Genomic DNA, 277262 nt, shown 5'->3' on the forward strand with positions numbered 1-277262 from the left:
GGGGGCTACGAAGCGAAATAATTTTGAAAATATAGAACCTATTCCACGACCGTACATTACAGGTGCTCCATAAAAACCAGGCAGGGTACCTCCGACCTGGTTCTGGTAATAGTTTACGAAGCGGTGAGGATCATCCCTCATGTTTATCTGAACCATGTTGCTTTGTTTTGTTGTCCTCCTCCTGACACAGACACAGACACTGAGGTGACCTCTGACTGAACGTTTGTTTGATAGTGACTAATGAGTCTGTGATCAACCCGTTTTTATATATATATATTACCTCTTACTCTCTCTGTGATATTAGAGTGAATGACCATCATTTCATTACGCGTTGTGATATCACGGGTCTGAAGCGTAGTCTCACAACGGTTTTCCCATAAGTAAAATTTACTTTATTGTTTTGATCCGTTTTAATCTCTATGTGGATGTTTTCAATATGCCTCTTTGCTACAGGTAGATAGTTGACCGGGTTAAAAGTATGCGTAATTAAATCGCCAAACTTACCCTCTACTCTAGCTGTTCGCAAGAGCGGGGCATAAGCATCGCCGACTATCTGAGGAGCAACCATATCGCTGTAACAGTAAATCTGGTAGAAACCTGCTTTTAAATCCATCGGGTAAGGGGCACTCCTTTTATCAAATACGATCCATTTGCCAGGCTCCACACCTAGCATGTAGCTCAGTGGTGGATAAAAACGCAGGTGGTACTGGCCACCTGCCTGATACACGAGTCTATTTTCCACCGTGTTCACGACTAAATAAATATCAGAACCTATTTTTCTAAGGTGACCCTCAATCTCGGCTTTGAGCTGATTGAAATCCTTGAAATGTCCCCATCCTATATTGTGGCGGTAGAAATTTTCCAGCCCCGCTTTCCTCCATTAAAAAAAAGCCTGGTCCTTGGGGGCGTTATGTCATGTGTACGGATAAGAAATTTCCGTCAAGGCAACCTGCCACGAACCTTCCAAATCGATATGCTGGGCTAAATCCACGCGGAAACTGGAACTGGTATTATTCTTAAAGACGTTGAGACTAGCGTTGGAGGGCAGGGTGATATAAAACCCCTCATCCTCTACCGTTCGGTTCATGGTGTAATGTAGCGGGCTAGGAGTAGCGATGGCCCCCTTTATACCTCGTGAAGGTCACTGGCTCTGACCCAGCTGTTGAATTTCTCAGGCCAGTTTTTCCAACGGACAAAAACCTGTTTTACACCCCTGATGTTGCGTCGTTTTAATATCTTCTCCACTTGATACATCTTGTCTTTATTCAGTTTAACTTTTTGAATCTCCTCCGCGTAAAATGAACCTTCAATAGCTTCTCCATCAAAATCTTTGAGTTTGTACACAGGGGGAGATCGTGCAAGCTGCTCGGTCACTGTAAACACTTCATCTGTAAAACTTTGTTCATATTTCTTGTCAAACACGCCTCGCAGTTTAGATATTCTTACAAGAATATCTCCTTTTTTAAACTTTATCCTTGAGTCCTGCAGATCGCGTGCAGAGCTGTACAGGTTCTGAAAAACTTTAAAGGTGTTTTCTAGAGTCACCTCTACAGGCTTCATTTTGATGCTCGTGTGATAACTGTGGTTGTAACTTTCCACGAGATCCTGCAGGACGTCGAGGTATCGACGTGTGTTATTAGCAGTAAAATATCTCCACATCCTGGTTTTTAACGTGCGGTTAAACCTCTCAATTACAGATGCCTTTACCTCACTCGGAGTAGCAAAATGCACAACTCTGTGGTTCTCTAATAATGCCTTAAATTTTTTGTCAAAAAATTCTTTCCCCGCATCAGTTTGAAGTTTTTTAGGGGTCTCGCTTTCTCTAAAAACAGATTCAAAAGCCTTTACGACCTCTGCGGCTGTTTTTCTCTTCATAGTGCGAACGTAAGCCTTTTTTGAAAACACCTCAATGACGGTTAATAGATAATTATACCCGTCATTGTACTCAGCCAAGGCCTGCATGTCGCAGAGATCTGCTTGGAATTGTTTTAAGGGGCTGGTGACAAAAACTCTGTTTCTCGGAAAATGTATTCTTGCAGGTTTATGTAGAGTATATGCATCTTGCTCTGATAAGAAGTCTTGCACTTTTTCGCACGCGACTTTCTTACCCGTTTCGTCCTGTACAGCTTTACGCAACCTCTCTACTCCCCCAAAACTACCAGGGTGGATAGGATCGTAGAAAACCTTTTTCATTAACCTCGTTTCAGCCATCTCACCTTATACAAACTCTGGCTTGTAATGACAGAAAACACAAAACGCAAGTATATTTCAACCTTTTATTTTTTCTCTAATGTGTAGTAATACACACACACACACATACAAATGATCACAAAAAGCAGGAATGCTAGTAATATAGGATTTAAGAAAAGTTAAATGTTATAAAAACTTCACACGAATACAATATTAGTCTAAACACATCCGGCTGATGGAAAGAAGGAATGTAACACCCCTCTTTTAACCCTCCCAGAACTTTGTCATGGTTTGAAGCTGCTGCAATTTCTTTACATCTTCTCCAATCAACTGCTCGTACATATCGTGTATAGAAGTGTTGATTTGTTTCACCAGAGTTAGTTCGTACAAGTAAGCTTCTGCCACAGCCCTGACTCTGGCATCATCTTCAGAAATGTTACGCGCAGTTAGAAGATGTTGAATGGAAGCAATGAATCGTTGATTATAAAGTCTCCGCATCAGAGTGTAGTAATGGTCATGAAAAAAGTCGTCCTCGAGGACATCCTTGCACTGATGTTGGCGTAAACTAGGGTGATCGACACTACACCCGTAGCATGATTCAATCATAAATTTTTTGATGGTCTCGTTCAAGAGGTGTATCACTGCAGTTTTCACAACTTTGATGAAACCTGAGGGGACCCATCCATCAAATTCGTCCTCACCCTCTCCTCCGGCATCCTGAGTGTGTGCAGGGGACCCCTGGCCTGGTGGAAGCTGAGAGTCCTCCATTTCGTTAGATTTAGCTTCCTCCGTTGTTACGGCCACGGTGGATCCTATCGAGTAGAGCGTTAAGCAGCGGTCATCAGGCGCCGAATTTGAGAACTCGATCTCGAGAGAAGAGGAGGAGTTGGAGGAGAAGAAAGACTCAGACGAAGTTGCTGGTGAAGGAGGGTGATACGGCTCCAGGTAGTATCTGTCGCTGTCTGGTGATCCAAACTGCGGTGATGTGGATGTTGCAGAAGGGGTCCCTGTATGCATCAATAGCGACGGAGAAGCATTCTCCAGATCGCGGTCAGCGATCTCCTCGCACAATGTCTTCTGGACGCTAGTTCTCATCCTGTTCCTCGTGTTGATCGGTGTATGACCTGTGCTGGAGTGTGTCCTTATAAACCTGAAGGGGGTGTGGTTATTGAGGTTGAGGAGGAGGGTTCTCAGCGGAGGGAGGTCTACACAGCCAGGGTTTTCTTGACTGCTAGAATCTCACCCCAGTTCTGGCAACTGCGGAACAGCGTGGAAACTCGATCCGCTATATCATTCATCTTCTCCACCCAGGCTGCATGAGGTATTGCTAACAGCGTCCTAAACACACCACAGTCAGAGTTATAGCACTCAAGAACAAAAAGATCCCCGTCTTCATTCTCATTAGATTTTCGGTGGCTTGCACGGAAGAACCAACGACCTGTAACGCCTGTTTTCGATTGCCACACGGCAGTGAAAACCATCCTTGTTTTGGCCAGCTCAGCATCATCCAGAGGATTCCTCAGTCTCGGCCGTTTGGCTGCAGACGTTGCCGGGATTTCTTCGGGTTCTTCTTTCACTGTTAACACCTCCTCAGCCGAGCCCTTGCCTCCTTCTCTATGACGCGGTATCGCTAGTTTCAACACTCCCCAGTCGTTGGAAGTTAGCATACCCACAGTGGTCAGAGGTCCCCGCTTCTCACCACCCTCGTCAAGCTGATACAGACAGAGGTCACCTGTTTCATACATGAACACATAGCCCCATCTTCCCCGCAGTCCATAAGGCTCCAGTGACCATTCTTCCCGTAGAGACACGGGCGGCGGTTGCTGCGTTCTGCACAGAAACACCATTCTTTTCTTGGGAGCATTTGGTACCAAGGGCTGATCTTCAATTATCGTTACCGGAGTCTCACAAATGAGAGACCGCAGAGCACACGTCCTCTCCGGGGCCTGCGTAGATTTATCCTCTACACTCACTCTGCTTCTTGTCCTCGGCATCTTGAATCAGCTATCTTTCACCCAAAGTCGTTCTCTACACACTGACTGTCTCAGGGTTTTTATCCTTTACTCGAAACCCCTCCCCTGTCCACCCATTGGCCCTCAAACCTGGGGTCGAACAATACCCCACCCCACACATCTAATTATTTTCCCATCTTTACCTTACAGGGACCGGTCTTTGAAGCTGTTAAAATGCTGACCGCTTCTACAACTTAACCTTTTCTATTAACCCTTTCTCTTATTTAAACATTCAACTAATATATTTCTCACAACCTCCTGACTTTAGCTGTAATCATTCTTAACCCTAGCCATAAACACCCCCTTCCTTAGATGTCAGAGATCTCTTAAACAGATGGCTAATCTATGTCAAACAAAGGTCACACGTCAAAATAGCTTGAGCGATCGATAAGAGGTCAAAAGTCATATCCCCAGATGTCAGCAAACGGATGTCAAACAAAGGTCACCTGTCATATTAATTTGATTGATCGATGAGAGGTCAGAGGTCACCTGTCAAAATGAGTTTGAGCGAAGGTATCCTTTTATTTCTCTGTCAATTACAGAAATTAATCATTTGCTGACAATCTTTCTGCCGTTATAATAATGTCAAATGTATAAAACCATTTCTGAAACAAGCTAAATTTCCAATTCCTCCCACGTCTGACTGCTTCTGAAATTATACAATCTTGAAACAAACATCACATAAGACTGGAGAACAAAAATCAATGCTATTGACCTCAACAACCATCATCTCAATTCTTAACTATTCCAATGCCAATTGATTTTACAACACAATGTTCTTTTATACTTACAAATCCCTCATTCTCTTCACCCATCTTGATCTTCATTGATGTGACTGTTATTGTGCTTTTTGCCAGCATTACTTTGCCAGCACAAAGTGACCTTGTCAGTGACTGAAAGCAAAATGAGGGATTTTTAAGCAAAGAAAAACAATATTGTAAGCCATCGATTAGTTTTAATCTTTGATTATTTTGTTAACTAAAGATGATGTCAGCACTGCAGTTACCAACTTGATTGGAGGATATATGTGTTGAATATTTTACACAGAAAAGTGTGTGAGATATTAACACATCCTTTCTGAGAGTGTACGCAACTCATAAAGGGTTAACATGTCATAGTCCAGCACTGGTTTGTTTGTGGAGTCCTGGGTGCCTGCTCCTTGGCCGGCATACTTGTTCATCAATCTCATCTGCATGTGGTCTCCGCCAGAATGTCATTCTTAATAGAGTGGTATCAGGTTACCCTGCTCTCCTATGTTTATTCAAGCCCACAGTTCCAATGTGTTAGTTTTGCTGTTTCTCAGTGTCATCTGGCCAAAGTGCAGCCTACTCTCTTGGGTAAGCTGTCTGACACACAGGCCTGCCCGCCAATCCTTCTACAATCTCTGCATCCGTTGGAACTTAACCAGTGTTCCCCCATCAAAGCTTCTGTGAAATTAAACCTGTAGGAACTTCCCTCTCCTCTCTCCCAGAACAACCTCCCTTTGCGACTGGACATTTACCCTGCATTTTGTATCGTTGAAATTTTTCCCCCTTCTCTGCATTGATAAACTTTCCGAACTGTGAAACAGTCTGCTTTGGGTGCTGTGAGTCCACTTTACATAGTTGCCTTGATTGGCTGTGAAACAATGTCAACATTTAATGTGAGTTTCTGTTGCTTTTGTTATAACTTGTAAATGGTAATTGGACTGTACTTGTGTGTGTGTGTACAATGTGTATAAAATTTGTTCATTACTGATATGCTGACAGTCTGGTAAAATACCAACTGAGGCAGAAAACCTCTCCTGCAAAGAGCTAGAAAAGGTATTCATTCCCCTCTTAACAGGCTGATTTGCTTTATTTATACACAGTATGTGAGGTTGATAAATTCCTCATTCTGTGGTCTGTGAGAACTACAAAGGGAGTTCCATATTTCTTTTTTCCTGAAAATATGGAACCAGCCCTGAAAGAAGCTTGACCACACCATTGCTTTAAGGTTTAAATCTTTAAATATGGACCCATCATTCAGAGCCTGGCACAGAAATGGTATTGCCAGTGGGAAAGAGCTATGTAATGGTGCTAGTTTTCATTTACAGAAATGTCGAATTAATGAATTCGCTCAAATTGACAGCGGGGAAAAAGTGCCACAGCATGGATAATGGTATCCTTTAGCATTCTATAGCAGTTTGTACCTTCAGCAGAGAAAAAGGCCACCCAGTGAGTACTGGTAAACTGCAGTAGCACCTACCTGCCTTTTTTCCAATTTGCATGCAGGGGGTTGCACAAAGATACAAATTAAAGGAGTGTGGCCACTTTATCTGAGACCACTGAAGAGTTCGGGGAGTTAGGAGCTGAAGCAGCAAGGGTTGAGGCTTGATCTTTGCAGCAGTTGCCGTCAATTAGCTCATTCTTCTTCCAGAGCTCAGATTTCAGACATATTTTTTTGTAATTGTGAATCAGCAAGAATACAATCCACATATTTTTTAAAGATAACCTTGTTTGCTGGTTTGAATATATAAAATATCAAATGAAAAACTGCAAAAGTGTTCAAAGAAATAATTTTAAAAAATACATTGTATATATTGTTGGTGCCCCATGTGGCGGCTATATATTTTTCTGGCTACAGAGTCCTATGTATTACAAAACAGCTAAATTAACATCTGAAATGACAAATAACAGACTTACAACATTGCTGAACTTCTTAAATTATGTATTTATTAAAACATTATATATTCATTCATTGAATTGGTGAAGTTAAAAACAAGTTCACATTGCAAGTTTAGCTTTTGCAATTAAGAGATTTATAAACCTGTGTGACAATATGTAAAACATGGCATTCTTTCAGCTGCTCCAAGTTAGTCTAAACCCCGATGGCAAGGTGGAGTACTGGGCTTGAAAAACAATGTAGACCTGGTGGGAAGAGGCTGTAAATGGAGCAATGTTGGTTTCCTAAACAAACAACACAAAGAGAAAAATCCAGAACATACAATAATGTTATTGCTGTAAATGGTGGATACAATATTTGTACAGAAAATAAAACATGTATAGATTAAATTCAAGTTGTTTTTGATCAAACACAAATTCACACATCAATTAGTTAGACTTGTAAAAAAATATCTAAAGTAGTTGTTACTATATACTTCAAGTACAAAGGGCACTGTACACATACTTGACACACAAGGGTTGTCCCTTTTTCCAAAAATCCATTTTCCAATTCCACCCCATAATCTGAAATACACAGCTTCTCAGGATATTTGGTGCTGTAATTGTCCTCTTAGGAAAGCTTTTCTTGCAAGTGTCCTCGATTTTCACAGCAACATATCAAACATGACATTGGCTTATTTTGCTAAGAGGCTACGGTGGCATTCATGATGCCGAGCTGATATGTCCATATGACTACCGGATCACAAGGCAAACTAATTCCAAGTGTCTAATGTATCTTTCTATACAGCCTATCATTTGAAGCACTTACAGACTATTTGGATTTCAACAGGCTATGCATTAAAATGTTCTATTGAGGAATTTGTGTGGTAATTACTATTGCCTTACAGCAAGAATGTTTCCGGTTAGTAGTTTGGCTGATTTTCTGTCTGGAACACTTTCCTTGTGCACGCAAGGGTTCTCTCTGGGTACTCTGAATTCATCCCGTACCCCCAAAACATGCATACTAGATTAATTGGTGATTCTAAATTGAACATAAGACTGAATGTTAGTCGGCTTGGTTGTCTGGTTTATCTCTGTGTTGCCCCTGTGAGAGAATGGCAACCTGTCCAGGTTTTATCCTGCGCCTTGTCCAGCGGTTAACTTGGATAGGCTTTACCATTTATGACCCTGCATATGATAAAGCAGGTTTGGGAAATTAATGAATTAACAGGTTTCTGACATCCAAAGTTTCACCAGAATTCAACTTTGAGATACATAAGACTGTAATTGATCAGTGCTCCAGGGTCAAACATTTTTAGTATACTCTTAGATCCTTTTTGATACAGTAACCTCATATTATCTCAAAGCACTTCTTGTTATGATTGATAATTCTTAGTTGAATGAATGACTGCTACCTACTTCTTAAGACTGAAGCAACCTAAACCCTAACATTCTCACTGTGCTTTACCATCTTTTTTAACTTGCTTTTGTTTTTGTGTTTGCTTGTTGATGTGTTTTGGTTTTTTTTGCCAAGGAACCTTTCATGGAGGTGAATTGTAAATGCTAAGAATTCAAAGTCAGGAGTGTTTTAATTGTTATGGATGTGTGATGGAGAAACCAGCATTTGAGTGGCTGAAGACATTTGAAGGCCACCATTAGTATTATAGGAGGCCATAGGCCACCAAATAATGTTTTGTTTCTGATTACAGGTAGTAATGGTGAGTAGTGGAAAAAAGTAGAACCCACAGTGATATATGAGAAATTACACCTGCTAGAGGAAGACTATAACTGCTTAACTTAATGTATATGTAACAGACACAATTTTCTTTAGTTACATACCATTCCACAGTAAGGTCCAACAGGTAATGAGGAAGTGTCTGGGCCATCATACAACTTCAAGAAGTTGTTCTGACAATCTCCTGGGTCATCAATGCTGATCTGGGCAAAGGTGACGGTTACCATGTGACCTCTAGGAGCTATGATGTTCCACTCACAGTGAGAAACGTTGGGATAGGTTCCTGGGTAGTTGGGGCTTGAGAATGAACCATGGTCTCCATAAAGGGTACCACCACAACCTTGTACAAAAATGTATAAAACAAGACTTAAGCAAAGCAGGTGTACAATTTTGGAAATAATGTACAGTGTTAACTCCTGCCAAGCAGTATAAGTACAGGCAGTTTATTTCTAAGCTTAAAAAACAAGAACTGGTTCCACATAAATGCTGCTCTGGCCAGTCTATCAGAAGTCTTCAAAGCGGAATCGATAATGGTGTCAGTATATCGATTGCTATCGCTAGTATTACACATGAAAAACATGAATAAGATTAAACTAAAATAAGATTAAATATATAAAAAACATACTATCTTTCTGTAATTGTCATACTGTGTAAAAAAAAATTACACTTTTCTACGATCAGACAGACACTTTCCATGTAAATGTGTACACAGACATCCATTAAACTGAATTGAACTGAAATATATCTAACCAATCCCCAAAAGTAAACTATATAGTTTCAGCATAAATCATTTAGATAAACTGATATAAATAAGAAGAAAGACAGATACATAGACATCTATGAATATACTGATGGAAAGTTGGAAGTCTTGCATAGATAGTAAGACATGGGGGAAATCTCCAGAGATTGCCATGAATGCATAGAAAAGAAATAAGCTGATGATGTCACTTGTAACATTGGCAGGTAACACAGGTGACCTCCACAGACAACATGGAAACTCACAGTCAAAAGTATTGATATTCAGGATGCGGAGACTTTCCTTTTAAAGAAGCTTGAACTGAACACTGTTAACATGCCCTATTGTCTTTAATACACATAACACAGAATCCATGATTTCCAAAAAGATCATTAAATTTTTATTAATCTGAACTCAGAATTGTTTTCTGCTTTGCCTGAGTTAATTTTGAATTAGCTTTGACCCAGAGAAGACAGCAACAATGCTGCACCATGTTCTCATATGACCTATTTTTGGAGCTTTAACCTGCATTTGTGGACAGCAGGGTATACTGTCTTCACTGATAATGATTTATCAAGGTTTTGAACTTCTGAGGCACTTCTCACTGGATGAAAAATGGCTTCTCCTGAATCCGATATTCTGCTGGATTGTTGGCTTGATTGTTGGATACTCTCCCAGGGAGGCTGAGAAGTATGATCCCCCTGTAGTGGGAACACAGCCTCTGATCCCCCTTCATTGCACCAGAGATTTTTATGCAATGTTGCATGTGTGCCAATCACAGTGCCCTACAGTTTCCAGGGTGTTGAGCTCAGGGGCAATCTCATCCAGGGCTGGGGCCCTGCTGCCATGGGAGCCCCCTCCAAACACTATTATGTGTGCATACACTCCATTTCAGTTGTAAGGCTTTACATATCACATCAGATAAAAAAGAAGATAAGAAAGAAAGAATATTACCTAGTCCTAGCCCTTGCCAGATTTTAAAGTTAAGCAAATGAACAGCAACTCAGGGTACACTACGTTATATTATCACTTTTGGAACAAAAACTGACTCAGAATGCACAAAAAGTGTGTAAAAAACTAAGTACACCTCATTATTCAACAGCATGTACAGCCACCTTTAGCAGAGAAAACCTTTCAGTGACAGAAATAATATTAGTAGTATTGACTAAAATCCTGAAATTTACAAAAACTAAAAGTGAAAACTAAATAAACTAAGGAACAAATAAAAAAGGTACCAAAGGAATCCCATCTCCTGACCTTGTCATCGAGATGGATTTTTAGATGAACTGAATAAGTGAAACTCTGATTTCAAACTTCAAATCAAATCGAAAGGCAAGTCAGTTTAATATGCGTTGCCATAAGCACTTATACACCTCATACCATCATTTTAACCATCGTAACCCGTTGCTGTCCCTGGACAGGGTTAACATAAGGGACAGGTTGCTATGCGCCGGCAGCAAGTCTGTGTAGCTCTGAATTTTGTTTGTCGTTTTTTATAATTATATATAATTATATATAATTTTAATTATAATTTTTTTAATTATAATTTTAATTTTAATCTAAACATTTTGAAGGATTTTTAGTTATCTGTTTTTCATGTACATTTCATTTTATTTTCATTTTTTGACAATGAGCACTGCTACCAGTAGAGCAGTGTACACAATAGAAGAACTGTCAGCACTGTCAAGGATAAGACGCGGAATTAAACATCCAATTCCAACTGAGCTAAGAAAGCTGTACCGTGTATGCAGAGCTGGAGCAAAACTAAAGGCAAAGAGGGACAACAGGAGGTGGAGGTAAAAGCATTTTCTGCCCTCTGTGATGATGGGAAACGCTAACTCGCTACCAAATAAGCGTGATGACCTAGAGGCACTTGTGCGGAATCAACAGCTGTATAAGAAGAGCAGTTTGGTCTGTCTGTCTGTCTGAGTCCTGGCTGAAGAACAACACACTAGACTCATGTCGACCCAGCTGGTCAAGGCGGATGGCCACCTTTCCTGAGTCTGGTTGTGCCAGAGGTTTCTTCCTGTTAAAAGGGAGTCGTCCTTTCCACAGTCGCCACAGGCATGCTCAGGACGGGAGATTGGACTGAAGGCAGGTTTCGGTGCAATCTGTTGGTTTCCTTAGCTAGGATATTGTTTTTTGAATTGGCTCTATATGAATGAATTGGATTATTTTTAAATGAATTAATTGGATTTCATTGGATTATGATTACAATGAATTTAATTCCAATTGACTTGAATTGGACTATATTATTTAAGTGCCTTGAGATGACAATTGTTGTAATTTGGCGCTATATAAATAAAACTGAACTGAATTGAATTGAATGTGTGGACATACCCGGCTTCACAGCCATACGAGCGGATCGTGACCTGAGTACAAGCGGAAAGGTGGAGATATTATCCTGTTTATTTATTCAGAGATGGGTTAACCCCCACAATGTGACCGTTAAGGAGAGGGTATGCTGTCCAGACATTGAACTACTGTCAGTTGGTTTCCATACGTTCTATGCACCCAGAGAGTTCCCATATACAGTCGTCATCATTCTTTACATTCCACCGAGGGCGGCACCTACAACGGTGTATGACATCATCCATGACGCCGTTGCCAGGATACAGGCCCAGCATCCTGAGGCATTCATTGCAATCACAGGGGATTCCAACCAAATCTTTCTATCCTCCTGCCTGGTTGGCTTTGTATGTGGACTGTCCAACACGTGGAGAAAGGACATTAGATCTGTTCTATGCTAACGTGAAGGCTTACAGGACAATGTCTCTTCCACCACTGGGTAGATTTGATCACAGCATGGTCTATCTACAGCCCACATACAGACCTTGTGTAAAAAAAAAACTTCCTGTTACTATCAGATCTTTCAGGAAGTGGTCACCAGAGGCTAGTGATACATTGAGAGACTGCTGTACCAGCTGCACCAGTAGTACAGACTGGGCTGTACTGCTGGAGGAGGAAGAAATGGACATTGACATGGACAGGAGCGTCAGCACCATCATAGACTACATTAACTTCTGTGATTCCAGTGAGGACTGTAAGGTGCTATGCGAATAATAAACCATGGATCATCAGTGACATCAAAGGCCTCCTGAACCAGAAAAAGAGGGCGTTCCAGAATGGGGATGGAGAAAGGCAGTGTTGTGTACAACAAGAGCTTAAAAAGACACTATGTCAAGCTAAGGTGGAGTAAAAGAAAAAGGTAGAGAGACAGCTTGAGAACAATAACACCAAGGAGGTGTGGAGGGGCATGAGGACCATCACTGGATAATGACTGAAGAATTCTCAGTCTGTGTAAGGTGATGTGGACAGAGCCAACACAGTTCAATCAATATTACAACAGGTTTGATAGGGTGGCTTTTTCCACCTCTGCTACTGCTCCTTCCACACCCGCCACTTCAGCTACTTCCTCTAAACTGCTTCCACTGCCCAGCTGTACTTCCACCTCAATGGCAACTTGCATCGCCAAGCCTCCTTGTCCGTCTAACTGCACCTCCACCTCTGCAGCAACTTTCACCAACAGGCTTCTTCTGTCCAGCTGTACCTCCACCTCAACGGCAGCTTCCACTGCCAGGCCTCTTAAGCCCAGCTACATCTCCACCTCTGCGGCAGCTTCCACCACCAAGACGACTGAGCCCAGCTACACCTTCACATCTGTGGCTACTCCCACCGCCTGGCCTCCTCTGTCCAGCTGCACCCCCACCTCTGCAGCAACTCACACCACTAGCCCTCCTCTGTCAAGCTGCACCCCCACCCATATCTCTATGATTGATAGCAACATCACTCCTGTCGCCATCTGTCTGCTACAAACTGGGCGGCTCCCTCAGTCCCTAACTATAGAGGAGCTCAGGAGACTTCAGTCAGGGAGGGCTGCAGGCCCAGGTGAAGTCTGTCCAAAGCTTCTGAGGGACATTGCTGGTCAACTAGCAGTCCCTCTTCAGAGGCTCTTCAATATGAGCCTTAAGATTGAAAAAGTCCCGGTGCCGTGGAAAACTTCTTGTCTCATACTGGTGCCCAAATTAGGACAACCGGTGGAGCTGAATGACTACAGACTGGTGGCTTTGACATCTCATATCATGAAGACGCCGCATGCAAAAACAGTCATAATGCTCGGGCCTTGTTCGCTACAGTTGACAGGCTAACAAACCCTCCTGTGTCAGTGGCAACTGAACTTCATTCCACCCTGGCCTGCAATGACTTTGCCAAATTCTTCGCAGACCAAGTCCAAAATATTAGACAAGCAGTTGGTACATCAGCAGCAGGTTCAGCATATATACTGTGTCCACCAAAAATCAGTTTAAACACCATGACACTGTTTCAACCCGTTAACAGTAAAGACCTGGAGGACATCTTACATCAGCTGAATTCCTCCTCTTGCTATTTAGACATCCTGCCAACAGGTTTTTTCAAAGGGGTCTCAAAGATTTTGGAGTCAGACCTGTTACTGGTCGTGAACTTGTCCTTAATGTCAGGTGTGTTTCCAGAGCCACTAAAAACAGCTGTAATTAAACCTCTGCTGAAGAAGGACAATCTTGACAAGACACAAATGAACAACTACAGGCCCATCTCAAATCTCCCGTTTTTAAGTAGGATCATTGAAAATGCGTTTTTTCAACAGCTTAATTACTTTTTAACACAAAACAACTGCTATGATACCTTCCAGTCAGGCTTTAGACAGCACCACAGCACTGAGACTGCTCTGACCAAAGTGTTTAATGACATATGTCTGAATACAGACGGTGGAAAAATGTCAGTCTTAGTTTTACTGTATCTCAGTGCTGCTTTTGATACAGTTGACCACAATATATTACTCAAACGACTGGAGAACTGGACGGGTCTTTCCAGAACTGTACTAAACTGGTTCAAAACATACTTAGAGAACAGGAAGTACTTTGTGTCAATAGGTAACTTTACATCTGAGCAGACAACAATCACATGTGGAGTTCCCCAAGGTTCCATCCCGGGACCTCTTCTGTTTAACATCTACATGCTCCCACTGGCACAGATTATAAAAAAAAAATAAATAAATAAACTACCATAGCTATGCAGATGACACTCAGATACATATTACAATGTCACCAGGAGACAGAGGCCCTGTACAGGCCCTTGGTAAATGCATTGAGGAGATTAATGACTGGATGTGCCACAACTTTTCCCCAGCTAAACAAAAACAAAACTGAGGTAATTGTCTTTGGAGCCAAAGATAAACGATTGCAGGTCACCACAGAGCTTCAATCTATACACATAAAAACTACCAACCAGGCCAGAAATCTGGGTGTAGTGATGGACTCAGACCTAAATTTGGAAAAACACATTAAGGCAATAACAAAGTCAGCCTACTATCACCTTAAGAATATATCAAGGTTAAAAGATCTGATGTCTCAGCAGGACCTGGAAAAACTAGTCCATGCATTTATCTTTAGTAGGCTTGATTACAGATGGCATCAGACCCCTGATGTCATCTGAATCTGTTTTTTTTTTTAAATCAGGTCCCAGAGTCAGAACCAGATATGGAGAAGCTCCATTTAGTTTCTATGCTCCGCATGTCTAGTACAAACTCCCAGAAAGCCTCAGATCAGCCGAAAGACTCAATGTATTTAAGTCCAGTTTGAAGACACATCTATTTTCAGCTGCATTTGAATAACGCTTGAATAAGCTTGAGTTTCAAAACAGAATCATATTTTAACTCCTGATTTTATCTGTCATATATATAATTTTAATAAGATTTTATCCATTGTTCTTATTTCTTTCTTTTGTTTAAATTTTAAATCATGCTTTTTATTTCCTCTGTTTTAATGTCTCTGTAAAGCACTTTGAATCACCTTGTCATTGAATTGTGGTATACAAATAAACTTGCCTTGCCTTGCGCCTTGCATGAGATTGCAGGTTGCTGGGGATCTTGACCCCCTCTAGTTTGCCTACCAGAAACACATAGGAGTGGAAGACACAAATCTGTACATGCTGCATCGGGCATATGCTTATCTGGATGTGCCTGGTTCATATGTGAGAATAATGTTCTTTGACTTCTCCAGTGCCTTCAACACCATACGGCCTCCAATACTGAAAGACAAGGTTCTAGGTATGGGTGAGGCCCCCTCCCTGTCATTGTGGATTATGGACTATTTGACTGCCAGACCACAGTATGTCAGGATGGGGAGATGTGTTTGTGGAACACTAGAATGCAGTACTGGGGCTCCGCAGAGTACCGTTTTGACTCCTTTTCTTTTCACCCTGTACACATCAGACTTCAGGTACAACTCAGAGTCCTGCCACAAACAGAAGTATTCTGAGGATACGGCTGTTGTGGCATGTGTGCGCAGTGGACAGGAGAAGGAGTACAGGGATCTTGTGGGGTCATTCAATGGCTGGACCAAAAATAACTGTTTGCTCATGAACACTACCAAAACCAGAGAGCTGGCGATGGACTTCAGGAGATCTAAAACTCCATGCCAATCAGTCTGCATTGATGGAGAGAAGATACAGACTGTTGAGGCCTGCAAATACCTCGGGGTGGTGCTGGATTATAAACTGGAGTGGTCTGCCAATATAGAAGCAGTGTACAGGAGGGGCCAGAGCCGTCTTTTCTTTCTGAGACGGCTCAGGTCCTTCCATGTCTGCAGTGACATGATGTGCATGTTTTATCACACTGTCATTGAGAGTGCATTGTTCTATGCTTTTGTCTGCTGGGGGAGTTGCACTACAGACAAAAATTGTAGGCCCCCTGACAAACTGGTGAAAAAGGCCAGCTCTGTAGTAGGCAGAAGACTAGACCCTCTCAGTGCTGTGGTAGAGCAATGGATGAGGTGGAAATTATATTCTGTCTTGAAAAATAACATCCTCTCCACAGCATCCTGGCAGGACAGAGGAGCTGCTGCAGTGAGAGGCTCACCTCACAGTGCTGCAGGATTGAGAGGTTCAGGAGGTCCTTTATCCCCACAGCCATAAAGCTTTATAACAGTGACTGCTGACATGTTCTTCTCACATTTATTTATTTAGTCATTTATTGTTATTATGATTATTATTATTGTTGTTGTTCTAATATACAGTCATTGTAATTATCAAAACTTTTTTGATCTACTTGACTAATTTGGATTTCCCCTACTGGGAGATGAATAAAGTATTTTTCTATTTTTATTCTAATCTAAGGCTTCTCCTTTTGTACAGTAATGTCTGACGAGATATTTGGGGGCTGAGCGGCGAACCTGCGAAGACACCCATTGTTACTGTAGCTTTTCCTATTATTGGGGGCTGAGCAGCGAAGCTTTTAAGTGCATTCAGCTGTATAACTTTGGACTTATAGATCCAAATTTCACAAATGAGCTACCATTGGAATCCTTGGATCATGACGAGTCCAACCCTATTTCGTCAATATCTGCCAAATTTGATTTTCTGCCATTTTGAGTATTTGCAAAAACCTTCAAAAAGCATTTCAGGTCACACAGATTGTCCGACTAAACTTGGCGATGATGACGCCAAACAGGAAGTGAGGCCATTTCTCTGTGATGTATTGATGTATCGATTCCAAAGTTGGTGTATGGACTCATGAGGCCTGTCTGAAATTAATTAATTGGATTTCATTGTATTATGATTACAATGAATTGAACTCCAATTGGCTTGAATTGGACTATTTAAATGCCTTGAGATGACATTTGTTGTAATTTGGCGCTATACAAATAAAATTGAATTGAATCATGCAAGTCAAATCCCGTATGCATGTTTATTAATAAAACAATCAAAAGCAGCGACGGCCGGATGTTTTGTTTGTGTTGGACAGACAGATCACCCTACATTAGCCTCTCGGCGGCTAAATGTTTTGCTGGATAGCTGCCACCACAAATACTGTTAAGTCCCTCTGGGCCTTAGACCCATGGCGGATTAATCATATTGGCAATTGTGGAATTGCCCAGGGCAGTGAGGGCATAAGCAAAATATCAGGTTATCTCGCTTATATCTTGAATATGTCACGTATGTCCGCCGGAGTCGTTGGGCTGCAACTGTATAGGTGCAGCCCAACGACTCCATGAGCTGTACAGAATCTCTGCCCATGGCTGCCTGTGACTGTGACCATGAGCTGTGACCTTCTCCTCATTGGTCAGCCCGTATGAGACGGGTCAAAGGTGACGCCAAACAGAAATTAAAAAAGGAGAAGTACCTCAGAAACACAGAAAATTAGTATAAAAAAGTATATACAAAAAATAGGTAATTTCGTTACTCCAGTAAATGTTACCAACTGTTCTGCTAAGGCAGCTTCCGTCAACGAGTACAGCTCGGCTCAGCTTCCAGATCCAATAATACCCAACTGCAGCCACTGCAGCCGCTACAAACCACGTCCCATGCAAACTACGCCCACACAAACCACGCCCCTGTAACCCATGCCTGCGTTGCAAGACGAGACGGCAATGGCCCTTCAGGTAAGACACATTTAATTTTTACATTTTGGGAAGATGTTGACGTTTAATGTAACATTTAAGACATCTTTTGCTTGGCAGAAAGAGCAGTTATGACTGTTTATCAAAGACAGCGGACTCCATTTGTAAAAAAACACACAAAGACATTTCTTCAAACTTAAGACATTTAATGTGTGAATCAACTGTTAAAGTTGTTAAAATTGCTCCCATTATATCTTTGTTTCCCTTTTGTTTTACATTCTAAGTGCCATGGGCCTCTACAGCCACCAGGGGGCGTGGTTTGTAGGGGGCGTGATTTGTAGCAGCTCTGGCTTGGCTCTGGCTGCAGCTATACCTTACTCTCCAGATCGGCTCCGGGTCTTTTGTCTGTTCATTATGTCACACAATATGATTGGCAGTACGCTTGAATGGGAGTACATTGTGATCGTATTTTAGGATGTATTTCCTACAAAATTGTGTTTACCACACATTGACCATCACTGTATGTGTATACAACTGAAAATTAGCTTAAAGAAATGGCATCTATACATCTATCTATCTTGAAAGTCGAACGCAATGTAGTTTGTCCGAGTGGCGTTGCTGTCGATCGCGTATTGTGTGACATAATCAGCAGACAAAGGCCACCGAGCCAATCTGGAAGCCGAACCGATCTGGTACCTACACACATAGACATATATACATAGACGCCGCATCAACTGTGGAAGGGCGTGCCTAAAGTGCCGCCATCTTGGTACAGGGCTAGCAGAGGCAGTGGTGCATGAACTTAGGAAGCAAAGAGATACCCCTTAATCTTAAAGTAGTAAAGTAAATTTTGCACCGATTTTCAAATGTATTGATTTGATAAAAACGTGACATGATACAGGGTGCTTGGATATTTTAAAAATGCTGGTTTTCTTCCAGGGGACTTGCCACATCATTTCTCTGAAACTGAACCTCATTCTAATGTTGTGAGTATTTGCATGTAATATTTTTCAAATACATGAGAGCATCAAGTCTGATCAAGCATCTGGTCATATTAAAACCTGTATCGCATTTACTCTCTGCCACTCAATTTAGACACACTGAAATACACGAGTACACATTAAAACATACTGTAGTGTTATTTCCCTGTCACTTAGACGTAGACAGCTTAGCTCATATCCAGAGTGCAAACAGTAGGACTGAGGGATGAAATTAAGAATGTGGGCAAGCTACATCAGTAAGTGATAAAGATCACTTTATATTTCCATCCCTGCTTCTCCCACTGTTCTAAGGCCAGACTTTCTGAAGTTCTGGCAAGAGTGGAGAGTCTGGAGCGCTAGCATAGCATGCTCCAGGAGTGATGGGCAAAGAAAAATGTGAACGCTCTTCTGGAGGATCTGAGGGAGGAAAACCAGGCTTGAATGCTACTCGGGTAAAATGGAAGTACTAATTTGAATATTTTATATAGGTTCTTTAAATCAAGACCTGAACACACCGGAACGTTTTCTGTGTTATTTTTGTTCTATCTATGTTTGTCTGTCATGTCTGACGTTTGACAAACAAACCTCGTGAAAATAGCTTGACAACTGAGTGATTTATGATCACTTTTATAGTGCAGAAACACCATTCCTCCATAGATGTAATGTACGGTAGGAGCAAGTGGCACTATACCAAGATGGCCGTCTTGTGCGCACCCTCCTCTTGTGAGCGGCAGCAGTCAATGCGGTGTCTATGCATATAGGTCTATGCCTACACCGGCGGTAGCTCATGTCCACAGTTCGGAGAGCGAAAAGCCCCCAGCATTTTCAACGGACGGTATGGATTCTGCTGCGAGTGCGACCGTTGAGGGAAGCGGTGATGGGCCTCGAGTCTCAGCGCCATCTGAGCAGCTTGTCGAGTCTGCAAATTGCCCCTGTACCTCAACACCTACTACTTCTTGAGGATCCTGCACTGTGGGGGCCAGTTACGGAGCAGCTCCGGGAAGAGGCGATCTACCGGGGGCCTGCAGTTTTCCAGAACTGGGTTGCCAAGTATCCAGCATCGGTAAGGGAGTCCGGACTTTTGGAATTTTATTTGAGAGGGAAAGAGCTGCTAAGCTGTGCTCCACTTATCCGACAGATCTGGATGGTTCCTTGTCAGACGAACTTATTCGGCTCAAGCACTTTGTGCAAAATGAGACTTCACCTGTACAGCTGCTGCCTTGAGAGACATGAACTTAAGACAACATTTCCAAATGTTTATGTTGTATTAAGACTGTTTTTAACCTTGCCTTTGTCTGACTGTGAGGATGAGAGGTCGTTTTCTGTTTTGAAACGAGTTAGAACCACAATGTGAAAGACGTGGCTCTCTGCACTTTCTCTCTTGGCCATCGAACATGAACTTGTTAGTGCCCTTGATTTCGAAGATATTGTACACCAGTTTGCACATTCAAAGTCCAGAAAAATGCCAGTGTAAGATGTGTTTGCCAAATGAAATCAAGAATTTGAAATTTAAACACTTCCCCATTATTTAGGATTAAAATTGTGTATTTTGACAGATTATGGAGCATTTCTTTTTTGTCTTGTCTTATTGAGAGAAACTGACAGATTTCCAAATGTTTATCTTCCATTAAAATGTTTAACCCTTGCCTGTTTTGTTCAGTTGTGATGTGATAGGTTGTTTTCTTTTTTAAAACAAGTTAAAATTATACAGATGATACTGAATTTTATTTATTTTCTCCTTGTGGTGGCTCCATGAAAATGCTGTAAATTGCTTATTGTTGTTGAGGCAGATTTCAAAATGTTTGCATTGCACTATAACTTGATTGTCGTTGTCTTGTCTGTGGACTTCCTCTATGATGGCTCTATCAGTTCAATACATTTGTGTTGGGAATAGGTGTTATTTAATAAATATTGGATGCTTTCAAAGTGGTTGCATCCTTCTTTATGTAGTGGGTCAATTTTGCCAGATTATATTGATGCTGATGTGTTTTATTTTCATAACATCATATGTGTGAGTGGCCTTGACAAGAGGACATAGAGGTACATTTGTAGTTTTATGGGCATTTGCACATCTGTACATCAAAATGCACTTGATGACAGTTAGTTATTGAAGTATTGAGTACATTTATATTACTGTAATTTATTCTGTATTTTGCCAGATTATGGTGATCCTGGAGTCGTCCAGTAATTTCAGCTGAGTCCAGTTACAACTGTTCAGCTACATACTCACCCATTTGTTTGATAGTATTTGGAGTATTTGCTAGTATATATATATATAGTAAGTTGCTTTTTAGTCACTGGCCAGCGGTGCTGGCCCACCTGCCTGCTCCACCTGTTGGCGTTCTACTTTGCAATTGTTGGCGCCCCAGGGGTGCGCGTCGCTCTGCTAAGTGCAGATATCCGCTATGTGAATTATGGATATCAGTAACTGAATTACGAGATCAGTGATTAGCAGTAATTCCAGTTTGAGATACCTTTTTAATTGAGGTGAATTAAAGATATCTTGAACTGGAATATCTTAAACTGGAAAATAAACTCCTCAAACCCAGTGACAACATCTCCAATAGCGTGCTGTCACCTCTCATCTCTAAACCCACCTCAACTCCAATGATCTCTGTGAAACATTTCAGCCTCAAAGTCACCAATGACCTCCTTCTCTCCACAGATTCCGGCCACCTCAGCATTCTCCTTCTCCTCAACCTCACTGCAGCCTTTGACATCATCAGTCCCACCATTCTTCTCTCCCACCTAGAATCCTCCCTCAACATCACTGGTACCACTCTCTCCTGGTTACATTCATATCTCACTAACAGACAACAATTCATCAGCATCAATAACTGCACCTCCTCCACTGCTCTCTGTCACAAAGCGTCCCCCAGGGTTCAGTGCTTGGTCCTCTACTCTTCATCCTCTACATGCTCCCCCTCGGTAACATCATCTGCCGCCATGGTCTCCACTTCCACTGCTATGCTGACGATGTCCAGCTCTACATCTCCACCAAATCCATCACCACTGTAACTCACTCCACCTTGACCAACTGCTTCACTGAAATAAAATCATGGATGCACTCAAACTTCCTCAAACTCAACTGTGACAAATCAGACATCATTGGTCCCAAATCAAAACCGCCCACAACTTCAGTCTCACCACTGACAACACAACTTTGTTCCCCTCCACTCACATCCGCAACCTCGGAGTCATCTTTGACAATAACCTCTCCTTTGAACACCATGCCAACCATATCACAAGAATGGCCTTCTTCCACCTGAAAAATGTTGTCCATCTCTGCCCATCACTCCCCTCATCTGCCGCTGAAACTCTCATCCAAGCCTTCATCACATCAAGACTTGATTACTGTAACAGCATTCTTTACGGTTCATCATCCAAAGTTCTCAATAAACTCCAGCACATACAAAACTCTGCTGCTCGCCTGCTCACCCACATCCGCTTCCGTGACCACATCACCCCAGTCCTCCAGAAGCTCAACTGGCTCCCTGTCCCTAAACACATCCATTTCAAAGTTCTCCTCCTTACCCACAAAGCTCTCCATAACCAGGCCCCCTGCTACCTCACCAACCTGCTCCACCTCCACACTCCTTCCCGCAGCCTCGCCTCCTCTGATGCCAACCTCCTGTCTCCACCACTCAGAACCAAGCACCGGACCTGGGGTGACAGAGCCTTCTCCATAGTTGCTCCCACCCTCTGGAACTCTCTTCCCAAACACATCCGTGACTGTACAGCCACATTCAAATCACATCTCAAAACCCATCTTTTTAGATCTGCTTTTAATGTGTGAGTAATGTCCTGTGTCATGTACTTAAGTGTTCTGATTTTAAGATTATTGCCTGTGTTATGTAATTTAAGTATTCTAATATTATGTTTTTAGTCTTATACTTATAAAGTGTCTTTGAGTTTTTTTGAAAAGTGCTACACAAATAAAATGTATGAGCATCATCTGGCTGAAAAAGGCTAACCAAATGAGAAGACCTCTTTTTTTTCTCTCGAGATCCCAAAATATCGCCCTGTTTTTTTTGTACATAAAAGTACATTGATGAAATTAAAGGATGCACATGATGAATGGTATTATCCAGTTAATAAATTATCCAGTTTTCTAAAAATAAAATCCTGGTTGTTGAAGTTGTAGGTTATACTGATAGGAAAATTGCTACAGTTTATTGGTCACACTGCTAGAATAAAAACACTTTTGATTGTTCTTGCAGCCTGGCTTAAAAGTATATTTCTTAAAATAGTTCAATTCCGACCGTCAGGAGAGGATGTCCATGTGGCATCAAAGCCATCTCGTGCGTGGGAAAAGTCACTCTTGAAGCGTAGGTAGAGCAGGCTGGACCGTGGAAAGATGGGGCTTGGTAGAATGCTGCCACAGAACCGACCAATCATTGGTGAGTCTGCTGTACTTCCATTTCGGATCTGAGGAACAACACAGGCTTCTTGAATTTACTAATCCCTTACACTTCCCAAAGAGGCACAAACACAAGGGTTAGGGAGATAACAAACAGATCAGAGCCAACATGGTATATACAAGTTAGCATCCATATATAAGGACTAGGTACCGATGTACAATTTCCACCTCCAACTTCATTTGAATCACTTAGAAAATTAAATAACTTAAATCGTTATCACACAGTCTACTGAAAGTTTGGAAAACAATGTGCTTCCAAAGCAGGTGGATGTTTCCAGTGTGTAGAATATTTTTAGAGACCCTGGGCTCCAAACAGTGATCACATAATTTTTGCAAACATTTTTTGAGGCAATTACATTTTTAAACTATATGCACTATTGTGACTTTGAAATATGTCGCCAATCAAAATGTGTATGTTGTTTTTATTTGTTTAATTGTCTACATCAAATGACAAAAGCATGATAGAATGATGCAAAGGTGTGTATCTGTGCATGTGTCGTGTAAGTGAAAGAGTTCAGAGACTACACTGGGGTCCTCTTCTCACCACAATGCAGGGTACGAGCGGTCTCTTGTGTTCTTCTGTCAGGCTAACATTAACTGTCAGAAAGCTATCTATTAACTGTACTTGAGCTATAGTTGTTTAGATAGAGTTAAAGTGATTCTGACAAGGAGACAACATGGGCGCAGTTTGTTGTCAGAGACACTGATGTGTTAATCAATTAACTTAAATCAACATGTAACAAAATACATTCCCACATAATTTTCTCGATCTTAACAGAATAACTACTAAATGTTTACATTGAATTGACAATTCACAGAAATATCAAACTGCTGTTTTATTTTAGGTGTTTGTGGTAATATCAAGAGATTTATGATTTTATATATTTTTTTTTTAAATAATGCACTTCTTAACACTCTCTTAAAGTTGCACTGCATTCTACAAGGTTTTTAATTAAAAGTGAGAGACCATTTTCACATTTTGTTAAATTGTCTGTTTATTACCAAGGTGCTTTTGGAATTAAAATCAAGACAGAAAAGAAGTGATGTGTTGAAGTCAATATAAGTGATGTAAATAAATTTTGTATGGGTCTTCCCATGTGGCTTGCACAAAACCCTGACTTAAACAAAATACAACAAATCTATAATTACAATCATGCAAAATGTCAGTCAGGCTTAATGGGTTTAAATATGTGGTCATCTTTACCAATGCCCTTGTGGTAGAATGTGAGCAAATACATGCTGAATTGGAGCCTGTTAACAATCTTGTTCAAACCATAAGGTGAGGGTTTTTTTTGCATAATTTACTGTACAATAGAGAGCAAACTGTGCTCAGAAACACATAAAAAGACAGACATTGACCCTTAATTAAGCAGATATAAGTTTCATGTAGGGAATAAAGGATAAATGTTCTCTCCAAACATGTGGTTTTGATAATTCTGCCTCCTTACCTCCAGATAGTCAAATTGACAGTTACTGTGACCCTCCAAATCAAAAACGTTAAAGAAGAAAGAGATGGAGCTGTTTTCTGGCGCCTTTAGGATGATGATGCAATCAATATTGTGGGGGTAAATGTCAGGCCAGCCTGGACTCTTCAGGTAGCCATATTCTTGTTCATAGGTTCGGCTGCAGTCTGGAAATCGACAAACCAATGTCAGGCCAATAATCAGAAATCAAGTGCCCTCACTTTCACCATGATCCCTATTCTTAAACATATTGTGCAGTTTTAAAGGGACTATTGTTTCAAGAAAAGGAGGCAGTCAAATCAATGCAAATGTTTTTTGTGAATTATCCAGACCAAAAGTTTTTTCCTTCTTACTGTCTTTGAAAAAAAATTTCACTTTGGCAGACATATAGCACAAATTTCATATATATAAAAGTCTGGAAAAAAATGTCTGTCCTTGATTTCTTGATATTGTAGTAATTTGACCATTTGCATAGCTTTGCTCATTTCTAATAAATATACCCTACTCTAATGTATTTAATTTTCCATAGATTATCTGAAGTTATCTTTTTAAAACAAAAGGAGAATGTTGGAAAATGTTTTCATTCTATGTCTTAACATGGTACAGATACCTACTGGCAATGTTATAGGTGAAACTGAGGCCATTTCCTGCCATAAACATGTCAGATTTGAAGTGCACAAGGGTTGTTGTGCTGTAACTGTAAAAGTCTGGAGGATGACCATCCGATGCACAGAACTTGTTTGACTGGCCATAGTCTCCCTGGAAACAAAATAATCTTATTTGAAAGAAAACTATGGTACCTTACTGTTCTAACACATCCTGATGTGTAGGTCCAATTTAGTTGGATTGAAAACTGTCAACAAAATACAAAAACACAACTTGACCAAAATTAATCTTTCAAGATAGTCTCAGTCTTACATCCAGGAAAATGTGCAGTGGAGTTTGTTTATGCTATGAAAAAGCACACCAATCATAGAAAATTGTAAAGCCACATTACATACACACACACACACACATATATATAGTATGTATCTATACATACAATATATATGCATATATAGGTGTAAGTGGAGAACAGCATACAGGTTAGCAAAAAGCAGAATAAAAGTGGTGACTCCTATACATAAAATAAATACACACACATATATATATATCTCTATATATATATAGATATATATATATATATATCACCTTCATGCTGTTCTTCACTCACATCTAACTGTTTATACTTATTTCCAGCTGTTAAAGGACATCCCCAGCTGAAAGTCTCCTGCTGTGAAACATGTGTAAACAGCAACTGTGGGAAAAGTCCAGACCAAGTTGTCCACACTTTCACCTGGAAATCTTCAGTGTTCATGTGTAAAAAGAGCTTAAGTCAGTCAAAATAATGAACATAGGAACATTTGCAGTTATATGAGACACACACCTTCAAAAAATAAGCTTGCACGTCCTTTACAATGTTTAGTTTAAGTAAAAGTATACATCAATGAGGCCCAGGATACATGTGACCACACTTAAGATTATAATTAAAAATGTGTTTTGGGTCACACTGAAGAACCACCTACTCACCTGACAAATCTACAAACAAGTAGAAAGGTTTCTACTGTAATTCGTTTCCCTCATCTAGTTTCCAGAAGAAAAAAAAAACATTCTGTGTAAAGCAGAGTCAAAATGGACAGGATGTGTCACTCACATAACCCCCCCTGCTTCTACTCTGTGTACATTTCTGCAGTGACAGCAGAAAAACAGTTCTGAGCTCTGAACCAAGACTTCAGATCGGTCCTCTAGGTCTCAGGAGATTTCTTTTACTCCTTACCCTGAATACTTAACTGTGCATTCTTTGCAAACTAGTGTCTTCAAGTAACATAGCAGACCTTAATGTGGAGCATCAGAGAAAGGAGGGAAAATCTATGTGGAGAACAAAGCACACACCGCTAATGGATGTATTACAGGCAATAATTACTGTTAACAATGAACAGAGCAATTAATAGAGTTTCAGGGTTTTCTTCACATTTCTAAACAGAGACTTGATTACAATGAGAACTGCAGAGTTTAAAAGCCTCAGTTTGTGAGCCGTTCATGAGGTTGCTAACTTCTAACTGATTCTTTCTATTCTATTTAAACTACAACAGTACTAGCTCCAGGTCGAAAAAAAAAGTAAGCAAACTAAAAACCAAGCTTTATCATTGATGTGAAGTCTTTCCATCTTCCTGCCATTTCAGGTTTTAACATCACCAGTAAGAATTGAATGACATTGCCCAAAGCACCGCATTGCATTCATCACCATATATCACCTTCTATAGACCACATCACAATATTCAACAGAATGTGTTGTTTGGTGGCATCTCAGGTAAATCGTTGGTCCTTCAACATGGCCTGGGACACATTTCTGTTTACACTCTCATAACAATGGCCACAAGTGTCCCAGACTACCCTTGAATGTGGTCTAAGCGATAAGGAGGAATGCTGTTTAAAATGTAAATAAAGACAGAATGTAATGCTTTGCAGATCTTATAAAACAATTTTCTGTTTCATTAGAAAATAGACAACAAAATTTGAAGCAAGACATTTCATGACTTCATGAAAAATGTCACCTTAAATTTGTTGGCAGCAACACGAAAAGTAAACGGTACTGAAAAGAAACAGCTGGAGGAACAAACTGCGACGAAAACGGTTAAATGACAATGATACGGCATAAAAAAGAACCTCAAGAAAAGCAGAGGCTCAAAGAGAAAAAGATGGGCAGGGGTTCAGCAATCTGCAAAAACTGTGTTTACAAATTGTCAAGAAATTTCAAAAGAATATACCTTACAGAATTGTGAAGATTTTGAATATATCATCATCTATAGTGTTGTACAAGGGTCGTGGCAAAAAATCTATATTTATAGAATACAAATACAAAAATCAAAACATGGGACAATATTCCTCTGCTAAAAATCCAGCAACTGTTCTCTTCAGTTCCCAGATGTTTATGGACTCTTGTTAAAAGAAGATGGGGGGCATCTGCCCTTTGCTTGTGGGGGCTCTATCCAGGGGCTTCCTCTGCAGTCTTCTCGGTGGATGCATGGTTGTCCCTACGGTGGGCTTCCCGGGTTCTCTACTCCATGGGGGTTGCTGGTGGCTTGGGTCTTGTGGCCCTCTCTGCCTGCTTTTGATTGCTGGGGGGGCTGTGGACCATGGCCCTATACACTTATACACTAAGCACAGTTATCATGTGGGACCTGTGCCATGTGTATCGTGTGTTCATACACACACACTATGCCATCAGAATCGTTTCAAATTGCATGCGCAACTATCAACTGAACGTCACTTGCGCATGCTTTGATGTTCATAATGGTCCCCCACTCACAGTTGATGTGTTGTCCTGTGGTTTGAGGTCATCTATATCCACAGTTGTGTTGTATGTGACTGCTGCTACTTATGCATTTGTTTGTTTTTTCTCTGCTTTTCTGCTCCTTTTCGTTCTAAGGCTGGATTCCCCACAGAGGAATAAATAAATAAGCAGTTTTTGGGCATCAAGCGGAGCTTTACATTCATAAAGCTTCTCTTGGCAAAGCAAATGTGTTTGGCATAAATAGTATTCAGATTACAATTCTGCTGCCATAATGCTAGACAGTACAAGGGGAAAAAAAAGACGGGATGTTACATGGCGGTAAACAATTTTTAGACTTCATGCAACCATCAACTTCAAGATAAGCTAATATATTGCACAAAGTTGTAAAATTTCTCACTATCAGGGTTTGATATTATTTCTATGTTGTCATTCTAATATTGATGCCAGTTGTACTAATATTACTATCACTTGAGTTATTGTGAGAATACTGATTAAGCATTCTCACTATTGTTTTTCTGTCTCGCATTATTTTTCTTCTTTATTCTTAGTTCTCCCATACATTTTTCACCATTTAACTGCTCCTGCATACTTTCCCCAATTTAAACCATTTTAGTCTCAAGACGTTCAGCTCGTTCAGGAGATGTACGCTATATCTTTTGGTATTTCTCACTTTTATACCTTTTAAAATATTTACTTTTATTCAAATTTCCGTCATTCAAATGAATGGGAAATGCTTTCAACTCTTCCTCCTCTTTTCAACCTAACTACTTCTGCATACTTTCAGCTAGAGACACCATTCAAGCTTTAAGCAGGTCACAAGATATTCAGCTATTACCAAATGGTTCAGCGTTTTTAAAATTCAACCAATTTTGAAAATGACAGTTTCAAAAACATGAACATTTTTGCTCCTTCTTAATTTTTGTGAATGAAGAGCCAGCAGCGTGACACTGATCATTTTATCTTTTTCTGATATTCAAACAAATTCCTTTAACTTTCATACAGTTTAACTTACAGAAAATAAGTTATACCTTAAAATGTAAGGAACGTTGTCCTCTTTCAGCCAATGTAACTACTAAAGAGCTCACATTTACAGAATGTCAGCTATGAGCCTTGAAGCGAGAGAAACCTTTAAAATTCTCTCACTAACTTCAATGGAAAGTTTGGTAGAGACAGGTTCAACCAGGTTCAACTGTGTTCAACTTATGCTGTTTAAAATTCCTCCACTCCATTGAAATAAAAACTACATTAACGCGTTCCTCTAACCTTTCTGGTTCTTGTGGTCTTCAAATAATTTTGTTGTTAAGGGTCTTACATTGGGAAGCCTACCACACACCCTGTAGAGAAAGTCTATCTTTAGACTTGTCTAAAGCTTCCTGCTCAATACTTTCCCATCTTGTATCTCCTGAAGTAAAGCCGTAACTCCATTTCAGAGGATACCTAGAGTTAAAAGCAATGTAGTACTTAAACATATTTGGGAGGCCAAGCCCCCCTTTAACCCCGTCTACATATGAATTCTTCCGGCTAACCCCAAGTCTCTTGTCATTCCATACGAATTTTATGAATATCACTTAGCTTTTGTCGAATGGAAGATTTTTTTCATATCTTTGTCATTGAACATTTAAAGTTAAAGCCTCCAATTTGTCCCAATTAATTTTGTAACCCGAGATGGATCCAAATTCTTTCACAGTTTCAAAGATATGTTTAAGAGAAGTTTGAGGATCTGATAATATAAGCAAGTTGTTATCTGCAAAGAGTTTCATTTTCAATTCTGAGACAGGAGCTGCGATACCTTTTGATATTGGGATTTGTTCTTAGTAATGTGGCCAAAGGATATAATCAAAGGTTGTTTGAAACAAAACAAACTCAAGGGGGGGACCTTAAGGTGTTCCACGATCAATTTTAAAAGATTCAGAGACTATATTGTTTGTTATTATTTTGGCTTCAGGTCTTGAATAGATAAGCAAAATATAGTTTATAAAATTAGTTCCAAATCTATTCAGGGTCTTGACTATTCAATACAATTAAATGCTTTTCTGCATCCAACGACACTGCAAATGTTGGATCAGCTGCTGTTTGGGTGTAATGCATTATGTAAAATACTTTTGTCAAATTATCAACATCTGTGTAGATCTTATGAAGCCAATTTGGTCAAAATGGACAAGTTTGGGAAGAATTTTATCGAATGTCCTTGCAAACGTTTTTGCATATATTTTTCTTTTTGAATTCAGAAGCGAAATAGGACGGTAAGCTCCATAATGCTAGGGGTGTCTGTGTGGTTTAGGTGAGACCATGATAAGAGAAAGCTTTGATGTTTTTTTGATAAATGTTTTCTGTTTTTAATAGTTGTTTTTGCTATTTTTGTTTGTTTTTATGTATTTTCCCTCTTAATTTTAAATTTTTTGCTCTGCTATTGTTCTACTGTCAACTAACCTGTCACCATTGTTTTTCTTTAATCCAAAAATTATTTATTATATGATTTGCCAATTACATGTAGAGTTGAAGTCATTGGTGAAGCTTATCTACTCTGCATTTTTCAATCTTTTCGAAACAATTGTTGATTTTGAATGGTTATACATCTCTGAAGCATAAACAATGGGTAATTGTGTACAAGTGGTAATTGTGTTTTTTGTTCTCTGTTCACTTATATATGTAACAGTTTTAACTTTGGATAAAACAACTCAATTTAGCTTAATTTAAAGCATCAACAAAAATAATGACATGATTTATGAAGGGAAAACTTCTCACAATAACCACTATTTTTGTTGACTATTATCCAGTTTCTTTTGATCTAGTCCCTATTTGAACTCACCAAAGGCCAGTCCTTCATCTCCAAGAAATTTGTCAAGCAACTCTGGCTCGGCTGGAGGACAAAAGTCTGGACTGATACTTGAATAGTTTCCTGGGATGGAGCTTCAAGAATCCAGCGACAGTTGGTGTAAGGAGGATAGCCACTCGGGAAGGAGGGTGAAGTCAGGGTCTGTATGGTGGTTGTGGCATTCAGAGTCCCACCGCAAACCACTGAGGGAAGGCAGACACATGGATAAGTTTTAAAGAAGTCACAAAATCAAAAGAATAACACAAAAGGGAAAAACATTTTCTGGAATTTGTATTCAAAATAAATTTAAACAAAAATATGGTCAGGATCTCAGTCTAAGGTACCATCCAGATTCACAATTCTATCATTGTCAAATGAGCAAGAAAACATGCATGCACAAGAAAACATGCATGCACCCCTCACTGCTGGCAAACCACAAAGCACTGGAAAAAATGCCTAAAAATTCATACAGGTGAGAGAGAAACATGGTTTAAATTTCAGCACAGCATTTTTCAACAATTGTAAGTAACCTGGGGTGTCAGGAGGAAACATTTAAATCTGAGGTAAATCCATGTATGTTTCCCATATTGCAGAAACATAAATGGTAGGTTTATATGCCACTAGAATATTTTGGATCATAAGTAGAAACCAGAACAGCTGATTCATGTAAACATATGCACCTGCGTGAGCTGTCAACTAGAACAGCTCCTATCTGTTATGTCTGTCAATTATGTTGCCATGGGGAAGATTCTATGAGAGTCTGGGCTGAGAAATGTACAACTTTGTGTCAATCCTCTCCTTTTTGTGAAAAAAATGTAACTCCAACTGTCACAGTTTTTACACCGTAGGAACTTTTAAAGTCTTGGTGTATGAGATTTGAGAGCAAGCATAGGTCATTGAAAAGGCATGCTCATGTTGTGTGTAATTTCATCAATATCTCTAAGACTCTAATTTACACAAATCAGATTAAAAGTTAGTGATTCAATGATGACAATTACTGTTTCCAGTGCTTTTCCAGTCATGGTTGGCTCTTTGGAGAAAAGTGATATCATTATTGAAAATTGTAATACTTTTGGTTATGATATTGGCACTTGCAGCGCTATTCATCCACATGACAGACAACATAACAACAGATTACGCAGCTCAACCAAGAAGCAGAAATTGACTAAAGGTCATGCACAAACACACAAAATTAAACTGTTTGTGCACAAAAAAGAAAATATAAGAAATGCTTGCGTTAAGTGTTATGGAGTCTATATTAAGACCAATTAAAAGAATATATTTATCATCATCGCAGTTGAAGAGAAGAAAGTAGACTTTCTATGTGATAATGGGGCATATAAGATAAGCCATAGTTCAGAAAGACTTTTCAAAAGAAGTAATATTATCCACTGAGACAATCCTGCTGAAAACAGCATCAGGACACACAACTCCAGAACCACTATCTAATCCTGTAACCAGCCACACAAGCATGAAAGCTAAAGCTAAAATCTTAGTTTCAAAATAGTGTTCAGCGAATATTCTAGGAAGAGATTTGGTATAAAACCTTAACATTGTAGCTGCATCTTATCCAGATGGTTAAAAAGCAGATAAGGCATCATAAAAATGGATGTAAAAGACAAAAACTTAGGCAAAAAATTTGAAAGAATAAAGAAAAGCAATTCGCTATGGTGAAAAAAAAAACTAAATAATTGAACTCTCATAAAGAATTAAATGATTGTGTTTGAGTGAGAAAGACATAAAACATGAAGTGTCAAACCCGAATGAATATGTAATGGTATCTGCAGACCATGTACTTCAAACGCAGCCTAAACTGATTTTATTCAACTATTCAATCTCAAGAAGACTACCCTAGTATTGATGACATTGTATTGGACATGAAATGAGAGCAGTGGTAAATCTTATAAACACGATGAGTGGTACAAACCCTGTCACATCTGAAACCTAGTCTGCATTTGGTTGGCAATAAAAACAACTTCAATTGTTATAGCTAACAATAATAATAATAATAAATTTTAATTTATAAAGCGCTTTTCAAAAACCCAAAAACACTTACAAAGGAACAGGGTAGAGACATAGTACAAACAAAAAAGGATAAGACACCGGTTATGGGTAGGGGAGGTCATAAGCTTGGGAAAAGAGGTACATTTTAAATGGGACTTGAATATGGGGAGTGAGGGTGAGTCGCAGAGAGGTTGGGGGAGAGAGTTCCAGTCGGGGTGCTGTTCGGGAGAAGGCTCTGTTGCTGAAGGATTTGAGTTTGGATGTCGGTACTGTCAAGGAGAGAGTGGAGGAGGATCGGAGGGGACGGGTGGGGTGGTGGGGGATGAGGAGGTCAGGAGGACAGGTAAAGAGGGGTCAGGTGGTGGAGTGTTTTGAAAGTGAGGAGAAGTATCTTAAAGTTGATATGCTGTTTAACGGGGAGCCAGTGGAAAGAGTGGAGAATGGGAGTGATGTGTTTGCGGGACTGGATGTGGGTAAGGAGGTAGGCAGCAGAGTTTTGGACCAGTTGGAGTCTATGGAGGGAATGGAAAGTGATGCTCGTGAGGAGAGAGTTGCAGTAGCTGGGGCGGGAGGAGATGAAGGCGTGGATGAGATGAAGGCGTGGATCAGGGATTAGGCAGTGTCTTATTTTGGCGATGCAGCAGACGTGAAAGTAGGAGGTTTTGACAATGGAGCTGACATGGGGATCAAAGGAGAGGGTGGGGTCCAGGATAACGCAGAGAGTGCGTGCCGGGGGAGGGGGTGATGGCCAAGGTGTCGATGGTGAGTGAGATGAGTCTAGTTTTGTTGAGGGTGGATTTGGTGCTTATGAGGAGGAGCTCTGTTTTGTCACTGTTGAGTTTGAGGAAGTTGTGTGTCAGCCATGTTTTTATTGTAGAGATACAGGTTTTGATGTGGATGAGGGGAGGTTTTTGGGTGGGTTTGGTGCTAATGTAGATCTGGGTGTCATCGGCGTAACAGTGGAAGTCCAGGTTGAGTTTGTGGATGATGTGATCAAGGGGGAAGAGGTAGCAGTTGAAGAGCAGGGTTCTGAGGACTGAGCCTTGAGGGACCCCCTGCTTGACTGGAAAGAGGGTGGATGTGTGGCCAGAGAGGGAGACGAACTGTTGTCAATTGGTAAGGTAGGAGGTGAGCCAGTCGAGTGCAGTGCCCTCAACACCCTGTTGGTGCAGCCTTTGAAGGAGGCTGGAATGGTTCACAGTGTCGAAGGCTGCACTAAGGTCTAGTAGGAACAGGATGTTGAGGGAACCAGAGTCTGCAGAGGTGAGGAGATCGTTGATGACTTTGACAAGAACAGTTTTGGTGTTGTGAAATGGGCGGAATCCAGACTGGAGGGGTTCGTAGAGGTTGTTGGACTGGAGATGGGTGTGGAGTTGGGCGGTGACGATGCATTCAAGGGTTTTGGAGAGGAACAGGAGGTTGGAGATGGGGCGATAGTCAGAGAGGTTGGCTGGGTCCAGGGTGGGCTTTTTGAGGATGGGGTGATGGAGGCGAGTTTATAGACAGTGGGAAAGTGACCAAGGGATAGAGACTGGTTGAAGAGGGTGGTGAGGTGAGGGAGGAGGGTGGTGAGGTGAGGGAGGAGGACAGAGAGACAGGCCTTGGTTAGGGTCATTGGAAGGGGGTCGAAAGAGTAGGTGGTTGTCTTGGATGCGGCGGAGAAAGCAGGGGAGAAAGCAGTGAGAGGAGGGAAGGGCGGGAGGGGTGGGGGAGGAGGAGTTACTGACGGTGGCAGACAGAAAGCTGTTGAGTTGACGGTGGAGAACAGGATACAGGGGTTCCGGGTTGTTGCTTTTGATGAGGGATGAGAAGTGGGCGGATTTGGAAGCATGAAGAGCATCACAGTAGGAGGAAATGTGTTGTTTGAAGGCTTTGTTGTGGATGGTGAGTTGGGTTCGTTTGTAGAGATGTTCAAGTTGACAGCCAGTTTGTTTCATGGTGTGGAGTTCCGGGATGTACCAGGGGGCAGAGTTGGTGAATGAGACAGAGGAAGTTTTCCAGGGGCCTCGGGAGTCCAGGGAGTCAGAAAGGATGGTGTTGAGCATGATGGTATAGTTGTCGGGGGAAGGGGGGGCAGAGTCAGGGGAAAGGCAAAGGATATGATCTGGGAGAGCGGGAGTGGGTTAACTGCCTTGATGTTGCGGTAGGAGATGGTGCATTTTTGGGGATTGAGAGGGGAGGGTAGAGGGGCGGAGAAGAGAACAGATAGTGGGAAGGGGAGAGGATGGGGGTTGGATATGGGTAGGGAGGAGCAGACTATGTACAGGGTGTGACCTTTGGTATGGGTGGGTAAATCGACATGTTGGGTAAGATGAAAACAGTCCAGAAGAGAGAGGAAGTGGGTTGTTGGGCTGGTCGATGTGGATGTTGAAAATACCGGTGAATAGGAGGCCGGAGGAGAGAGAGGATACAATGGCGAGGAGTTCCGAGAGTTCCGAGAGAAAAGGTGGATGCGGTAAATGGGAACAGAGGTAATAGAATTGGGGAAGGAGAAGGTGAGGTATTCAGAGGATGAGATAGATGGGAGGTTGAGATTCAGTTCAGTGATGGGTAGGGACTGTTTATGAAGAACGGCAACACCTCCCCCTCGCCCGGAGAGGCGCGGTTTGGTGATGTAACTTGTAGTTAGAGGGAGTGGCTTGATTGAGAGCATAGAATTCCAGGGGCTTTTGCCATGTTTCACAGAGGAGAAGCAAGTCGATGTTATAGTCCAGTAGCATTTCAGATATAACAGGTGATTTACTGGAGGGGTTGAGGTTGGCAGTATAGGAGGTGGGGGTGACGAGGTGTTGGTAGGGTTGCGAGAAGCAGTCCAGAGTGAGGAGATGGGTGAGCCATCGGGGAAGTGTCGATTGGGAGAGAGACCAGAGTCATGGTGGATGTAGCGGCGATGGCGAAGGATCCCAGCTTTGCTAGATACGGTGGCAGCAGCAGGGAGATGCTAGTTGTTGTTGGGATGGTGAAGGTCAGCAGCAGTGTAGATGAGTGGGCGAGAAGTTGGTGGAGTAGGAGGCTGGAGTAGCAGTTGTGATAGTCGAAAGAGGAGATGAGACGTGACAGCAGCTGAGAGTAGTCCAGGTAGAATATTAGCTGTGGCTAGTAGCTGATTAGCTAAAAGCTGGTAGGCAGTGGGATGTGTGGAAGCAGCAGTGGACCAGGTATTGACGTTGGTGAAGTGAGTGGTGTTGGTTGACCCAGATAGTACCTGCGCGGCCACAGCAAGCTCCACTGCGCCATGTCATGTCATGTCATGCTGGCTAACATAGCTAAAAATCCGTACAAGAGGGAACAGATGAGTGGGAGTGGAGCTGCAGAGATGTGCAATAGACTGGAGAGACACAGAAATAAATACAAATAAAACAGAAAGACGAGCACACTGGGAACGGAAGATAAACGTTGGACACGGTCCGGGACAGAAGCAGTCATCAGACCAGACACCGGAGTTGCTCTAACCCTGAAGACAAATATGTAGGACGATCTACTGGAACAAGTACGTTTGGAAGGAAAAGCTATGACAGTACATAAGAAAAAACAGTATCATCATCATGATTGCAGACACATTATATTCTTAAGGCATTGAAGATATAGATAAGGTCTTTCCCACTAAAACTCCATGTGAATTAACTATCGCAAATGCTCCTGTAAATTAAATCATTATGCATTTTGGGACACCTGGAAAGTTGTATAGTGATAAGGAAGCCATTTTGTGAACCAGGATATTGAAAATGTTTTCCAAATCTTATTGTATTGACTGTTGGAAACACTGTACATATCATCTACCGTCTGGAAGGCCAGTAGAATGAACAAACAGGACCATAAAAAGGTAACTCAGGAAAAACTATGGCTGAAATATGGATTCATTGTTTGCCTTTGGCTGTGTTAAATATGAGAATGACGTCAAGTGTTAGAGGACTGTCGCCTTTTGAAATTATGTATGGAAGATCATTCACATATCCTCCACTGTCTGCATTTGGGAAAAATATTGTAGATGAAGTAAAGAAATCTAGTGGACCATATGAGAAAGATGTTAATTAAACAGGTCTATGTCTGAAACATCAACGGAGTTTGCGGGAGGGCAGGGAGGGCTCCAACAGATACAGTAAGTGAGAAAACCAATTCAACTACTGCAAAAACGAGCATTCATGATGACGGGGTAACAGAGACAGCAGCAGCAGCTAGCTTTCAGCTAACTTCGAGCAGCTCTCAAGCAGCTCCAATCCACTGAACCGCAGGGCAAGGAGATACAGAACAACAAGCTTCTCCCAAGCAATAAATTGATAATTCAACGGTATTTAGATGCAGGTGTCACCATTTTTGGCCGATGGTAAATGTAATTAGTTGTAGAAGCAACAAATGTATACTTTCGATCCCCATGTATGCACTCACAGCAAAATAAAGCGAGGGCTGACTTGACCGCAGTCAGAAAAGCCACAGCTAGCTTTATTGTGGGTGAAGGAATTGCCCAAGCTTAAAAATGTTTTTCAGAGGGTGTTTTTTTAAACGCTGCATGCTAACGGTATTGTGAGCAGGCTTGCCTCGATCAGATGCAGAATTTTGAAAATGTCAGTTTATAAAGGGACACCATTGTAGACGGACTTAAGAAACTAGCGGGAAATTAGTGGACCGAAGAGACACACAGTTATCTAGCTTTTTCATTTGCTGTTGATGAAAGCAGAGCATCACTCTATTTTTATTAAGGCGGACATCTCTGTCACTGTTCAGCTCTTGGATGTAGCTGCCATAGATGAGACAACAACGGGGAGGGACATTTGTGAAGCAGTAGAGAAGTCTGCAAGTAAAAATAACATCCACTGGCAAAAGTTGGTGGGGCTAACTACTGATGGTGAACTTGTAATATGTGGAGAAAAAAAAACGGGCTTTGTTTGACTAATGAAATAGAAAATGCAAAAGAGTAATTGCTACACACCTCTAATCACATATAATTGCAATATCCACCAAGAAGCTCTGTGTGGAAAGGTTCTGAAACTCCATTATATAATGACCACGACCATGAAAATTTCATTAATTTCATCTTTGACTGACAGAGGAATGAGTTTTTTTTTTAAAACTGATCAATTAAAAGCATTTATGTTGTAATAAAACAGTATGTGCTTACATGTTTTTACATCTATGAAAATGCATATACAAAGTTTGTAACGTTAGTGAGTAAGTAATTGCAGAGGATTATTTAACAATATGTTATGAAGAAGTAACATGTTTACAATCTTAAAGTTACAACTGGCCCTTTGACAGCAACCGTAATACTGATGTGGCCCTATGTGAAAAAAAAAATTTGAGTTTGACACCCCTGACATAGGATGAGCACAAACCTGTATATTTTCTCATTTGGCTCCATTTTTCATTGCCATGAGAACAGTACTTGTCTGACTGCATTGTGCCAAGTGTTAAGTTTGGTGGAAGTGGAATTATGGTGTGGGGTTGTTCTTTTCAGGAGCTAGGCTTGGTCCCTTAGTTCCAGTGAAAGGAACTGCAATTTCATGCTCCCAACTTTGTGGAAACAGTTTGGGGATGGCTCCTTCCTGTTCCAACATGACTGCACACCAGTGCGCAAAGCAAGGTCCATAAGGACATGGATGAGCCAGTTTGGTGTGGAAGAACTTAACTGGCCTGCACAGAGTCCTGACCTCAACCCGATATAACACCTTTGGGATGAATTAGAGCAGAGAATGCGAGCCAGGCCTTCTCACCAACATTAGTGTCTAACCTCACAAATGTGCTTCTGGAAGAATGGTCAAAAATTGCCATAAACACACTCCAAAACCTTGTGGAAAGCTTGCCCAGAAGAGCTGAAGCTGTGATAGCTGCAAATGGTGGGCTGACGTCATATCAAACCCTATGGATTAAGAATGGGATGTCACTTAAGTTCATATGCATGTAAAGGCAGATGAGCGAATACTTTTGGCATCATATTGTATAACAACTGTGCATTCCCATCTTTTGCAAGCTCTGTCAGTTCATTTTGAATGTTATTTCTGTACAAAAGGTTGTGTTCTATGCTTCACCCTCACAAAGCACTTCTACCTAAGGTCTAACTTGATCTACATATGTCCCAGTTGGTTGAGCTGTAGTAACATTAACCCAAACAAGTTGAGAAGGACGATATCTAGCATCATTGGACTTAGTCCTGTCAGGGTTTTTGCAGAGTACATCTACTGCACACAAGTCCTTTGGAAGACTGATTAGCTCTTTGTTTGCTTCAACTTCAGCTTCATCTTACATTCTCAGGTTTGTCTGCCCCGTCAGGCATTCAAGGACACTCAGACAATGCCGTGACTATATCGAGGAGTTTATGATGGGGAGTCTAATTGTTTCATTTCGGCCTTGTTGTTACACTGCTTAATCTGCTCAACGTGTCCATGGTTTTAGTTTCTACAATTAAGTACCATCATCAGGACTGCTAAGATGGATGCTACCACCTGAGGCAGTTCCTCTTTCCAAAGATGTCAAAGGTGGCTGAGACCACAAAGTCCGACTTGACATTTTTCTTTTTATTCCTGTGCATGGCACAGTAATCAACAGAGTTTTGAAAAGGAGAAAAATCAACATTATAAAGATGTGAGTGGCTGAAAAAAGAGAATAAAAAAAAAAAAAAGAAATGTGGTTGGAGGGTGAGGCAGCATAATTTGTGAAACCAACAGATACATATTTCAACATAAACATGTTTCCAGGTAGGGTAAAGAAAGAGATGACAATGGTTCTGGTAATTACTTTGGAATGTCACTTCAAATATGGAATATTTCTCAAAAATCTAGCATAAGTTTCGTGCATGTGCATAAGATATTGTTGGTCAAACTGGAGTGTTTTAAAGAAGTATTCACATGCTGAGCATGGAGATTATTTCTCAGACATATGAAATATGTAATAGAGTGGAAAGGTCTCTTCTTTCAAAGAACCAAAGTTACATTGTTATCTCATGATACTGCAGCCTTTAGATTTGGCCCTGTTACTCTGACATATTACTTAAATAAGTATTTAATTGAAAACAGTGCCATCTGAGACTTATTTTGGTAACATGTTTTATTTTTGCTGTTGTAAAATGTAGGGGCATTCTAATTGCTTGTTCACAGTACAAGCAGGACAATTACAAATTTGTGCTGTTTGCTAATGCAACAGATCTACTTGTTACAAGCAAGACTAACTTAGTAGTCGCAATTTAGACATTGTGCAAGCTAATATCAATTGCACTAAAACGCTTGCTGCAGTGACGTCAGTGTTACGTCTGGTTTTCTGTTGGCTATTTTGTTTCACTGCAATTCGCAACCGAGGAGAAAAAAAAAAACTGCTCATGCAAGTAGAAAAAAAATCTACGAGCAGAATAGATTTGCTCACGAACAGTTTTGCTTGTGAACAGAGGTTTTGAGTGTGAGCTTTAAAAGTGAGCAGAGCAAAATATGAGCATGAAAACAAGGAATCCGCTTGATGAAAGATAGGGCTGTACCCCCATAGCAATAAGGTTTGGTTTTAGATCATGAGAGCTAGCATAGAGCATCAAAAGCTTTTGCTGTGACGACAGTACCAAGAAGGGTTTAGTCAGCAATTAAATTTCATATATAACCTGTGTGAAAACTTTTTTAAGATATAGCCAATTACCTAGAATCCATTGACTTTATTTTAGAGTTTAAGAGGAAATCTAGAGACAGAAAGGGTGTTATTCCAGGGAGCAGATGACAATAATATTATTGAAAAGGTCCTAATATATGTAACCTACAGAGTTGAAGGAAGAGGCAAAAGTGTATTCACACCTCCACCACCACTACATTTTGTCAGACACAGTCAATCAAAACAAGAGTAAGTAACCACAAGGTGTCAAATAGGATCTTTGTAAAAAGTCCTTTAAATTAAGAGAGTTTTTTTTTTTTTTAAGTAGAGTTTTTTTTTAATCTTATTACATTCTTTATTCATCTTTTTTGCTTAGTATTCTTTTGGAATTGTTAAGGAGTTCTGCATCTGCCCTACAATCCCAGATACCTACATCACAACAAACAATCAAACCTCTGGAGTTTTCTACCAAAAATTATATGAGGAATAAAATGACAAAACTGCCTTTGTTTTAAAGCTAGTTGTTTGTGTCCCTGGTCTATGATCTTCAAACTCCCTGGGTAAGTGGATAGGAAAATCTTTGGTGTTGTATTTACTTGAGTGTCATTTAGTGTCCTGGCTCAATAGCTAGCCAGTGTGTTACACTTTACTGCTTTCAGATGAAGATGCCAGTTTTCTGTATAGTGCATTGCATTTAAAAAAGAAGAAATTATCTTACATGGTATTGCTCTGTAGGTAGCATTGAAGCCTTGCCTCTGTATTGAGCTATCTGTGACAAAATGAATGGTCAAGAAGTTTCCACTTGACACAAAGTAAGCAGGGATGGAGACCCCACAAAATGCTCCAACCAGAGGGAAGTTCATGTTGTCACCATCATAGACCTGGCAAAGATACACACACATTTAAGACATGAACAGAACATAGTAAAACAATTTGCCAGGCAGTTATTATGAGTTTACAGTACATGAAAATCAAAATAAATTATTTTCATTGTTACACAGTATTGTGAATTACAGAAGTGTGCTAAATGGTAAATCCACAACTGTAGTTTATATATCATACAAATGAAATGACCATTAGTTTATAAACAGTTACAATTACTGAACTATTACTTCAGTGCTTGCTACCTTAAATTTGTTGTTACTTCAAAAAGGGAAGGCCAACAATTGTTCTTATAAGTCCTCAGACAGCAAAGCCATATGGTATATTAATGCAGTATTCGTGAATGTTTGAATTAAATTAAAACATCATTATTATTCAGTAACAGTTCAATGACTTTACTTTGATGTAGTCGTAGCGACAATTAGAGGAGCTCTCAAGCTCAAAGGAGCTGAAGGTCAGATTTATTGCCCTGTTGACGGGCATCTCAATGGTCCATGTACAATCCATCCTGGGCTCATAGCGTCCATCCAAGTTTGGATCTGGTGAACCAAACATGCCCATAGGCATGGAAAGGAAGCCACCACATCCTTGTGCTGGACCTGCGGGCATTTCAGATACAAACAATTGTTTCTACAATTTAAAATCTTAATAATGGCTTATTATAACATAGATTGATACAGACTACTATCCCATCACATTGAACAATAATAATGTCTGGAAGATGGTACTATTGTAGATAGTTGACACATTTTCTGATTGTACAGCTGCGGCTGATGTGCTTTTGCCACTTTTTCTTTTCGGAAACATTTGCTCAATAAGCACACCATAAGGAACATTTAATGCTGGGTAGGGCCTTCCTTTGCACCCAGATCAGCCAGAGTTCTTCTTGGCACAACTTAAACAATGCATTGGAAAATTTATTTTTTGGCTCCAATTCATGGTGACATGATTGTATCATATCATTTAATCTGAATTTACGACTCCATTTTCATGCTGCATCCGCAGAGAATAAGAAAACTCATAATGGCCACCAGGCACCGCTCGCCCAGCATGAGCCGAGTGCGAGACCAAGAGCCTTGCGTGCCTGAGGACTACACCTACACCCAGCAGAGAGGACCTGGCCACCCCCCGTCGGCCAGCACCCACCCCAATGCCCAAGGTGAAGCACCCCAAAACCCAAGACATGCCCATCTCCAAGAGCAGCAGGAAGCTGAGGGAAGGGATGAGGAGGGGGCGAGCATGACAAGGAGCAGCACAGGAAAGCTAGACGACAACAAGCCCTGAACCCAGACCCGACAGTGGACAACAATGAAGACAAACGCCCACACAGACTCGAACACACTTCGAAAGACACACACCCATACAGACACACAGATAAAAAAGACAAAGACATCCAGCCACACACACTTACTGACTCAGAGGCTCCCAGGTGCCATATGGCAGCGAGCCTAATAGCTCAGCCCCTCCCTGCGCCAATTGCGCAGCGCAGTGGACGCATGACAGTGGACACACCCCCGACGACGCAGCAAGCCCAGATCCAGAACTAGATGATCAGTTCTTTTTTTTTTTTTTTTTTTTAAAAAGCATAAGCTTCGATTTTCCTCTCCAGGTGTGCCCACTGTCCTGTCTTCCTATTTTACACTTATTGCCTTCTTGTGTCACAGTTCCTCAATTTATGGGCTATTTGTTAAATGAGCATGACATTCTCTGTCACTTTTCTTTTTAATTGCATGGTTACTTGGCCAACTTACTTTTGAAGCTACATTTTTTCTGCTTATATTACAATTGTACCAATTTACAAACTTTTTAATATTAAAAAAACAGTAATGTAAATAAAGTAAACCCTCTTCCTGTTCTAAAGTTTCTTTAAAGCACATAAAAAAGTCTCTTCTGTCTGGATAAATTGGAATTGTCTGCTTCTAAATTCAGGCAAGTTTGGATCATGGATTAATAGAAATAAACTAATTTAATATAAACAAAACAAAACAAAAACATTTCAAAAAAGTTTTCCATTTCACTTTCTTAATTCAATTTCATTACAATGTTATATACCAGAGTTCAGTTGTGGACTCAACTCAGTGTTAAGGAACAGTGAGCATAGATATATGTCCATGTATATGTTATATGCAACCCCAGATGGTGTAAATTGTTGGAAAACCATAAACTATAATTTCAACAGCTTGGTATGGACACAGGTGGCAACAAAAAATACTATTATGCATTAAATAATTTTTCATTTTCTTAACAAACATCACAAACAAAGTAAAGAAATGCATTGTGTACACATTTTCATGATGATCAAACAAGTGCAGCACAGCTTCAGTGTCGCTACCTTATTCTTGACTGAGATATAACAATATTGACTTACCGAGTGTTTCACTGTACGTAGCTCTCCAGCCAATCCCATTCACTGTGGCATCTGTCCTGAATACAATGAATAGCTGGTTGGTGGTGGAGCGCAGATTAGGTGGGATCACTGTACCACAAAATTTTCCAAGAGGGGGAGCCAAGGTGTCCTGCCCATCGTAAACTGCAACATAGTCATAGCGACACGAAGAAGATGCCTCCAGATGGAAGGTGTTAAACCTGTGAAGAGAAAAAGAAAGTATGAATGACTAAAACAAAATATTTCTTATATATTCAGAACTACTTTTCAGAATACCTTACAGTTATGTTACTGACTCAGAGTTACATTGTTATCAGTCTCAACAAATAACCGGAGTGGGCTGAGTACAATCACCAGGTTGAACGGTGGCCAAAAACTATCCAGTACAACCTTGATCTATCCAAAGTCCAAATGGAACAGCAGGGAACTTCAGTAAAATGCAGATTTTTTTCAAAAGCAAGCATTCATTGCTATGATAAGCATTTTCACTAGTATTCACATACACTGAAGATATTTCTTTGTCCAGTATGCTTTCATTATACTTATCAAGTTCTATGGTTCAATTAATGCAGGCAATGCACTTGAAATCTTACTTTAGATCCATCACTCTGTCTTCTTGGACCTTTAAATGGTAGGTACAATTGATGTTGTGGTGGTAGTTGGTCATGGAGAGTGCTGGACTACTCACTGTCCCTGTGGTGCTGTTGAAGAAACCACCACATGCTGTGGACACACACGCACACACTATAAATACACACTATATAGCAGTACCACAATATGTATATATATATATATATATATATATATATATATATATATATATATATATATATATATATAGTATAGTGAAAAATATGAACACTTCTTAACTATATAGCTCAGTTTCTATTCACTATCAAAGCAACCTTGAGGTAATCTTTTGGAGAAAAAAAAAAAGGGAAGCGGACATGGTTCTATGACTAGTATGAAGCGAGTAAACTATGCTAAGTACTGTTGATAAAGACTGTGCTGCTTGTATCCTATACAAGCTAAAAATATGGCTGAGAAGTTAGAAGTAAGTTGCACCATCTGACTACCTTAGTGAATCTAAATCAAATCCATATGAAGTTTTGAAAAGATAATTGATCTCTTCTAAAATCCAATTTTACAATCCAATTTTCTTTACCAAGCAAACAAAAACAACATAAAACAAACAAATAAACAAACAAAAAAAGACTGACTAAGTAGCGAAATGAATGAAAGCTGACACTAAGGAACATTATAAACAAGGGCTAAAACTACATCAGAAACTAATGCCCAAATTAACTGCCATGCTGTATATCAGTTCAAAACCTGCTCTGTCACAGTATATGTTTTAATATTCTTATTTTTAGGCCAATTGTTACGTTTTCAGGTCCTGTCACGTTAGGTTCACTCATATCACTCGTTTTCAGTTTCACAGCTGCACATCATCACCAATCACCTCCCCACAACATTTAATTTCCAGGTTCAGTCAGTCTTTGCAGAATCCTCACTTACACTTCATGTCACAGTCAAGAAAAGCTAAGTTTGGTTTTGCCTCAGTGTCATAGTTTATTTGTTAATTCATAGCCACAGTTTTCATAGTCTTGTCTGTTCTTTATCCATAGTCTGGTTTTGTTTTACTAACACTTAGTATTTTTTATATCCGACTCAGCCACGTCCTATGTTCTGACCTTTTTGTCTATGTAAATAAACCTTTTGAGTTTTTTTTTTTTAGAAGAACTGCATCTGGATCCTACCTTCTACCATCATTCTTGAACAGTGCACTGTTCATTATTTTAATTCCTGCAGTTCATCCAAACTCAAAGCAGGCTCAATTTATCCCAAAGTATTTTGTTAATTTTACCACATTGCTGGTATTTAGTCCCTGTGTAATCAAATCCAGAGCTGTGTCCGCATTCATGGCACTAAGTCAAACTTATTTACAGTGCATGCTGGACTCCACTAAGGCTGCCCCTTGTCACTGATTCTGTTTGTGATTTTTATGGACAGGATCTCAAGGTGTAGTCGTGGAGAGAAGGGCATCTGGTTTGGAAACCTCAGGATTGCATCTCTGCTCTTTGCGAATACATGGTAAATGGACTGTACTTGTATAGTGCTTTTCTGGTCTAACTGACCACTCAAACAGACTGGAGTGTGTTTGCTACCCAGGCCACACTGGACTCCCACACGGACATTGACTCTTACGCCTCCTCCGTGCTGGACTTCATCAACAACAGCATCAATAGTGTCACCACTCACAAACGGATCACTACATTCCTGAACCAGAAGCCGTGGCTGAACAGAGAAGTCTGCCTACTGCTGAAGGCACGAGACGCCGCTTTCAGATCTGGTGATGCTCAGGCCTACTCTTCATCCAGGGCTGACCTGTAGAGGGGCATCAGAGAGGCCAAGCACAGCCACAAGCTATGGATTGAGGAGCACTTTAAGAACAACTCCGACCCCCGATGCATGTGGCAGGGCATCCAGGTCATAACTGACTACAAACCCACCAACACCACCCCAACATCCAACAACGCCTCCTTCCTGAACGAGCTTAACAGCTTTTATGCCCACTTTGAGAGGGACAACCAGGAGCCAACCACCAAGGCTGTGCTCACGACTGGACACCAACCTCTCACACTCTCCCCCACCGACGTGTCTGCTGCACTGAACAGGACCAATGCACGCAAGGCTGCTGGCCCTGATGGCATCCCAGGACGCGTGCTCAGGACCTGTGCTGAGCAGCTAGCTGAGGTCTTGACTGACATTTTCAACCTGTCGCTGGCCCAAGCAGCTGTCCCCACATGCTTCAAAACCACCTCCATTGTGTCAGTGCCAAAACACTCAAAAGCTGAGATCTTCAACGACTTCCGTCCTGTTGCACTCACCCCCACCATCATGAAGTCCTTCGAGAGGCTGGTCCTGGCTCACCTCAAAACCTGCTTACCACCCACACTTGACCCCTTCCAATTTGCCTACCGCCAGAATAGGATCACGGAGGATGCCATCTCCACAGCACTACACTCTGCCCTTGCTCACCTGGACAGTAACAACACCTATGTGAGAATGCTATTCATAGACTTTAGCTCAGCATTCAACACCATCATCCCCTCCAAACTGATTAGCAAACTCAGTGACCTGGGTATCAATGCCTCCCTCTGCAACTGGGTACTGGACTTTCTAACTAACAGACCCCAGTCTGTTAGGCTGGAGAACCACACCTCCTCTACACTCATCCTGAACACCAGCATCCCACAGGGCTGTGTGCTGAGTCCTCTCCTCTACTCCCTCTTCACCTACGACTGCACGTCTGTACATGGTTCTAATACCATTATGAAGTTTGCGGACGACACAACGGTGGTTGGCCTCATCAGCAACAACGATGAGACGGCATACAGAGAAGAGGTTCAGCATCTGGCAGAGTGGTGCGCCACCAACAACCTGGCTCTCAACACCAAGAAGACCAAAGAGCTCATTGTGGACTTCAGGAAGAAGAGTGGCACACCCACCCCCATCCTTATCGATGGGACGGAGGTTGAGCGTGTCACCAGCTTCAAGTTCCTGGGGGTCCACATCTCCGAGGATCTCTCTTGGTCTCTCAACACCTCAACCCTGGTCAACAAGGCACACCAGCACCTCTTCTTCCTGAGGAGGCTGAAGAAGGCCCATCTTTCTCCTCAGATCCTGGTGAACTTCTACCACTGCACCACCGAGAGCATCCTCACCAACTGTATCTCAGTATGGTATGGCAGCTGCTCTGTTGCAGAATGAAAGTCACTCCAGAGGGTAGTGAAAACCGCCCAACGCATCACAGGTTCGCCACTCCCCTCCATTGAGACTGTCCAGAGCAAGAGGTGCCTGCGGAGGGCGCGCAGTATTGTCAAGGACAGCTCTCATCCCAGCCACACTGTTTGAACTCCTCCCCTCCGGGAGGCGCTACAGGGTGCTCCGTTCCTGGACAAGCAGGTTCAGGAAAAGCTTCCTCCCTGCAGCGTTCACCCTGCTAAACTCTCAACTCTCAACCTGTATTGCATTTATTCACTTTACATACGCACATACTCAGCAGTAAAAGTGGTTAAAGTGCAGTTTTTGCACTTCTGGTTGGATGCTAACTGCATTTCGTTGTCTTAGTACCTGTACTTTGTGCAATGACAATAAAGTTTAATCTAATCTAATGCGCTTTTAACACTACATGCCACATTCACCCATACACACACTCATACAGTACGTCTTAAGTCTATACATAACATAATTTGATTTTCATTTGTTATTATTCATACACCGATAGACAGGAAGCCTATGTGTGTTCTGCACAATGGCAGATAGATCCCGGCAGAGGGCCAGGAGGATAGTGGGGGACGATTGATGGGCGACTGCTCTTCCTCCTGAGCTACAGCCGATGATGTGGTTCTGTTGGCTTCTTCAAGCCAGGAGCTCCAGCTTGCACAGGAGCGGTACGTAGCTGAGTGTGAAGTGGCCGGGATGGGGGTCAGCTTCCAAATCCGAGGCTATGGTTCTCAAGGCCCCAGTGCGGCCTCAGTGGCTCAGTGGTTAGAGTGGGTCGTCCAATAACCGGAAGGTCGATTCCCACTCTCACTGTTCAAAAGATTGGTGAACTGACAGCTGGAGGGGTGGCAGTCCACCTCCTTGTCACGGCCGAGGTGCCCTTGAGCAACGCACCGTACCCCCATGCTCCCCAGGCGCTGTGAATAGCTGCCCACCACTCCAGTGTTTGGTATCTGTCTCTATGAGTGTGTGACCCTGTGTCAACAGGTGGTAACCTGGATGGGTTAAATGGGTTAAAATTTTGTGTGTATGCATGACAATAAATCTGATCTTAATCTCAACAGAAAAAGGTAGAATGTTCTCTCCGGGTTGGGGATGAGTCCTTGCCTCAGGCGGAGGGGTTTAAGTATCTGGGTATCTTGTTCACGAACGATGGCAGGTTGGAGCGAGAGATAGATCGACGGATTGGGGCTTCGTCAGCAGTAAAGAGGGTGCTGCTACAGTCCATGATGAAAAAGCTCTAGATTTACTGGTCCATCTTTGTTACAATTCTCACCTATGGTAACAAGATCTGAATTGTGACCAAAAGAAATCACTGATACCTCTTGGCAGAGGTCTAGACAAAACTAGAGTCTGACATTGTTTTGGAATAGTTACAACAATTAGAATTAATTCTAGTGACCTCCAATTGGCATAACCGGGGATCATTACCGCCAACTTGAATAACAGTTAATGTATCTATGTTTATCCTTAACCAGCAGTTTCAAATAGCATTCTACATACAGACTTGGGCGTGATCCAGGCACCAACGACCCTGCAGTTGTGTGGGGTACTCTCAGAACCATCACCAACTACAAAAGAAAAAGCCCTGTCATCACCCCCATCATCCCGGACTGGCTGACGATCTCAACACCTTTTACACCAGGTTTGAGAGACCACATGCCCCCCCATTGTCTCCACTCCCCTGTCCCCCTCTCACAAAGGCACTGTGAGCTCCCCCCACCACTCCTCACCCCCCCATAACCAGGGCCCTGTTCGTGAACTACAGCTCGGCCTTCAACACCATTAAAGTTCAAAGTACTTTGAATGACCCCGAGTGAATTCTCAATGAATTGTTTCTGATTATTTTTGCGTTCATATACTACAATGTGGAATTGTATTAAATGTCATAAGTAATTCCTGAGTGTAGTGCATTGTAAAGATGATATGGTGCTTTTTCCTGCTAACATTTGTCCACAGGTTAAATTAACTGCATCAGCAGTAGAACCACTACAGGACTCAAAGTCAGGTAACTGACCAGGTGTCTGGAATTCTGGAGGGGGAATTATATCCTGAAATGTCCTAAAAAAGAATTAGTTAGGGAATAAGAGGTGGTAAAGACCTCTTCCTGGAAGTGCTAGTAACCTCTCGTTCCAAGATAGCTTAGCAGTTCCAGACCCAGCCGGACTGATGTTCGGCCAGAAGCAGACGATCGCAGTGTTGGTGACGGGACTGGACTGAATAAACTCCATTGCATTATTATCATTATTGTTTGACTATTCTTGATTTTCATTTGTTATTATTTTTCATTTTATTAATTTTTTCCATTTAATATCTATTTCATATGATTCATTAGTTGCATTTAATCATATTTTCATTTATTTTATTATTTATTATTCATTCTTATTTTCATTTCATTAATTTTTTGTTTGTGTATTCATTTTGTGTTTGCTAATCACACATATGTCCATCGCCATTCATTGGAATCAACTGTTTGGAGTGCGACCTTTGATACTGAGTGAGTGATTAAGCGGTCGGTCGCCAGGGGGAGAATGGGGCCATAGGAGAATTTTCCCGTAAATACAGCAAATGGGTTTTTCGCTCCTATGCACTGCGAACAGTGGAAAATTTTCAATGTTAATGATTCAAAATGATTCAATGTTAATTGTACAAGATGCAGGGTTTTTCCCTTTTTTTCTTCATAGTATAAACAGGAGGGAATGTTAGAAAAATTATATAGTTATACTATGAGAAAAGCTGCAAGAATAAGAGTTTCTGTGTTGTGGGGAGGCCTCCTCCTGTCTTTTGGTTCTCATAATACTATGTAGCAAGCAAAAGTGTTTTGACTGTCTGAACTTGTCTTCCCATAACATTAAATGGCTAGTAATGCCTTTTCCCATAACATTTGAATGTCCCTTTCCCATAACATTATGTGGCCAGCAAACATAAACAATATAAATAGCAAGAGTACCATTTTGTTGGCAGACAACTCTGAGCCAGCTTCCTGACAGGTTGTGCGGACTTGTCTCTTTCTTGCAAGAAATAAATGTTTTGTGTTAATCGTATCCAGCGACAATGAGCCTAATTTTGAGAGAATTTTTCTAACACTCCCAGACCGCCTGCACACCAAACTGCTACAGCTACATCTACCCAGCCCCATCTGTGAGTGGATCACTGACTTCCTCACCAACAGGAAGCAACAAGTGCGGGCTGGCAGCCACCTGTCGGCCCCCCTCATCACCAACACTGGTGCTCCACCAGGTTGTGTCCTCTGCCCCTACCTGTTCTCCCTGTACACCAATGACTGCCTTTCCAGTCACTCATCCATCAAGCTGGTCAAGTTTGCAAATGACACCACGGTCCTGGGCCTCCTCAAGGACGCCGATGAGACAGCGTACAGAGACATGGTGTCACAGCTGTCAGCATGGTGGTCACGCAACAACCTGGAGCTCAACACCAACATGACGGTGGAGATGGTCATGGACATCCGGAGACACCCACCCTCTTACCAGCCACCTTGAACAGACCACCTTCCCCCAGGCCACCACCCTCTTAAATAAGGACATCTCAGCCCCCCAGAACGGCCACTTCCGCAGACACTTAAAGATCACTTAATTATAACATTCATTCCTGCCATCCTGTACATACTCCTGTTCAACTAACTGTATTTCATTCTGAAAATTCCATTAATTCAAATTGTACATATTGTATTTAGCATATTCTTATTGTTATTTCTAATTTATTATTTTATTGCTCTGTGGCGTTGTTACTAGGTCAAATTCCTGTGTATATTGTACATTTGGCGAAATAAAGCAATTTCTGATTCTAATTCTGATAAGCTTTAAGTTATGTATCTTTGCAGCTTGCATTGTGGTTGTTGTGAGCTGTGGACTAACCATGTGATCAAATGCAGGTTAAAATGTGATGTATTAAAAAAAGTCATGTGATTAAAATGCAAGTTAAAATGTCATATTTAATATCATGTGGGTAAAAAATACAGTTAAAAATTTGGTATATTTTAAAAGAGGTTCAAGCTAAAAGTAATTTGAATAAATGTGATTTTTGTATTTACAGGAATTAAAAGGTGCTAAAGTTTGTAAGGTTAAAATAATAATTGAACAGTACTTTGGGTGCTTTAAATATGGGTATTTTCTTGTTTATTTCTAGTAGTTTAAAAATGAATTTTTTTTTTCAGCCGTTATAGGAAAGAAGGAAGGAAGGAAGGAAGCAAGCAGTGTTTCTTAATCCTGGTGTCCTCAAGACACCCTGCCCCAGGGTCAGGTCTTTAAGCTCTGCAGGCTGAGGATGACCCATTCATTTGAATCAGGTGTGCTGGAGCAGGGAAACATGGAAAACGTTGGGTTACTTAACGTAATCCCTGGTTCTTTGATAACAGAGTGAGGTGTTTCACTATGGGAATCACTTCTGGCGAGACCATTACGGAAGCTCCAATGACACAACGTCTGTCTCTGACAGACAGGTCGACGTGTGGGGAAGGACCGTCCCCCCTATATACCACGGTCGACTGCCCGGCCCGGGCCATTCTTATCGGTTTCTTCCCTCATCCATGCAAGGAGGGAATTGTTGGTGAAACACCTCACTCTGTTATCAAAGAACCAGGGATTACGTTAAGTAACCCAACGTTCTTTTTCTAACTTCGTTCGGTGTTTCACTATGGGAGATATAGACCACTCCCGGAATGCATAATCTCCCGAAGTGACCTGGCTCCTGACCCAGACTGGGATGGCATCAACCAGTTTCTGAAGCACCAGACTCCAGCACTGCGTGAGCCAGAGATGGACCTGAGACATCCAACCTATAGAATATCACGAAAGTGTGCGGTGAAGCCCAACTCGCCGCCGCACAAATGTCCTCCACCCTAATTCCTTTAAATAGAGCCCATGACGTAGCCATGCTCCTGGTGGAGTGTGCTTTCAAACCTGCAGGCGGCTGCAGTCCCCTGCACCTGTAAGCTAGCACTATAGCCTCCACAATCCAACGAGACAGCCTCTGTCGGGACAGAGGCTTCCCTTTGTGGGGCGTGGCCCAAGACACAAACAACTGATCGGTTCCCCGGAAGCTGGCTGTCCTGTCAACATAGACGCGTAACGCACGCACAGGGCACAGAGCGTTCAATTTGCTCTCCTCCGCTGACCCAAACGGCGGTGGGTGAAAAGCCTTCAACTCCACCGTGGGGCATCTGTAAGCAGATTCCACCACTTTAGGTATGAACGCCGGGTTAGGCCGTAAACACACCTTAGACAAGCCTGGCGAAAACTGCAAGCAAGGCGACCAGGTTGACAGCGCCTGTAAATCACTCACTCGCTTCGCAGTAGTCAAAGCGAGGAGGAGAGCGGTCTTGAGTGACAAAAACTTCAGACCCACCCCCTCCAAAGGTTCAAATGGGTGTTGTGAGAAAGCGTCTAACACAACAGCCAAGTCCCATAATGGCACCATAGGCCTGGAAACTGGAAGTTTCCGGCGCACTCCGTTCATAAAACGGCACACTAATGGGTGCTGGCCCGCCGGCTTATCCCCCAAGCCCATGTGGCATGCTGAAATGGCGGCCAGATACACCTTGATTGTGGAAAAGGCTTTACCCTTTTCCAGCAAGTCTTGGAGAAAACATAGAATGTCTCTCACTGAGCACTGAAATGAGACAATACGTCTGGCCTCACACCACTCCTCAAACACTCGCCACTTACAACTGTACAATGAGCGAGTGGACGAAGCCCTCGCACACTGAATAGTGTCGATCACGTTCTGAGGCAGTCCCACAGAGCCCAAATTCAACCTCTCACGGGCCAGGCCCAGAGAGCCACCTGCTCCGGATGGGGGTGGTAAATCCCCCCCCTGGCCTGAGACAAGAGGTCCCTGCGCAGCGGCAGGGGCCAAGGTTGGTCCGATAGTAATTGAACTATCTCGGCTATCCAGTGTTTGGACGGCCACCGCGGGGCTATCAAAACCAGTGACAAGCCCTGATCTCTCACTCTGGTCAGTGTGGGGGAGATAAGGCTGAGAGGAGGAAATGCGTACAGTAGGACGTTTGGCCATGGGTGCGACAGCGCGTCCACACCTAAAGGCGCATCCTCCTCTGTTAGTGAGAAATACAGCTGACAATGCGCGTTTTCTCGCGAGGTGAACAGATCTACGACAGCCCGGCCGTATTTCTGCCACAGCTGGCTCACCACCTGGGGATGGAGTTTCCATTCCCCGAAAAGAGGGTTTCCTCTTGACATGAGATCTGCGCCCCTGTTCAGCACTCCTGCTACGTGCGTCGCTCTCAGCGACCCGAGCCGAGCGACGCTCCACATAATTATTTTCCTTGCCACCTTGTGAAGCCGTGGAGAGCGCGTGCCTCCCTGACGGTTCACATATGCCACTACCGTGGAGTTGTCGGATTTCACCAGCACATGCTGCTCCCTCAGATGAGGGAGAAAGTGTCTTAAGGCCAGAAACACTGCCATCAACTCGAGATAGTTTGTATGCGCCTGAGCCAGCTCCGCTGACCAGACGCCATTCACTGCTCTGCCCTTGAATGTCGCTCCCCAACCTGACATGGACGCGTCCGTTGTTATGACAACCCTTGACACCACCGTCCCCAGGCTGACACCCTGTGAGAAAACCGCCGGATTTCTCCACTGGTGGAGAGCTGCCGAGCACTCTGCAGAAACTTTCACCGAGCGAGAGAGGTGACGACGGAGACAGTCTTAACGATGCAATCCACGTCTGCACATCCCTCATCAGCAGGAGGCCCAGCCTCACTACTGAAATGACCGACGCCATCAGACCCAGCAGCCGTAGACAAAGTTTGAACTGCACCGCTGTCCCCGGTTGAAACCGGGCCAGACACTGATTGAACGACTGTTGCCTCTCCTCCGATAGCGTGGCACAATATCTGAGGGAGTCTATTTTGAGACCCAGATAAGAGATGTATTGTGCGGGCAGCACTCGGCTTTTGGTCCAGTTTATACTGAAACCCAGACCACTGATGTGAGACGTCACGGTCTCCACATCCTTGAGCGCCTGCTCCCGTGAATGAGAGCATATCAGATAATCGTCTATGTACGAAAAAATTCTGATACCTCTGCTACTTAACGGAGACAATGCTGCTTCCACACATTTGCTGAAAACCCGTGGAGCCAGCGAGAGACCAAATGGGAGCACTCGGTATTCGTATGCCGTGCCCCGGTGAGCAAACCTGAGAAATTTCCTGTGTGACGGGAAAATCTCGATGTGAAAATATGCATCTGCTAGATCGATTGTGGTAAACCAGTCGCCAGGGTGGATAGATTGGCACAACACTTTTACTGTTAACATTCTGAACGTGTATTTCCTCAGATGACTGTTCAACACACGCAGATCCAGAATGGGTCGCAGTGACCCCCCTTTCTTTGGAATGAGGAAGTAACGGGGGTAAAACCCCTGTTGACTCTCCTCGATCTGGACCACTCTGATCGCTCTTTTGAGTAAAAGAGAATCGATTTCGTTCTGTAACACCTGTGCAGCTTCCCCCTCTGCTACTGACATCAAAACACCGTTGAATTTCGGTGGTTTTGTAGCAAACTGAAGCCTGTATCCCCGGGAGACAGACAGCATGACGCATGCATTCACTGCGCATGCGCGCCATTTCTCCACCTGAACAGCCAGGGGCCCTCTCTCCAGACGGGCGATGCCCTCTGGCGGCCGGGAGGAGGTATGAGCCTTCCTCCCTGGGCTTCCTGATGCCAGATCTTTTTGTGTGTGACAGCCCGCCCTCAGCTCTTGGCCTGGCTGCGGGGTTGCCAGCTTTATTTCTAGAAACATGGGAACCCGAAAATGAGTGTTTGGTGACACCCGGGGGGACAGCTCTTGGCTGTAATGAATAACAGGTGCTTGATGACACTTGTTGAACTGCGCACCGCGGTGCGAACATGACAGTCCCTCTCCCCCGTCTCTCTGAACTAGTGGGGGGGTCGCGTCAGGTAGATCGCTTCTTGAGAAGAGCGGCGTTTTGCCGCCGCCTCGGCGAAAGAATGCTTGCCCCATGGCTTGTTACCTCCCACTCTTGGCTGCTGTTCGCCGCGACCGGCACCCGATCTGGGAGCTGGTCTTGCATCCCCCTGTCTGCCTCTCGCTGCTGCGGTAGCGGCAGCGCAGCCGGTGCGAGGTGGGGGCCGTGGGGTCTGCTTTCAAAGACAGCTCGAATGCCTCACCCTCTTGCTTCCTCTGTGTGCTGGTTTCCCGCATTTTCTCCAGAGCTGGGCCGAAGAGAACCTTGGTGGGGTCGTAGGCGGCGTCCATGACCTCCGCCTTTTGAGTGTCACCTAGTCCAGACAGGGAAAGCCACAGAGCCCTTTCTCCTGCGACTGCCAGGCCCATGACGCGCCCACAGCCCTGCACAGCTCCGCGGGAGGAGCGCAGGAGGAGATCGTTCACCACACAGATTTCGTCCCACAGCGCCGGGTTCGGGACCCCCGAATCCAACTATCGACCCATCTTCTCCAAAATCTCCCCTTGATAAGCCGACAACAGCGTGACGGCGTTCAACGAGCAGACAGATTGCGCAGCATATTTGTACATACGCTGATACACACCTGCCGTTGTACGCTCCGTTTTACCGGGAAGGGAGATGTGAGACGACGCAGAGATGGATCGGCGGCTCGGGTGGAGGTGGTAGGCCAGTGAAGGCTCCACAGCCGGGGGTTCGGCCAGTCCCAGCTCCGCCATGCCATGCACCTCTAGCTTGGAGTAGCCCTGTGTGGTTGCCTTGCATTTGAACGGGCTCGACCAGAACCGACTCATCTCCCATGCAGGCCGGGACCGCCGGGAGCAGCTGCTTGGCCGGAGGGAGTTTTCCCGTCGTACAGGTCCCTTGCCGCCCCCTACGTGTCCTGGGCCGCTGGCCAGGGGATATTAAGCTTCGCCGCTGCTCGTTTGCAAACCTCGTACAGGTTGTTATCAATCGGAGCGGCTGCTTCGGTTGAGCTAGGGGGTCTGGAGTGCGTGGGGAAGGTAGAGTCCTCCTCTCCGTCCTCCATGTCACCCAATTCGAGGATGTCAGAACCGATCTAATCGTCTGCATCGTCGTTTTCCTCCCACCCGAAGACACCTTCGAACAGCGGGGGTATGGGCTCAACCTCCTTCATCATGTCCGCATAGGCCCTCGGGGCTTGCGGCTGATGGGTATCGTGGCTCTTCTGAGCGGTATCTGACGCGGCGAGGGAAGGGTCCCTGCCGTCAGTACCTGTCACAGCCACTCTTAATCTCCTCTCCAGGATTTTCACCGGCATGGTGGAGTAATGTGCACAAACTTGCGGGTCCGCTAGCGCCGCCTGAGCGTGCTTAGCTCCCATGCACACGATACACATAGCGTGTGGGTCTTTGCCCGAAATTGTTGCACCACATGATGTGGGGCAACAGCAGGAAGAGCCCTTCCCTTCATTCTGCCCAGCTCCTGTGACGAGGGATGCGGGGACAGACATGCCGACTGGGGGAGAAATGTGTTACTAGGGGTGAGCCTAGTTTAAAATATATAAAAAAATGTATATTTTAATGTGGTATTTAGTCGGTGTGAGCCGGACTATAACCTGTAGTGAGGAGAATAGTTCGCCGCTACGCGTTAACTATGCTCCTGTGGCTAACAAGCTAATGTTAGCACCTGACCGAGCTCGAGTGAATGAAGCTCGGAGCTAGCACAGGACACCCGGTAGGTGAGCACCTGGTGACCTGTGGGGAAGCTCGCCACAACGCGGTCGCAATCCCACTGTAAGTAACTGTCAGCACAATCCAGAGTCTGTCGGTGCCGCGCTAGGCAACGTTTCCCTTAACGGGACGTCTGATGGCAGTTAAGCTAGCAACCAACCTGACGACCGGATGCACTGAGGGAGCTCTCGTAACTTCTCTGAGGAAGAAAGCGAGAATGGCCCGGGCCGGGCGGTCGACCGTGGTATATAGGGGGGGCGGTCCTTCCCCACACGTCGACCTGTCTGTCAGAGACAGACGTTGTGTCATTGGAGCTTCCGTAATGGTCTCGCCAGAAGCGATTCCCATAGTAAAACACCGAACGAAGTTAGAAAAAGAACATGCAGGACGGGGTGCCTTGAGAAACATGTTCTGAAGCAAGCTGCCTTTTCAAGTGAGGGAAGCTGCAGGTTAAATCTCACAAGAGTGACAAGTACTGGACAATACCTGTTTTTTGTTTTTGAGAATTTGGGCTTAAATGTGATTTAGTGTGCTTGAAATTAAATATTACGACTTTTTAGATTTAGAGCATTCTTCACTTTTTGTTGAAACTGAATTTGTGCACAGATTAAGAAACCAATTGTTTATATTTTCCTTTTAACTTTTGTTTTTCATTCATGTTTTACTGTTGCTCCTACTCTTGAACAGAGCTTCACAGCCCAAAGGAGTAGTAACATGTGAAAGAAAGTACTGATATCATGCAATCTTTGAACCACCTCTGTCCTAAGGGCCCTCATTGGGTTGAACTAATAATTAAGCTCTTTCTTTTACAGAGATTCTAAGATCAACAGCTCAATATTGAGTGTGTCTTCCATATCATACTTTAAAAATCAAGTACATATCTCCTGCTACACATTAATTTTTTTTCAATGAAACTTTGGCATAATTTGTTAAAAGAAAAATAACTTTCGGCCAAGTTTTTTGGTCCTAAACACTGCATGCTGATTGATAGGTTGTTGCTTACTCATGAGACTTTTTCTCTTTTGGAGTCCAATGAAATACGCAGTTGTAGATCATTGACTGATGCTGTCTGGTACAAAGTTACACTTAATTATGACCCTTTATTATGACATTTTGTTGCCTCGGTGTATAGTTTTAAATGTTAGTCCAGTCAGTCTCACAGCACAGTTGCTGCCCTTAACCTTTTGTCTCACTAACAGCAAACGAGTAACTAATCTTGGTAGGTCTGTATTAAGAAAAAAAATCTTAATTCAAATGGATTTTGACAGTGAAATGCAGCCCTCAGACCGACTGGACACTGGCTATAATGGCATCCAGTTGTCTTTGGCAGTTGTGATGGAGTAAGAATATAATTCATTCACTTCCTGTAGTAATGGAACGTTTGATACAGACAAAGAATCATTCTTTTGGAAAGTTCGAAACATCTCTCCACAGCAAAATCTGGTGACCAAATATGTGCGATTTCAAAATATTACACTCAATAAACAGTGAGATGGGGTTTTTTTGTCTTATAAGTTTTTGTTTGTTAATATTATTATTTGTGTGGAAGACTATTTTATTTCAATTAGCCAGTATTTTAGGGAGTGCTTCTGTACACTGAAATATCTTATTCAGAAAAACAATTTGTTCAACAGTGCTAGGACTGATATGGTTTCTTCTCTTGCTTAAAAAAAAAATTATCTCACGAAGCACTGATGTGGCTGGAATGGAGAGATATGTCTTGGCCAGATGGAACAGATGAGGGAATTTACAAGGTTCATGAATTACACAAGGTTCAACACACCACTAAAGAAATTTAGTGGTGTGTTGGGTCCAGTAATCTAAAGGGTCATCTTCTCTCAGCAGATACAGGGCTGAGAGATGGCACTGAACCTCAACAGTAGCATCAACAGTGACACTGTCCTTGGGTGGTTTCACCTACCCTGCTGTCAACAGTTCTCTTTATTATGTTCACTGGCCTGTGGTACTGTAGTAGTTGATGGCACACAAGAGCTTGCTTGTGCTTGAGAAGCTGCTCGAATAACAGCACTCAGATGTCAAAGCATTCCCAGCTTTGGCTGTATTTTCTGAACATCCAAAAGCCATAACTTTGAATTAAGGATCTAAAAGTCCCTTAAGTTCTTCTGAAGATTACTGCTTAACTGAGAGGCCGTTGGGCTTGTTAACCTCTCACCATTTTCATGAACCTTGTGATGAATTAAGTCTAATAGAATTAGTTTTGAAGCAGACAGATGACCTGGGACTCTTTCTACCCTAATCCATTTCAATATATTAGGTCCAAAATCCCAAACCAAGCTTCGTACAAGACACTCGGGTAAAGGAAGCAAGACTTTGCAAATAAACTGCCGTTTAGATGAGCTTTTAAAAGTTTATATGTCGGGTGGCAAATAAGCTGTTTATCGGGCAAAGGACATGAGAAATAATTATTCACATATGAAGTAAATATGTATTTTTATTCTATACAATTTTATTTTTTTTTATTGTTTAATTTTGGTAACAAGACACGATCACTGCATATTCACTTGTGTCACACTGAATTTAAATTCTGAAGCAGGGCAAAAAACTGACGCTTCAAAACAGTTGGTGAGGTAATGGAACGTGATATGGAACAGTCACAAGTCATCCTAGTCTTGATCCAGACCTCGGAACAATACTTAAAATCAAAAGCTACACATAGATTTCGGTATGTACTAAAACACTGTTTTGATTTTGCCATCACTACTGATAAGTTAAGGATACATGTCTTTAGAGATTTTGAATAGTATCAACCAAGAGAGTATTGTCCCAGGTTAACATAATTGATGTTCAAAGGTAGTGTTTCATCAAAACCCACATTACCTTTCTTGAAGGGGATGCAAATCTCCTTATTAAGGAATCTTGTAAGTTTTAATAGGAGTTACAAGATACTCCAAATTCCATAAATGTCTAGTTATGTGTACAGGATTTAAGTCCTTTAACGAAGGTCAAGTTTGTAAAAATTGTAACTGTCTTTGAAATAAAAGACAAAGTGAAATGGTTTCAATTGCAAAATTTTGTTTGAAGTGGGTTGCTTTTTAGTCCAGTAGTGAGCGCTCTTAAATTTGCATTGTCTTAATATCATGGCTCTCAAGTTTTGAGTGAAGGCAAGAGTGAGAATACCCCACCCCGGGGGGTGTATGCCTGTATCTCGCTCACTGCGTGAGACTTGAGAGCCCTGCTTAAAATATTACTGTCCTATTGATGAATAAATATTATCAAACAACTTTAAAAAAATAATAAATAAAAAAAATTATAAACATTTTCCTTTCCTACTTAATCCAACGAAGGGTCACTGGAGCCTGAAATGCATGACTTTGGGCAGTGGGAGGAAGCTAGAGCACCTGGAAAATACCCATGCATGCACAGGTAGAACATGCAAACTCCACACAGAAAGACCCCAGCTGAGATCTGAACCTGAAACCCTCTTGCTGTGAGGCACCTTGTAGCACTCATTGGAGAACAACTAAACTGCAAAATTCTGCACTGTCAGTTGTCCAAAGAAATACTGCCATCTGCTAACCGCCTCAAAGAACACAAAGACTGTTGCAAAGAACTTCAGTGTTTGGTTTGACAGTAACCTGAGCTTGATTATCACACAAAAATTGTATTTCTTTATCGTAGAAGACTAAGCAAATAATTTAAATAGTTAAATAGTATTATCACAAAGAAATTATCAAAATCTCTTGCAGACACCCACTTTTAAGAGAAGGCTTAAAGCTTACAGTTAAGGATGTCTCAGGTCAGAGTTATGCTGCTACAGGCCTCGACTTTTGCAGGACCTCCCATGATGCACCTGTCTTCACCCTGCTCTCTTTAATCTCTATGTACATATGAGAATATCAGTCATTAATTTTGTTGTTACTTTCTTTCAGAAAGCATCCCTGAGTTGGTGTTATGGTGCTTATTGACCACTCTTTCATCTCTGCTCAAATCCTAACCAGTCAAGGAAGATGGCCACCCTTCCTGAGTCTAATTCTGTTGAAAGTTTCTTCCAGTCAAAAGTGAGTTGTTTCTTTTCACCATTGCCGCATGCATGTTCAGGGCAAGGAATTGAATCGAAAAGAGGTTTCAATGCAATCTTTTAATTTCCTTCAGTAGGCACCTTTTTATAAAACATTTTTTGATTTTGGTTTCTTTACATTGAATTGGATTATAATTGACTTGAACTGGGATATTTCTTTGCAGCCCCTTGAGATTAGGTTTTTATTTTACAATTTGCAAACAAAATAGAATAATGGCAGCCACTTATTATGCAGTAAGAAAGAAAAAAAAAAATAAATAAATAAATAAATATATGCCTAAAACCTACTGCCTGGCGCAAGTTTAAGATTTTGCCAGAGAAATATTACATCATCATCTATAGAAGATGAAAGTTGGGTAGGGAAACACAATCTTATAATGTTGTATTAAAAGTCTGGAATTTATAATAAACTAAACTGTTCAAATATAATTTAAAAACAGACCAAGATATGTTGATTTTTGTTGTGTGAACCAACATTTCTCCAGAGAGACACACAAACTACAGCACTCACTGCTGTCCTAATTCAAAAGTGATTTAAACGGAGGGGGTGGGGGGCATGGTCTGATTACAACTGTAAACACATTCTACTCACTGTCTAAGTAAGTTGAAAAAACATGTTTGACACACCCCTTGTTATTAGTCTTTAGAAAGTAGTTACTTTAAACTCAAAATAACATGTACAGGTGAGTGTGAGAAGAAAAGGGGGAGGGTTTAGAGCAGACCAAACCACTGTTATCCAAGGGGGTGGACCACACTTTTTTAAACTTCCAACCCAGTTTTTTTTTTGGCATTGATGCTAAACTTGGTTTCCTCAAATGCATTTTATACATTTATGTAAAATAAATTGTGTTTACGATAATATATCAGAGAGTACAATTCACTATTTTTTCCAGGATGGCATCAGCATCTTTCACCTATGGTGTCATCTTGATGTTAAAGTTATTTGTCTGTTACATCAGGGTCACTTTAGGTGAGTTGCACATACATTGTTTTGTTTCTATGAATCACTCATTTTCTGTGAGTCATTCACTTGAACTTGGCTTTTTTTTTTTTTCCAAACAATGTGTGCTTTAATGCCAGCTGTCTTAAAAATGTCATTGGATATACCAAATGTATTGTCATTTCAGTCTCCTCTGCATGTGGACTATTCAATTAAATTTAATTTATATAGCGCCAAATTACAACAAATGTCATCTCAAGGCACTTCAATAATACAGTCTAATTCAAGTCAATTGGAGTTCAATTCATGGAAATCATAATCCAGTCAAATCCAATCAATTAAATTCTAAATTAGTCCAATACATACAGAGCCAATTCAAAAACAATATCCTAGCTAAGGAAACCAACAGATTGCATCAAAACTTCTCTTCAGACCAATCTCCATCGTGAGCGTGCCTGAGGTGACTGTGGAAAGGAACAACTCCCTTTTAACAGGAAGACACCTTTGACAGAACCAGACTCAGGAAGGGTGGCCATCCGCCATGTGTTTGAGAAATGTCCCTGCAAATGCTGAGCCACACAATGAGGTACAGGCGGTACAACACATTCCTTTCTTTAAAATATCATAACTATGTAAACTGCTAGTGCATTTCATGTTGAAAATAGTGCTGTTTCAACTGCTTTTCTTCATCACAAATTCAAGACTGCTGTTTCTTTGAAAAATGAACAAATAGTTCAAAAGGGCCGTTCAAAGCGAGGTGAGAGCAACAATAGGAAGCTTGCTAAACAAACACAGGTAAGACAGCCAAAGAGGTTTCACTTGTTCCGTTCTTGCATGGTTATGAAGAGACAAAATGACATGATTCTCTCTCACTCACACAAGACCCACACCAAGACAAAGATTCTGGTGTTTTACAAGATATTTGTCAACTGAAACAAATTTTAAAACATTGCATATATAGTACAGGATGACAAGCACTGTATGAGTGTTTGTATGACACTACTGCTGCAGTGGTAGTGATCATGCACAGGGGCCTCACAAAGGCATTTAATACAAATCTGATGCAGAGCACTACATTATTGAAACCAAACAAGGAGGGGTAGTAAATTCAAAAGTGAAGGCACTCATCCTCAATATCAGCTTGTTAAGTGTATTATCAAATTCCTTTATATTTATGATTTTATTCTCTTCATTGGAAGATATTTTGATAGTTAACTCCCATTACTTACGGATGGCTCTGTATTCTGCCATGAAGCCACTGTTGGTGATGGCAGAGTCAGAGTAGAAATGAAGTAGCATGGGGCCAAAGGTGGAAAAGGGCCCTGGTATGCTGGTGCCACATACAGTAGCAATAGTAGTGCCAGTAGTAGCCAGGTTATAGATCTTGAGACCGTCATACATACATGTGGAGTGTGCTGGTCAAGAGAAAGAGACATAAAATAATTCCTTTAGTCACATTACTCATTAGAGTAGTTACCAAAGGAAGACTGACCAATCTTGTAATCAATCCAAGGCTTTTGTTTGTTATTCTTTGTCCATATTGCTAATACTAATGTTTACCTTCTAACTGGAAGACCTGAAAGGTGAGGATGATCACAGTCTGTTCACCAGCATCTATAGTGTAGTTGCAGTTAGAGTGGTCAGGGTAGTCAGCAGGGTAATTTGGGGAGACCACACGTCCACTGGGAGTTGTGAAGTTTGCACCGCAACCTTGTTAACAGAAGAGATTAAACTGTGCATTTTGTTGGGACTGGTGACCTTGAACATTACTCGGTTTAAAAACTCAGAATAACAGCGACAGTCACAGAAAGAAATTATTCGAACCTCAAGTTTTAGTGCAATTTCTATTCAAATTTGAAATATATAAAAATTTATAAAATTCAATACAAAAAAATATCCCTACTCCTTAAATATCCAAAATCACAAGTGAAAGGATTCACAAAGTTCTTAAAAAAAAAAATAAAAAAATTCAGGTAATTGCAATTTTTGTAAGAATTGAGACTCTTTACAGGCTTCCTATCTGTATTATTAATCATTAAGAATCTACCTGGAGTCATCAACCAAGTTTATTGGACAGTGCTGGAGTGGCACACACCTGTGCATATAATATAAAATAATTTACACTGCATGCATTAACAATAATCAAGCCTTGCACTTAAAAAAAAAAAAAAAAAGCTCAGTAGGCAACAGACTATACCTTACAACAAAAAACTGCTGTGAGGCATAGATCAACACTGAGTTTAAAAGAATTATCTCTAAAGCACTTTTTAACAAAGTATTGGGGAAAAAAAAAAAAAAAAACCCACAAGAAAACAATTTTCTAGTCACAAAAAGACTTCTAATGGAAGACATATCCCCTGCATTCCCCAAGAATTCATTGAAAGCTACTGGTTGACACATTACATTCAGTCAGTTTTAGCTCAGTTCAAAATTCTGATTCTTACTGGAACTGAAGGAGAGTGAGAAACCCCTGCCCTGGGCTTCAGTAGCCTGAAATCGACTTGTGATTATGTTGTATGGAGCAATGATCCGTTCCGGGGCAATTGAACTACAGCCTGTTACCAGCAGGCGTTCAGCATCTTGAGCAAGGCCTGCCCACACCTGCAGAAATACACACAAATTTAGATTTTTCTTACACAGAACATTGTTTTAGGTCATTGCACATATTGAAATGAACAGGGCTGCCAAATGATATTAATTTTCTGATATCAAACAGGAAAACATTTTTATAGAAAGAATAGAATAATACTTTATTTATCCGCCAGTGGGGGAAATTCAAATTAGTTGAGTAGCTCAAAGAAAAAATAAAAAAAAAGACCATGATTGCATACTAGACCACAACAACGACTACAAAATTTCAGGACATTTTGATACGGGCATGCCCTACTGCCCATTTCTGCCCTCTTGCTGCTTTGATTTGGGGTGGTAGTGCTTGTGTTGTGTTCCGTTTAAAGTGGTTCTAGTTGTGTTTGGGGTGCTGTTGTTAATGAACCACACTCCCTGCTTCCAGAGCACCCCGGGTCTTTGAACGTTTGAATGATGTCTCTACTATAAATTGTTGCCAAGCAACAAGCTTTCAAAATCAGCGTGTCACTCGATTAGCATTAAAATATCGTCAAGTTAAAGTTAAATTTCTCAGACACTGTAAATCCCAGCATAATGAGATTACAATATGTTGTAGTCCAAATCGTCCTGAATCTTTAAATGTTTGAACGATGTGTACGATAAACTATGGCCGAGCAAAAGGCCTCCGAAATCAGCATGTCAATCATTAGCATTAAAATTACGATAGAATTAACGTTGAAAATTCTCAAAAATTGTAAATGCCACCCTAATGAGACTTAAGGATGCTGTAGTCCAAACTGTCCAGAGTCTTTAAATGTTTGAACGATGTCTGTACGATAAAGTTTGGCTGAGAAAAACCTCTCCAAAATCAGCATGTCAATCATTAGCATTAAAATTATGACCAATTTAAAGTGTTTTTTCCCCCCACGACTGGTGTCCCTGCAAAAATTGGCGTGGTTTGGAGCAAGTTTCGTAAACAATAATAATGCCTTCAGGAACAATAGGGCCTTCACAGTTCACTGCTCGGGCCCCAATAAACAATGACGAAATAAATAAATTTGAGAAGAACATGTCAGCAGTCACTATTTGAAAGCCTTATGGCTGTGGGGACAAAGGACCTCCTGAACCTCAGTCCTCTGACCTGCCTGGATGCTGTGGAGAGGATGTCCATTATTATCCAAAACAGAATACAATTTCCTCCTCATCTGTTGCTCCACCACAGCACAGAGCCTACAACAGAACTGGCCTTTGTTTTACCAGATTGTCCAGGCGCCTACAGTTTTTGTCTGTAGTGCAACTCCCCCAGCAGACAACAGCATAGAACAGTGCACTCTCACTGATAGTGTGATAAAACATACATATCATGTAACTTCAGACATTAAAGGACTTGAGCCATCTCAGGAAGAAGAGATGGCTCTTGCCCCTCCTGTACACTGCCTCTATGTTGGCAGACCACACCGGTTTATTATCCAGCACCACCCCCAGGTATTTTCAGGTCTGAACAGACTCTATCTCCCCTCCATCAATGCAGACTAACTGGTATGGAGTTTTAGATCTCCTGAAGTCCACCACCAGCTCTTTGGTTTTGGTAGTGTTCAGGAGAAAGATGAAGTTATAGACATTATAGAAGTTATAGAAACGAGATTGTGGCTGAATAATCCTGAGGTTAGTAAATCTGCTTGAGGGAGCTGAGGTCCCAGATTCCTGTTAATTTCTGGAGAGCTGACGCCTCTGTGAAGTCCAATAGTGTTGGAAAGGGCACACTGAGTCAGACCCAAACGGGACACTAAAGAGCCACCGAGAACTTTAATAATGAAGTTTCAGAACAACAAGCAGAAAATGCTTGTGATGAAAGCAGCCAAGTCGAAGAAAGACGTCCTTTACAAGAACAAGCACGTCCAATTCTACAACGAACTGGCAACTGAAGTGCACAGAAAATGGAAAAAAAAAATATGCCAGTGTTTATAGCAGCTGTGAAGCCTAGGACTTAGACACTGCACAATACCCCCAGCTAAACTGGTGGTAACTTACAGAGAGCAAACACACACGCCTTCAACATGCCAACGGAGGCCCAGGAGTTTATAAACAAGATCAAAGAAGAAACAGGGGGAATAAATGAAGAGAACAGAGTGACAGTTACTGAGCGCACAACGTAAGTTAAATAACTGCCCATCTCATGGCAGGCGCAAGATCATATACACAGCAAGACAAAACTTTACTAAAGAAACTAGTCAATTATGTCAGTACACTTCTAGTTGGGAAAATGAACATTTTATACCAGGAAGAGCAGATGCTGTATTTAGAAAGTGGGCATTAAAAGGACTAGAAAAAAATTCAAGATCTGTATATGCCCAACTCAGACGACATGTTATCATTCGAACAAATTATGCATAAATATGACATACATAAAAAACATTTCTTTAAACTCCTCCAGCTTAGGAATTACATTAGGACGAGCCAAAACAGTCTTCTAACCAGACCTCCAATTTCTGACTTGGAAAAAAATTGTATCTAAGGACAGCTTAAATAAAGTTGCAATAGCACAGGAGGAGGTAATGGTCCTGCTGCTGGGTTGTTGCCCCCCCTACGCCCCCCTCCACATCTCCTGGTGTACTGGCCTGTCTCCTGGTGTCTCCTCCATGCTCTGGACACTGTGCTGAGAGACACAGCAAACCTTCGTGCCACAGCTTGCATTGATGTGCCATCCTGGATGAGCCGCACTACCTGAGCAACTTCTGTGGGTTGTAGACACCACCTCATGCCACCTCTATGAGTGAGAGCACTGACAAAATGCAAACGCAACCAAAACATCACCTAGAAAGGATGAGAACAGAGAACTGGTCTGTGGTCACCACCTGCAGAACCACTCCTTTATAGGGGTTGTCTTGCTAATTGCCTCTCATTTCCACCTGTTGTCTGTTCCATTTGTGCAACAAGTTGATTCACAATCAGTATTGCTTCCCAACTGGACAGGTTGATTTCACAGAAGTGTGATTGACTTGGAGTTACATTGTGTTGTTTAGGTGTTGCCTTTATTTTTTGAGCAGTATATGTATATATATATTTTGATGTAATTAATATCCTACGGTGACAATGGTTACGCAACCACACTTTAATTTTGGATGCTTTTTAATGAGCAAATGTGACCTGGCTTTTAAAGTTGTAGTTTGTTATTATTATGTGACTTATTTGTCCCTTACTTGCACACTTTATTTGACAAAGTTCCCCCGTTGGATTAGTGAAGATACCTTGATATAGCTGTTCTGGCAGGTCCCAGTATTGTCTGGAATCTCAAAATCACTGCTGAAGCTCATTTCCAAGTGGTTTCCTTCATGGGCAATGATCTGCCAGGAGCACTCTACATTGATTGGGAAGTTCTGGGGATAGTTTGGTGACTTGATTATACCTGTATCAGCATGGATTACTCCTCCACAGCCTGGTAAAAAAGGAATGTACAGAACAAGTAAAAAAATCATCACACAAACTCTAAGAATAAAATATGAGAACACTGATTTTAGCTACTGTGATGGACTGGCGACCTGTCCAGTGTGTATCCAGCCTCTCACCCAAAAACAGCTGGGATATGCTCCAGAATGGAAATCTGAATTGGATAAAGCGGGTATTGAAAATGAATGGATGGATGAATGAATGATACAAGCTGACCAAATGCTGTTCCTTTAGGACAAAAAATGTCTTTGCCAGAAGTTATACATATTTTTTAAACAATATGTATTCTATTTTTGCATGAATTTACACAATATAATATCACCATCAGTCGTGGATTATACCATTTCTTTGTCTCCAGGGAAATCACTTCAAGTTCAAGGATACAGAGGCTCTGTTTTCCCCATTATTTACATGAATATTATCCATCCATTCATTTTCTATGCCCTTGGGCTATTATAGTTTTACAAATTTTATCATTACTTCTTTTTCTTGTACTGTCTTGCAAATCTTTTGCTGATTATCAAGTGAGGATACACTATTGCTTTTATTATCAATTTACTTTGTGTAGTACATAACAAAGTGGAGGAAAAAAATGTCATCATCATTTGATGTAGCTTTTCATATCTGCATTAATAATGATGTTTAATTTCAACTAGTTGACTAAACTCAGCCAGACAGCTGAACAGAATATTGCAGACATTTGTGCTCACATATGCAGCCCCCTCCAGAGCATGTCTACTAAATTTTTAGGACTGCGCTGCATGAATAAAAATGGCTTTGGACAGAAAATACAGTTGCTAAAACTTGATTATTTCAAAAGTCCTGATGTAGTTATTTCAAAAGTCTTTTATGGAAATGTTTTGTTCTTGTTTTATTCAGTCACTTTCAACCCATTCTTTTATTTGCTGGTTTGGGTCTCTCACTTTTAAAAACACAAAGAGGATGGATTTCCTCATTAAACTGTGCAGCAAGATTGCTGGAAGGACTTTTAATGACCCTACCAGTTTACACAAGGCCAGGGCTTTAGCCAAGGCTGGCACTATTGTGGCTGACTGCACCCACCCATGTTGTGGTGGTGCTGGTGTTCTTTTATATTTGCTATTAGTTGCAAAACAAATTACCCTGAGGGGACAATAAAGTAACATTGAAGTTTTTTTTATGTTTATGCATTTGCTAGATGCTTTTTATCCAAAGCGACTTACACTCATATCCCAGGGAGACAGGTAGTGTAAGGGGGTCTTGCCTAAGAACCCTTACTGGAGGTAGTACCTTTCATGCAGGGCGGGAGGTCAGGATTCAAACTCCGGTCACCCACATGAAGGGCAGCAATCTTACTACTACATTATCCAGCTGCTTTTTTTAAATTATTTCTGCTATTTACAACCCACCTGAAGAATCAGCAGACCAGGAGGCTATAAATCCACCTTTGGAGACACTATGGTCAGCTAGGAAAACCACAGCAAGTTTGTTGGACCCTGACTGGATGGTTCCTGGGGAGTTGGTACCACAGTACTGGCCAATAATAGGGGAACCAGGGGAAGCTCCGTTGAAGATGGTAACAGAGTCCCAGCCACATGTGGAGTGGGGCTCCAGGTTGAAGTAGCTGAAGGTCAACTGCAGAGAAAGACATGGGAGTATGAAACCAAGAAAAGTTGTACCTGATAGGTGGGTCACAGAGGTTTTGGATCCTGTTGTTGCACCAGGACAATATTTGAACAAATAGAAATCACTTCCTCAGCAATGACATTAAGCAAAATACTCAACAATCATACCTTTACAATAAACACTGAGTATCATTTGAATGGCTTCATGCCTATGCTCCGACATCTCCTGCAGGTGTTTTACCAATAATATTTAAATGCTCTGAATCTTGAAAGCTTTCGAGGATTCCTCTGTTTTTTCCGTTTTTTTTATCTGTCTGCAGAATACTTTTTCACAGCAGCTCTGTTTTTTAATCAAATCTTTTTCTATTGCAAAGTCTAATATGGCTTTTATGTTCTGGAGATTGATGAATTATTTCCAGGATTTGGTGAGCCTTCTTTCTGGAAGATTTTTATAAAGATAAGTCAACCTCCAGAAGGTTTTTTTTGTGTTGTGAAGCCTTTTTTCATCATCTTAAAAATATCCTGTGACCATCCATCATTGTTCCATTCCGTAGATGTAAATGCAGCCTATCTCAGACTTATTTTATTTATATATGCAATACCATTGATTTTGTCACAGCAAAAGATTTTTTTCCACTAAAGGAAAAAAAAAAGATTTAACACATATTTATGATACATCTCTAACTTGAGTATGTTTTGATAAATAGCTAAAGTAACAAACATTTTAGTGTCAAAGTATTTCCAGACCTTACTGTACATATCCATCCATTCTAACTTGTTGTAACGTTCATAGGGGCAGGAGCCTATTCCTGCTCACATTGGGTGGGAGGTGGGGTACACTATGGACACACCACCAGTCATTTATAGAGCACCATGGACTTACACAGAAAGACAGACAACCATGCTTCATGCCTAGGGAAATTTTGAATCACCAGACAACCAAATATACAAGTATTTTGCACTGTGGGAAAAACCACAGCACCTGGTGAAAACCCATTCAGGCACAGGGAGAGCAAACCCTCAATCTGTGAGCACCCAGTGCTAATAATCACTGTACTGACCTGCATATAGCTAAATAGTACTTAATTTATTTGTCTTATCTGAGCTGTACAAATTGAATACCTGCTCATAAAATATGTAGTCTTCACAATTGTGTAAATTCCTTTGTTTCTTTTATTTATGTCTACACAGCTGGTCGTGTTGCTAGCTCACCTTGATTGTGTGCCCCACAGGAGCTTCCAGCAGCCAAGCACAGCGACTGGGGCTGGGATAGAGGTTGGGGTAATTGGGACTGGAAAACACCCCTCCTTCATCTGCTTGCCAGCCTCCACATTCTGCACAGAGATGATGATATATTGAAGGAAATTTTGGTAGTATTATAACTGCTTGATTAGAAAAAGGTTTCTTTTTATATACTGTATGTAATCATTGGTATATGAAGGTATTAAGTTGTCTTACCAGAGAACAAGTACTTGGCTTTAAAGCCCAAGTCCCCCTGAGAAAAGTCAGTCTGAAAGTGAACCCAGAGGTTTGTAGTAAAGACCACAACTGGGATTCCAGGGGTGGTCTGTCCACAAAACTTGGCCAGTAGCTCCCCATCTGAGTCATCTGAGGGAAGGTGTAGAACATTTCACAACATAAAACAAACTAATAACACATAAATGAAAATATATAGTTACAGTTATAGTTATGTTATAGTTATGCACAACTTTAAGCACACACGCAACTACTGTTGGCCGTTGCGCAATCATAAATTCCACTGTTCAATGCAATATCTAATTCCATTCTATTTATATTACCCACATGCATAATAACCCTCTATTGGGAAATATACCATATGCCAAATATTCTAAATCACCTTCTATTACAAAAGAAAAACACTACAAACAAACTAAACTATAGAGTAAGCCCATTCTTGCCCAGACCATTCCCCTTTTATCGAATGAGGTGCAACAAAGGTTTATGAAATTGTCTGTTTGAATATAATCAACACTGTTATAATATCCTTGTCTTTAAAACATAGAAGAGCATAAATTTGCTCTGATGATATCTGTTTGTGTAGAAGCTTATGCTCTGATCAGCATTCCAAAGTTTATCTAAAAACACAGTCTGTGAATCTGTCATTTCCTTGGATTTACACTGAAGACTTTGTCTGGCTGGCATTCCCAGTAAGCTATATTGAGTCACTCGCTGTGACACTGTTGTGTTGTTGAAACCTTATAACCTTAGTCTGTGAATGTCAGGATTGACATCCCTCACTTCTCTATATAATATATTGTTTCGAAAACAGGACTTAGGTGCGGACAGTTTATTTAAACATGCCAACATGAACAGAATGAGGATAAAACAAAGTTTGTACAATTTCAATGAGCTTGAAAGTCAATATTTAGTACCAATATACATGTTCATTCTTCAAACATGATTTACTATTTCTTAAAAGGAACTCTGAGTACATCTTAAATTTGGATATAAATCTTAATGTGTTCAAATTTTCCTCTAGTACAGAACTATGTTAAAAAATATACGAAATACTTCTAAATCATCACAGTTTATCCCATATTTTGAACTACAGTGCCAATCATTACTTTACGTGCGTGATTAATTCTGGGAGATTACAAAAAACTGGCTGTGTGACAATTAAAAGGAAGCATAGTACCAAACAAATGCCCAGCGTCCATCACAGTTTAGGTTTTAGGTGGTTTTGCTGCTCACGTTAGTAACAAAATCATCTAACACTACTGCTTAGCATATAGCATTAGCTAACTGCGTATGTGACCTCATAACACATCAACTTCAGAATATTGTGCATCGTCTAAGATTGTTTTTGAAGTAACAACAAGTCAAGAACAAGTCAAGAAATAGACCGTAGCAAAGGATCCTTTGCTAAGGTCGTGGGTTGTGGGGAGGGTCTTTGTGTATTGAGCTTGCTTCCCACAGATGCTATAAAATCCCATCATATTGGTATCTGGAAAGTTTAGAGGTCAGGGGAACACCTCAGACTCTTTGACATGTTTTTTTATCCCTTCCTAAGCTGTTTGTGCAAGGCTCTGTGCTGTCCCTCTGCTGGAAGCTGCTCATTAGGGGAGAGGTGTTAGTGTATGGCTGTGGGTGGGGGTCAGCAGAAATGTTCAGGTAAGTGTCAAAGTGAAATCCATGTGAGTGCAGGTTTTCCTGGCAGAATATTGCATTGGATCAAGATGAGAAATGCTGCTCACTTTACCTGTAAGTGGTCATAATGTTATGGTGGATCGGTGTAATGCAGTAGTGTATTTGCCAAACGTTGTTAACATTACATTAAACAGTGTCCAAAGAACTGTAGGTGTGAACACATGCTTTTTCTTCTTATTCTGTCCAGCAGAATAGCTGCTGCTGGAAGCAGGGGTTGGAAGTAATGCATTACAAATACTTTTGGTACTATACTACATAAAATTTTCAGAACTCAACTCTTCCTTACTTTAGATAAAGAAATAAGAAAAAATACTTTATTTTACCAATAACTTTTCACTTTAATCTGCTACATTTTCACAGAAATATCTGTACTTTCTATTTCTTCCATTTTCAAAAAAGGATTATTACTTTAGTTTTTTGTTGGAGGTGTACAGATTACCTGTAATTTTTTAGATTTATGCATCAAAAAGAATAAATGTAAGAGTGGGTCCCCTCCATTACTATGCCGGGCCATTGCCATCGATAATTTGAGTGAATGAGGCCTGCACACGAGGACGAGAGTGTTTCAATTGGACTGCTTGCAGGATGCCCTGCTCAGATCATGCAGTGAATGTGGCATATACACCAACATTTTGTTTTCTTTGTGAAGTAAGTACAAACATAATGTCTGACAACCAACCATTATGTGGTTCACAAAGCACCATTAAATCTAATGTTCTAATTAAATAATTTGGATTATATGATTATATTAGAAGATGCACAAGAGACTATAAAGGGCTGATTAAGTGCAGCTTTAGCAAGAAATTTAGAAGGTTGCCCATGCAGCCGTCACTTGTTGAGATAATTGCTTTAATTAGTTAAAATGACTTGCTTTAACCAAGTCATAAAATCTTGAAATGAAACCATGTTCTTCTATTTTGAGAACTCGACATTAATCACTTTCCTACAAAAATTAGTTATGGGTTAGTTTATTTTGAAAAGCCATAATAAATCAAAGTTTCTGTTTAGCTATCTTAAATATTTAGGAGTTGCTGTTCAATGTATGTGTATGTGCAATGCATACTAAAGCCAGTGTGTTCTGTATAGAGCTTACCTAAGCGGAACTGGAGGTAGTCTGATTCACAAGTCTGATGGTTCTCTAGGTGCAAGTCTTCTATAAGCACCACAATAGAAGAATTGATGTGTTGTGGGTTCTGAATCAGCCACTCACAGTTGAGGTTATTACTGTAATTGGACACTTGGTAGCCTGGGGAAGTGAAGTTCCCACCAGCTGGGTCGTTCAGGACTCCACCACAATCTAAAAAAAAATAAATGTGAGCGGTAAAGACAAACTTAAAATTTCAATACAAGCTTTTTCTGATCAAGACCCTATTTACAACATTGAGGGTAAAGTAAATATTTATAGCACCTTTCAATTAAAACCTTCCACAAGTTCACAAAATTTAACAGCAATATAAACTGTATCCAAGTGAATGACCATATATCTTATTTAGAAGTCTAAATGCATTCTACTCAATGCAGTGTTCTGCAATGCTCTTAAGATAATGGTTTCTGGACCTAAAATAATGCATGCATGGAACCCAGCAGGAGCAAGGAAGCTGAAGTTTTCAGTTTATCTCCTCCCTCTAAATAGAAAATGGCCCATAGTTATATAGCAACTTTTAACCTTATGTAGGCTCTACAAAGCACTAACTTTGTGTGTTTTCTTCCCCACACAAACAACCATACAGTACTTCTTAGAATACTGTATATAATGTTGCATAAAAAGAGTGCAGGAAATCAGAGATAATTAAAAACATTTCAAATAAAGCTGTTGCACTCAATGGGCCTCATTGAAGAACCACTCATACGAACAGATTTGTTCTTAATTGTGCATACGAGTGATTTAAGAGAACTTCACCATTTTTTTGTATTTTGAGTTTTCTTTCAGGTACGAACAGAATTTACGAGTGATCCAGACCTGTCATAGGAGTTGTGTAAAATAGTCTTCTGTTATTGGAATTGGAGTTTTCTTGACTAATGGATTGTATATTAAATTACTTTAAAGACATGCCCTGCCATTCTTCCACCTCTCCCCTCTGAACCCCCACCAGCACTCAAGATCTGTGAAGAGGATGTTTGTCAGCTTTTCCGCAGACAGAAGATCAGGAAAACACCTGGCCCAAACAGTGTGTCACTCTCCTGTGTGAAGGTCTATGCTGACCAGCTGGCCTCCATCTTCACCCAAATATTCAACAGATCCCTGGAGCTATGCAAAGTCCCCTCTTGCTTTAAACTCTCCACAATAATCCCAGTCCCCAAGAAACCCACCATCACAGAACTGAATGACTTTAGGCCCATCACCCTCACTACTTTAATCATGAAGTCCTTCGAGAGACGCAGGTGTTGTCGCAGGTGAAGTACATCACAGATCCCCCCTGCTGGACCCCCTACAGTTTGGGGGCAACTGTAGGGGGTCCGGGCAAACAGGTCAGCGGATGATGCCATCAACATGGGACTGCACTACATCCTGCAACACCTTGACAATGCAGGGACATACGCCAGGATCCTGTTTGTGGACTTCAGTTTGGCGTTCAACACCATCGTTCCAGACATCCTCCACACCAAGCTCACCCAGCTTACTGTGCCGTCCTCCACCTGCCAGAGGATTACAAACTTCCTGACTGACAGGAAGCAGCAGTTGAGGCTGGGGAGCATCACATCCAGCACCAGGACTATCAGCACCGCCGCCCCCAAGGGGTGTGTGCTCTCTCCACTGCCCTTCTCCCTTTACTCCTCAAGAGACCCATCTGTTAAACTCCTGAAGTTTGCAGATGACACAATGGTCTTAGAGACGGGAGGTTGAATGGCTGGTCTGCGGTTGTGGTCAGAACAATCTGGAGCTGAACACGCTTAAAACTGTTCAGATAACAGTGGATTTTAGGAGGAGCGCCCCTCCAGTTTTTTCTCTCAAGTCAAGTCAAATTTCTTTCTATAGTACATTTTATGTACAAAACATTACAGCGGGGAGTGGAAGAAGCATGTAATTTAAAAGGATGTTGTGTAATGTATCATTGCTCCAGTAAGGGTCTGTCCCGGGGCCTCCTCCCAGTTGGACTTGAAAAACATTTAAAGGGAGGTGACCAGGAGCCATCCTAACCAGAAATCCAAACCCCCTCAACTGACTCCTTTCGATGCAAAGGAGCAGTGGCTTTACTCCGAGTTCTCTCCAGATGAGTCATCCATCCATCCATCCATTTTCTATACCGTCAATCAGTGGTCGGGTAGCGGGTGGCCTGGAGCCTATCCCAGCAGTCATCGGGCGAAACCAGATGAGTCAATTATGTGAAATTTAAAGAACATTTGTTTTAAATGTCTAAGTAGAACATGTCAGGTCTGCTATCTTTACAAAAAGATAGAAGAACAAAAAAATATTTTATTTTATTTTAAATGTTCTCCACCTGACATGCCCCAGCTTCTCCAGTAGTTTACTAGCTTCAGTTTAATTGGTTGCTTACAGAGCAGCCAAATAAACTGCATAGTCTCACCCAGCAAGTTGTCAGGATTTGTTCCCACAATGTTTTATGTGGAACATGTGTGCTATTTGACCTTGTGTTTTTAAGACTATAGGTGATCCTCTGCAAATTCAAAGAAATCCCCAGCCTTGATGACTCATTTTACTTATGCTTTTCCACATAAAAAACATCTTGATGACATATTATTGGCATCCCCACAGGTAAGTCAAGTCAAGTCAAGTTTATTTTTGGGCACATTTCATGTACAAAACAATTCAAAGTGTTTTACATAAAAGCATTGCAGAGGGGAGTGGAAGAAGCATTAAAAATACATAGAAGAATATAAAGAGAAACAAATAAAATAATTCAAATGAAATTACAGTTATTAAAAACAAGCAACAGTCAAGATAAGTTCAAAGATAGCGTGCAGATTTCATGCATAGACACATGAGAAAAGAAATGTTTTTAACCTGGATTTAAGAATGTCTACATTTGGTGACAGTTTAATCTCCACTGGTAGTTTGTTCCACTTGCAGCACAACAGCTAAATGTTGCTTCTCTGTGTTTAGTCTGGACACTGTACTGGACCAGCTGACCTGAGTCCTTGGATCTAAGAGCTCTGCTGGGTTTACATTCTCTGAACATATCGCAGATGTATTTTGGGCCTAAACTGGTCTTGGATTTGTAAACCATCAGTAGGCTTTTAAAATCTATTCTGTGACTGACTGGAAGCCAGTGTAAAGATTTTAAAACTGGTGTGATGTGTTCAAATCTCTTAGTCCTGGTTAAAACTCTAGCAGCAGCGTTCTGGATGAGTTGCCGATGTTTAATGCTCTTTTTGGGAAGTCCAGTTAAAAGACCATTACAGTAATTGAGTCTACTGTAGATGAATGCATGGATGAGTTTCTCCTGGTCTTTTTGGGAGAGAAAACCTTTAATTCTGTTGATGTTTTTGAGCTGGTAAAAAGCTGACTTGGTAACAGCTTTGATGCAGCTGCTGAAAGTCAGATCTGAGTCTATCAACACTCCAATGTTACGAACTTGGTCAGTCTCAAGATATTTACCAATGCTGACCCTCTTCTCTTTTCTACCAAATAGAATGATCTCAGTTTTGTCTTCATTTAATTGTAGAAAATTCTCTCTCATCCAGGTGTTTATTTCCTCCAGACACTGACAGCAGTATGTCTGCTAGGCTGCAGTCGTCTGGTGACAGAGACCCATAAAGTTGTGTATTGTCTGCATAACTGTGATAATTGATGTTAAAGTTCTGCAGAGGTCCAAGAATTGACCCCTGGGGGAATCCACAAGTCATGGCCCCTCATTCAGATTCAAGGCCTCAGGCTGTCTCTGAGATGAACAGCTGAAACCGGACTCAAATATCAGTAACATCACCTGTAAAATATCTGTACACACTGTTCATACTGTCATACTGTGCACACTGTCCATTTATATTTATTATTTTATCCATGCACTATGCACCATTGCACCAAAAAAGAATAATTGCCATGACTAAACACTAGATACTTGTGTATATACATATTTACCTATTTAGCTTTTTTACATGTACATAGCTTTTGTCTTATTTATATCTATGCTTGTTTGTTTTTTATCTATTTGTACCAAGAGAGCAAAGTGAAACCGGAGTCAAAGTCCTCATGTGTGTTCACATACCTGTCAAAAAAGTGATTCTGATTCTGATACAGGCCAGTCATTAAGACCATCACAGGTTACAAAAGTAAGTCTGTCTATGCCATGTGAGTCCATGTTGTCAGACAATCATAATGCATTTTATGTTCACTTTGATCTCCATGACAGACCATCAATTCAAGGTCTAACCATTCTTTAGATCAGTGTTTCCCAACCCTGGTCCTCAAGGCATCCGCCCTGCATGTTTCCCTACTCCAGCACACCTGATTCAAATGACTGGGTTGTACTCAGCCTTCTTAAGAGCTTAAAGACCTGACTCATTGCCATAGTGACAAACCAAGCCACAGACTTGGACATACTTAATTGTTGCTAAAGCTAAAGGATGTGGTGTTCAACAGAGCCAACGCCACACTTCACTGTGACGTCTCCACTGAACAACCGCGCCCTATGGTGCCTGTTGGATGGCAACGCCGGGTCTTTGACACTATCCACGGCCTTTTCCATCCAGGTGTGAAGGCCTCTACCAAACTGTTAGGGGCCAAGTTGGTTTGGCCGGGCCTTAAGAAGGATGTTAGGGCCTGGGCAGGTTCTTGTGTGGCATGTCAGCGCACCAAGGTGCAACGTCATACCAAGGCCCCTTTGGCTCCTGAGAAGCATTTTGACCATGTGAATGTGAACCTGGTGGGTCACCTGCCTCCCTCCTGTGAGTTCACTACCCTCCTCACCATGGTGGACAGGACCACCAGGTGGCCAGAAGCAATTCCCCTGTCCTCAACTGTATCAGCAGAGGTGGCCAGGGCATTCATCGCGTCCTGGATAGCCTGGGTTCGATACAGCATCAGACGTTACCTCTAACAGGGGCCCACAGTTCACGTCGGAGCTCTGGACTGCAGTTCCGAGCACTTGGGGATGAAGCTCTACCGCACTACGGCATACAGCCTGCAGGGCAACGGACAGTGTGAGAGAGAAGGCCTCCCTACAGGCCAGCCTGACAGGCAGTGTCTGGGTTGACCGCCTTCCATGGGTCATGCATCTGCCGAGCTGGTATATGGCCAGCCACTGCAGGTCCTGGGGGAGATTCTCCCAGTTTCAACAGCTCCCTGGTCAGCTGACTCTCATAGGACTGTGGCCCAAGGCATCACTGACGCTTTTGCCCCTGTGCCGACATCTCACCACTGCCTCCCCGAGTCGTACGTCCCAAAGGACCTCACATCTGCCAAGTATGTCTTCATCCGCCACGACAGTCATTGGACTGCAGCCCCCTCTTAGAGTGGGGGTCTATGAACTTTGTGGTGGATATGGGGGGTAAACTAGAGTGGGTCGCAATAGACCATCTTAAGTGTGCTCATTTGAACATGGAATAGCCCCCCTTTCAAGATTCCCGACCCTCCCCTTTTCCTTAACCCCCCTCTTACTCAGCGCATCCTTTGCAGTTTTCATTACATGCCCATCTACTAAAAGAAAAGAATTATGAAAATTAAATGAAAAATATCAAATAAAAAAAACAACTGATTTTCGTTTCCTAAATCATATCGGGAGTCGCTTGTGGCCAGATCAAAAATAGAAAAAAAGGAAAAGACCTCTCAGATTAGATTTTTTCATCTGAAACAAATGACCTGGAAATGATCAGAATTCAGTGAACACTGTCTTGACTATGCGTCCAAGCTGTGTTGACCTGATCATCAATACATACACAACAGATATTTAATTACTTTGTTTATTATGTGTATTAAAAGAAATAAAAATATATGTTATGCATCTTCCCATGCGAACTACCATGCAGATCACTCATCAAGTGGAGTTTTCGTGTAGATATAAAGGTTCAAACAATGACCAACAATGGACAACAATCTAACTGAAATCTGGAATTGAATGGAGGCAGCCTGTGCTGACCAGAGAGGTGCATGCCACAAAGCAAGATCAATGGTTAGAGATGTTGAGCCTATAAAGTTCACCTAGTTCACCAAGATGTCTCTTTTAAACTGGTTCACCCAATTTGATCATTAACAGGCTACAATAAAACCTTTTGATTCGTGTATTTGCTATCACAGTAGCACAAACTATAAGGTTAATTGTCACGTTGTCATGGGACTATAACCTGTGATGATGATGAGAATCTTTTTATATTTTGCCACACAGAGACAAACCAGACAAACAACCATGCATACTCGCACTCATTCCAAGGGTCAATTTAGTGACACCAATTAACGTGCATGTTTTTGGATGGTGGGAGGAAGCCGGAGTAACCAGAGAACCCGCAGAAGATGTAAACTCCACAGGCAACAGTGCACACTACCACACCACCGTGTAGCTCCTGTTTGATCAATGAAACAAATATAACGTTGATTTGGTCAGAAACTAAAGTTGTCTCCATAGCTCCTTCATCATGATACAGTATCAGAGCTAAATTCTGTTTTAGATTTCCAACCAAGATGCAGGCCTATAGTGTTTAAAAGTGTTTATCCTTCAACCACTGGCTGTCTAGGTGCTGTCAAGCAAACAGCGCAGGCTACTGTGAGAGACGGTATCCATTCCACTGCTGAGAATGAACCCTAGACACACGTATTAATTTATGCGCATCCTCATCTATTTCTTCATGCATATCCTCTGCAACAGCCAAAGCTCAGAATAATCATGCATATACTTGTCTGCACACTGTATGCAGCTTTGTCTAGACATCTGTTCAGAATAATTATGCATACTTATAAAAACTCACTTATGCAACCTAGAATAGACATTCTTATAAACATTTTTGAAAATGCTGAGTGCCATCCTTGAGGATGACCTTGGAGGATCAGATATTGAAAAGATAAAAAGTGGAGCCCCAAGATATCAAGCTGGTCAGCCACAGGGCTGTCTCAACAGCATGTCTGGTCTGTATTTCTGATGATGGCTAAATAAAAGTACCCAGCTTGCACAATGGTATCTCCGGAAGATAATTTTTGCCTTCTTTTTGTCTCATGATACCTGCTTAACCCAACTCGTGCTGGGGGGGCTGGAGCCTATCCCAGCAGTCAATGGGAGAGAGACAGAGTATACCCTGGACAGGTCACCAGTCCATCACAGGGCAACACAGAAACAAACAAGACAAACAACCATCCACGCTCACACTCCCTCCAAGGGTCAATTTAGAGTCACCAATTAACCTGACATGCATGTTTTTGGGCAGTCGGAAGAAGCTGGAGTACCCGAAGAGAACCAACACATACTTGGGGAGAACATGAAAACTCCACACAGAAACAACCTAGCCGGGATATGAACCTGGAACCTTCTTACTGTGAGGCGACAGTTTCTCAGTTTTTATAAGTGGAAATCACAAAACCCTCTTCTCTTTCCTGTTGTGTATTGTCCACCTGGCCCTTATTCAGAGTTTCTATATGAATTCTCAGATTTTTTTAAATCTCAGTAAGTGCTGACTACAGATAAAATAGTTGTAGTGGGTGACTGACTTTTTATTCACACAGACCTACTCACTCTCTTAATCATACCTTTGATCTTGTGCTGACATGTAACACTGAGAGTGATCAATCAACGGTATTTCCTCTGAACCCAGTCTTGTCTGATAATTTTTTGAAAATCTTTGTGTTTACATTACTTAACTAGACAGCATCTGAGAAAAATGTCTTTATAGTAGGTATCTATCAGAGATTCTTGTAACCAAATGTAAAGAATCAATTCAATTATTAGGTTCTTCAGAGCCATGTGCAAATACAACATAGGGCAGCTACCTAAATTTTAAATTTGGATTTTAATTAATTTGATTTGATTGTATTATGGTTTTATTATAATAAATTGGAATGTTATTGGCTTAAATTGGACTGCATCTTTGAAGAGCCTTGAGATGGTAAGCCTCTGGTGGAGAAGGTGAGTGTTGTTGTCAAGGATAATAGTATTCTTGACAACAAATGCAGTTTACACAGCATCCTCCTCTCAGACACCACCAACAACGAGTCAATCTGGACCCCCAGGATAGAGCCAGCCTTCCTGATGATCTTGTTGATCTTGTTGGTGTCTGCTGCCCTCAGCCTGCTGCTCCAGCACACCAAACCAAAGAAGAGGGCACTGGCTACTACCGAGTGGTAGAACATCCTCAGCATGATGTTACATATGTCGAAAGACCGGAGCCTCCTCAGGAAATAGAGTCGGCTCTGACCCTTCCTGTACATAGCCTCTGAATTCTTGGCCCAGTTCAGATTGTTGTCCAGGTGTACTCCAAGGTATTTGTAATCCTGGACCACTTCCACAGTCTCACCATTGATGGAAATGGGTGTGGAGGCAGATTTCCTCCTGCGGAAATCCACCACCAGCTCCTTTATCTTGGTGGAATTAAGATGCAGATGGTTAGTCTCACACCACCCAACGAAGGAATCCACAACATCCCTGTACTCCTCCTCCTTCCCCTCACTGACACAGCCAACAATTGCTGAGTCGTCCGAAGACTTCTGCTGGTGGCTGGACTCAGAGTGGAACTGGAAGTCAGAGATGTACAGGGTGAACAAAAAAGGGGAGAGAATAATTCCCTGTGGGGCCCCTGTTCTGCTGACCACAGTGTCAGACACACAGTCCTGCCGTCTGACATACTGTGGACATACCCGTCAGATAGTCTGTAATCCAGGAAACCAGGGAAGGGTCCACCTACATCGCTGTCAGTTTACATGAAAAAAAAAAACATGATTCTCACAGTGCTTCTCGGTTTGTCCAGGTGGTACAGGCACGGTGGAGCAGGAAGATGATGGCGTCCTCCACTCCAAGTCTCGGCTGGTAGGCAAACTGAAGAGGATCCAGTGATGAGCTGACCTGGGACCGAAGAAGTGACAGGACAAGCCTCTTCAGGGACTTCATCAGGTGGGATGACAGCTCCTTCTTTGGTACCGGAACCAGTCAGAATGTCTTCCTCCTGTAGCTGTCTTTTCCCTGTTGGATCCTGTCCTTAAGCTCCCTATGAACTTGCCTCAACTGCTCCCTGTCCCCTACTCTGAAGGCCCTCTTCTTCTCATTCAGCAGGACCTTGATGTCTCTGGTGACCCACGATTTGTTATTAGGGAAACAGTGTTCAGTCACTGTGGGAACAACACTGTCCACACAGAAGTTGATGTACCCTGGTGTGCAGTCCATGAGATCATCAAGGTCCGCACCACGCGAATAACAGAGCAACTCCCAGTCTGTCAGTTCAAAGCAGCCCTGCAAAGCCACATCAGTGGATGAGGTTGTAGTCTGATCTTCTAAGTGGAGAAGGACAGTGGAGCTGTAAGCCTCCTTAACATTGGCATACAGGAGGGCCAGTGTCTTATTTTCCCTGGTGGGACAGTCCACAAACTGCTTGAAGGTGTGCAGTGTTGCAACCAGTTAAATGTTTGAAGTCCCCAGACTCACCTACGTGCCTACCTGCCTGCTAGCTCCACTGCGGACTCAGGACCTCTGCACCACAGCTAGCTATACCCTCCCTCTGTTTGGACACTTACCTGGATTCAGTAAGAGATAACCAATCATTATATGGATTTAGTCTCACGCTGGAACGCTCATTAATCATCTACCTCTACTCTCAGAGTCTCATGGCAGCCGTGGCTCAGTGGTGAGAGTGGGTCGACCAATAACCTGAAGGTTGGCGGTTCAATCTCACCGCACAAAAGAATTTGAAGATTATTCAACCATTGATATCAAATTATGATGTTGGAATGTATATAAAAAATAATAGTTGTAACTCATAAGTCATTCTGAACATTTTGTCATTGTGTGTGGCTATTGATGTAGGCAGGAATGACCTCATGTAGAGTTCTTTGTTGTAATAGACCTGTAGAAGGCTCTGAATGCCCTGCTCTGAATATACATACACATGTATATATATAATTACTATATTGTGTAGAGGGTGTGAAGCATTGACTGGGGATGGATACTGACTGGTCCAACTTTCCAAAATTTTCCTAATCATTGGGATCACTTCCTTTATCAGACCCGATGAGCTCTCAAATCTCAAACAGTGAGTGTGAAACTCACTCCAACTCCACATATGTATTTTTTTCTTATGCGATAAAAATCAAATTCAAGAAAGAAGAGAGGATTCTATTCAATGTAAAATATGGCCCTGTTCCACCTATATTCAAATGATCTAACTCTATGAGGAGCAACTATTCTTTCAGCAGATGAATTACTCACTAAGAGAACACAAACTGTCATAGTTCAATGCAATTGCAAGCTATGTACTGTAGCTGCCTGACAGAACGTTTTGTTCCTTCTGGTTTCAGGTGCCATATGTGAAATAGGATCTCTGTACTCTGATCAACTAATGGGTGATAAGCTCAGTCCCTGTACTATTATTATGCATTCCACATTCCACTGAGAAAAAGGCAGAAAGAGGCATCAGGAGCAATGACAAAAGCAACGGAGGAGATATTGCAGTGCTCGTTAACAACATATTATGTAATGCTAGAAATGTCAATGTGAAGGTGACAGCTGTTAGCTGGGAGTTTATGTCCATATTATCTACAGAGAGAGTTCACTGTTGAGAGTGTTCACAGTTGACACTGTCTGTGACATTATTAGTCATTACCAGGCTAACATACCCAAATGCATTCATGGCAATTTCAGGTGATTTCAACGATTCCCCTACTATAATTCTAGCCTTTTAGCAGTTGGTCAACTGCTCCACCTTGACAGACCCAACTCCTTTTTCTCTTATATGTGCTGTCCTATCCTGAACCATGATAAAACAACAATAAATTCAAATGCAGTTACAATAAAGAGTGAAGTAATATGTCACATTTTAGTGATGAATTGGTTATAATTTTTTAAAAATTATTATCTTTATTTCTTATTTAATAATTTATTCAAGAAAGTCGACTTGATAAATATCCTCAGCAAAATAAAATTTCTTTAATATTTTTTAAGTGAAGCGTTAACCATGTACATGCTTATACCCTCGCTGTCCTGTTTCTTTAGCAAAAAAACTAGCTCAGTTAGCGTTGGTGAACTTCACATGACAAAAATGACCAAAATGTCTGCTTATTCGCAATTAGATGCTAGTGTGTTCTGGTCCTGATATACTACTCCCATTGGAGCCAGGCTTAGTAAAACTGGGAACAACTTTTGCTAGATAAAACATCTCACCTGCAGGTTCATCAGAGAAGTAAGAGGCCATAAAGCCACCACTGGATACAGAAGCATCGGTGTGGAACACAATAGCCATAGTGTTTCCAGAGGAACGCACCTGAGTGCCTGCTGGTACAGTACCACAGAATTGCTGTAAGCGAGGGGCATCGGCTGCCAATCCATTCAGTACCTGGAACACAAAATTTTGTTAGTCATATATTTTCTCTTATCTTCCTGTTTGAACCAAGCAAATGTCTATTAAAGGATGATGTATCAATTTGATAAAAATTCCAAATATTTCATCATTATTAATATAATCACCAAGCATTTCACTAAGAATTAGGAATATCATCCTTTTTATTTCCAAGCATATACTTTCGGAGCTTTTTGCATTTAGTTTAGATGGCTGTGGTGTAGTGGAGACAGAACAGGGGGAGTGACATGTAGTTAATGGCCTTGCTGCTGTGGTGACCCAGTCTCTGCACAAGGGGTTCAGGCTTCCAGATGAGATAGAGAGGTCTACAAGTCTCCCTGTTGTATATGAACCACAAATGTAGGTTTCTATGTTGCAGCTAAAATATGTACAGAAGCAATTAGGTGATGTGTTTGATAAAATACAACATAACTGATGAGAATGGATTTTTTGTTACCATTTTTGAGCACCTCCCTTGCACTGCTTGGTGAGCAGCTGCTACGCAAGATTTAATTACAGCACATAATTCATATGTTCATCCATAGTTAACATATTTCCAATCAGAGCTCTACAGTATGAACTGACAGAATGAATAGCAGTGGACTTCTAAACTGAAAATGCAGATGTTTTAGTCTTTCTGGTAGCAATGGAACTCATCACCCATGCCATCATAAAACATATGTCCAGATATTCCTCCATCCGGCCCAAAATAACCACCAAAAAGTAAACTTTTCCAGGCGTCAGGGCTCATGCTACTCATGCTACTCTTGCTGTATTTGTGTTTTCTAATCACACCCCTACCCTCAGCCCAAACTGCACAAACAAATTTCAGCCTGCCTGCTTCCTCTCAGTCATCAAAATCTCTTCAGCCTGCAGCACCACTTTTTAAATAGAATCTGAATAGCCCTCCCTATTCACATGGCACATCTCATTTCTTCTCCATCTACATTTCTTCCTCATCTACAATGCACTATTATAGGTCTATTATGGCAACACCACTGGCTCTTTTTACTCAATCAATATAGTGCCTTGCTGCCTTTGAAGTCCACATGAAATCAAATTCTATATTGTGTATAAGTGTTTTTACAGTATATAGAATGTCACATGGAAATCGTTGAGGTCACATGTCAACAAGAACAAAGCCCATGAGCATAAATGTACTAAAACAAATAGATCAGGAAAAAAGCAAGTTGGAGGTCACCCCTCCAACCCATGCTTAAATCAACAGTTCTTCTGCCAAGGAAGGAAACTTTTGGGATTCTGAATTTTCACTGTATGATCTGCAGATGACAATCCTTCAAAACAATTATAGAACTAACGAGTAGGCTTAGATGATTAGCAACAACTCACAGGATAAGAAAGAACTTAAAGCTTCTCTTGAATTTGCTCATGGAAAAATTAAGGAAACTAATACAGAAAATGGCTTGGTAAAAAAGAAATGTGAGGCATAACAAGTAAAAAGCTTCACGGACAGAGTTGCAAATGCAGAAGGGTACAAACAACTGGTAACTGGGCTTTACTGCTCAAACGAATAGAGTGATGAAGATGTGAAACAGAAAGTTTCAACCTGGGATGAGAAGAACATTTATTTGGTTCACTGGCTAGGAAGATGAGCTGGCAACAAGACCCAAGGAATAATCACTTTTTGCCAACAGAGCAGTTTGAGATGAAATCTAGTGATAGGCAAATAGCAATAAGCAACATATGAGAAAATCAGCTATATTTAATTTGATGAAAGATTAAATCTCCACAGTCACCTCATGCATGCTCAGGACGGGAGATTGGACCACAGAGAAGTTTCGGGGCAATCTGTTGGTTGCCTTTCCTAGGAAATTGTTTTTGAATTGGCTCTGTATGTATGAATTGGATTATTTTTTAATTTAATTAATTGGATTTGATTGGATTATGATTATAATGAGTTGAACTCCAATTGGTTTGAATTGGACTGTATTATTGAAGTACCTTGAGATGACATTTGTTGTAATTTGGCGCAATATAAAATTGTCAAAAGAAAATAATTCTTTTTTTTTCCTGAGACAGACATAGACTTTATATTTTTTGCAAGAGAGACATTCCTGTCCAGACAAAAGAACTATGGTCATCTTGAGAATTTAACGGGCCAGGAGGTATGACTTTTCTAAAGTATCAGTGTTAAGTGTTCGTTCATGTCTAAGCCCAGACAGATGGAGAACGTCTGTTGCTATTTCTGGCAGCAGGCCAAAACATATAAGGGATTTTTTTTTTTGTAGGAAAGTGTCACAGTTTATGTTTTAATAGTCTTGTTTTCAGTTTCTTATGTTTTCTTTCTCATCATGTTTTCAGGTTCCAGGTCATGCTTTCCCCCTGTCACGTTAGGTTCACTCATGTCTCCTGTTTCTGTTCACAGCTGCACATCATCACTGATCACTTCCCCACAATATTTAGTTTCTAGGTTCACTTGCACTCATTGCAGAATCCTCACCTACCCTTCATCCCACAGTCACGAAAGGCAAATCTGGTTTTGCCTCATAGTCTTGTTTTTCATAGCCTTGTTTGGTTTATTGGTTTTCTGTAGTTTTCTAATATTTTTGAGATCCGGCTCTGCCGCGCCTTTTGTTTGTGCTCCTCGTCCTGTCTGGAATAAACCTTTTGATTTTTGAAAGTTCTGCATCTGGGTCCTACCTTTATCCATGGATCCTGACAGAAAGTTAACATCAATATGCTCAGATCAGCAACATTACATTACAGGGATACATGAGGGATACATGTTCCAGATTCATCTCTCACCACTCAGAAATGTAAGGTAAATAAAATTCTTTTGAGGTTTGAAAAGTAATTAAGACGAAATGCAACTTAACAATTTCCTTTGATCAACTACATCTTGTTTAAACCTGTGTACTCAAATGATCATGATAAAACTCTAAAGATAAAGATAAAAAAAGTATTAGGAGATTGTAACTCACATCAAGGTAGTCAAACATACAGGCACTACCAGAACTTTCCAGCCGTAGGTCATTGATGGTGAGTGTAACCTTGCGGCCTGGTGTCACCACCACCTCCCAGCGACACACTCGACTGTGAGGATATAAATTGGGGTAATTGGGTGAGGAGATAGTTCCTGAGGGAGCATTAAGTTGACCTCCACAAGCTGCAGTAGAAAAAGAAAACAAAGAGACACTTAAAATTACAATTTAACATAGGAATCTTAAGAATAAACTAATTTTTATTAAATTTATTCACATAATGTAAATTCACAGTCTAATTTATTCCAAATTATTATATTTATTATATCAAAAATATATACAATCGAGTTTATAATAATCCACTTCAATACAAAACATTTTATTTTAATCCAATTCAATGAAATTCATTCAAATTACATCCAATTAATTCAATTCCACCAAGCAGCATGACATGTTGTTACTGGGTGACATCACATCTTGTACAGAGGAGGCTATCTTTATGTCCTTCGAGCAAAGTCTTAGACTAACCCAGGCCTAAATCTGTCAAGGTGGCAAGTGCGGCCCCTCATCTGCAACACAAGCTTGAGGGCGACCAAGAATGTAGAGAGGCATCATTCCAATCATGTTTTGATTGAGGTTAATGTGAACGTGAACATATGGACTATTTTTATTTAATTTTTATTCAAGAAATGATTGTCATTAAAATTAGAGCCTCAAAATACCTCAAAGCCTAATAATTTGATAAAAGGGCAAAGCCAAAACATTTACCATCTTTACCACCAGATCTATTCAGGGCAGGACTCTAGTAAAACATGTGAACTTTGGTGCAGATTGGATGTTGTATATGTCAGGTATAACTACTTGCTGTGGAAATGTCTTGTAAAAATGCACGTTTATCAAACAAGCATCACGAAAGACTTGTGCATTTTATAACAAACTTTTAGGCAGTAACTCAAAATCTAAAATAACATTATTTCCTTTATTCAGTGGGTAAGGACATGACCTGGTAGGATTTTGGCATGTAGATGTATTCAGGGTGGGACTATTGTTAAAGTGGTAAATTTAATGCCAGTGGGAAACACATGATTTATAAGTGTCACGTTTTGAGTTTTGTTTTGTTATGTTTTCAGGTTCTATGTTCATCCTTGTCATGTTTTTTCAAGTCACCTGTTTCTGTTCCACAGCTGCACATCATCACTAATCACCTCCCCACAGTATTTAGTTTCCAGGTTCACTCATGTCCATTGCAGATTCCTCACCATGACCAAGCCATGTTTTATTTCACAGTCTTGCCAGGTCAGGTTTTTGCCTCTTGTTTAGTCTTGTTATTTATCCATAGTCTTGTTTTGCTGTTTCACAGTTCAAGCTTTTTTGATATCCAGCTCAGCTGTGTCTTTTGTTCTTGCCTTGTGCTTTTTTGTTGGAATAAACCTTGTTTTTTGAAGTTCTGCATCTTGGTCCTCCCTTCCTGCAACGTATCCTGAAAATAAATTTTGTTGTCATACTGGAATTCAGCATGCTGTCACAGCTGCATTTCTAGTCACAAGTTTTAAAATATGGCATTATCCTTTAGTCACATGTTCTCTGAGTTGGTAAGGTGGGCAAGGAGTTTTAAGTGCAAGAGTATGATTAAAAAAAACGTCCTACTGCAAACTGATTATCATCTAACACATCAACTTTGGCATAGATTGGATCCATTATGTGTTAGTGATATAGCAACTTCCTATTTCATGACAAGATATCAAAATTTGGGGGCCTAGCATGGACAGATTTTTTTTCTGGCACTTATCCAGGGTTTAGGGGGCAACAGTCTGTAGCACTTTCATGCTTTGAAAATGAAAGGTTGATCTTGAGCTTTTTTTACTGAAAATAAAAAGAAGTGCAGCAAAAATTATTTCACGTTGAAATTAAATTTCATTATTTGTTCAAATATTTTTTATCTAAAATTTACACTTTTATATATTCTTAGTTTCAGATTATATTTCAAAATTCAGACATTTTGTTTACAAAACCTTTTCAGCTTCAGATTTTTCATATAACTTTTTTTTTTTTTTAGTGTTGAACTTTTGGCACTGTCCCCCATGGGGGATGAGGGTTCAGATGACAGAGGTGTGTAATCATGAGTGACAGCTAGCTGAAGGGTCTCCCTCTATCTCATTTCCTGAAGGCAACCAGTGATCTGACCAGTGATGACATGTTTAGCCGTATGTCCTTATTCAATCGCTGGTTGTCTAGATGGTGTCCAGCAAACAACGTGGGCTACATAGATAATTGGCAATCTTTCTGGAGAAAACCTGGTCTGATGAAGAGAGACGGCATCCATCCCACTTTGGAAGGAGCGGCTCTCATTTCTAGAAATATGGACGTATTTATTATTCATCCAAAAACATGACAACCCAGGGTTGAGACCAGGATGCAGAGTTGTAGTCTTACACACTTCTCTGCGGCTTCCCACCTGATGCTGCCCCCCCCCTCAATCAAAAAACACAAAAGGAGCAAATCCTCTTGTGCAAATAAAAATTAAAACAAAAACTTTAACTGAACAAAAAAATCTAACTATTAAATGTGGTTTGCTGAATATTAGATCTCTCCTTTGGAAGTCTCTGTTAGTGAATGATTTGATTTGTGATTATCATATTGATATATTTTGTCTTACAGAAACCTGGCTGCAGCAGGACGATCATGTTAGCATTAATGAATCAACTCCCTCTGACTATTTAAATGTTCACGTTCCTCGAACCACAGGCAGAGGAGGAGGAGTGGCAGCTATCTTCAGATCAGGGTTACTAATCAGTCCTAGACCCAAGATTAGTTTTAGCTCTTTTGAATTTCTGATTCTCAGTTTTTCCCACCCAAAGTGGAAATCACAAAAACCTCTTGTGTTTGTGTATCGTCCACCTGGCCCTTATTCTGAGTTTCTGTCTGAATTCTCAGAGATTTTATCCCAGTTTGTGGTGAGTACAGATAAAGTCATTGTAGTGGGTGACTTTAATATTCATGTAGATGTTGAAAATGACAGCCTGAATATTAACTTTAATTCTATATTAGACTCTATTGTATTTTGTCAAAGATTTTATTTAGAGGCTTTATTGTCTATGCCCCATTCACTCCCGTTATATGGATATATGCGGATCTCGAATTATCTAAATAGCGTCCGAAGGATGCCGACTTTCACCAGAATGTTATCGAGAGAGGCAAAAAGTAAAGCGGTATCCACATGATGATAACAATTCTAATATTTAATTGGGTCATCATCACTTTTCCAATATGCATTTATCGAAGCAAAATCTAATCAGTGACTGAAGTATGATGATGACGCTGTGAACTGTTAATGAAACACATTTTGCCACTTCTTTATGGTGGATCATTGCATACACGTATGTATGGGAAGATTCAATAGACAGACATCGTCTTTAAGTTAGTTGGATGGTGATTTTACCAGATGATGCTACAGTTATAAAATCAGGATATAAATAGTGCTGAACAGCAATCTTGAAATGAATGCGAAAAAACCCTCAACACTGGTGGAATCACTTATAAACAATATACTAATTCATCAGAGAATAAGGAGTCTACACATGTATGACAGAAGAACAATAAAGACATCCTCTGTGAGACTGGTGAAATTATTCACTCATACTAGACCAAAAAACAATGTGCAATCACAGAATAGGCAGTCCTTATCAATGTTTAGAGTATGATCATACCTTCAATGCTGGCTTCAAACAGCAGTCTGAATCCAGCTGCATTTCTGCTTGTGTCACTCACAAATTTGACATAAGCAAAACTGTCAGAAGTGTCCATGGCAGGTGGAAGATTACTGCCACAGTGTCGGCCCAATAAACGCCCTATACAGAAAATAAAATTAGTCTTAATTGTCTTATTGCCTCACCAACAAACATAGATAATGTGTGTGTTGTGTGCATAACTTCAAAACAACTGATCTTTCTGTTTTTCTCACCAGAGGCATTGTACTCTCTAATCTCCACATAGTCAGCAGAGCATCCTGGAGTGGTTTGCAGGCTCAAATTCTCATAGGTAAGGGTTAGGTAGTGTCCGGTAGGCCCCTCCAAGTACCACTCACAGTTGGCGCCATCAGGGTAGCTAGATCCAGGGAAGCCAGGACTGTGGATTGTTCCTGTCTGGCCGATGTAGGTTCCTCCACACGTTGCTGTGAGGAGTTGGGAGATATAAAATGAGAGCAACCATAATTTTGTTGCTTAATTCTCTTTGCAAAAAAAATAGGAAACAGTTCCTATTTTCTTTCAAGTAATATCACAAAAAAGAAATGCTGCTGTTCACGCCTGCTGTTGCTAAGATATGAGTTTCACGATAAAGCCAGATAAGTATGGGCATTTTATTGACATTCTTTATCCATCCATCAATTATCTTTTATCTGAGGTAGAGTCATGACCTCACAAACCCCTCTGCCCTGTGACACTTTCCAGCTCCTCCTGGAGGAGCCTGAGGCATTCCCAGGCCAGATTTGGCATAGATAATCTAAACCTGTTTCACCGGTGATCCTTTTTATCCTTGACCAAACATCTCTCCCTTTGTTCTGCTGGAGTTTGCCTTCTAAAAATGGCTGCATGTCAGGAGTTTTAATACTTGAACACTTGACCAGTGTCAGTTAGAGTCAGTTAGAGGGGTAAGTAGTGGAAATTATGCACTGTTGACTGGAATAGATGGATTGCATATAGTAGTGTGCTACATGTTTTACTTGCAGATGACCAACTCCTAGAAGATAGGTCTTGGGAGGTAGGTCATCTGTGGAGTTCCAAACAGTAGTATCTGGTATATATATTTGGAGAAACATATCCCACCATCCATGCAATGTTTATCTAAGTGCCAAACTACATTCTGAACATGTTACAACAGCATGACTCCACAGTAAGAGGAGTAAAAGTGTTACACCGCTTTGTCTTCAGTTTGGATCTGTTAATTGTACAGAGTGTTGTCAAAAGAAGACCCGATGCAACACAGTGGTGAATTGGCCTCTTGAGCTGTGCTTTTTTTCTATTTCTTTAAACATTTAAGTAGAACATTTAAAATGACCAGAAAATTGTCCCAAACAACAGCAACAGTTGTCAGATCAGATGTCCTTTGTATTTATACTATTCTCAATTAAATAAATTATTTAGATGAATGGTTAATGTGTTTTTCTACCTTTTATAAAGCATTCCAACTTTTCTGGAAATAGGGTTCCTTGGTTTTTGTTTGTACCCCTGTGTCTATATTCAAATTCTAAGATTCTTCACATTGTGAAGGTTGTGTGATAACAGTTATTTGCTTACCTATGGAGTACTTTGCCTTGAATCCTATATGCGTAACACTGTTGTCAGTGCGAAACCTAAGAAGTATGGCAGAACCTGTTGAATGTTGGGTAGATGGTCTGGTGCTGCCACAGAGCCGGGACATTAAGTCAGAGTTTGATGTTGAGCCATCACGGATCTCCAAGAAATCATAGACACAGCTGAGGAAAAAACATTAAGATGTGAATGGTAATGCTCTCCAAATATTAAATAACCTTCTGAAGGATTCACGAGGCACTCATCTGTTTGTTTGTCTTTGTATATTTTCCAAATTCAGAGGTTTGGGTTCGCCTGGTAAGTCTGGACTATGGCCTATAACCTCACTAACACCCCAATCAAGTTGGGAAGTTGTGTAATTTTAAGGAACATAGAATAAACCTATATCAAATCATTGGTACAAAGAAATTTCAGTACATCTTTCAATGACTTAATTAGATAAAATTCTTAGAAAAAATTTTTAAAAATTACAATATATTCAGAATATGTTACTATATGTCATTTCAAACTACTGTATTCTTGGAAGAATGTAAATATATCCAAAGTACAAGCTGAAAAGAAAGTAACAGGTGCACCTGGCTGTGGGCTCAATGTAGAATGTATCCTCAAAGTCAATTTGAGCAGCTTCTCCATTGGGCACAGTTATTACCCAGATGCAGTCAATATTCTGGGGGTAGTTCTGAGGATAGTTAGGTGATGTGATGTAGCCTGGTGGATCATAATCACTGAGCTCAATGAAGCCTCCACATGCTGTAGAAACAGAGGAAATAATCGTTCATAGTTTTTGTTTAATTTAACTTGTGAGAGCATACAAATAAATTCCTTTGGCAGATAAAATTAAAGTATTTCAGAACCTTTGTGTCTTTTTTTCCTCAGTTTTTTTTATTTTTTTTAAAAAAAAATCTGTCTTCACAAGACGTCTTTAAGAAAATTAATGGTTGTCAAAGTTGTCATTCTGCATTATCACTACTAACACACACAAAAAAAATCACTTTAATAATCAGTAAAAAAAACTAGAATTACCTTAATTCTAGAATGCATAAATAATCTACATTCTATTTTATCTAAGAAAATTAACAGGGATATATTCCCTACAGACATTATCATATTCTGGGCCTGTTTTATTTGAATTAATTGCTCTCCGTTTAAGTAGTATAAAAAAAAATCCAAATATGAAATAAATATACAATTAATTAACAATTAATTGCAATCAACAACACAGCCACGTGTGTGACAAAAAAGTAATGTACAGTGTTCTAACATAAAAAGAGTTTTATTATTATTCATCATCTTACGGGCTGCTTAAATGACCATTTTACATATATATGTATGGATATATATGGAAAACATATCTATAGATATATCTATAGATATGTTTTCCTTTATGTTCTGATAATATAAAACCTCGTTTGTCAAAGAAAAGGCATATTTTCTTCTTCACATGATTTACATGATTTTATACACACACATATACACACATATATAATATATATATACTATATATTTTTTAATATCCCCCACTGGGGGATGAATAAAGTATTTTTCTATTCTATTCTTCTATATACATATATATACATGTACATATGGTTAAAGAAAATGGTTACTGTACCCTGACTGTGGGCTTCAAAAGTCAGTTTAAAGCCACTGGCCTCATTACTTGCATCAGATACAAAGTTAATAAAAACATGGCTGTCAGAGGTCTGCAGGAGGGATGGGCGGCTGGAACCACAGATACGTTCTCCAAGTAGAGGAGCTGAACCATCTGGACCATTTCTGAGCTGTGGAAATAGTAGTGCGTAAATAAGAGACAAGAGTATTTACCTATTCATCTATGACAACAGTTCAACCTGGAAAAAATACAACGAAAACAAGCAACAATGGGGCCTAAAATATTCCCAGAAGCAGAATGCATTTCTAAGTAGCCTTATTTAACCTCCTAAAGTTGTTTTTCCATTGGTTTAACATTGTTAGGGTCTGTGGATTTGTTTTTCATGCCTTAGTTTTACTATATTTTGTTTCTATTCAGTTTTCTTTTCTGTTATTCAGTCATTTGTTTTTGTTAGAATTTTCTGCAGTTTGTTTTTTCTCTAGTCTTGAGTTGTCTTTTTGTTCATAGTTCCTTCTTGGTTGCTCTCTGTCTTGTTCACAATCGTTTTAGCTTGAGTTGTTGATTTGTCATCAGATTCCATTGGCTTGTATAATTCTAGGCTTCAGTTGTTTGTGTTTTAGTTACACTCGTGTTTTGTCTTTATCAGTTTGTCTGGTCTTAGTTCAGTTTTGTCTCTGTTTTTTCATGTTGTGAAGCTGTGTGCATAACACCAGTAGCATCACACCAAATTAAAATCTCAAGTGGATGCTAACTTGTAAAACGTTCTGCCTTCTATAGCACGAAGGGTATTAAACTTTAATGCATAATATACAGAGTTTCTAGACTCCTGTTTACCTCCAGGTAGTCTCCTGAGCTACATCCAGTTCCATAGCCCTGAATGTGGAAGGGGTTTTCGAAAGTAATAGACACTCTAAAGCCTGGTGTAACCATCACATGCCAGCAACAGTCTAGACCAGGCATGTAGTTCTGGGGATAGTGGGGACTGCTCAGTATGCCTCGGTCTACATGCAGGAGGCCACCACAACCTGAAACAACAAACAAATTAGTATGATTATTTTCTGTTAACATCATCATGTTGTAAAGAAGAAAGCATCAAATGTGAGACATTTCAAGGATAAAGTGAAAAATGTTTCATTCAGTGGTGAAAATCAAAGGCATATTACACAATAAAAAATAGAAAATGTCCTCATTAAACAAGTCACATCTTTAAGTTAGAATAGCAGGAGGATTTGCTTTGTTGGGATTTCCTTTATTGTAAAAATTATGAATCCCTGAAGTTTGCTTTAGCAACAACTCATTTTATAAGCATGATAACCTGCTGGCATTGGCTTGTTAGTTAGCTTGGCAGGCTTATTTATACTGATACACATACGGTTACTTTGTTATTTAGACTGTGTAGCTGAAAATACTAATCTATTGGAAGGAAGAGAAATTTCTATGCAACATTGATTTGGGATCTAATTAAATTGCAACTTAAATCTTTGAGCTTTGAGTTATGGCTGTTGGAAATGATGGGAATTGTAAGTGAAATTATCAAGCGATTGGTCTATATTGGTCCAGACCAGTGGTTCTGCTTAGTTCCATGTTTGTTCTCATGTGGTAGATTTTTTTTAGATTGTGGATGAGGGAACATCAGGGCTAGCTCACGCTTATAGGTGGAGAAATATCTGGTGTAGGAGAGCAAAACCTTGAATCTGCTCCACATATTGTACCTTGACTCTCGATCCACATATTGCATGAATAACATGTTGTTGAGGTCAGAATTAACCCTGTCTAGATAATGATGAAGATGTAGTAGCATCCTCAGACAGCAGGCGCCAAATAGAGATTGGGTTTGGGCCACATACACACTGACTGATATAGAAAGGTATAAAGGGTTGTCATGAAACTGAGGTCATTGGGAATTTCCGTGTATGTTGAAATGTAGATGTCTCTGTGACAGTCTGTTCAATAAATTCCCCATAAGAGGTTGACCACGACGTGTCCGACCACTCATTTTCTCCACAACACTGGTAAAAGAATAAATTAGAGATTATGTGGCAGGAGATTAGCATACTGTAAGAAATGCCAGAAAAGGTACAAGACTGATACTGGAGAATATAATTCTAAATATAGTGACACCGATACTGATACTGACTGTCAACATGTCATGTCAAGTAAAGGCCATGAATATGCACGAGACAGAAGGACAATCTTTCAAAGTTTTATTTAAACTTAAAGGAAATGGTGGAGACTTTGGCCAAGTTAAATGTCTGAAACTGCCAAAGACTATTAAAAAAAATGCGCTGCATTCTAGTACTTTTTTTGAAAAATCTTTTAAACAGCATGCCAAAGCTCTGAAACTGAAGGATTTACTGAGAAAGTAGAGAGTTTTGCTTTTACAGATAGTACGGGCATTAAAGGGATTATCTGCTGCATGAACTTCTGAGATGCAAAATTTCTGAAAGGGGACAAACATCTCAAGTGTCTTGGGATTAAAAACTCCATAATTTTTTTAAAAAGTACATCGGTGCTAATTACATTTAAATAAGAGGAACTAGAATAATGGATATTTCTGCATTCTTTGGTGTATTCACTGACAGTTAATGCGAAAGGTAAAATTAATAGTGGTTCAGCTGCCGCATATATGATCACTTGGCTGCAACATGTTTGGCCAAGTGATGCTGTCCCATGACGGGAAAGAAGATCATGAAATGCTCCAATTATGATTGGGATCCAATTGCTTTTTCTTTTTTTCCCGCCTGCCCCAATTATGTAAATGAACAAGGAGGTCGAAAACTCAGACAAGAAAGAAAAATCTTTTGTGCAGCTGTGAATTGGTTGGAAGGAACAAGATACTCCACTTCTGAAAAAACACACGACTATGGGTATACATATATGTATACCCAATATATATAAATATATGGTGATGAGGCTACAACCAATGATGGCTCGGCTACTACTAGCAATTAGGTCTCCTGAATTTTCAAGGTAAAGGCAATGAAGAGGATTTACTCGGTTTACTTTGTTGTTGTGTATCGTCCACCTGGCCCTTATTCTGAGTTTCTGTCTGAATTCTCAGAATTTTTATCCCAGTTAGTGCTGAAAAAACACACGACTATGGGTATACATATATGTATACCCAATATATATAAATATATGGTGATGAGGCTACAACCAATGATGGCTCGGCTACTACTAGCAATTAGGTCTCCTGAATTTTCAAGGTAAAGGCAATGAAGAGGATTTACTCGGTTTACTTTGTTGTTGTGTATCGTCCACCTGGCCCTTATTCTGAGTTTCTGTCTGAATTCTCAGAATTTTTATCCCAGTTAGTGCTGAATACAGATAAAGTCATTGTAGTGGGTGACTTTAATATTCATGTAGATGTTGAAAATGACAGCCTAAATATTAACTTTAATTCTATATTAGACTCTCAAAGTGTTCACAGACCTACTCACTGCCTTAATCATACTCTTGACCTTGTGCTGACTTATGGCATTGAGAGTGAACAGTTAAGTGTTCCCTCATAACCCTGTCTTGTCTGACCATTTTTTAATAACTTTTGAATTTACATTACTTGACTACACGGTTTCTGAGAAGAATTCTACATATAGAAGGTGTCTGTCAGAGAATGCTGTAACCAGATTTAAAGAGTTGATTTCATCATCCTTTTCTTCACTGCCATGTGCTGATATGACAGAAGACGGCTACCTAATTTTTACTCCAGTAGAACTTGACTCTCTTGTTGACAGCACTATAGCTTCAATGCGTACAACACTGGACAATGTTGCCCCTCTGAAAAGGAAGGTAATCAGTCAGAAGAGGTTGGCTCCTTGGTATAATTCACAGCTTTGTGCGTTAAAGCAGACTGCAAGAAAGCTGGAGAGACAGGGGCGTTCCTCTAATTTAGAAGAGTCTCAATTAGTCTGGAAAGATAGTTTAATAACGTATAAGAAAGCACTTTGTAAAGCTAGAACTGCTTATTCTTCATTATTGATAGAAGAGAATAAGAATAATCCCAGGTTTCTTTTCAGCACTGTTGCCAGGCTGACAAAGAGTCCGAGCTCTGTTGAGCCATGTATTCCTTTAACTCTCAGCAGTGATGATTTCATGAGATTCTTCATCAATAAAATTGTTTCTATCAGAGATTAATGGAATCCTTCCCACTATTATCACTGATGTATCATCAAGTAGAGCAGCTTTAGGAGTATCTTTCGAATCTGATTTGTATCTAGACAGCTTTTGCCCAGTTGATCTTTCTGAGCTAACAACAGCAATTGTCTCTTCTAAACCATCAACTTGTATGTTAGACCCAATCCCACAGACTGTTCAAGGAGGTTTTCCCCTTAATTGACACTTCCATATTGGATTTGATCAATCGGTCTTTGTTGATAGGATATGTACCTCAGACTTTTAAGGTTGCTGTAATTAAACCTTTACTTAAAAAACCTACTCTTGATTCAGAAGTGTTGGCTAATTATCGACCTATATCCAATCTCCCTTTTTTGTCCAAAGTTCTTGAAAGAATAGTTGCAGTTCAACTTTGGGATCATTTACATAGAAATAATCTGTTTGAAGAGTTTCAGTCAGGATTCAGAGTGCATCATAGCACAGAAACAGCACTGGTGAACGTTACCAATGATCTCCTGTTAGCTTCTGATAGCGGACTTGTTTCTGTGCTTGTCCTGTTGGATCTCAGTGCTGCATTTGATACGATCGATCACAGCATTCTGTTACAGATACTTGAACATGTTATTGGGATTAAAGGAACTGCATTAGGCTGGTTTAAGTCATATGTATCTTATAGATTCCAGTTTGTTCTTGTAAATGAAGAATCTTCCTCACACGTTGGAGTAAGTCATGGAGTTCCTCAGGGTTCTGTGCTTGGACCGATTCTTTTTACTTTATACATGCTTCCATTAGGTAACATTATTAGACAGCATGGCATAAATTTCCATTGCTATGCTGATGATACTCAGCTGTACTTATCTATGAAACCAGATGAAACCAATAGGTTGGTCAGACTACAAGCCTGTCTTAAAGACATAACGACCTGGATGACTCAGAACTGTCTGCTTTTAAATTCAGACAAAACTGAATTTGTTCTCTTTGGACCTGAGCGCTTCAGGGAGAAATTGTCTAGTTATATAGTTACTCTAGATGGTATTTCCTTGGCTTCTAGTTCTACAGTGAGGAACCTTGGAGTTATTTTTGACCAGAATTTATCATTTGACGCACATATAAAACTGGTTTCTAGGACTGCCTTCTTTCACCTTAGTAATATTGCTAAAATCAGGAACATCCTGTCTCAAGGTGATGCAGAGAAACTAGTTCATGCATTTGTTACTTCAAGATTGGACTACTGTAATTCCTTATTATTGGGCTGTCCCACATATTCTCTGAAAAGCCTCCAGCTGATCCAAAATGCTGCAGCCAGAGTTCTGATGAGAAAGATCTCATTGTAAGATATTTTCCTAACAGAGCACTTTGCTCCCAAACTGCAGGTTTACTTGTTGTTCCCAGATTTTCTAAAAGTAGAATGGGAGGTAGAGCCTTCAGTTATCAGGCCCCTCTCTTGTGGAATAAGCTGCCAGTAAATGTCCGGGAAGCAGACACCCTTTCCACTTTTAAGATTAGGCTTAAAACTTTCCTTTTTGATAACGCTTATAGTTAGGGATGGCTCAGGTAATCCTGAAACATCCAATAGTTAAGCTGCTATAGGCTTAGACTGCTGGGGGACCTCATCTGTCACACCTTTCCTACATTTGCTCTCTTTTTCCCCCTGTTTAATTTCTCAATTGATTTTATGTACATGTGACATTATTGTGGTTATTAACTTGTTTTTTCCTGTTCCAACAGGTATCCTTTGAATGGCGTTATGGTTTTTTTTTTTCCCCCTCTTTTCCCTCTTTTCTGTCTTCTCAAACCCCAGCTGGTCGAGGCGGATGGCCACCCTTCCTGAGTCTGGTTCTGCCAGAGGTTTCTTCCTGTTAAAAGGGAGTCGTTCCTTTCCACAGTCGCCACAGGCACGCTCAGGACGGGAGATTGGACTGAAGACAAGTTTCGGTGCAATCTGTTGGTTTCCTTAGCTAGGATATTAATTTTTGAATTGGCTCTATATCAATTAATTGGATTATGATTACAATGAATTGAATTCCAATTGGCTTGAATTGGACTATATTACTTAAGTGCCTTGAGATGACAATTGTTGTAATCTGGCGCTATATAAATAAAATTGAATTGAAAAATTTAATTGAACTCGGTGGCAAAATACCAGATAAAGCGTGTGATTCTGTCTATACAGCTGAAACTACTGGGGAAGCTCTTACATTAACCCCTAAATCTGGAGCAATAATTTATTAAACAAATGGAAGCCAAAGCCAGGATAATGCAGGTGAGCATGAAATGTCCTGGATGATTATTAATCTTTAACTAAAGTTTATTCAACTTAGCTAATGTTCAGCAAAGTTGAAGTTAAGACGTTTAACAGCTAATGATCAGGAAATTAAATGATTTATGTATGATAGGAGTGGAGCTGAATCAAATTACATATCCATTGTTTGTAGTGGTAAAAATATGTCGTTTTTATTAATATTCTATTTTCATACAAATAATTATTCTTCTAATTGTCCTCATTTGGGCCTCATTTCTTTTTAGGTGCATTATTCATTTCACTGTGTTGAGCTGTCAGGAATCATAGAAAACATTTTTAATTGAAGATTCAATCCTCGTGACACAGCATTAGGGGTTTATTGAATGAAGTACAAAAACTGCCTTTTTGTTTTCTTTTTTCAGAGTCAACCAGTAAAACTCAAATACTTTCAACAATTTAACATAGGATCATTTTTGCTTAGTATGTATTGTCATGGCTGTACAGGCAACAAGTTAAAGGTTTTTACCATGCGTTTCAACAGTCATTACCACTTAAGATTCTCACAATCTCTGGGGAAGAAGAAAGAGACCAGGTTAAATTATTGAGGATAATACAGGGCTGATGTGTGCTTTACATTACGCTGGTCCTTATGAAAATGCACCCTAATGTAATATGTAAATGTGGTCAAATGGAGACAGTTCCTTAGGACAGCATTTCTTCCATATGAAGGAGGATATTATTTAAAGACCTGATAGAGCTTTGACAAACTGTTTTTATGTTTGTTAATACTCTGAGACCAAAAACCCTGGGGAAAACAAACAAACAAAAAAAAAACTCATATCAGCTGATTACATGTAAAAGATAGAACTTCCTATTTCAAGTATGAGTTTTACCTGTCAGAAAAAAACAAAAACACTCAAAGCCCTCCCAAACCTGTAGGTACAGGCAACCCTCTCATTGACCAGTGAAAACCCACTCCCCGCCTCTCGCTCAGGGCAACTCCATAGTGGAGAACTCCTGCAGTACATTGGTGAGTGCGACAATATTGAGCAGTATCTCTCAACTTCTCGCTTGAGCTTGGGCTCCTTCCCCACCAGCGAAGTTCCATGTCCCTATAGTGCTTTTCAGCAACCAGGGATCAAACATCCAAGGTCTCTGCTTTGGTCAACCAATCCACTTCGCACTGGAACTTTGTATTAACTCCTGCAGGTGGTGGGTCCACAGGAAACACAGTGTTTTAACATGTTCATAATTGTTCTTGGAAAAGGACAAAAGGACAAATTTTGTAACTGTGTCATCTGATCTCTGGCCAAATGTATTGAGAGGATTCAGTACAAAAGATCCTGTCTTCAGAGGGGGCCCATGTGGGCTCACCTTCATCAGTCCTGGTCCCAGTCTTCTCGGGGGTTCCGCTCTGCCTCACAAGAGGCCCCTGAGAGGCTCCAGTTCCACCCGACGTCTGGCCATCCTCCAGAGAGCTACCTCGGTCTCTGTCGCTGGATGTCCAGAGAGATCTCTGCTCCTCTGTCGCTGAATGTCCAATTGTCTACCAGACTGATGGCAAGAGAGAACCCTGATCCTTTGTCTCTGTCGCCTGTCATGCCCGCCCAGCTCCCAGAGGGTTCCATATCTTGTCGGTTCCTTCGGCATCTTGCTCGGCCCCCAGAGAGGCCTCTCTGCTGGGCCATTGAGACTTTTTGTGACATTTGGACTGGTCTTGTTTGCTCTTGACCAGTTCCTGGACCTGTCATAGCCCCATTTTCATTCAATCCGTGGTCAGCTTAGCTTGTTTTGGAGGGGGATAATGTCATGATTAGTGGGGTTTTTTTGCTTTGATTTTCTTGTCCTTGAGTTTCTAGTCATGTCATGATTTACTAATTTCTTAGTTGTGTTTTCTTAGTTGGTAGTCTCTATTCCTGCATTTTTCCTTTTTAATGATTAGATTTTGTCATTACCCATAGTTTTCCTCAGTTGTGTTAGTCCGTTGCCCTGGCTCCTTTCAACACTTAACTATTCATTCATCAGAATACCTCTGTAATGTAGCTCCTAGGTTTTGTTCAGTCTTTGTCAGATCCTTGCAGTAACTGCCCTTGCTTCGTCCATGTTCTTTGGCTTATTCGATGCCCAGGTTCCTTTCTCATTTTGTTTTACTGATTCGTTTTTTGTACCGCAAGTTTAATTTTTGGTGTGCTGGCTCAGCCGCCCTTTTTGTTCATTATTTAAATACTGTATATACTTTAGTCATTCATCCATTGCGTCCAGACAGCTGCTTTCCACCTTTGGATCTTTAAAACCATTCACTCCGGGCATTGTGACAATTACATCCATAGTGACACAAAGATAGATCTTGTTGAAATAAATAATGAATTCAGAAAGTATTATGAAAATTTATTTGATACCCAGGTTAGCTTAAACAGGAGGAACTAAGGACAGCAATCAACAGCATGAGATCTGGAAAAAGACAATAGAACCTTTTTGTGAGAGCTGTATGTTCACGTGTAGGAACATGAGATTACACTAGATGCAGATGACGTCATCTTGTTTGTTTATGTTTATGCATTTAGCAGACGCTTTTATCCAAAGCGACTTACAAATGAAGATTATTATTATTACTAAGAACAAACTATAAAAAAGCTAACAATAAACTACATAGAAGGAAACCACTAGTCAGACTCTGTCAGAGGTGACAGAGTAGAGATAGGGTGCAGGCATAGAGGGAAGTACAGAAAGATAAAGTGCAGAGATAGAGGGGGTAGGGAAGTACATGGTAAGTGCTAGGATAGGAGATGCTCACTGAAGAGTTGGGTTTTCTCTTGAAAACCCAACTCTTCTTGAAGATAGACAGGGACACCCCTGTTCTGGTAGCACTCGGTAGGTCATTTCACCATCGTGGAACGACACATGAAAAGAATTTGGATTGTCTTAGGCGTGGTGTAGGCACTGCGAGACGACAATCCCGCTACGACCGGAGGGACCGAGTTGTGACATAAGCCATTGCAAGAGCATTCAAATAGATGGGAGCCGTTCTATTAAGAACTTTGTAGGCTAACATCAGTGACTTGAATTTGATTTGGTTTGTGTCACAGTTGAGCAAATCTATCCTTAGTTTCTTAGGGCTTATAAAGGGGTTTGGAGGAATATTAGTATATGTAGACAATAACACGTAATATAAAGTAATATTTTTATTGTTTTTACTTGATTGTCTTTTTCAATGAAAAAAAAGGTAAGACCCACCAAAATGGTACAAAAATTGGTATAACATATTTTTGGCAGCACAACATAAATCTAAGTTTTATTTTGCAGCAAGGTATATTTTATGATGGAAATGCTTATGCTTGCCTTTGTCCTTATATCTGTATTGAGATATAGAGGTATGATTACAGGTATGATTCAAAGTGAGATTTTTTTTTTTCAAATGACCTGTCCCAATACAGTTCCAGATGGGTAAATCGGAGTTTCAGTTCAGGATGAGCAGATACTGTATTAGGAATGTGGGCATTAACAGGCTTAGAAAAAAATTTAAGATTTTTATTCAGTGACGCATGATGTAATTTGAAGAAATTAGGTGCAAATATCATATGAATAAAAAGTATTCTTTTAAAAATCTTCAAATCAGTAATTTTATTATAGTATCCCAAAACAATACTTCAACAAAGCCCTCAAAATCAATCAGAGGAAATGGTGACTAAGGACAGTTTCAGCAAAGATGCTATCTCAAAATTCTAAAACCTATTAACATTTAAAAAAGGGGCACTTCATTGTAGATTGTGCTACTTCTAACCAAGATTGCATCGGGTGGAATAAGCATAATTTACTTACTTTAGTCTAAAAGCAATTAATAAATAAAATATGGTACTTGTTTCCTGTTTCAGCGTGCAACATTTATTCATGTGGAATGATTTTCAAATAAAGTCATAGCTTACTGTGTTCAACAGAAGTAGCTGTAGTACATTAATGGTATGTAGCACTACACTGTCCTTTTTTTCAGTTAAAGCTTTCCCTATGTCTATGTCAATTTGTTTAAATTTTACCCTTGGTTTCATTATATTGTTTTGATGCCTTTAGTATCTTGTGTAAGAACACTTCTTTATTAAGATACTTTTGTAAAGTGTTAAATTACTACTCATCATTATATAAATAACCACACCACTCACAATCCTTCAGGTATGTGTTAAGTTCCATCTGAATCGTACGTGTTTCTATTAACTGATTTGAAGCAAAAAAATTAGGCTGAATAGTGTGACCAGGGGGTGGGAGTATAGCGTATGTTGCTTGTGGTTAATTCAGTAAAGGAATTAGTTGGAATAAGCTGTCTGTAAGTAATATATTTTTCAGTTAGTAGATTTTCCAAGGTTTAGAAGTGAGTAACATTAAGAAAGAGGTGTTCTAAGTTCAGACTTTGGCATAATATCAGTACATGGGATATTGCTAAGAATTTCCTTTAAACTAATAAAGAGAAAATTGAGTTAAAGCAATTTTTAAAATGTTAACTTGACAGGGCTTCTTAAAATATTTAAATACAGCATTTAAACGTATTCTGTATCTTCAACATTGTGATCAAGGGAACTAAGCTAACGTGGCGTAAGGTGGAGGTTTTTATTTACTATTCTTACTATTACTATTATTACTATTACTCTTTTTTCCATACCCCACTTTTTTATTTGGCCACGAATGAAGACATGTTTATCATTAAAGAAAGATTAATGAATAAATCGACAGCATTCCACTTTCATGTAAGGCTTTCTGTTTTTTTTAAGTAAAATGATGGGAATAATGAGGATATGATACTTATGTATATGCATTAGATGAAAAAACCTTTGGAGTAGGAGGCGTTGAAGCCTTGGCCATTCACAATGCTGTCCGAAGAGAAGTGTATGAACATAGAGTCTCCTGATGAGTGGAAAGGACCTTGAGAATCTCGACCACACACTTTTGCCAGCACAGGGGATAGACTGCTCGCACCTGAAAACGCAGATTCACAAAAAATAGTGTGTTACAAGGGCAGACCCACTGTTAAAACTCTAGTGATTCCACCTAATGTGCATTGTTTAAAAATGCTGATATGTAAACAGAATAAATCTTTTTTATCAATATTTTGTAGGGAAAAATATGTACTTTTTGTTTTCTTACCTTTATTGCAGCATTTAACAAAGCAGATTTATATTCACTTCATTTAACAAAATTAGGTCAATGCAATATCAGCAGCACCCGTAACATTAAAGAAAAGTCACTGCATGGCACAATTATGATTATTTAATGAAGTATAAAGTTTAACGAAATAATAAAGTTTTCACAGGATGTACTGAATTTCATACGTTACGCTCAAGTGTTACTTTTCATGACTGTGTTATCCTGTCATGGCTTACCATCTCTGATAACAATGCTATCATAGTAGCAGGGTGGGTAGCCCTCCATGTCAAGAGACAAGAAGTTAAACTCTACTATAGAGTCAGGGGAACGTATCAGCCAGGTGCACTCTTGGTTAGGAGGATAGTTTTCCGGCCATCCAGGGGAATAAAGGAAACCAGGAGTTTCCCCTGTTATAATCAATCCACCACATGCACCTGAGACACAAACACACAATTAGAAAGATTTCATAGGGCAAATGTTCTGTTGTCTTTAGTGCCAAGAGGCAAAACAATACGGGAACACAATCATCTTTAGTGGACAAAGAAGTATGTATTCTCTGTAACAATTTCTCCGTAATAATTAATACAGAAACAAGTTGATTTGCACCTTTAATGAAAAGTGAAATTCTAACCCAATTCAAAATAGGAGCAATGCTGTGTACAATATAAACAACAACAGAATGCTATTAGTTCCAAATCTCATGAACCGGTATCTTTTTTATTTTTCCAAAAAACATATCAAAGGCTTAAACTAAGACAGTTGCTGTTTTGATGAAAAATGGTAGCTCAGCTTGCATCTGATGGCAGCCACAGATCTGATGGCAGCCAAAATGTTGGCATAGGGGAAAAAAGGGCTGGAAAAGTAAGTGGTTAGAGTCTCTCTGAAGTAACGATGGGAGGAGGTTCAGCATTCCACTAAAAACTGTGCCTATACTAAAAACAAAAAAGAACTGTAGCATTATTCAATTTCATGTATTTACATCAATTAGATAGAATTCAAACAATCATAGTTGTAACTTCCATCTATCTAGATCTTAGAATTAGGATAAAACTGTTGTTTGTTAAAACAATTAAATTGAATATATCAAATAAATGTAAATATCTAATGGTGTGAAACAAGCCACATTAAATTGTTCAAATCTGTGAGGATAGATGTCGCAGTTAAGTATCTTAAGACGTGCTGTATGAGTGTGTGTGAGTGGGATGAATGCGGCATGTAGTGAAGTGCTTTGAGTGGTCAGTTAGACTAGAAAAGCGCTATACAAGTACAAGTCCATTTACCATTTACCATGTCTTACACATTGTGGCATTTATGAAAGAACTCTCAAAGGGACTGACTGTTGTGTCTGACCTGGTGCGATAGTGGGCGGTGATCCAGAGTCCTGCACAGCAGTCCATTCCACAAGGAAGCCTCGTCCTCCCATTACTGAATCTGACTGAAACTGCAAGGTGACAGTGCTTCCAGAACTTCTTAGGGGAGGAGGGAGGGCAAGACCACAGAATGTACCAATAGGATAATAATGAACATCTGGGCCATCAAATATCTGGAGAGAAAAGGATTAAGAACAATTACTTGTGCTTTCATCATACCAGTTGGACATTATTATGACATAACTATTTTTGTCTATATATATCTGCTGATCACAAATGACTGTCACCATGACTTCTTTTTTTAAACATCCCATTGATGAACATAATAGTATGGCACTCCTAAAAGTTATTTAAAAATTGGGACAATTTTCCTTTTTACAACAAAATAAGTAAAATTATTGATCCACCACTGCAAAAAGAGGACTGTAACTTTTGATTTATTAGGCAGATTTCCACTGCTATAGACTGCTTTGTGAACAACACGAATTACATTAACGCCATGACTGAGTGTATAACAGACTACGTTAATTTCTGTCTGGAGAATATCATTCCCACCAGGACAGTGAGGTGCTTTCACAAAGACAAGCCTTGTGTCACCAAAAAAAGCTGTTGAACATGAAGAAAAGAGCTTTCAGAGTATAAGACAACTGAAACAACTGAACGATAAGACGCACAAAAAGAGACTGGAAAATTAAATGGAATGAAAATTAATTAAATGAAAAAATACTTTAATTATCCCAAAAGGAAACTATATAGATACAGTCTTTATTTTAAAGCAATCATTACAAGCTTTCTTCATAAACACGTATTGCTGTTGGCAGGAAGGACTTCTTGTATCTTTCTTTTTTGCACCAGAGCTGAAGAAACCTCAAACTGATTACACTCTGTTGTTTCAACATTGATGTTATCAAGAGGATGGGCAGTGTCTTTCTATGTGTTCATTATGTATGCGGCATTCTTTTAACAATCAGGTCCAGGGGCTCAAAGCACAGAGCCAGACTTCTTTATGAGTCTGTTCAGTTTCTTTGAGTCACTGCCTCTGATACTGCTACCCCAGCAGATGGCTGCAAAGCAGATAGCACTCTACACAACAGAATTGTGGAAGTTATGCAACATTTTGGTGCAGACATTGAAGGACCTTGGCTTTTTTTGATAAGTGCTGTCTGTTCTATCCCTTCTTGAAGACAGCCTCAATAACAGCCCCTGTGGTGCTCCTGTGCTGCTGACTACCTCCTCAGACACACAACCCTTCGTGCTATCGTGCCAGCATGAATACAAGAAAGTGCTTGAGAGACTGCTGTTGTCTCACCTACAGTAAGTAAATGTAGTGGGTCACTTTTCAGGACTCACTATAGTTTTCCTATCATTGTTGGGTTGGGACTGAAGATATCTACTTACTTTTATTAGCACTGTGAGGCTCATGCTGATTTCTACATAAAGTGTAAAACAATTTAGCCAACTCAATTGACTCAGAAATTGTAGGTTGTGTCAGAAATATATGTATGTAATGTATCATTGAACTTAATAAAAACTAAGTGCCTAGATAGATAAATAGATAGATAGTGTGCAACTGTACTTGGTCTTCATTGCATTTTTAATTTAAAAATCCTACAGAAACTGTTTGCAATGTAAGCTAGCTCGTCCATTTCTGCTACCTTCTTCTTTCACAGCCCTGCCTTTGTAATGTGTGCAGAATGTAGTTTTGCATTGTCTTGTTGAAAAAGTCAGACATCCACTGAAAAAACGTTGATGGTAGCATATGTTTCTCTGCATGCAATCTCAGCATAATGAAACTGGACAATATCATTACCAAGGGCACTGACACAACCAAATACCAGAGCAGATCCTGGCTTTTGGACTAAAAATCTAGATGGTGCTTTTTGTATTTGGACTGGACCACAACATACACCTTTACACTGTCTGAAGGTCCACCTTAGAAACCTCAGTACATGTGGAATTCGGTGGCAGGAAAGATTTACAGAGGTTAACTTTTGGCGATATGGTACCTGGGGTTAATATCATAATAAAAGTGGTAGTGACATTCGTGAATGTAGTTCCATATTGTATCACCTGAAAAGGTTTCCCACAAATACCTGTCCATGTGATTATGTCAGCTATTGATGAATGACAACTTTTGATGCAGTGCTATCTCAACAATCGTAGGTGTCCAGCTCGGTCTTACTCTCTTGCTCTTGGTGCGCTGAAATTATTCCAGATTTCTTTAATTGTTTAATAATATTATAAACTGCAAAAAGAGAAAAATCCCTTCCTATCTTTCTTTGAAAAACTGTTTTTAAAGACTGCAAGGATTTTCTCATGTTTGTTGAAAAATTTGGAGGTTTACAACCTGAAGACTTTTGTGGGTACTGCTTTTGTACCAAAGCATGATTATAGTAATTTGTTTACACTATCCTTTGGAAATAATTTCGTCACAATTTTTTTTGTTTTAACCTAATTGTTAAGCCTAAATTGCTTCTAAGTTGATGAGACAAACTCATATTGTCTAAAATCTAAAAAAAATACAAATAAATAAAAGTAAATGTAAAAATGTGTTATTTACCGGTTTATTAATTTACTTAATTAGTATTTTCCGTAGCATTCCAACTTTTTCTGAAAAGGGTTGTACATGAAGCACACACTTAGTGGACATCTAGTTCAATAATACAAAGTATACAAAAATATATGTTTTAAAATAAAGGAAAATTCTGTTTTTTCATCATGATTAGTGCTGGATCTGGATTAATTTTAAAGCATCCAGTAGATAGGAATGATCTGCTAACATCTATTGAAATTGATTTCATAGCATATGTAGTCTTACCTTCAGATAGTCATAAGAGCAATCATGCAGCTCCTCTATGTCCATGACCAAGAAGTAAATTTGAATGTAGCTGTCTCCTGCCACATTTATGGTCCAACGGTAGTGGGCATTATTGGGGTATGTCCTGGGATACAATGGGGATGCGATCTCACCAGACTCTCCAATCAGATCAACACCATACACTGAAGAACAGTAAGGTAAGTTTGGTTATTCATTCATCCTGAAAATTTGACTCGACTGAATTTTTTACTCAAATTTGATAGGACCTAACTAAATAAGTGATACAAAAAAAAGTCTAATCAGAAGGAAAGTATTACTGTATTACGTGCAGGTACAGGATGATGAAACATACCACCAAAGTAACACATTCAACCCAGACAATGGGTGTACTTAATTTAAGAGTTTTACATTTACTATTTAAAGCTACACTTAAAGCCCAGTAACATTGGCCATTGCCATTTGAGATTAAAACAAAGAAACACTCTCTATACTGGTATTAAAAATGTAAGCATTGTCATTTCAATGTCATGATATTGGTATTAGTAATACTCCAGTACAAATTAAATTTGGTGTTAGGAAAGATTTACAGAGGTTGATTTTTGGAGATATGACACCTGGGGTTAATCTCTATTAAAATACATGGTCAGCTCAGCAACTTTACATTGTCAGTACATTATTATAAAATTAATAATGTACAATCACCTCATTTGAGTTTGATATATCTATGGATATTGTTCACTGTATCTTTTTCACCAACAATTTTGCTGCACCATAACATTACGTACAGCAACTTTACATTGTCAACCTTCAGTTATGTAAAAAAGGCATTCCTGACATGGTGGTGATCATATGACTCACTTATATGAGTCACTTAGCCTCCATTAGATTCTGATAATATTCAATCTGTTGAAAAAAACATAAACTGCCAAAATAAAAACATTTTATGAAATCAATATAAAGAAAATTAGTGTACTGCTGACATATACATAAACACTTACAGTGTGAGAATGTGGCTCTAAATCCTGCTCCACTGACTGATGCATCTGAAACAAACTTAACCCACAGAATGTGTCCAGTCAAAGAAGTGTAGTTGGAGGGGAGCGAGTTTCCACAGAACAGACCAACTAGAGGTCCTGTGGAGTTGCCTTCTCTGATTTGCAGATAGTCGTTTTGACAGCCTGAGTCTCCTTGAAGGTTAAAAATACTGAACAAAACACAGAAAGACTATTAATGGTATTCAGCAAAAATATCACTGTAGTTATTATCCATGAGTTAATAAAGATAGATTAAACAACATTGTAACATTTCATTCTAAAATGTTCAAACAAGGGATATGAAGCAAGAATCTTGCTGATTATGTCACAATAGAAAACATGAAGACAAATGGTAAGATGACATCAACTAGTTTCTATGCCTAACCTAAACTAAGTTATTTCTGAATTATATCAGCATAATCTGTTTCTTCTAAAAGGAAACTTATTCTATGAAATGTTATCATTTATTATTATTAACTTTTTATGTTAATTTTACACTTTTTTAAGTTATGCCACTGCCTATTTAACTGCAAATACTAAATTAAGCAAAGGAAACCTTTGAAATTTCACAATCTCTGAAATATAAATCATTAATCAAAAATGTATTTCAAAGAAAGGTTCATAAAAGAGAATTATTAAGGAGCTTAAGGAGTATTCCCAGAGGACAGCTTTACAATTGGGCCAGTGTTCTGATAGAAAAAAAAAGGCTACTTTCATTATTCAACTTTATCTATTTGATATGTACATTTCTTTTTCTACAGTTTGACTGTGACATATCAGATAGATGCTACTTCCTGAAACATTTTTTCCATTTCTGGAGATGTGGCTATTGTGGTTAAGACCAGACAGTGCAAATTCTCATTCACAGGTTATTTTATTACATCTCTTGATGTAAGTTTAAAAAGAATTTTGTAAAAATTAACATATAGGGATGAAGAGGGGAGCTGAAAAGCTCAGATATTAAAAATAAGAGGTGTTGGACAGTGATGCAGCCAAAAACTATATTTTTAAAACTCCTATTTTTCAGAAGGATGAATGAGCACATAGCTGGCAACTCAGTGTACGGGAAAAAGATGAAGAATGTTCTGATAATTAGGATGGAAAAATGTTAGACAAAAAAATTTAACTGCAAATTTCATTGAACGAATAGAAGCTCATTTAACTAATTCAATTGTCAATTACTGAGCATATGAAAATGGGGGTTTTACTGATTCCAGAGGTGTTAATACAAAATCCTACCACCAATGCATTTTTAATTAGCCTCAAATCAAAGGTGAGAGTTTGCACTTTAGGTCATGTCATTATATAACAGTACCTTGAATACCTTTTTGTGTATAGCTAAAAACACAAAATTGTGTCTCTGTCCAATAATTTTTAGACTTCATAAATGTTGACGGGCTTGTTGCTCTGGCGGGCTTGTTGCTCTGGGACCTCCAAAGTGTCCGCAGATTGTTGTTTTTTTTTTTCAGGGTGTTGGGGCGTGCGTGCTTTTCCCCTGTTGGGGGGGGCCTGGGGGGTCCTGGGTGATGGTGGGTCTCAGGCCCGGGCTGCTGCGACTGGTGTGACCGGGTGGTTTGTTTGTTTGTTTTTTGTAGAGGTCCTCCGGGGTGGGGTGGGGTTGAGTGGGGTGGGGCGGGATGGGTACCTTCTGGGGGTACAGTAGCTCCCGGAATATGGTCGCTGCAGGCCCCGAGCCTGGTGGACATCAGGCCCTCCTGCCCTGTGTTGGCTCCCAGGTAGCGGGGATGCCTATTGCAGCCAGTCCCTGGCTGCCCTCTCCGGGGGAGAGTAGCTCCCCCGGTCTATATCCCCATACCCCTCTCCCTTCTGGCTCCTGTACACAGCACAAACTCACACATGAAGGGTTTTGGGGGCGTGTGTGTTTGGTGGGGTGTAGTGGATGGGGCCACGTAGGTGGTCCCCTTTGGTTGCACTCTGCAGTTCCCCGCCCCTGTTTTAATTACACCTTAGACATTACTACTTATCAAACACACTCACACACATTAGGTCTTGGGGGGTGGTTACACTGAGTGGCATCTGGTGGGCGGGGCTCTTTGGGTATGTAGGCTGCCCAGAGGGCCGCGCTCCCAGTTCTACAAGTTTGGCTGCCCCTCAAATTTAATCGCTCACTATTAGAATATATTGAAGAGCCAGAAGGGTGAGGGGAGGGGTCTTCTTCCCACACCCCTGCTTCCTGGTTGCTGCTCGGGGCGGGAGGGGCCAAGAGGATTAATTGATTGTTCTGCTGGTTCGGGGTCTGTGGTGGCTGGGGGGCTGCTGGCCCCCTGGTGTGCCCGCTGCACTACACCCCAGCGGAGTCGAGCGAGGGAGGGAGGACGTGTGGATGTGTGGGACGTGAAAGTGTGTGTGGTAATGATTGGGCCTGGATCTGGGACTTGCTGTCGCCTGGCCTTCCTGTGCTTCTCCTGATGGGGGGGCGGCGTTGCCTCTCCCCGCTGCTCGCGACTTCACCCACCTGTGGGCACGTCTTGACTCCCAGGGCACTTGGCCAGGGGCGCTGGGGCAGGCGCTGACCCACTGTGTGGCTGTCTGGGGGCGCTTGGCCCTCCTGGGTATTGGGTGGGGTCTCTGCCGGGGGTTTGGGGGCGCTCGGGCTCCTGGGCCTGGGTCCAGTGCACGGCCCATGTCTGGGCAGCTGGGGCCTGGCGGGGTCGGTGGGCTGTTGCCCCTGGCTCCCGGGGGGCCTCTGCCCTATGCTTATGGGGGCTCTGTCTGGGGGCTTCCTCTGCAGTCTTCTGGGTGGATGCGTGGTTGCCCCTGCGGTGGGCTTCCTGGGTTCTGTGCTCTGTGGGGGCTGCTGGTGGCCTGGGTCTTGTGGCCCTCTCTGCCTGCTTCTGATTGCTTGGGGGGGCTGTGGATTGTGGCCCTGTACGCTTATACACTCATAACTAAGCACGGTTATCATGTAGGTCCTGTGCCATGGGTGTTGCATGTTCTCACACACACACACACGCATTCATTAGTCCAGTAGCATGGTCGCTAAGCAGTTGATGTATTATCATGACGTCTCAGGTCATCTATATCCACAGCTGTGTTGTATGCGATTGCCGCTTCTTGTGCTTGTTTTTGTTTGTTTGTGTGTTTGTTTTTTCTCTGCTTGTCTGCTTTCAGGTGCTCCTGGTGGCGCTAAGGCTGGATTCCCCTCAGAGGCCATGGATTGTTGTCTGTTTTGTTTTTTACAGGTGTAGCAACTGGTTGTCTGGTTTTTGTTTCTATTTTTGTTCTTTTTCCTCTTCTTTCCTCTTCTTCTTTCCTTGTCCTTGTCATATATTGTAAACAGAAATAAATAAATGGGCATCAAGGGGAGCTTTACATTTATAAAACTTCCCTTGGCAAAGCAAATCTGTTTGGCATCAAAGGTATTCAGACTACAATTCTGCTGCCATAATGCTGAACAGGACAAGGGAAAAAAAAAAAAAATATTGACTGTAAACCTTTTGCTACCATCTGACATTTCACAGTCTAACCATATATGTGTCCGTAGAGTTTTCTTTATAACCAGAAGTACAGAACTTATAATGACACGCAAACAACTTGCTAAAGACTGACAAAGAATATATCACCATAACACGGTAGCTTATACTAGAAAGAACTTTGAGATTAAAATATCTAATCATTGGTATTTTCTGACGGATAACTCTCCACACTCAAATACACTAACATAAATGAGAGCTCGATACGGTTTCCTGGTGAGCTCCTGATGGTCCACACACATTCCATATTTGGTGGATAAGGATCTGGATAGTTGGGACTGTTAAATGCCCCATTCTGCATCACCAAATCTCCTCCACAACCTGAATAAAAGAGATGAGAAAGAGAAAGTCTTCTCAAGATCCTGTCAATACAAAACTATTCTTGACGTCATAATGACTTTCAATTTCAATTGCTGTGTGCAGCCAGGACTGTGAGCAGTGTGACACAATATACTGGAGGTGGAGGCTGTGTAGGTAGCTCTAAACCCTTTTCTGGAGACGGAATTGTCAGAGATGAAGTTGACCACGATAGAGTTGCTGAAGGATGTCACTGGATGAGGTATGTCAGAGCCACAGTAGCGTCCTGCCAAAAATTCAAATTAGAATTACATGTAGAAAGTAACTTATCATTGCTTTAAATACAGTGCCCTGTAAACACATTCACCCTCTTTTTTCTGATTTTGCTGCATTACAACCTGTAATTTAAAAGGATGTTGTATAATGTATAATGCCTCCAGCAAGTTATGGGTCTGTCCCGGGGCCTCCTTCCAGTTGGACTTGAAAAACCTTAGAAGGGAGGTATGCAGGAGCCATCCTAACCAGAAACCCAAACCCCCTCAACTGACTCCTTCGATGCGAGGGAGCAGTGGCTCCAGATGAGTCAATTGTGTGAAATTTAAAGAACTTTTTTTTTTATGTCTAAGTAGAATATGTCAGGTCTGCTATCTTTACAAAAAGAGCAAAACAAACAAAATTTTTTATTTATTTTAAATGTTCTCCACCTGGCATGACCTAGCTTAACCTGAAGCTTGCTAGCTTCAGTTTAATTGATTGCTTACAGAGCAGCCAAATAAACTGCATAGCCTCACCCAGCAAGTTGTCAGGATTTGTTCCCACAATGCTTTATGTGGAACATGTGTGCTATCTGACCTTGTGTTTTTGAGACTATAGGTGATCCTCTGCAAATTCAAAGCAGAAATCCCCAGCCTTGATGACTCATTTTACTTATGCTTTGCCACATAAAAAACATCTTGATGACATATTATTGGTATCCCCACAGGTAAGTCAAGTCAAGTCAAGTTAATTTTTTAGCACATTTTATGTACAAAACAATTTAAAGTGCTTTACATAAAATTAAAGCATTGCAGCAGGGAGTGGAAGAAGCATTAAATATGCATAAAAGAGTATAAAGAGAAAACAATTCAAATAATTCAAATTAAATTGCAATTATTAAAAACAAGCAACAATCAAGATAAGTTAAAGGATACTGTGCAGACTTCATGTATAGAACATGAGAAAAGAAATGTTTTTAACCTGGATTTTAAAATGTCTACATTTGGTGACAGTTTAATCTCCACTTTCAGTTTGTTCCACTTGTTTTCAGCATAACAGCTATATGCTGCTTCTTGATGTTTAGTCTGGACACTGGACTGGACCAGCTGACCTGAGTCCTTGGATCTAAGAGCTCTGCTGGGTTTATATTCTCTGAACATATCACAGATCTGTTTTGGGTCTAAACCGTTCTGGGATTTGTAAACCATCAGTAGGCCTTTTAAAATCTATTCTGTGACTGACTGGAGGCCAGTGCAAATATTTTAAAACTAGTGTGATGTGTTCAGATCTCTTAGTCCTGGTTAAAACTCTTGTAGTAGTGTTCTAGATGAGCTACAGATGTTTAATGCTCTTTTTGGGAAGTCCAATTAAAAGACCATTGCAGTTATCGAGTCTACTGGAGATGAATGCGTGGATGAGTTTCTCCTGGTCTTTTTGGGAGAGAAAACTTTTAATTCTGTTGATGTTTCTGAGTTGGTAAAAAGATGCCTTGGTGACAGCTTTGATGTGGCTGCTGAAAGTCAGATCTGAATATATCAATCAATGTTACGAACTTGGTCAGTCTCAAGATATTTACCAATGCTGACCCTCTTCTCTTTTCTACCAAACAGAATGATCTGTTTTGTCTTCATTTAATTGTAGAAAATTCTCTCTCATCCAGGTGTTTATTTCCTCCAGACACTGACACAGTACATCTGCTGGGCTGCAGTCATCTAGTGACAGAGACCCATAAAGTTGTGTATCATCTGCATAACTGTGATAATTGCTGTTAAAGTTCTGCAATATCTGACCCAAAGGGAGCGTATACGAGTTAAACAGAAGAGGTCCAAGAATTGACCCCTGGGGGACTCAACAAGTCATGGCCACTTGCTCAGATTCACAGCTGCCAATTATAACAAAATAACTCCGGCCTTCTAAGTAGGACCTGTACCAGTTAAGGACCGCTCCAGAAAGTCCAACCCAGTTTTCCAGCCTGTGCAACAGGATTCTGTGATCTGCAGTATCAAACACAGCACTGAGATCCAACAGAACCAGGACTTAAACATAACCAGAATCAGTATTCAACCTGATGTCGTTTAACACTTTGACCAGAGCTGTTTCAGTGCTGTGATGATGTTGGAAGCTTGATTGAAAGTTATCAAGACTTCCACTTTCATTCAGAAAGTCACTGAGCTGGTTAAATACAACTTTTTCAATAATCTTGCATATAAAAAACAGTTTAGGGACAGGTCTGTAGTTGTTCATCATAGAGGCATCCAGAGTTCTCTTCTTTAGGAGTGGCTTAATGGCAGCTGTCTTTAGTGACTTGGGAAAAATGCCTGATGCCCGTGAGCTGGTAACTATTTGTAGGAGATCACTTTCTACTGAGGTAAAAACAGTTTTTAAAAAGTTGGATGGTATTATGTCCAGAATGCAAGTTGTTGATTCCAGATGCCGAACTGTTTCCTCCAGGATTTTTAAATCAACAATATTAAATTGTGACGTAACGTCCGTTATTTCTAGGTGTGAGACACAGATTAGTTTTCTTGTTTGTCTGTACGGCGTGAATGTTTTGTCTAATTGTTTTGATTTTTTTTTGTTAAAAAAGTTGGCAAAATCGTTGCATTTTTCAGTGGAGAGGAGTTCTGGGTTTGACTTTTTAGGAGCAAAAACAGAATTGGAGAATTGTTGGCATTCTTATAACTACGCAGGCTTTGTTTGTACAGCTCATAGTGAATCTGAAGCTTTGTTTTCCTCCACTTACGTTCAGCTTTCCTGCATTCTCTTTTCAGATTTTTGACCGTAGTGGTGTTTCTCCATGGTGGTTTCTGTTTGTTCAAGGTGCTCTTGATTCTTATTGGTGCAGCAGTTTCCATAACATTCAAAATTCTCAAGTTGAAATTATCCAGCAGTCCGTCAACACTGTGCACTCATTGTTGGTAACATAGCTATGGCCTCCCTAAACTGAGCACTTGTTTTCTCATTAATGTACCTCTTCTTAACTGAGAAGCTGGTTGTTTGAACATTCTGAGTGATCAATAAATCAAATAAAATGCATAAATGGTCAGACAAGGCCAAATCAATAAGCACAACAGAAGAAATATCAACACCTTTAGAAATAACAAGGTCCAGAGTGTGACCTTGAAGGTGGGTTGGTTCTGTTACATGTTGCCACAAACCAAACATGTCCAGCACAGAAGAAAATTCTTTGGCATTACATCCGTCATATTATCTATGTGTATGTTAAAATCCCCGGTCAAGATAAAATGGTTAAAATCAGTCAAGATAACAGACAATAATTCAGAAAATTCATCAATAAAACTTGGACAGTATCCTGGAGACCTGTAAATGATTAAGACCAGAATTTTAGGAACACCCTTTAAAATAAAACTAAGATACTCAAAAGAAGTGAAATCACCAAATGAGATCTCTTTACACTGGAATGTATCTTTAAATAAGGCAGCTTCTCCCCCATCTTTCCTCCCATTTCGGCATTTATCCATAAAACAAAAATTTGGGGGTGCTGTTTCATTAAGAACAGTAGCACTTGTGCTTTCTGTTAACCATGTTTCTGTCAGAAAAAGAAAATCTAAATTGTGTGAAATTATGAAGTCATTAACTAACAGTGACTTATTGGACAGAGATCTAATATTAAGTAAAGCGAGCTTTGTGCAGTTTACACTGGTCTCTGTTGTAGCCTGAGTTGTACATGGTACCGCTAAAAGATTAGATAGATTGACTATTTTCGATTCCTTCTTTCACAAACTAATTCAGGAATCCTACTGGGTCCCAGCTTGTTCTCAGAACAGTTGTCAGTAGTAAGACTACTATAGCAGGGACCCTGAATACATCATAGCAAGTTATCTTTGTTTTGAACTCTGCTGCTGCTCCCTGAACATCCTGCACATCCCCTTGTGCCCTGCTCTGCCAGGACACAGGACTGATGATGTAAGTGGAGGAGGAGGGAGGAGGGTGCCCTGAGATCCAGTGATCCTCATGCCATCTGGATGTGTACACAGAATGGTCAGCAAGATATATATCAGTTCCCTGACTGATGTAGCAGAAATGCCATTCTGACATGTTGTATTATAGAGTCCCCAATCAGAGTGGTATCTATTCTATTTTGTGTGGAGGTGTTGATTGCTTCCGAAGTCCTTTCTGGTTCGCGTTTGGCTGAGTTTTGGGGCCATTGTTTTATTCTTGTTTTTATTCATTTTTGTATTACATTCATCATCACACATTCTATTTGGAGTCAGGAGATCATATGGTAAATGGTAAATGGACTTGTACTTGTATAGCGCTTTTCTAGTCTAACTGACCACGCAAAGCGCTTCACTACATGCCGCATTCACCCCACTCACACACATTCATACAGCACGTCTTAAGATACTTAACTACGTGCTTTTTCTAATCATTCATACCCATTCATACACTGATACACTGGGAGGCAACGTGGGGTTCAGTGTCTTGCCCAAGGACTCTTCGACATGTAGCCCGGGGAAGCCAGAGTTGAACCACCGACCTTCCGATTGGTGGGCGACTGCTCTTCCTCCTGAACCTCAACACCCATGTATTATGCAATGGTACTTCAGGTGGTGGAGTGAGTGCTGGAGGTTTAGTTTTCATGCTGAGTTTACGTCTGCGACGGACAACATGATACCAGGTCCTGGCGGGGGTTGATTATTTTGGTTTGGCACTAACACTGTTCCAGTAAGAGATATCAGCCGGACTGGCCGGTTTGGGAGCTTCACCAGATATTCCAGTGTCATTTGGACACATCCAGGGAAGTGTGTCAGCCAGGTCTGCAGTGTGAGGCTCCACATCAGCTGTTATCCCACTGTTATATCTGCACAGGTGCTATAATAAAGTCAAGAAATTCCTCACTCGCACAAATGTCTCGCAGCGTTTCAATCCTCTTCTCGAACTGTGTTATCCTCACAGAAAGTTGCTCACACTCTGTGCAGCTCACTGATACTGCAGGGTTAAGAGACATTGTTCTGTCCGATTCTCTTTGCAAACAGGAGGGCTAATACCGTTTACAAATATACACTTAAAAGAAAAGGAATTAAAGAACAAAATTATATTTAAGACAAGTGGAAAGAAGTAGAATGATTTAAAAGAGAATAAAGCAGTAAGCAGCAGGAGACAGCAGAGACACATCTGCACTCTTCAGAAGCAGAAGCAGGAAGGTAAGACAGCATCCTACTGTACTTCATCATAGTGCCAGGTCCCAGGATCTGGGAAAATTTGGGATGATAGATGGTGAAAGGAGCTTCTTTCATTTTGTGTCATTCTACAAGAAAAGTGAATGTGGGATGGGGATTCACCATTCAGACTGTCGGTGTATTTAAGCATACTGCTAAAGCAAAGGTCAAGTGGTTTAGGATGAGTATTTTAATTTCCCAAAAATCATTCTGATTGAGAATCTATAGCATTGCCCTAAAGAGAGCTGCACACTAGTGGAAACCATCAAACTTGAATGAGCAGATGGAGTAGTGACATCTAGAGGAAAGGTAAAAAATCCCATTAGCGAGATGTGCAGAGCTTTTAAAGACATACCCCAGGAGTATGTCAAGTACTGACCTGAATGGCACAGAATGCAATGCTTATGCATTCACGTGTTTTCTGTATTTGTCTTAGCTCTTGTTTGTTTCATGGTTAGAAACCTTTTTCCTTCACCCAATTTTAATACCAGCTTGTAATGCAACCAACTTGGGAAAGTGTCAGATGGGTTTAATAACTTTGCAAGGCATTTTAAATTTTACATTAAATCAGAAAATGGATACAAACCAGTTTGCTTTCTCTCTTACACACTGTTATGTATTCCTTAATCCCTTACCCTGACCATCACACCCGAATACCCAAGCCTAACCTTGACCTTAAGCCAACGGGAGCGGAGGACAAGAGGAGAGGAGATGGGGAAAAAACACAGCCACAGACTATACTCCATAGGGAGTGCAATGTGGGGCTGGGAAAAAAACCTCAGCACATCAAGAACAGTAACATAGGTCACCATTCAACATAAAAGCTCAAAACATAAACAAACATTTGCTCGTTTCACACATAAAAAACACAAGACATACGAAGGCGTGGGATGGGGGTAAGCCCAGAGAGTTGCTATGTCTGGCTCTCAACCAATGTTTCATTTCACAAGATGTCATCGTGATACCATAGCAGGTTGCCATGGAGAAGTCCTTGATTGGATCCCAGTCGGAGTCAACAATCACCAGGTGTCCAAGAAGAAGGGAGGGGGAGAAGTAGTTCAGAGCGTCTCACAGCAGTGATTTCAGGAGAGTTGTTTCAGCAGCGGCCTTGGCCAAGGCCGTTGCCAGGAGAGCAGGAATGCAGATTAGATTATGATTGTTGGTTAGGGCGAGTAGTCATTTTCAATGGACACGACTCACTCTGTTTGTCCATTCTGGTCACAAAAACGATCCATACGACTTTGCAAAGCCATCAGCTTCACCAAGATGTTTTCCATACTGCTGTTAATGACCACAGTCTGAGAGCCAATAGCTCTGCCCACCGATTCAAACATGCCGGACAGCTTGGTGCCTGTGACTGCTGTCTCCGACTTCCGAATTTTGCGATACATCAGGGCAATGCCTAATCCAATCAGCAGAAAGCCCGTTGTCATGGTCCCGAATATGTATAGATCCTCAACGTCTTCAACGGAAAGAATCGACAGGCACACGACTCTCCACTTCTCCCAGGAGTCCCGACGGAACGTTTGCCGCTGGGTACACGAGGGATTCCCCTGGACCCGAGCTTCTTGTAGCAAAGATTCTGTCAATTGCATTTAGAGACCAACCGATCAATTCCATGATTTAGTTTGAAAGCAATGCAGAGAGAGGCAACGAAGTTGAGACAGGACTGTACAAGACAAGAGAAGCAGGAGAGATATGGGAGAAGGAAGAATCAGGAGAGAGTAGAAATGCGACCACCTTCGTTGAGAGCCGGAAGAAGATCAACAATGAGTATTTACACACTTTATAAATTAGCTGGGAATTTGTGTGAGGCTGCTGGAGTGTCCTTTTCTGGGCTTGTGTCAATTTTTTTTTTTTTTTTTCGGTGGGGAAATGTAGTTGCAGTGAAACAAACTGTGAGCTTGCACAGATTAATGAATATTAGTTGCAAAATTTTATTTAATTGGGAAAATCTGTACTGTTTATACATTATCAAACGGTCCTTAAATGTCCGGAGTATAACACCTATGAATATAGCTACAGCTATACCAACCTCCCTTCTCCCAGTGCCAACTAGCCTACAGCAGAAAGAAAGGTTGGGGAACACTAGTATAAACTACAGCCTTTTTTCATACTGGTAAAAAAAAACACTAACAGCTGCAAACGTCTGGCTTTTGAGTGCTGTAAAAAAGTATTCAATCTAATTCAGTGCTGCATCAAATGACTCTGAAGTTGTAGTTTTTTGGCTTCAGCACTGATAGACATTGATGTGGAAACAACAATGAGTTGCACGATCATTTTTTTTTTCCAATTTGATGGCTTCTTACAAAAAGCTGAATTCACAGAGATACATGTACCATTCGTAACGTCTGGACCAATGACAGAGCAGAGCTTGATCAATTTTCCCTTCCTGCAGGATGACTGACAGCTCACTCTCAGTTCTGCTGTATGGGACAGCCCAGTAGAAATAATAAATTATCCTAATTATCTTAGAAAGTTTTTCTTTTCATAAGTTGTAGTTCAACGTGGATACAAGTACAACGTGGAGAAGACAAAAGAGATTGTTGTGGACTTCAGGAGAGTGCACACATAACACACCCCTCTGACCATCAATGGTGCTGCTGTTGAAAGGGTGAGCAGCACCAAGTTCCTGGGTGTGTCTCAGAGGATCTCTCCTGGACCCCCAACACCTCATCACTGGCCAAGAGGGCTCACCAATGCCTCCACTTCCTCTGCAAACAAAGAAGAGCTGGAGCCCAGCACCCCATCATGTGCCCTTTCTACAGGGGGACGATCGAGGGCGTCCTATCAAGCTGCATCACAGTGTGGTATGGTGCCTGCACCACACCCTGCCACAGGTCCCTCCGTATTGCAGGAGATTCCACCCACCCATCACACACCCATCACACAGCCTCTTCAGCCTGCTGCCGTCTCTGAGGAGACTGCGGAGTCTCTGGCCCAGGACCAGCCGACTGAGGGACAGCTTCTATCATCAGGTTGTCAAGGCACTCAACTCCCTCTCTGCTCTGCCCACTACACTGACTTGTATTTATTGTGGACAGCCTGATCCAAACCCTAACCTCTAATGTTGCAAATAATAACTCATCATGGCCGCGCCTGTATTTCCGGCTGCTTGTCATCTTCCACGCGTCGTCTGTCCTGTGGATTTTGTCTCTGTTTTTGTTACTACTTTGTTTGGATAGTGTACAGTCAATTATCATCTACGATTTGAAATGAAAGCCTCAGCGGTATGTTCCCGTCATCCGGAATCTTGGGCGTTTTGCCCCAATCTTCGTTTCCAGCTCCCGACTGGAACTTTGAATCCTCGCGGGTACTCCCTCCGCGGCTCACGGAGGAAGCGAACCAGGAGACGAGGGAGACTCGCTGGAGTCGCGGCAAGGCGGGGAAGGCTTAATCGTCTTTGGAACCGCTGTTCCTCTGCATTTCCTGCTTATTCGGAGGGCCCGATGTCTCCATTTCCTTGGCTGTCTGCGGCTCCCGATGTGAGGCTGTGATGTCTCAGGCCCGTCTTCCATGGATCAGCACATCAGCTGACCGCCTTCGCTCCTGCAAAACGCTCTGCAAGGCTGTTCGCAGTTGACAGTTGCAACTTACGAACGCTTGGACGGGAACTCCCCGCCACCTCAGTGGGTCCTAGGCCCGTTAAAATGGCATTATTGAACGCATGCTCTGTCGCCAACAAATCGGTCAGCGTTCGTAAATTATCTAATTACAACCAGAATTCTGGATTTCATGTTCATCACAGAGACGTGGCAAAAGAATGAGGAGTATGTTTTTATGAATGAACTGTGTCCACCTGGATGCTCTTTCACCTGCGCTCCCAGGACTATTGGCCGTGGAGGGGGGCTCGCTGTGTTTCACAAGGTGTGTTGTGGATCTTTTATTTCCTTTGAACTGTTGATAACGAAAATTGGACAATCAAATCCATTTTATTGTGTTTTAATGGCCAGTTTTTGTCAGAATTCAGTGACTTTTTAGCCTCCATCATTAAATTTGCTCCACCTCAGTGCAGCATTTGACACTGTGGATCATGGCATCCTTACTGACAGGCTTAGGGACCATGTTGGTAGCTCAGGCAGGGCCCTTGATTGGTTTGTCTCGTAGCTCTCTGGCAGAAATTTCTTAGTAGCTGTTGGCCCGTTTATCTCTTCGTCTGCTCCCCTATCATGTGGAGTGCCCCAGGGCACGGTTGTAGGTCCTATTTTATTTATTTTGTACATGTTGCCTCTTGGTGAAATCATAAGTCAGTTCCAGGGCATCTCTTATCACATGTACGCTGATGACATTAAGCTACAGTTTTCTTTTAACCCCAACAGAATCAATGGTCTGAATGTGTTGCATGATTGTTTGTCAGCTATTAAGCTCTGTCTGTCCAATAATTTCCTTCAATTAAATACCAGAAAAAATTAGGTTCTCATTATTGGGCCAGACAGTTGTATTTCTGCTGCGAAGGACTACGTTGGGTCTATATGCACCAATGTATGTTCCTCCCTGAGAAATTTGGGCATCATCTTTGACCAGGATATGAGCTTTGACAAACAAATTTATTCTTTGTCTCGCATTTGTTTCTTCCAACTCAGAAACATTGCCAAACTGAGAACCATGGTGTCACAGGCCGAGTTAGAATTGATAATTCATGCGTTTGTGTCATCTCGGCTGGATTACTGCAACTCCATATTCACATATTTTAGCAAGGCAACTATTAACCGTTTGCAGTTAGTGCAGAACGCTGCTGCCAGGCTGCTGACTAAATCTAGGCAGAGTTGCCATATAACACCTGTCCTGGCCTCACTGCACTGGCTTCCGGTTAGTTTTAGGATTAATTTTAAAGTTTAACTCCCTCAGGACCTAAGAGACTTAGCTACCGTTGACATTGTTAAAAAACATCTTAAAACATACCAGTTAAGGCTGGCTTCTAAGGAGTCGTACTGTTATTTTGACTGTTTCTGTCTGTTGATTTTGTCTTTGTATTTTTATCTTATTTGTGTGTGTACCTGTTTCATGATTTTAACTTTATACCTTGACGGTGCTATGTGAAGCACTTTGTGAGTTTTATTCCTCTCTGAAAAGTGCTATATAAATACATTTTACTATATTATAACAGAAAAAGACCCAAGGAGATATGAAAAACAAGAACACACACATTATGACAAATTTAACATCAATACCTGAAGACGTTTTTTACCTCCAGTTCTTTACTATAACAAACGGTAAACCAAGTCTTGAAAAAACAAGTGTAAAGATTTTGAACAGTCCAAACTGTTCTCATTTGTGGTTCCACTAAGGTGGAATGAGTAAACAAATGCTTTCAGAACCAGAGCATGTCTCCTTACCTTTAAGTCTCCCCAAGACCCACCTCTTCCATGAACACGTCCTCTCATCTCAGATTTATAGATGCCTAACATACACATACTTTTACAATTCTGCCATTCATTACCTGCTCAACTCTTTATCTGTCATTTGAATAGATTGATATTGATTATGCAGTTAATGTATAAACCAGGGTTTCTTACTGCATTGAAGGTTGGATGTTGTTTCTCACTTGTGTGGTTTTCGATAGAAGAATATTTGAACTGACTAAATGTAAAAGTAATGTCAAGATTTATGAGAAGAAGATCTAATTTTGTTTTCTACCCCATGTAAGAATTTTATGACACACTCATTTACCTGCCACCATAGATAACATGGACAAACATAAGGACAAATATATGTACCTACCTATAGAGGGTGCCTGGTAGTTGTCTCCATCACGGATCTCTACAGCATCGTGTGAGCAGTTGGAGTTGTTCATTTCTAACTCAAAGTCAGTGAATGACAAGGTCACATGGTTGACTAGACAGAAAAACACCAGTCAATCATTGTTGCCCAGCTTTTTGTGTGAAACAACATACATGAAACAATAAGATTAAGAGCTAAGACCAAGGCAGCTTACATGGTTCCTGTGCTTTGATAATCCAACTGCAGTTCTGATTCGGTGGGTATTGTGCTGGGTACCGTGGAGATGCAATGGCCCCACCATTATTGTCTGTTATAATAGCTGAGCCGCAAGCTGTTGAAAACAAAACAAGGTCAGAAAACCCATGAAAAACTTTTTGACTAGGTTATCGTTATTTGAATGTGTAGATCCAAACTAATCTCATCTACATGTCACCAAGGGGGCCCAGGAGGGCCCACCTTGGCTCCGTGACCTCGAGCTAGCTATCTTGCCAACTGCTCCAGTTCCTGTCCCTGTCTTGAGGTCTAAGCTCCTGTTCCTGTATCGGGGTCTGGACACACTAAGCTAGCAAAATTGTGAGCTTCTCTGAACTATATTCTTATTATAGATTCAATTTAGCTAAAGAAATGTATTTTCTAGATATTTGTCTGTCTCACTCTATGTGTGATTTTGGTAAATAAAAGTTGAAATATAATTCCCTTTGTTCTTCAGCCTTCCATAAAGCTTGTATAAATGTGTAATTATAAGTGATAAGTCTTTTGTTACTTACAGAAAAAAAGCTAGAATTCATTCAATCTGCATCAAGACACGGAACCATTCTGTTCTGGTATACCATATTTGAGTGCAAAAACAGGACAATCTCTTTTGTCCTGATATTAAACTAGTGCTGACTGACATAAAGAGGTTAAAGAAGACCTACCTTCTGAAAACCTAGCACTGAAGCCACGGTGGCTACGACTGGTGTCAGACCTAAAGCGAACAAAGATGGTGTTCTGAGTGGAGGTGATTGAGGGAGCACTGTTGCCACAAACATGAGCAAGTAGAGGAGAAGATGTGCTTGGGCCATCATGGATCTACAAATGGACAGACATAGTTTAAGGTAATTTCAAAGATATATGCAGCAGGTTTAATCACAAGCACTACAAAACAGGAGTTCTAATACTTATTGTCTTCCTCACTAAATTTATCTTTTTGACTTAGTAAGTGCAGGTAATATGGAGCATGATACTACCCCAACTGGAAGTTTTCCTCATTTTTCTATGTTTTCAACTCAACTTAAAATAGACTGAAGGTTTTTCTCATCAAGTGGCAAAAGGGTTGAATAATGATATAAAATAAGCCTGATACTGTGTCTCATTTAGAGTATTAAAATTCATCACACTGATTCTTCAGTGAAGAATCCTATAAATTATTCACATTTAATGAAGAATTCTGAGTGATAAAACTAGCAACTTTAGGCTTGTACCCTTTGCAGGATGAGAGAGGGAAGGGCATGTGGTAATGCAGGCACACTCAAAATATGGGGGTAGTCAATTCCACCAGATAGAAGTTGCAATGAACTTGACCTGGAGTTTCTAGAGCAGGGATCTCCAACTCCGGTCCTTGAGGGCTGCTGCCCTGCAGGTTTTAGATGTTTCCATGCTTCACGACACCTGATTCAGATCGATGCCTCATTAGCTGGTTTGTGCAGAATTTAACAATCTTTTGAAGAGATCCATTTAATCTGCATCAGGGGTGTTGAAGCAGGGACACATCTAAAACCTGTCAATACTGGCAATAATTGGGGAGTTAATGTACAGCCTGTAATGACACTTATTCAGTAGAGTCAGTGACTTTATTCATACATTTAAGATGACAATGCTGTTTGGCATTTGAACATGTTAATTCAAGGAGGTTTTCCCCTTAATTGACACTTCCATATTGGATTTGATCAATCGGTCTTTGTTGATAGGATATGTACCTCAGACTTTTAAGGTTGCTGTAATTAAACCTTTACTTAAAAAACCTACTCTTGATTCAGAAGTGTTGGCTAATTATCGACCTATATCCAATCTCCCTTGTTTGTCCAAAGTTCTTGAAAAAATAGTTGCAGTTCAACTTTGTGATCATTTACATAGAAATAATCTGTTTGAAGAGTTTCAGTCAGGATTCAGAGTGCATCATAGCACAGAAACGGCACTGGTGAAAGTTACCAATGATCTCCTGTTAGCTTCTGATAGCGGACTTGTTTCTGTGCTTGTCCTGTTGGATCTCAGTGCTGCATTTGATACGATCGATCACAGCATTCTGTTACAGAGACTTGAACATGTTATTGGGATTAAAGGAACTGCATTAGGCTGGTTTAAGTCATATTTATCTGATAGATTCCAGTTTGTTCTTGTAAATGAGGAATCTTCCTCACACGTTGGAGTAAGTCATGGAGTTCCTCAGGGTTCTGTGCTTGGACCGATTCTTTTTACTTTATACATGCTTCCATTAGGTAACATTATCAGACAGCATGGCATAAATTTCCATTGTTATGCTGATGATACTCAGCTGTACTTATCTATGAAACCAGATGAAACCTACAGGTTGGTCAGGCTACAAGCCTGTCTTAAAGACATAAAGACCTGGATGACTCAGAACTGTCTGCTTTTAAATTCAGACAAAACTGAAGTTGTTCTCTTTGGACCTGAGCGCTTCAGGGAGAAATTGTCTAGTTATATAGTTACTCTAGATGGTATTTCCTTGGCTTCTAGTTCTACAGTGAGGAACCTTGGAGTTATTTTTGACCAGAATTTATCATTTGACGCACATATAAAACTGGTTTCTAGGACTGCCTTCTTTCACCTTCGTAATATTGCCAAAATCAGGAACATCCTGTCTCAAGGTGATGCAGAGAAACTAGTTCATGCATTTGTTACTTCAAGATTGGACTACTGTAATTCCTTATTATTGGGCTGTCCCACATATTCTCTGAAAAGCCTCCAGCTGATCCAAAATGCTGCAGCCAGAGTTCTGATGAGAACTAACAGGAGAGATCATGTTTCTCCAGTTTTAGCTTCTCTTCATTGGCTCCCTGTTAAATTCAGAATAGAATTTAAGATTCTTCTCCTCACATATAAAGCTCTTACTGACCGAACTCCATCATATCTTAAAGATCTCATTGTACAATATTTTCCTAACAGAGCACTTCGCTCCCAAACTGCAGGTTTACTTGTTGTTCCCAGAGTTTCTAAAAGTAGAATGGGAGGTAGAGCCTTCAGTTATCAGGCCCCTCTCTTGTGGAATAAGCTGCCAGTAAATGTCCGGGAAGCAGACACCCTTTCCACTTTTAAGATTAGGCTTAAAACTTTTCTTTTCGATAAAGCTTATAGTTAGGGATGGCTCAGGTAATCCTGAAACATCCCATAGTTAAGCTGCTATAGGCTTAGACTGCTGGGGGACCTCATCTGTCACACCTTTCCTCACTTTGCTCTCTTTTTCCCCCTGTTTAATTTCAAAATTGATTTTATGTACATGTGACATTATTGTGGTTATTAACCTATGTTTCCCTGTTCCAACAGATATCCTTTGAATGGCGTTATGGTGTTTTTCCCCCCTCTTTTCCCTCTTTTCTGTCTTCTCAAACCCCAGCTGGTCGAGGCGGATGGCCACCCTTCCTGAGTCTGGTTCTGCCAGAGGTTTCTTCCTGTTAAAAGGGAGTCGTTCCTTTCCACAGTTGCCACAGGCACGCTCAGGACGGGAGATTGGACTGAAGACACATTTCGGTGCAATCTGTTGGTTTCCTTAGCTAGGATATTAATTTTTTTAATTAGCTCTATATGAATTAATTGGATTATGATTACAATGAATTGAATTCCAATTGGCTTGAATTGGACTATATTACTTAAGTGCCTTGAGATGACAATTGTTGTAATCTGGCGCTATATAAATAAAATTGAATTGAATTGAATTGAACAACCCTGTTGTGTTTGTATGAAGTATATAATTTAGGTGGGTGTCCATGCAGTTTGTGCCATTGGATCTGTCTTAGGGATGTGATGTATGTACCAGCTGATACATTGCTTAAATTGTGTGTTGCTTACTTGGCGCTGTACTGGCTGTACCACATTCTGAACTGTGCAGAGTGTCATAAATGTCTTGATGGTTCTATATGCTTATGTAATTAATGCTTATCAATTTAAATAAGTGAGTTAGAAAACTTAACAAAATGTGGTAGACTTGAAAGAGTCTAACTTTCCATCTGCACTGATCATACAGTAATGTAACTGTTACTACTTTAGTTAAATTTTCGTCTCTCACAGCCACATAATCCCAGGAGCAGTTGCTATGATATTCAATGTCCAGGTCAGTGAAGTTCCAAAAGACACGGTGGTGGGGATCCACACTGATGACCCAAGAGCAATCCACATTGTTCGGATAACTGTTGGGATACATAGGAGAATGGATCTCCCCTGATGGAGCTGTGACAGGACCTCCACAGCCTGAAGGAAAAGACAGTTTATTTAAGGCAAATCATAACTGCTCATCAAAAACATTTCAGTTCATGGTCGATGGACTAATGACAGTAGTGGGAACAATTTCTGATATTTTAAAACAAAGAAGTAAGTTTGTGTACCTTTTCCAAAATGTATTCAATGATTACTTGTGAAATGTCCATATTAGAGTCACTATATTATTCAAGTAACTATAAACAAAGTAACACTAAATAAATAAATAACACATACGTTCTCAATCAACACACAGGACAATCATTCCAAATATTTCTCACTCCCGACTTAAGTAAGTGCTTCTCAACACTACTCAGGGACTACTGCCCTGCATGTTTAAAGCTGCGTTTATGCTCGCCTCATTGGTTCTGCTCAAGCGAATTGTCGAAGGACCAACACAGCGCCATGACAGATTAAACTGGCGCTTAAGAAGCATTAACTCCCTGCAGTTTTCTTTCGTAGGCGTCTCTACTGAAACAATGGTAATGCGACACCACAGATATTGCTTTAGAGAAATTTGGGCAAGAAATAAAATATGCATGAACACATTTAACTACACATTTTCAACTTCTGTGTCGCATTCAAGTAGTTTTTTATGTTTTCGTAACACTTTAGCCGTACTGTTTTGGTTTTGATGAGTCACACAAACATTCTCTTGCCTGCAGCTCCTTCAAACACACCCCTTGTGCACCATATGCCATGTAAATACAATTTAAGAGGCCAGCTTTTGTGACGTTAATTTTGGCATGTGACGCCACGTGTACACAAGAAGAGCAACATAGATTTAGCGTTAAGATGTTTCCCTGCACCCCGCCTCTCGCCCGATGACTGCTGGGACAGGCTCCAGCCCTCCCGACAGATTAAGTGGATATTAAAAATGGATGGATGGATGTTTCCCTGCATCAATTAATTTTATTCAAATAAAATTGCTCTCGTCAACTTCTTGTCCTGAAGATCTGCACAAACCTATTAATAATAATAATCAATAATTTGAGGGAGGTGTGTTAAAGCATGAAAATAGTGAATAACTGCCTCAGTATCAGTTTTCAATGTACAGGGTACACCTTTGGTGTCATTTTTCAGAAGAAGAAAATGTTCAAACCTTTTCATCCCTTAAACATCATGAAATCATGGATCACTCGCAAATTAATGGGATGAGCTTGGGGGTCCTCCTGACGAGGACGCAGCAGGAATATCAGCAGGGTGATATTATCTTTTTCGCCAAGAAATAACTGTGGGAACAACTCTAATACTGCTCTACTCAACTTTAAGACTTTATGGGCAGACAAAGACTGTAGACAGACAGGTAACAGTGAGGGAGGAGGAATTACAGTGCTTGTTAACAACAGATCATATAATCCTGGACATGTCACTGAGAAAGGAGCATGTCTGCACCAAAGATGTTGAACTGATGGCTATGAATTCTGTGTTATCTGTAGATGCTGCGTGTACTAATCAATTGCATATTTTTAAAAGCAATTTAAACTGCAGCAGTATAATTTCCTTTTGGAGATTAATAAAACAATATTGAATTTGATTGAAAAGCTCTACAATAATGTATGAGTGTGTTTGAGTGTATGAATGCAGCTTATAATATAAAAGCAAAGTACTTCATACTTACCATAGCTGCTGCTATAAAAAGAACACATAGGTGTTGGGCAACTATAGAGCGAAAGAAGCGATTCTCCATTTTTATCACTTTTATCAGAACAGAGGCTGCAGCTCTTCTCTGCCAGATTGTCGTCACTGTTATGGTGAACATAGGCCACTTACCTAGTAAAACTGAGTTTTTTTGAGAACCTGTCCTGTGCCTGTTTGGCCTTTTTTCAGAGTTCCTGTTCTACTGAGCTACTGCCATCCTGTTCTGGACCTCTCGCTTGGATTTCTACTGGATTGCTACTGACAAACATTGCTGGGAATTTGACATCTCTGCTTAGTCACTGTAAATAAAAGTCACTTTAAACTTCTGAAAAGTCTGAGTCTGCCCGCTTGGTTCACCTGTTCTTGTCCTAAATCATGACAGATCTCTGTCTCGTTTAAATTTGACTCATCACATAATTGCCTACCCAAAGTCATGCATGCCAAAGTGTGTATCCATCCATTTTCTATACCTACATAATCCAATCTATTGTCACGGGGGGCTGGAGAGAATTCATGCACACACGGTGAAAACATGCAAACTTCACTCAGAAAGGCCCCAGCAGGGATTCAAACCTGGAAACCTCTTGCTATGAGGCGACGTTGCTAACAACCACGACACCGTACAGCACTATGCCAAATTATATTTAGTAAAAACAAAGTTTTAATTTGTGTTTTTAGTTTAGTTTCATCATGTGACTATAAATTCAATTCAATTCAGTTCAGTTTTATTTATATCGCGCCAAATTACAACAATTGTCATCTCAATGCACTTAAATAATATAGTCCAATTCAAGCCAATTGGAATTCAATTCATTGTAATCATAATCCAATGAAATCAAATTAATTCATTTAAAAATAATCTATATTTTATGAGCAGAACTCTGGTAATTCTCAAACCTTCTGTTTAATATGCATACCAACAAAAACATGATTATTTATAGCAAAGTACCTTCAGAGAGGACTTCATACTTTTTCCGAAACATTTACAGACTGTCAAAAGTATGGAGGATAGAAACGGCTATAATCCTGAATGAATACACAAATACATGAATGACTAGACAAATACGCAAATGAATGTTTTAAGATTGAAGCAAAAACATTCTTTGCAATGATTAATGTATCCATGTGATAAGTTGATTTTTCTACTTTAATTTATAAATGTATTAATTTACCTTTGTGTTAATACTCGAAGTATTACTTTGCAACGTAACTTTGTATTTCCTTTATGGATTTAATTACTTAGTATTAATTAATTTATATATTTATACTTCATCCCTGAATTTATTTGTCCATTGCTTCTTTCATCGAATTTTTCCAAATCAGTTTTATGCCCTGGATGGCTTCCTGATAGGTTGTGCGGACTTGTCTCCTTCTTGCAAGAAATAAATGTTTTGTGTTAATTGTATCCAGCGACTTTGAGCTTAATTTTGAGAGAATGTTTCTGAAACACACCTACACTCACTTCTAGGGGCAATTTAAAATCACTAATTAACCTAACATGCATGTTTTTGGATGGTAGGAGGAAGCTGGAGTATGTAGAGAGACTCCATGCATGCACAGGGAGAACATGCAAAGTCCACACAGAAAGGCCCCAGTTGAGATTATTACCAGGAACACTCTTGCTGTGAGACAGTGGTGCTAATCACCACTCCACCATGCAGACCTCTATAAGAGAATGCTGTAAGAAAATTTATGGAAGTAATATCGTTACTGTTCTCATCAGTGTCACTTGTTAATAAAACAGGTGCCAATGTTGCTCCTCTGAAAAATAATTTGATCAGAGGAAAATGGCTCCGTGGTAAAATGCACGGCTGCATGCTTTAAAGCAGACTTCAAGAAAGCTGTGAAGAAAATGGTGTTCAACTAATTTAGAAAAATCTCCCTTAGTCTGGAAAATGTTCAATAACATATTAAGAAGCCATTCACAAAGCTAGATCAGCTTATTATCCATCATTGATAGAGGAGAGCACAAACAACCCAATATTTCTTTACAGCACTGTTGCCATGCTGACAAGAGTCCTCGCTCTGTTCTGACATCTATTCCCTTAACTCTCAACAGTGGTGACTTCATGAACTTCTTTACAATAAAACTGCTGCATTATTGTGGAGAAATTTATTTCTCCACAATAATGCAGTCCTAAATCCAGAATTGCTTTTTGAATTATTCTCCTACACAAATGACCAAGCTCTATCCTATCTTAAAGATCGCATTGTTCGATATCTTTCCAACAGAGCACTTTGTTCTCAGACTGCAGGTTTACTTGTTGTTCCAAAAGTTTCTAAAAGTAGAATGGGAGGCAGAGCCTTCAGTTATCAGAGCCCTCCCTTGTTGAACCAGCTGCTAAAATGGGTTTGTGAAACATAAATTAGACTGTATGTTGAAAGTACACTGGTTGGTCTTTCAAAGTATCCTGGCTTGGTCACACTTCTGCAGCACACCACCTCGCCATAGGGGTCCCCCAAGGTTCATTACTGGGACCTCTTCTCTTTGCCATATATACCAACTCATTAGGACAGATCATCCGATCACATGGCTTCTCATACCAATGTTATGCTGATGATACCCAGCTCTATCTGTCATTCCCACCTGACGACCACACGGTCTCAGCACGAATCTCAGACTGTCTCTCTGACATATCAACATGGATGAAAGCCCATCATCTCCAACTTAAGCTCCCAAAAACTGAACTGCTGGTCTTCCCAGCCAAACCAACCATACACCAAAGCATCTGCATCCAAACTGAATCCCTATCTCTTGCTCCATAAAAGGTTGCTAGAAACTTGGGTGTCATGATTGATGACCAACTAACCTTCAAAGAACACGTTACCTCGGTTGCTCGTTCATGCCGCTTTGCATTACTAAACATAAGAAAGATCAGACCATACCTAACCCAACATGCAACCCAACTCCTGGTGCAGGCCATGGTCATCTCCCGCCTTGACTACTGCAATGCTCTCCTAACTGGTCTCCCAGCCTGTGCTGTGAAACCTCTGCAGATGATCCAGAACGCGGCGAAAAGAACACACGTCACCCCTCTGTTCATTGAACTCCACTGGCTACCCTTAGCCGCCCGCATCAAATTCAAGTCACTGATGTTAGCCTACAAAGTGCTTAATGGAACGGCTCCCATCTACTTGAATGCTCTTGCAAAGGCTTATGTCACAACTCGGCCCCTCCGTTCGTCCCAGGATTGTCGTCTAGCAGTGCCTACACCACGCCTAAGACAATCCAAACTCTTTTCATGTGTCGTCCCACGATGGTGGAATGACCTACTGAGCGCTACCAGAACAGGGGCGTCCCTGTCTATCTTCAAGAAGCTCTTGAAAACCCAGCTCTTCAGAGAGCATCTCCTATCCTAGCACTTACCTTGTACTTCCCTACCCCCCTCTATCTCTGCACTTTATCTTTCTGCACTTCCTTCTATGCCTGCACTCTATCTCTACTCTGTCACCTCTGAGAGAGTCGGACTAGTGGGTTCCTTCTATGTAGTTTATTGTTAACTTTTTGTATAACTTGTTATATCTTGATTTGTAAGTCGCTTTGGATAAAAGCGTCTGCTAAATACATAAACATAAACATTTGCTGCATCATGGCACTGCATATAGAGGCACACCGTTTTGTTGCTTTTATCACTTTTCCATTTAAGACTTAGACACGGTTTCCTTTTTTCTGCCCTATAAATCAACAAAACTAAGCCAAAAACAGGGCAACACAATGCTTTTTCACTCTCCAATGCTGCTCTCCAGCCATGCATTAACATTCATAATAATATGGCTCTATAAACAAAACAAATTCATTAACGCAAGGAATCTAGATTGTTTTAGACCTCCATCGAGTTTTTCCCATTTATGACACTCTTACATGATCATTTATATTTTTATACACAGTGCTTGCTGACTCCTCGTTGCCAGCTGAACCCTTTGTGTTCCAGCATGTCACTTTTTTGTAATCTTTCTATAAACAATAGAATAGAATACAATGAGAAATAAATAAATACAGTCTTAACCACAACATTTTTCTTTCCTTTTTCCCTGAACAATTATCATGGATGAAAAGTTTTTAGCACGCTACTTTTTTCGTCCTTTTGTCAAAAATCACAGTCTGAGAAGTTTTTGCGGTACTTCCCGGCAGGCAGCAAACAAACAGATTGCTTGTTTATTCAGCAGACTGTGACAATTTGTGTTTTCCTATGAATAACTGATGCCTAAAGTGTAGTTCTTCTTCTCTGTAGAGTTAGAGCAAAAAGCTTTCTTGCATGATAGGAATGCAAAAACTGAGCTACTTACAAACCATTTATTATTGTATGGTATTCAATAGTATTGATTGCACATAGGTAAACTGTACAGGCATTTACTTACATAACAAATATAATATTCTATAAAGAAACAGAAAGTTGACATACTAGGATGCATTGCACACACTCAGTATTGCCTACTCACCTCCCTGAACTTCAGACCAGCTTGCATTGAATCCTCGACCACTGACATAGGAATCAGACTTGAAGCGCACTGTGAGGAGGTTGCCCGTGCTGGAGACACGCATTGGGTTGGATGTGGTGCTGCAGAGCTTGGCCAACTGAGGGGCTGATAGGTCAGGGCCTCCATACACCTGAAAAGTCACCAAAAGTAAAAGTCAACAGGCCAACTGAACATTTACTGAGATAATGATATGTTCAATAGACCATAGATTTTAGCTATTGTGAAATTTAAGAAACTACTATTATGAACTCAGTTTATTTTACATTTCTAAAATGTTGCTATATGCACAAATGCCTTTCAGTTAATCTCACCAAATAAATCAGATGGCATAATTACAACAGGGTTGGTATTTAACAGCATGACATATGTTTTTCCCTATCCAGATATTCAACGTCTTAATATTAACCAGCTACTTTTCTTTTTAAAACTTAGCTAAGTATGTTGGTTCATTTGTTAAACAAAAAAAGTTGTATATTTCAACAAGAAAAGAGGGAAAACCAGCAGCAACAGAGAAGGTTCCTGCTAGAGTCGAACACAAGTCTGTCAGCTGAAAGCAATTGTCTTCATCCATCTTGTGTGTGACCTCACAATTCTTTGTACATGTGTTCAAATTAAAAAAAAATTTCAAATAAATCTAAAATAATGTAAGATAATATGGAAGTGTAGTAACAATCTGTTTACACCACCTACAGCATAGCAAAGTTGAAGTAAAATTTAGCATCACTGTTAGGATTTTTAATCTAACTATGGTCTTTACAAAAGAATTAAAAATTGATTGTTTTGGGCCAAGCGGTGTTTATATCTTACTTCCAGCACGTCATAGTTGCAGTCTTGATGGAATTCCACATCAAACTCATGGATAGTGAGGGTAATACTGCTGCCATCTGTTGTAGTGATGTACCAGATACACTCTCTGTTTTCAGGATACCTGTTTGGATAACCTGGGCTGCTGAAGGAGCCATTGGGACCAGACAGGTCCCCACCACAACCTGCAGGGGATACATACCAACTCTTAATGTTGATGAAGGCTTTTGCAAGCCTTTCGGCATCCGAAAGGCGAGGTGAAACATCTTCAAGCTCCAAAAAGAAGTCAAATTGCCCTGATTCAAGCTCTTTTGATTACCAACTCTTAATTTCAAATCAACTCACAAATATATGTGGAAATCTTGGCATATCTAGAATGTAGATAAAACAGAGTGCAATCATTTATGAATTTCATAAACCTTAATTTATCAGGTACCAGCTGCCGATATGTGTTGAGGAAGCAGATAACCCCTCTCTTCTCTTTTCGATAAAGCTTATAGGGATGGCTCATGTGACCCTGGAACATCCTTAAGTTAAGCTTGTATATGTCACGGTCTATTCTCTGTACCATGTCTTGTATCGTCACTTCCTATTTTATTTTGAAATTAACCTTGTCCTCTCGTTTCAGGTAACTTGCTCTTCCTCCCGTGTCATGCGTCTCATTGTCTTCCGTGATTCCCAAGTGTTTCCACCTGTTCCCCTTGGTCCCTCGTGTGTTCAAATAGTCGGCGTTTCCCTTGTCTCGTCGCTAGTATGTTGTCTCAGCGTGAGCGTCATTACCAGCCACCTTGGCTTGTCACCACAGATTCTACGAGCCTGCAGCGAGCGACTGTCCTGCAGTGCAATCTTGTTTTGTAAGTTATTCCACAGCCATAGCCTTAGATATTTATAACGGTAAGTTTCATAGCTTTGTTTTTCCTCCATTTTCACGGAGTGATTTTTCGTTGTTTCTTGTCATAGTCGCCTCCGTTAAAGGAGAGCCTTTAAGTTAAAGTTTTATAGAGCCTCTGTTTTGAAAGAGTGCGCCTTTGTTTTATTCGCCTCACTTTGAAAGCGTGACTTTGCTTTGTTAAGTGTATATAACAACATAGCGTTTCTGTTTTCCTCCCGTTTTGGGGAGAGTTTCTTTGTTAATTTTCATAGCCGCGCTCCTCCTTCACCTTAATTACAGAGGAGAGCGCTCAGGCGTTTATAGCCTGTTTCGTTCGCACTGCCGGGAGAGCGCCCTGCAGTGCCGCTATCTTGTCTTGTGTTTATTAAATAAAACCCTCTTGAAACCACGACCCAGCATCTGCATCCTGAATCCCTCTCTGGTACGTGACAGTATAGGTCTAGACTGCTGGGAAAAATCCTGTGATGCAGTGAGTACATTTCCTTATTCTTGACTCTTCGCGTAAATATGACAATACTTTTGTTATTAACTTGCGTTTTTCTTTCTCAGCAGGTATCACAGGCCAAGTGTTATTGTGCTTGATTATCCCTCTTTCCTGTAATCTTAACCACCAACAGGTTGAGGCAGATGGCTGTGTGGTTCAGTTGGAGTTTTCCTTGTGCATGCTCAAGATTTGAGCTAAATCAAAGAGACAAGTTAATGCACCAGTTGTCAGTTTCCGTAACGAAACAACTTTAAAAAAAAAATAAAAATGGAAATATCTGATTTGAACTCATTTGGATAAGTATTCATTTATATATATATATTTCAATGAATTTGAGTATATTTAATTATAAGTGCCTATTTTAGTGCCTTTAGATGAAATTTGTAATTTAGTGCCATACAAGTAAAACCGAATTAACATTTAATAGAAATAAACCAATATTTTATTCACTGTATAACACATGAAACATAAATACTGAAAGAGACATTTCACTATTTCCAAAATATTAGCCCATCTTGAATTTGATGGCAGCAACTAATCTCAGAAAGGTTTAGAGAAGTAACAGCTGGAAGAATGTGTGGAAACTACTTAGGTTAATTGGCAACAAATCAGTAACGTGATTAGGCACAAAACACGCCTTTTTAGATGCAGAGTCTCTTATAACAGAAGATGGACAAGGGTTCAGCAATGTGCAAAAAAATTGTATCTAAAAATTGTGGAACAATTTCAGAACAATTTTCCTCAAATTTAAGTAACAGTCTCTACTTTGAATAATCCATCGTCTACAGCACATTCTTCCTCTTCTTTTGGCCTCTCCCGTTATCAGGGGTCGCCACAGCGAGTCGATCCCGCATCATTGACTTGGCACATGTTTTACACCGGATGCCCTTCCTGACGCAACCCTCACCATTTATCCGGGCTTCATCTACAGCACAATATATCTTCAAAATAGTCAGCGTATAAGGAGATATCTCTGTCCACAAGGGAAATCACTGCAGAAACCCTTTTCATCCTTGTCTGTGAACACAGCCCGCAGTGCTATCCACAAATGCAGGTTAAAGGTCCACCATATTAAGGAAAAACCATGTCAAAATGATCCATAAACACCACTGTCTTTTAGGAGCCAAAGCTCAGTTACAGCGCGATTAAAGCTAGCCTCAGGTTCATAAAATACAACAAAGAAGTACTGTTGGGAAGCCATAATCCTAAATCTTTGCTCTCCTAAGGGTTCAGCAACTGGGTTTCTAAGTGTGTTACGAAAAGAAAAGGGGATGCTACACATGGCCCTGTTCAAAACATTTTGAGACATATCGCTGCCATCAATCATCTTTGGTAGAAAAGTAAAATTTCAACATTTGATATATCAATTTGAGTTCTATTGTAAATTAACCACCAAGCAAGACTCTGGATCTCTCCAAATAGGTCAATAATAAAATATAGGGAAAGTACAGATTGCAGTTGGGTTATGAACATTAAATCCATAATGAGGAAATGGTAAGAATATGGCAAACCAAATCCCTGCAAGAAAGGGCAGATACATGCTCCAGTCAAGTAAGACATTGATCAGAGGATGCCAAAGGTAATCCTGAAGGAGATGCAAAGCCCTACAACAGAGAGTGGAGCATGTCCGTTTGTCTTCCCAAACGGAACAGTTTTGTCTTTGGGAATGTTCAAAAATCCCAGTACCTAGACATGCCAAACTTATACAGACATACCCTAAGAGACCTGCAGATGTAATTATTATAAAAGGAGGCTCTTGCTGTCCTTGTGGCAATTAATACTTATGCATGCTGAAGTCTTTTTTTTTCATTTTTTATTTCTTGTTCTTATCACAATTAAAAATATTTTGCACCTTCAAAGTGACAAGCATGTTGTGTTGATTAAATCATGCAAACCTTGTAGAAAAACATTTTGATCCCAGGTTGGCAGTGCATGCCAAAGGAGGCAAATACTTTTGCAATGCACAGTTATTAGAAAATATTTGCATTGCTCTCTCTCCCACCTCCAGTAAAGCCTACAAGCCTGCTTAGGCCCTCAACAACAGGGGATTTATCTTCAAAATTCTGATTACTGAGCCATCATAATTTTACTAACACCTTTCACTTTTTGAGCAATAAAATCTCTCTCCTACCGTTCTGGTACCAGATCATCTGAAATCCAGACATAGATATAGAAGAGTCTGTTCTGAACATCATGGTGAGAGCTGAGGTTGTGGTGCTGTTGGCTGGGGGTGGGGTATATCCACAAAATGTACCAATCAGAGGAGATTGCTCGTTCGGTCCATTATAGAGCTAGAAGAGTAACATTTTGAGAAAGTTTTATGAGTAAATGGATTAACAAAAGGGTTAGGAATACACAACAATAAATTGCTTTAGTTCTATACATTTGAAGAGTTTTGTCTTTTAATTTTACTTTAAGATATATTAATTTCATACTTAGCATTATGCATGTTTCTATTGTCTTCAAAATAAGCAAAGTATAACAGTGTATCTATCTCCAGTAAACAAAAACTGTCAGTCATTTTCCTAACTGACTCATTTTGATTTTAATACAGCCATTTTTTTCAGTTCACTTGTTCATAAGATCCCTCACAAACTAAACACAATACATTCTGTAGAACCCAAATATTCATAAAAGGCCCCATCTTCTTTATGAGCGTAAAAAAAAATCAAATTCCACTTTTAGCTGAGCAACTAACCTATGCAAAATCAGAAGAGCATCCTCTGAGCCCACCCCATTCATATTATTTTTCCTAGTTCTCCAACCTGCTAACTTGGTCTCTCCTGAAAGGAAGTTTATCAGTGTATGTACAGGTTTTGTCTTCATAGAATGCTGTGGACCATAGATAAACAGAGTAAAAGAGAACTCTCCTCCAAATCCTTAAAATAACGACTTTCAAGGATAATAACGAACAAACAACAAAGATGTCAACTAGATGTGAGCACTGAATAAAGAGATGATGCCCAGTTTCTTTCTCTGAACAAAAATTACAACAATTCTCCATGCCAGGATTGCGGTGTACAGGATACCTGTTTGGAGCTATGGCCCCATGTATGATCCTCCACTGGAGGTCGTCTATCCATTTATCAATAGGGCTTTGTACAGAGATCACCAACAGCCAGGATGCCAAAAACCCCACTTTGACAGCATGACCCCTGCCAGTGAGCGGAAACTTTCCACTGACGTGATATAGAGCCTTCTTCCCCAAACTTTAAAAACTTCCTAGCTCTGGAGCTCTTTAAACACAAATGGTTGTCTTTATCATCCAGCCAATGTCTTATAGCCAGAGAAGTGGTCAGGAAAAGAAAAACATATTCAAGCTCATCTTCCCATTGGTCAAATAGAGTACAGTTTGCAGCAAACACCCTCAGTGTTTCTGGCAAGGAATTAAAAACCTCCTCCACCAGCCTGATATGCAGTCTGTGAGATCTTATATTAAGCAATTCAGCAAGCCGTGAGACAGATATCTTCATCCTGTTACCCAACTTCACACAACCAACCCTCATTCTAGATTGCAAGCTGGCAGATGAAAGGATCCGAAAGGCAATCAGGCTGTTTCGAAAAACTGAGGCTCATCAAACAACCACATCCCAGGTGTCAAAACGTCATTCCATTGGAAAACCAAAATGCACCATGCATGTAAAACTGACTGATAAAAAGTTGTCAAACCATTTAACTCCAAAGAGTGTTGCCCAAGCAAGAACAGATGTTTATCAAATCCAATATGTCCAGCTCTCCTCAAGAGAGCATTATCCCAGCAGAGTCCAGTCATGGCAGGCCAAAATCATAGAGCAGTCTTTGAACTGTCTGTTGTCTAAAAGCTGTTATGTGGAATGAAAGGTCTATTAGACCCTGTCCTCTTTTCTTTTCCCACAGTCCAGTCAGTAGAGCTCTACATTTATTCCAACTCACTTTAGTTAAGGATACATTTTGATACAGGTCCAAACCTTTACTCCTGTATTAAACATCCCTCTGATTTTTGATGCTTCTGATACTTTGAATGCCAATTAAAATCTGCTCCATTCAAACTATTCAAACTGGGATCCCTGCCAGAAGCCATCTGATTCACAGCAGCAGTTAACTACTCCAAGGAAATGGTAGCATTCATAACATCCCGATCAGCAGTCCAGTAGCTTGTCCATTCTCCATTACATTCCTCCTTTCTGAAGAGGTCCCCATAAAAATCCCCAGCATGTTGTCTCATTGCACTAGGTTGGTTGTCACAGTGTAATCAGGGAAGCGGAAACATATTATCTGTTCTGATGAGAACTAACAGGAGAGATCATGTTTCTCCAGTTTTTTAGCTTCTCTTCATTGGCTCCCTGTTAAATTCAGAATAGAATTTAAGATTCTCCTCACATATAAAGCTCTTACTGACCGAGCTCCATCATATCTTAAAGATCTCATTGTAAGATATTTTCCTAACAGAGCACTTCGCTCCCAAACTGCAGGTTTACTTGTTGTTCCCAGAGTTTCTAAAAGGAGAATGGGAGGTAGAGCCCCTCTCTTGTGGAATAAGCTGCCAGTAAATGTCCGGGAAGCAGACACCCTTTCCACTTTTAAGATTAGGCTTAAAACTTTCATTTTTGATAAAGCTTATAGTTAGGGATGGCTCAGGTAATCCTGAAACATCTCATAGTTAAGCTGCTATAGGCTTAGACTGCTGGGGGACCTCATCTGTCACACCTTTCCTCACTTTGCTCTCTTTTTCCCCCTGTTTAATTTCTCAATTGATTTTATGTACATGTGACATTATTGTGGTTATTAACTTGTGTTTCCCTGTTCCAACGGGTATCCTTTGAATGGCGTTATGGTGTTTTCCCCCCCTCTTTTCCCTCTTTCTGTACTCTCAAACCCCAGCTGGTCGAGGCGGATGGCCACCCTTCCTGAGTCTGGTTCTGCCAGAGGTTTCTTCCTGTTAAAAGGGAGTCGTTCCTTTCCACAGTCGCCTCAGGCATGCTCAGGACATGAGATTGGACTGAAGACAAGTTTTGGTGCAATCTGTTGGTTTCCTTAGCTAGGATATTATTTTTTGAATTGGCTCTAAATGAATTAATTGGATTATGATTACAGTGAATTGAATTCCAATTGGCTTGAATTGGACTATATTATTTAAGTGCCTTGAGATGACAATTGTTGTAATCTGGCGCTATATAAATAAAATTGAATTGAATTGCTTCGTCTGTGAGACGTTAAAAAAAAAAAGAGGTAGAGCGTCCATGTCCCTTAAGCCAGTGGTTCTCAACCTTTTGGAGTCGCGACCCCCAATTTAACAAGCATTGCTGTCCGCGACCCCCAACCCCCCCCACCCCCCACACACACACACACACACACACACACACATGCACACTACAGCTACACTAAACAATGCCCGATCAATACGCCTTATACGTCGCATTTACATAATCAGACAAGCACTTATGATATGAACTCACTTTAGTTTCTTTATCATTTTATTTTTAAACACATTGGGATTTTTGGAAAAACATGACGTAGCATCAAGAGGCTAACTTTCCGAGTAACAGACCGACAGTGTTCGCAACATCCCATCATTTTGCGGTTAAAATCTACCTAAACAAATAACGACAACTTTTTCTTTTTAATGAAATAAAACTATAACCGCGCGTGCTAAACTTTAACAAATCACACTAGAAAAACAGCCCATGCTTAATTTTAAACACCTATGTTTCTGAGAGCTTAAACATGAAAAATAAGAACGTGTTGGTCAAAGCAGAAATGTTTTTCTGCAACTATTTAATGTGATGGCTGGGCCTGCTTGTTTGAACAGAGCAGCTGCATTCTTGGCTTTATGTTGGACACAGCCACGCGAAGATCACTCTCAACTCTGAGGAGTCATGATCTGTATTTGTTTTTCATGTGTGTCAGCGCAGAAAATGTCTTTTCGCACAGATATGTGGATGCAAATGGACACAGGACATCGGTTGCAGCTTTTGACAGTGCTGCGTACTCCGTTGCTACTGACAACCAGAACTCTTCCAGTGTGTATGCAGAGAAAGCAGTCTGTAATGTGTGATCAGAGGAGAGATCTAGCAGGGCGTCCTGCAGCTCTGATGACAGGTGATGCGCGGTGGAGGTGGTGAAAGGCTGGCGTATCCAGTCGTACTTTTCCGGCGTGTCATCATTCGGAAAGTACTTATTGAAACTTTCAAGAAGGTTCCTGAGGTGAGAGGCAATAATTCCTTTCAAAGTTTGAATGGTTATGTCGTAACTCTCCATAAAGTCATCAAGCTCAGGGAACATTTCAACACTTCCCCCTTCCACTCGCACAGCCCACCGCTCCAGCTTTCTCTTAAATGCTGTGACCTTATCAGAGAGAATAAGGACATTTGTGTTTGGGCCTTGTAGGGACAAGTTTAAGCTGTTTAGTTTGTCAAAAATGCAGGCTAAATATGCGAGGCTCGCGACCCAGCAAGGGGAGAATTACAGTCTGATAAAAATATGCGGACCTCCTCACGCAGTTCAAAGAGCCTCGTTAAAACTTTGCCATGAGAAAGCCACCTGACCTCTGTGTGAAAGAGAAGTGCTTCGTGTTCTGATCCCATTTCATGACAGAGTGTGGAAAAGAGTCTGCTTTGCAGTGGCCGTGATTTAATAAAATTAACCATCTTAACTGATGTTTGGAGAACGTCACGAAGCTCAGGCTCGAGACACTTGCCAGCAAGTGCTTCCCTGTGGATCATGCAGTGCAGAAATTTCACACGGGGGGCTACCTCCAACACGCAGGCCCTTAAACCTTTTCTTGCCCCCTGCATAGCTCCAGCTCCATCAGTGCACACAGATACACAGCTCTCCCATCTCAGCCCCTCTTTTTGTATGTTACCGTTGAGCTTGTTAAAAATGTTCCGTCCAGTGCACGTTCAACATTGATGAGCAAAACAACATATCCTCGTGCATTTTTCCTTCGTAGCTGTACCTCACGAAGGCCAGCAGCCACATATTTCAAAAAGTCGGGCTGATATTTACGGAGCCTCGAACCTTTATCAGCCGCCGGTGTCGGCCCGGTCAGTGCCCTTCTTTTCTCTGGTGGTGGTTCTGGTGGCTGATCTTGAGACCCCTGCTGCTGCTGACTGTCTGGAACACTTTTTCTTTTAAGCCATCGCTCCATTTTTCCAGCTAGCAAAGTTGCTGCAGATGTGGCTAAAACAACAATGCGCCTGTTTTTAAAAAAAAAGTATATCTAATTTTCTTGTATAAAAAAAGCGATTTGTTAACAACAGCCGCAATCTCTAAGTTTATGATAGCCACTGTTCCACTTTGTAAGTAACTTGGACCAGCTCCATAATACTTTGAAATTGGAAACATCACTGCAACACATATATTTGTACACCACCCTGTCAGACGAAATAATACAGTCATTAAATTTTGAGTTTTGGACAAGTGATTTTAAAATGCGATGACAACCTTCTGTAAAATAGCACCTGCCTGAAGGACCAGGATATATTTGCCTAGATCAGACTGCATGCTACATTCAGTAGTCAGTATGTCATCAAATCCATGAACACTCCAGAAATGGCCTTATCAATTTCAGGGTCAATTTCTGTTTTTAGGCTTAATACATATATCTCACTAAAATTCCTGTTCTCACTAACCCTAGGAACATTGGGCCTCATGCAAGAACAAGAATTTTGTATCTTTATTATAAATATCTCTTACTTTTTTTGTAAGAAGGTCTCAAACGAACACGTCAGATTCAACAAATGCTTTTAACTTCGGAAAAAGTGTGTAAACGACCTACGTAAATGATGAATGCCACCCGTGAATATTTAAGATAGTAAATTTGCATAGTCTACGCCAAAAATAATACCATATAAGGCCACGCTTCCTCTCTCCTGTGCCAGGAAGTGTTGAGTGTTGCGTCATGAGAATGGCATCTGAGATTGGAGTTCTTCTTTCAGAGATCCAAAAAGGAAAATCTTTCATATTTAGCAGTGTCAGAACAAGAATTACAGGACCTGCTAAAGCGAAGAAAGCAATTTCGAGAGCTGTTAATTCCGTGTCACCTGTAGTTCGTAATGTCACTGAAATAAAGAAGAAATGGTTTGATATGAAAATGGCTTAAAGACAAACAAAAACAAAAAAAACATCTCGCCATGGGAAGGCACTCGATGACTGCAACTAAAGCTGTGCAATCAGTTGTTGCTTCATCATGATGACACTTTGATGGGGCGGTTCATGGAGGTCTTCTGGCACAACACCTTCTGGTCTGCCAGGGCTGGTTCAAGTAGTGGGAGACCCTCGTTCATGGCAATATTGTGCAAAACGCAGCATGCCTTCTATAGAGCATTCTTGACTGAGGAACAAATCTGTTCGTACGAACGGTTCTTGCGTGAAGCCGATTGATTCTACAGTAGTTAAACTGTTTCATTGTTATTGGCTTCTTTGTTAGATTTTCTGATTTTTACTACTAGTAGTGACTGTCCATACTTAGCCAAAACAGAGTTTTAAAATGAATGCTGAAAAAGTAAGTAAAAAGTAAGTAAAAAAATTAGCCGTCAGGCAGTTTAAGTAAACTAGAAAAAAAATTGTCTCACTGTAAAGCAGTTGTTTATTGTGAGAATGCTTTAAGGCATTCTCACTATTGTTTTCCTGTTTCCCTTTATTATTATTATTCCGCTGTTTTTTGGAGCTTAACTACTCCTGCAATCATTCACCGATTTCAACAATTTTGGTATCAAAACGTTCAGCTTGTTCAGGAGATTTCTGCTTTAACTTTTGGTGTTGATATCTTTTACACTTTTTAAACTATTCAACTTCTATTCAACTTTTTTCCTCATTCAAATGAATGGAAATTTCTTTCAACTCTTCAAAAACTTCCTCCTCTTTCCAACCTAACTAGTTGAGCATACGTTCAGCTAGAGACACCATTCAAACTTTAAAATGTTCACAAGACATTCAGCCATTACCAAATGATTCAGCTTTTTCAAATATTAAGCCAATTTTGAAATATGACAGTTCAAATAACATGAAAATCTTTGCTCCTTCTTGATCTTTATGCATGAAAATAGGGCTCATAACTCAGCCATACAGTATCACAGAGACATCATTCAAAGTTTATATGTGACAGGAAAGACTCAACTTTTACTGTGGTAAAGGGCTTGTCGATAGCTTATACAGCTTTGACACAACGACAATTTACGTTTTAGGTGTCCAGAGGAGGTCGTCTCATGTTGCTCACAGTCTAACCCCCACTCTAAAAATCTTTAAAAAAAAGTTTCTCGAACAAATGCCTCTCACGTCCAAAATGTCTGCCTGATCTAGACAGATTATACATCAAAACTTTGGTATTGTAGTCCTCCTTCACACAAAGTCACTCTCATTGAGCTTGGCCTCACAGATTTCTCACAAATCACCTCTAAGCGCAGAGAGGCGCACTCCAGCTCCCATACTTTTCCATTATAAACAGGCCGAGCAATGAAATCAGTGTGAAAGACTCATTTTAAAACTGCCATAAAAAACAAACCTTACACAAGATCAGAATAAAAACCTCTGGCTTCCCCCATCCCTTCTGGCGCTCACCGTGCAAGAATTATTGGGATACGACTTCTACTTTTCGAACAGCGACCGTTTGTTCCAGACTTGTGCTTCATTATTAAACCCCCAGATTTTAAGGGGACAAAGTGAGGTGCAGATTTGTCAGTGGGCACGTGCAGCTGTTGCCCATAGCAACTAATGAGGAGGCCAGACTCAACATGGCTGCCCTATTGTAAAAGCTTTACGCCAGCCTGTGTTATATGTGCTCCTAATGAAATGTAACATGATGTTATCTGTCTCTCAGCCATCACAGCACAATATTCACACTAAATATTCACATTTGCATTTTTTGTCATCTTTCTGATTTTTTTCCCTTTTAGCTTTGCATTGTTCTTCTATTTGCTCTACTTCTCTGCCTTCATCTAGCTCCAGGCCCTTTCAAAAATACATTCCAGGCCTTTTGAAACAGCAGCAAATGACTTTCTACTAATATTTCACATTTTTAGCAATATTTCACATAACTAACTGCACATTTTTCCACAAAAAATTTCAATCCTTTAAATCTTTCTGTTGTTTTTAACCTTTCCACTTTTTCAACTAAGACTTCTGCATTTTGTTCCAAAAGGTTTAAATGATTCCACTATTTTATTTTCACCTTCACTGCTTCAACCAGGATTTCAGCAACTTCTTGTTTAGTTATGGGTGCCAATGCCAAAGGCAAGGCCCATATATTACTATTGTTCATACTTATTATTATGGGTGCAAGGCAAGGTATTGGTATTCAGACTGGATTTGCAATATTCAATGCTTGACTGGCAATTAGCAGATCTCTCCAACTAGCATCTTAGCATCTTCCAACTGCCAGTCCTTTTTGCATTTTTCTTCTCTTTGCTGTACTTCTCTGCCTTCAACTTGCTCCAGGTCCTTTCAAACATACATTTAAGGCCTTTTGAAACTTCAGCAAATCATTTTCTGCTAAATATTCACATTTTCCTGCATTGTTTGTCATCTTTCTGATCTTTTTCCCATTTAGTTTAGCATTTTTCTTCTCTTTCCTGTACTTTTATGCCTTCATCTAGCTTCAGGTGGCTTAAACATTCACATTTTTCTGCATTATGAACAGAATTCATCTCACATCTCCTTCTTTAAACCTTCATGTTTTTCTGCTAGGTCTTGTAACTTTTTTATAAGACATTTAATCAATTCTGCCTTTTTTTTCCAGTAAGTTCAAGTCATTCCAATGTTCAAATGTTCAATCTTCAAATACTTTCAACCCAGATTTCAGCAACTGGTTTTCTGCTAAATTTTCACTATTTTCAACTTTTTGAGCATGGTCAGCTGTCCCCATTCAGCTAATAAGCATTCTCACTACTGTTTCGCAGGAACAGCTTTTTCTAGTTTTGTTTATTTTCCTGCACCTAAGCAGTTTCATTTTGTGATTAAAACTGATGGAATATCTGTTGTATAACCTAGACAAACTGTAACTGAAAGACAGTAATCACTGACAAAAAAAAGTATGAAAATCCTATGAATCTATAAAATCTATCTATAAAATAACTTGAAAGAAAATATTAAATGACAACTGTAAGTGAAAATCTGAACAAAATGTATTCATACATAAAAAATAATGAGTCTTTGCCTGATTCTTTCTTAAGAAGATATTGTTGATTTGTGTGCATCTTTGTACCTTGATGTAGTCATGGTAACATCTGCCGGATGTGCCCTCCAACTGGAAGTTAATAAAAGTGTAGTTGATGGTGTTTCCACTGCTGGCCTGAATAGTCCAGCTGCAGAGGGAGTTGGCTGGGTAGTTGTTTGGAAAGTTCAGTGACTCAATCACTCCTCTGTGTCGACCTAAGATGAGTACGCTTTGACACTCTGAAAACAGACATCATCAAAAACTAAGACATCGTACAAGACAATGCAAAACTTGTTTAATTCTCATGAAAAAATTGTTTAAACTGAATACTGACAATATGAGATTTACAGTGACCATGGTTTGGTATGTATTTTTATTTGTTTATTGGCAATATAGTAATATCCCGAGTGTATTAAATGTAGCTTGTTAAACTCTGTCTACATAGAATGTAGAAGGTATAGTGAGCAGTATATTCCTTAGAAGAACATGAAATTAGTCACAATAAAAATGTCATTGTATTTCTCATGTTGACAGCAAGTGGGAGTGAGGATTGTAAACAAATTAAAAATTAAAGAAAAGGTTTTTAGGAAAAAAAATTGTTATGCATTATCCCTCCCTGTCAGAGGTTGGTCCTGTCGTGTTGCTTTGCTCCAAGATTCAATGGGACATGAGTGATGCGATGCTGAGGCTGCCTCTGAAGAGTTGTTTGTATAAGTGGTTTATATAAAATGGAACATCTTATATAAGAGAGAAGTATGGGTAGCAGCAGGGGTGAGCCCATTAATTTTGAAATAGTTTTCTCCTGTTTATGGTCAGGGAGTTAAGTAAGATTCCTGTATTTTATTTTGAGTTTTTTCTTTGATCTGGGGGAAGACTCATTCATCACCTTGGAAGAAGTCGTTGAGGTTATTAAAAAGCTTTCCGGCAAAATTCTGCGGTTGGACGAGATTCGCCCTGCATGCTAAAGGGTTGGACATGCTGGGTCTGTCTTGGGTGACACGCCTTTTCAGTGTCACATGGAGCTCTGGATCAATGCTTGTGGAGTGGCAGACCAGGGTGGTGGTTCCCATTTTTAAGAAAAGGGACAAGAGAATGTGTTACTACTACAGGGGGCTCACACTACTTAGCCTCCCCGGGAAAGTTTACTCCAGGGTGTTGGAGAGGAGGCTTCGACCGATTGTCGAACCTTGGATTTATGAGGAGCAGTGTCATGTAACAGTGGACCAGATTTTTTTAGGGTTTGTATCAATATTCAAGTGGTAAACTGCCAACTCTAGTTTGGTTTTTCCATGATTTGTGAAGACAAACTATACTCTACTGTGAACCCAGTGTTAGCAATGATTAGCTAATGTTGGTAACGCGCCAATATACCTGTTCAGTCCTCTTAATGCCTTTTAGGCACATAATTATAGGAGTGTGGTCTTTGTATTATGAATAACTACAGACAGTCAAGTGAAAAATAAAAGTAAACTGCTTCAGCATTTTGGGTGAATCTTTGTATTAAAAATCATTTGGTGTTATATGTCTTGTGGTCTTGATCTAAGGTTGTATTTAAAACTTAAGACTAGATGATCTTGCTTAATACTGTTCTGATATGTAAAACCTTAGAACTGAAAAATGGTGTACTTTTGTGACAGTAGAGTCAAATGACTAAACTCCATGGAGAATGTTTACACCCCCAAATACTTTTCATCTGCAGAGAATAAAGTTATTTACATTACTCTTTTACATATTCTATGTGTAATCTTAAAGAATAGTTTTAATTATTCTTTCTTTACAATAGGTATAAGACATTTCTTAAAGCTAATCTTCCATTTTGTTAAAAGAGGAAAATTCTGTCTTTACATTCCTATACATCATCATTCCTCTCTTCTTAACTTTTTTTTGCGAAAGTTTTTTGATATCTGTGAGGACTACTTTTACCTGGATTTTGTTTATACTTCAATACATTTTTTGGCAATTCTACCTCTTCATGCACAACTGCTCAAATGGAGTTAAATTATCTGTATATTCAAAAAGCTTCTTAATTTATTGACTTCTGCAAAGTAGAAATACAAAAATATTGGATTATGTTACATTTTCAGATATTGTGCAAAATCTTGCCAGCATGTGTGTGTTTTCATACTCGAGCTATATGATGCAAGAAATCCTCCAGTGTTGATACTGCTGTCTGTGCGGAGTTTGATGTATAGCTGATTACTGGAAGAGTTGATAGTAATGGGGAGCTGACTGCCACACAATTTGGCCAGCTCTGGAGCACTGCTGCTGTTTCCATCATACACCTGAAACCAGACACAGCCACACTCAAGTCAGGAAAATAACATATATTGCAAAACAGCATTCTTTACTGCATTTTAAATTATGAAACAAAAACTATTCAGATGGTTTTAATATAAATTTAGGAAAGTAATATTGCTGATCACAGTGCACTGGTTAGCTAGTAGTGTATATTTTCTTTCAGTATTAGATTACAGTGATCCCATTTATAGACATGCCTTTACTCTCAAGCCCTTTGATTCTGTTAATTATTCTACTCTCGGGGATATTACTGGGGCTACCTTTAACACCCATTACTGAATCTCTTATAATAAAAGTGGGATGGTCGTCTCTGTCTGTGAGACCCAATAGATACTCACTTGTGATTATCTATAAAGCTCTTTAGCAGCATTGACAGATTGGGTCCTTAGGTCATATCCAACAAATGTCCTAACTGGTTCAAATTCCTTCAGTCTCTTCTGAGTTTGGAAATGCTTTCAGCTTTAATGATCCGTATATGTGGAATTCATTACATAGCACATTGAAAATCAATTCCTTGACAACCCTCAGTCAATATAAATGATTGATGGTAAATTATTATTAAAATAATAATAAAAAATAAAAAAATTCAGTTAGCACCACAAGTGTTGAGAGTAGAAATGATTAATCAGGAGCTGTTTATACTATAATTTTTCACAACAGCCAATGGTTTTGTTTGTCTCTTTTTCCTTAAAGTGTTTTTTTCTGGACTGTAAAAATCACTGTGTTTATTACATGTTCTAACAAACTGAAAGGATTGGGTATCCTGAAGTTAAATATTGAGTCTATAAACCAGTCATTTAAATCGACTGCATGTACTGCATGAATAGTACTCACAGCAAGGTAATCATAAGAGCAGGTGGAGCTGGACTCCAGGTGGAAATCTGAGAAAGAGAGCTGGAGTTGGCTGCCCTGACTGGTCTTAATGTTCCAGTAGCATTCAGCATTAGCATGGTATGGTAGGGGGTAGTTAGGAGAGGAAAATGCTCCAGATGCAGTTGTCAATGTCCCACCACAACCTTGGGGAAAAAGAAAAAAAATAAAGTAGATGAAATCAAACTGATATTTATGTGAAAAAACAGTTTAAGAAGAAAAAAGGCAAAGTAACTGTCATGCTTAAAACTTAAAAAAAAAAAAATAGAATAGTTTCTTATATTGAAACATAGAAATGAAAAGTCTTATCCATATACAATACTTACTATATAAATGCTCACACAAAAATAGCTGCACTGCAAAAAATGTATGTATAATATATATGCATTTTTTTTAATCAATTTTCAAGAATAGATTTGAAAAAAGTATTGTCTCTATGCAGGTCTATAAATACAAAATAAATGTGTTTTTTACTTAAGTAATATTTTACTGGTTGAAGTTACTGTTTGACTATGTTAACTAGTGTGCACAGTTAACATGCAGCTTACAAGCCCCTAGTAGACAATGTTTTTGGTATTGAAAAATAAAACCCATAAGTCAAACTTAAGTACCATATGAGAAATGCCAGCCATCTTGTAAATTGTCAGACTTTGATATTATATTGTTACTGTCATTGATGTATATAATATAAGAGAAACATGCAAGAACATTCTCTCAGTGCATGCTGCTTTCTTCATCAAAAATAACATGGTCAAATCCAGTTGAGTAATTTTAGACTTGTAAATTAATTTACCAATTTACTTTTATATGACTATTTTGGATTACACATGTTTTATTATACTGTAGTGACATGTCATAGTACAGATCATTTTATGAGCTGTATCAAGATGATATATCATGTTTCTGACATTTCTCTCAGAAACATGACAATCATAAACAGACACCAGTGACAAATGTAATATACTGCACTATACAGCCCCTCTATTGTGCAATATACAATTTACAATATCTCAAAATGAGGCTTTTATTTATATGAAAAGTATGTCTTCGAGTCACAATGTTTTACTGTTTTTTTCAGTTTTTTTAATTATTATTATTGCAATCTTGTTGTGTCATGTACAATGACAATAAAAGTGTCACAGTCTGCCTCTGTAACAGGCTTTTGTCATGTCACAGTTTATGTTTAATCATGTTTTCAGATTATGTTCAAGTCATGTTTTTCCCCTGTCACGTTCAGTTCACTGAAGTCACCTGGTTAATTGTTCACAGCTGCACCTCATGTCACTGATCACTCCCCTCACAGTATTTAGCTTCCTGGTTTACTTTCAGCCACCGCAGAATCCTCAATATCCCTCCATGCTTCGTTGCACAAGAGATAAGTGTGGTTTTCCTGCCTCATAGCCTTGTTTATATAATCATAGCCACAGTCTGTTACCATAGCCTTTGTATTTCATAGTTCTGATTTTTGTTCTCATCATTAAGTATTTTTGATCCGACTCTGCCGAGCTTTGTTTTTTGCCCTGTTCATGTTTTGTGTCTTGGAATAAACCTTTTTTTGGAACTAAGAGAGCTGCATCTGGGTCCTACCTTCCCATCGATCCTGACAGAAGGATTCAGCCAGAAATGGACCCAGCAGTTCTGGCGCAGCTACAGCGCCGACTCGCCGCCCTGCAAGAATGCTTTGCCGAGGGCGGCGACATGTTCCAGCGGTGGTCGCTGTCGGGCCAGGTCCTGGAGGTGTTCCGCTGGGGACGCGGTTCGGGGACAGCCGCACTCCAGGCTGTCTGGGAGGGAGTGAGAGCCATCCACCATGAGGCGTTGGTGGAAGTGTTCAGCGCAGATTCGGACGAGGAGTCGTACGCTCTCTGCGAGCTCCTCATCTCCCCATTTGCCTCTCTCGCTCTGTCTCCCGACATCGCCGCTCCGGCCCAGCCCGCTGAGATCGCCGCTCCGGCCCAGCCCATGCCTGATCCGGCCGTCCTGCGGGGTTCTTCCACGTCTACGCGGGCCGTCCTGCCGGGTTCTTCCACGTCTACGCGGGCCGTCCTGCCGGGTTCTTCCACGTCTACGCGGGCCGTCCTGCCGGGTTCTTCCACGCCTACGCGGGCCGTCCTGCCGGGTTCTTCCACGCCTACGCGGGCCGTCCTGCCGGGTTCTTCCACGCCTACGCGGGCCGTCCTGCCGGGTTCTTCCACGCCTACGCGGGCCGTCCTGCCGGGTTCTTCCACGCCTACGCGGGCCGTCCTGCCGGGTTCTTCCACGCCTACGCGGGCCGTCCTGCCGGGTTCTTCCACGCCTACGCGGGCCGTCCTGCCGGGTTCTTCCACGCCTACGCGGGCCGTCCTGCCGGGTTCTTCCACGCCTACGCGGGCCGTCCTGCCGGGTTCTTCCACGCCTACGCGGGCCGTCCTGCCGGGTTCTTCCACGCCTACGCGGGCCGTCCTGCCGGGTTCTTCCACGCCTACGCGGGCCGTCCTGCCGGGTTCTTCTACGCCTCTGCCGGCCGTCCTGCCGGGTTTCTCTACGTCTCTGCCGGCCGTCTTGCCGGGATCTTCCACGACCAAGCCTGTAGCCAAGACCAAGCCTGTAGCCACGACCACGACCTCTGCCGCACTTTGTTTTTTGCCGTTGCTCCCTGTTCATGTTTTGTCTTGGAATAAACCTTTTTTTGGAACTAAGAGAGCTGCATCTGGGTCCTACCTTTCCTCGATCCTGACAAAAAGGAAACTGAATTGAACTGATTTTCCTCAGAAAAAGAAACTCCCAAATGGCTGACATTTTGTTCACTTCCAGAAAATAAAATAAAAACTTTTGCACAGCATGCCAGAGTGCATACCCCCTGCCTTGTATGGAATTAAGCTGCCATGTATTGGATGTTTGCTGAAACGTGCAAATCTGCATCCACGGCAAAATCAATGCACCTTAAAAAAAACATCCCTGACTGCCATCACTGTTATCCTATTTGCCGATAGGTCGATTATAGTCAACAAGCTGAATATCAGCAAATATTGATGTTAGCTATTTATCTGTATCATATCTGTGCATCCTTTTATATTTCATATTTTACATGAGAGAAATTACCCTGTCATTGCCTGAAACACAAAATTTCCTATCTAATAAGTAGGATGAGAACCATTGTAATGCTATACCCAATATATCAACCAAGTGCCTCAGTCTATATAAGTGGATGTTGTGTCAAAAGCATCACAAAGGTGTAAAAAAAACAAAAAAAAAAACAGGACAGAGCACATACTATCATCATCAGCCATTAAAAGGTCACTAGTTACCTTTAGCACGGTGATTTCAGTGATGTGATATTTATGGAAATCAGACTGAACGTTCTAAAAATATTGTTTTTAACTTTTTTTTTTTTTAATAAAAGGTTTATTCTCAAAATGGGTTGCACACAATTGATTTTAAAATTGTCCAGAACACACCAAGTGGACTGGAACTAATAAAAATAGACAACAAAGAAGGCCCAATGGATGCGATAAATTTGAATTAGAACTTGAAGAGACTTTCATACAGGAGATCATTGGAGAAAACTCAATTTATTTTAGATATTCATGAACATGAGAATTTACTGCATTTGTGAGAGTGGAGGCGTTGATTGACTATGTTGCACATTCTGCATTGCTTTTAACTGGGTGACTTGAAGTGACCGAGTTTACCAGCTGGTACAAGACAGGTACAGAAATTTTGTAATCTTAACCAAAGTGTAGTAGTAGCTTTCTCAAGTGAAAACAATCTGCAAGCTCATTTATACAACTGTATTCGACAAGAGTGGCCTACAATAGTTAAAAAGTGTACAGAATTCTGATACACTGATCACTAACAATATGTAATTAGGTGAAATTAGGTTGCAGAATGATGCGATCTAATTTGCAAGTAAAAACTGTACTCATATGGTTAGACAACTCCACAGTGGGAACCCTCAACCCTAGGGTAAAACAAGGTCCAAAATACAAGGTGATGAGTTTACATGAGTTTACATGAGTACATACTGTTCAAAGTTAAAGGAAGTAGTGATGTCTGAAAAATTTGTAGTATAAATATTGAATTAGTCATCAATATGAATATCAGAATCACTACGAAAAAAACAATCCTACTATATTTAAAAAAAAGTGAAGATGAAAACCAGGGGAGTTCTGATGAAAAGCTGCTAACTCCTTTTTTAGGGGTGAGGCCCATTGAGTTTAAAATAAAGAACTTCATCAGCATTCATTATATGGCAACTGATTCATTTTTGCTAATAAGTACACCACTAGCACCACCTGTTCCTGGATTTACTAAGATAATCATAATGTGGAGGACACAGTTCAACAAGCTGACAGTAAGACTTAAGTAAGACAAAAGACTTCAACCAAGACAAGACTTAAAAATGTATGTATGTAAATATCTGCATTTATCTATCTTATCATTTTTATTAATATTATCCATTAGGATGGTTAAATTTAAACGGTGATAAAGAATAAAACATTGGGCCTCATGCAACAATCACTCGTACGAACAAATCCGTTCTTAATCGTGCGTACGAGTGATTTAAGAGAACTTGTGCATTCACCAATTTTTTTTGTATTTTACGTTTTCATTCGGGTATGAACAGAATTTACGAGTGATCCAGACCTGTTGTAGGAGTCACGTAAAATAGTTTGCTGTTATTCGAATCAAGTTTGCTTGACTAATGGATTGCATATTTAATTACTTTGAAGATATCAGACATAAATGTATACATTGTAACCCATAATTATACTGACATTATTCTGTTTGACTTAAATTATGCACTAATTGGTTAATTAAAAAGGTTAATTTGATTCTGTATATAACAAAGTCAATGGGAAGTGTAACCAATGGCTGACTTGCTACTTTTGGATGCCTTAGTGAGTCAGGCTCTTGGAAGAGAGCATGTGTTCCGGGACCGTGTAGATATGCTTGCGGAGGCAGACGAATGACTAACATCGCAATTTAGATTACCAAGGACTGTGCTGCTGCAAATATGCAGCTTGCTAGAGCCACAATTCCAGAGAGAAACACGCAGATTAAACCCAATTCCACCACACGTCCAGGTCCTCACCCTTGGATTTTTGGCCACCAGAACCTTTCAGAGGGAGATTGGAGACAGATTGGGTGTGTCCCAGTCCTTTGTGAGTTGTCAAAGCTTTCATCAGTTTATCACCCAGGTACATCAAATTCCCAAACACCGCTGTCAAACAAGTACAAATTAAGAGGGACTTTCATTTCATGGCTGGACTGCCAAACATAATTGGAGCAATAGACTGCACATATATACGCATCATAGCACATGCCGTTGTAGAGCGCACTGTTGGTGTGCTGAAAACCAGGTGGATGTGTCTCGATACAGTGGGGGGCAAAGTGCTCTATAGCTCAGAGAAGGCATTGCAAATTATTCTGGCATGCTGTGTTTTGCACAATATTGCCATGAATGGCCGTCCTGCCGGGTTCCTCCACGTCTACGCCGGCCGTCCTCCCGGGTTCCTCCACGTCTACGCCGGCCGTCCTGCCGGGTTTCTCCACGCCTCTGCCGGCCGTCCTGCCAGGTTTCTCCACGTCTCTGCCGGCCGTCCTGCCGGGTTCCTCCACGCCTCTGCCGGGTTCCTCCACGCCTCTGCCGGCCGTCCTGCCGGGTTTCTCCACGTCTCTGCCGGCCGTCCTGCCGGGTTTCTCCACGTCTCTGCCGGCCGTCCTGCCGGGTTTCTCCACGTCTCTGCCGGCCATCTTGCCGGCCTCTCCCCCGACCAAGCCTGTAGCCACGACCACGCCCAAGCCTGTAGCCACGACCAAGACCAAGCCTGTAGCCAAGACCAAGCCTGTAGCCACGACCAAGACCAAGCCTGTAGCCACGACCACGACCTCTGCCGCGCTTTGTTTTTTGCCGTTGCTCCCTGTTCATGTTTTGTGTCTTGGAATGAGGGTCTCCCACTACCAGAACCAGCCGGGAGACAACATGCCATAAGACCCCCCTCAAGGACCACCCCATCAAAGTGCCATCATGATAAGGCAACAACTGATTGCACAGCTTTAGTTACAGCCATCGAGCGCCTGGCTATGGCGAGACGTTTTTTTTAAGCCATTTTCATATCAAACCATTTCTTCTTTATTTTGGTGACATTAACAGCACTCGCAATTGCTTCCCATTTCTTCACTTTAGCAGTCCCGTATTTCCACTGCTGACACTGCTAAAAATGACAAATTTTCCTTTTTGGATCTCTGAAATCAGAACTTCAATCTCAGAGCCCGTAAAGTTGTTCTTTTTGCACCTTGATGCCATTCTCATGACTTAACACTTCCTGGCACAGGAGAGAGGAAGCATAGCTTATATGGTATTATTTTGGGCGTGGAGTATGCAAATTTACTATCCTGCACGTACGTGCATGGGTGGCATTCATCTTATTTGCGCAGTTTTCTGAAGTTAAGAGCGTTTGTTGAATCTGATGTGGCGTGTTTGAACTTCATACGAAAAAAGTGAGAGAAATTTTGAATAATACGAAAATGTTCTTACATGAGATCCATTGTTTTAATACAAAGCCTACTTTATTTGAGTTTTGAGTGCATTTGAGCTCTGGCATTAGCTTTTGAAGATTTAAATACAACAACTCCCAAAAATTTAATTGACCCAATATTTCATTCTGTATGCAATTTTAATTCCTCTTCGCTATACGGGATGCAAAGAATCTGATATTCATAAAACCTGAGCATTGCTTTGGAAAAGAATTTTGTTTTTGAAAAAAAAAAACATGTGATATGGGGACCAGAGTCACAGCATATCACATGATGCTGGGTTTCAGAATATATAATACCAAGTTGTAATGTTTTATATGTCAATGAAGTTGTAATATTTTTAAATATACTCGATAAAGAAACCTGTAGTGTGTCTATGGTAGATAGAATCTAAATTCTTTGCAATTTCAGCTGCTGTTTGTCAAATAACTGAAGTAACATTCTGTGTTCTGTATTTTCTCAGCTTAACCTGGATAGAATAGGGACAACTGATATCACAAAAATATCAAACACTCACCAGTCTGTGTTCCATCCCAATGGGCAATGAATCCACGACGTGTAATTGAAGCATCAGAGTGGAATCTAATCCATACACGGTTGCTATGGGACACCAGAACTGGGGGTCTCTGATCAGCACAGAATTTACCAATCAAGGGGGATGTCTCATAGCCACCATCCCTGCAGAAGTCAATAGTATTTTAAAATGTCAGTGGTCATATCTATGTAGCAACACAATGCTATCTCAATGTCTATGGAGGAACCTAGTTCATAAATCTGAAGTAATGACTTGGTGTCTTTGTCTACATAAGCATATTTATGTACCCATTTATGATATTACCCATTGCATATGGCAAGATTATCATAATACTGAGATAGGAAGACTACATATTTCTTGTTTGTTAATTATCTTGCAAGTCTTATTTTATTTTCCGTCAATGTTGAGTTTTAGCCAATAGCAATACAGTGTTGGGAAGAAAATATACAGCTCAAAGAAATCAAATACCTTTTTTCTCTTGGCAGACTTCAAATTCAGATTGTAAAAGAGTTTCAAAGATCAATTTTCCCAAAAAGAGACAAATTCAACTGCTTGAATTCTTTTCTTACCTTATTTCCACAAAGTCAAAGTTGCAAGAAGGAGGTGAGCCCTCTAACTCAAAATGTGTGAAGTTCAGCCTAATCTGCATGTTCAGCTGAACTGTGATTTTAAAGATGCAGTCTCTCTTGTTTGGGTAGAAGTCAGGATAGTTGGGTGAGCTGAAGAAGCCTGTTGGGGAGGTGAATGACTCGCCACAGTCTGATAAAAAAGCAAGGTTTGAAATTACATTGTGTTATGTTAATTATTGTATTAATTATTATCATTGTGTATTAATTACCTGAATTTTAAGTGCTGTATTTAGTTTTTTTATTTAAATAAAAAAACTAATCTTCTTTGGATTTGCTAAAAACCTTTTGCTTTCATACAATTTTATGTGTTAGTTCCACCAAAAACACTTACATTAGTGTTTAAAGGACATCCTAAGTGTTAAATCCAAGCACTCAACCCAAAGCCAAATTTCTGATATACTAATTATTCCTTGGGATGGAGTTTAAGGGAAATTCATCAAGCTTGAACATCTATCCAATGATGATCAACTTTTTTTTCGAATGATCAGAAATTGGAGTCAGTCTTCAATTTTGAAAAGTTCCAGATTGCGCTATGGTGGCTGCCATGCCTATATTAGCCCAGTCACGCCAAAAATCTTAGAAGACATACATTTGTCCACTTATCTGATACATTTTAGTGTCCCAATCCATGGCTGTAAATTGCAAGATAGTAATGTATCCCCAGGCTGTTGTTTTCTGTCTGGAACTCTCAAGGCGAGACATGACATGAGTCAAGAAAAATGTGTACCCCTTATCCATGTAGATTTTTGTAACTCTCTAACCATTATTTTGCAACATGTAGACCTAACCATGCATATTAATTCTGACCCTAACCACATACTATGCTTGAAAAAAAGAAAAATTAAGAATTGTAAGTGGTAGGGAACTAGAAAGTACACATTCAGTAAGTTTGGTGGGAAAAAAAGTCATACCGGTTAAGGATAAAAATAAAAAAGGGTTCTTTAGTTAGTTCATACTCGCATATTATATTGTGTCACAATGTTAGTCTATTCAATAAATGATAGCATTTATATATGTTTTGCTAAGATGATCCAGCATTATTTTGTGGGCCTTCACATTGGAAACCAATGTTCCGACGCAGGGGTCACATTTTAATGAATGAGTATAATACATTCATTTGAGGCAACCCTAATGTCATTTAGATGCTATTGCTGACAAGAAATTAGCATTTCATGCAGTTCTTAAAACCTCTTCTGTCAAAAATGGCTAAATATTTTTTTAGCAAGACACAATGTTTGCGTGTTATCTAAACACTCCTCCACAGATAAGAGATTAGTGGTCTGTAACTAAATCCCTTTTCAGGGGATATTTTCCCATTGTTAAAATTTGTAGTGAAAGCTGATCTGATTTATATATCTTGTTCAAAGCTAATTTATAAGCCAATCATATTCACCAAAAACTGAAGACTCTAGGACAATCTATTGTGTACCTGTGGTGGCATTGATGGATATATAGTTGGCAGAGAATCCTTCTTTGGTTAAACTTGAGTCAGACACAAACAGCAGGGTCAGTTGACTGTCAGAACTTGTAATGGATGGAGGCACTGAACGCCCACAGTACCTTCATATAAAAAGAAAAAGAACACATTTATAATATATTTTGAATGTATTTATCTTCACTTTTTGAACACTTTGTTTTATTCATCTATTTTCTATACATCTTATTCTATCCAGCTGAATCATATTGTCTTATGTATGTACAGATTGAACAGGTTTTCAGTCAATCACAAAGCTAACACATTCATACACACTAAAGCATGTCTTCAGACTGTGGCAGGACAGTAGAGCATAGAAACAGAGATAAAATCTACGCAGGTACAACTGTATCACACCATGTAATTGAATATTAATCTAGAAAAATATGTATTTTTTAAGTTACACAGTAATACAAGATGATAAAATGAAAACACATTAAGAGTATTTTGTTGCAGTCATCAAAATTTCTGATGGAGCTGATGGCAGGGCAAGAAAAGCTGAGGAAAATATGGCAAAAACTAAAGACTAAACCAGGAACTTAACATAACAGAACTACCAGATGTGGCACTGTTGTTCTTTTAAGATTGTAACCATTGTTTACACTACATCCTCCTCCTGGATATTACCTCTGCTCTCTCTCTCCATTCTATATCTCTTATCAGTATAAAAAGAGAGACTCAGTTAGGCTCTATGGTATTAGAACCAGTTCCAACCATTTTTGCTACTTCTGTGTAGCAAAGATACCTGTTAAATGCTTTTTACCCCATTATATCAACACCCGTATCTAATTATTTGCAGTGCTTTCATGTCTCTGACATTTATCAATTTGTTAATATTCATGACATATTACAATGAGTAATGCAACAACAGTTGAAGCGCTTTTTGGATACCTTTGACATATTAAACTACTATGAAAATAAGATGAAATTAACTGAAAATACTCCATATACTCTATATTGTACTAACTTTTTTTTTGCATTTAATGGACAGGACGGTAGAGAAAGACAGGAAAGGATAGACACACAGAAAAGGCCACTTAGAACGAGATTTGAACCAGCGCTCACTGTAATTGGAATTGCTAACTTGGTGTGTGCACAAACCAATTAACCACTGAGCACCCCAGCTATAGGTATCTTGAAAAGATTTAACAAAATTGTCCACACCAAATAAAAATGCAGTAAGCCAGCAAAGCAAAAGGCCTATATGCATGATTGTTTGAAGAGGTTGTGATTCAGGGGGTATAACAATTTGATGAAAAAATAAACAATGAACCAGCTCATTATTAGCCATCATAGACTTTTCAAAGAGTTGCAGTCTCATCATATTGGTATATATCTTTTTTTCTCTCTACCAATCTGAGAGAACTATAGACTCAGGATATAAATCTCAGGAGTGACTTGTTCAAAAATACTAAAACCAACTCATCTAACACAACAAAATCCTTACCTTACTTATGTTAAGTGTGTATTATTTTAAGTTTTACACTGCCACCCAATGGGTGAACAAGCAAGTTCAGTGTTCCTATTTAAGTGTATTTGTGTTTCAGTAGGTTTGTGATGTACCTGCCAATCTTGTTTCCGGTCTGCACTGTACCATTGTCATAGACTTCCACATAATCAAAATTACAGTTAACATGGTACTCCAGGTTAAAAGAGTCAAACGAAAGGCGAATCAAGTTGCCTGGAACAACACTGATGTACCAGGTGCAATTGGCACCATGGGGATAACTGGTGGGGTGTCCAGGGCTTGTAATGATGCCTGAAGGACTTGTCATGGTGTCACCACAGCCTGGTACAGAGGAAAAGAACAACAGACTGTAGATATCAGCACTCTTTCAAAACATATGAGAGAAACTTCAAAGATTCAAATTCAAATTAGCATTTGAATATATTTCAGGAAATTAGTCGTGTTAAGAGCAACATGTAGAGTCTCTGAGCAGAAGGAAATGGCATGATATAGCATTGATGAATACATGAATGACAGACACGATAGCTTTCCACAAAGAGAATTTTCTTTGAGGATTTATACATGGTTTCTCTCCGGGTACTCCAGCTTACTCCCACCGTCCAAAAAAATGCATATTAGGTTAATTGGTGTCTAAAACTGTCCTTAGGAGTGAGTGTGAGCATGTGTGTGGTTGTTTGTCTCGTTTGTTTCTGTGTGGCCCTGTGATGGACTGGCGACCTGTCCAGGGTGAACCCTCTCGCCCAATGACAGCTGGGATAGGCTCCAGCCCCTACGTGACCCGACCGACGGATTAAGCGGGTATAGAAAATGGATGGATTTATACATGGTGTTTTGTATGTTTCAGCAAATACAATATAAATAATGTACACTATACATTACTGTTGAATAATTTCATTATTACATTTATAAACTGCTGTTTCGGAATCATACATGACATTATTTAGAGACCATGGCATGTATGAGGAAGTGTAGCATTAAACACAAATTTCAGGACTCGAAACTTTCAAGCAGAACCACGACAGGAAACTCATTTGTAAGACAAAAAGAACGAGTAAAATGCTAAAGTTTTAACTCTTATTTCTTCTTCAAAAACAGATGAAAGAGGATGGTAACTACCCTTCACCACACATTGCTGAATATAGAATCCAAGACATATATGTACCCATATTAGTCACGTGTCAATCTGCTCAAACAGATTCAACAACAATCTTAATCTACAATTTGTTGTTAGTAGTCTCATATGTCCCGTGTAACTCATGATAAATTCAACTGGAAACACACATTTCCAGGGCACTACTTACAATCAGTCTTGACCACAATCACTTGCAAATATTCATGTTTCTATTCTTTATTCTGCTATAACATCTAAAGATGTTCTTACTGTACGAGAAATAAAGAAAGATATTTTCACCTTTGACAAAATAATTTGGGATATGTGTGAAAGAGAATAACAGCTAAAATTAAATTCAGAGAAACAAACTTTTGATAACAAAGCAATTTAAAAAAAATACAGGATTTATTACACTTCCTTCTAAGTAAATTCACCTATGCAGACAGAGATTGTATATTGTCAAACCAAGAATTACAGTTAATATGACAATCTCATAGATGAATAAATATGGATACTTCTCTCACCTTCCAAGGCAGAGCCATAGACTGCTTCAAACCCATGGTTGCTGACAGAAGAGTCTGTCCTGAATTTGATGTACATAGATCTCTGCGTAGACTGAAGCCTGGAGGGAGTTTGATCACCACAAAATGTCCCCAGCAGAGGAGAGCTAGACGTGGACCCATCCCTGACCTAGAAGAGGGAATAAACATTCACCAGCCATACTGATCAGCGATTTCTGTCTCTTTCAATACATTGCATCAAGTATAATTTATACTACATACATAAATTAATCTATCTTTTTGATCATATAATGCAAAAGTACTAATTATAACACTAAATGGACTGGTCAGGGTAACCACTTCACCACTGAGCACCCTAGCCTCATGCAAGGAAAAAAGAAAAGACAGTTAATGCTAAATATGAATAAACTTGGACAGAGCTCTCAAGATGTAGGTTCACTAATGCAATTGAAAATACTTCTGTTATGATTTGTGTCACTGTCAAGTATATGTAAACAAACATATAACTAAATAAAACAATACACTGTTTACTAAACATGTGTCTGTTTACACAAAATACATAAACAGGTGTCCTGTACTATGAAACAAGATTAATGGTTTATCATGGCAAGGTTCAACTCTGGATTTTCAGTATCTCAAAGCTAGTTTACTTTGAAACAAGGTGTATCACCATGGCAATTTATACTTGAAACCTAATCTGCCTTGGAGAAGGTTGGATAAAAAATAAGCATGTCTATATTCATATCCATATTCAGCTTATAACATTTTTTCAAAGTAATTGAAATTACTACGAATCTAGAAACCTTTTAGTTTAGCATCTTAGAACGTGGATGACAGAGAATGAACAGACATTCACAGTAAGACCACTGATTGGTTTGTATTGATTTTATGTTTGTTCTTTCTTTGGTTCAAAGAGCATTCAAAACAGCCAGTGTTGCATCTGACAGAATATCACTTAAACTTTCCTGCATGCTGAAATGATATACAACTCCAATGCAATCATGTATTGAAATACACAATCTTAAATGGTTCGATCTACTGGTTTTTAAATTATGTGACATTGTGACACTGAAACTGATCAGCTAATTATTCTCCGTATTTCAGACAGTCAGCAATGTTTGCTCTTTTTGTCAGCTTTTGTTCCTGCTTTGCCTGTGGAAGGTGTATTGCTTTTCAGCCTGCTTGAAATAAGGATTTTGATTGGTCTTCTGTTGCCAACTCCAACTATTTTACACAAGCTTGAACACATCCAGAGCTGTAAAGCCTGGGTTGACGTACTGAGTTGATAACAAGCGTTTTATTACCACTAAGCAACTCCTCCATTGTAACAGATTGTTAAGCCAGATCACATAAAACTGATTTGGATGTGCTGAACCCGTTTCATAGCACAGGCCCCCAGTTAAATGGTAAATGGACTTGTACTTGTATAGCGCTTTTCTAGTCTAACTGATCACTCAGTTCTCTCCTTTTTTGTTTTAAATATGCTTGCATTCTTCATGACCAAGATAGTTGTATTTAAAGGATAATTCCAGGTTATTTTAGCCTTAAACAATATGAATCCATATGTCTATTATAGCCATCTGAGGTACAAGTCATTTGGCCTCCATCGTTGGATTTAGCTCTTATGGTCTCAGAATCACTCAGGGTATTTTCTAATGCATTCTTGTTCTTGAGTTTAATCTTTGAAAAATATGTGATGTGGCAAGCCTTGCTCTAATCTTCTGTTTGTATCAACAGAACAGCAAAGAACTGCTTTTATTTAATTTTGATTAATCATTACTGGCAACTGAGAGATGAGGAGAAGCACTCTGAAAATGTAAGTAAATCACAATCAAATTCTATAAATAATTAGATATAAGCTCATCATCTTTGGAACAGCGCCTATTAACAAAAGTGATATATGGAATTTAGAGTATGCTGTCATATTCAAATAGATTTGAAAAAAATAGATCAGTCAGATGGAAAATGGAGTGGAATTTGTCCCACTTTGAATTTTATTTAATTATAATAACATTTTTATTTTCGGGTAACAATAACTGCAGCTTTCTTAGGGAAAGACTGCTCGAAACTGTCTCATTTAAACCGTTGACGCATTATTCTGGTGTTCTCCTTATTTCTGAATAGTGTGACATCATCAACCAAAATTCAAAGAGCTTTCCAATGCCTGTAGAAAAAAGAGACTGTTGATGCATATGAGTTTGTGGTAACATTTAAAGACATCTGAGAACTATTTTGAAGAAAATTCATCTAGAAATGTTCAAGATTTTATCAACTGTCAAATTGTTCAGAAATTACTACCAATTTTGAAGCATGGTGATGGAAATTGTGATTTAAGGTAGCTTTGATATCTCAGGAGCTGATTGGTTGACTGGTAATTTACTGAACTCTAGATTACATCAAAAGAGTGCTTGAGAACAACGTCAGGCATCTGTTTGAATTTGAAGTTGACCTTCAAGCAGACCTTTCAGCAGGATAATTATCCTTAGCATACTAGCAAATCCACCAAGGAATGTCTAGAAAAAAGATATTTATTTCATATTTATTGTAGTATTAGTAGTTTGAGTGAGTGAACTGATTTAACATGAATTTACCTCAACAAAGTCAAAACGACAGGAGCCTCCCTCGATGTCAAAAGACAAGAAGTTAAGCGTAACCACATATCCCTCTTGCTGGTTAATGACCCACTCACAGACCTTGTTGTGGGGATAGGCATTTGGGTGGTAGGGAGAGTGTAACTGTCCAGTCCCAGATAAAGTACCTCCACAAGCTAGGAAGACAGATATACAATGGTTGGTCATGGCTTATGAAAAATAAAGAGGTTAGACTGAACTAAATCAAATCTTTCATTATATCTGTTATAAATGAATCAGTCGTAATGTAATAGTTGACATAATTGAGATCAAATATATAAAATGAATGAACAAAAGAATAAATAAATGACATTTTTTGTCAACATTTCAGTTTTAATTTTCACTCCACTCACACTAATCTTTCTATCTTAATTTCTTATCAGGCCAGCATGTCTTCTCACTCGCTAAACAATGCTCTTTACAAACTAGTTAATCCAGCTCTAACACCTCTAACTGATAACTAATGAAGATTTCTTACTCAAAAAATTTTTTTATGAACAAAGTTATACATTTTTATTATGAAAAATATCTGATCTGCCATTTCATAATCAAGTGAATTAACTATGACTGGACAACTTTAACTGGGCTTCCCTTTTCTGTTCAGCAAATAATATGCAAGCTACTCTGTAACCTGCCATCAATTAATTATGAAACAATAAATAATTTGACATAAACACTAAAACATGAGAGCAAAAACCATATTGGATATAGTTGATGAAGATTCTCAGTCATCCAGGTCATGGTAATCATAACAGTCTGAATAAGGGCATCTGGATGACATCTTGGATCTTGAAGACCATCTCTCATCTCGAAAGGTTTTTTCAATTCTTGATAGACTAGATGGTGGGGAGTATGAGCTTATATGCAGAGGGCCACATAAAAATTTAAGATTTGATCATTTTTCCTGACCTAAGCCCCTTAGCTTGTTACAGTAGTAACAGAATAAGAAATATTTGTCACGCTTGTCAATACATTTTTCAAGACATAAAAGGGAAATTTAATGAACTCCAAATTCCTGCAGTCAAAGTACACATCTGGCTTTGTTATTAAAAGGTACTGTAATTTACTCTAGCTCTTAATAGATATTTCTGGGAGAAATATGAAACAATTGTTGTTTTACAATTCAGTTTTCAATTATGTCTATATGGAAACAATATATATACATAAAATACGGACATAGACATGGTATCATATGTAAATGCCTGAAGTCTCACCAACACTGTAGACAGCCCTGAAACCAGCTTGGCTGACTGAACTGTCAGACCTGAAGCGAATCCACAGAAAGTTGGAAGATGAGAGTATAGGAGCCGGTAGGGAGCTTCCACAGTACTTCCCTATCAGTTGATCATCTTCTACACTTCCATCGCGGATCTGAAAGAAAAGTGGGTCAAACAAAAGGAGAGCTGGGAATATAAATTAACAAAGGCTCAGTTCAAGTCATGGTTCCTCAGACAACAGGAACAACTGAACTCCCGATCAGATTTGGGCCCTGGTGGTGCCTCTGGCTCTTCTCCACCTATTTGAATGATTAGACACTGATGGTTTTTTTCACAGATGATTTTTAAAGATGAATGTGCATTGGGTTCTCCAATTGTGGCCAATCTCTAAATGGAAGCGGTGAAAAGCAGGGCACTTAATTTGTACAAGGGAACAAAACAGATATTTTAGACATGTGAATTAGACCAAATTCAAAAGCCATGAACCAGAGGCCTTAACTGGGCATATAACCTCGTGGACAGCAACATGAAGTTCACGAAGGATGTAAAAAAAAAAAAAAAAAGAAGGGAAAAAAAGAAAGAAAGAATCTGCCACCCTCGGGCCAGTGGTTGCACAACTGAAATGTAGAGAGATTTTTGGCTGAAGCTTCAAGCCCTGAGTTATAAGAAAGTAATGGCTTGGAGATAACTCTAACTCACAGTGGTCGGTAAGTGGAACAGCATCAGGCTACACCTGTCACACTATCCATCAGCTGTTAGAAGCTGTCAGACTTGTTGGATCAGCTGGGCATTACTTTTGCAAAGATTTATAGAATGGTAAATGTGCTTTTTTTTCAGACTTTTCAGTAAATTTTGCCGCCTTGTAATTGGTATTTTTCAATAAGGACTGATGGAATTATCAGTCACAGCTGATGAGCTGCACTATACATTGAGCAGCCACCAGGTAAAACATTTAGAAAATAGTGGCAAAGTGAATAACTGGGATTCAAAATGTGAACCTTGATCACTTTGAATTTCTTTTAGGAATACAAAAATGGATATAAAGCTAGTCCCAGCTGCATATACACTATATTTCCAAAAGTATTCGCTCATCTGTCTTAACACGCATATGAACTTAAGTAACATACCATTCTTAATCCATAGGGTTTAATATGATGTCGGCACACCCTTTGCAACTATAACAGCTTCGACTCTTCTGGGCAAGCTTTCCACAAGGTTTAGGAGTGTGTTCATGGGAATTTTTGACCATTCTTCCAGAAGCGCATTTGTGAGGTCAGACACTGATGTTGGACAGAGGGCCTTGCTCGCAGTCTCTACTCTAATTCATCCCAAAGGTGTTCTATCGGGTTGAGGTCAGAACTCCACACTAAACTGGCTCATCCATATCTTTATGGACCTTGCTTTGTGCACTGGTGCGCAGTCATGTTGGACAGGAAGAGGCCATCCCCAAACTGTTTCCACAAAGTTGGGAGCATGAAATTGTCCAAAATCTCTTGGTATGCTGAAGCATTCAGAGTTCCTTTCACTGGAACTAAGGGGCCAAGGCCAGCTTGTGAAAAACAACCTCACACCATAATCCCCCCTCCACCAAACTTTACACTTGGCACAATGCAGTCAGACAAGTACTGTTCTCCTAGCAACTCGTGCATCAGATTGCCAGATGGTGAAGTGTGATTCGTCACTCCAGAGAACGCGTCTCCACTGCTCTAGAGTCCAGTGGCGGCATGCTTTACACCACTGCAGCTAACGCCTTGCATTGCACTTGGTGACGTATGGCTTGGATGCAGCTGCTCAGGCATGGCAATCCAATCCATGAACTTCTCTACGCACCGTTCTTGAGGTAACCTGAAGGCCACATGAAAGTTGGGGGGTCTGTAGTAATTAGAGTTGTCACAATATCAAAATTTTGGTTGTCACAATATCAACTTTTTGGTATCGTTACTGGTACCAACATGTATTTCGATACTTTTCCAAATAAAAAGAGAACACAGAAATGTCATTATTGACTTTATTTTAATGCAAAACCATACTATGCATCAGTAAATAAAATAATGTACCCCAAAGACAGGCTTTTCTAATGCACAGACAATACAAATTTAAAATAAAGAAAATATAACATAAAATTATATAAATAGGCTATTTAAACCAGACAAAATGGAAGCGAATTGCAATGCAGCTTTAATTTTTTTCCAGAGCTACTTTTGTGGAGAGTGAAGGGTGCAGCAAATATTTAGATCTCTCTGAGCTAACAACAACAGCAATAGTCTCTTCTAAATCATCAACTTGTATTTTATACCCAATCCTAACTAGACTGTTCAAGGAGGTTTTCCCCTTAATTGACACTTTCATATTGGATTTGAACAAATCTGTCTTTGTTGACAGGATATGTACCTCAGACTTTTAAGGTTGCTGTAAGTAAACCTTTACTTAAAAAACTACTCTTGATCCAGAAGTGTTGGCTAATTATCAGCCTATATCCATCTCCATTTTTTTGTCTAAAGTTCTTGAAAAAATAGTTGCAGCTCAACTTTGTGATCATGTACGTATAAATAATCTGTTTGAAGAGTTTCAGTCAGGATTCAGAGAGCATCATAGCACATAAACAGCACTGGTGAAAGTTACAAGTTGCATTTGATACAGTTGATCACAGCATTCTGTTACAGAGACTTGAACATGTTATTGGGATTAAAGCAACTGCATTAGGTTTAAGTCATATTTATCTGATAGATTTCAGTTTGTTCTTGTAAATGAACACACCAGAGTAAGTCATGGAGTTCCTCAGGGGTCTGTGCTTGGACCAATTATTTTTACTTTATAAATTCTTAATCCATCAGGTAACATTATTAGACATCATGGCATACATTTCCATTGCTATGCTGATGATACTCAGCTGTACTTATTTATGGAACCAGATGAAACCAATAGGTTGGTCAGACTACAAGTATGTCTTAAAGACATAAAGACCTGAATGACCCAAATTGTCTAGAGTTATATAGTTACTCTAGATCAGGGGTCCCCAACCTTTTTTGCACCACGGACCGGTTTTATGTAGCCATTATTTTCACGGACCGGCATGAAAAAAACAAACTGAAAATACAACTGAAAAATACAACTCGCCATATCGCTGAATCAGTGGGAGCCCTGGGCTTGTTTCTCTGCAACGAGCTGGTCCCATCTAGGGGTGATGGGAGACAATGACACTCGAAGTGTGTTCCTTATGTCCAGTCTGTTCCGTAACTTTGTCTTGGTTGCAGAAAAGCCCGCTTCACAAAGATAGGATGTTGGAAATGGTAGCAAGGTTTTCAGTGCTTTTGTGGCGATGTCAGGATATTCTGCCTTGATTTTCATCCAGAACATCGGCAGAGTGGTTGTCTCAAATGTACGTTTAAAGCCACCGTCATTTGCGATCTCCAGCAGCTGATCTTCTTGTTGCACGGACATGCTGGATTCGCCCGGTTTGTTTACAAATGGATCGCGGATCCATTCCCTCGCCGTTCGTGGGTCTTTTGTGGTCGGGAAGTAGCGCTCAAACTCTTGTAAAAGCAGAGACAGGTGGTCGCGCACCAGCTGGGAGAATGCTGGCTCAGGCGCAGTGTCCTCCAAAATCCCCGCTAATGATTGAAACATGTCAAATATCCCTCTCTCCACTCCCCGTCCCCATAATTCCAGTTTGGCTTTGAATGCAGCTACTTTATCTGCCAACTTGAACACAGTTGTCATTTTCCCCTGAAGTGACAGATTAAGTTCGTTGAGCAGGTTGAATATGTCGCACAGGTAAGCGAGTTTTGCGACCCAGTCCGCATCACTGAAATGAGCTACCAGTGGCGACTTTTTTTCTGAGAGAAATCTCTGCAGCGGCTCTCGTAACTCAAACACTCTGGCGAGTGATTTTCCTCTGGATAGCCATTTTATTTCTGTGTGTAAGAGAAGGCGCCTGTGCTCTGCATCCATTTCCTCACAAAGCTGCGCGAACAGACGGGAGTTGAGTGCGTGTGCTTTGATGTGGTTAATAACTTTAACAACATCATTAAATACACCATGAAGTTCAGGTGACATTTTGCGGCTAGCCAGCATTTCCCTGAGAATGACACAGTGCGTAAACTCACATTCAGGTGCAACCTCCTTAATCCGAGTGGTTAATGCAGACATCCGTCCAGTCATGGCAGCAGCTCCATCCGTGCACACGCCGACGCAAAAGGACCAGTTCAGTTTTCCCGATATGTAGTCATTCAGAGACTTGAATAGTTCTGCCGCTGTGGTGTTGGTTGGCAATAACAGTGCACAAAACATATCCTCATGCACATCCTCCTCATAAAGATATCGCACATAAACGAGTAATATTGCCTTGTTGTCAATATCAGTAGACTCATCAACCTGGATTGCATACCACGGTGACTTTTTAATCCTCTCCAACAGCTGCGTCTCAATGTCCTCTGTGATGTCCTCGATTCGCCTGGTGACGGTGGTAGCAGAAAGAGGCACCTGTGCCACCTTTTTAACAGCAGCCTCTCCTAAAAGTTCACGGCAAATATCCATGGCGGCGGGCAGGATCAGCTCTTCACCAATAGTAAAAGGTTTTTTAGCCTTAGCAATGCGGTACGCCACTAAGTATGATGCTCTCAGTGCACTTGCATTTACTGAAATGGTGGCCCTCAGTAATTGCTTCTGTCTTTCTTGCTCACGTTTTTTTCTTTAAAAAAAATCAAAAGGCTTGTTTTTTAATCCAGGGTGCTTGGTCTCCATGTGCCGAAGCAGTTTTGAAGGCTTCATCGCCTCGTTTGCTAGCTTGTCGCCACATATCACGCAAAGCGGGCTTGGCGAGTGAGAATCACCTGTGGCGATAAATCCAAATTTTAAGTAGGACTCCTGGTATTGTCTGTTAAATGAAGCTTTCTTTTTCTTCTTGGAGGTCGAAGGCTCCTCTTCTGTCTCCTCAGTTGGCCTTTTCTCCAAATATGTTTGTTTTTTACTCATTTTCGCTGGTTTGCGGGCTTAGTTTTGGAATGACGCATCACGTGACCGAGACATCTTTACGTGTCAAGAGACACATGCGGATGTTAAGCGGCACAAGAGAATCCGGTCGTTTTTTAAAATAAAATATCTTTCAGTCTCTAATAAGCAATATAACAGAAATTATATAAATTATTAATTTTTTCTGTGCGGCCCGGTAACAAATGACTTACGGCCCGGTACCGGTCCGTGGCCCGGTGGTTGGGGACCACTGCTCTAGATGGTATTTTCTTGGCTTCTAGTTCTACAGTGAGGGACCTTGGAGTTATTCTTTCACCTTTGTAATATTGCCAAAATCAGGAACATCCTGTCTCAGGGTGATGCAGAGAAACTAGTCCATGCATTTGTTACTTCAAGATTGGACTACTGTAATTCTTTATCATTCCCTGAAAAGCCTCCAGCTGACCCAAAATGCTGCAGCCAGAGTTCTAATGAGAACTAACAGGAGAGATGTTTATGTTTATGCATTTAGCAGATGCTAAATGCCTAATCATGTTTCTCCAGTTTTAGCTTCTCTTCATTGGCTCCCAGTTAAATTTAGAATAGAATAGAACATTCTTCTCCTCACATATAAAGCCCTTAATGACCAAGCTCTATCATATCTTAAAGATCTCATTTTAAGATATTTTCCGAACAGAACACTTTGCTCCCAAACTGCAGGTTTACTTGTGCTTCCTAGAGTTTCTAAAAGTAGAATGGGAGGTAGAGCCTTCAGTTATCAGGCCCCTTTTTATGTGGAATAAGCTGCCAGTAAATGTCCGGTTGTGTACAGTTTGTGTGAGTGCGTGTGTATTTCCCTCAACTTAATGTGTGAGTAGGAGTAATGTAAAAGGACATTTTGTTAAATTATGTATTATGAATGTGGATTGATGTTATGACGTAGTTTGTAAACTGTAAGTTTTATGAACTGTTTAAGCTGTTATAGTTTAGTTGTATGCAGGGAAATATCTTAGCATATCATGTTTTGCTTTTGTGTTTAATAAGTTGAGTGACGCCCACAGCTGTCTGAATGAGCTGCTTTAACAGATTTGTGCATATACCATATAGTGCCTTCATTATCCTGGATTTAAAATGGAAAATAAAGACAATGCAAAATAAAAAAATGCTGACGGATGATATCATTGAAGGATGTTTTCCATAGGTATGTATTTATACTGGAAAATATTTCATAGCAAGTGAAAAGAAGGACAAAGGGGCCCAAAGGGATTTAATATGGCAATTTGTTGTACGTTTGCATCGCAGGGGCGTAAATATGTTTTACTGTTTAATGATTTCTGTGCATTCTTTTTGTTCTCTTAGGTTTTTCCATTCGGGAGGGTGGGGGGTGTTGATTATAACATATAAGACTCAGCTGTAAATCGATTGGGTGATTAGCTTAAGTGATTGCCATAAATTTAAATTGACTGTGGTGGGTTATTGCTTGTCCTCCTCAGCAAGTGGTTTTTAATTGATTGGTTGATTGATTTACTAGTTTAGTAAAAAAAAACATGTTAGCCACATTGCTCAAAACCTGGGAAAAAAGTAATGGCTTATAGTCTGGAATTTATGGTACTATGAATATGTAATTAAAATGTGCAAAATATAAGAATATTGTATAAATATGATTAATAATATTAATATGGTTATATTAGCACAGGTGATATGTGATGAGTTAATGCTTGCAATCTCATGCCAGCATCATGGCTGCAGGGGACCCTTTACAGAATTCCTACTCGAGAGTTTATATTTCAGTTCAGACTATATTCATTTTAGATGTGAGAAAGTGATTCAAAAGCCAACTGATCCAAACATATTCTTATAGAATAAATAGGAAAAATTAGTCTGATGCAGAATATGGGAGGATGTGAATGGGTTGAATGAGATGTTATGTGAAAATGGTTTTGTACACGTTAAATTGAAAATTACATTAGAAATGATCTGGCTTGTTTAATATAGTGCACTTATGTTTAAAAAAAAAAAAACATAGGGCAGTACTGTTCTGAGTACAGTAAAGCACGGTGCTTTGAACTACACAACTATAGGCCTAATCAATGTCAAAGCAAAAACTGCCAAGGAAAACTTTTTGAAGCCCATTTCACAAGGCTAGCCTCAAAGATTTAGCAATTTGTACACAAAATCAATTGTTACATCACGTCATATTGTAAGCAACTGTCATGCAGTGGATAGGAGAGGAGCCAGATGCAGACAAAGGAGAGATGAGTGCAGCGGACAGATGTTCTGTGTTTTTTACTCCAAAAGCACAGAGAGACTGGAAACCTCTAAAAAGTTTATATACACATAGAGGGATGGAATGGGAAAACAGGCGAGGCACTCAGCATCTGAGGACTTGGTGTGAACAAGATGGGAAGTGAACTCAATAGAAATCACACAAGGGAAAACAAAAAAAAATTAAACGGGAAGTGAACAAGCTGAGGGGGCAAGAAGTAAACTGATGACCAAAATGAAAACCAAAACATGAGAAAATACAAAACACAAAATACATTAATCGTGACAGTAACTCTGATTGCACTCTGTTGGTACAACATGAAGTGTCCACGATTCTGCCAGAGAAGAGACTTAATTATGATCTTCAACAGTTTGTGGATGGCTCAGTATCACAAAACAGAATGAAGTAGAATTAAGAAGTAATTATAGTAATAATAACTAGGTGGATTATGCTTTTATTAAAATGATCTGCAGTTTCTCTCACTGGTGACAGGGTAGTACAGTTGCTAATTGTTTCTGAAAGTAGTCATTTTGCACTGCGTACCATCTGAAATAAGTCCCACTTAAAATTATTTGTCTTCCACTAACAAAGTTATTATTATTTATTATTTTTATTGTATACGTCTGTTGCTCACTGGCTTTTATTTTGAAAAAGTCCATCGTGAGCGAGCCTAGTATGTTGCTTACTGCTGCAGCGCTCACAGGAAACAGTCAGAAAAGAAAAGAATGGTGGATGAAGCAGGCTAAACAAACATGGAGAAGGTTACGGAACTTTTACATGGCCATTTTCATTTCAAAGTTCTTCCAGATGGCACAGTCGACAGAGCCAAAGTTATTTGTAAGCACTGCAACGTTAAATTGTCAACAGAGTACTTCGATCATATGACTGTAATTAAAGTGCGTTATATGCTACTTTTGAATTCATTATTGAATTTTGCATATAACAATGTTATACGTGATCACAGGAAATCATGCGATTAAATAATTTAATATTTGCCCATCCCTAACACATATATATATATATATAAAACGATTCTAAAATTGCGCCACTCTAGAAGCAGGCCTGCTGCTGGTATCAACACCTTGTATAGGGGCTGAACTCTTTCATACTCAGGAGTTGCCCAGGGGGAGAGGTGTAAGATGGGCATTGGGATACTAACAAGCCCCCAGCTGTTGGAGTTTTCTCCTATGAGTGAGATGTTCACTGTGCTGTGGATGCAAGTTGCAGAAGAGAAGGTTCTGGCTGTGGTTTGTACATATGCATGAAACAGTAGCTCAGATTCCCCGGCCTTCAAGGAGTCTCTGGTTGGTGTCCTGGAGGGGCTGACACCTGGAGAATCCATTGTTCTTCATTGGCACTTCAGTGTCCATGCGGGCAATGTCAGAGTAGCCTGGAGCTGTGTGAGTGGGAGCAATAGCCTCCTTGTTCTGAATCTGAGCAGTGTTTTGTTTATGGACAGTGTTTTGCTTGTCATGGATTGTACATTACAAACATCCTGTTTGACCTGTTAGGTGGTTCATAAGTGTACCTGGTATCAGGCCACATTAGACCAGAGGTTAATGGTCGACATTGTAGTATCATCAGACATGCAACCATATATCTTGGCTTTTGGGGTGAAGAGAGGTGCAGAGCTGTCAACTGATCACCATCTGACAGTGAATTGAATTGGTGGATTGGCGGAGAAGACTACCAGACAGTCCAAACTGGTAGTGAGGGTGAACTGGGAACAGGGAGGCCACCGTCGACGAGATCTACAAACTACCTCACAACGAGGTTAGGGACATGAAATCTGAAAAGTCCAATTCTTTCATTGTGGATGCGGTTTCCAGAAACTGTGGCCCGAAGATTGTCGATGCCTTTGGTGGAGATGACTGGAGGACCCAGTGGTTCTGGTTCTGGCAAACCATTCGACAACTCTGCATAAATGAAAGCAGGGCCCATCCTTAGCCTTAGTGGAGAACTACTGACCCAAACTTAGAATATTGTTGAGCAGTGAAAGGAACACTTTGGGGATCTCCTTAATCGGGCAGCATGTCCTCCATTGAGGGGGTAGAGTCTGAGTACTTGGGGGAGGACTTGCCTATCACCTTGGCAGAGGTGGGCGAGATAGTTACAAAACTTCCTGGCTGTAAAGTGCCTGGGATAGATGAGATATGCTCCATGATGCTTCTATGTCGCATGGAGGTCAGTATTCAGCTTCCTCGAGAAGGTTTACTTCTGAGAGTTGGAGAGTCGGTTCTGATTGAATGTGGAACCTCAGATAAAGGAGAAGTATGGTTTGTGCTCAGGTCATGTAACAGTGGACCAGATCTTCTGCAGCTCCTCTCCATCAAAAGGAGTCAGTTGAGGTAGTTCAGGCATCTGATTAGGATGCCTCGTGGTCACCTCCCTTTGAATGTTTCTTGAGCACGTCCAACTGGGTCGAAATCCCAGGGCACAGTCAGAATATGTTAGAGGGATTATATATCCCATGTGATCTGGGAACAACTTCGGGATCTGCCAGGAGGAGCTGGAGAGAGTTGCTGCAGAGAGTCTGTTTTTTCCTAATGCCTCTGCAACTCAACCTGGTGAATGGATGGATGGCCGATATTTCAGAGGAATTCTGTCAAACAACGACCTCTCCCTGTACCACAGTTGTAAGACTAAGTTGAGATAAGCTTGTTTAGTTGCCAGTATGAGGGTAAGAGTCTTTTGCATGCCGTATATAGTGAAATAGATAATATTTTATCAAATTTGAGCAAATAGACTAAAATAATAGAAGACAAAGGGGTAGGCTAGTGCTGCATTGGATAAAGTAAATTTTTTGTGTGTTCTTATGATATTGATGTTACAGAAATAAAGGAAAAAAGAAAATTCTAAAAAAAAAGCTGCATTTATGGTGAAACAACAGTAACGCTTTTCTGCCGAAGAAAATATTATGTGGAACAGGCCCTCAATTAGCTACCTGTGTTCAATTTCAAACTCACTTAGAAATAAGGTTGCAAATGTCATGCCAAAGTCTTATAAGTTTCCAAGCTTTCAAATGGTTCTCTGCTATCTTGTAAAACATAGAACTGTATACACAATGCAAATTGTGTTGCATATGTATTGATTTTACATGTACTTTAGTGCTTCAAAACTTTAAATCAGAATTAGCAAACTATATTACAGACTAATGTTACGTCTTTTTGTGAGTGTGTTGTTCATCTACTATATCCTAGTATCAAAATACATCATAGTATTAAATTTATTTTTAAAAACTTCACTCCCTCTCCCACCCCACCCATCAAGTGCTGCTACTTAGGATTGTCCTACATCTTGTTTCAAATATGAGATCACTGGTCTGAGAGACAGGGGTCTGAGATTAGTATGTGGTGGTATTGAACATTATTAAGTCCAGACAGAATTTTGCTATTCAGCAGAAATAAATTGATTATAGAATACGCACTATGGGTTTGTGTCGTTTTTTTAGTCATGTTTTAGGTTTCTGTCTAATCTTTAGTTTTGCCATGTTTTCCTCACTTTCATCAGTCTCTCTCTGGTCTGGTCATCAGTTCCACTCCGTTCACCTGTGTTCATTGTAATCAGCTGCACTCACTCATTATTTAGTCTCCCAGACTTCCAGAGGGGCTAGGTCTTGAGAGAGATTGGAGGTCGTTGGGGAATTGATGGACAAGTTCCCGGAGAGGCCTGTCCGGGCTGCCTGAATTCGTGGAGTTTTGGGAGAAAATGGTGCACCATGCAGCCATGGTGGAAATTTTTGGTCTGGAGCCTGCACAGGTAGCCGCCATGTACGTCTCTCCATTTGCCTCTCCAGCCTTCGTGTACCCTGCCACTCCAGCATCACAATCTCCAGCACCACAGTCTCCAGCGCTACAGCCTCCAGCCACTCCAGTCCCTGTTCCAGAGGGGGCTCCGCCGGGGTTGCCTCTTTCTGGTTCTGCTCCAGAGGGGACCCAGGGCGGCTCGCCTCCTCTTCACCAGACATCTGGCCATTGTTGTTGGACGTCAGACCGTTCGTCAGACCGTTCGTCAGACCGTTAGTCTCCTGGTTTGTTCTTGTTCATGGTCAGATTCTCACAGTCACTCATGCCAGGTCAAAATAATTCATGCTGAATCAGGTTATGTCCTTGTTACCATCATATTTCATGTCAGCTTTTGTCAGATTTTTGTTTTGAACAAAAGTAGCTCCAAATGCAGCAGAAATTAAAGTCCATGAAAAAATTTACATTAAAATTGAAAACTAGAGCGAGATGTTTGAGATTTTGTTGATTCAGAAGAAGAAAAAAAACTGAAAATACTAACATTTTATAGCCAAATAAAATCAAAAGTCATTGATAACACTGGTGCAAATAAGGAGATAACATTTTGTTTTTAAGTTACAAACAAGTCTTACCTCCACAAAGTCAAAAGCACAGCCACTGTGACTTTCCAGATTCATGTGAGTGAAATTGAGGGCCACCTTCTCACCGGATGGCAACCTGATCAAATAGATACACTGGCGATTGTGGGCATAGTTATTGGGCCAATTTGGGGAAATTATGATGCCCTCACTGTCAGTGAATGTACCACCACAACCTGGGTCACCTAAGACAAAAAACACAACATAGTTTTGTTGAACTTTGAAGAGTCGCACAAATCACCACAAGCAAGGTTATTATTTTGCAGTTGCTATTTTTTGTCATTAGCATTAGGAGAAAGTGAATAAAGAAAGAATGGGTTCTAAAATTAAAGACTATATTTTGCGCTGTTAATGTAAATTTTTTTTTTTGCTTGTTTTTATGAAGACTTAAACTTTCTGGATATGTCTGACCTTACAAGTGACAAAATAGAAGATTCTTTTAGTTTCAAATTGAACTAGACTGAAAAATACAGCTGCTACTTGGAACGTGAATGGGGGCAATCAATGCCTATCAATTATCTTCAAGACTCTGTTCTGCATCACTTGACACTGACAGAATTAGATCCAGATTTCAATCACTAAAAAAGTAAGTTAGCCTGACATAATAAAAACTACTTATCTAGATACAAACCATTTGGAAAATTGTTGATGCTTATAAAATGTACTTGGCAAGTAATTGGATGAAGCAGCTATCTTTCCAATTCAAACAGTAGTTGGTCTCAACCAGTAAGATGCAAGCAGATTGAGCAGCCACCTCTGTAGGACACAGTCACACTTGGAGCTTGTTTTCTCATTTTCAGTCTACTTGTGAATGGGTGAATGTGGCATGTAGTGTCAGAAACGCATTGAGTGGTCAGTTAGACTAGAAAAGTGCTATACAAGTACAGTCCATTTGTTCGTGTCTGGGCTGTCTTCTATATCACATCCTTCCAACGGTTGGCTTGGTTTGGTTCAACCAGGTCATCTCCGGTACAGTGTGGGGCTTGGCTTTATCTCATGATGTGTTCCATGGTTTGGAGTTCTCCACATGTACATGAGTCAGACGTTGTTTGCTTCTACTTCTTCATAGACACCTTGCACTGCTCTTCTCTGACGCGTGGGAGAGTCAGGATTTTACAGGTAGCCCAAGGTTGATCGTGGCCGGGAGCGAGGCATTCGTTGGGGGTGATGCCTCTCTCGCTCCATTGAGGGGTCTGGCTGCTAAGGCTGCTTCATTGCCTCTGCCATTCAGTGGTCCTGGCAGCAGGTGAGGTGGTCTTCAAGGCTTTGGTGGTGTCCAGGAAGCTTTTCCTGGAACAAAGCTGATTCTGGGTGTCAGAGTGCCAATGAAGTAGTTGCCAGATGGCTTCAGTCTGCTTTTTGTGCTCAGCTTGTGTAATGACTGCTCTGCGAATGTCAGGGGGGACGATATCAGAGAGGGCAAATAGACATTGAGCAGGGGTTTCTCAATGTCTATTTGTCTCAGCACAAATCTCAGACTGTCTCTCTGACAACTAAACCTCTCTAAAACTGTACTGGTTGTCTTCCCAGTCAAATCAACCATACACCACAGTATTTGCATCCAAACTGAATCTCTATCTCTTTCTCCGTCAAAAGAACCTAGAAAATTAGCCGGCCGCATCAAAGTCACTGATGGTAGCCTACAAAGTGCTTAATAGAATGGCTCCTATCTACTTAACTGCTCTTGCAAAGGCTTGCGTCACAAATCAGTCACTCAGGTCATCAACAGATTGTTGTCTAACAGTGCCTACACCATGCACAAGAAAATCCTGACTCTTTTCATGTGTCGTTCCACAAAAGTCTCAGCATAAACACAGCCTAACATAAACGTAGGTGGCATCCTATTCTTAATCCATAGGGCTTAATATAAGGTTGGCCCACTCTTTGCAGCTATCACAGCTTCAACTCTTCTGGGCAAGCTTTCCACAAGGTTTAAGAGTGTGTTTATGGGAGTTTTTGACCATTCTTCCAGGAGCGCATTTGTGACATCAGACACTGATGTTGGACAGAAGGCCTGGCTCGCAGTCTCTGCTCTAATTCATCCCAAAGGTGTTCTATCGAGTTGAGGTCAGGACTGTGCAGGCCAGTCATGTTCTTCCACACCAAACTTGCTCATCCATATCTTTATGGACCTTGCTTTGTGCACTGGTGCATAGTCATGTTGGAACAGGAAGGGGCCATCCCCAAACTGTTTCCACAAAGTTGGTAGCATGAAATTGTCCAAAATCTTCCTTTTCCTGAAAGTTCCTTTCACTGGAACTAAGGGGCCAAGTCCAGCTCCTGAAAAACAACCTCACACCATTATCCCCCCTCCACCAAACTTTACACTTGGCACAATGCAGTCAGACAGATGGACTTGTCCATCAGATTGCTAGATAGAGAAGCGTGATTCGTCACTCCAGAGAACGCATCTTTACTGCTCTAGAGTGGCTTTGCATTGCACTTGGTGATGTATTGCTTGGATGCAGCTGCTCGGCCATGTAAACCCATTCCATGAAGTATCTCTATGCACTGCTCATGAGCTAATCTGAAGCCCACATGAAGTTTGGAGGTCTGTAGCGAATGACTGCATAAAGTTAGTGACCTCCACTGACCCTGCTGTCATTTTACATGGCCTACCACTTCGTAGATGAGTTGCTGTCATTCCCAATCACTTCTTGTCAATTTCTTTAGCCAGTAGGTCTGTATCATGTCAGGGCCTGGTGCAGTCCAGCCCTTCATACTTGAGACTCTGTCTTGGATGTCTGCCGCTGTGATGGTTGCTGGTTCCTGTTCTGAGACTTTGCTGTGGTTAGCTCTCAGATTCACTGACCATGGAGTTTTGATGTTCTGTGGTGTTTCTCTCTCCCATATGCTCTTCCAGTATTGTTCAGTCTCAGCCCTGGCTGGGTCTATTCTCATCTTATTACCCTGCCACTAATTGTATACTTTGGATGGTTCAGACGAGAACATCCTATTTACTCTCCCGGCTTTAACTTCTCTAGTGTACCGTTTCAGGTGGGTAGCCAGAGCTGTGAGTCATTGTTTGTCCGTCTCCAGTGCCGCAGGTATGGAGTTTGTTATATTTCTTAGGTAGTTTGCTCTTCATTGCACCTTTATAAAGCTCTGATACCTGGCTATCCTCCCTCTGTGCTGCCTTGATCTTGGCCTCCAACCTTTGTCTCCATGAGGCGTTCTGCCCCCTACTCCTCCTAGTGTTGTTTTAACTTGTTGCCAAGCATCTCTAAGATCACTACAACTGTTGTGTACATCAGCTTGTTGGTCTCTGTGATGGTCCCAGTATGTAAAGTATGTAGTGCTGCATTCACATCTTGTAGGAGACTTTTAGAAGGTACTTTGTCTCTTAGCCTTGGCAAAGGGCCATTTCGGGTGAAAGTATCCAGGTTATTCGTCATCTTCCATATCAGATCAGCTGCCCTTGTGTTAAGGCTATTAGTGCTTTCTAATGGGGCTTATATATCCCCTATGACCTGTCATCCTGGTTCCCCCTTGCTGTAGCATCTTTGTTATACAAGTTGTTTTCTAGATAGTTTAGATGTTGGGTTTCAAAGTATCCATTGGTCCCACATCCTCTGCATATATCACCTCTCACTGGGATTGATGGAATAGTAGCATTATAGGGGCGGGTGATGTGATGTGATTTATTTCAATTCAGTTATTTTCTATACTATATTTTCTATACACATTTCTATACAAGGATAAAGTAAACAATTTAATTCCAGTCCAGTTGGATACAGTCAATCTCAATCTAATTAACTGTAAACCAATAACTATCTAATGTTGTCCAATATATTATAATAAGGTAACCAACAGATTCACAGTTGCTTATCACTCTGTGAATACTCATAAAGAGGTGAAAATGGGGTGTATCTTTGAGACTATGTCTTTTAGACAAAAGACAGAGACAAAAAGATAGATTCTAAATTAACTGTGTTGTGTAGACACAACAATGGTTAATCCCTTGAGTTAGGCGCCTTTTAATGCTTGGATGATTCATAGGTCAGTTTTGGGTGGCTCAACAAACAAGACAGGCATTCCACTGAAAATGGTCAAGAACAGGGACTGAACTAAAACTGAGTGAACAAGCAGCCAAATAAAATATTTAAAACCTGTAGAAATCCTGAAGGAGTATTGCTAAAGACTACTTCAAATTATTCTAAGAAAGTCTGAGAAGTGGCATATGACCTTTGTACACAACTGTATACTGTATTTTATAATTGACTTATAGAGGGTGTGCACGTGACGACACGGTATCCTGAAGTCGTAAGTCGCGGATATGCCTACTGAGTGGCAGAGCCGGCAAATTTTTAAATATTCAATTATATTCTATAATGAACATGGGGAAGAGCTGCTGTGCAATCGACTGTACAAACAGTTTTTCAAATGGGTTAGAGCTTCTACAGGCTACCTAAAGCAATAGAAAAGAGACGCCGATGGATCGCTGTGATCCGCAGAGACAGCTGGAATCCAGGCACCGAAACCTAGATTTGCTGTTCACATTTCGTGTCAGGTAACGTTAAATTATGCTGTATTTTCGGGCAAAATCAAAAATCATTAAATTACATAATGTATTGCCAACGTTACTTTGATAAAGCTCTTAATGTTAGCATCTTTCATTTAGCTATATTCATAACGCTAGCTAACTTAAGGTAAATGAAGAAATAGTAACCAAAAGTCATACTTTGGTAAAAATAAAGATATTACTTTGGTAACAGTGAAAGTCGCCTAAATAAATAGTCCTTGGGTAAAAGTCTCAAAGTATCTGATGTTGGCTGTACTTTTCTTCTTTTATTTGTTCTACCTCAGTATCTTATTGTATTGTATTTTTTTTGTATCCAAATACCAGGCTTCTATGACAACCTAATTTCCCTTTGGGGATTGATCAATCAATCCGTCCATCCATCCATCCTGTCTAGTTTTCTTTGACCACATTCATGTCAACTTGACCTAAAACCTTTCTACTCTACGTTCTGGGACGTGTCACATCTATAGGCTTTAGGCTTTGCAGTGTGTATTTCTGGGACTGGATAGTGTGGATAGTGGTATGATTGCCACCATTCATGTGGGAGATCTGGGTTCAAATCCCTTGAAATGAAAGTTACTGAAAGGTCTCCAGTAGGGGTCCTTAGGCAACCCCCTTACCCTATCTGCCTTCCTGTAAGTCGCTTTGGATAAAAGCGTCTGCTAAATGCATATACATAACATTTCTCTAGCCTTGAAATCAGGTACGTATAAATGTCCGGATACCCGATTTCTGGCCACATGTCAGTGTCTGTGGACCAGACTGTTTCGGGAAGCTGGTCTGGATCACTGTTGAGTCCAACTGACCTCAATTTGTTTTGATAATACATTTTTATTCAGTTTCTCTGTGTCCACCGCTATCCTTCGCCATGTAGTGGGCGGTTTGTTTTGCCACTCAGTCCGAATAAAGAGGGTGTGTCGCAGGGTGGAAGTGACGTAAACGCATACCCTCTGTACTGCAACATGCTGTATGTACTGACTAACTTGGTATAATCAGTTACTTACTTGGTGATGTTGTGTATGTAATGTGGAAGCCTCTGTCAGAGACACTGAAGTCAGAGTGGAAGTGGACCCATGCAGTTGGACCAGTTGTCTGCAATGGTGGTGGTGATGCAGTACTGCAGTACTTCCCAAGAACTGGGTCTTCAGGTCGAAGGCCATCCCTGATCTACAATATTTGGGCACAAAATATAACTGAACAGAAAATAAAGGGCTGGGTCATATTGTACCATTGCATAACCCAAACAAAATTGTAAACAACAACAAACATACACAAAGGGTGTCAGTGCCCAATAATTTAGAGAAGATAAATGGACTGCATATATATGTATAACTTTGAGGCTTTTTTTTCTCTCACACAGATTACATCAATTTCAAACATGAAGCACTATGCACACTAACTCACTCTGTGATAAACACATAAGTCGCAATGTGGGGAACACTGTTTTGGTCAAGGACATTTCTCCAAGCAAAATAAAAATTCCAGAGATCAAACCGAACTCACCCACTCAACCACCTGAACACCACAGTCACCCAGGTGAGGATTTAATTTTAGTGAAAAAAAAATGTCAAGCAAGAATTGTGCTAACTGCCATGGACAGCAAAAGTAGCAGTTCCCACCTCCAGGAAGTCATAGTTGCAATCAGAATGACTCTCTAGACTTAGGGTCCCAAATGCAAAGGTAATGAGAAGGCCAGGTTCCACTGTCACGATCCAGTAGCAGTCCCGTTCAGGAGGGTAGTTTCCAGGATAACCAGGTGAGTTTATATTGCCATAGGGACTAGTAAGTTCACCTCCACACACTGAAATAAGAAAGAGAGCTCATGAAAAAAAAACAAATCATTGTACTTTTTCAAAATTTGCAATAACTCAGAGAGTTTGTTCTATTAGACAACCACTTTGCAGTAAATACATGTATATGTGCAGCAAAGAAGATTTTGTGCTTTCCCAAAACATAGTGATAAAAACTGATTGTGATTTACAGACGTTACAGAGATTTTTCATGTTGGGAGTCCAGTGTTATTAATAATTATATTAAGAAATATACACAGGTCGCATGGTGGTGTGGTGGTTAGCACCGTCACAGCAAGAGGGTTAGAGGTTTGAGTCCCGGCTCGGGCCTTTCTGTATGGAGTTTGCACGTTCTCCCCATGTATGTGTGTGTTCTCTCTGGGTATTCCTCCCACCATTCAAAAACATGCATGCTAGGTTAATTGGTGTTTCTAAATTGACCCTAGGACGGGGTGTGAGCGTGCATGGCTGTATGTCTTGTTTGTCTTTGTGTGGCCCTGTGGTGGATTGGCGACCTGTCCAGGGTGTACCCTGCCTCTTGTCCAATGACAGCTGGGATAGGCTCCAGTCACCTCCAACACTAAAATTGGATTAAGCGGGTACAGAAAATGGATGGATTGATGGATGGAGAAATATACATAAGGCCTGAAAATACAGTGGGGCAGAGCTGCTAAGGCTTTATATGGGAATATATGTGGAATAAACTATTCATTAGCACATTATTTTTGCGTTAACTAATGAATTCATTATCGCTGACAATTATTTGTCTCCCATTAAAGCCGTTTTTATTATTTATTATTTTTTATCATAAAAGTCTGTTGCTCACTGGCTTTTATTTAAAAAGTCCATCGTGAGCAAGCCTAGCATGATGCTTACTGCTGCAGTGCTCACAGGAAACAGTCAGAAAAGAAAAGAATGGCAGATGAAGCGGGCTAAACAAACATGGAGAAGGTTATGGAACTTTTGCATGGTCATTTTCATTTCAAATTTCTTCCAGACGGCGCAGTCGACAGAGCCAAAGTTATTTGTAAGTAATGTATGTTGAATTGTCTTATCACCGGAGTATTTTAGTTCCTTCAGTGTACAGTTCAAATAAAAGTGCGTTACATGCTACTTTTGAATTCATTATTGGATTTTGTGTGTAACAATGCAATTAATCGTGATTAATCACAGGAAATATATATATATATATTTACACACACACACACACATATATATATATATATATATATATATGTGTGTGTGTGTGTGTGTGTGTGTAAATATACCCTTGTATGTGTAAATGTATATATACACTACTATATATAACTGGATGATGAATGTCAATCAACTCCAGGCACATTTAAGGGAGGTGAGAAGCATCCAAGTGTCACGTCAGACCATTCGAAACCATTTACATCGGCATGATCCGCGTGCTAGATGACCTGCAAGTGTACCTAACCACACCACCAAGCACAAGTGTCATCGTCTTGCATGGGCCAGGGAGCAATTACGCAGGGCGAGTGACCAGTGGGACTCAGTGTTGTCCTCTGATGAAAGTCGATTCACGTTGAGCAGAAATGATGGCTGTCAGTGATGTTGGAGACATCAAGGAGAGTGCTTTGCATCAGACGCTGGTGTCACCAGACGAGCCTTTGATGGTGGTGGTGTTACAGTGTGGGCAGGTGTGTCTAGTCAGTACTGAACTGCCTTACACTTTGTGAATGGTACGGTAACAAGCTCTTACTACATGAATAATGTCATTACTCCAGTCATTGCGCTCCTGCAACAACACACGCCTAATTTCATCTTCATGAATGACAAAGCTCCTGCTCATCGGGATCACATCATTAGGAAATGGCTGCTGGAGACTGAGATACCAAATGGAGTGGCCTGCACTTTCTCCAGACTTGAGTCCCATAGAAAACCCATGGGGTCAGCTGAGTCGCCGTGTATAGACTCAGCCTCAATGACCTGAGGGCCACCCTTCAAAAAGAGTGGGATGCCATGCCTCAGCAGACAATAAGTCATCTTGTGAACAGCATTAGACGTCGTTGTCAAGGTGTAATTGATGTTCAGGGCACATGACAAGTTATTGAGACGTTGACATGTTTTGTTGTCGTATACCCACCACTGTTGTTGGTTTTGTTTCAATAAATTGTTTGTGATGAGGAAATCAGCAGTGCATGCTTCTACTTAAATGCCCTACTTTCATGAAATAATGACTGTAACGTGAACTTTTTACATTTTCCATAAATTTCACTCGAAAACCAAATATCCCAAACTTTTTGTCCATCCATTTTCTATACCTGCTTCATCCAAATGTAGGGTCACGGGGGAGCTGGAGCCTATCCCAGCTGTCATTGGTCGAGAGGCAGGGTACACCCTGGACAGGTTCTAACTTTTTGTTGTGTGTATATATATATTAGATTAGACTTTTACATCAAGCAGAGTAGCCACCTTCTCTTTGTGTACAGTCAACCGCAATGTATCCACTTAAATGTTGGAACACTTTTCTTTTTTAAATTTTTTTTTAAACCACTGTGCATTTCTTTTATCTGGCTGCATTAACTATCAGGGTGACACTCCATCTTTTTCCATTTGTTACCAATTCAAAGAATAAACAACCAAGCAAAAAGGGAAAAAAAGAGCTACCTCTGTGATCAGCACTTTGTTCTGACGCTCTGTGAAGTTCCTCTTTTTCTTTGCTGCAGGTTTTGTATTTGAAAACAGGTGACAGGAGAGGGATGTTATAGTACTCTGTAGTATTTCTTACATGAGGCCCCATGTTATTATTTTCTTTGTTAGTGTACTTCAGTACGGGTTAATGTTTATTTAGGTGTGCATTTTTTCATTGTGAAACAGTTTATAAACTTTCTTCCAAGCCACATTGCCAATTTATAAATCACGGATGTATAAATTCAAACACCTAGGCATGCTGACTGTTTCTACAAACATTTGTGAAAGAATGGGTCGCTCTCAGGAGCTCAGTGAATTCCAGCGTGGTACCGTGATAGGATGCCACCTGTGCAACAAGTCCAGTTGTGAAATTTCCTCGCTACTAAATATTCCACAGTCAACTGCCAGTGATATTATAACAAAGTGGAAGTGACTGGGAACGACAGCAACTGTTGAGCACGAAGTGCTAGGCGCATAGTGCGCAGAGGTCGGCAACTTTCTGCAGAATCAATTGCTACAGACCTCCAAACTTCATGTGGCCTTCAGATTAGTTCAAGAACAGTACATAGAGAACTTCATGGAATGGGTTTACATGGCCGAGCAGCTGCATCTGAGCCACATATCACCAAGTGCAATGCAAACCATTAGGTGAAGTGGTGTAAAGCATGCCACCACTGGACTCTAGAGTAGTAGAGACGTGTTCTCTGGAGTGACGAATCACGCTTTTCCATCTCGCAATCTGGTGGAGGAGTCTGGGTTTGGTGGTTGCCAGAAGAACGGTACTTGTCTGACTGCATTGTGCCAAGTGTAAAGTTTGGTGGAGGGGGGATTATGGTGTGGGGTTGTTTTTCAGGAGCTGAGTTTGGCCCCTTAGTTCCAGTGAAAGGAACTCTGAATGCTTCAGCATACCAATAGATTTTGGACAATTTCATGCTCCCAACTTTGTGGAAACAGTTTGGGGATGATCCCTTCCTGTTCCAACATGACTGTGCCCCAGTGCACAAAGCAAGATCCATAAAGACATGGATGAGCCAGTTTGATGTGGAAAAACTTGACTGGCCTTCACAGTCCTGACCTGAACTCGATAGAACACCTTTGGGGTGAATTAGAGCAAAGACTGCGAGCCAGGCCTTCTGTCCAACATCAGTGTCTGACCTCACAAATGCGCTTCTGGAAGAATGGTCAAAAACTCCCATAAACACACTCTTAAACCTTGTGGAAAGCTTTCCCAGAAGAGTTGAAGCTGTGATAGTTGCAAAGGGTGGGCCGATGTCATATTAAACCCTATGGATAGAATAGGGTGTCACTTAAGTTCATATATGTGTTGTCACGGTTTATTTTCCGTTCCATGTCTTGTCTTGTCATTTCCTGTTTTATTTTGAAAAATCACTAATCACTAATCTTGTCCTCTCATTTCAGGTAACTTGCCCTTCCTCCCGTGTCATGCGTGTCATTGTCTTCCCTGATTCCAAAGTGTTTTCACCTGTTCCCCTTGGTCCCTCATGTGTTCAAATAGTCTGCGTTTCCCTTGTCTTATGCCAGTATGTTGTCTCATTTTGATCTTCATTACCAGCCACTTACCTTGTCTTGTCTCGAACCCACAGATTCCACGAGCCTGCAGCGAGTAACTCTCCTGCAGTGCTGACTTGTTTTGTAATTTATTCTTGTTCCATAGCCTTAGTTTATTTATTGTACCAGTAAGTTTCATAGCTTTGTTTTTCCTCCATTTTCTAGGAGTAATTTTTTGTTGTTACATGTCATAGTCGCCTCTGTTAAAGGAAAGCTTTAAGTTAAAGTTAAATTTTCATAGAGCCTCTGTTTTTGTAAAGAGTGTTCCTTTGTTTAATTCCGACTCATTTCGAGAGCGAGTCTTTGCTTTGTTAAGTCTTCATAGCATTTCTGTTTTCCTCCCAGTTTGAAGAGATTTTATGTTTGATAACTTTCATAGCCACGCTCCTTCTCCACCTTCGCTACGGAGGAGAGCGCTTAGGATTTTTATAGCCAGTTTCTTTTGTGCTGCCGGGAGAGCGCCCTGCAGTGCCGTGATCTGCTGTGTTTGTTTATTTCAATAAAACCCTCTTGAAACCACACGACCCTGCATCTGCGTCCTGAATCCCCCGGTAACTGACATGTGTAAAGGCAGAAGAGTGAAAACCTTTGGAAATCAAGTGTATGTGAAGCTGGACCTAGCTTTATCTCCATTTTTGTATTCCTAAAATACATTTTAAATCATATTTGTTTAACAACTTTGGCTGAGACTCGAAATTTTCTGTCTGAACAAAATCAAAGTAGATAAACTCCCCCTACCTGGGTCCTGAGACTGCCAAGCAACTGTGAAGCCACCAGCACTGACAGAATGGTCAGAGCGAAACCAAAAATACAGAGAATTGTGTGAGCTGAAAAGTTCTTGTGGGTTATTTTGGCCACAGTATTTTCCAATCATGTAAGCAGAGGCACTGTCCCCATCATGGATCTGAAGAAAGTCAAAGTTGCAGTTGGCACTGCTTTCCAGATGAAAAAAAGGAAAGGTGATGCGCACAATCTAAAGAGAAGAGCACACAGAAAATTATGGACCAAAATGCTATATTTGGAATATAATCGCATTGATAAATGCGTATGGTGCCAATTTATCTCTTTAAGGTCTTTAGGTGTCATATTATATTCACTACCACCACATGAATCAAAATGGCAGCTTATATGTAAGGTTGTTTCAGTAAGCATCCTGTCCATACCCTTTTACGCTTGATATCTTACTTTGAAATTATCTCATACATTCAAATATCAAAATATGCAGCTCATTCAGAAGATGGGTGCTATGACTTTTGGTGTTTGATATGAAATGGTTCAACAGGAATCTCACCCCAGTTCATATCTCAAATTAACCTTAATATTTTATGCTGTTATAGCATATGATTGCAACTAACTGTACATTTTCCATACTATCCTGGTCGAGCACACCTGATTCAAATGATTTGTTATTCAACAATCTGCTTAAGGGCTTTTTCAATCAAGCGTGTTGCAGCAAGGAAACTTGGAATATATGCAGGACTTTGTGCCCTAAGGACCAGGCTTTAAAAAAAAAAAAACAGTTACAAAGTGTTTCCATTACTAAGCTCTTTGTAGCTTTGTAAAGTAGTAAAAGTATGCAACAAAACTTTACGCTAAAAAATTAGAGGTGTTGTTTAACCTTGATAAATTGTCCAATCATATTACTACTTTGTACATGCATGTTTAGTGACCTTTTGTATAGTTAATGAGCTCCATGCCTGGCACAATAGTTCTTGATGACAAAATGGCCACTACAAAAATGTTTAGCACTTTGAACTATAAAGATACCTTGTTTGAAGCTGTAAAACACATTTAAATTTTTAAAACCAGAAACAAATTAACAAAAAATAATATTTAATACCTTTAAAGTTTTCCCAAAATGAATCTTTTATTTATTCAGTGTTGTACAGTTTGAATTTAAATCGTATACATATTATATAGTAGTATTAGAGGTGCTAAGCCCATTTCGGAACCCTATAATTTAGGCATACCTAAACGGGACATAAAAGATCAAACGTTTACCGAGTAAAAGGGTTTTGTGATGTTTTTATTGTTGTGACACAATTGCTGTTTAAGTTTCATGAAAATTTAGGATTTTTCCCCAGAATGGTCTTACTCTAGTGCGGTCATGTCATCTGCTCTAACTTCTCAACCTCCAGATTAATGTGAAAAAACTCAAACAAACTTCTCTCATGCCAACAATGTCTCTTGTGCCTCAACAAATTATACATCAAAACATAGGCATTTTTGTCTTCTTTCATCCAATGTTAACATCACTGGGTTGGGACTTGTGTATCTCTCTAACTGCCTAGCTGCCATAGATGTCCATTAAAAACAAAGTCTGATTATTTCTTAAAATCTGAAATTGAGTTTTTTTTAAACTCACCCCCATTTCCACTTTTTTTTTTACTCAGTTGAAAAATAAACTTTCTTTCAGCTTAAAATCATTCAGCTTTTGTCTATCCATGATTTTCATCAATACTTCAGTTTCTTCAGCAGCTTTAGAGCACCCCATTTCAACACAAACATGGATCACACACATAGAATTATGGTACACTCATTCACACAGCCACATACATATATTTAATCATGTTGTGACTTTAGACATAAGAGACCAAGCACAGTAAGACAACCATTTTCGTTAAATATCAGACATTGTGTTAACTTATTGTAGCTATTTCTTTTTACAGCTTGTTTCAGCGTAGGCCCTCTCTTGGATGTTTGTGGATCACTGCTAGTATTTCCTTCTCTTTCTTCATGGTACTCTGCCATGCTTTACCTGTAGTAATGGGATTGTGTGTTTTTAGGTCCAGCTTGGACGAGCTCAAGCTCTTTCTCTCTCCCTGGAACCAACAAGCTTCACCTGATTGAATCTCTAAGTCTGGACTGGGGCCCCACAATAGCAAACGTTGCTGCTACTGTGGCCTACACTTGATAACCTGTGCTAAAATCATAGCAGAAACTTAAAAACAGAAGCTTACTTTTATATTGATGTATTTTGTGGCAGGCTTGTGAAGCCTGCTATTGTGACTGACTCATAAGTGGATATAATTTGTGGGAAGCTGGGGGTTCTCTGAGCCATTTAAGGTGTGCATGTATGAATGGGAGATTTTTAATAATTGAATAACTTGTTTTAGGTATAATAAATACTCCTAAAAGCTTGAACAAGGGCAACTGGACTTTTTTTGGATCTTGAAGACATTTCACCATCTGAAAGTCTTCTTCAGTTCTAAACTAGAAAGTGGGGAGTATCAGCTTATAAGCAGGATCGTTACAGTCACATGTGCCACTGAGCCCCCTGACCAATGTGCAGTCATTATTATCTCTGAATTGTGTACCTGCCTGAAAGGGCGGGTTTCGGTCACAGGATCCAAGGTGTGAATGATTGTGAAGCTGCCTGGGGAGGAGACAATGCTGTATTGTAGGTGCTGGGAAGGTGATACCTGAGACCACCTCCTCTGTTCAAAGATGTTTTTTTGAGTCATCTCTCAAACCATCTGCCTTCTCTATCCAGAATGTGAATATTACTGTTCTCAAAAGTCTTTTTGGTGGGAGGTGAAATGTCTTCAAGATTCAAAAAGAAGTCCAGTTTTATTTGAGATTTTGGAAAACCCTCTTGATTGTGTTACTCAATTGTATTTTTATGGGTTCTGTTGATGCTGATGGCCTACAGCGGCGGTGACTTCTCCGTAGCATCTACAGTGTCGACGTGATGCCATCATTGAGCATTCAAAGTTCTGCGTGGCGGGAAGGTGTTGCTCTGCAATTCACCATGCCGCTAAGAGGGTGTGACTGTGTGTTTGTGTGGTTTCAGGGGTTAGAACTGAATCCTTGCTTTTTCTTCCGGTCACAGTTAACAACAGTAAACAATGGCAACCGAGGTGGAGCAGCTGAATTTGCAGTTGGAGCTTATTAATATTGAAGAACAAATGCTTATATTGCAAGTGCTGAAGTGCAGGCAACAGAGAATACGTTTGCGGAGGTGGTCTGTACGACCACTAAACCGGTCAAGGCTGGGAATGGGTGAATTTGCAACACTGGTTCACCCACTGAGGGACCTGGATGAACAAATGTACTTTCGATCCTTTCGAATGTCAACGTGCCGATTTGATGAGCTTCTTCACCGTATACAGGAAAAAGCAACTGCCGGAAATTACGTTCTGAGCGGACCAATCACAGCCCTTGTGGTCCACGTCAACTCGACGTGTAGCTGGGATTTTTTGGAGGTGCACGTTGACGCAGTAGCTACGCTGTCGAAATGACGGAGAAGTATAAACTATGCTTTACTGGTGGGGTTTTCTCCTTCTTTTGTACAGTTTTTAGCCCTGCACTTCTGGTCGTGGGTCTTCACCATTTTGTGTGCATGGGACATGTATGAGGTGAGATGAAGTGACATGACTGGGATGCCCCTACTCTTCCTGAATTGCTAGCCTCATTGCCAGTAAGCCTATCCGCACAAAATACCTTGTTCCTAACTTGTCATTGTCGCCTTACTACTTTTTTTTGCTCTTTTTTGTAAATTAATATATTTGCAGTGGAAAATGGAATCCCGTCTCTTGGTGCTTAAGGGAGCGAATCTGAGTGTCTTAACTGTGAATGAGACTAACCTAAATGAACATTCCCTTGGGTGCAATTCCCAGGGTTGCGTTGTCAGACTTCTTCCTATTTTGCTGGGTCAAACTCTTTGTCCCTGAGCATAACCATACTTAATACCACAAATAATGTAACACAAAACCTGTTACTGTTGGCATGATTCAACTTTGAACAGCAGAGACGTGTGATCCTTTTTTTTCTGGATTTCCTTGAACCATACTTTTTGTAGTTCTGTTTTTAATTTGATTTTTTTCTAAGGTAAAACAGCAGTTTAATTCTTCAGTGGTAAGTTTGGTTGTAATTATGGAGGAAGAGTTAAGAGAACTCCAGGAGTTAGTAGTGCAGCTGAAAACTAATAATGAGAGGCTGTGCCAGGTTCATGTAGCCCCCCGTCCTGACCCTAATGTTGCACTTTGTGCTTCGTCTGCACAGTCCCCTCAGTTAATTCTGCTCAAATGCCTGAGATGGGTGAGATACATGAACTGTTGAGATGCCAGCAAGAGCAGCTTATTCGAAGCATTGCTCTTCTGCAGAGCTCTAACCAGTGCAGTCGGTCTGTGTACTTTCTGGTCCTGTGATATGCAGACGCTGTCAGCAACCTGGTCACATCCCTAGGGAAAGTGATGAGTATGTGTGTCTCCTCATTTCCGTCCATCTTTACATATTCAACCTTTCTTTGAAAAAGATTTTGTGCTGCATCTTTAACCAAATCTTGGAAAGTTTTGTCTTCAAGTAGGTTTGTATTTAATGTCCAGTATCCTCTTATCCTGTCGTTTTTTGTTTTTTTTATTTATTCTCAACTAAAAGTATTAATCTTTGGACCTGATGAAGGGGGGCAGCATTGGGACTTTCGGCTATATATTCCAGACAACTTGAAGATGTTAACCACAAATAACATAATAAAAAGGCTATTCATTAACTATTAACAATTCCTCCCTTAAGAAAACAAATTGGGAATTTTGTATATTTCTTTGTTTAGTTTCTGTCATTAAGGTCATCATTAAAGTCTCCACCTACAATCATATGTGTGTCTCCATATATATCTTGTAAATACCAATATATGGAACATATTTGTAAAAACCTTTTTTACCAGGGCTTTACTGTTATAAACATACAATTGAAACTGAATACAAATACAACACAAATTGAGTGAGTTGTCTTGTTTAACAACAATAATAATCCAGTTGCCATCTTCAAAGTACAATGTTCTGAAATATCTCCCATGAATTTGTTGGAAAGTACTGCAACACAAGCAGAGTGATGAGCTTGTGCCTTTTCCATTCCTTATTCAGCAACTTTGTCGGCATCATGGCTGTGCCATATAATTTTTTTCCCCCAATTTGGTCACATGGTTGTTATTTCCTTGTTTGGTTGAACAGCTTTAAGTTCAAGTATCAATGGTAATGTTTTGCATTTTCAAGCTTTTACTCAGAAACGCATCAAACCATGTTTGTATTTTCTCATTTGTAGTTTTCATCCGTACGTCAATCCCTTTAACACTTCTTTCATTGCCTCAATATTTGCTGTGTTGGGGCATTTCTTTTTGCTCTAAGGATGTGAATTGCTGTGTTAGCTTTGATTGAATTAGTGTTTAATTGAACATTGAGCATTGAACACAATTTCATCTTGTTTTGATTGAGCAAAGTTTTGGGAGGGCTCAGACTTGAAACAGGAGACTCAGGTAGAGGTGAACATAAATAAGTCATATTTTCATTCTCAACATCCATTAGGAGATTGCCTTTGCTGTCATTTTCTGGTTTAAGCATGTTTGTTTCTCTCAAAAAGGTTAGTATGTATCAGATTAGTTTGCTTAACATCAAAATTGTAGATGCTGTATATTCTTTAAAAAAAACAAACTTTGTTGTTCTTGAAACAGATGGTTTACCTTGGCCATCATCTTTCCAACCCCTGGTAGGCATGTTAAATCTAAAGTAAACTGCATTAAAGCTCACTTATTTCCATGATTTTCAGAAATGTGTTTTTTTGTAAGACCATTGGCAATAACTGCTCAGTTTATTGATGATGCTGAATAGCAAGTCATGATTTTTCATAAGAGACTATTTAAACATCAAAGCTTATTTGCATGTTTATAATAGTGATATGGCTATAGTCTCTCGAATGGTTGATGCTGATGTAGAATGGGATTATCTCATATCCACTTTTCTGATCATTAGTGATAAGCACACTCCTTTTAGAAGTTTTAAGATTAACACTAAAGACCATCCTTGGTTTGCTGAAATTATTCATACATGTTAAATGAAAGCCTGAATCATTCTGCTTTATTGTGGAAGCAAGTTTAATCCTCATCAGGTTTTTGTCTATTTTTAGTCTAAGCCTCTCTTCAAGTGTCATCCCTAGTAGTTGGAAATCAGCTCAGGATTTTTCAGCTGTGTTGACTTGTCAAGGCTTAGCTTTATACACAGTGAAATGGCATAGATATTACTTTTTGACTCTTTAGGATGGCCCACTCTAAAGCAGAAAAAAATGCATGTTTATTAATTCTTGCCTTCTATTATATCACAGCTTTTATTCACATCAACACTTAAATAATCCTTTGGTGCACTCAGAGCAAGGCAAAACTACTTTGGCTTTCTCAATTTCTCATTCATGTCATGAGTTTCAAAACACTTATTACATTGCAAAAAAGGGTTTCAAGAACTGCCTTGTAAGAAACGTGTGATTCAGTTTTTTGACTGGAAGTGAAATGTGTCGGATTTTTTTACTGCTCGTGTCATGTTAGTGTCACTCAATGAGACCTTCCTAGTAAAATGAAAACACAAAATCAAATGTAGTATTTTATCCATTAAGAGTGCTTCTACAGAAATGTGTTTTGTGAACTGAAAAGTTGAAACATAGTGATTGCATAGCACTGAGACTAGAGAAAGATCACTCCTTCACCACAAGTAGAGAGATAATAACTGCTACTGACCTTATTTGCATCAGTGGTGATCACCCACACACAGCTGACCTGGTGATCATATTGATCGTGACCTGGGGTGTTTGGATAACTGAAAGAACCCGCAGGGCCTGTCAGATAGCCTCCACACTCTGCAACACAGATCCAGACATAGTCAATAGATTTTCACACAAATAATATGTAATACTGGAAAACAAAAATGAAAGTGTCTACCAGTATTAAGTGTGTCCTCTCATAAGTTTATGACCAAAAAAAACCCTTCAAAGTTTATACATCTTAATTAAGCATGTGTCATCAAATCCCGAACATCACTGGTTAAAAGAATAAATGCCAATGTATTTCTGTCACTCTCATGTAACAGAAATGTCCATTACTGTGATCAGTATGTAGTAAAAACAGAACCTTGGGTGTGAAAACATTAGAGGCTATATTTTTGACATGTTAGCACACTGTATCCTCATGTTGTTTGGCAATGGCTTGCTCAATCTATAGAATATTATGCCTAACTTTCTGTAGCTTAGTTTTTGGAAACATTAGTCTTGTCTTCATGTATTTCTGTCCGTAGGAGTGTCATCTGTTTTATGTGCCATTGAAATACTGCAGAGTTCAGTATGTGTGTTTGTTAAGGGCTAATGCAATGCCATGCCCTAAAGCGGTATTAACTGATGTAAAACTGTAAAAATTATTGTGAACATCACAAACTTTCAAAACATGGATATTAAGGTCCTTGGGAATTGCTTTGTATTCTTTGGACTTTTGAATTTGAATTAATTGAGTGCTAATAATGATGTTGATGTCATTATTTTTATTTCACTTTATGAATGACAGTGTTGTCTACATGTTTTATAGTGAGTCTTTCTCTTTATTTGTTTTTATACTTTGACCTATTGTCACAGGGGTAACAATTATTCTAAAATGGACACTATGAAATAGATTGAAATTAAGATGTTACATCTTACTTTTTTATAGATTTATAAGATTCCTATCTCTTTTTCCTCCAAGATTATATAGATTCTACTCCTTGGTTCTATGTCCTTGCAGTTTTTCACCACCTCTCCCCAATATCTTCTTGTATTGTTAGTACCTTGCTGTGGGGTCTGACAAAGTAAGCCAGTCCACTGGGACGTGCAGGTGCATGCAAATCCATTAATGCCATCAGTGCAGGTTCCTCCATTTTGACAAGGGTTGCTTGTGCATTCATTGATATTCTGGTCACAGTTAGGTCCTTGCCAGCCAGAGTTGCAGTTGCAGATGTAGCCAGGAGCTGAGGTAGTGCTCTGTGATAGCAACACACAAGCATTCAGACCTGATTCTTATGATTAAGCTGAAACCTATTACCAGAACTTACTATGAGTTCTAAAACCTATGCTGTTATGGTACCCATGTTAAAATAACATTTTGCTATGCTAACATCTGAAGTCAGAGTAAATCCATTCAGAGATTTGTATGTACAATTGTTATATGTATTAGATTATTATTTCATTAATACATAGTTTCTTAAAACATATTAAAAGAGGAAGAACTATGTTGTATTGAATTTTACTGTTAAAGAAATGTTGTTAATAACTCGATTCATAGTTGCTGTAAGCCTACCTGTTTCCTCTGCACCAATACAAAATTATTTTTGGCCTCCTGAATGTCAAATATTTAAAACTCACTGAAGTCTTTTGTCATAAATGGTTTTATTATGAAGAAAGGATCTGGATGTTTTCATGGTCACTCGGACGAGGTTGTCTCCAGTTGACACTGTTGTCCCTATTGAAATGAGTCCTCCTAATTTTTTCATTTGTCTGAATCTCCTGGAAAAGTAGCTGGTCTAGCTGTCGTCCATGAGCTTGATATTAGATCCCATCCTACTACATTTTGGTAGCTTTACTTGTTGTCTGAATTTCTTAATTACAGTCTGTCTACCTTACTATGCATTTATCAATTGTTATACTTAAATATAACAGGGCACTTAGACTATTTGGTTTAGCCCCCAAACTCTCTTAAGCATCTGAATATACCTGTCAACAACAATAAAGCTGATGGAGGAGTGAGACGAGTTTTTGATAGCTCTGACAACTGTCTTTATCTAGGTTGACCAGATGTCCATTTTTTTTTTTGAGAGCTGAAAATTCCTTCCAGCTGGGATTTCAACATTGTCTGGGATTTTGCTTTATCTCTGCCTAAAATATGTTTACATTTGATTCGTGTTGTATTTCACTCACCATACTCGCTGATTGGAAGTGAGCAGTGGAGGGGCTGTAATGATCTTCATCTGGTGACACTAAATTTAGCCTTATGAGAAATATAAGAGCATTGATCAGTCTTTTACCTGTTCTCTCCCTCACTTCACACTTTTCTGATCCAAATGTTTCTCTCTCTCTGTTTCTTTCCCTGCATTGGCATTATCTTGAGAGGTTCACTGATGTTAACAGGGATAGTTTCCCACTGGCCTTTGTGTCTTTACAGTCATGAAAATAATCAGTAACGCTGTCTAATTGCACTATTGCCCGACGCATCACAGACTTAGCCCAGGATTTTGAATGTCAGCGTATTGACAGAGTGAAGAAAGGGAAATACAGTTAGATAAATCCACATCTTGTCAGATAAAGTTTTGAAGAAAAACTTCATAAGGATATGTTGTTTTACTTCCTGCTGGAGGAAAAGCGCACAAATGAGCACATTTTCAAAAATAACTTCACAGTAAACTGAAAGAAGAAGGGCTGTGTTGGGAGGAGTATATTGGCGTATGTACAGATGAAGTGGGAGAGTTGTTAAGGGAAAAAAGCCTGAAAGCGAGTCTTGAAGGTGGTGCCTCATGTAAATTTTCCACATTGTATTATACACAGACAAGTTCTTGCAAGCAAAACACTTGATCCAGACCCAAAAAGTGTTCTTGAGACTACAATAAAAATAGTCAACTACTATGTGTTCTGCCATTTGAGCTGCGGAACGAGGTACATTATTTCTGATGGAACATGCAGCTCAACATCCCAGCTCGATGACGACCTCACTGATCCTGACTGTTTAACAAGGTTAGCGTATTTGAAAAACTTAATGGGCTGAATTTGTCTTTGCAAGGTGAAAACGCAGGCATTACGTCTTTGAATGATAAAATCTACCCATTCAGGAGGAACTTGGTACGCTTTCATGGAGGAAAATTAAATCGGCATTCACACAGTGAAAATGTCCATCACTACCCACCTAAAATCCCTCCATGAAAACTTTCATTTGAAGTATTTCCCCAAGGAAGCAGCTCCACAAAAATATATCAGGGTACGTTTACGTCCAACTTGGAGGACGCATTGGTCGAACTTTCAGGCAACAGAACTTTAAGGACGGCGTTTAATTACGTGATCCTGCCTGTGTTCTGGATTTCAGTTGAAAGGGAAAACCCACAGCTCCAAGGGTGTCATGGACATAGTGTTGCAGTTTGGGTATACATGCATTTGTGACCTCCTTACCCTGTCTGCCTACCTGTAAGTTGCTTTGAATAAAGGCATCTTCCAAATGCATAAACATAAACTTACTACAACTCACGTATGAATATTGAGTTGACTGATGTGTTTTGCTACATGTCAGCATTAGTAGTTGTTAAGCTTAAGTCGTTGTTGCCATGCCTATGGATGAATGCGCCTAATAGTACATGTATGTAGTATAGTAAATGTATGCCTGAGCTTGATGTTTCATATGCTACCTCTGGGGGTCGCAAGTTTCTTGCACTGTTAATTTTGGGGTCTTGGGCTGAAAGGTTTGGAACCCCCTGCTATAGAGAATTACTATCATTGGTTGATCGCCTTCTCTCTTCAAACATGCAATTGGTTAGCACTGTGATGAGCACCTGTTTCTCTATTTACAACACCATCGCAACAGCATCTGCAGCTAGAAAATGCTGACATGTAAATTTAAGGAAAATTTATGGACAAATTAGAAAAAAAATACCCATGTTTTCATCTTGGTCATGATGCATGGGAAGCTCAGGGCATGACATGCAAAGCAATGGCCAGCTTATTCATTTTCTTATTTCAGTCTTTATTTCAGACATTTTGTTTTTTCAATATATCTTTCTATTGTTATTGCTTTATAAAGGGACAATCATTGAATAGAGAGAATTGACAGTTGGCCAAAAGTTATCTTCTTAGAGTACACTAAAGCACCACACTTAAAGTGGACTGAATGCCACAGCAAGCTTTTCTTTTTTTTTTTTGTTTTATGTTGCGGAAAATAGCCAATACAGATTCAATGGATAAGTTCAGTGTAAAGTAGGCCTATTTGGCTATATGTTCTTAAAGGCCAATGAAGCTCATTATCTTACTGTAGAACCCTTGACTGTGGACACATTTGTATGCATTGCAATGGTCATGGTGCCACATGCATACTCTATATCTACCCAGTACACCACCTACCCACCGACAGAGATGAACAATGTCAGAAAATGGAAAATTTAGATTTAAAAAAATGAAAATACATAATAATTTGCCAAAATACAGGCTAAATCCATTGCTAGAGACTAGTTCACCCAGATTAGATGGTTTTGTACCAAACAGAAACTCCACCTTCAATCTCAGACGCAGGCTAATTAATCTCATAGACTATTCTAAGATCAACAACTTGGAAACCACAATCATCTCTCTAGATGCAGACAGAGCATTTGATAGAGTTAACTGGAAATTCTTATTTGCAGCTTTAAAGAAATTCAAGTTTGGGTCATCCTTCATCAACTGGATAAGAATACTATATAGTTCTCCAAATGCATGTGTCAGGACAAATGATCAAACTTCTCCAAACTTCAGTCTGCAGCGGGGCACCAGACGAGGTTGCCCATTTTCCCCCACTTTTTGCCATTTTATTGAACCTCTAGCAGCTGCCATCAGACAAAAATAAAGATATTAAAGGCACTCAGTTAAAAAATGTTGAGCATAAAATTAGCCTTAATGCTGACAATGTATTACTTTTCCTCCAGAATTCACAGATCTCTATAAATAAATTCCCATAAATACAGCACTTTCTGACTTACTCTATTAACTGGTCTAAGACCACAGTTCTGCCCATTAACTGTAGTTTACAGAATATGGCCACTACCACATTACAGTCTCTCTTGGGCCTCTGATGCATCCACAGGGTGGTGGGGTGGGGTGGAGTGTGATGTGGGGGTGCTCTCCCCCTGTTGGGACTCCTTGGGTGGTCCTGGGGGGGATGGGTCTCAGACTCAGGCTGCTATGTTGCGAAAGTTGTGATTACATGTTTATGGTATGTCTTTAGTTTTTTTTGCAGGATTTGTAAGAGGGGCTCCCCAGGAAGGTGCTTTCATTGGTGTGCAGTGGCGCCCCAGATTTTGTCGCTGCAGGCTCTGGACCTAATGCACATTGAGCTCCCCTGCCCTATGGGGGCCATCCTATGGGATGGGAGTGCCAATTATTGTCACTGGCTTCTGTTTTCTGGTGATCATCTTTCACAAGATTTTGGGGGAATGCGTGTTCAGTTAGGATGTGGTGGATGGGGCCATCTAGGTGGTTCTCTTTGCTGTGCTCTGCAGCCACCTGCCCGTTAGTCTTAATTACACCTTAGACATTACAACATATCACACACTGACACAACACTCCCACACAAACAAACAACTTTACCGCAACGGCAAGAGAATTAAAATCTTTCCTAATTACACTCCGCTAAGCAAAGAGCATTATTCAACCGCTCCAGGACGCTACGGCGAGAAGTCCAACGTCAGGTATGGCCTACTTTACCCTGCAAGATTCCTGATTATACACTACAATGCAGACTTCCTTCACAGACCCTAAAAAAGCCAAGGAATTTGCCAAACGACTGTTTGCTTCAGGATCGTCAACACTGGAACAGGACAGTTAAATCATGGAACTCAGGAATAGTTTTTGTATTGTCATTGGCAAGCTTGCCTTGGTGGCTATCACTAGCAAAACAGGACATGCCAAGATTTGCCAAAACATACACACATAGCCTGTGTCTTATTACATGACGGTAAGAATATAAAGTCTACTAAAACATATAATCTGAGGGTTTCTACAGCCTTTATATCCTTTGTAAAACCTTTCAAAACCTTAAAAGGCCTTCCCAAAAAGTACATTTCAGACTTCCTGACTTGGTATGTTCCCTCCCAACTACTGAGTAACCACCACTAACTGGTACACCCTGGACAGGTCACCAGGCCATCACAGGGCCAACACAGAGACAAACGAGACAAAAAATCATGAATGTTCACAGTCACTCCTCGGATTAATTTAGAATCACCTATTAACCTAATGTACATGTTTCTGAATAGTGGGAGGAAGCCACAGAGAGAACCCATACATACGCAGGGAGAACACACACTTATTATTATTGTTATCATTATTATTATTCAACTAAACAATCTGGCAATGAACTAGCTAAATATTCTGCTGCCGTCACAGTAATACATAATCCCTGAATTTGGGCTGCTTACTGAAACTGCTGAGAATGCTTGAGAAGAAGAACAATTTGATATATTGTGTAAAAAGAAAAGTTGAAACAGGGAACTGCAAATGTTGGAGAAGCTGTACACTTGCTTGGATAATCAGTGGATTAAAACTGACACCTTTTACTGCAGTTGTTACAGACTATATGTGCATTTACTTGTTGGAATAGCAAAAATGATGTCTTCACAGATATACTTCAACCACAGTTTATCAAAGCTTGAGCAAACTGCCACTAGTGTGCTCACCCTGACAGCATCTCAGCAACATCATTTGTAGGAGATTCCCACGCCATGAAAGTTTAAGTTACAAAGTTAAAGAATGTTGGTAACATAGTTCACGGCTGGAGGATGACACAATTTTTTTTCATCTGCAATTTGTCTTTGTGATTGCACAACTAAGCGGTTTGGAACACTTTTGACTTTAAAACTAAATGTTTTATATTGGCAATAATTTTAGCAATTCACATTTGATTTAGTCACGAATAACATATGTTTCTGCGGTGTCACAAACTCATAATACAAATCTCTTTCTAATTTACTCTGACTTTAATCTTTGTGCTTGGGGTTTTTTCAAAATGTTTCAAAAAGTGCCAAACTTTCTTCTTTATAGTGAACTTTCATAAAATTGTTAATCCAAACTTCTGGTAATAAGACTAATGATAATAATTTAGATAAATTAGAATTGGATAATAATATAAATGTCACCCAGTGCCACATTGCTGTTTATGAGTGTCTTTTTGATAATATTTCAGGAGTAATGTTGGTTAAAGTAGCCTCACTTATGGTAAGGAACAATGTGGCATGTAAATTAGAATTAGAATTTTTGAACTGGAATTTTGAACTGGAAAGGGTTCTACGGTTCTATTGAACGACATCTTGCCAGAAAACATGATGCCTAGAAATTATATTCAATGTAAGGAGGATTTGGGGATTAAAAGTAATCTAACCAATATTCAAAGGAGTCACTGTCTTTCTGGCACTACACAGTTTAAGACTGTGAGGTTTATCTAAATATTCCCATGACCAGTGGGAGCAGGCATAAGTACATAAATCAGAGAAGACTCCACACACATGGTCACACACTTACCACACACTGTCCATTGACACAGGGATTGTTTGTCTGACAGATGTGGCTTGTCTGGGTGCAACCAGTTGGACCATAACCATTGCCTGTGTACCCAGGTGGACAGGTACATACAGGGAAGCTTGAACCTGGTGGTTTGATTTGAGCAAAAAAGAAACACTTCATCATGTTCACTTTTATACATATCATTCTTAAACTGCAACAATGCAGAAAAGGTTAGTAATTAATGTCTTAAATAATATATTTTTTTTTTAAAACCAAGTACGGCAAATAAAATTAATCAGACATTTCTCATTAGTACCTCATGTGCAATTGGCTAGAATCATCACTGCTTAAGTGGTACAGTTAGAAGTAAAGTCATGCATGTTCATTTTACCTGGGCTGGAGGAGCAAGTAGCTAATGCGTAACAGCCTCCATTGTTTGAGGAGCAGATATTAGTTTGTGTGCATATTTTTCCATCCCCCTCATAACCTGCACAAAGACAAGAACTGTTTGTGCATGTGCATATGAATGTATATATATACATACAGTAGACAGTCAAGCACAAAATTATTCTTACCCCTGGCAAATTTTGACTCAGTTACTTTTATTCAACCAGCAAGTTTTTTCTTGACTGGAAATGACACAGAAGATAATAAGACAATGTACAAGAGGCATCATTGTGGAAAATAATTTTCTCAGCTTTTATTTACATTTGAACAAAAAGTGGCATGTCCAAAATTATTTATACCCTTTGCAAACAGTCCACAACATTCCAAATTGTCTGAGCTGTTCTAAAGCATCCTAATTAGCCGGATTAATTGGGAACAGCTGTTTTATTCAACTCAACAGGTGAAAAAGGTTGCAGTTGGTTTGTGGACAGTCACGGCTAAGACAAAGGAGCTCACTGAGGACCTGCGGTTGTGCATTGTGGCTGCTCACAAGTCAGGAAAGGGCTTCAAGGCTATATCTAAATGTTTTCAAGTTCCAGTGGCTACAGTGCAAAGCATTACAGGAAAATACAAGACATTCTGCACTGTGGAAACTCTCAGAGGACATGGTTGGAAGCCAAAGGTGATACCTGTGCTGGCCAGGACGATAATGAGAGAGATGAAAAAGAATCCAAGGATTACCACCAAGGCCATCCTGGTGAATCTGGACTCTGCTGGTGACAACGTCTCAAGGCAGACAGTCCAACGGACACTGATCACTGCTGGGTTCCACGGATGCAGACCAAGGAGGATGCCACTTCTCCAGATAAGGCATATAAAAGCCCACTTGGCCTTTGCAAATGCCCATCTGGACAAAGAAGACTTCTGGTTTTATTGTCAGATGAAGCAAAAATGGAATTGTTTGGCCACAATGATGTGCCCTTCATTTGGCATGAAAAAAAGAGAAGCCTTCAACCCTAACAACACGCAAATGTTAAAGATACATACAGCTCCACTGCCCTGCCACCATTGGGCACGTCAGACCACAACCTAGTCCTGCTCTCTCCATTTTTCAAGCCTGTGGTTCAGTAACATCCAGCCACAGTGAGGAAATGGTCTCCTGAGGCCACAGAAACACTGAGTGGAGCGCTGGGGGCCATAGACTGGGATGCTCTGTATGAGCCACATGGTGAGGACATTGATGGTCTGACTGAAGGCCCTTTTCAACGAGAAGAAGAGGGCCTTTAGATCAGGGGACCGAACAGAACACACATGAGTACAAAGGGAGCTTAAGCACAGCAACAGGGAGAGCAAGAACAACTACAGGAGACAACTGGAGCACAAACTGGAGAACAAGAACATCATTGACGTATGGAGTGGGATGAGAAAGTACACCAGCTTCCAGAGGAGAGGTGGGGGTGCAGCTGTGGGGAATGAACGACGTGAACCCCAGAACCCTGAGGAACTCCATGACTTACTCTGGTGTGTGAAGAAGATTCTTCATTTACAAGAACAAACTGTAATCTATCAAATAAATATGACTTAAACCAGCCTTTTTACATTTCCTTTAATCCCAGTAACATGTTCAAGTCTTTGTAACAGAATGCTGTGATCGATCGTATCAAATGCAGCACTGAGATCCAACAGGATAAGCACAGATACAAGTCCACTATCAGAGGCTAAGAGGAGATCAGTGGTAACTTTCACCAATGCTGTTTATGTGCTATGATGCACTCTGAATCCTGACTGAAACTCTTCAAACAGATTCATTCTATGTAAATGATCACAAAGTTGAACTGCAACTATTTTTTCAAGAACTTTGGACATAAAAAAGGGAGATTGGATATAGGTCGATGATTAGCCAACACTTCTGAATCGAGTAGGTTTTTTAAGTAAAGGTTTAATTACAGCAACCTTAAAAGTCTGAGGTACATATCCTGTCAACAAAGACAGATTGATCAAATCCAATATGAAAGTGTCAATTAAGGGGAAAACCTCCTTGAACAGTCTGGTTGGGATTGGGTCTAAAATACAAGTGGATGGTTTAGAAGAGATGATTGCTGTTGTTAGCTCAGAGAGATCAACTGGGCAGAAGCTGTCTAAATATAAATCAGGTTCTAAAGATACTTCTAAAGCTGCTGCACTTGATGATACATCAGTGATAATAGTGGGAAGGATTCCATTAATCTTCTATCTAATTGAAACAATTTTATTGATAAAGAATCTCATGAAATCATCACTGCTGAGAGTTAAAGAGCTCAGACTCTTTGTCAGCCTGGCAACAGTGCTGAAAAGAAACCTGGGATTATTCTTATTCTCTTCTCAATGATGAATAATAAGCAGTTCTAGCTCTACGAAGGGTTTTCTTATACGTTATTAAACTATCTTTCCAGACTAATTGAGACTCTTCTAAATCAGAGTAACACCACTAATGTACATAAAAGCTGAGAAATATCATTTTCCACAATGATGCCTCACACATGTGTGCGTGTATGTATAGTATAAAGATGTATAGTCTAGAAATGTATAGTCTAGTATTGTAATAGAAATGGAAATGTATGGAACTTCAGTTGCATTTGTAACTTTTCAATCATACCTGGGGGACAGGGACCACAGTGAAAAGAACCCATAGTATTCAGGCATTGCACCACTGGAGTGGTGGAGCAGCCGCCATTATTTGTTAAGCATTCATCCACATCCCGACAGCTGTAGCCACTGCCTTGCCAACCTGAAACATAGTTGGAAAAATAAGATGAAATCTTTTCAATCTTTCGTAACTTATACTGTTGACTTCCTGTATATAAGATAATGCAGAACTCTTTATATTTAGATTATGTGATCACTTGCTAAAACTACAAAAAACAGGATCAGGCTTGATAGAGAATTGATTCCGAGTCTAGGTGTTCTTGTTTCCTTTGTTTTCTCATGGTTGATTGTGAGTTAAACCAGTTTCACAATCAAGAAGTATCGGATGGGTAGATAAAGGATGGGATGGATAAACTTTTAGCTATTTGAGTTAAGAAATTAAAAATTGTATCTTGGGATAAAATATCTATATATATTATCTAATTCTATTGATAATATTACTCCATCAGATGAATTGCACATGCTTACATTGAAAAACTTTATATGTGCTGCTGTAAACTTAGCAGTACTTTAAGATGATTAATGCCAAACTTTAACATGCTAATATTTCTTAAATAGTTTGTAATATCTCACATCCCATAATACAAAGGAAAACTGTTCCCAGTGAATATTAAATGAAAAATCCAGGATTTTTCAATCTCACTCCTTGTAAATGTGTTAAAATAATTGACAGGCACAAAATTCTTTGTTGTTGAACCAGTTTTAACCGGTAACCTATAATGGCAATAAATTGTCATTTTCCATCACATTGTGTTGCATGACTTGACTCATCTCAACAAGTTTAATTTATCTATCAATTTGATTTTTTTTTTTTTTTTATCATCTGCAATTATAATCAGCTAATTATGCCTTTGAAGGCAAATTGTCTGCATTGGAAAACAAAACAGAGAGCAAAGGAAACATGTGGATTTAAACCATGCAGGGTTGAGTCATGCTATGTCAAACTATACCAAGCAATGAAAAAAAGCCAAGGACACTTTTTGCAGAGCTTCCACAGAGAAGTTTTAATAATACGTGCTGAAGTGCTCAACTCTGCTAAAATTGAATGTGTAAACACAACACTTTGCAGACTACCATGTTTGTAATGAAGATTTTGAATAAGAGTACCAGTGCTGCAGATGGAATAGAGGTTATTGAAATTGTTCCATCCTATTGCACAAACAAAAAAGTCTATATATGTAGTCATCCATTCTTTGGATGTGAGATGCTTTGAGACACATACTAACGATATCTGAGCCTTACAGGCACAAAAACAAGCACTTTTATCATGTGGGGGAATGGCAGCTCTGTGTTACTACATAGCAGAATATGCAGTGTTAGTGATGAGTTAGTTGCTTAATTTTTTGTCAAACTCTTTTCACTCTCTTGATACAAGTATATTATAAAATAATTGTTTTAAGAAAAATTTTGCTTGCTCCAAATCTATTTTTTTCATTTCTTCATTTGACCAAGACTGCACCGGGTAAATCGGTCTCAATATTCAAAAGAATTAGTTAACTGGCTTAGCCAACTATGAGTTATGTTATTGAGTTACCGGAAGGACAGAGTCCACAGTAGAAAGAACCCTGAGTGTTGTAGCAGGAAACAAGAGGGTTGGTCGAACAGGGCTTGGTGGGTAGGTTGCACTCATCAACATCAGCCACACACGCTGGGTTCCCAGCTGGAGCCTCCCAGCCTATCTCGCAAATGCACTGGTAATTGGGCTGTTTATTGGAACAATATAGTGTGAAACACAGTAAAATATATTATATTTTCAAAAAGAAAACTAGTCTAGAATTTAATACCAGAAACACTGAAAAAGGTTGGGAGGTCTAGCATTTTCCATCTGAAATAATGAAAGACCTTCTGGAAAAATACTTGAACTTGATGATAGTGTTAGTCTCTCCAAAATTCCAATCAGTGCTTCTATATCTGTGGTAACTTTACACATATGCAAGTCACCTGTGCCGAGGGCATTGATGTTCGCCATACTATTGTAGATGCTGAATTTCGCTCCTTTCACTGACAATAGCTGAAATGTGGATTCCTCTGACCACAGAAACCCATTGAGGTAATCTTTTGTCCACAATGGTGTTCCTGTGCAGAGTTGATATTTGGTTTCCTCGTTATGAATTACAGTTTGAAGTTATACTGCTGGGTACAGTGGAAGACTGTGCCCAGCAGCATACTGCATTCTTTATGCTCTTTCTGTGTTCTCCTAAGCAGTAATGGCTTGTCCATTTTGTTTGCTAATGATCTGACATTCCACATCAGTATCGAAAGAAGACCCGGCCTGTTCTTTCTCCACCTGTTTATCTGTATTGATCTCGCCTAACAGCCACAGCGTTTCCTCTTCAAATTTTGGGTGATTTGCCATCTTTAGCTGACATTTGAAAAGCTCAATTAGCTGATCCCATTTGTAAATACTTGTGCATTGGCTGGGCAACTCATGATAACAGATGCTGAAAACTGTCAGAAATATGATGGGAATCCAGTCAAGCAGCACAACTTCCAAACCAGTGCAGAAATATTTTTCAAAAATGACTTTCTTTGAAGAAATAATGGCTTAGCAAAAATCACAAAAATACAAAGATATGTACACAAAATTATCAGAGGCACAGAAACTTGCTGACAACTTTGGTATGACCCATTCTAGAATCATCATAGATATTAAAAGTTTTTTCTTCTAAACTGATAAATGACAATCTTATGAAGTTTAGCACAACTGATGAGTCACAACTCACCTTTGCTTTAAAAGATGCTCCTTTACATCCAATCCTGACACCCTCACCTGTCACCAATTAATGTCTTGTTTATAGAATCTTACAGAGAAGAATCTTCTCTTTTGCTTCCCTCCCAACATTTTTGAGCATTTTGCTTACAACAAATTCTGTATTTCTTTACATTTTCTGAATACAGTGGAAAATACAGTTAAAAATTACAGATTTTGTTGCATTTTAGAAACCTTCCAAACCTTCTGAAAATTATAATAAAATGTTTTCAGGTCCAAATAGACAACAACCAAAACTAAACCTGAAACTCACAGCTGGACACATAAAGACTTATCTTCAGTAACAAGAAGAACAAAGAATTACTGTACTAATTGGAAAAAAATATATTGACAGACGTCCTCACCTCAATGCCAAAAACATGCAGATAACTAGATGCAAACTTTTTTTGAGATTATCAATTAATTTTCTAAAGTTAAGGTGGTGTCTCAAAAGGTAATAGATTGGTATTAGCATATGGCAATAGTATAATAGAAAACATTTGATTATTGAATAATATTAATAATAATAATAGATGACTAGTTACCTGTCCAGGTATAATCCGATCTGCGTCAATACATAAGCCATGTACACACAGGTCATGTCCTGCATTCCTACAATCATCATAACGTACGGTGCAGAGATTCCCGGACCATTCTGGGGAACAGTTACAACTGTACACAACAAGAAACAGAATTTGAAATATATGGTTGGTTGTAGGACTTTCTGGCATCAGCTGCCAGTAAGGACTTCCGTTAACTTCAGAATGAGTATAATGAATGTATGCAGCAGGGGCCAGCTGTAGCTCAGGAGGAAGAGCCTGCCAATCAGGAGGTCGGTGGTTCAATTCCAGGCCACACGTTGTAGTGGCAAGACACTGAACCCCACATTGCCTACTGATGCGTCAGTGTATTAATGTGTGTAAATGATTAGAAACAAAAAGCACTGTGTAGCATGCTGTATGAGTGCGAATGGGTGAATGTTATTGTGAAAAGTACTCTATAACAGAGAGACATTTTTTGGGTGCATAAATGTACTTTTATTAACCTTAAGGTAGAGGTAAAGGCTTAACTCTTGTTAGCTTATTTGAAACATAGACAGATTAGGGCATTGTCAGCAATAAGGATATTGCTCCAGTGTATTGTGTTGAAGGGGAACTTAGCTGAAAGGCAAAGCTTTTGATTTACTGGTCAATCTATGTTCCAACGCTCACATGTTGTCGTGAGATTTGGGTAGTGACTGAAAGAAGGAGATCACAGATACAAGTAGCTGAAATGAGTTTCCTTGGGAGGGTGGCTGGGCTTGGCCTTAGAGATAGCTTGAAGCTTGAAGAAGAGCTCTTGCTCCTCTGCATTGAAATGAGCCAGCTTGGGCATTAGGATAACTTAATTAGAATGCCTCCTGATCAGCTTCCTTTGGAGTTTTTTCAGCCAAATCAACCTGGGAGGGGGCCGAGGGGCAGACCCAGAACTTGCTGGGGATGATGTATATTCCTTCTAGCCAGAGAATTCTTCACAGTCCAGCTACCATTTGAGATTAGAATGAAAATAAACGCAATCTAGTACAATTAAGATAGTAAAAAAAAAAAGAATGTCCTTTGGATATGCAAAAATGCAAATATTAATTAAATGATTGATATGAAATATCCATCCATCCATCCGTCACAGGGGCAGCAGCTTGAGCAGAGAAACCCAGACGTCCCTGTCCCCGGCCACTTCCTCCAGCTCTTCCGGGGGGACCCCGAGGCGTTCCCAGGCCAGCTGAGAGACATAGTCTCTCCAGCGTGTCCTGGGTCTTCCCCGGGGTCTCCTCCCAGTGGGACGTGCCCGGAACACCTCCCCAGGGAGGCGTCCAGGGGGCATTCTAACCAGATGCCCGAGCCACCTCATCTGACTCCTCTCAATGCGGAGGAGCAGCGGTTCTACTCCGAGCCCCTCCCGGATGACTGAGCTTCTCACCCTATCTCTAAGGGAGAGCCCAGACACCCTGCGGAGGAAACCCATTTCGGCCGCTTGTATTCGCGATCTCGTTCTTTCGGTCACTACCCATAACTCGTGACCATAGGTGAGGATGGGAACGTAGATTGACCAGTAAATAGAGAGCTTCGCCTTCTGGCTCAGCTCCTTCTTCACAACGACGGGTCGGTGCAGAGCCCGCAACACTGCAGACGCTGCACCGATCCGCCCGTCAATCTCACGCTCCATTCATCCCTCACTCGTGAACAAGACCCCGAGATACTTGAATTCCTCCACTTGGGGAAGGATCTCATTCCCGACCCGGAGAGAGCATTCCACACTTTTCAGGCTGAGAACCATAGTCTCGGATTTGGAGGTGCTTATTCTCATCCCAGCCGCTTCACACTCGGCTGCGAATCGCTCCAGTGAGAGCTGAAGGTCACGGCCTGACGACGCTAACAGAACCACATCATCCGCAAAAAGCAGAGACCCGATTCTGAGGTCGCCAAATCGGACACCCTCAACGCCCTGGCTCCGCCTAGAAATTCTGTCCATAAAAGTTAGGAACAGAATCGGTGACAAAGGGCAGCCCTGACGGAGTCCAACTCTCACCGGAAACGTATCCGACTTACTGCCGGCAATGCGGACCAAACTCTGGCACCGGTCATACAGAGACCGAACGGCCCCTATCAAGGGGTCCGGCACTCCATATTCCCGGAGCACCCCCCGCAGGACTCCACGAGGGACATGGTCGAACGCTTTCTCCAAGTCCACAAAACACATGTAGACTGGTTGGGCAAACTCCCATGCACCCTCCAGGATCCTGCCGAGGGTATAGAGCTGGTCCACTGTTCCACGGCCAGGACGAAAACCACACTGCACCTCCTGAATCCGAGGCTCGGCTATCCAATGGATCCTCCCCTCCAGTACCCCCGAATAGACCTTACCAGGGAGGCTGAGGAGTGTGATACCCCTATAGTTGGAACACACCCTCCGGTCCCCCTTTTTAAAGAGGGGGACCACCACCCCGATCTGCCAGTCCAGAGGCACTGTCCCCGATGTCCACGCGATGCTGCAGAGGCGTGTCAGCCAAGACAGCCCTACAACATCCAGAGCCTTGAGAAACTCAGGACGGACCTCATCCACCCCCGGGGCCTTGCCACCGAGGAGCTTTTTGATCACCTCGGCAACCTCAGCCCCAGAAATGGGAGGCCCCGTCTCCGAGCTCTCCGACTCTGCCTCTTCCGAGCACGTGTTGGTAGGATTGAGGAGTTCCTCGAAGTATTCCCCCCACCGACTCACAACATCCCTAGTTGAGGTCAGCAAAGCCCCGTCCCCACTGTACACAGTGTTGACTGTGAGCCACTCCCCCCCCCTGAGACACCGGATGGTGGACCAGAATCTCTTCGAGGCCATCCGGAAATCGCTCTCCATGGTCTCACCGAACTCCTCCCAGGCCCGAGTTTTTGCCTCAGCCACCGCCGAAGCCGCAGCCCGTCTGGCCTGCCGGTACCTATCAGCTGCTTCCAGGGTCTCACTGGCCAAAAAGCCCCGATAGGACTCCTTCTTCAGCTTGACGGCTTCCCTCACCACTGGTGTCCACCAGCAGGTTCGAGGGTTGCCGCCACGACAGGCACGACCACCTTACGGCCACAACTCCGATCAGCCGCCTCGGCAATGGAGTCACGGAACATGGCCCATTGATATGAAATAAGGGATGTTAAATAGTATAGTTTGATAATCCCATTTTGTCTCCATCTATCTATATCTACATAAGCTTTACCTGGTACGTTTTCCTTTTTCAGTGTAATTCATCATCTAATCCTTGTTATCATTGGACATTCAGATTATGGACTGATCAAACACATTTTCATACTAATTCTGGATATCTAGATTCTAACAGCTAGAGCATGTTATCACAACCCATTCGTTCAGAAAGACCAATTTACGGACATCAGCTGCCATCCATGATTTGATCTCCATGAACATAATTTCTTACTGTAATTTAGTGAATAATTAATGTTCTGGACCAACAGACATTTCTATACTTCCAGCGTTGTTTTAATTGGTTTTGGTCCCAGCCCAAATTTTCACTTGTTTTTAATGCATTTCTTCAGTTTTTAAAAGTATAAAAGTAAATACCATTTAACCTTAATTGTTAAGGCTTCTGAGCTAAATGGCTAAATGCTGCATAGCCACTATGAACAAGTCTTAGGAAAGATAAGGTAAGTTGCATTTTTTGTTAGGACCACAGAGACATGTTTTAGAGACAATTATCAGAGACAGAAAAAAAAGAGCAATGATACCTATTAAAGAAGGCCATGGTATTATCCTCAAAAATTACGGCATGCAATTTTAGGTCAAGTAGAATTAACTACCTTTTAATGTCAGATGATTCACATGATCTAATTTTCACATTTCAGGGAGATATTTTTCTTTTTTGTAATTTTGTACTCATTCTAGCAACAGTAGAAAGTGTGCAAAGTATCTTGTTGCAAAGTCAGGAGATTGGACTGAAGAGAAGTTCCGATGCAATCTGTTGGTTTCCTTAGCTAGGATATTGTTTTTAATTGACTCTATATGAATGACTTGGATTATGTTTAAATTAATTACTTGGATTTCATTGGATTATGATTACAATAAATTGAACTCCAATTGGCTTGAATGGGACTGTATTAGTTAAGTTCCATGAGATGACAATTGTTGTAATTTGGCGCTATATATATAAAACTGAGTTGTTTCTGTTGAGCTTGATAAAAGTTGACACAATATAATGCTCTAATATTGTGGGTACTGTGGAGTAACAGTAATAATATTGTCATCACAAAGATATATGAAAAAAGTACATACAGGCTTAGCTTTTGATATTGATATTTGATAGTTCAAAAGAGTAAGCCGTTAGCAAGAACAGGGAGGTTTAAGACTTACGTGAACGATCCAAGACTGTTTACACAGGTTGCGCCATTCTGACAGCCTTGCAAGGTTCCCGAATACAACTGACATTCATTTACATCTGTTGCACAGTTGGGGCCCTAACACATGTAGCAAGAAAAGAAGATGGCAGAAGCAAAGAAAAAAATATTAAAATGTAATATCAATTGAAATTGATGTTGAAATTATATTTGGTCTTGTATTTCTTTTTTAATAGACACAAAAACTTGTCATTTTTAATATATTTTGATTAGCAGACAAAAGCACAAAGGAAATTATTTCCATTTGTTCTTATAGATCAACTTCCTTGTATTTGGAAAACATAAACAAATCTAGATTTTGACCCAATCTGTCTGAAAACGCTAAGCAGTTGGTAGATTTTGTTTGTTTGTTTTTTTTGCCATTCTCAATTTTGACACCCTAACCTTTTACCAGATTAATCTCCTGTCTGTACAAATCTTATATATATATATATATATATATATATATATATATATATATATATATATATATATATATATATATATGCATTACATTCAATCAAATTACCTGTCTTTTCCTCTCTACCAACTTTTTCGAGTTGCTAGCATCAAGTGCTAGGTTTGTTAGTATTTTTAAAAGAAAGTGGTCAGTGAAGACGTGGAAACCCATTCATACTTATGTCTGCTGAACGTAGATTCAAATTAATTTAGATATTTCAGATTTTACTTTTTTCCCATTGCAGAAATCCTTCAGACTTTATTTATGTAGCACATTTTAAAACATATTTCACTAATGGCTTCACAAAAGTAGAGAAAATATTACAAAATCAAGACAAACATCTTAATTAGCACGGAGGCAATGTAATATAATGACATAAAATATCATAGGGCAGTAGACATGGGCATGGGTATACCTAAATGGTGCATCTGGTCTTGATTTGAAATCCTTTTCTAAGCAGTTAGCATTCATTGTTATGGTCTCTATGTTGTGCTTAATTCTAAATTAGTATTTATTTAGATTATAGAAAAGCTGTATGTTTCTGGTCACCTGACACACCACATGTTTATTAGATAAAACTATCTTGGAAATTTCTGTTGCTTCTCTGTTGAAAAGCAAATTTCAATCAATCAGATCAACAAACCATGATTGGTGGAACAAGTTAATTCATGGAAACTTGACAAAACTAGTTGGGAGAGCAACTAAAAGCCAAAAATGCAGAAAAGGGATGTTATTTGCTTTTCTTTCTAAGAACAAATACATGACAACTGTGATGTACCTCATGCTATAGCAGCATCATTGCTAAACTATTTTGGGGCCAACATTGTTGACACACCTAAAAACCTGCCCATTTTTCAAAGATGTGGATTGGTCCAAACCCCTGTGCAGTAGCCAGAAAGCCAGGTAAGATGGATTCTCTTATAATCATGAGCTAGCAAATCTCACAAGAATCAAATATCCTCGCAAGGTAATGTTTGTAGCAGTGGGGAACTCACAGCCCAGTTGCTGGGACACACACAATGATAAGAATTCAATAAGTTCAGGCATGTTCCTCCATTCTGGCAGGGATTACTGTTGCAAGACACCTTCTGGACTGTCTGGAGGAGAAAAGAGATGAGAACCATGACTTGGATGGTACAGTCCTCAGTGTAGACCATAACAACAAACATCTTTAATTTCTTACCAATTCAAGTGCATCCACTTGGCTCTCCAGTGTTGACACCTGAAAAGTATTTAAGAATAGACAGAAAAATATGATTATGGCAATGACTATGTAAACTGGATATATAATAAGTTATTTTGGAGAGATAATTTAAATTCTTAAGAGCTTTATAAATATGAAAAATGATTCATTTTAATTCAAATATTTACCATAGAATTATAAGAGGTAGTTTAGTGAGGTGAATTAAACAATAAATAAAATGAAATAAATTATTTGACAACATGTTTGTGCTGCTAATACTATTTTGACATTATACACCTTCCTAACTGAACTGATTACGGAAATAAATTATAAATTGTAAAGGGGTAATGTACATAATTTTAGGCACCAGTACAAGAGGAAATAACAATTTACCATAAGAGGAAATACTTTCCCACTTTGTGCCAGTTAGTTTCTGTTCATGGTATTGAGCCAGAATTGCTATGCACGCAAACGTTCCAGCGTTTCCACCACTGAATAAACAAGATTTTTCACATAAAAAGACTGCCACAAAGAAAGGGATGTGATATGAGTCCAAACTGGCCTGTTTTATAAGACAGAGAGATTCATGTGTTTTTCAAATGACTGTACTTTCGGTTTCACTTTCAATTTTGGCTGCGTTTGTAGTTTGAGTTGGTATTACACGAACGCCACACAGTCTTTTTCTAAAATCGTACATTACTCCTTTAACACTGAGCTTTACTAGTTAAATCTAAGATTTTTATCCAACTAGAACTAATTTTGTCCTACCTTGGTATCAAGCTGATTTAGCTTATTAGTGATATCAGGTGGAACTCCTCCTCCATGAGCCTTAATGTCATCAAGATCTTCTTTGTTGGCTTTGATCTGAAATCAGACAATTTATCATTAAAAGCTTACCAAAATGACTGGTATTGAAGGAATTGTGTGGTCTTATGCCTGAGACACCATAGAAAATGAGCCCCACATGAACATGGGCATAGGCCTTTCCCACATCAACAAAGCATATATTACTAATATTGAGCAATCACTGTTTTCCTCGAGAGTTTCCCCTTGAGAGCTTGTCCACTAATCTACAGCAAAGTTGTATGGTAATTTGGCTGTAGTTATATGGCCCTTTTCTAGTCTAGCTGACCACTCAAAGTGCATTTCCACTACAAGTCACATTTATCTATTCACACACACTCTTAGAGCGCTTCTATACGGTGTTACAGGCTACACATTTCTTTTTTTTCTCTATCACACAAATTCACATACCGATACATTGGAAACAATGCATAGTTTAACATCTTGCAACAAGGACACTTTGACATTTAGCACAGGAAAGTCAGAAATCAAACTATCAGTTTTCTTTTTGCTTTTCTTTTAATCCTGAGCTACAGCCGCCCTACAATTATTCCTCTAGAATGTCAGGCTTAAATAACAAGAGGACTCCACAGTATCCTGGCACAGACCTCCTCGGAAGGGCTTTGAAATGTGATCCCCCTGAAGTCATAACACAATAGTGTGGATCTTTTAGAAAGGGGACCACCATCCCAGTCTCCCAGTCGAGAGGCACTGTCTGTGACCTCAGTGTAATGTTGCAAAGGACATCAGCAAAACATCCCAGCAAAGTCATACAGCTTATTTCAAACAAATCAAATGGCATTCAAGGGTTTTATAAATGAATGAAAAATAGATGTGTATTTTTGAGACGAAAAATATTAAACTGAATTACTAAAGACATGTTTTTAAAAAGTTACTTCACAAATAAATTAATAAAATTATAAGACGCTGCATTGAAGTCAGTTTACATTTAAAGATATCTGTATTTTCAGTTATTACCACATCCTATTGAAGGCTGTTCCAAGAGCTTAAAATTAAAGACAAAAAGCAACTTTGACAAATGTTTTAAGTTGTTTAATGCTTTATAAAACAGTTAAAAGAAGTTGAGGACTTGAGTGGCCTTCCAGGCTACTGAAATGTTAGCATTTCAGAGAAGTATTTTAGTGCAAGGCAACTAATAAAATGATCTAATTCAATTTAAAATTGATACAAACACTTATGGGAAACTAGTTACTAGTTTAGCATGTGCCTTTATATAGCTCTTAATAAGCACTCAAGCAGCAGAACTTTGTAATGAACTGGTCAACCACTTTGTGGCATGGTGTGGGAGCGATTACTTCATCTTGAACAAAATAAACCAAGGAGATGAGTGTGAATTTAAGAAGGACCCAGGAGTAAACGAAACTCTGTCTCCATCTTAGGTGGAGGTGGTTGAGGAGTACAGATACCTGAGAGTCTATGTGGACAGCAGACTGGACTGGAAATAAAACACTGAGGCTGTCGTAGAGAAGGGACATAACAGACTCTATTTCTTTAGGAAGCTTAGGTCCTGCAGTAGCTTCACCAAGATGTTGTACATCTGTAGTCTGTAGTGGAGAATGCAATCTGCTTTGCAGCTATTTGTTGGGGCAGCAGCAGTAAAGCCAGAGACTTAAGGAAACCTAACGAACTGATGTTGAAGGCTGACTTTTCCTGGAGACTGCTCTGAAGCCCCTGGACCTGATTGTAAAAAGAAGAATGCTTCACATACGAATGAACAATCAGAGCAACAATGACCACTGTCCACATGGCATCCCGTTGAAACAACAAAGTGTGATAAGTATGAGACTTCTTCAACTAGGATGCAACATAGAGAGAAACAGGAGGTCATTTCTGCCATCAGCAATAACAATTTGAAAAAATAATTACTGTAACAAAAAAATTCCCTTTGCAATAAGTAGGTTTGTTTTGTTGTCATTATTCATTTAATTTTTATTTCAACAGCTGTAACATCAATAAAACTAAAGTATTTTTCTAAATGTTTGCCTGAATTATATAGCTATTATTTTCCAAAAACCTCTGATATTGGGGGAAAGAGGGAGATTTTTTTCAAATTACAGTCTTTTTTATGTGGAGTTTGCACCCCCCCCCCCCCCCCCCCCCCCTCCCAAAAAAAAAAACAACTGCTATGGTGAGGCTTAATTTCACCTTAAAGACTATAGAAGTGGGAGGAAGGAACTAGATGGCCAGTAATCTGTACAATATGACTTTCTTGAAGAAAATGTAACCATTTAAAGATATATTTGAGGTTTTATTGACAAAACAATCACTTTTGGAAAGCAAAAACTGATGTTGACACATAATTCCCCCTTTAAATGTTATGGAATATGGTAGAAGGGAACCAGTTGGCCTGTTATCTATGCAATATGACTCTCTTGAATGAAATCAGGACATTTTATGGTATAGTCATCATTTTATTGTCAATAAGTGTACAGTAATCACCTTTTGGCAGGTAAAAACATCAGTAAGGGCCTTCATTGAGCCTTTGAAGGGCATTGTAGAGGATAGAAAGAGAAATGTATGAGAATGTATACCTATAATTTGTACAGCTGAACTTATTTGAATCAAATTGAGCATTTTTACAGAAGAATTTGCATTTTAATTTGCAGGCTGCAATCAGTTTTTGGGCCATAAACTGCTGTAGGCCTAATTGTTTATCATTATATTATGAACTGTTGGTTCATAATATGCCAAAAATAACTTTTCTGAATAAAATCAAACCATTTTAAGTGTAAACCAGTGTTGAAGTAGAAAGTTAGTTACAGTGATCATGTTTTGGCAAGTAGAAAACTATTTTATAGATTATGCTGCATCTTTGGCTTGATTCTTAGTAATCAACGGTTTTGAGCAGAAGTTCCATAATTCACAGTAATGAACATGAATGGAAATGAGAGTTTGTCAAATAAATCTCCCACACAGAGATCATATCAACTGCACTTTATATTCCAAACACAAACGAGAATAAGGCAAAACACATGCAGTCAGTAAAGTAGCAACTGCTTGAATACCGTTTCAGATTAGATTTACAGCAATTGCACTTGTAATAAATCCGAAAAAGCGCAAATGTTTCACAACAACATACAACAACATTTCTCTGTTAACACGGACATAAAGTCACGTGTATTGGGGTCTTACGTCGATTTGATGCAGAGAGGAACAAATGCAGACCAGAGACACCGAAAGAAAAAGAGCGAAACGGTTTAAAAGGGCTGTTTCTGACAGACGATCACTTTTTGGTACAACAATGGCGCCATCTGCTGTTGTGAACAGAGAAACTCGTGCTGAGGGCAGTCATTGGTAGTCATTACAGTACTGACCACTTGAATACTGGATGTTTGAAGAGAGAAGGCGATGGAGCAATGACGGTAAATCTCTATAGTCAGAGACTGTGCAAGGAGTTGGGATAAAAAACCCTTCACTCACCCTTCACTTACTCACTTCCACTCGATCTATGCTGTAGGGCTATGAGGAGAGCTAGTGCATAATAATAATAATAATAACAACAACAACAACAACAATAATAATAATAAGCGAGTATGCGGAGTGAAACAACGCAAATCTTACGCGAACATATTTGAGGCTGAGATAGAGCAAAATCATGGACGATTTTGAAATTATGGCTTGAAGCAATTTTTAGCTCTCAAAAATCGGACTTGTCTGGGTAAAAGAGGACATGTCTGGGTAAAAGAGGACGTCTGGTCACCCTATTAATTGTAGTAATATGAAATAACTGTACGATGTTGGCTAAGAAAGGGTTGCCAAGGTGTGCAGTATCTCTCAAATTATTTTAATCTCACATCTAATAAGAAACTTACATTATTAGAAATACAAACACAAGCCAGTTCAATGATGTCTTCTCTCTATTTCTATGATACATTTTTTGCCTTGTAAATTCTGGTTTGTTTTCTGGCCAAATTGTATTTTTCTCACTGGTTTGCTAAAGGACATGCAAAGACACTGTAAGTGTGCAAAGTCATTTTCATATAAAGTAACTGACTGTAAAGACACAACAGCCAGTGGGAAACTATCCCCGTTAACATCAGTGAACCTCTCAAGATAATGCCAATGCAGGGAAAGAAAGAGAGGGAGAGACATTTGGATCAGAAAAGTGTGAAGTGAGGGAGAGAACAGGGAAAAGACTGATCAATGCTCTTATATTTCTCATAAGGCTAAATTTAGTGTCACCAGATGAATACCATTATTAACAGCAGATTTGTGTTTTAACACCTCAGTTTAGGGCATCTCTGCCCATTCATGTTGTGATGTTTCACCTCTAATCCGAAAGGCTTCTACAGTTCTGAAGAACGTCTTCAAGATCTAAGAAGAAGTCCATTTGCCCTTATTCGAGCTCTTCTTATTTTATGTCTACAGCACAGCAGATCAGCAGGGCGACTCAGAAGTGTCAGGGTAGAGTGAAATGCAGCAGGTAAGTGAAATTTGACATAAAACTCTTCATATAATATAACTGGCTTAGGCAATGTCATCAGATGTCAAAACTAATTTAGGCTTCTTTGGTCCATTCAGCCATTTCTTTTTAAAATATTTCCTCCTTGAATCTTTTGCTTTGTTCTTTTTATTTCCTTGATGAAAGACTAGATGGAGATATATAAAATATTAATGCCCTGGGTATTCTTTTTTTTTTTTTTTTTGAGAATGAGTCAAATTATTTCATCATAAAAAATTAATTTAAGGGTTCTGAAAGACAACCTCTCATTTTTCTCCAAAACTCTGAGTGATTGATTTTCTGTGCACAGTGGGGGGCCACGCTATCTATGGGATGGACTTTTCATCATAAGTGAGATAGTTAGAATGATGTTCAAAGATATTTATAGCACTATTGTTAATATTGGAGCAAAGTTTAAATGACAGTCCTGTTGACACAGGTAGTGTCTCTGACACTACAAGGCAATCAGGGAATTGGGAATGTTTTTCTCCTGACAGAAATGGCTACGGTTACTATGAAATATTTTGCTGCGTTTTTATTCAAGTAATGCTAAGTGATTTTTTTATAATGCTTTATCATATACATCTGTACATTTAGCACCATTTTTGATAAAATTTTATTTTTATACATTTTATAGAAAGGTTGTATATGTGACTACCTGAATGGTTTTAGTTTACATACTGAATCCACCAGCTCTAGTATATGTAGCACTTGATCTTTGGTCTTGCTATGTCAGCTTTCAAACTTGTTAATCATTTACTGACTCATGTGAGTAGCAGCAGGCTTTTGGTTGTAAAAAGCTGTTAAGATGTTGTAATGACAGACCATATAATATGGATATAGTTAGATACATTTTCTGGCCTGTTTGGATAATATAGGATAATAAAGGATAAGATCACTTGTATCACAGCAGCTAGCACCTGTAATATTTTGTTCTATTTAGTCAAGAAATTGCTTAGGAACTGAAGGATGACGTGATTATCTTCTGTGTTTGTGTTAAGAAAGATGCGAGAATTATATTTCATATGCGTAACATAGATTTTTGGGATTTGTATCACACTGATGCCATTCTTTCAAAGCTATCATTATGCTGACTGTCACTACTCCTTTTAGATTTTGTTTTCTTGTTGTGAGGTTTCTCATGAGATATAAAATGTTTGGAATCAAACTTTGTTTAAACCATGAAGTTAGCAATGGCAAATATAGTAATGTTATAATGTACCGGCAGTGATTTTTTTTTTTTGTCTCATAACTTCAATTGATTTCTTCTTTTTCTCAATATTTTATTTACTCATTGTCACTGCAATATCCATTATATGAGACTATTGACAGTTCTTGTTTTTATGAACAACAGTTATTGTATTATATCACATCATATCAGATTTGAAGTGATGATAAAATCTAAGCTTACCTGACCCAAAAGCTGGGTGAGATCTTCATTTCCCACTTTAATTCGGCCTGATGCTGAGGACTGGAAGCGGATGTCTTTATTGTCACCAGTTGTGAAGACAAGATGACCATTGTCTGACAGCATTCGAGGCCTACAAAGTTAAAAAGCGACAAGAGAAAAGTTCAAACTAAGCAGATTTTGTTTTTGATTCAGTTCCAAAAAACATTTATTTCATGCTTTCGCACATTCTTCTAAAACTGATCAAGGCTTGTGACAGACCTTTTCCACTATCAAACAATACACAAGCGAATGAGCACTATGCAGCACATACTTTTTATCACACAAGTTCTCCTTCTTTGTTCACTAGAAAACCAAACTCACTGTGTCAGTGGTGCATTGTCCTTTGGCTCTCCCTGCAGTCCCACCAGAAAGATGAGTAAAAAGAAAAGCCATGAGAGCCACTGCATCCCAGCCATAGAGGACAGATGTCTTGGTTGTACACTCTGAATAACTTTACTGGGTTTCACATCCTCCCATGCTCTAATATTCACTTCTAAGACTTTGACCTGACATAAAGAACATCTCAATTTACCAAAGCAGGTTAACTGTGGTTTATTCATTATGGTCCACTATGGTTTAATTTCAGTTTGCAATTGTTGAGTCAGAATGCCCCTCACATGATTCTGGAAGATGAGTAACCTGTCTCATGTGATTTCGTATACATATGCTGGCAGTAGATTAACACCACAGACAAATATAAACTTGATGTTCCATAAATGTAGATTCTGTAAAAACAAAAAAAACTTAATTTTTGTTAAATTAAAGAGTGATATATTATTACTGTTATAATACTGCACAGTAACTACACAGTAACTTAGATTTGTAAAACATGCTTAGTTTTTTTTCTTTATACAGAAATTCACACTGTTATCCTTATCAACTTTGTCATGCTAAACTATACAACACTGTTGCCTCTCTATTTCCACATTCTTAAACAGCTAGAATTTAAGAGTCTTGTGGAATCCCCACTTTTATCTTCCCTGCTCCACTTAAAGTCAGTCCCATAATGACCATATAATCTCTCAATGCTTGGACAATAATAGCACTAATTCAACTCTCAACCCCATCAGAGTGCTTTCATATTTATTTGCATCAAATTGTCGATACAAGTACTGTCCATTTACCATTCACTTTAAAATATTGTTCACTGTGATTATGGAAGCCAGTTTCTGCTCGTGAAAGAAATTAAATATCCAATGGTAAGTCATAATTATGAGATCAGAAATCAATGTTATGAGATACAAAAGTCTAAATTATTAGATAAAAAGATTTAATTTATGAGATAAAAATTTTTCAAATTATGTAATTAGAAAATCCAAATTATGTGATGAAAAATCGAAATTATGAAATACAACTGCATGCGTGGAAGTATTGTTGCTCTAAGAATTCAATTAATCTGCAGACTGGATCATCTGTGGTAACAAGTTATTAGATGAAGATGATGGCATGATTTAAAAATATTTTAATCAATATGTCTTCATAGATGATTATATCTTTTAACTGTGAATAAATCGTCATTTGAGCATTGTCAAAGCATAGCAAAAATTGGGAGACTGGCAGTCACTCGTAAACAAAGCACCTGACACATACAAGCCAGGGAGTTGAGTTGAGTGAGCACAGTTGCATTAGAGTGCGTGTCCTTGGTGGAAGGCACAATGGATAATAACGTGCTGAATAAATCATGGATGATTTAGAAGAACTCAGAAAGTGGAGACTAATTCAAGTAGAAACCAGCGCTTGTAGCACACATTCATGTTGCACACCCATGTAGCAATATTCATCTGCTAGTTTTTGTATGTTTTTTAATTCAGCTGCACAGTGTTCACCTCAGGACAAACATGTCGACATACCATTTATACCTCTTATACAGAACATACCAACAAATCCTATTGTTCTGTACAGTCACTGCTTTCTGATAGCTGCAACTGCACCAACTAACCCCCTCCACAACAACTGAACAGAAACACATCCAGTCACATGGAGACAGGAGGTTTAACTGAGTACCAAACTAAAAACAGTTTTGCAAAAACCCAACTGTAATGATTTTGTTAAAGTCAAACTATTAGGTCACCTCTTCTCAACAAAGGTGAATGAATTATGTGACTATTTAAGGTCAAGGTGTCATGTGTAGGAGGGGACAAGGAAGGAGGACCCAGGTGCAGACATAGCTTGAGAGCCAGGAGGCAAAATGAAAATAAACTATTTATTTTCAACAAAAGGCATGGCAAACCTTGTCCAAAAAGAACAATAAAACCAATAAAACCGAAAAAGCAGACAAAACAATGAAAGCCAGGAATAACACTGAACTGGAAAAATTACAGGAACGACAACTCGGGAGGACAACCTGAAGAAAACAGAGAATCTGACAAAGAGTGAATGAAACCAGTAGTTTGAATAAAGAGGAGGGTGATTGGTGAGTGAAGACAGTTGAGGGAAATAACACAGATGAAGGGAATGGAGCTGATGACCAGACTGAAGAGAGACTGAGGAAACAAGCGAGGAAACAAGTAAAGAAGTGAACAGAACAGAGACAAGACAGAAAAAAAAACTAAAAAGAAACAGAATAGAAATATACAACATGGAAAAACAAAATAAAAAAATACCAAAAAGACACATCATGACACAAGGCTCGTATCTGATGAAGACATACAGAGAATAGAATTGGACAAGTTATTTACAGTACGCAGCGAATATTATTTTTTTTGGACAAATTACATGAACAAATAAAAAAGTTGAAGAATTCTGTCAATAATTTATGGGTTCAGTTTAGGCATCCACCCAAAGTGGAAATCACAAAAACCTCTTGTATTTGTTGTTGTGTATCGTCCACCCGGCCCTTATTCTGAGTTTCTGTCTGAATTCTCAGAGGTTTTGTCCCAGTAAGTGCTGAGTACAGACAAAATCATTGTAGTGGGTGACTTTAATATTCATGTAGATGTTGAAAATGACAGCCTAATTATTAACTTTAATTCTGTATTAGATTCAATTGGATTTTCTCAAAGTGTTCACAGACCTACTCACTGTCTTAATCATACTCTTGACCTTGTGCTGACTTATGGCATTGAGTGTTCCCTCATAACATTATCTGACCATTTTTTGATAAGCTTTGAGTTTACATTACTTGATTATACAGCTTGTGAGTAGAATTTTACATGAAGGTGTTTATCAGCGAATGCTGTAACCAGATTAAAAGAGTTTATAGCCACGTGCAGATATGACAGAGGACAGCTACCTACACTTTACTCCAGTAATACTTGACTCTCTTGTTGACAGCACTATAGCTTCAATGCGTACAACACTGGACAATGTTGCCCCTCTGAAAAGGAAGGTAATCAGTCAGAAGAGGTTGGCTCCTTGGTATAATTCACAGCTGCATGCTTTAAAGCAGACACCAAGAAAGCTGGAGAGACAATGGCATTCCTCTAAGTCAGAGGAATCTCAATTAGTCCAGAAATATAGTCTGATAACATATAAGAAAGCCCTTCATGAAGCTAGAACTGCTTAATATTCATCATTGATAGAGGAGAAAAAGAATAATCCCAGGTTTCTTTTCAAAGCTGTAGCCAGACTGACGAAGAGTCCGCGCTCTGTTGGGCCATGTATTCCTTTAACTCTGAGCAGTGATAATTTCATGAGTTTCTTTAAGAAGAAATTGTTTCTATTAGAGAGAATATTAATGGAATCATTTCCACTTATCACTGCTGTATCATCAACTATAGCTGCTTTAGAAGTATCGTTCGAACCTGATTTGTATTTAGATCGTTTTGTCACGGCCTCAGGAGACAGGACACAGATGCAGGGTCAGTTCAAGAATGTTTATTAAATATAAACAATAAGGCAGGTTGAGGATCTCCTGACAGAGCAAAAGAAGAGGCTGTGAAACTCCTAAAGCACTCTCCACAATAACTATGGCTGGGGAGATTGCCGCTATGAAAAATAATTCTCTCCATGCCAGGAGGGAAACAGAACAGACTATGATAAATAAATCCTCACGCTCTCATATTGAGGCGGATTTAAATGAAAGATGCTCTCTTAAAACAGAGGCACTATGGAACTTAAAAATTAATGTAAAGCTCGCCTTTAATGGCAGCGCAAAAGATCTTTAAGAACACAACGCAAATTGCTCCACTAACGGAGGTTTCTATGAAACATTTGCAACCAAAATCTCTCCAAACGGGAGGAACAAAACAGGCTATGAAAACTTACCGTGAGAATAAACTAAAGCTATGGTTAGAGAATAAATTACAAACTGCTCCACAGGAGGATCACTCACTGCAGGCTTGAGGATCTATTGCTGTAGATTCAAAGGGCTGGTGATGAAGCTTATGGAAGGAGACAACACACTGGCACAAGACAACGGAGGTGCAGACTATTTGAGCACAAGAGGAGCCAAGGGGAACAGGTGGAAACACTTTGGAATCAGGGAAGACAATCAGACACTTGACACAGGAGGAAAGGCAAGGTACCTGAAACAAGAGCAAGTTAGTGATTTCAAAATAAAACAGGAAATGACGAGACAAGACATGAATCAAAACATAAATCGTGACATGTTTCTGTCTAGTTGATCTCTCTGAGCTAACAACAGCAATAGTGTCTTCTAAACCATCAACTTGTATTTTTGATCCAATCTCAAACAGACAAAGGAAGAATTGAGAAGCAGGCTAGCAATACTCAGAAGGGCTGAATATCTTAGGAAAAAGAAAAAAGAAAGAATTGGTAAGGACTGCGTTTTACAGGGACCCATTCAAGTTTTTTAAAGGGTTGTTTAACCAGGAAAAGGGAGGGAAGCTTAAAGTCAGAGGTGGAATAGTATCTAAGAAATACATATTCAGATCTTGAGCAGTATAGAGTAGTACGCCTTCCACCTGACATGCCACCGTTAGGAGAGATTGCTCATGAGATAGATGTTAGATCCCCTCGGTGGAAGGAGGTTGAGGAGGTAGTCAGGCGTACAAAGGCTTCGTCGGTCCAGAGCCAAATGGAGTCCCTTATCGGGTTTATAAAACTGCACCTGATATCCTAAAGTTTTTGTGGAGGCAATTAAGAATAGGAGAAACAGTTTATTTCTAGAGCAGGGCGTAGGGCAGGAGGCGTTCCTATTCCAAAGTAGAGAGTCCTCGGACTTAATAGATCATGGCTTAATAGATACTACTGTGCAGAAGGCAAAATACCAGGTTTCGCAGGATGTTTAGAGCACACTAGTAGCTGATTTGGCATCAGATTCAAAAAGCCAAGAGTGTGAAAAAAGACTTGCATGTTATATTTCTGGATCTAGCAAATGCATTTGGTTCAGTGCCACATAGCCTTATTTGGAAAGTGTTTCATTATTTTAGAGTGTCTGTTGTAGTAACTTAGTCAGAGCATATTTCCGGGATATTAGACTGTGCCTAAGTACAGCAGGTTTCCCAACAGATTGGCAGAGGCTAGAAATAGGCATTATGGCAGGGTGTAATGGACCGTTTATGCTTCTCCGTCATCTCGACTACACGACGTCGACATGGACCCCTATGCCGTAGCCTGACGTGCACCAACAAAAAATTCTAACTACATGTCGCCGTAGGGGCTGTGATTGCTCCGCTCAGAACATAATTTCTGGCAGTTGCCTTCTCCAGTCTTAATGGCTGTATACGGCAAAGAAGCTTGTTGACATTCGAAATTATCAAAAGTGCATTTGTTCATCCAGGATGTAAATTCACACAAGTGGATTTATAACCTGGTTACAACCCATTTTCAGCCTCGGCCGGTCGTATAGACCACCCCCGCAAACGTCTTCTCTGTCGCCTGCGCTTCAACATTTGCAGTTTAAGTACTTGTTCTTCAATATTGATAAGCTCCAACTGCAGGTTGCCATTGTTTACTGTTGTTAACTGTGACCGGAAGAAAAAGCAAGGATTCAGTTATAACCCCTGAAACCACAGAAACATACAGCCACACCTCCCTACCGGCATGGTGAATTGCAGAGCAACGTATTCCCTCAACGCAGAACTTTGAATGCTCAATAACGACGTCACGTGCAACTCCCCCAGCAGACAACAGCATAGAACAGTGCACTCTCAATGACAGTGTGCTAAAACATGCACATCATGTCACTGCAGACATTGAAAGACCTGAGCTGTCTCAGGAAGCTGTAGCTTGGTTCAGGATGGTTGGCGATGGAAGCTGCTGTCGAGGTGGAGTTAGAGCTGAACAGAAGAATCCTGCTGGTGTGAGTTGCTGCCGAAGTCGAGGGGGAGGCTAGGTGATGCGAGTTGCCATTGAGGTGGAAGTACAGCTGGGCAGTGGAAGAGGTATAGAGGAAGCAGCTGAAGTGGTGTGGGTGGAGGGAGCAGAAGCAGAGGTGGAAAAAGTCACACCATCAAACCTATTGTAATACTGGTTGAAAGTGTCTGTCCACATCACATTCCACAGACTGAGAGTTCTTCAGTCTGTATCCAGTGATGGTCCTCATACCCCTCCACACCTCCTTGGTGTTATTGTTCTCCAGCTGTCTCTCTACCTTTGTCTTGTACTTCACCTTAGTGTAGTGTCTCTTAGTGTAGCTCCTGTTGCACACTCCTCCGCCTTTCTCTATCCCCATTCTGGAACACCCTCTTTTTCTGGTTCAGGAGGTCTTTGATGAAGCCAAGCACAGCCACAAGCTAAGGACTGAGGAGCACTTTAAGAACAACTCCGACCCCCGATGCATGTGGCAGGGCATCCAGGCCATAACTGACTACAAATCCACCAACATCCAACGACGCCTCCTTCCTGAACGAGCTTAACAGCTTTTATGCTCACTTTGAGAGGGACAACCAGGAGCCAACCACCAAGGCTGTGCTCACGACAGGACACCAACCTCTCACACAGGACCAATGCAGGACCAATGCACATAAGGCTGCTGGCCCTGATGGCATCCCTGGACGCGTGCTCAGGACCTGTGTTGAGCAGCTAGCTGAGTTCTTGACTGACATTTTCAACCTGTTGCTGGCCCAAGCAGCTCTCCCCACATGCTTCCAAACCACCTCCATTGTGCCAGTGCCAAAACATTCCAAAGCTGAGAGCCTGAACGACTTCCACCCTGTTGCACTCATCGCCACCATCATGAAGTGCTTTGAGAGGCTGGTCCTGGCTCACCTCAAAACCTGCCTACCACCCACACTGGACCCCTTCCAATTTGCCTGCCGCCAGAATAGGAGCACGGAGGATGCCATCTCCACTGCAATACACTCTGCCCTTGCTCACCTGGACAATAACAAATGAGAATGCTGTTCATAGACTTTAGCTCAGCATTCAACACCATCATCCCGTCCAAACTTGCTTGTGACACCTGCCTTCTCCAGCGTTTCCCCAGGACACAAACTCAGCACCTTTTCTAACCTCCCTTTGTGCATTATAAAGTCTCTGAATCCGAATCTGCAATTGAGTCCTCTGTGTTTTGGCTGTCACCCCGTGACATTACGATCTGGCCAAACATGGACCCAGCGGATTCTGTTCACTCAGCTTTATCTAACCAGGGAGTGCTCTTGGGAGAGCATGATAAGGCACTTCGATCTTTACAGGACCAACAGCAGCATTGTAACCAACGCCTGGACCTAGTTTTTGGAATGTTGGTGGAAGTGTCTGATCGCCTGTCTACTCTCTCCACAGCGTCCCCTGCTTACAGAGAACAACCTGTGTCATCTCACGTCCTGGTGCCCCCCACACCTCCAACCGAGCCTCAGTTTCGGAACCTTGCCTTTCCCACTCCTGACTCCTACGCTGGTGACGTAGGGGGGTGTGAGGTTTTCCTCCTCCAGTGTACTCTTGCTATGACCCAGTCTCCTCGCTCCTTTCCCTCAGATTCAGCTAAGATCAGTTTTGTGGTTGACCTGCTGAAAGGCTTGGGCTTTGGCTTTCTTTAAGACCAGTAACCTTGACACTTATCCTTTCACCAACTTCATCACGAGACTTCGTATCATGTGTAATCACCCGCTGTGCCACGACAACGCCTCGAAGCGGCTGTTGAACTTGCGGCAGGGAACTCAATCGGTTGCGGATTTATTTTCTTATTGAGTTTCGCATCCTTGCCACTGAGACCGGTTGGGATTCTGTAAATGCATAAACATAAGATGAAACCCTTAACTTTGATTGTCTCAGGGAATCATTGCGAGAGCTTGGGTTTCTTTTTGTTCCCGGTAGCTAATCACCTTGTTGTTTTAGGTTTTCCTTGGCTCGCGATCCACAACCCACACATCCACTGGGTCAGCCAACGAATCGAGAGTTGGAGCTTACATTGCTTATCCTCGTGTGTTTGTTCCACGCCTACCACCACCAACCGGCTCAACAAACCGCCAGAGTTCCCCATCAACCTATCTAAAGTACCTGTTGACTATCACGATCTAGGCTCCGTGTTTAGCAAAGACAAGGCTCTTTCCCTTCCTCCATACCCACCCTATGACTGTGCCATCGATTTGCGCCCTGATGGTCTGTTGCCTTCCAGCCGCCTGTTCAACCTGTCTCAACCTGTCTCAACCTGAGAGGATGGCAATGGAGGCCAACATCCAGGAGTCGTTAGCCGTTGGTATCATACGCCCCTCTTCGTCACCAGTCGGAGCTGGATTCTTTTTTGTTGCTAAAAAGGATAAGATGCTCTGTCCCTGTATAGATTACCGTGGCCTAAATTAAATCACTGTTAAAAACAAATACCCCTTACCACTCATCTCATCTGCTTTTGAGCCCATACAGGGATCCACCATATTCTCTAAACTGGACCTCGGCAACACGTACCATCTGGTGCGCATACGTCAAGGAGATGAGTGGAAAACAGCTTTCAACACCCCGTTGGGACACTTTGAATACTTGGTGATGCCCTTCGGTCTAACCCATGCCCCAGCAGTGTTCCAAGCGTTAGTAAATGACGTTCTGAGGGACTTCCTCCATAAGTTTGTTTTTGTTTACTTGGATGACATCCTTTTTTTCTCCCGTTCCCTGGAGGACCATAAGCGCCACATTAGAGCTCTTCTCCAGAGACTGCTCGAAAATCGCCTCTATGTAAAGGCTGACAAATGTGAGTTTCATACCCCCTCCGTGTCATTCTTGGGCTATGTTTTTGAAGGTGGGCAGGTGAGAACAGATCCTCACAAGATCAAAGCAGTCGCAGAGTGGCCCGTCCCCTCTTCTTAGAAAGAGCTTCAGCGTTTCCTAGGCTTTGCTAACTTCTACTGTCGGTTCATCCGCAAGGTCATGTCAGTCAGGTTGCTACTCCTCTCACCCGCTTAACCTCCACAAAACTGCCATTTCTGTGGTCTCCCGAGGCCGATACAGCTTTTGCCACTCTCAAGAGCCGCTTCACCTCTGCCCCCATCCTCATCCAGCCAGATCCCGAGCGACAGTTTGTTGTTAAAGTGGACGCATCCGACTCTGAAGTTGGGGTGGTCTTATCCCAGAGATTGGAAACTGAAGGCAAGATGCACCCATGCGCCTACTTTTCACGAAAACTGTCGCCAGCTGAGCGCAACTACGATGTGGGTAACAGAGAACTCCTCACGGTCAAATTGGCTCTTGAGGAATGGAGGCACTGGCTGGAGGGGGCCAAACATCCCTTTGTAGTCTGGACCGACCATAAAAATCTGATCTACCTGAGAGATGCCAAGAGGTTGAACTCCAGGCATGCACGCTGGGCACTGTTCTTCGGACGTTTCAACTTCTCCATCACTTACCGACCAGGCACATCAGAGTAAAACCTGATGCCCTCTCTCGTCTATACTCCTCCAGCTCTCCGAACACCCCCGACAATATCCTGCCGAGTACCTGCGTCTTAGGTGTGACCTGGACCATAGAGGACCAGATCCAACAGGGACTTAACAGCGACCCCGACCCCGGTACCGGGCCCCCTGATCGCTGATACGTTCCCTCTTCGGCATGGTCGGCAACCATCCACTGGGCTCTTACGGCCAAATTCACCTGCTACCCAGGCGTCCAGCGTACCCTGACCTTCCTTAAAAGATACTTCTGGTGGCCGTCCATGGACAGCGACGTTCGAGAGTATGTCTCAGCCTGCTCCATTTGTGCTTGGAGTAAGAGTAACAATCGTCCCCCTACCGGTTTACTCCAGCCATTAGCTACTCCCATGAGACCCTTGTCTCACCTCGCCCTAGATTTCGTGACAGGACTCCCACCATCCCAGGGTCACACAGTAGTCCTTTCCGTCATCGACCACTTCTCCAAAGCAGCCCATTTCGTCCCATTAAAGAAACTCCCTCCTGCATTGGAGACTGCGGACCTCCTGGTGAAGAACATCTTCAGACACCTCGGTATTCCCACTGAAGTGGTCTCTGACCGCGGCCCGCAGTTAATTTCCCGTGTCTGGAAGACGTTCTGCTCTTCCCTTGGGGCCAAAGTCTCCTTAAGCTCTGGTTATCACCCTCAGACTAATGGGCAGACTGAACGCTTTAACCAGGAGCTGGAAGCAGCCATCGGGTGCATCACCACCGAGAATCCCTCTACGTGGAGCCAGCAGTTACCTTGGGTGGAGTACGCTCATAATTGCCTTACCTCATCTGCCATCGGTCTCTCTCCTTTCAAGTGCTCGCTTGGCTACCAGCCCCCCTTGTTCCCCGAGTTGGAAAGGGATTTGGATGTCCCTTCAGTCCAGCACCACCTACATACAACATACAGTAAACCTGGGTCACCGTCCGCGAAGCCCTTCTGCGGACGGCCAACTTAAACCGCCGCCAAGCAGATCGCCATAGATCACCAGCACCCCAATACACCCCTGGTCAAAAGGTTTGGCTCAACACGAAAGATGTGCCATTAAAGGCTTCCACCAGGAAACTCTCACCCCACTTCATCGGTCCATTTGAGACCAAGGCTATCATTTAACTCAAAGAGCAGCAAAGTCAAAACAGCAAAAGGCCAATCCAAAATCTCTGTAATCGAAATTTACAAATAGATCTAAATCCTCTGATTTAACTCGAAGAGCTACAAAGGCAAAAAGCCAAACCAAAATCTTTCTTATTGAGGAAATGAGAAAATAACAAATCACTAACAGAAAAATCATCAGCACTAAAAAAACTGATATTACTCGAAGAGCTGTGAAGGCACACACACTGTGCAGGCCCTGTGCCAAAACGGCCCTCAATCAAATTTGACCAAACAGATGTGCTTCTTAACCCCAAAACCAAACCTCAATAATCAGTCTTGAAAGTTTGCTGGCCACAATTTCACATATAAGAAGAAACATATTCGAACTACAAAACATATGGCACTGTGTACGGTAATTTAGTACAAATTGTAGTTTTTATATCGTGCTTCCAGGTGTGGTGGAAATTTAGTAACGCTAGTAGTCAGTTATTTTCTTCTGAGGAGATAATTCTGAGGCTTTAATAATAATATCTTGCAAGAGAGAACAACTCAGTACAGTACTCAGTGCTCTGACCACTGAGGCAAAAACACATAGTTATATTGCCCGCTCATCACGTCATCTGTCTTTAGGTATAGTTGATTGTTCTTCTAACTTTCCTCCCCAACCATCAGTTGAGGTTACCCAGACACAGTCGTAAATACCAGCCTAACCCTGTCCCGCCTAAAGTGCAGCTATCTCATTATAACAAGCCCACCATTGTAAAGAGGAATTTAAGAAATCAGGGCAGGGTGGTACCTTGTAGCTCGGTCATTTGCAGGTCATACACAGTAACACTCAATACAATGCATATAAGAATTAATTTTCCATTACACAGGTTAGGGTCAGGGTTGTGAAATTAGGGTTTGAGAAACGTATATCTGCACATTCTTCAACTAAAAAAGCATAACCCTAACATGTCCGTTTAAGTCGTGAGAAAAGCTATGTTATGAAAATGTAAAAATATGCTAATTTAGACATGATTCCTGACACTCGCTGACGGAAAGGGGCGTGTTCAATAGCTGAAACAAATGGATCAAGTCATTTTTCACTGCAGGGAACTGCGCATACGCATTGGTCAATCGTGTTACTGGATATTCATAGGGCGGCTGTAGCTCAGGCTGTAGCTCAGGAGGAAGAGCGGAAGAGCAGTCGCCCACCAATCGGAAGGTCAGTGGTTCGACTCTGGCTTCCCCGGCTACTTGGGCAAGACACTGAACCCCACGCCTCCTGATGTATCCATCAGGCTATGAAAGATGTGGTTATGTGTATCTTAAGACGTGCTGTGTGGGTGAATGTGGCATGTAGTTAGAAGTGCTTTGAGTGGTCAGTTTGACTAGAAAAGTGCTATACAAGTACAAGTCCATTTACCATAATGCATGAAAATCTGTACATAACTTTTCATACGTTTCCATACAAATCCTTTCACGAGAATACGTTGAAAATAATATAAGAACAAACACTCTGGCGAAGACCAAACGATAATCATTATGGAGCCGTTTGGTACCGAGTTTGTGGACCCACCCACTGACAAAAAAATTACATGCCTCCAGTCTTTTATGTGCTTTCATCTGCTGTTTTGTGTAGTACGGTGTCTGAAGGACCAGATAGTTTGTGATGTCAACAGCCTCGATTGTCAGCAAATCTTTAGGTTCTGTCGAAAAGTCACTCATCTTCACGAGATACGTGTCACATCCAACATATTTGTTGATTAATTGTTTGTATCTTTGTCTCGAAACTGGCTCTAAATCCGCACAATATGGACTATCTGCAATGGTTTCCTCTATAGACGTATTCTCCATTTTTACTTCTTGCCTCCTAATTCCAGTTTGAAATATCTACAACGTCATTTTGGCTAGTCATAATTCCAGTTACAGATATCTACAGCGTCATTTAGCATAGGCGAAACTTAATTTAAGATATCTGAAAAGGGACATTAAAGCTATCTTGAACTGGAATTATGACTAGTTAGAATCAAATTGTAGATATCTCAAACTGGAATTACTACTAGTCGTAATTCAGTTACAGATATCTGTAATTCACATAGTGGATATCCGCAACTGAATTGTAGATATCTGTAATGACAAACCCCATACACATGACTGGCAAAAGTGACGACATTTGTCCTAGCAAGAACGTAGTTGCGGATATCTGAAATGACAATTGTGGATAGGAAGAATGTAGCTGCGGATATCTGAAATGTTCTTTTCGACGAGCCAAAACTGAATTCCAGATATCTGCAACACATATCCAGTCTGGCTATTAAATTTTAAAATGTCTTGCCATATGTGTCACACGTCAGAAGCGTGAGAGTTCAAGTACTAACGGCTGTGGCCTGGACTGGGCGGGACTGGACCTCCAGCCCCACCTGGCAACAGTCCATACCCTCCCATATCTAGAAACTTGGTTGAAACAGCGCAAAAAATTACAGTCGGATCCTTGTTGTTTCGTTTTCAGTGACATATTGTTTATTTACTTACTTACTTTTTTCATTATACTTTCTTCATTATACGTAGACGGCTCATAGACTGATGCTGCCTATTGGAGCTGAAGTATCAGTGCATCAGCAATCTTGGATGTATGTATGTATGTATGTATAGTAATGACTTTATTAAATTGTGCTAGTGTGCAGGTTAAATAATACCTACACAAAAATCTGTGTAAGAGAGCCAATATCCCTGGTCATTAATTAGATGGGTTATAGACCAGATATTTTTATCCATCCAATGTTCCAAGAAGAGAGACTTGCCATTGCATGTGACATGTCTGTTGTTCCATATTGGGGTTTGATGAGAAGTGAAATTCATCACTTAATGTGAAATTCATCACACATGTTGGAACATGAGTTTCTAACATAATAAAACCTGTTTATGGAATGAGGACAGTATGGTCGGCAATTTCCCAACCTGAAAATCACATTTAATGACAAATTCAGTACCACCCATTTTTTTTAAAATACCTCTGGGGAGACAGTACCAAATACAGTATTGTTTAGCAGGATAGATTTTAACCACCTTAATTTTAGTGCAGCATTTAAACACTCAAAATCAATAGCTTTCAAGCCATCCCCCTTCATAGTCAGACTATTTCTGACTTTCTAATGTATAGTACCCGATTCCTCCAAATAAAATTGAAGTTCAACTGGTTGATAGCTTTAATGAATGAAATATGCAGGATAAATACATTTAGCTAAGGATTCCATTTTAGTTAAGAATGTTCTTCCACTGTCAAGTCCCTTTGTAATCACATATTGAGCTTGGATTTACATTCAGTAATAATTAATATTTCACGGGTTCTTTCATCTTTGGTTAGGACTCCAAGATATTTAGATGCGTGAGAGTTGGCAACTGCAACACACACGAACACACACAACTAAATTAGAGTTACGGTTCCACAACAACGCTAACGTTCTGTAGGTTAATGTTACCACACAAGATAAAAGTTCACAGTTAACCTATCAAAATACCCCAAAGTTATACAACAAAAATATTTTCATTTATTGCATTTATTGTAGCAACGTCATTTAACTCAAAGACATGACTTTCCAACTTATGATCAAAAATCATCTCAAATAATTCAACATGTCCATTTATCTTTAAACGCTCGTGCAGTACATGTTTATGTAGAGGGAACAACATGAATCCCGACATTCCCTGAATACACCACAATGACGACGTGACATGGGCGGGGCTGTACGTCCAGTTCAGGCCGCACCCGTCGTAGACATATATATGGAAAACTTAAGAAAAACAAAGTGTCGTTATTGTACAGTAAATATTGAGTATGAGAGCTTTTCCGGTGCAAACAAACAAAAAAAGACTACTTTTAGGCTTAATTTCTCCAAATGAATATATTGGTGGTCAGAAAAGTGCAGAGGTGTGACAGACATGGCCTCTGTGGCACATTTTTTGTGAAATTAGATAACAGGTTTTACCGATTGATGGGTTTCGGTCACTTGTTCAACAGCAGATATTGATTTTAGCAAAGAAGCTTAGAAAAACTTACATTAGCAGACACACAAAGCTCTATCCCTTTGGTATGAAGGGCCTTTCTTTGAGGGGTTTGTATGTTCTACCTATGTGTGTCCTCAGGATAGGTTAGGTTAAGTCATTACTCTAAATTGCCCCTAGATGTGAGTGAAGCTGATTGAAGTAACTGTTTTTGAAAATGTTGCTGGATATTTTTCATTTCCAAACTTTCCAAGAGAGGAATGTCCATCATGAGAGGAATAAATAGTATAAAACACTATCATCACGTATTTTTTGTCGTTGGGGGAAGCGTTTCAGAGTGAGAAAGTCAGGCTGATGATTTTAAGACACAAAGCACATTAACTGACAAAATGATTAAAAGTTAGCTTTTAATGTAGCTACTGGGAATCCAGTATGTTATATTTTGCATTAGAAATGTGGTTTACATGAATGAAAACTTTCAGGAAGTTTTATGTTTCACGTCCAGCAGACCGAGCTTCCAGCTTTTTATATCAGTAATAAAAAACGAATAAACACAATGTGTTCGAATACACAATGTTTGGGTTACTGACTGTGTTATCTGTCAGGTTTAACTATCGTTCGAGTTAACGTGACTCAAGTTTCAAAAGACTATGGTTCTCTCAGCGCAAAAAAAACAAGAACACGAAACTGTGTCAAAAACAACAACACGTTTTAAATTTTTATCGAGAGCCGTAGTTTCAAAGATAAAATAAAAACCTGGACACGATTAATGATTACGTGTGGTCGTTTTACCGACCGTTTTACCGACCGAAATGATGTACAGACTGTAGAATCCGCCTCTGCGGCTGTTAAACGCGCTCCCGACTCTAGGGAAACAGATTATTTCAGGGGAACTGAATTCGCTGAAGACGTCTTTACCATACAGCTGGGGTGGGTTTAAAGAGATTATCAGGAATATGAGCAGACTTTCGGAGTTAAGAGAGAAATCACAGGAAGACTTTTACAGCTATAAAACAAAAACTACACACACACACAGCGAAATGACACCCAAGAACGTATTGGGACTTTTATTCAAGTTTCTGCGTTCCAATTTTCTACATCTCCTATGATGTTCTCCGGTCTACCAAAGAGTTAATGACAACATGAAATTGACTGACCATATGAAACTACTGACAACCACGAATGAAAAAAGTGAATAAAGAGTAAAAAATGCGAACTGCTATAAAAAGGCTACAATATGACACATCAATAACAGTAAATAATATCAATGTTTATTTAGCATTGTGTCTCCATTTCATAGCCCGTTGGTGATTGAGGAGCTGACTCGAGTCTTGGGTGACTGCTTTCATAGGTAAGTAAACTGGAAAAAATCGCTCATCTGCACATAGGTGAAGTTATGTTTTAATGTCAGGTATCAATGCTTGGCTCTTGTATAGTTTTCGTTTCCCCTTTCTTTTGTTTTCTGATGTAAAAAGGTGGAACTTTTTTATTTTAGTTTTTTTACTGTAATTAGATATGTTTGTTTATGTGGTACATAATATAGTTATACTGCAATCTTCAAATGAGTTTGGAGGAAAAAAAAGATCATCCAGTCGTGTCGCCACATGTTGTACTGTTTGGTACCTCTTGCTTCCTGTAGAAGTATGAATGAGCATGCGCACATCCCCTTTGCTTTTTACGACAATGGCGTCTTTCTATAATGTTTTCAGTTTACGTGTGAGGGGAATGACCAACCTTGTAAAATTCCTACGGAAATTCAACGCATTTGCTTACAGAAGTACTGGAACAGACGCGGCTGTCGCCCAGGCAGAGACAGTTGGAAGAGACACTCGCGGTTAGTTTTAAATGAGTGTTTAAACAAGTTGGCCAAGAGGCTATCCCTGATTTCTGCTCCTTTTTTGTCGTTTCCGTCACTGCAAACACCGTTTAGAATATATAGCTCTAAGAATAGCTTAAGGGTACTTTAGGGTTCACATAACCTTCGTCACTGTTTGTCAATCAAGAATACTAGTTTAATAAATTTAAATCTTGAAGTGAACCGGGGCATAAACGGCATGCAAATTGTTCAATGACATCCAGCATATGTTCAAAAAGACGAGGTTAAAATAAATTTAGGTTTTCAACTTGGTGTCAAGTCTTTCTTATTTCCATGGCCAAAAATAGAGTTGTTGCCTCCACTTTTTGGTCTGAACTGAATTATGGAGATATTCTATGTATACATGCATTTTCACAATTCAAATATGCATTGCATATAGTTTACTGTCGAACACTGTGTTTGAATGTTTCAAAGTTATTCAAAGTTTCATGCTATTTTTTTGTAATCATCAATTGAATTACTTATTCATCCCCAAGTTATATTGTTGGTGTGTCCATAAAAGGCTGATCTTTGTTTTCTTCCCCTCATATCTATGAATTAACATTCTTGAAAATTGTAGGAAATGACTGTCTTCACTCCTAAAAACAACTAAACACTGAGAAGAGATTTGAAAAAGAAAAAGAATCTTGTGATATGGTAGATCTGTTAGTTTGTTCGTCATTTATACACAGAAAAAAAAATAGTAAGGAGAAAATATCTTTGAGGTAAAGATCCATCCCCAGTCTGGAGGGAGCAGTCCACCATTTTTCTGGTTGAGAACCATGGCCTCCTTTGTGTTTGTCGTGGCTTGAAGAGATCAACAGAACTGCATGATCTGCAAAACTCAGAGATGCAACTCTGAGGGTCCCAAACCAGACAATCTTCTCTTCCTGACTACAACTCGAGATCCTATCCATAAACACTACAAACCAGATCTGTGATAAGGGGCGGTACCTGTAGAGTCAAACACACACCATAAACAAGCTCCCCTTTGTGCAAAGAATGTGGACACAGCTCTTGCTCTGGTTATACAGATACTTCATAGCACGCATGAGTGACTCTGGTACAGTGCAGCATCCCCTACAGAATCATTCTGAGTCTTCCTTCCAATATTCTAGAGTTTTACCAGGGAGACTGACCTCCCTGATAGTTGTAGCACAATTTCCGGTCCACCTTGTAAAAAAATAAAAAACCTTGTTAAATATCCATAAATGGAGCAAAATACTTTTGCCAGCATGGAAGGCATCAGTTTATTTTCTGTTGTTACCAGCTTCTTATGTTTACCAGCTTTTGCTGGTAATTCCAGGTGAAAGCCAAGGGCCGAAACAATGACTCAAGCACAGAGAGCTTTGACCAATTTGAATCCAACTGAACATACACCTACCAACGTAATTTGACTCCCAGCCATGTTATGTGGCTGTGTTAGTTTGACTTTGAGAAATTCAAATAAGTACAATTTCAGTCAAACACATGTTAATGTGTATCTTAAGAATGCAGGTTTAGGTGGACAAAAACAATAATTCGATTATTTTTCTAACATCATGTAAACATACTGAATGACACCAGACATGAATCAAAGCTGCCTGTGAAGTAGACAAAGGCTCAAGTAATTCTTTGGAATGGCAATCCTAAATTTTTGTGGCTAGTCATTGAGTCTTTGCCGAGAGGCGAACAAATGTAACTGAACTCTTCCACTTCAAGAACAGTTGTCTGATATCCCACCAGGCTTCTCTAGAAGCTCGGTAATGGGTACCAACACGTCTGGTGTAATATTCAGTAGCATCTTACAATTTACTTCCTATGATGAACAAATATTAGGTGTGCTGTATTTAGATTTGTCTGACTGTGTAAATTTGACCATGTTTGTATGTGTGTAACCTGTTGAATTTTCATGCTGCATCTTTTTCACTGGCTGTACAGTAAAACAGGACAGTAAGAGCCTTTTAATCTGAATGAGACTTTACCTGATTAAGTGAAGCTTGAAAATATCTTCTTCAAAGAAAATGATGTAATTGTTGGAATTCTGTTGCCCTGTCACCAGATGGAAAGGATGGACGTAAGTCTTTGCCCACTCTTCTGGTGGAAAGACAAGAACAGGCAGAGAAATCTGTTCTCATCAGCTGCCAATCAAAAGCCAACGAGAAAAAGTTCCTGAAGTATTTATCAAGGCATGGGGACATCAAGAAGTACTTCTTTTATGAAACTTATGTAAGTGATAAATCATCCTTCTTTGATAAGTGATCATTTTTTATTACATATTTTAAAGTGCATGTAATACCAAGCTTCACAATTCTGCTAGGATTTAGTGAAGCTGATGATTAAGTTCTGTGTGTTATTCTCTAGGGCATGTATGCTGTAGTGGAGTTTGCCAGCCAAGACAGCGTTGCCTCTTTACTTGACACAGCTGCGGTCCCTAGTGTTAGCCATGAATCCATGGTGCCTTTTAAATCAAGATTGTTGTCACTCAGAAACCCCAGTTTGGTGGACTTATCAAATCAACAGTCAGGACTTCAATGCCAGCCTCAAACCACCATTCCCATCAATGAACTCATCCAGAGGTTGTCCAAAGATGAAAGTGTAAGTATTTCAGTCACAATGTCAGAAATTCTAAATCCTTCAGTTTAGATGGGATTGAAAGAATATGTTCACTTGGCTTGTATCCTCATTTCCTGCCAGGTTGACAGGCAGATAACCTCGCTGACAGAATTCTACCAGCTTACAGAAGAAAACATCAGGCTCCGTTTCCTTGTCTGCTCCCTGCTCAAGGACATTGCTGCTGCCTATTTCCCTGAGTGCACCATTAAACCATTTGGCTCATCAGTGAACGGCTTTGGAAAGCTGGGCTGTGACCTGGACATGTTTCTGGATCTGGACAGCATCAGTGGATGGAATGTAAAAATGGTAGTAATGATGGATTTGTAGTTTACTTTGTCTTTGGACTATAGTAGAGACTGCATTAACCCCCCGGACACTTTGACTTGTATGTTTTTAATATATTGTTATTACCTGTTCTTGCGGACACAGTTGTTAGACATGGTTCTAGCATCTTAGTGACAATGTGTTCTGCTTTTCTGTAGTTTCAGTCTTGACTATCTTTTGTTTTTGTCTTACTGGTTGAATACAAAAAGAAAATTAGCGACCCAAGGCAACATGGTCCATAAATGCTGTTGTAAAATTTTGGAGATACAAAATTCTATACATTTTTTGCATTAATTAAAAATTACAATGTGATTCAGGATTTTTAAACATCTCTGAACTGTGTGTGTGCAGCCTAAATCAGGTCTGTTCTTAGAGTACCAGATGAAGCGGGCCAACTCAGAGCGGGCTGTGACCCAAAGCATCCTGTCTGTCATTGGGGAGTGTATGGATCATTTTGGGCCTGGATGTGTCGGAGTACAGAAGATTCTCAATGCTCGCTGCCCTCTGGTCCGTTTTTCTCATCAGCCCTCTGGTTTTCAGTGTGACCTCACAGCTAACAACAGGTACTTTCCCCATTCACTTAGACATGTTAAATGGTTCTTTGACCTGGCCCTAGTTTTGCAGTGTTTCGTGATAAATAGCTCAGTTTACAGTCAGATGTTATGTCAATTTTGACTTGGTCATAATGCTCTTGCCCCAGAAGCCGCTTGTTCTGAATACTGTTTTAGCCACATTTGGGTTGCAAAAGACACAAACCGAAACTGGACTGTCAGGAAGTTTAGTTGCAGTGAAACTGAACAGGAAAGTTGGGCCTTTTTTCTTTCACTCCAATCTTAAAGATGTCATGGTATCATCTGGTGTGTGTCACAAACACATACATATCTGTTAACAAATTAAAAACTAATGTGCAATTTCTAAGGAGATGGAGTAGAACCACTTGTTGGAATTGAGAGGGACTTTTCTCACATCGTGTTATAAGATCTTTGAAGCACAGCACTTCCTTCCTGAGAAACCAACTGAAAGCTACTGTCTTGTAGTAGTTGTAGTTTCACTGTAACTTAGAGTTCAGAGTTATTTCATCTTTTGATTGCTAAGAATTCTTTATTCTGCCCCCTTTTTTAAAACATTTTCCATTAACTAAGGTCCATTTAAATCTCAATCTTTAAATTCAACATTTAAGATGAACAGTTGGATTTTAATAATTGTGTTCATTTAAGAATATATTCACAAAAAAATAACTCCACATATCATGTAGTGTAAAATATTTGAAATGCAGAAATTATTTATTACTTACATTTCTGTTTAAGCCTGTCATGAATGAACTCTGTAAAATAAGTTAAGGGATTAAGAATTGTTCACCTATTTAAATTACACACAACAGCTGAAATACATTGAACTGTTTCAGAAATTTAGCTTCAGTTAAAAGTGTTGCATTACACATCATTTTAAATAATTTGAAGTATTTGCAGTAGCTAGCTTCTTGCAACTACGTGGAAGAAATAATATGTTTCTCAGATTTTAAAACCATTTATGTTCATATTAAGCTTCTTGTTATTTTTACTTACATTTCAGTCAAGATATGAAAAATCTACTTGGTCTTGGACTTGGTTCCAGAAAGTCTGCATGTTGTTTAAAATGTGTTGTAAGTAGTACAAGTCATCAGCGACAATTGTTTCATCATGCATTCTGCACAGGGTGGCGATGAAGAGTACAGAGCTGCTCTATATGTATGGAGAGCTGGATCCACGGGTGCGCAGCCTGGTATTCACAGTGCGCTGCTGGGCCCGGACTCATGGCGTCACCAGCAGCATACCCGGGGCCTGGATCACCAACTTTTCCCTCACTGTCATGGTGCTGTTCTTCCTGCAGAAAAGAAGCCCTCCTATAATCCCTACACTGGACCACCTCCAAGACCTTGCAGGTATCAGGCAAAACTCATAGATCACAATCTAGTCCTGTTAGTTTGAGGGATTTAGATAACCTTTTTGGGTCATTGTCACTTTTTAGCAATTGATTGGGGGTGGGGTTATCTTGGGTTTGGTTCTTCCTGTACAGCTCCAGTTAGACTTGACACAATGCTCTAAATTTGATAATAGCAAAAAAGAATCATCACAATGAGATGAAAGAGCCAACAAGTTGTTCTGTAATTAAGGAGGGTGGAAGTATAGTAGAAAATACCTGCTCCTCGGATAATGTCAGTGTATGTGTAAAGATGTTAATATTTTCTTGAGCAAAATTAAAATTCATACAACAGGGTTTAAGGCTAATTGAGTAGGAACAAGAGTTTCAAAGCCCTACATATATGTGTTTGAATTAGATAAAGAAATGCAGCAGATAAAACTTTATACTTCACATAGAGGATGATTGGGACTGCTATTTGACTAAGCAAGTAGCAGATTAATCCTACAGGGAACAAATATTTTGATTTACTATTGATTTCAATTTTCACTGATGCATTGTCCATCTAAATCTATGGAATGCTAGACAATAATGAAAAATTTACTGACATTCAAAGTTTATTCTTGAATAAAAGAAAGAAAACCAGGAAATTCACAATATTTTGTTGGAGTAAAATGTAGGTAGCCGTCCTCTGTCATATCTGCACATGCCAGTGAAGAAAAGGATGATGCAATTAACTCTTTAAATCTGGTTACAGCATTCTCTGATAGACACCTTCTAGGAGGCAGAGGAGTAATTAAACATCTGACACACGGAACAGGAGAATGCAGAAGATGAAGGGAGAGAGCTGGTAGCCATGTTAAGCTAAAGAACCAGACACACTGCTATAAAACTACTGAAATTCAGTGATATTTGATAATCCAAGACAATTATATATTCAGATATGTTTGCAAATACCATCCCTGTTAACTTATTGCACAGTAAGGATAGACAGACAGACAGACAGACAGAGAGAGAGAGAGAGAGAGAGAGAGAGAGAGAGAGAGAGACTCTGGTTGGATGTTCAACTACAACTTTTCAACTCCTGACTCTATCCCATCTATCTGGTCCTGCTCACACACCGTAACTTCCTCATTTCATCATCACAACAAACGACACGTGCACCTATCAAATCTCCGACCCCTTCCTCAACCATCACAACCTACCATGCAGCAATGTCACCTGAAACTGACATTGCTCAACACCCGCTCACTCAACAATAAAAGTCTAATTCTGAATTAATTAATAACTGACAATAACCTGGATTTCCTCTGTATTACTGAAACCTGGCACAAACCTCTGGACTACTTTTCTCTCAACCAGACCACACCCACCAGATTCACTTATATGGACAAACCCCGACCTGTGGGACGGGGAGGAGGTGTTGCAGCATTTTACAGAAAGGACATTAAAACAGCCACCATCTCCATCCCTGCTGCTCGCTCCTTCGAACATCTCACTTTCAAACTCTCTGGTCCCACCCCTCTGGTCGCTGCCATCATCTACCCAAACCAAACCCTACCTTTCTCTCTGACTTTTCTGACTTCCTCACCCAGTTATCTACCATTTCACCTTCCGTTCTTCTGGGAGATTTCAATATCGACATTGACACTGACTGCAAATCTGCCACTGAATTCCTGGAACTGCTACATTGCTTCATACAACTTCATACAACATCTCAACTTTCCCACCCGCAGCCGTGGTCACATACTGGATCTGGTCTGCTCCACTGGTCTCACCATACATCACCTTTCCAGCTTCACCCTCAACATCTCCGACCACCTGGCAATCATCATGGACATTGACATCCCCATTCCTACTGCTAAGGATAAACGGGCAATATCTTTCAGAAACCTCAAATCTATCTCCCCTTCAGCCGTTTCTGCCTCTCTTGCAAGTAAATGATCTGCCTCCCCACTTAGTTAACTGACAACCCCTCTGATCTCACCAAATTCTACAACGAAACACTCTCCTCTCAGCTGGCCCCCCTTTAAAACTAAAACCACTATGCCCCCTGGTACTACACAAAATGAAATCACGAAAACGACAGCTTGAAAGACTTCACAAGAAAACCAGTTTAACTGTTCATCTACAAGCCTATACAGATTATCTTCGGCAGTACAAGGTTGCCCTCAATGCTGTCCGGTCCACCTTCTACTCTAACCTCATACACTCTGGCTCCACCAACCCCAAGGCTCTGTTTTCAACAGTAAATAAACTCCTCAAGCCCAGCAACAATACCTCCAACTCATTCACCACTGACAAATGCAACTCCCTTTTCTCATTCTTCCAAACAAAAATTGACACCATCTACAACAACTTATCCTCCTCCCCTGCCCCCACAGCCTGCACTCCCACTGTTTCTCTGTCCCAAGGCATTCTCCAGGGTTTGGTACTTGGTTCTTTCCTCTTCATACTTTATCTGCTCCCCCTTGGCAACATTATTCGCCACCATGGTCTCCATTTCCACTGTTATGCTGATGACGTCCAGCTTTACATCTCCACCAACTCCATCACCCCCGCCACTCACTCCTCTCTCTACAACTGTCTCGTTGACATCAAGTCCTGGATGCAGACCAACTTCCTCAAACTTAACCGTGACAAATCCAACCTGATCATTATCGGCCCCAAATCCCTCACCAAAACCACAGTTTCCGCCTCACCATAGACAACTCCACCCAGTTTCCATCCCCCCACAGTTGCAACCTTGGAGTCATCTTTGACAGTAACCTCTCCTTTGACCATCACATAGGCCAAATCACCAGAACTGCCTTCTTTCATCTCAAGAACATTGACCGACTCTGCCCATCACTCTCCTTCTCTGCTGCTGAAACCCTCATTCATGCCTTCATCACTTCCAGAATTGACTACTGCAGCAGCATCCTCTATGGAACACCATTCAAAACTTTAAATAAACTACAGTACATACATAACTCAGCTGCACGTCTGCTTACCCACACCCATGATTACATCACTCCTGTCCTCCAGAACCTGCACTGACACCCAGTTCCACAGCGTATTCAGTTCAAAATCCTCCTCCTCACACACAAAGCCCTCCATAACTAAGCTCCATCCTACCTCACTGATTTACTTTATTGCCACAATTCATCCCGCAGCCTTCGTTCATCCGATGCTAACCTCCTTACTCCACCATTCAGAACCAAGCACCGAACCTGGGGCAACAGAGCCTTCTCTGCAGCTGCCCCCTCCCTCTGGAACCCTCTCCTCAAACACATCGGTGACTGTACTGACTTGTCCACATTCAAATCTCTGACAAAAACACACCATTTTAGTGTATTATTTTATATTGTTTTTCTTATTTTATGTTGTTTTTATATTATGAAAAGCGCTTTTTAATAAAATTTATTATTATTATTATTATTATTATTATTATTATCCTTTGGAACTGAGGAAATGTCAATGCCATGGGGGACTCACCTCTCCTGCCATTTTTCTTAAATGTTGTGGATTATTGATGTACAATGCTAGTTGCATTTATTTAGGCTCTGAAGAAGCCTTATGTCATACCATACGTTCTTATTACCATGTCTGTGTGCGTTATGAATGTGAAACCTACTCTGCTGTTCTAATGGGACCACCAGCACACAACTGTGCCTATAGCCTCTTTTAGATATGCTGTTTCAAGCCAGGAGTATTGCTCCTTCGTAGCGCTTTGTGTCATGTGGGAAAGTACAATGGTTGAACAGGGGGGGTCAAAGTTGATCTGCTGATACACCTTGAGCCAGTAAGGGACATATAGAAACAGAGGCAAAACAATCCTGGCTTGTGTGCTTCAACGCGTCAAGCTCGTATCACGGAACACGCTACTCTCACCATCAATGCTGTTGGCACTCATCTGATTCTGTCATGCCAGTTTGACGTGTGTGACGACACAGCGATGTTGGGGCTGATCTGTCTCTGTTTTGTATGTGCGAATTACGAGGAGAAAAAGTGGCAGATAAATGAAGATGTCTTTTATGCACCAATTAGGCACAACGCATGTCTCAAAAAGGCTTATGAGAGATCACTTCACCATCTCCCACATGTCCCACTCAAACACCAGCCTCAGTGTAGTGAGTCTAGTCATAGGGGCATCACTGGAGACATAAACCAGCTGAGGAAAGGCATGATCCATGCAGCTGCTATCTTTTTTGTTTACCACTATCATACAAACACATGCATGCTCTCTCCTTCCCCCTGCTCCCTCTCCATGAATGCAGTGACAACCATCCATGACTTGTTTATGGTCATCATTTCTGTGTGAAGGCAGTAAATTAAAAAAAATATTCCCATTCTTGTTACCACAAGGTCCCACAGACAAGTGCATCATTGAGGGGAACAACTGCACGTTTGTTAGTGATTTCAGCAAGGTCCAAATACCGAGCAACAAAGAGACACTAGGTAAGCACAAGAACATAGAATCAGGGCATTGATGGAAACCAAGGGTTGTATTAGAGGGCCATTATGCTGACGTAATGTCTCTTGCTTTGTTTCAGAACAACTTCTGTGTGAGTTCTTTGAGTTCTACGCCACTTTTCCATTCAGCAGGATGTCCATAAATATCAGAAAGGTACATATGATTATCTATAATGTCTCTAGAATGCCCTGTGGTCTCAGCTATCTTTTTGAACATTAAACTAAGTGCAAACTGAAATGGAAGCTTTTATTTTAACCTCCCTTTTTAATGTTGGCAGTTTTACATTTGTGTTGTTTAAGATACACCTCTGTCACTTTTATGCAACTTTTTACAAAATTTTTTAGTGACCTGAGCTTTTAACATTATGATATAACTTTTTGCAAATCAGTTAAATATTCAGGAAACTGTCAATAGGCAAATTAAAACAGTTGATATCCATGTAATACCATTTTCTCCCATCATCCTTACTTATTTGTTCTTATTCAGGAATGAATAGGTCTCCATGAAATATTTGATAAACAGCACTGAATAAAACCTGACTGAACATCTTGTCACTGAGCATTCTGTGGTGTAGGACAGAGAATGCTCAAAGCAGAGATTCCAGTAACGAGACTGGTTATACAAAGTTTAAACAAATGCATATTTGTTCTGTCTAGACTTACAATTATCCTTTTATCTAGTTTTGCCAGTGTGCCTTCAATCTACATTTGAAATAATGTTGTACCTCAAAGTTTCATTTAGTAATACTACTATTCAGGACTAATTATTTCCACCTACTGCACTTGTAAATAATTGTTACAACTCACACCCTCTTCCATAGTTAGGTTAAAGCAAACAAAGCACTATGGGAGGTTCCTCACTTCTCTCTCACCCACATTGTTTTCACTTACATATGCTGCTACTCAAAGCTACTCACAAACATGTACTCATGCCATCATCGTCCCCCATCCTCCTCTCCAGGGCAAAGAACAGAACAAGCCAGAGGTGGCTCCGCTGCACATCCAGAACCCATTTGAAACCTCTCTAAATATTAGCAAGAACGTCAATACCACCCAACTAGATCACTTCATTGCTTTGTGTCAGGAGAGCTCCTGGCTGTTCAACCACCGTGAAACCGTCACACTCAGAGGTGTTGGTGGGGACAACACTGCCACACCTTGGGGACTTGCCACCCTACTCCTGCCATCACAAGTCGCAGGGATCAAACGTCACAAGAAAAGAAGACGGGAGCCAGCCAGTGAGAGGATCAAAGGTTTGCTAGAATCTTTGAAGAATAAAAATCAGGGGAAGAAGAGCTAAGGATTAATGAAAATCTCAGTGACTGTCATATTCTTTGGTGTCTAATGTCTCACTCAAATGAGCAGAGGCAGCATCTCCAGAACTTGGACTGTAGTTCTTAACATGGCCACTTAGTGGCGTTATGGAGTTCTATATTTTTGGGAACGGAATATAGGAGTGTTAAGACTGTACGTTACTGTAGACTTCCCTACTCTGTTGTGATTAAAGATGATATTGGGCAATGGGTCATATTGCAGCTTCCTTAGTAAAGACTTTATTACTATTTTATTACTTTATTATTTTAGTGTGCATGCGTGCGTGCGTGCGTGTGTCTCTATCGATATATATATAGATATATAGATAGATATATCTCCCAGCTGGGGTCTTCCTGTATGGAGTTTGCATGTTCTCCCTGTGTATGTGTGGGTTCTTTCCAGGTACTCTGGCTTCCTCCAACCGCCCAAAAATATGCATGTCAAGTTAATTGGTGACTGTAAATTTACCCTAGGAATGAGTTTGAGGATGTGGTGTGTGAATGGTTGTTTGTGTCATTTGTTTTTATGTGGCCTTGGGATGGACTGGCAACCTGTCAAGGGTGTACCCTGCCTCTCGCCCCCTTGATGGCTAGGATATGCTCCAACCCCTCTGCAACCCAGAGTTGGATTAAGCGGGTATTGAAAATGGATGGATGGAATAAAACAACTTAATTTACTTGTTTAACATTCTGACCTTGAAAAAATTTATCTCAAAACCATTCTGAAAAGTTGTGATTTTTTGCTTTTTTTTTTTAGATTAGTTATAAAGAAAAAGTAAGGATGTACTTAATAATGACAAAAAAATATATATATAATTGTGAACCCAAAAAGTCAGTTAGTACTTTGTTGTACCCCCTCAAGCTTTTGTGAAAGCTTAAATTCTTAGAGGCATGGATCTCCATAATGAAAAACAACTTTCTTGTAGATACTTTTAATAGAACATTCTTTTCAATTCCAACCTTTAATTTTCAACCAGATTGAGATCTAAACTTTTTTTGTTTTGTTTTTTTTTTGCTGACCATTTCTTGTCTTACCTCAGAAAAGTTTGAATGCCATTTCAGAAAAATCTTCTGGATTGATGGAAATGAGAAAGTCTGAAAGTCTGGGGTCCAGATAGGACAGATTAGAAGAGAAATATAAGAAGGGGGTTTTGTGGTCTGGCACAGTGTGGTTTGTGACTGTGTCAGAAGAGCAGGAAGTGATGGTGGGTTTCCTGAAAATGCAGATATAGATATTAAGTGGTCAAGAGTAGTGATAATAGGAAAAGAGAAAAGATTATAATGCAGCGATGCCATCGGGTAAGAGGGTTTACCCGGGTAAACTGGAAGACGAGGAGGGGAGAGGTGATGTACACAAGAAAATAATGTTGAAAGAGTTCAAGATGATGTTTAAATTTGAAGCTGGACATGAAATGGTGACAACCCTGATTGCTTTTACATGGTTTCTGGTATGAGGAAATGAGTGTAGAAGAAGTATTGAGAATCTTGGGTATTGGGTATGATTTAAAAAAGATGGTAAGGAGTATGGTTATGCAATAACTGAAGATCATGGAAATATGTTGGCAGATAATGAACATACTGCAGAATTATTAGCCAAGATCTTTGTGAAATTTCATAGTAAAGAAAATTTGAGCACCACAGACAAAATAAGAAGAGAAGTAACATGAGAGGTAAATTCAGAGGTATCACATGGTGAGGAGGAATATTAGAGTCTAATTAATTTGTCTTAAATTATGGAACTGAATAGTGCCTTGTAGAAATGTGGTAAGACAACTCCAGGGAAAAATTAAATATGCTTTTGTATGTTAAAGAAGCTTAATAAGGTATATAAGAAGAGATTTTAATCTATATATTCGTCACCTTGTCATGGTTGAGGAGTTTGGGTATCCCCACAATCCCGAGAACTGTGTTGTCAAAGGTGTTATCCCCTTCTACGGTCTCCCATGACAAATTGTTCTCATGGGAGGCGTCACATTAAGAGCAATTCGGACCTCGATGAAGCAGCACCAGTTGACTAAAGACACCTCCCTGGAAAAGGGAAAGTGGAGCATCCCTTGAGCACCAGACCAGGGAGGGGAGCCAAAAGTTGAGAGATTGGTGGCTTAGCCTTGGCTCCTGGTGCTTGACCGGGCACAGCCCGAAGAAATCACAGGATGCCACTTTCACTTGGACTTGCCACATGTGGGGAAGAAATTTGAGGTCAGGTGCCATGTGAGCTGGGTGGTGGACGAAAGGGGTCCTAAGGCCTGCTGGTTTAAAAAGAACCTAAGCTGCTGTGTGAGGTAGAGCAGGGGAAACTTATGTTAGCTCGGCTCACCTCCATGCACAGCAGTGTATTCACAAGCTCCCAGCTGAATGCCCAAGAGTTGAAGTTCTCTCCAGCGAGTGAGTGGGTTGCATTGTTGCAGCTAAAAGTTGGAGGGGTGAAGGTTCTGACTGTGTTTTGTGCATGTGCACCAACAGCGGTTCAGATTTGTCTGCCTTCTTGGAGTCCTTGGGTGGTGTTCTGGAGTGAATGCCACCTGGGGAATCTATTATTGTCCTTCAATATCCATATAGGCAATAATGGAGCGACCTGGAGGGGTGTGATTGGGAGGAATGGCTTGAACTGAATTTGAGAGGTGATTTGTTTTTGGACCTCAGTAGACCTCATGGATTGTTCATTACAAATACCAGCATGACGTGGTCCAAAAGTGTACTTGGTACCAGACCAAATTAGGCCAAAAGTCGATGTTCGGCCTCGTATTTGTATCATCAGATCGATAGCCATATGTCTTGGACACTCAGTTGAAGAGAGGGGTAAAGCTGCCAACTGCATTGGATCCACTGGCAGGGAAGACAGCCAGATAGACCTGGTAAGCCCAAACAAGTTGTGTGGCTAAATCAGAATCAGAATCAAGTTTATTGCCAAGCAGGTTTGCACTTGCAAGGAATTTGACTTGGTGTAGTTGGTACAGACAATATAGATATATATACAGAATCTAGATATATATACAAATAGAGACTGTGAGTTAATATAACGCAGAAGGTCTGAAGATGTTACGTTAATGTAACTTGCAGGTCTGGAAGGGGAGAGGGAGAGAGTCGGTGTAATTGGGGGCCCAGGGCCTTGTTGATAAGGCTAGCAGCGGATGGGAAGAAACTGTTCTTGTGGTGTGAGGTTCTGCTCCTGATGGACCGCAGCCTCCTGCCAGAAGGGAGTGTCTTAAAGAGTTTGAGACTGGGGTGTGAGGGATCAGCCACAATCTTCCCTGTGCGCCTCCTGGAACCAATCACCTTCTCTGCAGACCGAATGATACCCTGCAATCTGCCCTTGTCCTTGGTGGTGACAGCAGCGTACCAGATGGTGGTGGAAGAGGTGAGGATGGACTCAATGATGGAGGAGTAGAAGTGCACCATCATTGTCCTCGGTAGGTTGAACTTCTTCAGCTGCCATGGGAAGTGCATCCTCTGCTGGGCTTTCTTGATGAGGGAGCTGATGTTCAGCTCCTGAGTTCCTGGGAGATGATTATATCTGAAATACAGTTTAAAAAATTTTTAACTAGTCCTAGGTCACCAGGAGACACAGCGATGTAAAACTGTGTATCATCAGCATAGCTGTGAAAATCAACGCCATATCTCCTGATGACATCCCCAAGTGGCAACATGTACAGAAAAAAAAGCAATGGGCCTAAAATTTATCCTTGGGGAACCCAAGATAGGAGTAAAACCATTTAAGAACAGTACCAGAGACACCCACCAAAATTCTTAGTCTGTTTAATAAAATGTGGCGATCTACTGTATCAAAAACTGCACCAAGATTCAGCAGCACCAGGACTGAAAGCTTCTGTGAGTCCATGTTACACCTGAGATCATTAACAATCTTTAAATGGGCTGTCTCTGTACTGTGGTTTGTCCTAAAACCAGACTGATGTTTCTCAAAAATATTGTGTTTATTTTGACAGAAACAACTTTTTCTGTAATCTAACTTAAAAACGGTAAGTTGGATACAGGTCGGTAGTTATCAAGGATCTTGAGATCTAAATTGTTCTTCTTCAGAAGGGGCCTCACCACCGCAGTTTTACAGATAGATGGGAAAACACCTGTCTGAAGAGAGCAATTTAGAATAATTAAAAGCTCACACTCAAACCATAAAATGTCTGTAAAAGTGATGTGGTAATGTGATCTAAAAGGCAGGTTGTTGGGTTTAGTTGGGAGAAGACTCGACCAAGCATCTTTGCATCAACCAGGACAAAACACCCCAGTGTTTCCTCGGGTAAAAATAATGCCTCCGAAATGTTAAAAAAATCTCTAAGTGAATGGTTAATTTTGTTTTCCTCCATTTTCTTTCTGCTCTCCTCCTTCTTTTTATTTGTTTGATTCTCTCATTTCTCCACAGTGGTATACTTTTAACTTTTAATGATTTTGTTTTAAGTGGAGCTGCAGCATCAATGGCTGACTTCAGTGTGTTGTTAAAATAATCAACAATAAAATCACACGGTGCAGGTAAAAACTGCACTGGGGTATGATGTTAAATGTCAATAAAACATTCAAGGAAAGCCTTTTGCGTCATGAGTACAGGGTGTTGATGCATTGTACATATTTTGGTCTTTTCAGATGCATTTTTATCAAGAAATCTGATCACTGCATCACCTGTTCCTCTTATCATCCAATTCCACAGAATCAATTAAGCCACAAAGAGATTCCAAAGCACTTCCCCATGCGGTTCTACAAGTTCTTCACTTCAGTCATTTACGCTTCCAGTTTTTACGCTGGTTTTCATAGTTATGTGACAAGTGTCCTAATGGTCTAATACTCAAGACTATAAGCAATACTTTGTGTATGATCTTGTGAGAGTGAGCAGAGTGCACAAGACTGCACTTTCCATATGCTGAAGCCCTTGAGATTATCTCTGTGTGTGTCTGCCTGACGAGTTTTGTGGCATTTCTGCAGAGGTGGGTGTTTTGGACTAAAAGAGTGCCTGAGAACTGCATTCAGATGTTCCCAGGTAAAAAGCAGCACCACATATCTCCATATCTGTTTACTCCTTCTATAATGAAAAAAGTGTCCTAAAGTATTGGAAAGCAACTCATTAATACACATTATTGTCTTCACAGTGTATAGGAATGTTAAGGACTTACTGTACCCACCAAGAGATAGCCTTTTCAATCGTGGGACACAGGTTTGCCTAATTACGGACAGAGCTTCTGGCAATGTTGAGCCTCAGAGCATCAGTGACCTTACTGGTTAGAATATTCTTTCTCTCACTGTCGGATGAAGCAGCTGTAAACCTTTCAGCGATAGCTAGGCCAAGAACTCTGTGCTGTTACAACATGTCAAATTGGTACACCCATTTACTGTTAAATACCTGCCATTATTTCAAGGATGGGTATTTATGAAAACTGCTATTCTACAGCCTTCCATCAATCTCACCTGGGTTAATCTATAGTCTTTAGCACAGCTGTGTTAAAACCTGCATGTCTGCTTCAGCAGGTGTGTATTTTATCTCTTGATTTTGTAGTCTTGGCATATGAACCCATGTACCGATGTTGCTCTGGACTTACACCATTTACTGTCTGGACCACTAATCTTCATTTCTGTTTTGTCCTGACCACTTTGCTACCTTTGTCATCACAGTGTCTCTTGTAACCACTTATTTTTCTGTTATTCAGACACCAACTTAAATAAATTCAAAATGTTAATTCAGGCCATGTTTGAAGAATATGAAAAAAAAAACTTTTGTAATGGTAGTGGTTTGTTTCTAAACCCTCTGAGCATAAACTTTTAAGAAAGCGTAAAATAATGTTCAGTGGGTTTTTTTTTTCTTAAGCTGAATGATATTTTTCAGGAAGTTTCTTTTTATTTATTATTTGAAGTTGAATTGAGCTTAACTTTTTTATTTTTCATTTTGGCTGATTGTGATATTTACAGTAAAGTTGTATTTAGAGTAAATATGATAGAAGAAAGAGAAACAGAGAAAAAAGGGTAGAAAAAATCTTATCCATAGAGGGGAGTGGAATACACAAGTTTTACACAACTTGTCACGTAGTGAATATTTATGACATTTGGTAAGTGGTCATTTCTTTGGCTGGATGGAGTGTGTTTTTTATCAGTGTTAAACATTGCCAACAATGTCCCATTGATTAAGGGTTAAGGGTGTTTAAGGTGTGTGGATGCAGAAGGGGTCCACTTTCTTTCAGCAGCGACAGTGGGAGCCCTGTGGCCAACACATCGGTCACTGAAGACAAACAGTATGATTTCTAGATTTAGCGCACAAACTCCTCCACAAAACTGGACACAGGGAGCTCCAGAATACCTTTTACTTTTTATACTATCAAAGCACCGCCTGAGACTCCACTACATTTTGGCAAATATATTAAGCATTATCTTGAGTTTCTCAACCTCTGAAATTTAGACCTCATACAGTCATCAGCAGAATTATTCAATGCCCACTACATAAGAATTTCTAAGAAATAGGGGTCAGATCATTTTGCTGGTGACTGTAGATGGTCAGATGCCACTAAAGCCGGGGTAAAAGATCAATTAAAGACACAAGTGCTCCAACCAGTCAGGAAGCAAAAACTCTTCATACTCTTGATAGCATTGATGGTGTCCCGCCTAAGTTGATCCCCTTGATTCGTGTCACTGAGGGTGGTATCAATATACATAACTCTTGTCTGGCCTCTCTGTCATCATTGGGTTCCTCATCAATGTAAAAATGCTGCTCAGACAGCTTCCGCTTGATTACTGAAATGCCTCTGGACATGCTTGGCTTTGTTTTCTGCTGGGTTCACTCTGTTATCCAGCAGTTTTTAGCCATCTAGTAATTACCATTGTTGTAGTTGTAGAGCGTGTGGTCAGATTATGTCTGTATGCGCTGATTAGAGAGAGGCGAAGATTAGATTTAAGTTGTTTTCCTGCTACCATCCACCATTTCAATATGTCAGAGAGACTGTCTTAGATTTGTGGTGAGACCATGTGGTGGTCAGTTGGGAATGACAGATAGACCTGGGTATCGTCAGCATAGCATTGGTGTGAGAAGCCATGTGATTGGATGATCTGGCCCAGTGAGGTGGTGTATATGGCAAAGAGAAGAGGTCCCATTACTGAACCTTGAGGGACCCCTGTGTCGAGGTGGTGTGCTGCAGAACTGTGACCAAGCCAGGATATTTTGAATGACCGTCCAGTGAGGTATGATTCAAACCAGGAGTGTGCTCTCCCTGTAATGCCCATGCTCGAGAGTATGGACAAAAGGATGCCGTGGTTGACTGTGTCAGATGCAGGTGATAAGTCGAGCAGGATAAGTACTGAGGACTTACACACGTGGACAAAATTGTTGGTACCCCTCAGTTAAAGAAGGAAAAACCCACAATTCTCACTGAAAGCACTTGAAACCTACAAAAGTAACAATAAATAAAAATTAATTGAAAATTAAATAATCAAAATCACCCATTACTTTTGAAATGTTGATTAACATAATTATTATATAACTAATGAAATAGGGCTGGACAAAAATGATGGTACCTCTATAAAAGATTGAAAACTATTTGACCAGAGTGACATGATTAACTCAGGTGTGTCCTTTAATTGACATCACAGGTGTTTCCAAACTCATAATCAGTCAGTCTGCCTATTTAAAGGGAGACAAGTAGTCACTCTGCTGTTTGGTGAAAAGGTGTGTACCACGGACATGGACAACAGAAAGCGGAGGAGAGAATTGTCCCAGGACATCCGAAAAAAATTATAGACAAACATCTTAAAGGTGCAGGCTATAAGACCATCTCTAAACAGCTTGAAGTTCCTGTGACAACAGTGGCTCATATTATTCAGAAGTTCAAGACCCACGGGACAGTAGCCAACCTCCCTGGACGTGGCCGCAAGAGGAAAATTGATGACAGATTGAAGAGACAGATCGTTCGAATTGTATCCAAAGAGCCCAGGACAACCTCCAAAAAAATTAAAGGTGAACTCCAAGGCCAAGGTACATCAGTGTCAGATCGCACCATTCGTAGTTGTTTGAGCCAAAGTGGACTTCATGGGAGACGACCAAGGAGGACACCACTGCTGAAAAAAAATCATAAAAAAGCGAGACTGGAATTTACAAAAATCCATGTTGACAAGCCACAAAGCTTCTGGGAGAATGTCCTTTGGACAGATGAGACCAAACTGGAGCTTTTTGGTAAGGCACATCAACTCTATGTTCATAGACTCAAAAACCAAGCATACGAAGAAAAGAACACTGTCCCTACGGGGAAACATGGAGGAGGCTCAGCAATGTTTTGGGGCTGCTTTGCTGCATCTGGCACAGGGTGTCTTGAATGTGTGCACGGTAAAATGAAATCTGACGACTATCAAGGCATTCTGGAGAGAAATGTGCTGCCTAGTGTCAGAAAGCTTGGTCTCAGTCGCAGGTCATGGGTCTTCCAACAGGACAACGATCCAAAACACACAGCCAAAAACACCCAAGAATGGCTGAGAGAAAAGCGTTGGACTATTCTAAAGTGGCCTTCCATGAGCCCAGATCTGAATCCCATTGAACATCTGTGGAAGGAGCTGAAACATGCCATTTGGAGAAGACACCCATCAAACCTGATACAACTGGAGTAGTTTGCTCATGAGGAGTGGGCCAAAATACTTGTTGACAGCTGCAGAACGCTCATTGACAAATACAGAAATTGTTTAATTGCAGTGATTGCCTCAAAAGGTTGTGCAACAAAATATTAAGTTATAGGTACCATCATTTTTGTCCAGCCCTATTTCATTAGTTGTTTTTTTTAAATAATTATGTTAATCAACAATTCAAAAGTAATGGCTGATTTTGATTATTTAATTTTCAATAAATTTTCATTTATTGATACTTTTGTAAGTTTCAAGTGATTTCAGTGAGAATTGTGGGTTTTTCCTTCTTTAACTGAGGGGTACCAACAATTTTGTCCACGTATGTATCTGTCGCTCTGGCTTACTGGTGTACTGCATTAGATTGTACATCAGATGCCAAGGTTTTAATGACAGGAAATCTACTTAAACTTGTTCAGGGTCTGACTCTGATAAGAAGCGTCTGACGAACAACACCTGAAAGGGTCAGGATTCGTGTAGGATATGTAATTTCTCATTCTCTGGCCCTTCAAACAGCCTGGTATCAGGAGAGATGTTTCAGAAGAATTTAAAGAAGGGCCACTGTGCTTAAACCATTAGATAATTTCACCAAAGCCTGTATGATACATTTCAGTAAAACCTCAGGAAATTGACAAATTTTTACAAAAGGGCATAAGACGTCACCTTTAATACCAACACTAAAATTCCCGACTGATTTTTTTTAATTTTTTAAATCTACTTTTTTTTTTGGAGCCCTGGTCTGTCCCGCAGAAACCCCAAAAGATCTTCCAGCAACTTAAGCCTCTCCAAGGGTTCAGTAGGCTCAGTCACAGTCTTCATAATCCTGTGAGCCACCTGAACCACTGGGTCCATATTGGACTTGTCCGCAGAGGCTGAAGCCAGCACTGAAGCTGAGACGGGAAAAGCAGATACCAAAAACTGTGACTGGAGAAGCCAGATGCTGGAACTAGAACAGTAGCTGGAGGTATACCTGGCTCAGGTGTAGCAGAAGAGGTGCAACAAGGCCACCTGGAGCCTCACCCCCTTTTAGAAGGTCTCCTGGAAAGCTGTGCCGACTGTTGAGCTGGTCCCTCTCGCTATTAGCCGCCAGTCATCGAAGATACAGAAAAGTTTCTGTTTTAACTTTTGGCTTAGGAGTTGCCTGAAGGCTATGAACTGGATAGATCCTTCTGACATAATGTGGCAAGTAGCGAACCCCAAAAGCAGACTACGTACATTAGCCAGGCAGAAAAATAACTTAAATGATTTTTATTTTACCTTTCAAAAAGAAATCCAAACTGAAACCTGAACAGGTGAAGAAACAAATCCAATAACAATCTCGGAGAAAGACACTGGAGACACAAAACACTCATGTTGATCTGGCAAGGAAGACATGAAAACCAGAAGAATATACAATTTGCTGAGGGAGTAATTACAAAAGGAATGGCAGGTGAGTCACTGAGCAAATGAAACCAGGTGTGAACAGGAAGAATTTAACAGAGACCAGCATAACCAAAAATAAAACCAAAGAAACAAAGGAAATACAAAGGAAATAACCAAAACACTAAGACCCAAAGATCATAACAGCACTGAGTGCAAGGCATTCTTTGTTATGATATGTTAATGTTGCAGGAATGTGAGTACAACTCTTCAACAACAGGATTTAATTTCTTTGCAGGTGAAGCAAGTTATCTTAAGCAGAGCCCAAAATGGGAATTTGGCCATGCTTATTTATTTCTGAAAAGATTTTCTTTAATGCCTTGATTGTGCACTAACTTTTGTGTAAGGAAATAAGGAGGAAGACAAGGCAAGAGAGGATATAGAAAAGAAGTGGTAGTGGACAGCTTCTTTCTGCAACTGAAGCGTTTACTTAGACATCTTCACCTTCTTCTTTATCATCTACTTCTTTTTCCACATTAAAGCTCGGGCATTAAATGCCACATATACTCTTAATTTGGAATGAGGCACCTATAGAGTAAAGTTATTTTAAAGTTATACAATTTTACCCTCTTGCCTCTGAAGTAAACCCAAAAGCGGTTGGGCAAAAGGAGAAGTAGGATTTATAATCAGAGTGGAAAACAGGGGTGACTTCTGTCTGAATAAAATTGAAAGTGATTTGCTTCTTTTTGATCAAGCCTTTCTTTACAGGGAAGAGTCGGGATAGGAAGCCAATGATAAGAATATGAGCAGTCGCAGGGGGGTACCATCAGGTCAGAGGCGGGGTCTGGACAGGTCTCTAGTCCATCGCAGTGTCCCCTAACATCATAGGCTTCATTTCAGCTGATTCAGGAATTTTAACAGAATTTCATCATGCAGCAGAGTAATGACCACTTTTATATAAAAATGTAAAGGACTACATTTTCTGCTCACCCTTTTGTGGGGGATCTGAAAGCAATAAGAGACCTGATCCAAAGCTGTGTGATGGATCTTCCAGTTACGATCTATGGCTCTGCATTTGACTGCCTGTTTCTGTTATAACTTTCTTCGGTGTATGCTCGTTTTTTCCAAATGCTGAGGGAAAGCTGGGTTATTAAAAGAACACAGATGAAAAGCTTTGAAGTTTTCGGCTTCCTTTGAAGTTTTCAGAAATTTTGTAGAGCTGTGGGGAAACAGTTGGGTCCCCTCTACTTAAAGTAGTAATTATGCTAACGCTTCAATATTTTGCATACAAGGAGAGCACATACAAGCCTCTTCTCAGTGTTGTAATAAAGAAAAATATGTCCTACATCTATCCAAAGTGACTTCAGAGTAGCTTCCTATCACACAAAATCTAAAAAAAAGAGCATTTTTTAAGCACTCGTTGATACTGACTAAATGTCCAGCCTTTTCTTCTTTCTCTTTGTCATTACACTAAGCCTGCCAAAATTTGCTCTATGTATGTCAAACTACGCTCAGGCTCTACTCCACTTTCTTTTTGACCAGGTCATGGTCTTAAAAAAAACTCTAGATACATACTAGATAGCAGGAAGGGAAGACATAATCACTCTAAGCCCATCACACCTGTTTCTGTTCCATGAAACCCACCCCTGGTGTCTAGCCAACTTCTCTTCTCTGCCATTTGCTGCACATGAAAACACAAGAATGTGCTGGAGTAAAAAAAAAATAAGTAAAGAAGACAAGGTGGAAGACAAAGAAACCTTTCTTTCTGGCTATTGAGGATATCCACAGTCAGATTAAAAATACTCATAGTAATTTCAATAACGGGTCAATTTTGTCACATACGATTATTAAGAAAAAGTGCAAGAAAGAATGTGTAGGATAAACTAGACTGTAAAAAAGAAAGATTAAGACAAGCTAAAGGATTACAGAGAGAAGAAGTGAGCAGTGGTGCAGAGGGTTGCTTGACATTGCTATTGGCTCATTGAGAATCTGTCCTCTCCCTGAATTTAAACATATGGAGGTACAGTATCTCTGCCTCACAAAAGTCAAAATCAAGAACCACATCAGACATCATTGATGAAGGAGAGAGTAGATTCTGTTTGTAGCCTGGTTAGCCAGTGTGATCCCTGCTCTTTTTCTATCCTTTTGATTAATGACAAACTGAATGGTGAATTCTGGTAGCCTTTGTTGAAAAAAGCACACCACAGTCATCCATCTGTCACTAACTTGATCATTTGCTCAGTTTTTCCGTACAATATCCAAAGTCATTAAAAAACCTGTTTTACTAAATAAGGAGATAAAGTAGTCAGTTATATAAAAATGTCAGCGCTCCAGTCCTCAGCTCAGCCTCCAGTGCAGCGGACCTCCGAGCTTCAGCCATCGGTCCAGCGGTTCTCCAAGGTTCAACCCTCCGGTGCCCTGGCCTTCAGACCTCCTGTCTCCAGTGCCCTAGCATCCAGAGCTCCTGTCTCAAGAGAAGCAGTCACCCGTGCCTCAGTCTTCAGAGTTCCAGCCTTCCAGCCCAGACCCGACTAATTCAGCCTGTAGCATGGTAGAACAGCAGAAAAAGACAGATGGCCTCAAAGAAGAGCCGATGGACAATGTTTATGTCAGTGCGTGAGGCGGTCTTAAACTGTGCTTCAGAGCATGTCACTCATCTAAGACAGTCAGCTAGGAGGCTAGCTAAAGATGCTAGCTTTGGCTCGAGGAGTGCAGAGGAGCGTGCCAGCTGGAGAACACCCACTGCGAGCGCTGTGGAGCTGGATGTAAACAAAGATGGCGGCGCCCGCTGTAACCAAGCTCAAGTGAAGACGCCAAAAATATGCCAGTAAGGCGGACTGGGAAGCCTTCCACGGCCAATTTGAAAACTTAGCACGGGCTGCAGGCTCGTCAGAGGACATAAAAGCACTTCAACTGGCCTTGTGCCTTACAGATGAAACTTTGACATGCTTGCTGCTGCTTTGCCCGGCCGAAAGAGAGGACTAGAGAGGAGCTTTAGTGGGTGCTCTGCAGCACTATTTTGGAGAGTGCAACCAGCCTGGTGTTCTGTGCTCAGAGCTGTCAAACAGGCAGAGGCAAGCCGGGGAGCCGCTCCGCGTGTTGGCTAATGACATTGAAAGCCTGGCAAGGAGAGCGTATGCCCACTGAAGTGCAGAATGAACTGGCCAGGGACAAGTTCATCTGGGCCATAATTCCTAGGGAGCTGCACATACAGACGCAACTAGCATACATAATCTGCAAGAGGCACTGGAGTTGGCCATGCAGAAAGAGATCATGGGAGAGACCGCCAGGAACAACGTCGGGGGCAACCCTGTTGTGAGAATTGTAGTGCAGGAGGCCCCAGACCAAGTGAAGCTGGCTTGGGCAGAGGAGCTTATTGAATTAATCCATGCAACATCACTGCAACTCTTGTGGGACTAGGACAGAGTTCTCAGAGTACAGCACCCCTGTATATTTGAACAGGAATTCCTGTGGGCCGCCCACTGTCTTTTAGACCTGGGGAGGAACACACTGACATTCCCGGGAGGGTCCACAGTTCAAATGGTAACCCCCACCCAGGCCCCATGCCAACACACCAACCTCACGAGCAGCAGAGGCACATCATGGGCCAAACCCCCAGCTCCAAGCTTTTCCCCCTGCACCCCTGTCCCCCACGTCCCATATGCCAGTTGATGTGCAGCCTCCCGCACCTGGCCAGCAACTCACTGCAGATGAGGGGGACAGACTGGCAGCAGTATGAGAGGTATGGAGTTGTGGTAGATATTGTTGGACTTTAAGGACATTTTTGCTCTTACTGAAGAAGAAGTGGGCCTGACACACCTGGTGCAGCCCGAAATTGAAACCAGCCATGATGTAGTGAGCTTGCTAGTTGTCTGCCTACTTAAAATGTAATCACATCTTAGCTTGTGATGGGTGACCAGCACATTTAGTTTTAGACATATTCCTACAAACATGACACTGCTGTAAGAAGAAGAAGTAAGAAGTAAATATGGAACACATGTTCATAATCATGGCCCAACAATAATCGAAATGTTAACAAAGATTTCCTGCTCCTGATTCTTGCTGTGAATAAGGAAATGTAAGTTCTGTGTTTTTTACACTGTGGTGCAATTGTCTGGGCTCAGGTCAACTCCGGTGGTTTTGCCAGATCCATTCAGAGAAAGCAGTGACCACTACATACTTTGGCGTTCCTAAAATAATTCTAACTATATGTCTGCAGATGGATTCTGATGGGAAACGGACCATTTTTGCTCAGAAGGCGACATAAGCTTCTTCAAAAGAACAGTCTTTTCTGTCTCCTCTTGTAGACAACCTCAGTATTTCAAATCTAATCTGTTGTTCACACAAATTCTTGGTATCTGTAGAACCGCACCACCTCCACCTCTTCTTCCCGGATGGAAATGTTTGGCTTAATTACGGTCCTCCTAAAATCCACAATCATCTCTTTTGTTTGTGTTGAAGATGAGGAGATTGTTTCCACTGTGCCACAAAGTCACTGACCAGTTCCCTGTACTTAGATTATTGTCCATCACTCATCCACCCCACAACTGCAGAGTCATGAGTCATGGAGATGAGAGAAAGAACTTGTAAGTCTCAAGTGTACAGCATGAAGAGAAATGGTGAGAGCACAGTCTCTTATCGTGCTTCTGTGCTACTGACCAGATTTTCAAACACACAACCTTTCAGGATCACAAATATAATTTGTGAGGTAGTCAATATTTGTGGAGTTGTGGAGATATCTATCAGTATTTTCTGCTGCTTCTCACAATACATTGCAGGGTGAACTGTTATAAAATCACTGGAGATATCAAAGAATGCGATCTTTATCTTTGAGCTTGCTTTTTTCTGTTTACAGCAGGCTTGCTGAAACAGGTAGATGATGGCATCTTTTGCACCAGCCTAAGGATAATAAGCAAACTATAGCATATCCTAAAAGTCATTCTTTAGTCTCTTATATTCCCACTCAGACACCCAACATGTCAGTCTCACAAACTGTGGTCTATTTGTGACATATTCAATAATCAAGGCAGTGGATGCATCCACCTGTATTTTCTGCAGCTTCTACAGTACAGACTGAAAAAAAAACTGTTATGCATCCTAAAAGTCATTCTGTTGTCTGTTGAGGTGAGCCAATAGCACTCTTGTGAACTTTCATTATGTCTATAGTTAGGACAAATCACTAAGGCAGATGGATAAGATTTTTTAAGTACTAGAATTTCAATTCAATTCAGTTTTATTTATATAGCGCCAAATTACAAAAAATGTCATCTCAAGGCACTTAAATAATATAGTCCAATTCAAGCCAATTGGAGTTCAATTCATTGTAATCATAATCCAATGAAATCCAATTAATTCATATAGAGTCAAATTCAAAAACAATATCCTAGCTAAGGAAACCAACAGACTGCACCTTTAGTCCAATCTCCCGTCCTGAGTGTGTCTGAGGCGACTGTGGAAAGGAACGACTCCCTTTTAACAGGAAGAAACCTCTGGCAGAATCAGACTCAGGAAGGGTGACCATCCGCCGTTTCAACATGGACTCGGTCCCACACATCCCTCTCGCAAAACACACATCAGATAATTGGGAAGATTTGGGCCAATTTGTGGAGTCATGTAAGCGTGCAGCCGATTGGCAAGAAACATCTGATCGATCTGTCCTTTTTTCACCTACACTGCAGTGCTACTCAAGAAGGTTGACATCTGTTGTGCACGCAGAAAGAACAATCCAGCTGATACCCAGAAGTACTTCCAAAACTTTTTCTTGCTTGTCCGAAGATCAATCCACACATATCGCAGCCCTACAAGAAATTCCAAAGACACTTTGGGCTGTCGGTAAATATGATGTAGGCCTCATCAAAGATTGTGAACCTGTTATCATAACTCCAAAATCTGACTTTAGACCTTGCAAGGCTCAATATCCACTTAAACAAGAAGCCATCGATGGCATCACACCAGTCTTTGAGTCTCTTAAGACAACAGGAGTAATTGTTCCATGTAACGATTCGCCGGTACGCACACCTTTGTTTCCTGTCAAGAAGATCCGAGATAAAGGCCAACCAACAGAATGGCGTTTCGTTCAGGATCTGCAAGCAGTTAATGCAGCAGTCCAACCCAGAGCCCCACATGTTCCAAACCCTTACACCATCTTGTCTCAGGTTCCAAACAATGCAAAATTCTTTTCAGTGGTGGACCTTTCAAACGCCTTCTTCAGTGTTCCAATCCACCCAGACAGCCAGTTCTGGTTTGCATTCAACTTCAATGGGCGAGGCTACACATTCACACGTCTGTGCCAAGGATACTGCGAAAGTCCCATCATTTACAATGAAGCTCTCAGACAAAGTCTAGAATCTCTTGTTCTCTCCCCAGGCACGGCCTTGCTACAGTATGTGGATGACCTCATGATCTGCAGTCCGACTAAAGAGCAGTGTGAAGCCAACACAGTCACACTCTTGAAACATCTGGCACAAACTGGTCACAAAGCCAGCTTGACAAAACTCCAATTTGTCCAGGAAAGGGTTGTCTTCTTAGGTCATGTCATCACTTCTGAAGGTAAAACTCTTTCACCAAAAAGAGTGGATGCAATTCAGAACCTTCCAAAACCCATCACATAGAAGCAGATGATGTCATTTCTTGGTATGTGCTCTTACTGTCGACAATTCATTTCTAACTATGCCATTCTTGAAGCTCCACTTGCCTCCCTCATTCATGGCAAAGGCCTGCAAGCAAAACATGAGATCAAATGGACTCCTGAAGCAGAACAATCTTTCACAGAACTAAAACTTGCTTTACAAAGCACTCCAACTTTGGGCCTGCCTGACCCTACCAGACCGTTCACTCAAACAGTAGATGAAAAAGATGGATGTATGACTTCTGTTTTGTTGCAGGATCATGGAAATAAGCTGCGGCCTGTAGCTTATTTTTCTTCAAAACTGGACCCCGTGGCTGCAGGTCTCCCAAGATGTATCAGATCCGTGGCGGCTGCTGAAAAGGCAGTTATGGCCTCCAGAGACATTGTGGGCTATTCTGAAGTAACTCTCCTGGTCCCACATGCTGTGTCCATGATTCTACTTGAACAAAAAACTTCCCATCTCTCCACAGCACGCTAGCTACGATACAACACAGTACTTTTAGAAATGTCTAACATTACTGTCAAACGCTGTAATGTGTTGAACCCTGCCACTCTGCTCCCCACACCAGACGATGGAGAACAGCATAACTGTGTTGCCATCCTCCAACAGGCTTGCACACCAAGGCCTGATCTACAAGAAACACCATTAACAAATCCTGATTTGGTTCTCTTTGTAGATGGATCAGCTTCACGGGACCCACAAACTGGTCACAACAGAGTTGGGTTTGCTGTTGTCACTAACCATGAAACTCTTCTCTCCAGCTCACTCCCCCCTCACTATTCGGCACAGGCGGCAGAACTGATAGCTTTGACAGAGGCATGCAGACTAGCTAACAACAAAGCAGTAACCATCTACACTGATTCCAGATATGCGTTTGGTGTTGTGCATGATTTCGGCACTCTGTGGAAACACAGAAAATTCCTAAAATCTAACGGAAAACCCATTCTACATCATGACAAAGTTGCAGCTCTTCTTGATGCCATCTTGCTCCCAAAGTCTATTGCTGTTTGTAAATGCCTTGCTCACACTAACCACACAAATCCTGTTTCTCAAGGAAATGCACGGGCCGATGCTGCTGCAAAAAGAGCCACCCTCCAATCCACATTAACTGATACTCTGTTGGTATCAATTCCTGACTCTATTCCCACATCTCTTACAGCTGTACAGTCTTTTGCCACTCCACAGGAAAAAGCGCTGTGGAGCCGCTGCGGTGCCATACAGAAGGAAGGACCTGATAATAAACCTTGCCTGCCTAAACATTTTTTCCCTCATTTCGCAAAATTGACACATGGATTGGACCATGTGTCAAAAGGGGGGATGATGGATGCCATAACCCAACACTGGTTCACCAAAGGATTTTCAGTTCATGCGCAGAAGTTCTGTCAATCGTGTATGGTTTGTGCAACGCATAACGCAGGTAAAACCAAAACAATCACACACGCCGCTCACCCATCACCAGACAGACCATTCGAACACTTAATGATGGATTTCATAGAACTGTCACCAGCAGAAGGAAAGAAGTACTGCCTAGTAATAGTTGACATGTGGTCAAAATGGATTGAAGTATTTCCAGCAAAACACCAGAGTAGCCAAGTGGTAGCAAAGGCTCTGCTAACAGAGATTATTCCCAGGTGGGGAATACCAACTAAACTGAGCAGCGATAATGGCTCTCACTTTGTCAATTCTGCCATAACCCAAATCAGTGAATTTCTTGCTATTGACCTCAGACAACATTGTGCATATCACCCCGCCAGTGGAGGTGCTGTTGAACGAGAAAATGGCACTCTAAAATCAAAATTGGCCAAGTGTTGTGAGGAAACAGGACTGCCATGGACAAAAGCCTTGCCTATTGTTCTAATGCATATGAGAATGCGAAAACGATCTAGAGTAAACATGAGTCCCTTTGAAATTCTTTTTGGCAGACCTCCATCTCTGGGAGTAGAACCTGTAACCACGCCACTCCCCTCCACTGGTCTATGTGAGGACAATATGTTACAATATTGCAAAAACTTATCCTCTTCTCTCTCTCAGATCTCGCAGCAGGTGAAATCAGCCCTCCCACCACCAGCTTCCACATCACTCCATGACTTCCAGCCTGGCGACTGGGTGGTGATAAAGGACCTAAGAAGGAAGCACTGGCATTCCAAACGGTGGCGAGGTCCATTCCAGGTGCTTCTGACGACACATACGGCTGTGAAGATAGCCTAGAGGGCAACGTGGGTTCACGCCAACCACTGCAGGAAGATCCCCGAGCCAACGGAGGAGCCCAGCCGCCAACCTGAACGACACGAGGACGAGCAGAGGCCGAGGAGGACGGACGACACGAGGACGAGCAGAGGCCGAGGAGGACGGACGGTGCAAGGACACACAGACGCCAAAGAGGACGGTGCAAGGACGCACCGACGCCGAGGAGGACAACACGAGGAATCAACTCTGTCAATTCAACAAACACCAACTAGTCGTGTTCCACCCAACCCCACCATGCATCACCTGATTCTGATGCTGTCATGTTTGGCACAGCTGATGGAGGCTTACACCTACGAACCGGCCAGGACTGTCACTTTGACTGAAGGACAAAGTGCAACATTCACCTGCCTCGTTTACCCTGAAATTTGGCGATCGGGACGGGTTCAGGCATATTATGCCAAGTATGACAAATACCTATGCAGAGACCCCTGTGGCCCACACGATTGGCATTTGATCCTTGCCGGCACAGACAAAGCCCTTGCTCCGAACAGAGATCCCCACTTCACAATAACAAAAATCCCAAATTCAAACGGAGCTCAAATTACCATCTCTGATGTCAGGCCCACTGATGCAGGCACGTATTGGTGTGGAATTGAATATCCAAGCTCTGATATGTACAGACAACTCACAGTCCTAGTCAGTGGACCACCAGACCCAACTGAAGCAACACCTAACATGCTGTCAGGTGTTAAGACTGTCTCTGTTACATCTGCAATGGAAGACAACCACTCCAGCTTCAACGTCGCAGATCCCAAAGACAACATAGTTCAGCAAACCCTCAGACAATGTAATGACAACAGTGCGTGCGCTCTAGCTCTTTTACACAAAAAGGAGCTGAATATTCCTGGTGACTGTTGGGTGTGCCATGCCTTAACAGCTAGGTGGCAAGCGAAACCTCTAACAGCAAGTGTCGTATTACAAGGTCATATGAAAGAATCTTGGGGCAGAGAAGATCACGGTAAATGCACAGTTCCCCTGGGAATGATGATGTTGTTAATTGCTGGTCAACAAATCAGAAATAATGCCCCGGTGTCTCCACATCCCAATATTACCTGTGCGGACTCCCGTTCAACCCCAACTAACTTGGCATTTGAGGTCCCTCTACAGCATGCAGAGACTTGTGTTTGTTCAATATCATCATCAGGGCCTCATCTAGGCCAATCAAGTTGTCAAACTAGAATATTTGTGAATACTACAACTCCAACTACTTGTTCTCACAGATGGACTAATAACACAATGACAAGATTTACCTGTCCCTTTAGGCAACTATCATCCCAACCAGGAATAATGTGGTCTTGTGGTAGAAAGGCCTATCATGATTTGCCACCTCTATTTCAGTGGTCTGGCTGTTGTCATCCATCAATTGTTGCAACTGATACAAAAGTATTCCATAAGAAGGCTCCTGTCACCAGCATTCAATCCACCACACGTTTTCAAGCTCACGGAGAAATTACTGGTGTTCCTTTCAAATATGATGGTTATGTACTAGCTGATCCCTGGACTACCCCCAACGCTAATGTGGGGTGGTCTCTATTTCTAGGAGGCGGGACAGCTGCGGCCCTAAACAAAATCAATGGACTCGCTTGGTCGGTACTTTCCTTAGCAAATCAAACTGAAGCCGCTCTCACTTTGATGAACACGGAAATGTTTGCTATTAGAACAGCAGTTATCCAACACAGACTGGCTCTTGATATCATTCTAGCTGAGAAAGGAGGTGTTTGCAAAATACTTAACATCTCTTGTTGTTTTTATGTCCCCGACGAGTACGAAAATATTACCAACATCATTGAACATATGCAAGATGCCATTCAAACTCCTCCTGCAGTAAATGACTCATGGTTTTCTTGGCTGGAATCTTTGGGCCAAGGATGGCCAGCATGGTTTTTAACAATGATAATCCCTTATGTAGTGATTTTCTTTTTGCTCTGCACCTTCATTCCATGCATATTGAAATGCCTGTCTAATGTGCTCATGAAAGGAATGACTCCTTCCTCCACATATGTTCATGCCGATGTCAATTATGCTGATCAAAATTCAACCTCTCTTCATATTCCTGACCCTGATCATTACCCCAGCTCAGACTCTGACTCTGATGATGACATTCTGTAAATTTTATTTTATTTTTCTTTTGGTTGTTTTGTTTGCTTTGTTTTGATCTCCTCTAAACAACTGCCATGATGATACATTTTGAAATCTGCGTGAATTAGCGTATCGGATACTCTAAGTTGTGACTATTTTTTTTTACTTTGTTTTTATTATTTTTTTTTTACTCCTCTTTCATTTAGCTTTCTTCATTTATTTTATTTTTCTTCAGTTTGTTTTCTGGTAATGATTAATTAAAAATCAAAAGGGAGAATTGTGATGGTAAAATTTATGTCTCAGGACTGACAGACTCTCCAATCCACATTAACCATTTGTATCACCCAGACACGCTAATTGTTTTAAACTACTTACCTCTTAATTAACACTCAGACAAGATAATTGTTTTAACCTCCTGTTTCTTAATTATCATCAAGACTGCATCCTGCCCCCCCCCGGAGATGTGATTACACATCTAAAGAACAAAGCCCCCCCTCTTCAGGTATAAATACTCTGTATTTCTTTTGTTTGTATCTTTTCATACCATTGCTGCTGAATGGTGTGGACTGATCTTTTTCCTTGCAACGAAGAATAAAAACTTAGCCGGCCGGCAGAAAAAGTAAGTTTCTCTATTTCATTGCTCATCAGAGGTATTAGGAAGGAAGCGATTTAAAAACTTCCATGACATGTGTCACACATTCAGTCGTGGCATTGATGTCACAACAATGTGACTCACATAGTGCATTCCAGTCTGTGGCCTCAAAACATCTCTGCAGATCTTCTTCAGGTTCCTGAGACTACTTCAAAGTTCACATGCAGCAAAGTTTTTTAGAAAGATTTAGGAGTTTACATCATAAAGTTGCATTCTTTAACTGCTGCTTTGTGCATTTTTTCAACATAACATTTAGAAATGTATAGCTCATTACTGTTTTTTAAACAGAATAGATATTTTTCTATATTCTACGTTACTTTTGAAATAAAGGCAAAAAAAGGGAAATATTGCTATTTACTTAAAGCAGAGTATGTCATGATCATGCTTGGCTGTGGTGTTTGTTTGGTTTCTGGATCTTAGAGGAGGCTGAGCAGGTTTTCCAGGAACCACGGGGTCTGGTTCAGCTCCTGTACTCGCAATTGTTTTCCATCTGCGCTCGTCAAGACACCTTGATAAGGATCTGCAGGAACAACCAGCCTTCACCAGATTGTTCTCACTGCTACAGTGTTAATCCGGCTGATTTCTGCGCTCATTCCCGAGTGAATTTTTCTACGTACTTACCTTGTTCTCTTGTGCTCCCAGTGTCTCTTCGTCTGTTGCTTGTTGCACTCTGGATTTCCAGGCTAAAGGATTTAGCTCTCCGCTGTGGATTCCGAGACACCTGCCTGCTCACCACATGCCTGTTCGCCTCACAATTGACTCAGTAACTTCCTCACCACAGCCAGCACCCTCCCCTGCACTCTGGAAAACCTCTTGGACTCAGTAAGGAAAAACATTAATCTCTTGGACAAATTACCCTCTCTCTGGCTCACGCTAACCTTCTCCCTCTCCTCTCAGAGTTACCTATTCACCTGGATCCACTCCGGGGCTCATTTGTGAGTCAGCCCAGCTTTCGCCGTGACAGAACAGTCACTGAAGGAACTCCCTCCATCTATTATCTCTTTCAGGAGAGCATACAATAAAAAATGTTGTTATGTACAAAAAAGATTGACTGATTTAATGCCTAACAACATCGAGGATGAACAAATTAGATAATTGTGATTGTTGCAACAACCACAATAGAAACATTCAAATATTATTTATTTTCAAACTGGGAGAAATTTGAGGGCCAATTAGGAACTTTTAAAATTGTTAATCTATCCATGTGATCTATATGTTTACATGTCCATGTAGTTTAGTACATGCTGGACTGAAACAATGAATATCAGAGCACAAAACAGTGATTGTCTAGTTATATAGTTACTCCAGATGGCATTTCCTTGGCTTTCCTTGGAGTTATTTTTGACCAGAATTTATCATTTGACTCGCATATAAAACAGGTTTCTAGGACTGCCTTCTTTCGCCTTCATCATATTGCCAAAATCAGGAACATCCTATCTCAGGGTGATGCAGAAAAACTGCTCCATGCATTTGTTACTTCAAGATTGGACAACTGTAATTCCTTATTATTGGCCTGTCCCACATATTCTCTGACAAGCCTCCAGCTGATCCAAAATGCTGCAGCCAGAGTTCTGATGAGAACTAACAGGAGAGATCATGTTTCTCCAGTTTTAGCTTCTCTTCATTGGCTCCCTGTTAAATTCAGAATAGAATTTAAGATTCTTCTCCTCACATATAAAGCTCTTGATGACCGAGCTCTATCATATCTTAAAGCTCTCAAGGTATTTTCCTAAAAGAGCACTTCACTCCCAAACTGCAGGTTTACTTGTTGTTCCCAGAGTTTCTAAAAGTAGAATGGGAGGCAGAGCCTTCAGTTATCAGGCCCCTCCCTTGTGGAATAAGCTGCCAGTAAATGTCCGGGAAGCAGACACCCTTTCCACTTTTAAGACAGGGCTTAAAACTTTCCTTTTTGATAAAGCTTATAGTTAGGGATGGCTCAGGTGATCTTGAGACATTCAATAGATAAGCTTCTCTACGCTTAGACTATTGCGGGACCTCATCTTTTCTACACTTTGCTCTCTTTTTCCACCCGTTTAATTTCTCAAATGATATTATGTACATGTGACATTATTGTGGTTATTAACTTGTGTTTCCCTGTTCCAACAGGTATCCTTTGAATGGCGAATCCTTTTCTGTCTTCCCAAACCCCAGCTGGTCGAGGCGGATGGCCACCCTTCCTTAGTCTGGTTCTGTCAGAGGTTTCTTCCTGTTAAAAGGGAATCGTTCCTTTCCACAGTCGCCACAGGCACGCTCAGGATGGGAGATTGGACTGAATAGACGTTTCGGCGCAATCTGTTGGTTTCCTTAGCTAGGATATTGTTTTTGAATTGGCTCTATATGAAAGAA

The 277262-nt window shown here is 40.4% G+C and overlaps 2 protein-coding genes across 3 annotated transcripts; one reads left to right on the forward strand and one right to left on the reverse strand.

Annotated features, from left to right (window-relative positions):
- Nucleotides 1–6984: 6984 nt before the first annotated feature.
- Nucleotides 6985–226522, reverse strand: cubn (cubilin (intrinsic factor-cobalamin receptor)). The gene is made up of 67 exons (XM_072378302.1): nucleotides 226428–226522; nucleotides 226068–226197; nucleotides 220120–220215; nucleotides 219352–219390; nucleotides 219164–219265; nucleotides 217686–217789; nucleotides 213350–213476; nucleotides 211590–211758; nucleotides 210006–210137; nucleotides 207375–207470; nucleotides 207002–207126; nucleotides 200548–200740; nucleotides 199476–199594; nucleotides 192713–192947; nucleotides 187577–187758; nucleotides 186962–187124; nucleotides 181430–181620; nucleotides 169836–169992; nucleotides 168583–168758; nucleotides 165995–166160; nucleotides 164455–164680; nucleotides 162847–162977; nucleotides 161358–161547; nucleotides 160771–160931; nucleotides 153699–153880; nucleotides 152692–152848; nucleotides 150615–150805; nucleotides 141567–141726; nucleotides 138063–138244; nucleotides 137217–137385; nucleotides 130948–131129; nucleotides 127583–127736; nucleotides 126880–126996; nucleotides 126666–126779; nucleotides 115664–115792; nucleotides 115398–115530; nucleotides 111680–111885; nucleotides 110682–110863; nucleotides 107844–108036; nucleotides 106730–106927; nucleotides 106179–106325; nucleotides 95843–96033; nucleotides 95009–95177; nucleotides 93975–94149; nucleotides 93385–93563; nucleotides 92052–92261; nucleotides 91798–91938; nucleotides 88091–88275; nucleotides 84974–85145; nucleotides 73822–74025; nucleotides 71019–71168; nucleotides 70773–70894; nucleotides 69345–69570; nucleotides 67758–67945; nucleotides 64389–64545; nucleotides 63505–63654; nucleotides 63174–63359; nucleotides 44107–44236; nucleotides 43496–43713; nucleotides 41527–41726; nucleotides 40964–41126; nucleotides 30676–30884; nucleotides 25147–25291; nucleotides 24518–24699; nucleotides 22912–23077; nucleotides 8663–8898; nucleotides 6985–7129 (listed from the first exon to the last, which is right to left on the reverse strand). The coding sequence occupies exons 1-67, from the start codon at nucleotides 226520–226522 to the stop codon at nucleotides 7022–7024; spliced, it is 10863 nt and encodes a 3620-aa protein (XP_072234403.1). The 3' UTR covers nucleotides 6985–7021.
- A 16054-nt stretch (nucleotides 226523–242576) lies between these two features.
- On the forward strand, nucleotides 242577–253563 carry mtpap (mitochondrial poly(A) polymerase). Of its 2 annotated transcripts, none has more exons than XM_072378705.1 (9): nucleotides 242577–242748; nucleotides 244811–244977; nucleotides 245113–245346; nucleotides 245446–245670; nucleotides 246040–246251; nucleotides 247383–247609; nucleotides 251935–252027; nucleotides 252123–252196; nucleotides 253004–253563. In XM_072378705.1, exons 1-9 carry the CDS (start codon nucleotides 242598–242600, stop codon nucleotides 253340–253342), a joined length of 1722 nt encoding a protein of 573 aa, XP_072234806.1. In that variant the 5' UTR covers nucleotides 242577–242597; the 3' UTR covers nucleotides 253343–253563. The 2 variants fall into 2 exon arrangements, with proteins under 2 accessions (XP_072234806.1, XP_072234807.1); XM_072378706.1 differs by having other exon boundaries at nucleotides 245446–245661.
- The last annotated feature ends 23699 nt before the right edge of the window (nucleotides 253564–277262 follow it).

This window comes from Leuresthes tenuis, unplaced genomic scaffold, assembly GCF_036924035.1.
Source record: "Leuresthes tenuis unplaced genomic scaffold, fLeuTen1.0.hap1 SCAF_24, whole genome shotgun sequence".
Lineage (NCBI taxonomy): Eukaryota > Metazoa > Chordata > Actinopteri > Atheriniformes > Atherinopsidae > Leuresthes > Leuresthes tenuis.

Bases quoted from the DNA above. Each gene is read 5' to 3' on its own strand.
- cubn (XM_072378302.1), bottom strand. From the start codon at position 226,522: ATGGCTGGGATGCAGTGGCTCTCATGGCTTTTCTTTTTACTCATCTTT. The intron at 69,571-70,772 runs GTGAGCTAGCAA...CTTTCTCTGCAG, and splicing joins CTGTGGGGCACACAATCAAG to TTGACCTTCAGCTACTTCAA. The intron at 63,360-63,504 runs GTAAACATTAGT...TCTCTTGACCAG, and splicing joins TCAGGTCTTCCAGTTAGAAG to CACACTCCACATGTATGTAT.
- mtpap (XM_072378705.1), top strand. From the start codon at position 242,598: ATGGCGTCTTTCTATAATGTTTTCAGTTTACGTGTGAGGGGAATGACC. The intron at 244,978-245,112 runs GTAAGTGATAAA...GTTATTCTCTAG, and splicing joins ACTTCTTTTATGAAACTTAT to GGCATGTATGCTGTAGTGGA. The intron at 252,028-252,122 runs GTAAGCACAAGA...GCTTTGTTTCAG, and splicing joins GAGCAACAAAGAGACACTAG to AACAACTTCTGTGTGAGTTC.